Source organism: Gossypium raimondii, chromosome 1 (genome assembly GCF_025698545.1).
Source record: "Gossypium raimondii isolate GPD5lz chromosome 1, ASM2569854v1, whole genome shotgun sequence".
In the NCBI taxonomy this organism is placed as follows: Eukaryota; Viridiplantae; Streptophyta; class Magnoliopsida; order Malvales; family Malvaceae; genus Gossypium; species Gossypium raimondii.
Window position 1 is genome coordinate 694,776 of NC_068565.1, and position 233,427 is coordinate 928,202.

General features: G+C 32.5%; 29 protein-coding genes and 1 pseudogene across 37 annotated transcripts; 16 read left to right on the forward strand and 14 right to left on the reverse strand.

The window, feature by feature from the left end:
- Window positions 1-3,714: 3,714 nt before the first annotated feature.
- Window positions 3,715-4,311, forward strand: LOC128039813 (uncharacterized). Its single transcript, XM_052628428.1, has 3 exons — window positions 3,715-3,780; window positions 3,862-4,069; window positions 4,157-4,311. The coding sequence occupies exons 1-3, from the start codon at window positions 3,715-3,717 to the stop codon at window positions 4,309-4,311; spliced, it is 429 nt and encodes a 142-aa protein (XP_052484388.1).
- An 8,083-nt stretch (window positions 4,312-12,394) lies between these two features.
- On the reverse strand, window positions 12,395-14,525 carry LOC128039814 (uncharacterized). The gene is made up of 2 exons (XM_052628430.1): window positions 14,380-14,525; window positions 12,395-12,623 (listed from the first exon to the last, which is right to left on the reverse strand). Exons 1-2 carry the CDS (start codon window positions 14,523-14,525, stop codon window positions 12,395-12,397), a joined length of 375 nt encoding a protein of 124 aa, XP_052484390.1.
- A 452-nt stretch (window positions 14,526-14,977) lies between these two features.
- LOC105773491 (magnesium transporter MRS2-3) lies at window positions 14,978-18,771 on the reverse strand. Of its 2 annotated transcripts, XR_001127082.2 has the most exons (7): window positions 18,200-18,771; window positions 17,128-17,337; window positions 16,900-17,028; window positions 16,656-16,810; window positions 16,320-16,551; window positions 15,537-15,667; window positions 15,298-15,447 (listed from the first exon to the last, which is right to left on the reverse strand). XR_001127082.2 is itself a non-coding variant. In XM_012595451.2 (6 exons), the coding sequence occupies exons 1-6, from the start codon at window positions 18,641-18,643 to the stop codon at window positions 15,160-15,162; spliced, it is 1,458 nt and encodes a 485-aa protein (XP_012450905.1). In that variant the 5' UTR covers window positions 18,644-18,767; the 3' UTR covers window positions 14,978-15,159. The 2 variants fall into 2 exon arrangements, 1 of the variants encoding a protein (XP_012450905.1); XM_012595451.2 differs by lacking the exon at window positions 15,537-15,667 and having other exon boundaries at window positions 14,978-15,447; window positions 18,200-18,767.
- A 1,478-nt stretch (window positions 18,772-20,249) lies between these two features.
- On the forward strand, window positions 20,250-23,891 carry LOC105786625 (probable zinc metallopeptidase EGY3, chloroplastic). The gene is made up of 6 exons (XM_052628998.1): window positions 20,250-20,870; window positions 21,295-21,492; window positions 21,585-21,809; window positions 22,415-22,653; window positions 22,752-22,906; window positions 23,403-23,891. The coding sequence occupies exons 1-6, from the start codon at window positions 20,304-20,306 to the stop codon at window positions 23,756-23,758; spliced, it is 1,740 nt and encodes a 579-aa protein (XP_052484958.1). The 5' UTR covers window positions 20,250-20,303; the 3' UTR covers window positions 23,759-23,891.
- Window positions 23,892-25,234: 1,343 nt separating this feature from the next.
- Window positions 25,235-27,199, forward strand: LOC105787138 (hypothetical protein). Its single transcript, XM_012613577.2, has 3 exons — window positions 25,235-25,295; window positions 25,405-25,483; window positions 25,718-27,199. The coding sequence occupies exons 1-3, from the start codon at window positions 25,275-25,277 to the stop codon at window positions 26,350-26,352; spliced, it is 735 nt and encodes a 244-aa protein (XP_012469031.1). The 5' UTR covers window positions 25,235-25,274; the 3' UTR covers window positions 26,353-27,199.
- On the reverse strand, window positions 27,023-47,554 carry LOC105773538 (serine/threonine-protein kinase TOR). The gene is given in 60 exon segments (XM_012595529.2): window positions 27,023-27,198; window positions 27,963-28,234; window positions 28,324-28,497; window positions 28,795-28,929; window positions 29,035-29,107; window positions 29,183-29,244; window positions 29,834-29,917; window positions 30,009-30,137; window positions 30,266-30,439; window positions 30,614-30,774; window positions 31,003-31,069; window positions 31,143-31,217; window positions 31,472-31,552; window positions 31,807-32,010; window positions 32,099-32,212; window positions 32,329-32,535; window positions 32,706-32,917; window positions 33,082-33,250; window positions 33,408-33,536; window positions 33,633-33,773; window positions 34,108-34,218; window positions 34,329-34,397; window positions 35,013-35,078; window positions 35,158-35,331; window positions 35,406-35,515; window positions 36,208-36,305; window positions 36,483-36,544; window positions 36,663-36,797; window positions 36,890-36,961; window positions 37,350-37,502; window positions 37,573-37,725; window positions 38,598-38,783; window positions 38,884-39,007; window positions 39,525-39,577; window positions 39,699-39,823; window positions 40,170-40,332; window positions 40,473-40,571; window positions 40,663-40,761; window positions 40,861-40,896; window positions 41,016-41,108; window positions 41,206-41,391; window positions 41,468-41,570; window positions 41,728-41,858; window positions 42,106-42,201; window positions 42,367-42,466; window positions 42,536-42,657; window positions 43,447-43,599; window positions 43,721-43,830; window positions 43,833-43,914; window positions 43,986-44,038; window positions 44,041-44,183; window positions 44,272-44,368; window positions 44,371-44,440; window positions 44,599-44,742; window positions 44,837-44,996; window positions 45,451-45,549; window positions 46,053-46,225; window positions 46,393-46,467; window positions 46,550-46,888; window positions 47,101-47,554. Coding segments are annotated over 60 exon segments (7,419 nt in total). The 5' UTR covers window positions 47,221-47,554; the 3' UTR covers window positions 27,023-27,179.
- Window positions 47,555-48,676: 1,122 nt separating this feature from the next.
- On the reverse strand, window positions 48,677-55,241 carry LOC105773546 (protein DETOXIFICATION 33). Its single transcript, XM_012595540.2, has 7 exons — window positions 54,993-55,241; window positions 53,475-54,016; window positions 53,309-53,395; window positions 51,641-51,697; window positions 51,051-51,289; window positions 49,919-50,124; window positions 48,677-48,908 (listed from the first exon to the last, which is right to left on the reverse strand). The coding sequence occupies exons 1-7, from the start codon at window positions 55,218-55,220 to the stop codon at window positions 48,822-48,824; spliced, it is 1,446 nt and encodes a 481-aa protein (XP_012450994.1). The 5' UTR covers window positions 55,221-55,241; the 3' UTR covers window positions 48,677-48,821.
- Window positions 55,242-61,154: 5,913 nt separating this feature from the next.
- LOC105773570 (polyol transporter 5) lies at window positions 61,155-64,200 on the forward strand. The gene is made up of 3 exons (XM_012595575.2): window positions 61,155-61,412; window positions 62,476-62,822; window positions 62,922-64,200. The coding sequence occupies exons 1-3, from the start codon at window positions 61,253-61,255 to the stop codon at window positions 64,023-64,025; spliced, it is 1,611 nt and encodes a 536-aa protein (XP_012451029.1). The 5' UTR covers window positions 61,155-61,252; the 3' UTR covers window positions 64,026-64,200.
- A 557-nt stretch (window positions 64,201-64,757) lies between these two features.
- On the forward strand, window positions 64,758-68,013 carry LOC105773578 (polyol transporter 5). 2 transcript variants are annotated; one of them, XM_012595586.2, is made up of 3 exons: window positions 64,758-64,996; window positions 65,971-66,317; window positions 66,779-68,013. In XM_012595586.2, exons 1-3 carry the CDS (start codon window positions 64,837-64,839, stop codon window positions 67,871-67,873), a joined length of 1,602 nt encoding a protein of 533 aa, XP_012451040.1. In that variant the 5' UTR covers window positions 64,758-64,836; the 3' UTR covers window positions 67,874-68,013. The 2 variants fall into 2 exon arrangements, with proteins under 2 accessions (XP_012451040.1, XP_012451048.1); XM_012595594.2 differs by having other exon boundaries at window positions 64,874-64,996; window positions 65,952-66,317.
- Window positions 68,014-70,647: 2,634 nt separating this feature from the next.
- LOC105773594 (polyol transporter 5-like) lies at window positions 70,648-72,807 on the forward strand (annotated as a pseudogene).
- A 1,332-nt stretch (window positions 72,808-74,139) lies between these two features.
- Window positions 74,140-76,939, reverse strand: LOC105773553 (putative polyol transporter 1). Of its 2 annotated transcripts, XM_052629000.1 has the most exons (4): window positions 76,740-76,939; window positions 75,852-76,198; window positions 74,975-75,301; window positions 74,378-74,589 (listed from the first exon to the last, which is right to left on the reverse strand). In XM_052629000.1, the coding sequence occupies exons 1-4, from the start codon at window positions 76,888-76,890 to the stop codon at window positions 74,527-74,529; spliced, it is 888 nt and encodes a 295-aa protein (XP_052484960.1). In that variant the 5' UTR covers window positions 76,891-76,939; the 3' UTR covers window positions 74,378-74,526. The 2 variants fall into 2 exon arrangements, with proteins under 2 accessions (XP_012451006.1, XP_052484960.1); XM_012595552.2 differs by having other exon boundaries at window positions 74,140-75,301.
- A 4,589-nt stretch (window positions 76,940-81,528) lies between these two features.
- Window positions 81,529-83,890, forward strand: LOC105773561 (transcription factor GTE7). The gene is made up of 3 exons (XM_012595566.2): window positions 81,529-83,167; window positions 83,253-83,457; window positions 83,537-83,890. Exons 1-3 carry the CDS (start codon window positions 81,749-81,751, stop codon window positions 83,593-83,595), a joined length of 1,683 nt encoding a protein of 560 aa, XP_012451020.1. The 5' UTR covers window positions 81,529-81,748; the 3' UTR covers window positions 83,596-83,890.
- Window positions 83,891-85,778: 1,888 nt separating this feature from the next.
- LOC105773599 (uncharacterized) lies at window positions 85,779-91,004 on the forward strand. Its single transcript, XM_012595618.2, has 14 exons — window positions 85,779-86,141; window positions 86,250-86,297; window positions 86,376-86,436; window positions 86,535-86,567; window positions 86,735-86,859; window positions 86,963-87,097; window positions 87,938-88,014; window positions 88,156-88,379; window positions 88,478-88,534; window positions 88,616-88,784; window positions 89,465-89,522; window positions 89,602-89,687; window positions 89,917-89,973; window positions 90,552-91,004. The coding sequence occupies exons 1-14, from the start codon at window positions 85,988-85,990 to the stop codon at window positions 90,645-90,647; spliced, it is 1,380 nt and encodes a 459-aa protein (XP_012451072.1). The 5' UTR covers window positions 85,779-85,987; the 3' UTR covers window positions 90,648-91,004.
- A 1,325-nt stretch (window positions 91,005-92,329) lies between these two features.
- On the forward strand, window positions 92,330-94,425 carry LOC105773618 (uncharacterized). The gene has a single exon (XM_052629001.1). The coding sequence runs from the start codon at window positions 92,493-92,495 to the stop codon at window positions 94,095-94,097; it is 1,605 nt and encodes a 534-aa protein (XP_052484961.1). The 5' UTR covers window positions 92,330-92,492; the 3' UTR covers window positions 94,098-94,425.
- A 252-nt stretch (window positions 94,426-94,677) lies between these two features.
- Window positions 94,678-98,666, forward strand: LOC105773609 (phytosulfokine receptor 1-like). Of its 2 annotated transcripts, XM_052629004.1 has the most exons (4): window positions 94,678-95,246; window positions 95,791-95,864; window positions 97,036-97,378; window positions 97,461-98,666. In XM_052629004.1, exons 3-4 carry the CDS (start codon window positions 97,101-97,103, stop codon window positions 97,648-97,650), a joined length of 468 nt encoding a protein of 155 aa, XP_052484964.1. In that variant the 5' UTR covers window positions 94,678-95,246; window positions 95,791-95,864; window positions 97,036-97,100; the 3' UTR covers window positions 97,651-98,666. The 2 variants fall into 2 exon arrangements, with proteins under 2 accessions (XP_052484964.1, XP_052484962.1); XM_052629002.1 differs by having other exon boundaries at window positions 94,678-97,378.
- LOC128039817 (phytosulfokine receptor 1-like) lies at window positions 97,925-99,059 on the forward strand. Its single transcript, XM_052628432.1, has 3 exons — window positions 97,925-98,110; window positions 98,227-98,793; window positions 98,880-99,059. Exons 1-3 carry the CDS (start codon window positions 97,925-97,927, stop codon window positions 99,057-99,059), a joined length of 933 nt encoding a protein of 310 aa, XP_052484392.1.
- Window positions 99,060-99,579: 520 nt separating this feature from the next.
- Window positions 99,580-101,318, reverse strand: LOC105773624 (protein EIN6 ENHANCER). The gene is made up of 3 exons (XM_012595662.1): window positions 101,085-101,318; window positions 100,330-100,397; window positions 99,580-100,031 (listed from the first exon to the last, which is right to left on the reverse strand). Exons 1-3 carry the CDS (start codon window positions 101,254-101,256, stop codon window positions 99,900-99,902), a joined length of 372 nt encoding a protein of 123 aa, XP_012451116.1. The 5' UTR covers window positions 101,257-101,318; the 3' UTR covers window positions 99,580-99,899.
- A 2,088-nt stretch (window positions 101,319-103,406) lies between these two features.
- On the forward strand, window positions 103,407-105,624 carry LOC105773641 (phytolongin Phyl1.1). Of its 3 annotated transcripts, XM_012595693.2 has the most exons (3): window positions 103,407-103,546; window positions 103,916-104,022; window positions 104,565-105,624. In XM_012595693.2, the coding sequence occupies exon 3, from the start codon at window positions 104,661-104,663 to the stop codon at window positions 105,489-105,491; it is 831 nt and encodes a 276-aa protein (XP_012451147.1). In that variant the 5' UTR covers window positions 103,407-103,546; window positions 103,916-104,022; window positions 104,565-104,660; the 3' UTR covers window positions 105,492-105,624. The 3 variants fall into 3 exon arrangements, with proteins under 3 accessions (XP_012451147.1, XP_012451141.1, XP_052484972.1); XM_012595687.2 differs by having other exon boundaries at window positions 103,916-105,624; XM_052629012.1 differs by lacking the exon at window positions 103,407-103,546 and adding an exon at window positions 103,596-103,653 and having other exon boundaries at window positions 103,916-105,624.
- A 1,512-nt stretch (window positions 105,625-107,136) lies between these two features.
- Window positions 107,137-109,371, reverse strand: LOC105773632 (uncharacterized). The gene has a single exon (XM_012595675.2). It carries the CDS (start codon window positions 109,219-109,221, stop codon window positions 107,236-107,238), a length of 1,986 nt encoding a protein of 661 aa, XP_012451129.1. The 5' UTR covers window positions 109,222-109,371; the 3' UTR covers window positions 107,137-107,235.
- A 1,814-nt stretch (window positions 109,372-111,185) lies between these two features.
- On the reverse strand, window positions 111,186-113,512 carry LOC105773651 (14-3-3-like protein). The gene is made up of 4 exons (XM_012595720.2): window positions 112,936-113,512; window positions 112,276-112,398; window positions 111,602-111,718; window positions 111,186-111,520 (listed from the first exon to the last, which is right to left on the reverse strand). The coding sequence occupies exons 1-4, from the start codon at window positions 113,419-113,421 to the stop codon at window positions 111,461-111,463; spliced, it is 786 nt and encodes a 261-aa protein (XP_012451174.1). The 5' UTR covers window positions 113,422-113,512; the 3' UTR covers window positions 111,186-111,460.
- Window positions 113,513-116,855: 3,343 nt separating this feature from the next.
- LOC105773659 (metacaspase-1) lies at window positions 116,856-124,565 on the forward strand. Of its 2 annotated transcripts, none has more exons than XM_052629015.1 (5): window positions 116,856-117,327; window positions 118,274-118,607; window positions 119,325-119,436; window positions 119,543-119,731; window positions 124,386-124,565. In XM_052629015.1, the coding sequence occupies exons 1-5, from the start codon at window positions 116,892-116,894 to the stop codon at window positions 124,443-124,445; spliced, it is 1,131 nt and encodes a 376-aa protein (XP_052484975.1). In that variant the 5' UTR covers window positions 116,856-116,891; the 3' UTR covers window positions 124,446-124,565. The 2 variants fall into 2 exon arrangements, with proteins under 2 accessions (XP_052484975.1, XP_012451184.1); XM_012595730.2 differs by lacking the exon at window positions 124,386-124,565 and adding an exon at window positions 120,490-120,734 and having other exon boundaries at window positions 116,857-117,327.
- Window positions 124,566-126,523: 1,958 nt separating this feature from the next.
- LOC105773665 (metacaspase-3) lies at window positions 126,524-130,364 on the forward strand. Its single transcript, XM_012595742.2, has 6 exons — window positions 126,524-126,719; window positions 127,064-127,317; window positions 128,196-128,526; window positions 128,732-128,849; window positions 129,402-129,551; window positions 130,074-130,364. The coding sequence occupies exons 1-6, from the start codon at window positions 126,586-126,588 to the stop codon at window positions 130,131-130,133; spliced, it is 1,047 nt and encodes a 348-aa protein (XP_012451196.1). The 5' UTR covers window positions 126,524-126,585; the 3' UTR covers window positions 130,134-130,364.
- Window positions 130,365-135,637: 5,273 nt separating this feature from the next.
- LOC105773679 (putative pumilio homolog 7, chloroplastic) lies at window positions 135,638-139,371 on the forward strand. Its single transcript, XM_012595760.2, has 5 exons — window positions 135,638-137,424; window positions 137,503-137,665; window positions 138,062-138,225; window positions 138,627-138,885; window positions 138,969-139,371. Exons 1-5 carry the CDS (start codon window positions 136,109-136,111, stop codon window positions 139,074-139,076), a joined length of 2,010 nt encoding a protein of 669 aa, XP_012451214.1. The 5' UTR covers window positions 135,638-136,108; the 3' UTR covers window positions 139,077-139,371.
- Window positions 139,372-141,152: 1,781 nt separating this feature from the next.
- LOC105773689 (GDSL esterase/lipase 2) lies at window positions 141,153-146,494 on the reverse strand. Of its 2 annotated transcripts, none has more exons than XM_052629022.1 (5): window positions 146,176-146,494; window positions 144,471-144,580; window positions 144,175-144,387; window positions 141,985-142,231; window positions 141,153-141,625 (listed from the first exon to the last, which is right to left on the reverse strand). In XM_052629022.1, exons 1-5 carry the CDS (start codon window positions 146,453-146,455, stop codon window positions 141,378-141,380), a joined length of 1,098 nt encoding a protein of 365 aa, XP_052484982.1. In that variant the 5' UTR covers window positions 146,456-146,494; the 3' UTR covers window positions 141,153-141,377. The 2 variants fall into 2 exon arrangements, with proteins under 2 accessions (XP_052484982.1, XP_012451221.1); XM_012595767.2 differs by having other exon boundaries at window positions 144,471-144,592; window positions 146,176-146,489.
- A 1,284-nt stretch (window positions 146,495-147,778) lies between these two features.
- LOC105773693 (peroxidase N1) lies at window positions 147,779-150,035 on the reverse strand. Its single transcript, XM_012595779.2, has 3 exons — window positions 149,440-150,035; window positions 148,520-148,682; window positions 147,779-148,398 (listed from the first exon to the last, which is right to left on the reverse strand). The coding sequence occupies exons 1-3, from the start codon at window positions 149,833-149,835 to the stop codon at window positions 147,983-147,985; spliced, it is 975 nt and encodes a 324-aa protein (XP_012451233.1). The 5' UTR covers window positions 149,836-150,035; the 3' UTR covers window positions 147,779-147,982.
- An 18,065-nt stretch (window positions 150,036-168,100) lies between these two features.
- On the reverse strand, window positions 168,101-169,854 carry LOC105773702 (uncharacterized). Its single transcript, XM_012595788.2, has one exon. It carries the CDS (start codon window positions 169,718-169,720, stop codon window positions 168,413-168,415), a length of 1,308 nt encoding a protein of 435 aa, XP_012451242.1. The 5' UTR covers window positions 169,721-169,854; the 3' UTR covers window positions 168,101-168,412.
- Window positions 169,855-173,828: 3,974 nt separating this feature from the next.
- Window positions 173,829-176,195, forward strand: LOC105773713 (putative clathrin assembly protein At1g03050). Its single transcript, XM_012595799.2, has 2 exons — window positions 173,829-174,474; window positions 175,041-176,195. The coding sequence occupies exons 1-2, from the start codon at window positions 173,829-173,831 to the stop codon at window positions 176,144-176,146; spliced, it is 1,752 nt and encodes a 583-aa protein (XP_012451253.1). The 3' UTR covers window positions 176,147-176,195.
- A 226-nt stretch (window positions 176,196-176,421) lies between these two features.
- Window positions 176,422-177,369, reverse strand: LOC105787139 (vacuolar iron transporter homolog 2). Its single transcript, XM_012613578.2, has one exon. The coding sequence runs from the start codon at window positions 177,283-177,285 to the stop codon at window positions 176,641-176,643; it is 645 nt and encodes a 214-aa protein (XP_012469032.1). The 5' UTR covers window positions 177,286-177,369; the 3' UTR covers window positions 176,422-176,640.
- Window positions 177,370-181,793: 4,424 nt separating this feature from the next.
- LOC105773725 (probable galacturonosyltransferase 3) lies at window positions 181,794-188,400 on the reverse strand. Its single transcript, XM_052628434.1, is given in 9 exon segments — window positions 181,794-182,147; window positions 183,401-184,349; window positions 185,167-185,504; window positions 185,586-185,744; window positions 186,232-186,354; window positions 186,432-186,479; window positions 187,866-187,908; window positions 187,993-188,045; window positions 188,335-188,400. Coding segments are annotated over 9 exon segments (2,055 nt in total). The 3' UTR covers window positions 181,794-181,871.
- Window positions 188,401-190,784: 2,384 nt separating this feature from the next.
- LOC128036622 (metallothionein-like protein 4B) lies at window positions 190,785-192,942 on the reverse strand. Its single transcript, XM_052627251.1, has 2 exons — window positions 192,779-192,942; window positions 190,785-191,066 (listed from the first exon to the last, which is right to left on the reverse strand). The coding sequence occupies exons 1-2, from the start codon at window positions 192,868-192,870 to the stop codon at window positions 190,904-190,906; spliced, it is 255 nt and encodes an 84-aa protein (XP_052483211.1). The 5' UTR covers window positions 192,871-192,942; the 3' UTR covers window positions 190,785-190,903.
- Window positions 192,943-233,427: the final 40,485 nt, after the last annotated feature.

Sequence of the window (233,427 nt, forward strand, 5' to 3'; positions counted from 1 at the left end):
ATCGAAACCCAACACGTTGGGGCACGTCTTCTCAATTTTTCAAGCTCTAAATATTGCCTTATTTTGAGATTTTTTTAATTTGGATAAAAAGGAAATGAAATGCTTAAAAATGTACGTTTAGTTTCTTAGGTTTTTAGAGAAATCGTTTAATACGTAAAAGGAGTTATACGTGGCTAAATACGATGGTGCAACATACATTTGAAATAGCAATGACATAATGTACATAATAAAATGTAACATACATAACATTATCGTTAATGAATCATAAAGTTAACAAGCACAAACAATAATAAGAATGATGGCAATGATAATACAATAATAATAATGATAATAATAATGAATAAAAAGACGACAATAAGGGAAAAAATAAAATAACAAGCCAACCTAAAAGGAAAATAAGAAGCAAGTAAATAAATAAACTAATAAATCTCATTCAAAAAGGGTTAAGATCTACTATATAAGTAAAAAACAAAAAAAGAATATCAAATAAAATAGTCCCCTTTTTTTAAAATTAAAATAAATAATCTAATAAACTAAGGACTAAGGACGAGGTTGAATTTGAATATAAATTTCGGGGTCTAAATTATAACTAAATAAAAAACTGCTAAGGACCAAAATGAGACACACTCAAAGCGCGAGGGACCGACTGGGAAATATCCCCCAGTCTTAAAGCGCAGTGTTTTAACCGATGGACTGCACATGGTCTAAGGTAGGGGTGAGTATTCGATCGAATCGAATCGAATTGAATAAAAAATTTTCGAGTTAATCGAGTTTTCGAATCTCATTTTATCATCCTAACTTTATTTGAAGTTTTCTCGAATCGAGTCGAGTGAGATGGAATTCGAATCGAATTGAATCGAATATATTTGTTCGAGTTAAATTTTAAAAAAATAATTTTGGGTCATTGTAACCATTTTCACCCATCGTAATAAAATTTGTCGACCTTAATCAAATTTTTTATTAACTTTCATCACTTCATAATTTATTTATTAATTTTTATATCTTGGTTAGCTTCTTTGCTTGCTTAGTTGTTTCAATTATCTTGATTCTTGTCACTATGTATTTTAGAATTAAAAATATATTAAATGTAAAAATATGATTTTTAATAAAAGTTATTTTAAAATAAAATGTGAAATTGATACCAATATAAAATTTTAACACGAATATTTTATGGCATAATTAATAATTCAATTTTAATATAAATATTTAATATGACTAAACAATTCAATAATATAAATAATATAAAATGTGAAATTTAATTTAATAATATAAATAGTAGATATAAATAAAATTATTACTATTTATGTTTAGTAATTTTTTAGATAATTTTGATTTTTATTTGAGAGTAAAGGGTGAGAAGTAAAAGTTTAAGGGAAAAATAAAAAGTTTTGGGGAATAAAAGTTTGAGGTAAAGTAAATAGGGGGAGTAAAATTTTGGAGGGAAAATATTTAAAAAAAATTGGAAGGGGGAGGGTTTGGGATAGATGGGAGGTGGGATGGGAAGGGAAGGGAATAAAAGTTTTAGGGGAAAAGTGGGAGGGAGTAAAAATTTTGGGGGAAAATAAAAGGTTTTGAGGGTTTTTGGGAGTAAAATTTTGAGAAAAAATAAATGGGAGAGTAAAATTTTGGTGGGAAATGGATTTTTGGTAGATTGGGGGTTGGGAGGGGAGGTGAGTAAAAGTTTTGGGGGGAAAGTGGGAAGGAGTAAAAGTTTTGAGAGAAAAGTAAAAATGTTTGGGAGTTTGGGGTAAAAATGTAAAATATTATAGTTTGATATTCGAATTATTCGAATTATTCGAGTTATTCGAATTCGAAAACTCAACACGATTCGAACTCGAAATTCGAAAAAAAATTCGAGTTGATTCGAATAACTCGATTAACTCAAATAACTTGATTCGTTTAACTCGAAATTCGAATTTTTTTCGAGTCGAATCGAGTTTTGCTCACCCCTAGTCTAAGGACCAGGTCGAAACAGAAGCCAAATTCACGGCCCAAATCACAAAAAACAAAAAAAGATCAAATTGCACTATATTGCAAAAGCAGAGGGACTTATAGCGCAAATAGCCCATTCAGCAAAAATGCACGGATCCTCCAGTGGGTCAGGTCAACACGTGGATCTAAGGGGTAAAATGAGGTCGTTTCAACGACGATGTGCACTGGCGCAAAATGGCGTCGTTTCGTGCACTTATATAATCTATTTTTTTTTTTTTAAAATTCATTCTCTTCCACTTCCAAAGAAAAAAAACTGCAACACTCTCTCAAAAACTCTCCCCCCATATCCGGCCATAGGATTTCGGCCATGGCCATCGTCGCAGCGCCGCCGTGGCTGGTGGCCGTCGATGCGCAAAGGGTGATTTTTAAGCCTCCGTTTCAAATCCCTTCAAAGGCCAAACTTTCTTGGCCCGAAGGCCGAGAGAAAAGGACCCCTAAACCCACCTTTCAGGGCCGATTTTGAAGACAGAGAGACCTCCGACAATGCGGCCGATGGGCGTTTCGAGTAAGTTTTCATTCCTTTTTCTTTTTATTTTCGTAGATGAAATAAAATAATAATATAAAAAACTAGATCTAAAATGTAGAGAAAAATAAAATCACCTTCAAATCAAAGTTCAAACTTTTGTATTTTTTATTTTAGAATTCGGAAAAAATAAATGGTTTCATTTTCGGTTCTTATAGCCGAACCTAGGCTATTCACCATTATTTTCTTTTGTCTATTTCTTTTTATTTTTTTCTTCTTTGTCTACTGCTATTGTTTGTTTTTCTTTTGTTGTCTTTTCTTGCAGGAGGTCTGACGCGTGTGGAGGGCCAACGATTGGCGAGCAGCGGTGGTGGCGCGAAGAGGCTTGGCTGGGGCTAGGGCTGCTGCTGCTGGTTTAGGTTACGGTCTGTAATTTTGGACTGGGACTCGGGTTGTTGTTTGAGCTGAGGTATTTTATTAGGTTAGTCTGTTTAATTTGGTTTGTAACTGGGTTTGGGCTTTCGGGCAAAATGGGTTCTTACACTGTTAATACAGATAAACATGATTAGATAATGAGTGCACGAGGTATCCACGAACGGGGTATTAGAGGCCAAGGTAGAGGCCACAGAGGAGCTCGAGCTGAGTCCTCTTCACTGGGTAGCATACAGAATTTGGATACGAGTGAGATGCTAGTGTCTCCTGCTACTGAGACTGGGTCTCAAGATCGCATGGCTGGGGACGACGCATTGTCCTAGGCTATGCTAAGGATTTTTGAGAGGGTCGTTGGGCCTAATACTGGATCTGAGGGTCGAGGGTTGATTACGGAACGACTTCGGTCCAATAGAGCTGAGCTCTTCAGGGGTGTAACTGGTGTTGCCCTTAATGTGGCCAAGTACTGGATTGAGGCTACGGAGAGGATCATGGATGACTTAGACTGCACCCCAAAGCAAAAATTAAAGGGTGCAGTCTCACTGTTAAAGGATGAGGCTTATCAGTGGTGGCTCACTGTTACAGAGGGCACTCAGCCTGGATGTCTGACCTGGGAGTTCTTTAAGACTGCCTTCTAGGGGAAATATGTGGGGGCGAGCTACATGGAGGCCCGTAGGAGGGAATTCTTGAATCTAACTCAGGGAGATTGATCAGTGGCTGAGTATGAGGCCGAGTTCCTGCGACTGAGCCACTATGCGTGAGGTATGGTAGCCTTCGAGTACGAGTGATGTATTTATTTTGAGGATGGGCTCAGAGATTATTTGAGAGTCATGATAGCTCCGCAGAGGGAGCGTGATTTTTCTGCACTAGTGGAGAAGGCGAAGATCGCCGAGGAGGTTAAGCGCGCTGAACACCAGAACCGTGACCGCGAGAGGGGTAAGAACAAGAGGGATTCGGAGCTCTCGAGTTTTGCATAGTGGCCTAAGAAAAAGGCAAAAGTTGATGGGCCGGTTAGAGCTGGGCCCCCTGTTACTGTTACTGGATTGCAACCATATACTGATTGTGGTAGACTCCATCAGCGCGAGTGTTGGAGAAGGACTGGGGTGTGCTTGCGGTGTGGGTCATTGGAGCACCGTATTAGGGAGTGTCCGTTGAGGGCCGATCAGAGGCAAGCTCTAGATAATGGTACGGCACAGCCACAGAGGGTAGTGCAACTAGCCACCGAGGGGCTGTGGACAGGCCAAAGGTGGTAATGGTATGGGTCGTGGGCAGAAGCACCAGGCAGAGGTGCTGGACAGGCTGAGGCAAGGCAGCCGGCCCTAGTTTATGCTGCTCGTCGCCAAGAGGATGGAGATGCTCCGGACGTCGTCACGGGTACGTTCTATATTCTTGATGTACCGTATATTGCCTTGACCACATATATCTGATCTGGCAGTTTTAACTGTAATTCTGGTGGCATTTCCACAATAATCTGTTGGTGTGTTTTTGGGTGAAAGAGTCCTGAGAAACTCTAATTTGGTGTGTAGCGAAGATAGGTAGGACGTTTTCTAAAAAATATGCATATTGTTTTCTAAAAATATTGCATCGGCATATTCATGCATGCACAAATTATTATATAAACTTTTTAATATATATAATATATCAAAAATATTAAAATAAATTAAAAAACAATATGTATAGTTATATAATTAAAAAACACTAAGATAGGTGCAACTTAACAAGCAAATGCCTTTAAAATAGTAACAAAATTAACAATAAAACAAGAGTTATACAATAACAACAAAAAAATAGGAACATAATAGTGAAATGGTAGCAAAATAGTGAAAAATAATAATAAGAAAATAACAACAAAACGATAAAAAAAATTAGCATTTTTTTTTGCATGTTCAGGCCGAGCTCGGGCCAAAAAATCTTAGCCGAGGGCCGGCCCATTTTCTAAACAGGTCTTCTTTTTTTACCCAACCTCATTTTTCGGGCCTATATGTTTACCCAAATCCTGCTACTTTTCGGGCAGCCCAACCCGAAATATGGACGGGTCTACTTTGACCTTCAACCTTGAAATTTAGTTAAATTACTCTTTCATCTGAATAAATTGTTGCTTACATAGCAATCTACATACTTAATTGTCAACATGGATAATTTCTCTAAATATTTTCATTAACTTTTTTTTTAATTTGTTGAACTTTTATTTTATTTTATTTTGAATATTGATGAAGTATATATGGATAACCAATTGGTCAAACATTTGTTTAATTAAGATTAATTTTATACATCATCGATTGCACCTAATAGAAAAAGAGATTAGTGACGATGAAAACTCCACCTATTCTTTCGGAATTATTCTACCAATCCCAATATAGTCATTACATGATTTCGTTTCAACATAAAGATCTATAAATTACCAATAAATAACTTTTAATAATTACAAGTTAAATATTATACCAGTAAATATTGGATGCAATAATAACACGTATTATATTTTTAATGAGAAAACGCGAATTTCAATCTTTAAAACTATATTATTAAAAAGGATAATAACGAACTCTGAATATGAACGAAGGGGCTGGCTTTGAATCATTGGGCGGCACGTGTCTAAAAGTTGTTGAACCGTTATAGTAGCTGAAACAAGTAAATGATTTAAAAATGATATTGATTAAGTTTGTAAACGTTTTTTTTTTAATTTTTTAAGTTGAAAAGATGGTATCATATAATAATAAATTTAACTTTCAATGTTGACTATTTTTACTAAATTTGGTCACTAAATTTTCAAAAAAAGAGCCAAATATTCTTTTAGTGTAAATACTGATCAAAGCATTTATTTTTTAATGATGTTGGCATGACAGCCTATGTGTCAAGCTAAGGCTACATGTATTTTATGTTAACATAGCAATATTTGTCTTATATGCCACATAACAAATAATTATAAAAGTTAAAAAAGAATTAACATGAAATTCACGTCAACTGCATGCAGGACACCATGTTTAAAATTTAATTTTTCTATGTCGAATTCGAATTAATTACAAGAGGAGTAGACTATGCCTATTTATAGGCTTGTAAACATTATTCTAATAGGAGTGAAACTCCTTATTCTAATAATATCAAATAGATGGAGTTTAATAATGTTTAAAAAACCTTATTCTAAAATAAAATAAAAGAAGTATAATTCTATAGAGATTTTACTTTATTTTATTTTACCACAGTATTTTATTTAAATAAGAATTTGGGTCACTTAATTCTAACATATAAACTGAGAGAACGAAGGTTTCATAATCACAATATTTTGCTTTTCTCCCGAATCTCAAGCCAACAACAAAATTTATCATTTTGGCATTTTTACTATGGCTTTTGTTATATGAATGAGAGTCATGCTACCATGCGAATTTGTCATTTTTCTCACCAACCCATTATTTGGGTTACTATGCGAATTTGTCATTTTCCATTTTCAACAAGCCACTGGAAACTTCAGTAGCAATTTCTTCTTCCGATTCTGGGGAAGCTGCAACCTCATCAGCTAAGGCCGAGGTCGTCCCATCCACACTCTCGGAATCATCTCCAACAGAGCTTTTAAACTTTTCAATGAGTGTTTCCACCCTCGACACAAAGTTAGGGTCTGTTAATGTTTTTTCCAAATACTCCCCTTGTATTCCGTCATCCTGCAATTTCGAAATAATGCCAGTCATAACTAAAGCCCCAAATACCCCTGCGGCTTCTGGGGATGCTGCCTCATCCATAGCCTTCTCGTTTTGTCCTACTATGAAAAATACACATAATCCAACCTATTTGGCCAATTAAAATTACACATAATCCAATTTGTTGTTGTTTATTAAATTTCTTGTTTAACAAATTGTTTTGTTTTGGCGCACGTTGAGAAAAATTGGTAGCCTTTATAAATATAGACATCCATACATTGCATAATGTTTTTTTTTTTGGTTCAATTACATGGCGTAAGGTTGCTGGTTGCGATTAGTTTACATGTATATGGTAATTTGTTGCATCATTCCCTCACTAATTCTTCTCATTTTCTGTGTTACCATTGCTTTTATCATATTGAACGGCTTTAGCCATCTCTTTCAGGTCTACTAATCCATCCTTTCCCATTTTCCTCGACAAACCACTGGCAATTTCAGTAGCAATTTCTACTTTCGATTCTGGGGAAGCTGCAACGTCATCAGCTAAGGCAGAAGCTGTCCCATCTACACTGCCGGAATCATCTCCCACAGAGCTTTTAAACCTTTCAACCAGTTTAGCCACCCTCGGCTGAAACTTAGGGAATGTTACTATTTTGTTCAATTGTTCCCCTTGTACTCCGCCTTCTTGCAATGCAACAATAACTGAAGCCGAAACTACCCTCATGGATTCTGGGGATGCTACAACCTCATCAGCTAAGGCAGCCCTGTCCACACTCTCGGAATTATCTCCAACAGAGCTTTGTAGGGTCTATTATTATTTTGTTGAATTGCTCCCCAAAGTCAAACATAACGAGTTCTGGGGATGCCGCCTCATCCTCCTTTTTTCCTACTACAAATTGGATTGAGAGCAACAAAGCCAATGAGAATACAATGAAAGAAACCTTCGGCATGTTTTTTTTTATTTTTTTAAAAAAGTAAGATATATTTTTATCCATGGAAATGAGACCAATTTTAAAGAGTTTAAAATGAGATATTTTTGTCGAATTGAGGGGCCGTTGACTGGTCTGGTGCTTAATAGCCATATTTTGACTCTTTTCTCTTTCTTCCCTTTTTATTGTTTCCCAAGAGGGTTTATTTTAATCAAGTTTCAATGTTCTTCAGATGGGAAGAAATGGGCATTCAATTTAGGGATTAAAACTTAAAGGATGAAGATAAATAGGTAATGAGTATATGGGTTTACTAATAATATTTTCCTAATCATTACTTATTTTCATCTCATTTACACCAAAATGATATAAAAATTTTAATGGAGAGTCAATTTTACCGTTATACACAAAAAAAAAAAACACCTGGTTTGGTTCCCATCCATCATTTTTGTGTATATTTCCATTCAATACAACTTTAATAAAAGTCTAATTTTGGCAATTCATAAATGAGTCTTACATATTTAAACATCAATAATTAATGTTAATATAACATTTATTTTTAATTATCCTAAATTCAAGGTGAAAGATATATTTAATGCTTTTCTTAATTAGTATATGAAATTTGGCAATGATTTTCTAAAATGATTGGCCAAAAATCTTTATAGGGTAAAAATTATGAAAATTAAATCTTACAATTTTAGAAACAAAATTTTAGCTTTGAATAAAATCGTGATTAATGCCACTCTTTACAATATTGAAAAAAAATTATTAAACCTAAGCTTAAAACATTAAGCGAACATCAGTCTTAATGTGTATTATCATCCGTCACTAGTGATTGTCTAATTTCATATTCAAGCTTACCTCTCACATATTATAGTGGATCTTCCAGAATAATCAATCGTTCAATTACGTCTTAGTTATGCAGTCAGTAACTTTATTGACATTCCATTGAATGTATCTCAATTTTTAATATGCAATACGTAATTTATGCTTTTTTATTAGCTATATATATATATGGTAAATGCATTACATAGGATTTTATTCCTTAATTCCATGTTATTAAATTATTTTTAGTATATAAATTAATGGTAATTAAACATTTAATTATAGAAATATAATAAAAATATCCTAATATTATGGGTGATAGTTGTGCAATCTTTTTTTTAATTACAATAACAAGACAAAATCCGAACAACAGACATGATTAGCACAACTCAAACCCAGACCACATTTGAGGTAGTGAACACTCTTAACCATCAGAACATCACATAGGATTCTTTAATGTGCAATCTTTCATATATATATGTATGCACACATGACGTTGATGTAGCTCTGCCACCTAAGTGAAATATTGCTTTAGTATATATAAATTAGATATGAGATTTATTAATTAGTTGAAACTCTTCTTTAAATGCTACGATTGATTCTTAACTCGATTGATATAGATATTATTGCTAATGCAGGAGGATGTGGGTTCGAATACATTGAAGTACATTATCCTTCTATTTATGGGTTGGAGAGTGGCTATGAGTAATTCTAAGAATTGTGTGGAAAAAAAATGATCAAACCTATAATGAATTGATAAGATGTGAATTGCATGCTTAAACATAATTACATTTCTTTGTTAGTTATGTTTTTAGAAAATGAGGCAATATTATAAAGCGATAATAATTTATGAGTTATCGTTGGGGTGCCGTTAGAATACTTATTAATTATTTGTCAGGAAGAATGCCTTTTCTAATAATGATATGTGATTGTTTTTAATTTAATGTGTAACAGTATATATGAATTTTAATTTCGTGTTATTATACACACGAAAGTCTAATTGTGGCTCAGATATATACTTGAAACTTTAAATTTTATTTAATCATACACATTTAAAGAAATAAATGCATCAATTTTTTATATTGTGTAATTATAATTATTAATGTATGAAATATATAAACATAAAATGATATTATATCAATAATTTAAAAGAATTGGATCAAATCAAAATCTCATGTATAAAATTGCACAAAATCAAAGTTCATTGATACAAGTGCATATTGAACCACAATTCATGTATAGTTTTTAGATTTATCCCTAAAAGTTTTTAATCACAAATTTTCATCAAGATGCTTAGACATGTTCATGGACCAGACTATCCGCTCAAACCAGAAGGCCCACCCGAAACTTGGGAGGGGTTGAGCAAAACTATTGAGCCCGAAAAATGGGTTTGGGTAAAAAAAATTAGGCCCATTAAAAATATGAGTCAAGCTCAGACTTGAACATTCAAGGCCCGAGCCTTACTCGAGCTGTTTTTAAGTTAGTGATGTTTTGTGTTATGTTATTTTTATATATTATGTAATTTAAAACACATTAAAATAAAATTTATAGTAGCATATAATATTATTACTATTATGTAAACATTAAATTTTGTTAATGTGACTATATAAAATTTTAATAAATAAAATATTTTAAATTTTAAATTAAAAATAAAATAAATATATTTTTAAATATTTTAAAAAATAATATGATCGGGCCTAAAATAAGTTAGGTTAGCTATTTACAAATATGAATAGGCTTGGGCAAAATTTTTTGCACATATTTTGGGTTGAGCCGAGCTTGGGCAAGCATAAAGTATGTTACTATCATGCATAGGCTAACCTGAACTTGGCCCATGAACACCTCTAAGGTACTGTTGAATTTTTTTTTTTGAAAATAAATTTATTTGATAATAATTTGATTTTTTTTTCTTTTCCATGACAAGAATTATTTTTTAGATATCCATTTTAAATTCATTAATTCAAAACTAAGGTTAACACATGATTAATGGTATTGTTTTAAACGGGTGTATGATGGTGCTAATATCTTCCTCACATGTAATTGTACTTCCGAACTCAATTTCTATTTCGCATACCAAAAATTATATTTTAAATAAATTTTAATTTAATTTTAAAATTTTATTAAAGGTATATGCTTTTAGATGACCAATCACACCTAACCAGAAAAAAGATTGGTGGTGACTCTATTTTTTTTTAAAAAAAATTGTCTAACGGACTTAAAAACTATTATGATAGTCATATTTTAGATTTAAAGCATAACCACTACAATCTGAGGAGAACTTAAAGGTGAGAGATCTACTCTTTAAATACAATAGTGAGGTTGGTATACTGGGATGTGCTAGAACTAACGTAACCCTAAACCGGTGACGGAGATGGGTGAAGAGTTTTACCACCGCTGTCGTTGGGTGAATTACCATAACCACCACTGCTGGGTGAATTACCATAACTGCCACCACTAGGTGAATTACCTTAACCACCGTCGCTGGGTGAATTACCATAAGCACCATTGGGTGAATAACCATAACCACTACCACCGCTGGGTGAATAACCATAACCACCACCACTGCTAGGTGAATTACCATAACCACCACCACTGGGTGAATTACCATAAGCACCGTTGGGTGAATAACCATAACCACTACCACCGCTGAGTGTGATGGGTATCGAATCCACCAGTATAAACCTACGCCTTAATTTGCAAATTATGCAGTATTGGAAGTAGGGTCGATCCCTCAGAGACTAGTTTACTGTAAATTGTTGCTCTCTTGACCAGATTTATGTCGGGGCAGCTGCCGTTCCCAAGAAATACAGGGGGGATAAAATTTGAAGTCCTGAAACAAATAAGTAAAATGCGTGAAAAGAAAAAGTTGAAAACAGAATAATAAAAATAGTGAAATAAATATGAAGAAAAATTAATTAGAATAAGCTCAGATTTAGGCACGAATTCTCCTCGTCTTTGAACCGATCCTCGAAATTGGATGAACTCCTCTTTTCCAATAAGCTAGTTATAGCTACCAAGGACGCCTCGGACACCAACCCTTCCTTGTGTAAATTAGTTATGGAACGTCCAATAACTAACCCTTACCGATCGAACAACCATGAAACGTTCGTGATTTAGAACTCCGGCAGCTTTGCGTTCTAGAAGAGCCTAGCTCGAACCAATGCCCTCAACCGCGTGGGACATTTAAATCCGGTTACCACTTCCCTTGATGGAACCAAACAGCAATCTCCACTTGGCACGCCAATGTGTTCACAGAAAACCGATTAGAAACGTTCCTTTCGGAATTCCAACTGTACGTCTAATCACACTAAATCAAACGACGTCTTTTTTTGACTTAGTGTTGATCTGACTTTGTGAGTTGACAAAATCATACTCTTAATTCGGAGAAGTAATAAGTACTGGAATTTTAGGAGTTAAATGGCTCGGGTTCGTAACTCACGGGTTTTGACGAGGCTAATTTCGGCCTAAAGCTGAAAATGGGTTTGGCTAAGGTTTGGGGCATGTTGGTATTGGAATAATTAAATAAGATTGAATAAATGAAAAAAATGAAAGTGAGTGGTGAAGGTGACGCAAGGTTGGAAATTAATTGCTGACAAAAAAATGAAAGAAATGATTGAATTGCAAGAGATAAAAGCTTAATTTAAAAACGAAATGATTAAAAACTTGATGGAAAATTTTATGAAAAGACTTGATGAAAAACTTTAAAAAGAACTTGCTGCAAAACTTGACAAAAAACTTGGTAATTAAAAACTTGATAAAAGAACTAGATGAAAAATTCTTGAAGAAAGAAAAACACTTAATGAAAGACTTAATTGAAAGCTTGATTCATCAATTTATCAATTGATGAACAATGTAGCCTCTATTTATACTAGTGGCTTTACTAAATTAGGAGCCAACTAGTCATAGAAAATTAAGGAAAATATTCCATAATATAAAAAATATCCCAAAATAATCTGCTTTGGTCCTCCTTCTTTGCTTCTTTCTTCAATCTAGCCAAATTGTTTCATTTTTCTTCTATTTAGCCCCAAATTGCATTCCTGCACAAAATTCAATAAATATGGCAAAATTAGTGGTGCATTCTCATAAATTAACCAATTTAATTACATAAAATATGTAACTTTAGCATTTAATCAGGGTGAATAACCATAACCACTGCCGTCGCTAGGTGAATAACCATAACCACCGCCGCCGTTGGGCGAAACACCACCGCTAGGTGAATAACTATAACCACCGCCGCCTCTAGGTGAATAACTATAACCACTACCGCCGCTAGGTGAATAACTATAACCACCGCTGGATGAATAACTATAACCACCGCTGCCGCTGGGTGAATAACCATAACCACCGCTGGGTGAATAACTATAACCATTACCACCTCTAGGTGAATAACCATAACTAAACCTCTAGGTGGATCCACTCTGCTTTCTAGAATAGGACACCGTTCTCCTCTCCAAATTGACCTCTATTGATACATAGTATCAACAAACACAATACGATCTTTGCTTGTGGAGTTAAAAAAAAAAAGAGTTAAATTGCATATATAATTCTTAAAAGGAAAGAAAAAGTAAAACTAAAACTAAAACTGAGCACGTTACTTAGAATCCATATGTTTCTAGTTGAGACGAGTCCTCCATGGGGGATGAAATTGAAAAGTAAAAATAAAGCCCACAAGAAGCAGCAAAGGATGAGAGAAAATGAAGGTTTCATAATCCCCATAATAATAATATGCTTTTTTTTCTCAAGGAAACTATTTTATTATACCATCATATAATTTTTTTCATATGAATGAGGGTATAAATACTATAGCAAATTTGTCTTCTTTTTTCATAACAACGACAGTCAAGCTTGAAATTTGGTTAAGTTGGGTGTTGTTGGGTGAAATTGGTGTGGTGTTCCAAACATACCACAACTTAGAATTGTTATTCCCCCACCCCATTCGTATTAAAATTGTAAGTACTTTTTTTTGTTAAATTTTATTGATTTACAATTTTAATTAAACTATATTTAAAGTTGATAAATTTTGATAGAAAATATTTACGATGATAATAATTAAATTAAAATTTTAAAATATCAAAATTTGCCAAAATATAGGAGTAACAAACATATTTTAATCTTTCTTTTCATTAAAATAAACGAAAGGGATTGTTGATATCGAAATATGAATTCTAGACTTAAAGTGTAGTTACATAAACATATTATAATTGAAATCGAATTGGACCGACTGATTAAATAAATTGGATTAAAATTTATAGTTTAAATGACCTAGAAACCGTTGTTTATTGAATGGATAATAGAAAAGTTTGAATAGGTTTGGATTAGTTTGAGAATCAAAAGTCTTGGACCCACCTCCCAAGTTTTAAAAAGAGAATAATATAATTTTTGGTTTTGAATTTGGTAATTAGATTTATTTTAATACACGTATTTTAATTTTGTTCCATTTTAACACTTGAACTTGACAACTAGATTTATGGTAGTCCTTAAATTTGAAATATATAAAAGTGTGATGATGTGATCAGATTAGATTGTGTTACATTAACACTTGAAATTTTTAAAAATTATATAATTTTCAGGTATAATCTCAAAGCGTCATATTCAATATTTTAATTATTGGACTAATGATTGAACAAGCCAAACCATCAGTGCCTAATCCATCCAATTTGATCGGTTTGACCATCATACCAATATTAATTAATTAATTAAAATTCATGAAAATCTAAAAATATAAAAATTTTATTGAACCGATTCAACCTATTCAACTATCGACCAATTTTAAGCATTTTCTAAGTCAATCAATTCAACCCCTCTATTTGGACCATTATATTGACCAAGTCTTGATCCGTCTGATTTGGTCCTATTCCAAAAACGCTAATCATATCTCATCATCAAATCCTAATAGAATCGCTAAAATAGATTTAGTTGTAAAGTTCAAGAGTCAAAAATTATATTTTTTTTTTGTTTAAAAATCATATTGATGGTTGAATCAATCATCATTAATTCTCGATTTGACTGCTTGTTCATTTCAATTCAATAAGTTTTAAAAATAAAATTTTTAAGAAATATATAACATATTGAATTGCATTTTTGTCTTAATTCAACCTTTTTTATTTATGTATACTAGTCAATTCTCAATCCAACTGTTCCAATTCCAACAACCAGACCGATCTGACTTTCTGATCCAGTTCTTTTTTCATTAAAGGTTTCCGTTAATGGGACAGCATACCACAGGAGTTGCTTCAAGTGCAGCCATGGAGGATGCACCATTAGTCTATCAAACTACGCTGCACATGAAGGAAAGCTTTATTGCAAATATCACCATGTCCAGCTCTTCAAGGAGAAAGGAAACTACAGCCAACTCGAGACTGAACGGCAAAAAAATTCCATGAATTCAAAAATCGCTGCCGAATCTAGACACCATTCGATACCTCTTTTTTTATATTTCCACTGATCGGAACTCTGACCATACATGTCATCGCAGTGTCGGATTGGCGATCAATCGATTTTAGGGAAAAAAAAAAGTTTTGCCCTATCACCTTCCACTGTAAGAAGAGATTTTTGGAAATAAAATGGGTACTTCTTTGTTCCGTTATTTGCTAGGTCTTTAAACTCGATGGAATTCGAGCCTACAAGTGCTTATAAAGTAAACTCGACTCGGTTACACCTCGAGTCTTATTAAAATTAGGAAATGTCGATCTAATGTCAGTCGACTATAGAGATAGTAAAAAAATAATAAGCTTATCGTGTCCAACATTCCAGAAAAGTTTATACAATAGATGTTTCAATTTCATGTTATTTTTTTCATATGGTTTCACCAGAAAAGTTTATACAATAGATGTTTCAATTTCATGTTATTTTTTTCATATGGTTTCATGCGATACACAGTACGGTCTCGGAAGACTTACTCTAATAATCGCTTGTACTTACACCACGCGATAGCTATCACATAAAGGAATATCGAGCCGGCGGCACCACCTCCAATTGTCCACAGAAACTCTGGCATCCCTGCTTTATCTTCATCGAATAGCTCGATATGGATGTTCATGCCAAAGATACCTGCAACTACGATAAAAGCGCTGATGACAAGGGTTGCCGTTGTTAGCATGACTCCCATTTGAAGGAGATGGTTCTGTTTGTCATCAAGCATTATATTAATGTAGTCCTCTGTGTCATCGACATATTCCCTCAGCTTTAGGAAAATACGAAACAAAATTAAGAACAATGTCAGTAACCCGAGGTTGAAAGAATAATGACAGGTAAAGAAGCTAATTTTCTTACTGCAAATGATGGCTTGTACAATGTATATGTCACAGGCTGAGACTCAAGCGCATGGACCATGATATGCTTTTTGCTTACCATAGGATCTATAGATGCGAATGAAATGCACAAAAAGGGATCGTACAGCAGATCTGGAAATACCAAACATGACACACAAGAAATAACACGAATGTATGAATCAAAATCTTATATATTATGAATAATTAATGTATCAAAATTTATATAAATATAAAGTCGGCAAAAATAACATGGAAGCCCTTGTACTAGGAGTCAGATTGCATTTTGCCCCCTCTACTCAAAAAATAGGCAATTTAGTCCTTGTACATTAGTTCAAAGAGCAAATTGATCCTTTTTGTTAAAAATCTCATCCACTTGTACTGTTAAAAACTAGTGTGACTGACAAAATAACCAGACAGTGATACATGATGCGCCACGTGTTCATGATGTACAAGGACCAGTTTTTAATAGTAAAAATGTATGAAACTTTTAATAGAATGACCAATTTGCTCTTTGATCTAATGTACAAGAACTAATTTGTCCAGTTTTTTAGTAAATGGAGTAAAATACAATCCGACCACTAGCATAGAAGCCTCTATGGTACTTTTACCATATAAAGTAACTTAAACATGATTGTTACACAACAAAAACCACAAACACGATATAGATACACTGCATGAAACCGTAGAATCAATCAACTTCCGTGAGCATGAAATCGAAACATGTCCAAGTAATTAGATGATAACAAAGGAAACAGTAGTGAAGTAGTAAATGCAAGTGAAATACCGTGGATAGCTTGTTCAGTGTACCGTCAATTTGAACAAAGTATGCTTCCAAGAGCATTTCTAACTCTTCTACATCAAGATGCTTGCTGATAGCACTGCGAGTGGTACTTGTATGAGTTCCATGGCTGTCTCGGCCAATGGCATTGGTAGCACCAAACATATTATCCTGGGGGTTATCGGAGTCTTGGATATCACCTTCATAATTGGCTGCCAAGGAGATTTCAGCAGGTGTCCTGACATAAGGCAGGGACAAATCTGAGATGCCAAAGATTTTGCAAATAAAATGAACCTAAAAAGGGAGCCTTTAACAAAACTGAGCAATGAAATTGTTTAGCACCTCTCATTGATGTCTGGTCGAAGAACGTCATCATCCATATCATCCCTCTCATTCATAGATGAGGTTGAAGAATTTTCAAGTAGTTGTTTCTCAGTTAAATACATCTCGGCCATATCTTCATCATCATCGAGCAAGTGTTCCAATTCATCCCTTACCTGAGAAATAAGTATATCTATATACTTAATTTAGAATTCAAAAATAGAAGAAAAATATAAATCTGCATAGTTATGCTTAAATACACAACCTTTTGGACACGTCCTGTTATTGCAACTAATCGGCTTTTAATTTGGCGAACACGCTCCAAATTGAGAGTACTAATCTTAGAAGTCAATTTATCTAAGGCCGGATGTGCCTCTTGCTCCAATGTCTTTGCCTGCATTGGCAATAGAAAACAATAACCAAATATAACAAATAAAACAATAAGATGGCAAAAAAAAGTTCATAGGCAAATTAACAAAGACGAATTACCCACTTCATTTTCTAAGCAGCTGCAAGCAGCTTCGAGGCATGCTTCCAATGCAACGAATTCAAATGGGAGAATCTTCGAGCCATTTGGGTTTTCAAGACTCTGTTTCTCTTCTAATTTACCTTCATCATCCTGAGTTTGACTCTGTGAAAACCTTGACGACAAATTTTGAGAACTCGATCGAATTATGTAGCTGGAATCGTCAACACCACCTTCCTAAAGAAGAAACAAAAACACTTGGCCAATGAATATGTAATGGAATTGGCTGGAGAGCCTAGTGACAAGATGGAAATCAGGAGTTCAGGACAGTAGAAAGAATGAAACAGCACGAGCTGATATTATCTAGGTTACTCCAACTCTTCATTTTTTGTACCCGAGCCCGACACTGATGCAGGATGCATATCCAAAATAGGTAACAAAGATACTAACCCCGAAGAACCCTCCAAATACATGGGGAAATTTTTTAGCATTCCAACATCAGGCACATACCAGTACCCGAACACAACCGAATACGAGTAACATGGCCACGGGCGGTGGCAGGGGGTTGGCAGGGGCCCAACCCCCCTAAAACGGTAAAATCATGTTTTGACTCTTTAAAATTTATAATGTTTTAAGTTCGTACATGGTAAAATTGCATTTTGGCCCCAAAAATGATAATTTTTTTATTTAATCCTTAAAAAATTACAGGAGTGAGCTTAATACTGACAAGCCGAGAGCTGCCAAGCTCACTATTAGCTATGAAAATGGAGTGTAACCACCAGCTGAGCTATCTAGTATCTAGAAGTCAATAAATTGTATTGCTTTAAGTTTGCTGATGCTAAATTCTAAAAAGAAATTCGATGAATTCAGCTATGTTACTCGAGTGAGCGTCGAATTTAAGTGCAGTTATGAATGAAAAATATAAATTTCTCCTTTACCTCTCCAAAATCATAAATTCACAGTGAAATTCTAATAGAACACATAATTTTACCTAATCAAAACAAGAAAATTTCATCGATGCAAAACCCTAAATCGAAACCCCATAATAGGAAATCACCTAAAAATATATAAAGAAATTAAAAAGAAAAGAAAAAGGTACCTGGTCTTTAGTAGCTTGATAATGGCACAAAATTCGGCTCTGTATCTCATCAACAAAGGGCGTAACTGAAGGATCCTTAGAATTTAAAAGCAAAACCTCTTGAGCCGTGATGATTGCCTTGATATGCTCCAAATTAATCACGATCGCCCTTTCTCGACCAAGAATCGTCGATGGGTACGACAACAGCGGGTCCAAGATCCGAAGATCTCGAGCGGGCAAACCCGTACGTCTCATGATAGCATGTTTTCCGGCTTCCACCATCTGGGTTTGGCATGTCGAGTCCAGTATAAGCCATGCTCGAACACCGGTCCCTTTTTTCCGATGACCGGCGGCGGTGGTGGCGGTGGTTGGAGGGAGAGTTTGGTTAGGGAACGGAGCAGGTCGGGCCGATGGATCCGGGTCCTCTTCGGGTTTAGGCGGTGACGACGGAGGTTGACTCCTCATTTTTGGGGGTTTATCTTTTGGAGGATCATTCGATACTGAAATTTACCGGCCAGAAAATGGTGCCGTTTAGTATTTATAGACTTAGTAGTCTAACTTGCGCGCTAGTGTTAAAAAGACTATTTAGTAGTACCCTTTTACCACCGTAGCTTTTGACTTCTTTCACAATGTTTTAAAAACGGTTGCAACCGCTTAAATTATTGGTTTGCTATCAAAAGTTAATTAAATAAATAATTATAAAATATTTTATAATTATAATTACAAAGTAATTTTATAATTATATTAAAATATTTTATAAATCAGTTGAATTGATTCAATTGTCGGTTTTTTATTTTAAATTTTGTATTTTTACTAGTTTAGAGTGGTTTGCTTAAATATTAATTGTTTGAATCGATATGTTGGTCGATTCTTGATCTAACTAACTCGGTTCTAACAACATTATTTGTCTTTTAAGGTGAATTGCACACAAAATTATTAAACTATTTAAATTTATGTTTTTGGCACTTAATTTTAAAAAGTTATTGTGACCATCATATTATTCGAAAATTTTTATTTAAGTCATTAAATTATTCAAATTGCTGTTGTATGGTTTCATCTCTTCACAGCACATGAAACAATCAAAAGTTCTCATTCCTTTCTCTCCTACAATTTGAATTTTTTCTTGAAACAATTTTTAACATCACGAATTTGTGAACGAAAATCTAAATAACTTTTTTCTTTAATCTCCGATACTAACTCTTAGATTGACTTGAATCTAAAGTATGTTCTACCCGTTAATAGGTACGGATTCACCGCACCAATTGAATTGTCACTTTTTTACTCACTATCCAATTTTTTTAAAAAAAATTTAACGACTCGAATAAATTTTTTTAAATAACTTGAATGAAAATTTTTGAATATTTTGTGGAACTAATCGAAATAAAATAGTCCTACGAAACTTGATATGGAATGCCAAGTGTCTAACTAGATTGAAACAGGAAACTCGACTGCCAATTGGATTCCATTTGGATCGATCTAGAGGTGCTCATGGCGGCCCGGCCCGACGGTCCACCCGAAATATGGGAGGGTTTTGGTAAAAATATAGGCCCGAAATATGGGCTTGGGCAAAAAAAGAAGCCCGTTTAGAAAACGGGCCGGCCCTCGGGCATAACTTTTTTAGCCCGGGCCCGGCCCGATATAATAAATATATTTATTTTTTAAATTTTTTTAATTTTAAAATATTTTTAAAATTCTTTTTTTAAATTTAAAATACTTTTAAAATATTTTTTTAAATTTTTTAATTTTAAAATTTTTTTAAAATTTTTAAAATAAATTTTTTGTATTTATTAAAAAAATGGGCCGGTCCGGGCCGAGTCCAGGCTTATGATTTTTTTCTCGGGCTGAGCCTGAATAAAATTTCAAGCCCATATTTTAGGCTCAGGCCTAGGACCCGGGCCGAAATTTTTTATGGAAGTGCTCATGGGCCCGGCCCATGAGCACCTCTAGATCGATCACCACAAAATCCAACCATTTTTCGTCTCTTTCTCCATGAACCATTCCACCTGTAACACTTCTCCACCTTTCTAGACATCTCTCAATATAATAAATATATATATATATATATGTGCATGTATATATGCAAATTCAGCTCACAGTCCAGCTTTGAACTTAAAATTCAACAAAAATGACAGCTCTGTGTTTCACTTCACACGCTTCTCTATCTTCATGCAACCTCCACACCCACCCCTACAAAAAGAAACACGGCTTCAACTTCAACAATTTTGGGTCGAATTTATCCACCATTATCAACAAAACCCAAAGCTCCAATCCTCGAATTTCCATTCATTTCTCCGTTAATCGTCGTCAGTTTCCTCTCAAATCTTCCGTAAAAGACGAGCAAGCAACCGAAACGGAACCCACCGCCCATTCCCCCGTCGCGGTGGAATCTAAAGAACCGAGCGATGAAACACACGGTCCGAACAGTGAAGAAACGGAGGGGAAAGAAGATCAACAAGAAATGGATTGGAAAACGGATGAGGAGTTCAAGAGATTTATGGGGAATCCTTCCATTGAAGCTGCGATAAAGCTGGAGAAGAAAAGGGCGGATAGTAAGCTTAAGGAATTGGATAGGGAAAGTAACGGGAATCCCATTGTGGGGCTTTTCAATAAGGTGGTGCGTGATAATTTGGCTAGAGAAAAAGAAAGGTTGGAGCAAGCTGAAGAGACTTTTAAAGCTCTTGATCTTAATAAGGTGAGAATAAAAAAGAAAGTTTAGATTCTTTCAAATGTTGGATTTTGATTATAAATTCTGGGTTGATTTTATTTTGTTTATTTACTTGATTTTTTGTGGTATTTTATCCAGATTTTTCATTCGAATATGGTTTGATTACATGATATGATCGTCTAAATATATGAAAATTTTAGATGACACTCCCTGAAGTCGGGGTAATAAAGTTTCTGGATACGTATTGATAGCTCACCAAAGGTTTCTACTCGGACTATGTTACCCCAGTTTTTCATTTTATTTTCCGAGTCTAATAGCTATATCTGGTCAGCCGATATTCGGGCATTCACAAAAATAAGCATATTTGTATCCGACACTCACTCGATTCATGGTAATACGGTATTTGGGCACATACTAATATTTCCTTGTGTTTGATGTTTCGATACAACAGTTAAAGAGCTGTTTTGGATTCGATACATTTTTTGCAACGGATGTTCGAAGGTTCGGAGATGGTGGGATTTTCATTGGGAATTTGAGAAGACCGATCGAAGAAGTCATTCCTATACTTGAGAAAAAGCTGACCAAAGCCGCAGGCAGGGAAGTTGTCTTGTGGTTCATGGAGGAAAAAACGAACGACATTACGAAACAGGTAACTCGAGACAGGGCCAATGTTTTGCATTTATGCTTTTGGAATAAGAAGATGAAGCCTAATTTTTTTTGTTGTTGTTGTTGTACTTCCAGGCATGTGTGGTGCAACCTAAAGCCGAAATTGATCTCCAATTCGAGTCTACCAAGCTGAGCACTCCTTGGGGATATGTTAGTGCAACAGCCTTATGTGTTACAACTTTCGGGACCATTGCTTTAATGAGCGGATTCTTCTTGAAACCCGGTGCTACATTTGATGACTATCTCGCCGATGTCTTGCCTCTCTTCGGTGGCTTCATCTCCATTTTGGCAGTTTCCGAGGTATAACATTACTTTCCGTATGGAGCCTCCTAAGTAATATGTATATCTTATCCAGTGGTGGAGCCAAGGGGGCAGGCAGGGCCCCGGCCCCCCCAAAATGAATTTTTTTTATTTAGACCCTTTATAATTTATAAAATTTTAAATTAATAATGGTAAAATTGCACTTTAGCCCCCAAAATAATATCTGTTCTCGTGATTGTTTCAAAGTTTGTGCATTACTCCTCTTAATCCGAACGGAGGGATTGCAGGGAGGCTTTGTAACCTGAAGTTTTGCATATTTTTCATTGTTGGTAGAATAAGATAGTATCTGTACTCGTGATTGTTCAAAGGCTCTGCATTACTCCTCCTAATCCGAACAGAGGGATTGCAGGAAGGCATTGTAACCCGAAGTTGCATTTTTTTCCGTTGTTGGTAGAATAAAATGGTATGTGTTCTCGTGATTGTTCAAAGGCTGTGCATTAATCCTCCTATTCCGAGCATAGAGGTTGTGGTGGAGACATTTTAACCCAAAGTTGCATTTTTGTTGTACATTTAACAGTTTCCTCCGCTCTTGCTACGTATTTACACACAAAGTTATTCAAGAGCGTATCTCTCATCTTTGGCAGATAGCCACGAGGGTGACAGCGGCTCGTTATGGTGTTAAACTCAGCCCCTCATTTCTTGTTCCATCCAATTGGACTGGTTGTTTAGGTGTGATGAACAATTACGAGTCATTGCTTCCAAATAAGAAGGCTCTTTTCGATATCCCGGTGGCACGTACGGCTAGCGCTTACTTGACATCACTGGTGCTTGCAATCGCTGCTTTCATATCTGATGGCAGCTTTAATGGTGGCGATAACGCATTGTAAGATCTGTTATAGTATTATGCTATATACTCGGATTATGGTGCTAGTTTCAAACACAAGTATATAAAATCCCCGTTTGTTATCTGATGTGAATCAGGTTCATAAGGCCTCAGTTCTTCTACAACAATCCGCTGCTTTCTTTCGTCCAATTTGTTATCGGACCGTATGCGGATGAACTCGGAAACGTATTACCAAATGCCGTGGAAGGGGTCGGAGTTCCTGTTGATCCCCTCGCTTTTGCTGGACTTTTGGGTAAGTTTCTTTGCCTTATTGATCATTGTTGTAATTTTTCCATGCTTGCTCTCGTGAAGGCAAACTTTGGAAAAGAAAATCCTTAGGGTTATAAATGAATCAAGCGTGAACAGACATAAACGAGCTTGTTTATGCAGTCCCTTAAGAAATATTTAAATCATAAATTAATATATGGTTAAATTACCCCCCAAAAATGAAATTTTTTTTGTTAAATCCCTTAAAAGATAATGTAATCATAAATTAGTACACGATAAAATTATATTTTGATCTCTTAAAATTTATAATTCAATTCCGGCCCTCCTAAAAGAATTTCTAGACTTGCCCCTGAACAAGCTTTATTCATGTTTGGTTTGTTTAATAAACAAACATTAAAATCTTGTTTATATTCGTTTATTTAGCTTGATAAGCGAACATAAATGAACAAAAATCAAACTGTTCATGGTCTTTCCCAGAGGCAACATTCCCAAACATTATTCACCATTGTTGTTTTCCGCAGGAATGGTGGTGACTTCTTTGAACTTGTTGCCTTGCGGAAGACTCGAAGGTGGCCGAATAGCTCAAGCGATGTTCGGACGTAGTACGGCTATGTTGTTGTCCTTTGCCACGTCCCTTCTCCTTGGCATCGGTGGTCTAAGCGGAAGCGTACTTTGCCTGGCGTGGGGATTATTCGCAACCTTCTTCCGTGGTGGGGAAGAAATGCCAGCGAAAGACGAGATAACGCCGTTGGGAGATAACAGGTTTGCTTGGGGTATAGTTTTAGGTCTCATTTGCTTCCTCACTCTTTTCCCCAATGGTGGTGGTACTTTCTCTAACCCTTTCTTAAGTGATCCCTTTTTTAGGGGCGATCTGTAAAAACAAACAGTGTATATATACACTAGCTTATAGTTACTCACGTGTAAAATTTTTAGTTAATTTTGAAGACAAGTAAAGGTAATGGAAAATTCAAGAAAATAAATAGAAACAAAAAATGTGATTCAATCTGCAATTTTATATATAAATTTTAATTTAGTGTAATTATACATATAAATTTTAAAAGATAAATTTTAAAATTACACATGAAATTTTAATGTGATTTAAATGAATATATGAAATTTTGATTATGGTTTAATTATATACATTTAAAGAAATAAATATGTTAATTTATTTTTATATTCAGTTAATATAATTATAGGTGTATATACATGAAAGACCTCTTTGAAAATTTTTCATTTAAATCTTTTATTTTTTAAAATTTTAAATTAATAAAAATAAAATTACATTTTGATCCTCTTAAAAGTTTAAAGTTTATAAAGACATAAACTATTTAAATTGGGAAATTAAACTTTTACTATCATAAAAAATTAAAATTTAATTTTAACCCTAAAAAATTTTGAGCATTAAAATGATGCTATGCCTAAATGAATATATCAATTCTTGCAGGAAAAATGAAAGGGACGAATTTCCATTTAGTCTCTGAATTTGATAACATTTTGTAATTTAGTCTCTATAATTTTATTGTCCATATTAATTTTGAAACTTAGCAATATTTTCTAGTTTTGATTCATGTAATGGCATGTTACGATCTCATAGCGTCACATAATCAATTGACAAATATTGAGAGAAGTTAACAAGTTCAGAAATTAATATGGACAAAAAATTAGAGACTAAATTAAAAGAAAATTATCGAATTTAAGAACTAAATGTTAACTTATCCCAAAACAAAATCATTAATTGTGAGAGAGAAACGAAATCAAAGCAATTTTAGCCAATGAATTGATCATTGGTTTAGATGCCAATAATCGATTGCAAAATTAGTACTTATATTTTATAATATTTATTTATAAATAGAATGTTAATCAATAATGAATACATTGTAATCAAAATGATGGGATAAATCAATAGCTAATTAATTACTTTCCATTAAATACCAAATTTTCCTCAATAATCGTCGGTTGAGTCTTAACTCGATTGATATGGACATTATTACGAATGTAAGAGTACGTGAGTTCAACTATAAATTCAAACTTACAAAATTATGTGTATATAAAATTGAAATTATAAAAATTATATAACTTGTGGATTCAATTCGCACGAATAATCAATGCAGATTTGGAGGCAAATTTATCTACTCCAAGCAAGCAATTTTTTGGACATTATTCGTATTAATACAACATATTAAGTATTAATTAACATTCTATTTATAATTTAAGTAGTAATTTTGCATTTAAATCAAAAAGATTTACTTGATTTCATTTCACATTTACTTATTTTCTTGCAAAAATTTAGAAAATTTCCATATTTTATCTATAAATATTGTTCTTGTTTTTGGGTTATTTTCTCTTTCAAAATTTCACCCTAAAAAATTAATTGAAAATACAGTACTGAAGCGATGGTACAATCCCAGGCTGCAGTTCAGTTTCTGTTTCTTTGTTTTTTTTAAATTAGTCTCATTCAGTATTTTAGTTTTCATATATTTGTTTTTGTTTATCTAATTTTATTTTATTTTATTTTATGCGTAGATTTCCATTTTAAAAGTGAATATTAACTGTTGCGACAAGTGTCGATCGAAAGCGAAGGAAAAACTGCAAAAAATCGACGGTAATATTATCATTTATGTATCTATTTTTTAACTTTTTTAATACAATGTTAGAACTACATTTGCAAAAATACCAATGCCAATTGAGCTAAAACTCAATCGTCATCTATTTTCTGAATTTATATTCGTTAGGTATTATTTTACAATAATTTGGTGGATAATTTAATTAATGGCATTTGTTTTTAATTTTTTGGGGTTCTATTTATATGAATTTCAGATATTTTCTTTACTGTTAGGTGTGGAGTTTATCGAATATGATTCGGAGAGAGTGTTAAAAATTTCCGGGAAAATAAACCCAATGAATATTGTGAAGAAGGTTGAAAAATGGGGGAAAAATGCGGAGGTTTTGTCTTTGCAACAATCCCTTAATAGCACTGATAGTGTCCATCATGAATCAAAATCCGAAATCCACAATGATGGTTGTTGTCATTGTGATTTGATTTCCGATTCTGATTTTGAAAATCAAGATGGTGAAGTTTGTGTATTGAACGAAACTAACCCCGGTATCACTTTGAACAAGCAAAACACAAAGAGTAAACTCAAGAAAAGGTGCCTTTGGTTGTTCGGGTTGTTTCGTAAAAAGAAGTCAGACGAGGTAACTATGTCGAGGGAACCTTCGATGGGGAATGGACCATTGAAATGGCAATTTCCGAGAATACCAATGCTGGAATATGGTGGTCCTAGGCCATACTATCAACCGTTTCAGTCTTGTTATCCGCCGATGATGGGAAGGCCATTGGGACCTTCATATTATCCTTTTGCGGTTATGCGATCACCGCCACTGTACGGTGTTTTCAACTCTCGGCCACCGCCGAAAGTTAACCCTATGATTCATTATACTAGTTATGCAGACAATTATAGTCCATGGTAAAAACTGTTTTATTTTAATGGTTGAACATGTTTTTGCCTTTTCTTTGTGTCTTTGCTTTAGAGATATTAGAAGGTAATTCTTTTTTTCTTTTCTCTTTTTTGCCTCCGTTTGAGATCTTTTAACAATAAATTTAATTTAAACTCTATTGGTATTTATATTTTTTTATTGAGTTTTTAACCAATTCAACTTTCTCATAAGATTAGTACTTAATAAATTTCCATGTATATGCTTCTCATCAAACCTGATCATTTACGTATTTTTTTATATAATACTTAAATAATAACTCCTCCTCAACTCGTAAATAGGAAGATAAAACACGCTTAAACTTATGTTTCTTGTCGATACCAATCAATTAAAGACCTAATCAATCCTTAATGTCATCCCTAAAATTGTCGGCCATCAAGACTAAGCACACCATTTAGTTCTCTAATTGGCGTCCAGCCAGGTTTAGCTGAGGTTAGTGTGAAACGATAGGAGAGGAATATCAAACAATCAAACCTACATAGAAGTCCGAACATAGGATTACAATTTTTTAAATTTTTATTAATATTGTGAATTCATTAACTATTTGATCAAAACTAAATGAATCGACACAACATAAATATGTGATGCAATTTATCAAAAGCTCAAAAACCATAGACATGATTTGTTTTGTATGGGAAAAAAGAAATTGATAACTTAATTCAATGTGATAAATAGATTTACCACAATAATTTTATTTTATCTTCAATACTAACAAAGAGAAAGAAGAATGAAAAAGAAAATAATGTATTTACATTAAATACAGGTATGTACATGTTTTATACAAAATATACATTTGTTTTTCTTCACCAAAAGGGACACCACCTGGAATAGAATAAATAAAACAGTTAGTGATTCCTCCTTTTGATAAATGTATGCAAATGCTATGTTGTTCCCATTATTCTTTTCCGAAATAATACGCATTTTTGAACATGGGTATTGGATAAATTTGTCAAAACATCCTTTATATACATGGAATTAATTGAAGGACACACCCGAATTTGAGTAACATGGTGCCCATGGATACATATCTATTAGACATCTCACAATTCCGAAACACAATCCAAACTTGATTTAACCATAGTTAGTCAACTAGGATGGAGCAATTTTCAAACCCAAAAAACTGACTCAATTGGTTTAAGCGGTTTTGGTTTGGGTGAATAGGCCAGTTTTTCAGTTATGGGTTTGGTTTTGCCGATTATTAGACCAAAAAAATCGATATTGAACCTGAATTGACATGAACTGAAACAACCTGCACTCAAAATGACCCAAACAAAGTAACTCAAAATGATCCAACTTGGAGTGACCCAAACTTAGAGTGACTAGATCTTGAAAAGACCTGAGCCAACAATGATCCGACTCAAAAACCAAGCCTCAAACCCAATTGACCTAAGCTCAAAATGACCCAAACCCGAGTGCTCCAAAACAAAATGACCCAAAAAATTTAAAACCCGAATTAACTTATCTAGATTGACTTGAACTACCTAAAACCAACTTGACTCACCCAATTGACAGGTCTAATATGCGTACAAGTACATGCATATGGATATATATGTACATAAAAAGAGAGAGAAGGAAGAGGATCATACCCAACATAGTTCTGGCATAAATTTTCATGGGAAGTAGCTTGGATTATTAGCTTTTGAACTTGCAGTTTAACAGATAAACCATGTTCCACTTCTCGATTATCTCCCGAAATTAAGGTGCTGTGGTCTATTGACTGTTGGATATTAGAAGAGGCTGTCGGTATTGAGGAGCAAGACAAAAAGTCGCGTCCAGTAAGTTTGTTACTCATACGAGCCATAACCACCACAGCTCGCTCGTTCAAAACCTCATTAGCATCACCAAGTTGATTAACAGCCTACAATGGCACCAAATTGATTTTAACCCACCATATTACATTTACATTCATAAAAAGATATATTGTAGAGTTTTTGAAATGTAGAAAACCTGAAGAAGTTCCCGTTCCCGAGCCCCTCGCTGAGGTTGAGCAAGCTCTTTACTTGGAGCAGTTTCTTCCGTGTTTGTGACAGCAGTGCCATGTGTACTCGCAAAAATTGACATTTGCGGAACTTCGTTGAAATTGAAAAGACGCCAATTAATGAGAGGATCATGAACGAATGCCTGAGGAACAGTTGATTTATAAAGGCAGATCCATCATTTTTTATGCATAAACCGGAAAACAGATGTTTTCATTTATAGTAATGGATTGGCAACAATAACAACCAGAGTGCAGTAAAACAAATGTGATTTCATTAAGGGCACAAATTGCATATATAAATACATCACTGTTTCAATAACCACACCCGACTCCGTTTCCTTTTTCTATTATAAACATGAAGTTCTCGATAGTATAATTAGTTATTAAAGCTTCAATGGAACAACACGAACAAAAAATATTTGAAGTTCAGAGGTTCATACCTCCATCATAGCCATAACACTATCCTTATTTGACCGGAGAACTTGCATCACATTTTCACATGTCAAGCGGAAATTGCCCTCGATACCACCGACTTCCATGGCTTTCACAAGCATTCTAGTCAAACGGAAAGGAACCTGAATCGAGAATTCAACACAATGGACATTAACAAACTGCAATCCCTCTTCCCTAACCCAAAAGAATGACAAAAAGAACCTTAGTGATTGTTTCGACGGACATACCTTTTCAGGGAACTTTTCCCGGTTCATAGAGGCTTCAAAACAGTCTCCAAAATCTATGTGCAAGATCTTTCCACTGCAAAACAGTAGCATGACTATGAAATACATAATAACATCGGTAACTATTAATTAACACACTTTTTTTTCATACCTAGAGCGCCGTAGCATGAGATTACTTGGGTGACGATCACCTAAGCCGAGGAGGTAACCAACCTGAAACAGAAGCCACGCATCATTCAATCGTACCAAATCTCTTAACCAGGACACAATAACTACATGTATAACGTAAATTTACGGATTTACAATGAAATTCAAAATCTAACATAACATCAATTGACTTTCTCCATACAATCTCAAGGAAAAAAAACTCCAAATAGATTTGTGGCCTTGAAATGCAATTGTACTATTCAACGTAATATTTTGATTGTATGTCATATTAAAAGCGCAAATAAGCACACATGGAAGTTTAGCAGCATACTCTTTTCTCGTACACCACCGAGATATCTTCATTTTGCCAAAATGGGAAGTTTTACAGAGTAATTGAAATATTTATTAAAAAAGTGAAGAAACTAAATCAAGCAGACATGGTTCCAAACCAGGGGTGATCCAAACCTTTTACCAATAATCACTACTGTAGCCAAAGATAATACGATTGCATACTGGGATACAGTAAAAATTTATCTAATCAAAAAAGATACAAAGAAAGAGAGGACTCCGACAACAAAAGTAATAACGAAAGTTAATTTACAGCTAGAGACTTGTATTAATTACGGATACACCAAATTATGAGGTAATCACATACCATGCTCATTACTGCTAAACTTCGAGTATAATTTGTCCTCCTCTCTAGCCACACCTCAGAAGTACGACTTTTTAACCAAAGAACCTATCAAAAGCCAAATTTATGGAAGTTGAAAGAAGTCGATAAATATGAGGAGGAAAAAAAAAGAAAAAGAGAGAATATTAAGAGCACATACTTTCGCCAGATCGTTTCCTTCAGTATTTTGTAGAGCATACTCAAATACTTCTACTTTAGAAATGAGTGGTAAATGGTCGTAATCCGGTGCAAAACTTAGCATAAATTTGTGCTCCTGATTTAGGGTGATCTGAGACCATGAAGCACAGGAAAAGTTATATGCAAATTTTATGATATAAAGCGGCAACAGGTATGACCAAACAGACAATATGTGGAATATGAGAACCAAAACAAAGTATTTGGAGAATTTCAACCAACCCTTCTAGCATCTCTGTACTCCCTAATGAGCTGGTGTAAGGTGTCACAATTAGGGACCCATCCAATCAACCCACTGTTTGGAGATAGAGGTATGACTTCATATCGCTGAATAGACAGATCCTTCTCTGCAGTTTTTCTGGAGTTTTCCAGGAGAGTGTTTACTAAGCCAAATAGCTGATAAAATTTGATCATCAAGGACATTAGATCTCAATAAATGATGTAAAATAGTAAAATTATAGTTATATATAAGAAATGTAAACCTCCAAACACCAAGCAAAAGAACCGTAGAATCATCAAACTAGCATGAAAGTAATACAAAAGGGGAATGGAAAAGTAAGCAGAAACTACCTGCATGACACGCTCATCTTGGCGAAGATCTTCGTGCCCTTTTAGTAAAAAGGCATAATCTTCACCATCACTCCCATGAATAGTCAATTTCCGAGGGCGCTGTTTTGAGGTTATGACGTCAAGTTGATGTGCAAAAGATGCAATGGTTACCACCGGCGATTCTGAAAATTAAAAAAGGGACTCACTTAAGTTGGGGCAGCCAGTTTTTCTTCTTTTATTTAAAAAGAAGAAGAAGAAAGAAATGGATACACTAGATAATTGGGGGATAAGGATTCTAGGTTTGAACACTAGTTCTAATGCCACACAAACTTCTTTCCACTAGGCCAAAATGTTGGCAAGGCGGTCAGGTTTATACCAAGACATCCATTCAAAGCAACCACTAAGCTTACCTGCACGGTATGTCCCAGGTACAGCAAGCTCCAAATCACGGCATTCTACCAACTCGGGAGAAACAGACTGCAGAATTGACAGTGAAAAGTTAACATTGTCAAATTAATAATTGAGAAGAAATATGATGATCGATATTTGCCTGCAGGTCCAGGGTAGTAAGACTTTGAAGTTGCTTGTCTATTCTCCTGAAAACATGATAATAGAGATCCCATGCCTGATGAATTCAAAAAATAATTAAAGAGAGATCAACCTTCTGGGAACCGCAGAAAAAAAAGAACAGATGAACCAGTAGCATATTCTAATCAGCATTTCTATTTGGTAAAAGAGTATATATAAGTACAACCCTAAGACATCCTCAAGCAAGAAGTTCCACAGAAGTTGGGAATAAAGCTGCTTCAGACTACAATCAAATATTGCTCACTCAAATATATGTAAAATCTAACAATTTAGTCATCAAACATTTCATACCTGAGTAAGCTCAGCATCTTTTCCGGTTCTCTTATATTTCATGCAACACTCATAGGCCTGAGACAAATCATGATGGTATGCCTGCAATACCGTGAAACCAAAATGAATTAACTGAATATGCACACTGGAAATCCTAAAATGCCAAGTGGGCACCAATATATCAGAAAAAAATTATGGCACATGGCAGCAGAAGTATAAACAACTAGACTTGGAATATTCACCATTAATTATGATAAAAAAATCCTTAATGCAAAGAATTAAATGAATATGCATATGTTACTGATCAAATCCCATGGGAGGAGATAAGATAGTTGCAGCAAAGGAATAGAGAAAACCTCTATGAATGCTCTCTCCTTTATAGTAGTATTGTCCCTCATTGCCCCTTCCTCAAGCATCTCGTGTAATGGCTCCAAGACTTTCAGCATCCCTTCAATGTTATGTTCACCAAAGTATAGACGACTAGCTTCTTCTAGCCCCTCATGCCATAACTCATGCCAAAGTATTGCAACCCTGATTAGTTCCTTTGAAACCAATTGTGCCTATGAACAGATCAAATCTATTTTTAGATCAAACTGCCAAGGCAAATAAAACAAAGAAAGAAACAAAAACAGATTCTAATTATTCAACCTGATCCACAAGTACACCACTATGCTGACGCACTTTGTCAACCACTTCTTGAGCTGCTGCTTTGCGCAAATTGCTTATGGATTTACAAGCAACAAGTAGAGGGTACATAAGAGCCTGGGAAATAATTAAATCAGTCTAACAAATGAAACAGCTCAAAACGATTTGAATTGGGGCTGCTACAGAACCAAGAGCTCCAATCCTGAAGCAGAACAGAGATAATAAAGGCAAACCTGGGGGTGACTTTGTCCAATTCGCACCAAAAGTGATTGTATAAGTTCTCTCACAGCATGGTTATTTGAATGTATTCTGGCGATTATTTGAGGTAAAACAGCCAACCATGTGTTGATATTAACATGGGCAAATCCTACTTGTAGGGCCATTTGAACTTCTGCAGTAGCTCCATGGTTAAACCACAAGGTAAGAAGGCGAAGTATATCCTGAAAAAGAAAATTAGCAGACTTTAAGAACAATGTTTAGAAGAGAACGATAAAGTTATCAAGTGGCAGTTAAGAAGGTGAATAAAAATAGGTCAGATCCCAAAGTTGTCATTAAAGGTTTTGTGCTATTACCAAGCTTAAAAATGATATTGTATATTTAGTTAATATACCTGTAGGCTGTCATCAACACCTTTTGCATTTGCTGCACATGCTATCGAATGGAAATATCCATTGACAGCTGAAACAACAAACTGAGAGGCGATGGTTTGAAAGCCTCTGGCATAATGAGACATGACAGCTGTATTGAACAATGCCCATGCGTGCCATGCTTTTGCCCATTTCGTCGCAAACTGAGTGGCATTCCTAAACGCTGAAAGGATCTCTGAAAAAAAAAGGACCATTTAACAAGAAAAAGAAATCAATAACAACTTCAGCATTTAAGAGTCCATAATAGACATCTTCTTTTTATACAATAACAAAATATTTTATTTAAAAGAGGGAAAAAGCTGCAAATGAATAAGATATCAAGTTCTTAGTATTAGCTACCTTGTATAGAATCATCATCCAATCCAGGTGATGAGAGTGTCCATTGCCAAGCTCCAAGTTTAAGATACACACGGGCCAGAAGTGGAACATTTGCACTTGTACCACTCATTGAAGCAGTTGATGGAATGGATTGAATATTTGGGGAGATTGAAAGCTCTCTAGCCAAATTCTGGAACAGTGATTTTTCCATCATGTAAAATTAATCAGGAAAAATGCAACTTACAAATTAGCAGTAGCGAATGCCAGCAGAAAGATGTACTAATTATGGTAGATATGCATGAAAAGCTAGAAAAAGGATAAGTGCTCTTGGTTAAAATTGGATATACCTGCAGCCTGGAAAATGCTTCCTTTCGTTTAAGATCATCTCCAAGTGACCATTGATATTTTAAGTAAGCCAGCATTACTTGAGGAGGGCCATGATATCTTACATTTTCAGGAGCAGTTTCAGGATCATACTGAGTAGCATACAGCATCCAGAAAAAATTTAAAGTAAGAAAACAAACATGATTTTGTGCATTCTTGGAGCTTCAGAAAATGTAAGTAGTACAGACCTGTAAGAGCTTAATTAAGGTAGACCTAGCCTGACTAATCCTTCCATTCTGCCGACAGAGAGAAGCAAACTTGAGCCAGGTTTCAATGTCTTCTGTTGGAGGTAAAACAAGTGCTCTAACAGCCAAAAGCGCTTGCCAGACCTGCATATTTGAACGTATAGGAACCAACAGTTAAGCACGAGACACATTGGGAGAGAGTAAAAATAAGCACTAGGTTCATTCCAATTAAGCAAATGTATACAGAATCATAAACAATTCATGTATGCCAGAAGTCCTAATCGAAATCTAAACCATTAAATCTTCCATATCAATCTACGTGCCTTTGGATGTGAGTCAGACACACATACATTAAAAATGAAAAAGGAAATTAACTTTATACTATTTAAATAAAAAAAACATACATGGTACATAGATTAGCAAAAGCAATACTTACTAAGACATAATGGCAAACACTTCATCAAAGTAAATAATTTACCTCAACATTTCGTTTTGCTCCCTGTATCCGCTCAGTCCACATATTTCGAATCAAGGCACGCCGCCCTTCGGCAACTGGATTTCCCATAGGTAGAGTGCAATAATCAATGACCTGCAATAAACGAAGATTTCCCCCGAGAATAATTCTTTAAGGAAGTCACGCTTAGAAAAAAGAACAACTAAAAGTGAGCAAATTAAATCTAAAATAGATGTAGAATGAACCTCCTCTAGTTCTGAAAGCTGCTGAACACGGACCATATTGCTGTAAGCACGCTCATAGCTTTCCAAAACCTGAAGTAGGTATTAATATCATGATAGCCATAAAGTAAAGATTTTCTCAAGTCCAAACGCATGAATTTTTAAACTTTCACCACCAGAAATCGCGATGGTATCATTCAAGGTACTGTTATACAGATAAACAACCATAATATTATTAAATAGAGCATCAGGGTCCTGAACCATAACAAAAGCTAAGTTCTATAATTTTATTTGAACCAAGTAATTTCATTACTTTTTATATCATGTACCAAATGAGCCCGATAACAATCATTGCCATACCAACGAAGTCAAAAGAAAAAACCTTTATACATACATATATATACACACGTATAAACTACAAAAGGGCACAGGGAATTTAACTATACCTAAAACGGTGTTTTACTTTCCCTTTCAACTATTCTCAAAGCATGGGGGAGCTAGAGCCAGAAGGACTAGAAACTTCGACAATTGTAAAAAGGAAGAGGGAAGTATGTATAATGTTGGATATGTTCTAGAAACTGAAAAGTAGCAATTTAGAGTATTCGCTAACATATAGAATGAAATGAAAAAAAGAAAAACTAGAAAGCCGTTGCTCAAATAAAAAAACACCTAGTATTCAGTTCAAGAAATTGGAGTTAAGAAACAAACCAAAGCAGCAAGTTCTGTTGCTAGGCACTTTCTAGCTCTCTCAACATACTCACGTGCCTCATCATACTGCAAAATGCAGATAGAAACAGATGACGGGCATTCACAAGAATTAATAGAAGTAATGAGTATAGACTAGAAAAAGCACCTTTCCCCTCCGAACTAACAGAACAGCTCTGTAGAATGTACCATTACTGCTTCCATCACCAGTAGCAGCAGTGTTCCCTAAAGCCCGAAGTTTGGTTTCATCACCATCATCTAATCGAGACACATACTCAGCCATTTGATCCCATTCACCCATATTCCAAGCAGCATTTGCAGCCTAGAAGAAAAAATTCATTGAGTACAAGCACAATATAGATAATGTTGACATCAACTACAGCATAAACCACAAACCATTGGTGCCATTTCCAGTCGAGCAGAGGGCTCTGCTGGAGTCCAGTACTCTCTGCACAAGTTGTTGAGCTCTTCCCATCGAGCCAATGCAGCAAGGCATCGCATCCGTCCTACAATGTACATGCCACATTAAAATTTTCAAGAAACTAGCGTACACTGGTATAGGAAGCAAATTATGCTTTCTAAGCTCAATTATTAAAATGTGAAATATAGATATCGAAAAATTTTACGTCAGAAATGAAAACCCAAAAAGGTTGGTGATAATTTGATCTATTTACTAGAACCTAATCAGTGCAACCAACAGTTTATAGGGTAGAAAACTCACTCAAGGCATTTTAAAAAATAAATAAATAAATAAACACGGGTGCCCGAGAAACATAATTTCAGCTTATATGAGCTAACTTGAATATAACAATAGGAAGGTTTTGTCTATCAAAAAACGTTTGAAGAAAGAAGAAAAAAATTTTGACCCATAAAAATGCCTGATCACGAATGTTCTAAATAAAATTTCAAAAAATAAAAAAGGAAATGAGTTAAATAAGAGAATGTAAAACCATCAGTATTCATTTTGCTTTGCTCACACCGACTATAAACAAAGGTAAATCAAAATATATGTGCTCAGTCCACAACATGTCATACCATCTAAATAAATTTGCTGCAACCTGTTTTTGCATTCTTATAGAGAAATTCAAAGAATTCCAAATTTCTGTTATGAAAAGTATACTAACAAAGAGCCTGCAAGTATTAAAAGAAAGAGGAACAGAACAAACAATTAAACGAGCCATTGTGCTTAAATTAATACCTAGGGTAGCTTCTAGTACGAGGTGAGGGCTTGATGCTTGAGCCGCTTTGGCAGTGTATGCCTTAAGAGCGTCATCCCATCTCTGCAATTTCTCATACCTAATAAACACAAATCTATGTAACTAGATCTTTTCCCCCCATTTTGCCAAATATACATATTTGAGGAAGACAGCATGAAATAGTAAATCCGGTAATGACAAGCAGAAAACTACAACACAAAAGCTCTGTGAATGACATCAACGTCACTAATCATTTTGAAAATCAAGTGTCTAATACCATGATTCCTTCAACTGAACATCCAAATATTGTTGAGCATTAGTCAATATCCCCACAGCAGCCTAAAAAGGTTAAAAGAAAAATATTAACAACCTAAATCAATAAGGAGATATTTGGGAGAAAGCATGTAGATATTAGGAAAAAAAAAGCACAGCTCACAGAATATATATAGTTATATACCTCATGCTGGTGTAACTGGTTATTTATGTGTATGAGAGCTTCAACTACAGCAACAGGATTAGCATCCATCTTCTTTGAGCGGGCACCTTCGAATTCCATTTCTTTGTAATGTAGTGCCTTAGCAAATGCTCGACACTGGCATGTGCCATAAGAATGATAAATCTTTCACTGTCCAGATGATATAAAAAAAACACATTGCATAAAAGCATTTCTCAAGGAAAGCATACCTTTTCAGCAAGTGCAGCAAGAAGTCGGATATCTATAGGGAGAGGTCTTTCATCACGTTCCATGAATTCAGCCTGAAATGATCACATATACCCTTTTAAACAAAAGAAATAAATTACCTTCTCTTTCAAATACATAGTACCCAGATTGCCCTGATAAATGGGTTATGCATGTTACAATTGCTTATTGGCTACAGCAGAGGGGTTTCCTTATCACATATCTGCTTATATGTTTACACCTCAAGCTGATATTTTTACCAAATAGTTTTTTAATATTGCTTGTGGACCAGTTATACAATGCCGACTCTTTTAACCATGGAATTACCAAGAATAGAAAAACAGCAAAACAATATAAAAGCAGATTAATATGGTCTTGTAAAGTGAATCTGCATTTAGTAAAGGATAAAAGCAATCAAATAGCTTGCATGAAAACAAGGAATAAAAATTAGCTGAAGGGGCATACCAAGTTGAGAAGAGTAGCCAAAATTTCAGGAGGAATATTAGGAGAAGAAAATGCCATCTCCAAGCTTCGAACCAACTGCCTCTGACTAGACTCATTAAGTTGAGACCAGCAACTAACAAAACCAGCAGCAAACAACTCACGCCCAACAAAAGGCTGCAAAGGAGCAGATTAGAAACCTCAATCCTAAGGAAACAATACATAAACATAAACCTTGTAAACATACCTGTAATTGGGCAAGCCGAGCACAGGTTCGTAGTGCTGGAGAAGGAGATTCTTTTAAGAGTTCAATGCTAAAATGCCTCATCCATTCTGCCCAATCTTCTTTGGTACTACGCTGAGAAGCCTCCCCAGCAGTGCGTAACCTCCCATCATTGACCTATAGACAAGTAATTATGTCAATTAAGGCCTCTATAGACCACATGAAATAATGTATGAGAATTATTTTTAAAAAAACAAAATAAAGATAAAATGAATGTAACTTCAAAGGAAAATTTCATAGGTATAGAGAACAAGATAATGGACAGAAATAATCAAATTTCTGTGTATCCAACAAGCATAAGAATATAGAACTACACAAGATTAAGAAATGACGTATAAAAATTGTCTGGGCTCACATCTGCCACAACAAATTAACAAGTCAGATATGTAAAACGAATGCAACATCACAAGCCATTACATGTCAGAAACTGCTCACAGCATGACTGGTAACAAATAATTATTTCGATGTTTCAAATTTACAAAGGCCAAAGGTATCAAGAAAGGATGTATACAAGCATAGCTAACTCCCTAAATAACTTGTACAACTCCATAAGAAAACCTAATCTTTCTATGCATACATGAGATGCTACAAAGCATAAGAAAACACTTGCCTGTTCATGCAACTGAGGCCAGTGCTTACCTACCACATCACATTTAATATTCTTGTTTTACATAAGAAATTTGCTGATCATACATTCATTTCTTTAAAACATTGTGTAACCAATTAAATAGAAATCTGGCCATGCCAACAACTACTCAGCTAACTACAGCAATAGGGTAAGTCCATCCAATACTGGCTACAAAGATTATGATTGAAAGTTACGACATAACCAGTTTTAACTGATAAGTAGTACAGATTATTTCCAAGCTTCATCTTCAAGCTAGCATTGCATGTTCGCTTGGCAGCATGCTCAGGAACCTAGGTGAATAAGCTATGGACAAAATAAATAATAAACAATAGCTCATCATACAATCATAAAAGGATGATACCTGGTGACCTCTAGGATGTTTTTGCACATCGTTCCCTTCTTCATAAGGATCATTTTCCATATCATTTAGTGGGTCACTAACAACCTCCACTGGAGGTCGTCGACTTAATCTTTGTGCTGCTGTGCTCCCCACAATTAATGGTTCACGCCGCCTTAAACGACCTTCAATTTCCTCAAATTCTTTATGCTGAAATAAACAAGTTTTGATATTAAATTTGAACATGGGAAGTAGCAGGGTACAAGTTTTCCACATGCAAAAAAAAGAATGACATGGTCAGAAGCAATACCTGCAAGCGGTGTCTCAACAAAAGTTTGTGTATAGATGGGATAAAAATAGTGAAGTCTTCTCCAAGGGCATGGGCCAGACAGCAAAGTGCATCAACAGCATCTTTACGGAGCTCATCATTTTTCCTGTAAATCAAAATTTTTTTAGGTATAGACATAGTGCATAGATGGGTGCTTCCATCAAGCCTCCTCTGATGCTGATGGTTCTAACCCATTAGAACCATCCATCAGTTATCACCATTAGCGACTCATGTTTAAAAAAAAATTACTTGGTTCATAGACTATTAATTTCCATAGACAAGTACCAAAAGCATTTATAAACTAAAAACCAAAAGTGCTTTGCAAAATTGAGTTTCTTTTATCCCAAATTATCAGTTGATTGTAACCCTATGATATCATCATAAACAATCATTTTATTATCCTTTCTTATTTACTTGGAAAAAAACTGAAGGCAAACTAAATCAAATTATCTAAACCATAACCAAGATACTGTTTTGGTTCCAAAACCAAACACATAGAAATGTGAAAAGATGCATGCAGACTAATACCCCTGATACACGGCAAGTGATAGACCATCCATAAGTCTAAATAGGAAAGTTTCCTGTCTTCATAGAGTTTTAAACAAAAGGAACAGACAACTCACCCATCTAAAACTATCTTCAAGTGATGCACTAGAGAAGATATGTGACCTGTAACCTGATTTACAAGGATGAAAACACAAACAGAATACATGTTCAACAGAACTTAAATCCACAGGTATTTAAAACATATATATAGTAACTGATTCTTCAATGTAGTTAATATTCTTGCTACCTACCTGAACACAGGGGATCAACCTTGTCAACGTTCTGATAGCAGCACGTCTTATCTCCACAGAACCATCCACTTTAAACAGTCGAATAAGGGCAGGAAGGAGTAGATGCATATGTTCATCCAATGTCCCTACATGGTAATCATAATAAGAAATCCTTTAGATATTATCATGTAAAGATGCTTAAAGTTAGACAGATTGAGAGAACAATAAGTTTCAGTTCAAAACTAACAAATTTAGTTTAGACGAGCATGGGTTAATCAAAGGTTTGAATAAAAGGTTCTCTAGAATAAAACATGAAAATTTCCACTTTCATAATTTTTCTAACTAGTAAATAACTATAGGGTTATAAAGCTATATTCAGATGTTTATTCTTCTTTCAGCATGCTTAAAGAGCATGCCCATGGTCACATGCAGCATCACAGTTACAAAATAATAGACTTAAGTCCCAAAAGTGAAATGAGTGCTACTACTAACCACCAAACACTTCCAGGGTATGGAGAATGTCAAGAACATAGGTGTAGTCATTGCAACGTTCCGCATCACTCAAAACTTGAATGCAACAAGGAAGAATAGCAGGAAGATACTTCCGAAATTCATCATTGAGAGCTAAGCAAAGCTGCTCAACTAGGTGCAGTACCTAAGAAAGAGAGGTAGGGAGAGTTGAAGAAATAAGATCAGCAGTAAAACAATAATAATCAAGACAATCAATCTAACAATCCAACTGCAGGATACGCAAGTACAAATTACTTGTACATGTAAACTAAAGTATAAAAATACCGGAAAACCACGTGAAGGGCGAGTACTGGCTGGCAAGCTGAATAATGACCATAGTTCGGAAATTAAAGATAGCAGCTCCGGTAAATATTTACGAATATGCTGCATAAGCACATCAAAAACCCAAAATAAAATGCCAGAAGAAAGCCAATATCAGTTACATACATGAAATCTTGAAGACATTTAAATGTACCTGACGCACAATGGACACAAGAGTGCCCAACTTCCATGTTATAAAATCCTTCAGATGATCATCACATGTACGAACAATCTGAAAGAGATCATGCAAAACCTACAGAAAGAAGCAAGAAAATAAGCCACGGTTCAGAAAAATAACCAACAAAAAACCAAGCATAAAAACCAAACTCGGCTGAAAAATTAATAGACAAACCTTTGGCAAGTATGGAACACAACCCAGACCCATTGACTAACCTCGCAAAAGAGAAATTCAATGATTTAAAGAAGTTAAAAAAAGCAAATTTTAATTAAATAGTATCTAGGATAAATATTTTAGGAAAAAGATTAAAATCCATATGTTGAACGCACCTTGAAAATAAACATGAGAGATCCAACCACCTTTTGGTGGTAACTGGCAAGAGAAGGATCCCTAAGAATTCGCATGAGAGAATTGATAGCAACCTGAATTCAGTTATTTTAGCAAATAATTAAGAGGTTCTACTACAAACAAAAACTGTTAAAACAAGCAAGAAGAAAGATAAATTAGGTAGGGCATTACAGTGGAGTAGTAATCTTCAGATGTAGCAAATGATGGCCAAAGGTCCATAGGTAGTTCATCCATTGATGATGGAATATGTTGACCTGAATCACTGGCAGCACGGGTAACATCTCCATGTGACCCAGATACGCTTTGCTGATTCCTTTTATGCGCATGGGGATCCAAAGCACCCATGATACCAAGAACCTGGGGACGACAAAGTATACTCAGTTTCACAAGAAAGCTGAACCGTTAACTACATCTAAAGTTCAAGAGCAACTACCTTCAGTACTTCTCGTCTGGTAGACCACACTAACTCACCATTCAACAATTTCAGAAGTAAGCCAAGCAATTGAGGGTATTCGTTATATGGAGCTATGACATACCTGTCAGACCCGTTCAAGAAAAATCTCTTAAACACCATCAAAGGAAAGAGAGGGGGGGGGGAGGCTAACATTTCTAACATAAAACATGCAGAAGTTTAAGAATACTAATTAGTCCGAAGCCCCTCTGGCAAATTCAAAGCAATATAAGATGTCTTACCCGGTACTCTGTACAACTTGACCAAGAGTAGCAACAGCTACTTCACGTTTTGTGACAGCTGCGCCATCCAATAATGCCTCAACAATTAAAGGCATAAGTTCGGAGATATATTCTCTCATTGCAAAACCACCCTAAAATAAGTCACAGTCCAAGAAAGAATAGTAAAAGAAAATGTTATACGAGGAAACTTACAATCAATTACACAGCAACCAAGCTAGGATTCTCATCAGACAGCAAATTCAATACAACATACAACTTATAATTCACAATTAATGCAAACACAATAATCTTTTCCTATGTCTATCAAACTGAATATCTTACTCCAAAAATGATGTCATGTGTGAAAGACTAAAAGCAAACAAACAGAAGTTCACCCACCACTCTAGCAAGATCTCCCACAGTCACAAGAACTCCACTGATAAAACCATTATTGGCATTAACTCCAGTGCCCTCAAGTAGTCGCGCCACAAGAGCCTGAAAAATAAAACAGTCAATAACATGATGGCAGAGCCACAAAAAAGGAAAATAACCCCAACTCCTCACACACCCCCCACCCCCAAAAAAAAAAAAAAAGAGAGGAGCTACTAGAAAAGTGGAAAGCGGAAAGAAAATAATTAAATAACACAAGACAAGTTAAACCTTGTGCACTGGGGCGATATATGGGAGTATTAGTCGTTCACAGTTGCGTATTAAACAACCGAGCAACTTGGCACTCTCTTCCCTGCATTTGTTATCTGCACTGCTCACAATGCAGGAGAAGTCAATATTTAATGCAGCATAGAGAGGACAGAAGTTCTTTTATCTTTACCTTTGCCCTAAGTATGTCAATAATTGTATGAGATGACGACGAAGTGCTGGAAGAACATATGCCGGATTTTTCTCTGACAATCTCCCAGCCACTGATATTGCATATTCTCGCACATCAAAATCCTATAGCAACAGAAATATTCTCTATTAATAGAAGTGCAACACAAAGTAATGCAAAAATTGGAACAAAAAAGCATAGCTATTTCAGCACATTTGAAGGCTAGCTATCAAGCTTAGAACCCTACAGCTGACTCATATGAAACTGTCCTTAATCTAATCAGTATGCATGTCTTCATACTTTTTGCAAAAGGCAATTCCAATAAACAAAGTGAAACACTTTTATGAAAATGATAATCTGTTGGAAAAGACAGCAGAGAGAAAGTGCAGGCAAAAGTGGCTTAAGAATAGTTAGGGTAAGATGGTTACTATAAGACACAATGTCTCATTTAGGAAAAGTTAGAGATGTTAAGAACAGTAATAGCTGCAGAGACCAGACATACCGATCAGCAAAATATAAAGTGTTCCTTAAATATGGAAAAATGCTAATCAACCCTATTTTGAAGAGTTACCAATCAGGATATATCAAATCATTTTAACTATGGAAAAATGCTGACAAACACTATTTTTCACCTTCAAACAAGAAATTAGGTGCACATTATTTTTCTAATTTCCTGTACAGTATAAAGAACAACATTATTCATCCCCTTTGTCTAGATACCAAGAAAGTAAAATCTTGTAATCATGATAACATTCTAATAATCTTTTATTTCATAATCCAGCGGCCCAAATATTTAATTGAAGACATGCCGACTGTCAAGACAATTAATAGGCCTATAAAGCAACGTACTGATAAATAGGCGTACAAAAATGAGAGGAACATTCTTGACAGTATAAAACTGGATTAAATTGCACCTCATCATTTAAAGCAGCAAAAACCGCACTCAGGCTATCAGCCTGTGCTAAAAAATCATCAAAACCTCTATTTCCATGGAGAGAGGAAAATATTGAATGGCGAACAGTAACATCAGCATCTGCAACAGCTGCAATGAGAAGCTTCTCCACAAGCTGTTGAAAACCCAATATAATTTATAAGCAAGCATAACGTATCATAAAGATTCCAACACAGGTAAAACATAATACATTAACATAATCAGTATTGTAACTACTATAGCACAGACGGACAAACCTCCTCGATAAGACGCCTTCGCTTCCCTCCAGCTCGGCTAGAGCGACCAGAACCAAATTGTGAGGATGTGATATCAGAAAAGGAATTTGCAACTAATTTGCAACAACAAAAGCAGCATCTTTTCGTGTGGCTCCATCCTCGTCATCAAGATAACGAACAACTGATCCTCTCGCAAACTCAAGAAGTTCATGTCCCTACACCACAGAATAATTAGTGCCAAACCATGGTTGACATCAGACACTCCATATAATGTAGGTAAACAAACCTTGAAATTAAAACAAGCAAGAGTCTGCAAAGCAAGCTGAACATGGGCGAACCACTAAGCTCAGCCACTGGCTGGGTAATATTTGTAGTGGTGCCTCGAGCCACAGCTGGCCTTGCCTGAAAATAATGGGACTTCGAAAGAACCAAGGAAATGCAATCAAGAAGCCGATCTTGAATAGTGGGAAGCAAAGATGGAATACTGAAACACAACCAGTATTTTATAAAATTAATACCCTCAATTAATCCCCAAATACAATCTGAACACAAGGTCATGGCTGCCCACATACCTGACTGTAATTTGCTGAAGAGCTTCAACAAGTGTAGGAGAAAGACCAGCAGAAAACATAATATCAAGGAGACCACGAACATGGGACTCCATTGCGGTCCCATAGCTTTCGCAATGTTCCCAACACAAGCCAAAGCTTCAAGAGAGGGTCTACCTCTTCGTGGAGCAATCTGTAGATAAATAATATGAAAGCAAACAGTTGGACAACTTCTTTCTTCTCAAATAAAAACAAGCAAAACTTCAAATAATAATAATAATAATAGTAATAAAAAAAACCAACAAGATGCAACCAAAAGATAAGTCATGAATCACAAGCCATGAGACTCACTGCATCACGTAAGTGAGAAGTAATTGTCGGCAAATAGTGGACCAGCTCTCCATCCAAAGCACCAGCCATCTCCCCAAGGGCAATAAACCCACTCGCACGTTCAGCTGGTATTCTTAAGACTGTAAGGATATGGTTCATGCATATCTGCAAGATATCAAACAATCCAAATGCACATAACTGAAAGGGGTTCACATGCCGGTTAAATAATGTGATCATATATGGAGCAATAACAACTTACCGTCAAGTAGTTTGTGACAAATCTGTCACGCAGGAAATGTGCAATGCGAGGTAGTAAAGAAGTTATGCTAAGGCGAACAAGGCGATCTCGATGCTCTAGGTATCTAAGCACAATTTCAGCTACTTCTCTGTACCTTGACATCATGAACTCACCGGTGTTCCTGATAAAGATGAAGTTTATGTCACTAACAACACATATACACTTATATATCATTTCATATGACAATAAAATATTTCCCAAATGAAATGGATAATCTTCATCTCATAGAGGATGAGCATACTACAAATTGACTAACACTATAAATATATCTACACATGTATATACCTCTATAACCTAATTACAACCTATACTGCAGCAGCTAATCTGCAGTAGGTGAAAGGCTATCTAGCACATACATATCTATAGCTGTATTTATTTTACTAACCAATAAGGCATATACGAAAACACAATGCGTATACAAATTTCTTTTTCTATTTCTTTCTCCTTTTCTTTTTTCAATGAGGAGGGGGAAGTGATCAAGTGGAGGGAACCAATTAACTCAAAGGTTGAAACAGAAATTACAGGACTCGAAGTCCTTTTAATTTACAAACAATAAATAAGACCATCACACCAACCTCAAAAGCTCTCCAACAGCAAGCAAAGAACCATGTATACTGTGAATAGGAGCATTTTTTCCCAATCCATCTTGCGTAGCCTCGAACATTCGATAGTACCTATAGAAACACCGAAGGTTGAGCATAGAAAAGAACAAAGAAAACACATTTGAAAATTTGAGTTCAGAAGTTACAAAGAAATGAACATGCACAAGAAACGTAACAGTAAACCCTGCCTCCTCAACAAACAAAACCAACCAACAAACTAGGGCATACAAAGAATGTAAAAAAGCCAAGCAGGTGACAACTCCACCAAGAATAGCACACTATAAAGCACTACTATTGCAAGGCAAGTTACAATTCCTCTATTCTTCTGTTTATTTGCAATTTAGAGAGCATAGTAAGATCCATAGTAGGTAAAAGGGTGGTTTGGAACAAAATTAAGGCAGAAACAGCAAATAGGAACTCAACTCAGACACCAGAAACTACGAAACCATGAAGAGATGTTTCTACATACATTCATTTAAAATAGAAAACTAGGAATGCTGATGCAGCTATTTGGTTCAAATTTATGAAAAGAACAAAGAAAAGAGATACCAGAACATCACAATCAATAAACTAACCACTGCACACGCCAACGTGTCTCACGTTTTTCAATAACGCGAAGGCACGCTCGCAATGCCTCCACAGCACGCTCACGAACAGCCAACGTCGGATCCCTCAATGCAACCCAAATGGCATCAACAAATTCAGGTACATGAACATTGAATACAGTGGAAGCATTTTCTGCCATTTCCTTTAGTAGTAAAATCCAAAGGTAGCTTCAATAAAACAATCTTTTACAACAAATGAACTAAAATTAAATTAAACAATTGCAGCAACTTCTAACATAAGATCAAAAATAATAATAATTTTCTAGAAATCCATTCATAAGGAACAATAAAAATCTCACAGAGAACACACCTTCAAAATTAAGACAGCAGCAAAACGGCGATACTCTATTCTATCCCCACGAAGCCACTGCAGGGCAGTTTTGACCTGAGAAACAGGCACATGGACTAGACATTATTCCCATTGGCTTTGAATTGCACCACAAAAATTAGCAATGTCCCCAACAAACCTGAAATTCCACTTCATCCGCAGTCATCGCCCCACCAGCTCTCGCAAGATGGCCAAGAACTTTACTAGCAAGAACTAGTATTTCAGGATCACGCTTAGTCTCGAAAACAGTCCGCATATAATTAGAAAACCTGGAAACCTTGGAGGCATTCTCCCCAAGTGCGACATCTATCAACTCATCAATAGCTCTTAAAGCTCCCATGTTCTGTGCAACATCGTTACTTTCCAACAGGCTCGAAATTCGATCATATAACTGGTCCATAAAACGAGAAAACGCTTCCCCGCTAAGGTCACGAGCTTCTTCTTCCACATGCTTCTTCAATGCTAATGAAGTTCCCTCCTGCTCACAATCAAAAAAAGCCAAAATTATAAAAAATTTCAAACAAATAAAGGATAATCAATTTAACTGCTATTCTGCTAAGGTTAATCTTATTCTTCAATCTTTCAGCTAAGAATCCCGAAAATTCAATTTCAAATTCCTTCCACTCTCTACAACTCAGCAAGAGAAATAGAGAAAGAAAAAAGCAAGGGAGTGAAGTGGAAAAACATCACCTTAGGGTTGCCACGGGTACAGAGGTCGGCGAGTATACGGTTTAGCGCTTCGAAGCTTCCGCCGGCGGGACCAGATGCGGCCAGTCCACAAAAGCGAAGGCTCTGTAAAGTCACCGCCATAAAAACCCCTACCCTGACCACTAACTGCTGAAAATCCAACCCTAAAATGTTAAAAAAAAATTTGTATAAAAAATGCGTATCGGATCTTTGGTTCAAGGCATCGAATCCAACGACGATAAGCTCGAAAAGAAGAAGAAGAAGAAGAAGAGAGAAATTAGAAGAAGAATCGATAAATGACGTTAAAAATACGCGTGGAGAGTGTGCACCACCACGAAGAATAAAGCCTTTCGCTTTGGCAAATTGGAACTGAGCATTTGACGGCAAAGGCAATTTTGGTGTGGCTGTCCCCCTATCCAAGGATGTGTTTTCTTACTTATTTACTATAATTCCATCTATTTTCCCCACTATTAACCCAAACCAAACTTGGTTGAGCCGAATTCAAGTAATTTTCGGGTGTAGATGTTCTTCTGTCACATTTGAATGGAATTGAAATTATTAATTCAGATAATTGTATTGAACTAAATGAATCAGGATTTTTATTTATATGTACATATATATTTAAAATTTTAATAATATTTTAATTAAACTAGTCGAATCGACAAACTGATATAGCCTACTAATTGATTCGATCATTCGTCTAGTTTTAAAAACATTATCTTTAGCCTTGACTCAACTTTGATATTCGACCTGAGCTCAATTGATAAATAACTCAAGTTTGAACAGGTTTAAACTAATTTATCAAATTTCTTACTTAGACTCAGATCTAAGTAAATTATTATCAACATAACAAGGGAAAATAATGTAATTTTACAATATAAAGAAATGTTAAAATGAAAATTTTGATTAGGCTCGAAAATTATTTGAATTGAGTATTAAAGTGTTCAAATTCAACTTTATCAATAACTATAATTACTCAAATTCAACTTTATTTAATTTTTTTCTTCGTTTAGCTCTTAAACTTGTTTTACTTATCAAATCATCAAAAATATGAATGAATAAGTTAACATTGTTGACGTACACGTGAATTACCACGTGGATGTCACGTAAACAATTAATTAATTCTTTTAAATTCAAATATATATAATTATTTTTAACATAAAATATATGAAAACATTTTAATATTTTTAATTTTAAAAGAAATAATTAATTTCTAATGGGCATGCAGTTGCAACGTAGATGCCATGTCAGTAAAGTTAACTAATGACTTTTTCATCAATTTTTAGGTGATTTGATAAATAATACAAATTTAAGAACTAAAAGAGGTAAAAAAATTAGATAGGAAGCTAAAATGACTTTCTTTTTTGTAATGTTGGAGGATCAAATAAATCATTATACTTATAATATATTATAATAAATTTGGTCAAATTGGTTAGAATTAAAAATATAATAAACTTGTGTTGGACGCAAAGTAAGTTATATCACCTAATTCATGAACACCTCTACCCACAATCTTTTTTTTTTTTGTCGGGGTTCATTCTTTTATCCAAATCAATCCAAAAATCCAATTTATTGTTCATTTAATGTTAAAATAAAAATATTTTATATTAATACATATATTTTTATAACTAAATAAAAAAACATTTTGAATTTATTAAACAATTGTTTCAACCAATATAACATACATGAGGTATTATTTGGGTAAATAGTATTTGGTGATGGACTTAGCTAGCAGAATTAGATTCCAACGAAATGTTTGGAGTCTCGGTCGGTCCACCCCACGTTCTTAATCGCTCTTCTGCTTGCACCGCCTGCATCATTTTATTAAATTATTATTAATTCAATTAGTAAGCCTAATATGTGCTGATATTAAATTATTTTAATGTATCGTTTATTCGTTTTCGGTCTATCGATAGTTTTAATATTTTATATATATCACATATACATGCAATTATATCTCGGTTACATATATATTTATATATTTACATGCAAATAAAAAATTTTAATTTTTAAATGTAGCTATAAATGAATGAAAGTAGTTAAGATAAAAAGTGTTAAAAATTATTAAAAATATTATACCAACAGGTACAAGTTGAAATAAATCTAAAGGCTTAAACGCACCGGAATGGTAGAAAAACATTGAAATTTTGAATTTGTGTAAGTGTCACTACCTTGTGAATTATCCTATGAATTTGTATCTGTGAATTATCCTTCACATGCCCCTTAACTTCTTCTCCCCTTGGTGTTAAACTCATGTTTTGAAGTTTTTTAGGTGAGGCTAAGGGCCCCTTTGGATAGACGGTACATTTACTTGTGATTAGTGTAAAAACAGCGGTAGCGGTAAGATTAGATATTATAGTAATACTGTACCGTGAGATAAAAAAAAAGAAGAAACTAAACACATTGCATTGAAGGTAAACGCCCATCCAAATGGACCCTAACTCTTTCTGAAGAAGTTTTCGAAGTGTCATTCATCTAGAGCCAACGAATCATTCATTGAGTTGGCATTTTCCCTGGATCAATCCAATCTGACGCACAACTAGATCTAACAAGATGGATCCACTCTATGAACCTAGACTCTTTGTCACTCAAGCACTCGTCAGAGCCGAGAGACAAAACTTTGGCTTGACGTGGAGTTGGTATGCTCTAGATAAATGACATTTCAATAACTTTCTTTGATAGAGTCAACCTTCCGTCAACAAAAACATTTTACACTTGTGCATCTTTCGAAAAATTAATGATTTGTAATAACATAAACCCCAAAACATTGACGTAACCATATTATATTCATGTTACTTTTCTGTGTTATGATTTGGTTTACCTCATTTCGCCAAGTGGCTCGGAGCATTACAAAGAGTAGGATGGTGGTTTGAAGGACGGTCCCGATCAGCATACCGAACCAAATCCCTTGCACCCTCAGCTTAAATTTGAAACCTAGCAAAGCTCCTGCCGGAATTCCAAGTAGATAATAGCAAGTAATGTTGATTAACCCAACATATGCTTGCCATCCTGCCCCTACTGCCACTCCTATACAACCAACAAAAATTAAAACAAGAGTTAATTTCTTTTTTTCTCTTCAATTATCATAGTTTTTATGTCGAGTTGCTTGGACTCATGTGTAACTATCATATATGGGTATGGATTATGAATTTTTCACATATTTCGGTAATTTTTTGTTATGAAAGTTTTTCTTAATCGACTATTATATAAAATAACTAAATTGACCTACATATTTAGTATAAACCGACATAATTGAATCGACTTAACATCGATCATTTGGTTAATTAAGTTTGTTAACCGATTTAAAATAAATATATTGTGATAAAATTATTAAAGATAATAAATATATTAATATATTGAATTGATTTAACCGACTTATATATTAAAAAAAGTATAAATATATTTGAACTATCTTAAAAATATTTAATATTAAGTTGGTCGGTTCAATTATGAAATTCAATGATCATTAATAGTCGAACATAACCAAATAAACCAATCATACAATTAATGAGAAAGGATTGTATGAAACTCTGATTCCACGTCATCTTTATTATTTTTTAATTGAAGAATGATAAATCAGATTTTTTTCTCCTTATTTTCAACTTTTTCTTCCTAAAAAAATTTAAATTCGACTAAAACTGCTAAAAAGCAAGAGAAAAAATCCGATTTGGCATTTTTCCATTAGAAAGTGATAAGGATGACATGTAATTATAGTTTTATACGATATCTTCTCACAATTAACTTGGAATTGATTCTGACTTTTTTTTTAAGTACCCATACTTCAAATATATACACGAGTATTTGACTTTCAATGACTCTCTAAATACCTCAAATAATGCTCATGTTTTATATATATATATATATATGTATTCGTAGCAAACACATACTAATCCAATGCTCATATGCAAATTCAAATATCGTAGCTAAAAGTAAATCAGATTGCAATACTTTACCATGCAGAACAGGTAAAATGCTATTGAGGAAGACTGTTGCTGCAAGAAAATACCCAAGCTTCGACGCCGCCTTTATAACCAGCTGTTTGTCGGTGAACAACTTCGGAAAATCGTGTTTGGTTGCTAGAATAATCGCCATGAAAATAATTCCGACTGCCAAAGATGTTAACACGACCACCACGATCGAGAATTTCGCGGCTTTTGGACGTCCAGCTCCGAGTTCGTTGGACACCCGAACACTGTAAGAAAATAAGCACATAATGCAGTAAAGTACCATAAAGGTCACACGAAGCATTAGATTACATTTTATTTTATCTACTCAAATAAATAGATAAATTAGTTATTATATGTTAAAACAAAGAGTAAATTTATCCAATGTGCTAAAAATTTCACCCAATTATATTGTTAAAAATTAGTGTGACTAACGAAATTACCGGATAGTAACACGTGGTGTGCCATGTACCTCATGCTAATGTACATGGATAAATTTTACCAGTAAAAATGAATGAAATTTATAATAGAACAACCAATTTACAATCTGATTTAATATACAATGATTAATTAATCCATTCTCTGAATAACCAACAAACCTTGCTGCTATGTTGAAACCCAATGTAACCATTGATGTCCAAAGTTGCAAGTTCAAGCTGCAAAAATTGACGATCCAAATTAATAAATAAAAGTATATTCGTTATAGTGGCACTATTTTGATAATTTTAAGCTTTAACTTGACTTCCATATGTATATACTCGAAATTTTAAGTTGAAATTTTGTTTAATTTTGTTATTATGCTAATTTTTATAAAGTTAAAATAAAGTCCTAGCTAAAATGTATAAAGAATAGTAATGAAATTAGAAGAGAAACTATTTTATCAAAGATATGGAATAAGATGGATTTTATTTACACCTCTATTATTTGATTAGATTTGTGAAGGGATTGATTTTAGATTAAGTAAATTTAGGTTGGTTGAATTTATGTTTTAAAATTTTTAAGTAGTTTTGGGTTTAGATTATTTCAAATTCGGATATTTTAAAATTCAAGTCAATTAGTCGGGTTATTTCAAGTTTGAGTTATTTTGGGTTTAAATCAAGGATATTTGATTCATTAATTTCTTTATGCTTAAATTAGGTTGGGTCGGATTTCGATTCAATTTAGTCAAGTCGAATTTTTGGGTCAAGGTTAAAAATGACATGCTTAAATTTTAAGGCAAAAACCTAACTTGTATTGCTCTAAATTAGAAATATTCATGGGTTGACTCGAGCAAAAAGTTGGTTTTAAAAAAAATCCAAACCCAAAACCAGGCTCACCTAGCACAAACGGCTCATTTTTATACCAAAATAATAAATATTTTTTTATTGTTATTTCTGAATAATGAAACAAGTTAGATTATGTCTAGTTAAAAAAATATAAGCATAGACTTATTCCAAAGCTCGATTCATGAACACTTTACTTTAAATTTTTAAAAAAAATTGACTATAATTTCTAGTCCTTAAAACTTGACAGCTAGGTTCACTCTGGTACTTATACTATTTTTTTATCCACTTTGGTATTTAAACTTGACAACTAGGTCCATTTTAATTTTTGAACTTGAAAAATATTAAAGTTTGATGATGTGGTACTTTAAAACTGTACCACGTCATCACTTGAAAATTAAAAATTTCATATAAACTTTTAGGTGATGATGTGGTACAATCTTAGAGCGCCAAATTTAGTATTTTAATAACCAAACCAATAGTTGAATAGGTTAAACCATCGATTCTTAATTCAACGAGTTCAATCGGTTCGATCTTTGGACCAACAATAATTAATTAATTAATTAAAATTTTGTAAAAATCTAAAAAATACATTAAACAAGTTCAACCTTTTCAACTATCTAGTTTTGTCCGTATTTTTATTTTTACCAATTTCAAGTAGTTTTCAAGTCAATCAGTTCAACACCTTTGTTTGGACCATTATATCTATCAGTTATCGGTTTATTCAATCCGGTCATATTCTAGTAAAACTAGTCATATCATCAAATCTCGACAAAATTCAAGTTAAGGGACTAAAATAGATTTAGCTGTCAAGTTCAATGACCAAAGTGGACAAAAAAAAAGAGTACAAGTACTAAAATGGACTTAGTTGGTATTTTTTAGACCTAATTAATCTACATTATCACTATTAATTTGTGCTAACAAAACACTGATGATTCCTTCCTACATATATTAAAAAGATTTAAGAAGTCTTCTAAAACTAAGTACTAGAGATGACAAACTAACCAGATTGAAATGGAATCTACAGCAAGTGTAGGATCTTTTAAGTACCCCACCATCAGAATAATTGCTGTAAAATACCATAGCTCCAAGCTGCAATCATTCATCAAAAATGTCATTTTTCTTATCAAATACACTTATGTATTTATGTATGTATAAGCGGAGAACTCACCATAACATTACAGCAGATGCAAGCGATAATTTAACAAAACCCCACAATGATTTAAACGCCAACAAAGAAAGACCCGTCCATGAATCTGGAAAAAACCCAGCAACCACGTAAATCACCATTGCTATAACTTGAAGCCACCATGAAATATTGCCGGCCATGGCTGCACCGAGTAAACCAAGCTCAAGCTTTGTTACCAAAGCCCAATTCAACAAAACATGACAACCCAAGCCGATAATTGATATTATTGTCATAACCCAGACTTTGGTTTGGGATTGAAGGAACTTTTGAATTGGAAAATTCATGGCGTAAGCGAAGAATTGAGGGATCACCATCTTGCAATATTTCCCGGCGAGTTCTGACATGGCTTTGTCTTGTCGGAGTAGGTTTAGTATCGGTGTGGCGAGGAGGTAACATGGTGTTAGACATAAAGCGGTTATTCCGGTAATGATCCATGATCGTTGGAGGTAGATTCCGAGCATGTTGTGTTGGCCGGCGCCGACGGCTTGACCGCATAGTGTCTCGAGTGCACTTCCCATTCCTAACTAAATATGGAGAAAGATCGGTTTAGATTCGAGTTTTGTTCTTCCGACTCTTTTTATTTTTGAAATATTTATGTCGGAAAATTATTTTCAGCACATTTCGGACATAAGTACGAAGATATGTCTCCGAAGATTCGACTCGTTTCAACTAAAAGTAATGGAAGTTTCCTATATCTAGAGGTGTTTATAGTGGAGTGGCTCGATTCATGTAGTTGGATCAAAATTAAGTTCATGTCAATGTTTTTTTAATTAAATTATTAGTCCCTTTTCAAAACAAATAAATTATTAAAAAACAGAATAAATAATAATAAAATCTCGTTTTCATGTCAATTAGTTTTTTTGTCACTCTCAGGACCGATATCTCGACCACTTTTCAATTCAATTGATCAGTCTAGTCCAATTCAAAAAACATTGATTTATACTTTTCAACTTCGAGCTAGTCTCGATTTGCTACTTCTAGCACTCTACATTTTTTTATAGGTTAAAATATGTCATGGTTCTTGTACTCTTCACGAATTTAGAATTTAGTCCCTCTATTTTTCAGATTTTAAAATTCAAGTCCGATCGTTAATACTGTTAAAATTTTTTGTTAAATTTGTTAGCGTGACATTTTGAAATTTAAAAAAGAAAAAAAAACTCACTTTCTAGCAATGTAACTAAAAAATAACGTTGCAATGAATATAATTTAATAAAATAATTTTAATATGATTAACAGTTGGACTGTATTTTGAAATCTGAAAAAGTAGAAACAAAAAATATATAAGGACTAAATTCTAAATTTACAAACAGTACAAGGACTTACCACAAATTTTAACTTTTTTTATATCGTTGATTAGAGTTCTAAGACTATAGTATCCATCTTTAATGAATATTCAGACGTAGAAAAACTGAGAAAAAGAAGTGAAAAAAACCTTGTTGAGCACATAATTTTGATTGAAATCTGTTTGATATTCATATATATATATATATATATACTCACCATGATACCGAAAACGAAGCCTTCGATCACGTTCGTTGTTATGGTGACCGCAGCGAGTTCGAGCTCGCCCAAATGACCGGCGAAGGCGACGGTGACGAAACCGATTGAGAACTGAGAGACCGATACCAAAATCGCAGGGCCTGCAATCGCCCACATCTTCTTTGATTCACCCCATATGGTATTTTGCTTTACTTCCAATGGCTTTTCTTCTACTTCCAGTGAAGCCATTTTCCCTTTTCTCAAATCAAATTATGTGCATTACATACATATATACAGTATGCAATAAACAAGTTGGTAGTTAGGGACCAAACCATAAATATTTTATGGGTAAATTACAGTAGAGGTCACCCAACTACGAAAAGTTACAAAATGGTCATCCAACTATTCAATTGAATAATTAAGAGACTATTTTGTAGCTTTTCATAGCCGGGTAACCAAAAAAGGAAAAAAAAAATCATAGTTGAGTGATCATTTTGTAACTTTTCATAGTTTGGTGACTATTAATGTAGTCTACCCTTGTTTTATTGGGAGTCGAGGTAAAAAATATAAATTCAATTGGCCAAAGCTAAAAGTTTAAGGCCTGATATATCATTTGGTACCCAAATTTGACATTTTTCTCTAATGTGGTACTTATATTATTTTTTGGTCTAATCTGGTACTTGTATTTGACAATGTTATATATTTTGATACTCAAAGGTAACACTATTAACTTTTTAATGTTTAGTTTGGGGTTTAAAGTTGATTTGATGAAAGTTAAGCTCTTTGGTATTATTAAATTTGAATTTTCTGATTTTGTTAATGGAATATATTAGGTGTTAATTGTTAATTTGTTTAATTTTGTGTTCAATTTGTCAAATATAGTCGATATATATGATTTAATTTAGTTTTAAGGTTTATTTGATGAAAGTTAATTGCTATTATAATTAGCTAACTATGAACTTTTCATCAAATCAACTCTAACACCCGAATTAAACACTTAAAAGTTAACATTGTTACCTTCAAGTACCAAAATGTATAAATTTTGTCAAATACTGGTACCTCATTAAAGAAGTGTCAAACTCATGTACCAAAATACATATTAAACCAAAATTTAATGTTAAAAAGGCAAATTTTGAATTACAAATTTCTAGGAGGGGTCAAAAATGAAATTTCACCATTTTATCCAAGGTGCCAAATCCAAAGCCTCTGGTCCCTTTGGAGTTTGGATTGGCCCTTTCTCTATCCTATTTTTTTTCCGACTATGAGATATGATCGGTCAAATTATGATCTTGGTCCTTCTTATTATACTTAAATTTGATATTTAGTCTTTATACTTTAAATTGATATTATTGGTTTTTCTTCTTTTATAATATCATTTGTCGGTTCAAATCATTAACTATTTTGATTAAAATATTACGATAAATATTTTATTGGGAGTCGAGGTAAAAATATAAATTCAACTGGCTGAAGCTAAAAATTTAGTGTTAAATGGCAAAATCTGAATTACAAATTTTTAAGAGGGGCCAAAAATGAAATTTCACCATTTTATCTCGTACCAAATCCAAAGCTTCTATCCCGTTTGGATTTGCCCTTTCTCCATCCTGTTTTGGGACATGGGGTACGAGATATGATCAGTCAAATTACGGTCTTGGTCCTTCTTATTGTACTCAAATTTGATATTTAGTCTTTATACTTTAATTTGATATAATTTGATCTTTTTACGTTTATAATATTGTTGGTTAGTTCAAATCATTAACTATTCCGATTAAAACATTACGATAAATAATTTATTGGGAGTCAAGGTAAATATATAAATTCAACTGGCCAAAGCTAAAAATTTAATGTTAAAAATGCAAAACTTAAATTATAAATTTTTAGAAGGGGCCAAAAATGAAATTTTACTATTTTATCCAGATGCCAAATCCAAAGCCAGTAGCCCCTTTGGGTTGGCCCTTTATCTTATCCTATTTTTGTCTGACCTATTTCCGGGCATTGTTAACCGTTTTAACGATTTACACTAACCAATGACATTATAAAAATAAAAATATCAAATTAAAATCACATGTTCAAGTATAGTAGAAGTATAGAAACCTCGATTTAACCGATACGATATTCCAAAAACCTTTCAAATACAATAAAAAAGTTAACACACCGGAATCAAATACTTGCACTCGAGTTCGTAATGGCTTACCAACAAAAAAAAAAGGACTAATTTGCAAAATAAAAATAAAAATTTCCATGGTTGCTTCAAATGTATGATAAGAAAGGTTTATTTATTAATGGTTTTAGGTTTGAAGAAAGCGATTTGTACCTTTAGGGTTTTCTTCATTTGAGGACTTTGTGTTTTAATGTTTGATTTTTGCATTAGTTTCTTTTGAAGCAAACTTGTAAAATCAAGTGCTAACTACAATTATATTCATAATCATAATTAATATAACTGTGTAACTACGACTATAATCAAATTACTACATGCACAAACAAATAGATCAATAACCAGAATATATTTAGATTTAAGACCAGAATAAATATGAATGAGATTACACGTGGTGAGACTTTATATTTCTAGAGAGGCTCGAGTTCAAATATTGGAGATGATTAGACCTATTCATGGGTCGGGCCACCCGGCCCGGCTCAAATTCACTAAAGGATAAAAAAAAATTCTTTTTTTGTTTTTAATTTTATTTTTTTTATTATTTTCTCCCTATTTTGCTACCACTTTACTATTATGTTGTTATTATTTGGATATTGTATAAAACTTATTTTATTGTTAATTTTGTTATTATTTTAAAGACATTAGTTAATTTTGTTATTATTTATATGCATTTGCTTGTTAAGTTGCATCTATCTTAGTGTTATTTAAGTATACATATTTTTTAAAATTTATTTTCAATTTGTTGGGAAATATTTATTTTGATGTTTTTAGTATTTTTGATGTATTATATATATATATATATATATATATTAAAATAATATAAAAAATAATATGGGCAGGTCAGGCTGAGCCCGATTTTTAACATTTTTACCCGTGTCGAGCTTGGGTAAAATTATAGGCCCATTTTTTAGACCGAGCCTGGGCCTAGCAAACAGGCATAAATTTTTAGTTGAATTCGGCTTGACCCATGCACACCTCTAGAGATGATGTTATTGGGAGGGGTACCACGAGTTGCAAAAAAATTAATATTTATAGACATCTGCCAAAAAAAAAACCCAATATTGGTAATACTTAAAAGATAGTTTTTTAATTTCACATTCAAATACATGAAAGCAAAAAAGATACCGGGAATCACATTTCCATTTCGGTTTCTTTCCGATATTGGTAAAAGTACTATGAAGACCTTTGTATTAGAAATTTGATTGTGTTTTGTCTCATTTATACAAAAAAAGAGTAAGTTAGATGAAAAATAAATTGATTAATTTTATTAAAAATTTTATCTATTTTTAATGCTAAAACTAAATTACTCTTTAATCTGACGTATAAGAACTAATTTACTTATTTTTAAAATAAAAGAAACAAAATATAATATAATTATTAATACAGGGACCTCTATAATATTTTTACCGATATTCTAAGAAAGCTAAGACCTTAATTTGATGAGACGTTGTTTTCGCAATAACAATGGCGACTTTCTTGCATTAAGTTGTGAACTTTGTATCTCCTCCACAGATCCTACCAGAATAACTGTCTCAATCAACAATTCATTAGTTGATAAATCAAATCATTATATTATTGGTTAAAATATGTTTTCAATCCTTTTACTTTTACGAAAATTGATATTTAATCCTTGTACTTAAAAAGTTTAAAAAATTAAGTTCAATCATTAACATTATTAATGTTTGGATTAATATCTATCTATCAGTAAAAGAACATACCTTAGATTCAAGTCTATATGACGATCAGTGTTGGAGATCAAAGATGAAAGTTGTTTGGATTTTAGTTTATAGATCAAAAAAAAAAGAACTGAAATGTAAAAGATAAAGAAAATGAGAACTTTCAATTTGTGCATGTGACAACGATTTTAACAGTCTAATGACTTAAAAGAAAACATTCAAATAATTTAGTGATCATCTTGTAACTTTTTAAAGTTAAATGACTAATACATAAATTTACTAATAATTTATATTTACCCAAGAAAATAAATTAAAATTAAAATTTTATTATTTAAATAATAATTTGTATATAAGTGTGTGGTGGGGAAAATGACAAATATTTGAGTTTGGCAATTCAAACTTCAAAGTGATCTTTTTGCAGAGCGTAATTATTGGCAGTGAAGCAAATTTCAAAGGCACGTGAATTGGACCAAGTAAAGGACGCAAATTTTACTACTCCAAGTATGTGACTTTTTGGGCATTTTACGTGTTAAATTTAGTTTATATTTTTATCAATTTATTTTTATTTAAAAAAATAAATTTAACCATTAAGAATTGAATTATTTTTTAAATAAAAATATTGACAAAAACGTTAAAATTTTAAACATAACAATGTTAATTTTTTAAATTATTATTTGTCATGCAAGTTGTCACATTAACATCGTTAAAATATTTAATATTTTAACCAGTATTTATATTAAAAAATAATTTGACTCATTTTAAAAGATTAATGATCAAATTTAACTTAAAAAAATTAAAGATAAAATTGATAAAAATATAAATATTGAGGACTAAATTTGGCAAATTTTTTCTCTACATCTCACTTTACTTCCTCCGTCATCGCTCACACTTGTACTGACAAAAAGTTATCTTTCCGTTAATAATTTATCGGTGGACTTAACTTGTAAAATGAATATTTAATCAATTAAACAACGTTACCTGTATCAAGAGTGAGGCCCATACTTGACAGATTGGGCTGTCTTTGTTGACTATTTGAGTCCCTCGTTGACTTGCTTGACTTAAAAGCAAAAATAAAAGGGTTAAATTGCAATGGTAGTCACTCAACTATTATTAAAACTTTTTGTCACTTAACTATAAAAAGTTAGAAAATGGTCAACTAATTATTCAACTTTTTCTTTTTTGGTCACCGGCTATTAAATTAATAGCGGAAACATAATTTAGCAGCTTTTAAAATTGATATAATAGGAACTTTAACTCTCAATATTTTCACATTATGTAATTTAGTCTTTTTTTGTAGTTTTACTTTTCTTTGTGACGATAATGGTTAATTTTAAAACAACGAGAAAAATATTAAAATTATTATCTTGAATTTTGGTATATTTTTATCAAATTTAGTTGAAATTTTTTTTTACTTTTAAGATGAAATGGTCACAAAGAAAAGCAAAACTACAAAAAAAAAAAAAAGAAGAAGACAAAACTACATAATGTGTAAATGTTGAGAGTTAAATTTTTAGAATCAAAACAAAATTGACATAATGTATAAATGTTGAGGTTAAAGTTGTTATTATGTCAATTTAAAAAGAAGTCACAGATTAGTCCGTTAGTGATAAAAATAAAATAAAATAAAATAGTTAAGTGACCATTTTGTAACTTTTAATATTTGGATGGTAATTTTTTACTAATAGTTAATTTACTATTAACTCCTTGAAAATTGACTTTTCAGGAATAAAACATTCAGATTTCGTTTGATAGAAAATTATAAATTTACTCTTTTGTCCTTATGATGTATATTAAAATTTAAATTTAAACAATATTTTTATGATTTGACAATATCAATATAAAAACAAATAATAATAATTTTTGTCAATTATTTAATAAATTATGAACATTTTATTAATTTGTTAGAGTTATAATTGCATGTAATTTTGATTTATATATTCAAATTAAATTTTAAAAAATATTATATTAAATTTTTAAAAGTTATTTAAAATTGATATTTAATATATTATTAATAAAATTAATTTTTTTAACATCCTATCTAAAATGAACATATAGAAGCGAATGGGATGGGGAACTTTTGGTTGGTGAAAGCTGTGTAACTAATACTCATATAATAATGATTTTAACTACTCAAGTACTTAAATGAAAATTTTAAATAGTTTAATGATCATTTTATAATTTTTAAAATTGAATAACCAAAATATAAACTTACTAATAATTTAATGATATTAGATTAATTTACCCTCCTATAAATTTCGTAACAATTTTGTATTTTATTTCATCATAGAGTATGGTCCATGTTGATGTTAACCTTTTCTTTGATCTATTTAAAGCAAAGCTTTTTTTATGTTACAACAATGGCTTCTTCAAAGCAAGCTTAGTAGAGATTAATGGATGCCACCATAGCTTAAAAGAACAAATCACAGCAGTTCTAACAAAAAAAAAAAAAAAACATGTCTGGGTTTGAAGCAGACAACAATGGCGTCTCCATTTCAGTTGCAGCCGGCAACAAAACTGTTGCAGATTTTGAGGTTTCGAAGAAACCTAAAAGGAACAAGTTTGCTTTTGCTTGTTCCATTCTTGCTTCTTTAGCTTCTATCTTGCTTGGATATGGTGAGTTCTTTTTTTTTTTGGAACCTCCATTAATGTCTGGTTTTAAAGCTTTTATCACCTTTATTGGAAAGAAAAAAGAAGAGTTTTCTTTTGTGTTTTTTTTTTCTAGTTTAATTCTGCTTTCAGTCTCTGTGCTTTTTAGACTTTTGAAATTTAGTCCCATTGTTTTTTAATTTAAGGAATTTAATCTTTGGTCTAATTTTAAATTTCATCCCTATACCAAATGTGAGAAGCAAATATGTTTGAATTGGATTGGACCGATCAGTTGGACTAATTAGACCAAGAATCGATTGGGTACCAATCTAGAGAAAGTCATTAGATTGGTTGAACCGGACAATTGAATTAGATTTTTTTATTATTTTTAATGATTTATTTAATTAAATTGGTCAGGCTGTTGGATTGACATACAGGCGGCATGACTAGTTCGACCACCAATCAGATTCTGAAAACGAAGTTAATTAATTCCTTTACTTTAAATTTGTTAGAATTTGGTCATTTTACTTTATAAAAATTGGGGAATTAGTCAAATTGTTGATAAACAAATTGATAATTTGTACTGAAGGTCAATTGTTTAATAAAGAAAATTTAACCGGATTAAGTTTTCAATTTCCATAAAATAAAAGGATTAAATTATGATAAATTAAAGTAAGGATTAATTTATTAATTTTTATAAAGTAGGGGATTAAATTTAGAAGTAGACCATATTTTTACCATATGATTTAAAAACTAAGCATAATGTCAAACTTGGCCCCAATATTTATATTTTTCTCAATTTAATCATTATTTTTTATTATTTAAAATTAATCCTTAACTTTTAAAAAGGTCAAATTATTTTTTAACACATTATTTTTTAATGATATTGATGTGATAACTCACATGACAGTTTAAATATATTTTAATATTAACATAATACTATTTATTTTATATGTCATACCAATAAATAATTTTAAAATACAAAAATAAAAATATTTAGAATTCAAGTAATTATAATAGAAAATAGCATGAAATCTATCATATTTAAAATTTTAATTATTTAGTTTATAAATCTACTTTTTTTTCATAGATATCGGAGTGATGAGTGGGGCTATTATTTATATAAAAGATGATCTGAAAATCAGCGACGTTCAAGTTGAAATCCTCGTCGGAATTCTAAACTTGTATTGTCTTATTGGAGCATACGCCGCCGGTAGGACCTCCGATTGGATAGGTCGACGTTACACCATCGTCGTCGCAGCCGCCATCTTCTTTGTGGGAGCTTTGCTCATGGGGTTCGCCACGAACTACGCTTTCCTCATGGTCGGTCGTTTCGTGGCCGGAATCGGCGTCGGCTTTGCCCTACTGATTGCTCCGGTATACACCGCTGAAGTCTCTCCGGCATCCTCTCGTGGCTTTCTCAACTCATTCCCCGAGGTCTCATATCCTTTGAATTTTTATTTATTTTTAATTTTAAAAATTATAATTGAATAAACTTAATATTATATTCTAATGTAATTTTCCCCTTTTGTGAAGGTTTTCATTAATATTGGTTTATTGTTGGGGTACGTTTCCAACTACGCATTTTCGAAGCTACGAGCCGACTTAGGGTGGCGGGTAATGCTTGGCGCCGGTGCTATTCCGTCGGTTTTCTTGGCTATTGGGGTTCTTGCAATGCCTGAGTCACCTCGTTGGCTGATTATGCAAGGTCGATTAGGTGAAGCCAAGACGGTTCTCGACAAAACTTCAGACACCAAAGAAGAAGCTCGTGGTCGACTCAGTGACATCAAAGCTGCCGCCGGAATCCCAGAAGATTGCACCGATGACATTGTCCAGGTCCAAAAGCAGACCCATGGCGAAGGTGTGTGGAAAGAATTATTTTTACACCCTACACCAGTTGTTAGGCACGTGTTGATTTGCGCCATCGGGATCCATTTCTTCCAACAAGCTATAGGCTTAGACTCTGTCGTGTTATATAGTCCCAGGATCTTTGAAAAAGCTGGGATCACATCGTCAGACCATAAGCTACTTGCCACCATCGCCATTGGACTTTCCAAGACGATCTTCATCTTAGTGGCGACATTTTTACTTGACAAAATCGGGCGACGTCCGTTGCTCCTCATCAGTTCTGGTGGCATGGTCGTTATATTGGCTACACTCGGATTTTCATTAACGATCATCGGTCATTCGGACAACAAAATAACTTGGGCTGTCGGATTGTGCATCACCATGGTTTTATCTTCTGTGGCAGTTTTCTCGATAGGGATGGGACCCATTGCGTGGGTGTATAGCACGGAGATCTTCCCCTTGAGGCTACGCGCTCAGGGAGCGAGTATAGGAGTGGCGGTTAACAGGGTGACCAGTGGTGTAATCTCGATGAGTTTTATTTCATTATACGAAGCTATTACCATCGGCGGAGCATTTTTCTTATACGCCGGGGTTGCGTTGGTGGCGTTTTTCTTTTTCTTCACTTTCTTGCCAGAGACTCAAGGGAAAACACTTGAGGAAATGGAATGGCTTTTTGGTAAATTGGTGGGATGGAGGGAGGAGGCTCAAAAGTTGAAGAGAAAAAGGAAGATGAATGAAGCTAACCATCAGATCCAGTTAGGCAATAATTTAACTACAGATCGCCGATGTTAGGAAATAAATTGTAGCTTATGAATCAACTTCGCTCAATCCAATCACTCTAAATTGTGCATTTTAAAATATGGATTTCATGAAATATTAGGTAAAATTATGCAATTAGCCCCTGTAATTTGTGTAAATTGTAGATTTAGATCTCTATGTTTTAATCTGATTAGTTTTAGTTATTCTACTTTTCGAATTTTGAAGTTTTAGTCCTAAGGCAGTAGCTAAATTTATTCGGTTAAATTCTACTATTAGTCTTATACTATCTTTAAAGTTGAAGATTTAGTCCACTTGAATTCTGGAAGTTTGATCTTGATTGATGCAAATGGTAATCATTAAGTCCATTAACAGATTTTTTGTGAACAATATGTGGAAACAGTAAGCTGACATGATATTTCAAATGGAACAATACGTTTGCCGCATTAAATTCTGAAAATAACAGAGCTTAGCTTAAATAATTTAATAGCTACCAGTTAGTTAAGACTACAATTTTAAAATTCAAAAAGTACATAAACCGAAAATGATCAAATTAAAGTATACGAACTAAATCCACAATTTTCACATAATACAGGGACATATGGCACAATTTAACCTAAATATTATGACTACAATTATGAAAAAGGAAGAAAATAAATAAATAAATTTAAGATAATATGGAAGAGTGGACAGTGTTCCATCGTATATATGGTCCACCTTGATGTTAACTCCTTTTTTGTTCTATTTAAAGACAACAATGGCTTCTTCAAAAGCAAACTTATGGAGATTCATGGCTGCCACCATAGCTTGAATCTCTAATACTTACAACATTAAAGAAAAAAAAAACATGTCTGGGTTTGAAGCAGACAACCATGGCGTCTCCATTTCAGTTGCAGTCGACAATAAAACTCTTGCAGATTTTGAGGTTTTGAAGAAACCTAAAAGGAACAAGTTCGCTTTTGCTTGTGCCATTCTTGCTTCTTTAGCTTCTATCTTGCTTGGATATGGTGAGTTGTTTTCTTTTTCCCGCCAGGTAGACTAACAACCAATTTCACTATTATTACGTTTTGGCCACTTAACTTCAAAAAATTACAAAATGGTTATTAAATGATTTGAAAGTTGTTAAATATTTTTTTCAAAAAAATAAGTGATAATTCAACGGTCGGTACAGTGGATCAATATCCATTGGCAAGTAGGAGGACATACCTTAGATTCAATTCGATCTGACAGTCAGTGGTAGAGATTAAAGAATAAAGTTTAATTTATTCTCAGTACCCCCTATACTTTCTAGTCCTTGAAATTTAGTCTGATCTTTGCCTTTAATTTCAAATATTTAATCTTTGGTCTGATTCTAAATTTCATCCTTATACCAAAGAGAAGTTTAGATCATATACTTTAATTTGTTAAAATTTGATCATTTTACTATATGAAAATTAAGAAATTAATCAAATTATTGATAAACATATGAACTTAAACAATTACTACTTTTGCTAATTTGTTGAATAAAAATGATTTTTTGTTAATTTCTTGCGTATAGATTGTTGAACTGTTGATTTTAGGACAACGATTTAATAAAAATGTCTAACAACATTGGACAAACTTTTAAATTTTTGTAAAGTATAAGGATCAAATTATTACAAAATTAAAGTAATGGATTATGTTCTCAAATTTCATAAAGTAGAGGATTAAATTCAGAAATAAACCTTAATATTTTTACCATGTTTGATTTAAAATTAAAATTTCATTTCATAATAATGTTAATAAACTGCCGTTGGATTTTTAATATGTAATATTTAAATATTAATTAATAAAACATATTTAAATTTTAAAAAATCACTTAAAAGTGTTATTAAATTAACTTTAATTTCTAAATCAGATAATTTGAATGATTAAATTGCTAAAATTGAAAGTATAGGGGCTAGATTTTATAGTAAAGAGTACAGGGACTGATGGTATAATTAGACTCTTTCTTTTTGCATAGATATTGGGGTGATGAGTGGGGCTATTCTTTACATAAAAGACGACCTGAAAATTAGCGACGTTCAAGTTGAAATCCTCGTCGGAATTCTAAACTTGTATTGTCTCATCGGAGCATACGTCGCCGGTAGGACTTCCGACTGGATAGGTCGCCGTTACACCATCGTCGTGGCCGCCTCCATCTTCTTCGTGGGAGCTTTGCTCATGGGGTTCGCAACGAACTACACTTTCCTCATGGTCGGCCGCTTCGTCACCGGAATTGGTGTCGGCTTTGCCTTATTGATTGCTCCGGTGTACACCGCCGAAGTATCTCCGGCTTCCGCTCGCGGCTTTCTCAACTCATTCCCTGAGGTCCCATATCCACTGAATTTTTTTTAATTTTAATTTTTATATTATCTTAATATAAAATTATAATTAATAGGCACATTTAAAAATAAATAAATTAACTCATTGATTTTTGACTGTCAACGTCAATCAAATGACTTATTTAATCTTTTTTTTTAATTTCAAGACTTATAATAACATCAAACCTAATTAATATGTAATTTAATTAAATATCAAAGATAATCGAATCAACCCAAACCGAATTTAATGGGTTTGCATTTGTTCGGTTTATTAGTTTTTAAAATTTTAAAATTAATTTTATTTATCATTAAAACTAATTTTCATTAATTTAAATGGAAAATATTTATTTTGATTTATTTTAAAAATAATGAATATTAAATGGAACTCAAGAACTATGATTTCGTGACAGTGACAAGGAATATTAAGTGAGTGAAATGTGATGTATTTGTCGAACTTTTCTTTTGAAGGTTTTCATTAATGCTGGTTTATTGTTGGGGTATGTTTCCAACTATGCATTTTCGAAGCTGCGAGCCGACTTAGGGTGGCGGGTAATGCTTGGTGCCGGCGCTATTCTGTCGGTTTTCTTGGCTGTTGGGGTTCTTGCAATGCCTGAGTCACCTCGTTGGCTGATTATGCAAGGTCGATTAGGTGAAGCTAAGACAGTTCTCGACAAAACTTCAGACACCAAAGAAGAAGCTCGTGGTCGACTCAGTGACATCAAAGCTGCCGCCGGAATCCCAGAAGATTGCACCGATGGCATTGTCCAGGTCCAAAAGCAGACCCACGGCGAAGGCGTGTGGAGAGAATTAATTTTACACCCCACACCAGCTGTTAGGCACGTTTTGATTTGCGCAATCGGGATCCATTTCTTCCAACAAGCGATAGGCTTAGAGTCTGTTGTTCTGTACAGTCCAAGGATTTTTGAAAAAGCTGGGATCACATCGTCAGATCATAAGCTACTTGCCACCATGGCCGTTGGATTTTCCAAGACAACCTTTATCTTAGTGGCCACATTTTTACTAGACAAAATCGGACGACGTCCGTTGCTCCTCATCAGTTCTGGCGGCATGGTCGTTATATTGGCTACACTAGGGCTTTCATTAACCGTCATTGGTCATTCGGACAAGAAGCAAACTTGGGCCGTCGGATTGTGCATCACCATGGTTTTATCTTCTGTGGCAGTTTTCTCGATAGGGATGGGACCTATTACGTGGGTTTATAGCACAGAGATCTTCCCATTGAGGCTACGTGCACAAGGAGCAAGTTTAGGAGTGGCGGTTAACAGGGTGATGAGTGGTGTAATCTCTATGAGTTTTATTTCATTGTACAAAGCTATTACCATTGGTGGAGCATTTTTCTTGTACGCCGGAGTTGCGTTGGTGGCGTTTTTCTTTTTCTTCACTTTCTTGCCGGAGACTCGAGGGAAAACGCTCGAGGAAATGGAAGGGCTTTTTGGTAAATTGGTCGGATGGAGAGAAGAGGCTAAAAAGATGAAGAGGAAGAGGAATGAAGCTAACGGTGACGGAATAGGTAACGATCAAATCCAGTTAGGGAAAATATAGCACTCCCCCGCCCATGTTAGGTAAAAAATACATCAACGTGAGTGCGAAAATTTATGTAATAAACATATTTATTTTAAATTTTATATCGAAAATAATTGAAGTTTTTTAGAAAAATAGTAAAATTAAAGGTTTATGATTCATGGAGGTAATTTTTTAATTTAAACTTTTTATAATCTATAAAATTTTAAATTAGTAATAGTAACATTGCACTTTGGCTCCCAAAATTTGATAAAAATTTAAATTTAACATTTTAATAATTATAAAGATATAGACTATTAAAATGATGAAATTGTATTTTTACTATCATAAAAATATACAATTTAATTCCGGCCCTCCAAATTTTTTTCATATTTCTTTGATATCGTTTACCAACAAACGAGAGATGGTGAAGGATAGGGATGTACTAGTTCACCTAATCAAGGTGAAGAGTCGGTTGAGGAAGAAAGGAGGCGAGATCTTTTTGAGAAGAAAGAGAAAAGAATGAGATGATTATAGGAGAAGAAGCTAATGGTGATGATGGAAGGGAGAAGGATCCCCTATTCCTTTGTGCACTTAGCTTGGCTACTCCTTGTCTCGCAATGCAGCGTGGTGATTTGTACGGTGGCTTGAATTGTTGTGCAGGTTAGCCATGTGTTAGTGGTCAAGTGCCAAACGAGATTGTTATTACAAACCAATTGTCGTAAATGTAGCTCGGTCTTGTTTATGTCGTAGGTTGTCCTAGCATGACAACTCCATCCTTAAGGTTGTATGAAATGGTTAAACCCAAGCAGCCTTGACGAGGGATGAAATGCGAACCATCTGCAAACTAATTCGACAAATGATCAATCACGAGCCGCTAGGCAACTAACCACATATCTTGCTCTACTAGTATATAAATATACAATACATTCAAAATTTAAATCTCACTAATAATCAATCTTATCATCTTTTATCTACATATATATTATAATTTATTAATATACACAAATACCTCTATACAAAAAGGGGCCAAATACTACAAACATATATTTATACGATTGTTAACCTTGTGTATAGTATATATCAAAACATTGGATTATTGCAAAATTTATTCAAATTATCATATATAATTAATATATAGTTATACAATATATTTCTAAAAATGCCCTTCAAGCTCCAATAATTGAGAGGCAAAAAGTAGGGATTTTCATTTGCATTGGAGGTGTGATAAAGGGATAGAGATGTCTTGGACAATGCATGAGATATGCAAGAAAAGATGGGACAATAATGAAGCTAGAGCATGTGATGTTTTTGTCCCATACTCTTTCTTCTTTGAGACAAAACATGAATGTGTGTGGTCTAAATTGATTCTTTTTTTATTGATAAGATAAATTGATGTGTTTTTTTAATTATTGACTGCATCAGGGTTTGGTGGGCGATCGGTTTTATTATCATTATTATTATGATTTTTGGTAAAATTTTAGTTTTAGTCCTTTTAGTATGTCCAAATTTGTGATTTGTTCCTTATATTTTAATTTAACTTAATTTGGTTCTTTTATTTATATAATATCATTGGTTATTCGAAATAAATAACATATTTCAATCAAAATCAATTATGATGCTAGAAAATTTTAAGAAGGAATAAGATAAATAAGATTCTAAAATTTCGGGGAATATTAATAAAATTATTAAAATAATTTAAATTAAATAATTAATTATTGGTAGGGACTTGAATTACATACATTATCATGTTTTACCAAGACGATTTAAAAGGAAAAAAACCTATTCCAACATAAAGAAAGGCAACAATTTAATCGAAAAAGTTAATCGTGATGAACTATAAAATTATAAAAGTAGATAAATCAAATCATACCAAATTAAAATAATACAAAATTTAAACATAGTTGAAGGACCAAAACATAATTTCATCAAGGTTTATATTGCATTGAATACAAGTCAACAAAATACGACAAGAATGTCCAAAATTGACGTAACCTTTGCTTTTTGTTTCAATTTCTAATAATAATAATAATAGGAAAGCTGACTAAATTATTAATAAATTTATATTTTAGTCATTTAATTTTAAAACTTATAAAATTATTATTGGATTATTTGAAAATTTTCATTTCTTCGCCTATGATTTTTAGATCAAAATTTAGTTTTAATCCTTTTACCATGCCTAAAATTTTTATTTAGTCCTTATATTTTAATTGACTTAATTCGGGTTTTTATTTATATAATATCATTAGTTAGTCTAGGTAAATAACACGATAATTATTTTAGTTAAAATCAATGATGATACCAGAAATTTTAAAGAAGATCGAGATGAAAATATAAAAATTTAGGAGAAAACTCGACAAAAATTGTTAAAAGAACTTAAATTGAAGTCTTAATATTCTGGTGTGACCAAACATATAAAAATTTCTATTAATCAAAAGGTTATAAGGACTTAAATTGATAATTAATAATTGTCAAGGGACTAAACAATATCCTATTTTACCAAGGGCTAAGGCCTTATCCCTATCTTCATCCATATTAAAATATTCAACACTATTCCAACACACAAAAAAGGACATCAACATTTTAATCGGGATAATTAAGGGTATTATCTGTTTTAATTAACAATTGACATTATAAAAATAGATAAATTAAATTATATTAAATTAAAATACAAAGATAGAATCTAAAATTTGAACATAGTTGAAGGACCAAAATATAATTTGACAATGGTTTATATTTACATTCCATACAAGTCAACAAAATGCGACAGTTATGTCCAAATTTGATTTGTAATAATAATTAATTTGGCCTTTTATTTAAAAAAAAAAACCCAAATTCCAAAACTTTGGAGATAATATTTCTTTTGTCTTGCAGAGATGACAAAAAAGGCTGGTTTAGGACCCGAAAACGGTGGCGTTTCAACTCAGCAAGCAGCTTTTGTAAAGAAACCAAAGATGTTTGCTGTTGCTTGTGCTGTAATGGCTTCGTTAACTTCCATGTTACTCGGTTATGGTAAATAAATTATGTTCCATTTTTAAAGCTTTTTTGGGGTACTTTTTCAGTGACGATTCTGGGCTAAATTCATATATATATATAGATATAGGTGTGATGAGTGGAGCTATAATGTTCATAAAGAAGGATTTGAAAATCAACGACGTTCAGGTTGAAATCCTGGTCGGCGTACTCAACTTGTATTGCTTGGTTGGTTCAATCGTCGCCGGAAAAATAGCCGATTGGATTGGTCGTCGGTACACCATCGCGATGGCCAACGTTATTATCTTCGCGGGTTCTCTATTCATGGGCTTTTCTGTCAACTACGCTTTCCTTATGGTCAGTCGTTTCGTTGCCGGTATCGGCGTCGGCTTTGCCCTTATGAGTGCCGTTCTTTATACCTCCGAAATCTCCCCGGCTTCTTCCCGGGGTTTCCTCACTTCATTCCCTGAGGTAATTTGATTGGCTTTTTATGTATTGCGGGAATAAATCAAATAAATCCTAAACACATCAATTTATTCTTTGTAGTATTAAAAAATAAAAATTTAAATTTATATAAAATATATTAAAAATTAATTTTCCAATTTAAAATAAATAAAAAAATCTTGTTAAATATTAATTGATAATTTTTAAATAGTGAATATTAAATTTATTTCAATCTGGTCTTGATTTTTTTTAATAAATTAATCTATTTAATAGTAAAAGGATTAATTTAATTATGTATCTATAATATAGTGACCTCCAAATGAAATTCACCTTTTTTTCCTTTTTCTCTGTGAATTAGATTGTATGCAATGTAAGAGTTTTGATATTTGTAGGTGTGTATTAATAGTGGGATATTGTTGGGATATGTTTCGAACTATGCGTTTTCGAAGCTTCCGATGAAGATCGGATGGCGGTTGATGCTCGGCGTCGGAGCCATCCCGTCGATTTTCTTGGCATTTGCGGTTTTAGCAATGCCGGAGTCGCCGCGTTGGTTGGTCATGCAAGGTCGATTGGATGAAGCCAAGGTTGTGCTTGATAAAACTTTAGACACCAAAGAAGAAGCTCAACTTCGACTTGATGACATCAAAGAAGCCGCCAAAATCCCCCAAGATTCTACCACCGGCAACGGAGAAGGGGTTTGGAGACAATTACTATTACACCCCACACCCGCTGTTAAGCACGTCTTGATTTGTGCCATCGGGATTCATTTCTTCCAACAATCATCCGGGATAGCCGCCGTTGTTTCGTACAGTCCGAGGATTTTTGAGAAAGCCGGGATCACATAATCAGATGGTAAGCTACTCGCAACCATAGCCATCGGGTTTTTCAAGACAATCTTCGTCTTGGTGGCAACGCTTTTACTTGACAAAATCGGTCGTCGTGTTTTGCTCTTAAGCAGCGTCGGAGGCATGGTAGTGTCGCTAGCGACAATCGGGTTTTCCCTAACGATCGCCGACCATTCGGAGACAAAACTAACGTGGGCCATTGTCTTGTGTATGACGATGGTTTTAGCTTTCGTCTCATTTTTTGCGATCGGAATGGGGCCGATAACCAACGTTTACATGTCGGAGATCTTTCCGTTGAGGCTACGTGCACAAGGGGTGAGTATGGGAGTGGCGGTGAATAGGGTGGTGAGCGGGATCATCTCAATGACATTTATTTCCTTGTACAAAGCTATCACTATCGGCGGTGCTTTTTTCTTATTCGCTGGCATCGCCACCGTCGGATGGGTGTTTTTCTATGTGTGTATGCCTGAGACGCGTGGGAAAACACTCGAGGAAATGGAATGTCTTTTTGGTAAATTGGTTGGTTGGAAGGAGGCATCTAAGAAAATGAATGATGTTACCGTTGAAGGATAAAATATCGCAAAGTTATTGGTGATTGCTTTTGAAAAGTGCTATGAAAAAATGTTTTTTAAAAGTTTAGTTTAAATTTGAGTATTTAGTATTGCAGTCAAAAAATGCTTTTGAGAAATAAAATGTCCATTTTAGATATGTTAATATCAAGTAACAAATATGCATTTAAATAATATTTAAATTAGTTAATATTATTATATTTTAGTAAGAATATAAAAAATTATTATAACTTGTTGTTAATATTTTAATATATGAAATACAAATTTTAAATATTTTAAGCAATAAATATTAATTATTTATAAAATTTAATTAGAATATATAAACTATATTTTAAATATTTAAATATAACCATTAAATATTTGTAATTAGTATTTTAAAAAAAAATATTTTTTTTATTTTTAATTAATGATTTTAACACAATTGTAATTAAACACTAAGAAAAAAAATAAAAATATCATGTTATTGGAGGGGTGAAAAAGTAATTAAGCACTAAAAGTGCTTTTAGGAGAGGAAAAGCTAAAATTTTTAGTTTCTCCTTTTTAACCCCTTTTTAGAAGTGCTTTTCAAAAGTACTTCTGAAAAACTAAAAATGTCAGCCAAAAGCAATTGTTCTTCACAGCTTTTCTTTCAAAAGTGCTTTTGGAGTTAGAAGTGATTTTTTTAAGCAATGAAGAACTAGCCATTCGTCCTTAACGATTGTCTCTAATGGAATTACAGTTAATTTCATGGTAAATCGTTTACCTATTAAAACAATACTCCTCATAAATCGATTAGTCTCTGATGTTAAGTATTTTGGTTTTGACAGAATTTTTTTTTATTTTGGTTAAAATATATCATACATTTCTATACTCTTCACTAATTTTTAATTTAGATTATTTTTAAAAAAAAATTAATCTCTATTTTTACATTTTAAAGTTCACTTCCAAATATTAAATGATTAATTTTGGTTAAAATATACTATAGGTCTTTGTACTCTTCACAAATTTGAAATTTAATGTTTCTACATTTATTTTAGTCCCCTATTTTTAGATTTTAAAAATCGATCCAATTGTTAATATTATTAAAGTTTTTCATTAAATTTGTTGATGTGACGTTTTGAAATTAAAAAGAAACTCATATTATAGGATATTATTATAGATATTATCTTTTAACAAATTGGTTCGTACCTAACTACTACTGTATATATATACCCTTGATATCTATCAACCCTATTATTATCATGACATCTGAACAATGTTTTTGACATAATTTTTTTTCTTTCATTATTTTAAATTGCTTGTGGCGAGTCTTTTCCTCCTCCTCCACCACCACCAAGGGGGGACGATACTTGTTTTTTAATATAAAACAAATATTTTATTATTATCAACAACAAAATCTATAACTTTCACAAAGTATATGGACTAACATCAGAATTTAACCATCAAAGTATAAAGATTAAATCCACAACTTTCGTAAAATAGAAGACTAATATCAAAATTTATCCAAATTAAAATTTTATTCAAATTTTTTTTATTTGTATAATTAAGGTATCTAATGTATATGAAAGCTTATCCTTCCACTACCCATCACTACCTTCTTGGCCATGAGTGGTTCCTTTAGTATTATCTTCCTTCATCTTCTTATCCACTTCCCTCCAACCTACCAAATTACCAAAAAGCCGTTCAGTTTCCTCCAATGTTTTTCCACGTGTCTCCGGCAAACATATATTGAAAAACAACCATCCAACGGCGGCGATGCCGGCGAATAAGAAAAAAGCACCGCCGATGGTAATCGCTTGGTATAACGAAAGGAAAGTCATGGAAATGATCCCACTCGTCACCCTATTCACTGCCACTCCTAAACTAATTCCTTGAGCACGAAGCTTCAAAGGGAAAATCTCCGACGTGTAAATCCCGGCGATGGGTCCCATTCCGATGGCGAAAAACGCTGCGAAAGACAAAACCATTGTTATACATAACGCTATAGCCCATGTTAATTTCGCTTCAGAATGGTTGATGATCGTTAAAGAAAACCCTAACGTCGCTAACGACACCACCATGCCACCGGTACTAATCAAGAGCAAAGCACGGCGGCCACTTTTGTCAAGCAAAAACGTAGCTACCAAAATGAAGATCGTTTTACAAATTCCGACGGCTACTGTTGTGAGTAACTGTTCGTTTGATGATGTGATGCCGGCTTTTTCGAAAATTCTTGGACTGTATACTACGACGGCGTCAACGCCGGACGATTGTTGGAAGAAATGAATTCCGACGGTGCAAATCAAAATGTGTTTGACGGTGGGTGTAGGGTGTAAAAGTAATTCTCTCCATACCCCGTTTGAGTTGGTTTGTTTTTGGACAACGACGACGTCGCCGGTGGAATCTTGAGGGATTCCGGCGGCTTCTTTGATGTCGTTGAGCCGGAGCTGAGCTTCTTCTTTGGTGTCGAGGGTTTTTTCAAGTACTACCTTGGCTTCGCCGAGTTTACCTTGCATGACTAACCAACGTGGTGACTCCGGCATGACTAGAACGGCGAAAACTAAGAAAATTGATGGGGTGGCTCCGGCGCCGAGCATTAACCGCCAACCTATCCTCGTCGGTAGCTTTGAAAATGCATAGTTTGAAACATAGCCTAATAATATCCCCACATTAATACACACCTACAAACATTAAAAAAAATATTAATTATAAAGGAATAATTGTATCTAGGTCCCTTCGATTCTTGAACTTTGCAACTAGATCTATTTCGGTCACTAAACTTGAATTTCTGTCAAGATTTGATGATGTGACTAGTGCTATTAGAAGATGACCGGAGTAAACGGACCAATAACTAATCGATATAACGACACAAATAAATGAGTTGAATCAATTGACTCGGAAATTGTTTGAAATTAGTAAAAATTGAACAACGAAATAAAATTTGATAGTTGAACAAGTTGAATCAATTTAACATTTTTTTATGAATTTTAATTAGTTTTTGTCCGATAATTGAACTAATTGAATCAAGATCCGATGATTTGACATATTAACCACCAATTCGATTATTAAAACACTGAATGTGACACTTCAAGATTATATCACTTCAACAAACTTTTATATTTTTCAAGTTTATGTAATAAAACGGACCTAATTGTCAAGTTTAAGTATTAGAGAAAAAATATCCCAACTATAAATTATAATCTTAATTTAGAAAATTAATCAAATAATTACCTCTGGGAACGAAGTGAGGAAACCACGGGAAGAAGCGGGGGAGATCTCGGCATTATAAAGAACAGCACCCATGATGGCAAAGCCGACGCCAATACCGGCGATGAAACGGCCGACCATAAGGAAAGCATAGTTGACGGAGAAGCCCATGAAGAGAGATCCCACGAAGATAATGACGTTGGCCAACAGGATGGTGTACCGACGACCGATCCAGTCGGCTATGGTCCCAGCGACGATCGAACCAACTAGGCAATACAAGTTGAGTATACCGACGAGGATTTCAATTTGACCGTCGCTGATTTTCAAATCCTTCTTTATAAATATTATAGCTCCACTCATCACCCCAATATCTATATCATACATATATATACAAATTAAGAATGAAATAACAAGGGTAAATTACATCTAATGTCACTAAACTATTAATAAGTTTATGTTTTGGCCACTAAACTCTAAAAAGTTCCAAAATAATCACTAGAGTATTCGAAAGTTTTCATTTAACTCACTAATCCAAAATTCTCATTCCTCTTCTTTTCTATAGTTTAGGTTTTTTAGTAAAACAATTTTGACTGACATGAATTTGTAACCAGAATCTAAATAGTTTTCTTTTACAATCTTTGACACTAATCTTCAAATTAACTTGGGTCTAAATATTCTTTTACTCATTAATGAGTATTGATCCATCATACCGATAGTCAAATCGTCTTAACAACCTAGTGATTTAAATAAAAATTTCAAATAGCTCAGGTACTTAAATAAAAACTTTCGAATAGTTCAATGAACATTTTGTAACTTTTTTAAGTTAAAGACCAGAATATAAACTCACCTATAGTTTAGTGACTTGGGTGTAATTTACCAAAAAAAAAACTTAAAAATGGAATATTGATTTACCATAACCGAGTAACATGGATGTTAAGGAAGCAAGCATGGCACAACCAAGAGCAAACTTGCTCTTCTTGGGTTTCTTGGAAACCTCGAAAACGGCAAGGTTGTCCGCCGGTCGTATTGAAACGGCGCCGTTTTCATGTCCTGAACCAGCCATCTTTCTTGTATTTCTGAAGGTGCTGCAACCCTCATGGATTGAGATATAGAGTTTGCTTATATAAATAGAAAAATGGGTAACTAAAATACAAAGTATACAACCAAAAGGGTTACATCGAATTAGGACATTGTTGTCGTATATGTTGGAAGTGAACATGTTGTTGACTTGTAGTAAGCAATTTGATACCACTCATGTCTGTGCTGGGAAAATCACGCATGAGCTGAGCTAATCTTTTTAGGATGTGGTCCGTTTGTTAAGACTTACAATTAATACGTCTCTTTGTGATTGAGAAGATTGTATATTTATGTTCTTATCAATTTGAATACGAATTCAAAGGGGAGGAGTGGGTTATCCCTTTGATTTTATATTGGTTGATGTCGATTTTGTGGGTCGGGTTACGGTGTACTAAAAGGGGTCGAATTTTCAATACAGTAAATGTTGGTTTTGTTACAATTTGAATTTTTTGGTCCTTTTTAATGGTTTAGGGACTAAATTGACCCATTTAATAATAGAAACGCTAATTTGATCAAGTCTTTGTAATATGGGGACCTCTCAGATATTTGGTCAATTTAGTGAGAGTTATCATTTATAGGCTATGTGACACTTGCCAAGATCTACTTGGGTTGGTGCCCATATTTAATTAGGGATAGTAAAACCCGAATCGCCCCATGAATTCTAAACTGATCCATTTCGAGTAGGGTGAACTTTTTCTTTTAAAAAGTGGATGTGGGGTGAGACAGAGTGGATTTTCTTTCTGAACAATGGGTATAGAACAATTATGACAATTGATTGCTTCACCTCGCCCCGCTCCACTAGATGAAATTACCATTTTATCATTGTATATATTTAAGTCTTATAATGTGTAGTTATTATTATGAGTATAAATTAATTTTTATAGATTCTATATAAAAAATAAAGAAAAGATGAAATTATTATATTAATAATATTTATTGTGTTATAAAAAAACTTCTTCTTTTTTCGTAATTTTCCAACCAAATTAATGTTAAAGACTTAATTATAAAAGGGTAAACTACACCAATGCCACTAAACTATTAATAAGTTTACGTTTTAGTTATTCAACTTCAAAAATTTACAATATGGTCACTGAAGTATTTGAAAGTTTTCATTAAGTTGCAAAACTATTTGAATGTTTTTCTTTAAACCACTGAGTTGTTAAGTTTTTTTCTTAAAAAAAATTCAGCTACCAAGAACCAAGCGATAATTTGACAATTGATACGGTGGATCAGTACCCATTGACGAGTAGAAAAACATGCCTTACCTTAGATCCAAATCGATCTGATGGTCAATGTCAAATATCGAAGAAGAAAGTCATTTAAATTTTGGTTCATAAATTTGTGAAGTTTAAAAATGTTCATGAAAAAAAAAACTATATTACAAAAGAGAAGGGAAATGAAATATTTTGATTGATGGAGGCGGTGCAAACTAGGGTGAGCAAAACTTAATTTAACTCGAAAAAATCAATTATTTTTTCAAAATTCGAGTTAATCGAACCAAGTTATTCAAGTTATTTAATTTTTTTCGAGTCAACTCAAATAAGTAATTCCGTTTTTCGAGTTCGATTCGAGTTGAATTTTACAAATTGAATAACTCGAATAACAATTTTGCGTAAATATCCTTTGCTCCCTATAAATATAAAAGATTATTAAATTGGTTTATCTTAACAAAAAAATATAAAAAAAATCAAAATGGCTTTAAAATATTCAAAATATTTATAAAAAAATCTAAATAATATATAAAAGTTTAAAAATTCCAAATAATAATTTTGAGGACTAAATAGGTAAATCTTATCATACTAAAGTATCTTATTTTTTTCTCTTATTCTACTTTGAAACTACTTTGAAAGAGTTTTCAAATATATACGGTTTCAAATTTATGTTTTCCAGCACGAGATTAGTTGTACTATAACAAGATTTTAATTTGACATGTTAAATTTTTTAATTTAACTTGAACAATTTCACTCAATTTGACTCAACTCGAATTTTATTTCAATTGAGTCAAATAAAAAGTTTAAATTGACTTAGGATGATAAAATGAGGCTCGTCAACCCGAAATTTTTTCACTCGATTCTATCAAACGCTCACCTTTAATAACAATAATTTTAACAACTCAATGACTTAAATAAAAACTTTAGAACAATTAAGTGATAATTTTGTAACTTTTTAAAATTAAATGACTAAAATGTAACCTTACTAATATTTTAGCAACCTACGTAGTTTATAAAAAATATTTTTCCCTGTAATTTTTCGATTAATTTACTGTTGAGGACTTAAATATAAAACTCCATTTTTAGCTCATTAAAGAAACTAATATCTCCACACGATTTTGGCCCATTGCATTAAAAAAAAAAAAAACCCAAACCAAGGGGTTGTCCAACAAAGGACCATTTTATTACCTTATTTTACGGCCTTTTTACTTCACGCATTCGGCATTTGCGATAACATCTCTATTTTCTCTCCATTTTTCTAAGCTTTTAAAAATCATGAATAGTCGATTGAGTATTATTATCTATAGACGAGGATACGAGTTTTAGTATGTTGAGCCACATTATCCTTCTATTTATAAGTTAGAGAGGAGTTATAGGTAATTTTAGATACTGTATCTAAAAGATCAGATATAATTAAAACTTATAATAAAATTGTTCAAAAAAAAAAACCCATGTGAATAACCCTTGCCTCTACTCTCAAGTTGAGTTTTTTTAGGGTTAAATTACTTTTGGGGATTTAAATTGGGGCCTGAATTTCTTTTTCAAGTCAATCTCTGAACTTTGCTGTTATTTTTATATCAGGGTTTGATGTTTTCTTGAAAGCTCCAAATTTTAGACTCGATGTGGGAACAATTGTTAAGTTCAAACCCCAATATAGAATCAATTGACTAGGTCAATGTCAACTTAGACAAAAAAAATTAGCCTCGATATAAGAATAATTACAAAATAATTAAAAATTAAAACAATATTATAACACCATAAAATTTCAAAAGAAATAATAAAAAATTAAAAATATTCGTTTTGAGTATGGAGCAGCTTTATAATTCATGGTCAATGTCCACTTATTTGATAGGCTTACAGAACGCGGAAAATTAATCACTAGGCTTGCTTTAGTGAATACCTTAGAAAAAAAAGAGAAAATCCTATCACCTGTGGAAACCACAAATTTAAAGCACAAACGTGTGTTTAAAATTAACATACAATAAACAATTAAGCATATGATTTTGAACTAAATAATTATAATAATATATGAAATGTGTACGATATTAAAATAAAATAATAAATTAAATTGTGAATATAATGAAATTTAAACACATAAATGCATCGTATTAATAATACTAAATGCACTATAATTATTTATCAGGGCATTGTTATCAATTGTGAGTTAGTATCGAGTTGACTTGTGATACAAACTCAATTAACAACTTTATTAATATAAACCATATCACGTGCGTATGCGTGTGGAAACCACAAATTTAGGATAAAATGTGTGTTTGAAAACAACATACAAAGTTTAATAAAGCAAATGGTTTGAAACTAATTAATAGTAATAACACGTGAAATATGCACCATATTAAAATAAAAATAAGATTAAATTATTTATCATTGTGTTGTCATCAATCTTAAGTTAATATCGAGTTAAGTTATGACACAAACTCAATCAAATGCATTATTAATATATACAACTGATTAAGATAATAAATCGTGCATATTAAAATAAAAATCTATAAAATACATGAAAATGAGACTTTGGTTGAGTGGTGAATTTAATGTTTTACTAATCTAATTGGCGCAGATTTAAATCTAAGTATATGCATATTTAAATCCACAATTTTCAAAAAATATAGGGACTAATAACATAATTTAACACTTAAAACTATCGAGTAAACTACAGTAGAGGTAACCTAACTATGAAAAGTTACAAAAGGGTCACCTAACTATTAGAAATTTTTTTTAGTCACTCAACTATGAGAAAAGTTACAAAATGGTCGCCCAAAATTCAATTTTGTCTTTTTTGATTATTAATGTGCCAACGTAAAAGTAGAAACACCCAAAAATCTAAGATAGTTGGGTCATAAAAAAACAAATTTGAATAGTTGAATGACCATTTTGTAACTTTTCATAGTTAGGTGACCAAAAAAGAAATTTACTAATAGTTGGATGACCAAAAAAGAAAATAACCATAACTGAGTCACTACTGTAGTTTACACTAAACTATTACAGTACTACAGTGTCAAAATCCCCACGTGCGGAATACACATGCCAAAGTGCGGCTTCCGGCTTGAGCCGGACCATCAAAATTCGGCTTTATAATCCACGTCATCACCCCTGTGGGCCCCGCACCCATATGAAAAACCCTGAATTTCACGCCACATGCACCCCAAATTCACCCCAAAACTAAACCCAAAATATACCCCATCAACGGACTCTCCTTTTTACACGTGTTCCTACTTTCCCATCTACACCGTCCATGCCAAATCACATGGCCAGCCTTCTCCTCACCTTCCAAATCACTAACAGCCGTTGGATCAAAAATGAAACTCCATCTAACGGCCAAAATACTGCCCGAAACTCAAACGGGCAGATCTCATCGCCTTTAAGAAGCGACCCTATCCTTCGATTGTTCCTCGCTCTATCGATTCGAAAGGGGTTAGATCCGAAACCCTAATCTTTTTACTTTTAGATTATTAAAAGAAAAGAAATTAAATTTTTGAATTTTTTTCCCTTTGTTGAATTCTTGGTTGCATTGGTTAATCGGCACGTGGAGGCCGCGCTTGATCGATTTCATGTTTCTAGTTTTCGGGTCCCAATTGGGAAACCCTCGCCGGAACCCTACCGGCTCTCGGGAATTTAATGGCGTTGGCAGTGTTGGCGAATCGAAGTGAGTCAAATTGGCCACCACAGCCGAAGAACAGTGTTGTCGATTTCATGGGCAAAGCTCCCTTTACAGCGAAAAAACCAAACCCTAACCCTAAATTCAACAAGAAACGTCATATCTACCGTCAATTCGCGCAACTTGATGACGTTGGAGGCCATGTCGTTGATGACCCCCCTGCCGTGACTCAATCCGCGGCTTCTGATGATGCGTCGTCGATTAATCGGAAAATAAACGATTTCAGCTCCGGCGCTTATGTTAGCTTCCCCATCAGCTCATTTACGAGGAAGGAGTTGATTGATCTGAAGAATCGGTTGATTTCCGAGTTGGAGCAGATTCGTGAATTTAAGAATCGAATCCAATCAAATGATTTTCACGCTAGATTCAGCTCCACGAAGAAACCCTTGCCCAAAAAGAACATTTCTGGCAACAAACGGCCTTTGCCCCCAAATTTCAGCAAAGAATTGAAGAGATTGAACCCTCAAGAGAACGGGAAAGCTTCTAGGGCTCATTTGATGAAGAATTGTTCTCAAATCTTGAGCAAATTGATGAAGCACAAGCATGGGTATATCTTCAATTCACCGGTGGATGTCGTTGGGTTGGGGCTTCATGATTATTATGCTATAATCAAGAACCCCATGGATCTGGGCACTGTTAAATCGAGGCTGACGAAGAACTTTTATGGGTCTCCATTGGATTTCGCAGCTGATGTAAGGCTGACTTTCAATAATGCCATGTTGTATAATCCAAAAGGGCATGAGGTTTATGCGTTGGCTGAGCAGCTTCTTGCGAGATTCGAGGAATTGTTCCGCCCTCTGGGTTTGAAATTGGAAGAGCAAGAAGATCCACAAGAAATGAATTATTACGAGGAAGAGTTACAAGCAAGTTCTTGGGATCACGGGGAAGCTGAGAGAATGAAGAAAGATTGGGAAATTGATAAGGAAGATTCCATTAACATTGCATCAAGATCTGATAAAATTGGAGGGGTTTCGGGCTCTGTGTCGAACCAGAATGCACCACCATCGCAGATGCAGTTGCAGCCGCCAGAAAGGATGGCTTCTCCGGTGAGGCCTCCACCGGTTAAGCCAGTGAAGCTGCCAAAGCCGAAAGCTAAGGATCCAAACAAGAGGGAAATGACAATGGAGGAGAAGCAAAAGTTGGGGATTGGATTGCAGAGCTTACCACAGGAGAAGATGGATAATGTTGTTCATATTATAAGGAAAAGGAACGGGCATTTGAGGCAAGATGGGGATGAGATTGAGCTCGATATCGAGGCAATGGATACGGAGACACTGTGGGAGTTGGATCGGTTCGTCACTAATTATAAGAAGATGGTCAGCAAGATCAAGCGACAAGCTTTGATGGCAAACAATGTTGCATCTAATGACAGCAATAGGGTAAGCGCTAACCATATTGTGATTGTTTTATATGAATTTGATGATTTGTATTTGTAAATTAATTAGAGAATGATGGAAATTACAGAGAGAAACAACTGTGGAGAAGATGGATGTTGCAATGGATATGAAGAAGCCGAAGAAAGGTGATGCCGGCGATGAAGATGTTGACATCGGGGATGAAATGCCAATGAGCAGTTTTCCACCTGTGGAGATCGAGAAAGATAATGACCGTGCCAGTAGCAGTTCAAGCAGCTCCAGCAGTTCAAGCAGTGGTTCATCGTCGTCAAGCGGTATGATTACCCAACTCAATTCCATATTTTTGGAATGATGGGCCGAAATTGCACAAGAGATTTATTGTTGTTATTGCAGGTTCCGATTCTGGGAGTTCTTCGGGAAGTGATTCTGATGCTGATGATGCTCGGTCATAAAGGCATGAGTTACATGTTTCGAAGCTTGACAGCTGAGATTTTGAGGGGAAATCCAAGTGGAGATTATAGATGAGGTAGATTTACTAACATTGCTAACAAATTAAAAAAAGTTTAGATGTGGATTTTCAGTGTATTAAATGTTGAATGTATGAACCTTTTTTCTTCTTTTTATCTTTTGTTGATGTACAGGGTGGGTTGTTTTTTAAGTGTATTGTGTGAGTTGTAATGGTTGTTGCTCCCTTTAGAGGAAAGAAACTGATGGAAATGGAAAATGGGGGTCATCATTGCTAGAAAATGAATGATTGAATTTGTGGGTTTTTTTGGCAAAATCTAGTGAAAAAATTTGGTAGAAGAAAGATATTTTTGTAGCTAAAAATATAGTTGGGGGGGGGGATTATAAAGTACTTTGTATGCTTAAAACCCTAAAACTTGAGATCTTTCAGCATCAATAGAGGCATTTACAATTTTAAATATTTTGCTTCTTGATTGATTCTTTGGGTAGCAGTCGTGATCTATGACTATGTCAATCGGCTTAAATGCAATTGTTTTATAGATTTGATACTGGTTGTATTTAATTTTAGTTCGACTCTTGGTTTTTCTTTTAATCTTAAGAAACTTGGTGCTTATGCATATATTTGGATGGATGTAGGTTTAGGATAATGTATTTGAATAGCTGAAAATGTTTAGTAGGGAACGGATTTGTGCTTGTGTTAGACGTAGTCCTTGACTTTTGCACATGAATCTGAGTAACATGGATTTTGCATTTGAATCCAAGTAATCGAGAATTAGGGTTTGATGGAGTTGAATTCAAGCATCTTAGAGGATGGAAACCAGGGTTTGTTCTTCAAAGCTTGGTATGAGTTGGGTTTGGCTGGCTTGAAACTTTATGACTCAGAGTTGAGAAATTTAGGATTCAAAGTTGAGTTTGAGGTGGAATGAGGTTGGAGTATGTTTTAATTTGCTTGCCTTTTTGTGCTTGATTCGGATTCTCAGCTGGCGATGGGACATGATATATACAAGCCTAGCTTTTGTTTTGTATATATGCAACTTTCCTATGTTTTACTGATATGGATTTTCATGTTACAACTGATTTGGTCTTCTGGATTCAATCTAATGGGTTTGTATTAATTCACTAGTCAAATGTGAAGTGTTGTTTTATTTTTTGGTAAAATTGTGTTTCCATTTATAAGACTCAAAAGTGCTTAAAAGCATCAACCTCGTGGTATTATGGTTCAATAATTAATTGGTCAAGCTTGTTATTACATATGACCTATTGGACAATGATTATAATTATAAATGTGATTGCGCCCATGAGGCCTTTGATTCTCAAGGTTTGACTCTTTTCATAAATATTTATTATTATTCAATTTAAACAACATATTCAAGTAAAGAACAAATAAACAAATTCAACTTTCGTAACTAAAAGCAAATAAAAATCTAATTGATGGTCACACTCATACTCATATGTATAATTTCTTATACAAAAGTTAATTTTAATAAAAATATCGTGGAAGTCTATGTACTAAAGAGCAAAGCAGTTTTTTTTAATAAAAATATTTTATTTTTACTATTAAAAATTGGCATGGTTGATAAAATAATTAGACAATTTTACATGGCATGCAAGAGAATAGAAATTTGGTTTGAGGGAGGCGGAGCCAAGATGATATAATTTGAGAGGGGGGGAAGTTAAAAATCTTGTATTAAAATGCTTAAATTAAATTATTAAATTTTTAAAAGGGTTAAAATTTTAAAAGTTTTATTTAATCAAAGGTTAAGAAAAAGATTAAATTGAAATTATTAATTTTGGAAAGGGTTATAAAATAATTTTTCCATTTAGCCAAGGAGGGACCAAAGCCTTTGCGTGCCTATTTGGTTATATTCTGTATATACCTCATGTTAACATATAAAAATCAGTATTTAATAATAAAAATAAATAAAATTGTTGACGACCTGTTTACTCTTTGATCTAGCATATATATGAAATTTGCCTATATTTTTAGTAGGGGAGACAAAATTCAATCCAACTAATAATACAATGACTCTATGATAAATTTACTTTATTATTATTATTTAATTTCAGTGCATTGAAATGAAAATTAAGGAAGAAATCAATGGCGGATCTAATTCCATTTGAATAGTAAAGAATTTGGGCCATGTTTTATTGACCCAAAATTTTCATATAGGTTATAACCCAAAGATCAAAAACCTTTCAAAAAACTCAAATCTGCTACGGCGGCGTCGTCGTTCTAAACCACGTTTTCACTGAGATCCGGCAAATTCCCAGTTACCCCTTTTTTGTGTGTGTCGTGATCTTCATCTTCGAGCATCGAGCCCAGTTCTCTCTTCACTCTGAAATCAATTCAATCAATCATAAAGCAAAAAAAAAAAAAAAATGGAAAAAGTGAAGAAGAAAATAGGATCGTTTTCGTTTTGGAATTGGGTGATAGCTTCGATCATCTTCAGATTGATTCTAATTTACTTCCCCAAAAACCTCAATCTATCTTCTCGTCCCGAAGTTTCCACTCCGCTCACCAGCTTCCGCCGCCGTAATCATCCTCTTTTTTTCTTTTCTCATTCACTATAAAAAAAAAAATCAAATTCCCTCTTCTTTTTAGCTTAATTTCCCCCCTTTATTTTGAATTTTTTGGGTGCAGTGGCTGAAGGTTACTGGTTAAAGCAGTCGTCTATGTCTTCTTATGCAGGTTTGTTCAACATTTTCATATTAATTCGATAAAAAATTAGAAATGTACTTGATTTTTTTTTTGGTTTATGTTTTTCAGGATCTATGTACCATGGTTCACCTTTGTTATTGTCTCTTCTTGGTCCTCTCACCGTTAAGAGGTGCCATTCAGCTCATTGTCTGACTCTAATCTTTTTTTTTTTAATTTACAGTTCTTATTGATTTTAGTAATTTGGGTTTTTTTTTTTGGGTGGTTCAGAATTGAAGGACAGCCAAATCATCTTTTGTACAGGTAAAACCTTTTCTGTTATTTGCATTAGTGATAATTTTGATGTGTTTTAAGGCAAAATGTTGATAAATTCTTTAGTGGACTTTTGGAAAATGGCCATTGTTGTTTCTTAATAAAAATTGTGTATTTGTTTGCTCAGGTAGTTAATACCTACACATTTTTGGATACAGTTTGGTTTCTGTGATTGCAGATGTTGTTAGTGCAATGCTTATTCGTGCTACAGGGCAAAATCTTCGGCTCGCTTATCTTCGTAGTTTGGAATCATTAGACCTTGTTAAACAAATAGATGTTTCAGGTAAATTCTTCAGTATGTGAAAATTATAGTTAAATGTATGTTTACTTCCTCTCTTTTTTTTCTTGTCTGAAGCTGATGAACTTAGTTATTGTTTTTCAACCAGAGTTCCTCTGTTCGGGAGATATTGCCGCTCTTATCTACTTATGTAATCCTTTCACGATAGTTGCATGTGTGGGCTTGTCGACATCACCAATTGAAAATATGGCTGTTATTCTGTGCCTTTATGGAGCATGCTCACGTAAGAGATTTCTAAAAGGCCGCAATGTCCTTCCTGATAGTTGATTACTGTGCTTCTATGTGTATGTGTATGTGTGTGTTTTCTTTGAACACTATTCTACTTTGTTTTGATTTCCTCTTCTGTTTCTTCATTGAATTTGTCACTTTGTTCTTGAGAAATAAATTCATATCTACTAATCTCTTGAATGCTTGTAAACCAATGGATTGAGAGTTCATTCTTATGGTGGTTAAAACCCTTTATTTCTGTGTCTGCTACAACTTCTGTTCATTGTTCCCATCTCATATCCTTATGCTACCTGATTTGTTAATCACAACCTTTAATCTCGAGTTAAAAATGGCATGGATATCAAGTATCTACATGCATTTGGAGTGTCTGACGCAAGCATCCTCAAAATTTTTAGCATATGGAATAGATAAACATCATACAAATTTACATTTTTTATGATAACCTACTTTCACAATAAGTGTTTCAAATAATCAACTGTTCATTTTAATTAAGGGTAACCAAAAATGCACATAAGTGGCAGGGTTGAGATGCAGCTCAATGTTAAATGTTACTTGAGGGACAGAGTCAAGCCTGGGCAACATTTCGTTTGTTTTGGAGATGTTTCCAGCCTGTATCTATTTGTTGAAACAGTGTTTATGTGTGTGCTGCTACATTTTAATGTCGCTATAAATGGAAATTATTACACGTGGTTACTTTTGGATCATCATTTGTTGAAATTTTTCTGTGAAATTATGAGTTGGGATTAGCAACTATTAACATACATATGGATTTAGTGTGTATTTTGTACTCTTCTTGCATATTTTGGTACTGAATAATGCTTTTTATGGATTGCAGGACTTATTCCCTTGGCGGCTTTTGGGTGGGTCATTGCAACTCATTTGTCTCTTTATCCTGCTATTCTGATAATTCCGGTACATCTTTCTTTTTGTTATACCTATCTGTATCCATAGAATTGCTTAACATGCATGAGATAGTTTTCAAATTTCTTTGCTCAGCTTCCTCAACATAACAAAATCTCCAAGACATATATTCATTGTTCAGTTTTCTCACAGGTGATCTTTTTATTAGGATGTGGTCCAGATTCTCCTCCTAGGAAATTGTTTCTGCAAAGGCACCAACAAAAAGAAGTGTTGAATCAGTCGAAGCTCCCTCCTGGTTTCTCATGGAGACCAATCATTCATTTTGCATTTTGGGCTTTTCTGTGGTCAGTCTATGTGTTGGTTCTGTGTGGCATTTCTTTGAAACAGTTTGGTGGTCTATGGGAGATGTTTAAAAGGTACCAATTATGTCATTAGACATTTTATTGCTTATAACTCAAACTAGATTGCCGTATAAAAAATTTTGACTGTTCATTATGTGTGGCTGGTTTTGTAGTACATATGGATTCATCCTCACCGTGGAAGATTTGTCTCCAAATATCGGTGTCTTATGGTGAGTTCAAATTTATCTTTGGGATACACAGCTTAAGTTGATCACAACTTACAGTCTCATGTCCCTGATATGTTGTGGCAGGTACTTCTTTGCCGAAGTTTTTGAATTTTTCAGGAACTTCTTTTTGATAGTTTTCCATGTCAATATTTTATTTATGATATTGCCATTAGCCATTCGGCTTCGACACCGGCCCTGCTACTTGGCTTTTGTATACGTTGCCATATGTTCCATGCTCAAGTCCTATCCATCAGTAAGTTCTTAGTGTATCTTTTTGGCTGTTCTACTTTTACCTTTTTTCTTCATAACTATTTTATGAAATTTTAACATGCAACACCATCAACTTGTGATTTTAGTTATGTACTACCCATACATGCGACATGAGCTAAATAATAATATAGTTGGTGCAATAAAGTAGTTCCTCGAATTAGGGTAGATGATGAAGTGCACTTATTTTTTTTTCTAGATGCTTGTAATGCACTTGGTTAAATGATGATTGCTGTAGCAGATAGTATCTTGGATAAAATCCACATTGAGTGAGTAAATATGTCACTCATGCCTTAATTAGCAATGTCAGATATGGAAACATGACTGCCTGTGCCACCCTCCTTGAGCATGAATATTATTTAAATATCCAAAACCAAAAGCATCCTTCAATGTTGGTCGAATGTTGCCATACTTTATTGACATTATATTCTAGTTTGAATGCACTAGCTTCAATGATGTAAGTTTACTTGAGATGAGCTCTAAATATTGCTCGTCTCGGTTCACATTGCATCACCTATGCATGTAGTAACTGTGGCGAGATTGTGGCTTGTACAGTGTCATTTTCTTTCTGGAACGTTATTTTTCCTATTCATGAGAACTTGGTTTATTTAATATGACAAACCAGATTGGTTATTCCCTAACCTTTTGTGCTTTAATATCAATTAGGTTGGAGATTCAGCACTGTACTTGGGTTTGTTGGGTTGGTTTGTTAACGAATTAGCAGGCAAGTTAATAGAATCTTTTCCGATATTGAATGAAAATTATCATTGTTTCGTATTTTAAGCCTTATCTCTTCCTTACAGATATGCAATTCTCTCTCTTCCTCTTCTGTGGATATGTCGGGGTTTCTCTTCTTAGCCCTGTCATGCACAACCTATGGATATGGAGGGTACATCTCTTCTTAATTCTTTAATATCTATGTTGCTCCGACTCTTCATTTTTCGTTAAGTACCCATGTTTGAAATCCGTGCTTGACATATTCTCGGACATGGGTATGGATATGACCCTCCAAAGGCTCTCCAAATGAAAATACACATAGGACACATACCCTTATCCAATGCTCACACAAGTCTGAGTAATGTAGCTTAGGACTGCTATTGACGTACTGAAATTTACAGGGCACAGGCAATGCAAACTTCTACTTCACGACAGCTATGGTTTATGCTTGCTTGCAGGTGAGTTACTTCTATTTTTGATTCATTGTTTTTTTATCTGTAACTTGCTATCAGTTGTTGAAAATGAAATTCCAATTTCAACAAATTAGCTTTCTTGTTATTTATGGACGATATTCCAAATGGCATTCGAAATTGTAATTTAGTCGATAAAAGTATCATGGAGGTCTTTGTATTAGAAGTCAGATTGCATTTTGCTCCATGTACTCAAAAAATGAGCAAATTAATCTTTGTATCTTAAGATCAAAGAGCAAACTGATTCTTTTGTTAAAAATTTTGTCCATTTTTACCATTAAAAATTGGGCTAGGTTAGAATGAGGTACATGTGGCATGTCAGTGTAACTATCTAGTTTTTCTGTTAGCCATGTTAATTTTTAATTGTAGAAATGGATGAAAACTTTAATAGAAATGATCAATTTGCTCTTTTGTCTAACGTACAAGGATTAATTTGTCTATTTTTTAAGTCAAAGGGACAATGCAATTTGATTTCTAGTACAAGGACCTCCATGGTAGTTGGAGAGTTTTTGTTTTCGAGGATATGAAGACATGATTATGCCCCTTACTTTGACCTTATTTTGCAGATTGTCTTAGTAGTTGAGGGTGTAAGCGCCATGTTAAACCACGACAGAAAGTTGAGAATCCTAATAACCGGCAAGCCCCAAGATGCCAAATCTTGATTTCTTTTCATGCACCATACCTATCTCCGGTTTCTTCAGCTTATTATTTTGGCACTACGACTACTACGAAGATGATGATCCTTCCCCGGCAGGTTTGTGCCCACCACCATATCTTTGCTCTCAGCATTGTTGTATTGTATCAAGATCATTGCTTACCATCACCGTCACTAGAGTTTGTCGGAAAATGATCATTCATTCCTGTTTGTTTCAGTACATCTGTTAGATGATGAATGGTTGTTGATAACCTAAAAAAGTACTGAATTTTTTCCATCACCCATTAAAGGTGTCAAAATTTCCTTCAAATTGTGTTGTTAAAACCTTCAAACTTTTCAATAGAGAGTAGAGGCTTTTTTTCCACATTTTATGAAAATTTCCTTCAAATTGTGTTGCCAAGTTGTGTTTATGGATTGGATTGAGTCATGGTTTGGATTTTTTTAAAACCTTTTTGGATTTGTTCTTATCTAAGTCCGGTTTAGGTTTGATCGGCTCGAATGTTTGTTTTATTATTTATAATAATAATAAAAATAAAATTTATTATAATATTAATTTTTTTAAATTAAAAAATAATAATTTGGGTTGAGTTGGCAAATTATATTTATATATGAGTATGTATCCGAAATAGTTGTTTGACATCTGACCAACATACTAATGATTTAATGGTCGCTCAAACTCGAGTTAGAGTGTCTGTTCAATGTTTTTTATATTTATATATTTGAAGATCATATTTACATGTTCATATTTGAGTATATATTAAGTGTCGCCCTTCACCATGGATGCGTCCCCGGTCACTAATATTCCTTTATTTGGTTAAATATCTAATTTAGTTTTTTTTTTTTAAATTTTTAGATTTTAAAATTCAAATCCCACATTTGATAGCAATGTATCGGAAAAAAATGACATTATAATAAACTTAACTTGATGCATTTAACTAGAAGACTAATTTGACAAGGTACAATAAAGCAATCTACTTAATACTTTCACCAAACATGATAATAATAATTTAACATTGCGGGTATAAAAACCTGAATGAAACCCACACATTATAATTAATGGTGAAACTTAAATTCAAATATTCAAGGTCCGAAGTTTCAGCCTTTGCTACCAATTGAGTACATTATAGAATAATGTTACACATCGAGTGGTATAAAAGGTTTTAAGTAGGTCTAAGGTTCGATTTGACTTTCAATTTAATCGATGTCCGATGTAACTATTGGGTACCGAAAAAAAAAATTGCACTAACATAAACACCTCTACTTTCTTTTGAATCTTAATTGACAATAATGCCCACAACAACATTGGATATCCCCGTACAAACTAATGAAAATTAATTGTAATTTGATTAGTTCCCGACTCAATCAGTTCAACCATTTTATTTGGATTCATATATCGATTAGTTCTTGTTTAATCGATCAATCCAATTCGATTCCAACGACTATGAAAAATAGAACTTGAAGAGTTATTCCACTCATTTATTAGTTCTTGTTTAATTGATTAATATAATTCGATTCCAACGATTACGAAAAATAGAACTTGAAGAGTTATGTCACTTGGCTCAACACGACTCTTGATTTAGTCGAGATATAATGTAGTTAACAGTTTCTTTTGAATCTTAAATGACAATAATACGCACAATAACATTTGATATCCCCATATACAGACTAACGGAAACCAGCTGTAATTTAACTGAAAAACCGTCCTTTTCCGTCCACCCAATAAAAAGAGTTGCCACTTTCGTCTGGTTCATTCCGTCACCAAGCAAATAATTTCCCGGCCCGCACACAAACAGAAAAAAGCAAGAGAGAGAAAAAAAGGGAGGGAAAACCCTAGAGAGAGAAAGACGGAGAAATGGACGGCAGCAACTCTACGGAGGCGGAGCGGTGGCTGACCATAGCGGAGAAGCTACTCGCGTCACGTGACTTTCACGGGACAAGGACTTTCGCAATCCGAGCTCGAGAATCGGCTCCTGTCCTCGCCGATCAAATCCTCGCCGTGACAGATACTCTCTTAGCCGCACAAGCCAATCCTCATGACTGGTACGGGATTCTTCAACTCATTCCTTTAACTCAGTCCATGGAAGTAGTGGCGAGTCAGTATAGGAAACTCGCTATTCTTTTGAATCCTGCGGAGAATACGCTTTCGTTTGCAGATCAGGCGTTTCGATTAGTTTCTGAAGCTTGGAATGTGTTGTCTAATCCTTCTAAGAAGCTTATTTATGATAATGAGTTGAGATTTCTTCAGTTTGGTCCGGTGAGTCAGATGAATCAACTCGGCCAGTTCAATCAGCAGCATTACCATCATCAACCAGAGCTTCAACAGCAACAGCAACCGCAAACGCAGATGCTGTTCATGCAACCGCAACCTCCTCCACCGCCTAAAGAAACGCAAACGCTGTTTATGCAAACGCCGCAGAAGGAAACGCAAACGCAAGTTACGCAGTCACTATTTGTGAGAAGTCCTAGGAGTAATAACAAAGATGGAAACGCGGAATTAGAAGGAGGAAGACAGCTGGGTTTAAGTAATACTCTACCTGAGTCAACTCGGCCGGCTGAGTCAGCTTGGACGAGGCAGATTTATCAGTTAGGTTTAGCTGAGCCGAGTCAGGTTAATCAGACAGGATCAGTTGGTTCGAGCCATATTAGTTGGCCGGAGCCTATACGGCCTAGCCAGATTAATCGGCCTGAGCCTATTCGGGCGAGCCAGGTTAATCAGCCAGGAACATCTAGCTCTAGTCAGTTTAATCTGACTCAGCCGACTCGGACGGGTCAGATCAATAACACAGCATCTCCTTCTCCTCCTCCTAATCCTTCTCCTCCTACTTCTACTACGGAGCGTAGTCGGGCAGAGCCAACTAGTGTGACTCAGAAAACCAATTTAACTCGTCCTGATGAAGCTACTGAGTCAGAGGGACCGGCATTCTGGACGCCAACTAGTGTGACTCAGAAAACAAATTCGACTCGTCCTAATGAAGCTATTGAGTCAGAGGGACCGGCTTTCTGGACACCAACTAGTGTGACTCAGAAAACAAATTCGGCTCGTCCTAATCAAGCTACTGAGTCGGAAGGACCGGCTTTCTGGACGGCATGTCCGTACTGTTACGTTCTCTACGAGTATCCAAATGCGTACAAGGATTGTACACTTAGGTGTCAGACTAAGAACTGCCGGAGAGCTTTCCATGCTATGGTGATACCTTCGCCGCCATTCAACGGAAATGACACATATTTCTGCTGTTGGGGGTTTTATCCCTTAGGATTTTCCGGGAATGGTAAGAATATGGGCCGTAAATTTCCCAGTTGGTCACCAATTTCCTCCGTGTTTACTTGCTCTAACAACAAGGATGAAGGAAAACAAAAGAACCCCAAAAAATCTGCTCCAAGAGTGTTTTATGATGAAAATGATGTATATGTTGAGATTTCTGATCCGAGTATGGGTTCTGAGGATAATGATGAATGACCAGAAAAATGAAAGAACGACAAAAAAAAAGGCGGAGAATGCTGAGGGTAAAGGATCTATGGGGGAGAAATGCAATGAAACATAGACTGAAGTAAGGGAGTAATGAATAATGACCAAGTTTAATATTGGTCTTTCTGCTAATTGTAGTAAATAATTGGCTATTGAAAACTTGATGGACATTAGAGGCCATGGATGAGAAATACTCCTAAATTGCTTCAGGTTATCATGTTTACTGCTTTTCTGTTTGTTTCAGTCTTGTACTGTAATTTGAATTGCTATATTTTACTGGTTTAGGGGTTTCAATTGTAGTCAAAGCTTCTTTGTTGTATATAGTCCGTTTTTTATGATTTTGTTTATATGGTGTGTGTTGATAATGAGTTATGGTACGAGTTTTTTGGAATTAAAAGATGTTAGGATTATTGTTGTATAGCAAGGGTTTTACTTCAGGTTTTTATTTCACTGATATTCTGTCAATTTTGGGCCGGTATTGCAATTTGAATTGCCATTTTTGCTTTCATTGTGGCTTTATTATTCGGGGTTGTGCCGTATTTTATTTTCCATACCATAGTAAAAAGCTTCTTTATTGTAGCAATTAAAAAGATGTTATGGTTATTGTTGTATAGCAAGGGTTTTACTTCAGGTTTTTATATTCACTGATATTCTGTCTGTTTCGATCTGGTATTGCATTTTGAATTGCTACTTTTGCTTGTTTCGTGGTTTTATTATTCGGTCATGCCGTAGTTTATTTTCCATTCCATAGTAAAAGCTTCTTTATTATATATAATCTGTTCTCTTTGCTATCGGGTTTATCATGAATCATGATTAATTTGAGGTGAGGCAATTTATGATTTTGATTGAGTTTTATTTAATGTTATGTTGTTTTTGCTGATGAGAACCAAATTATGGTATGAGTTTTTGGAACTAAAAAGATGTTATGGTTTCTAATTTGATGTTTATGGATGGTGTGGAGTATCAGTTTATTTTTCGTATAACAGTAAGTTGTTTTCTTGAGTAATGTCTAAGGTGAGATCTTATTATTGTGGGATTCTGAAGGATCTTTTTTAAATCAACGACTGCTGTTAAAGGACAGAAATGGAAGAGACTGTAGCCGTTTGATCAAGGCACATCAGAAACTAGGAACTTGTGCTGGTGAGTTGGAACTTGTTAAATTTGTTACCGTATATGTTTTTTTTCTGGAAAACAGTTTGTCTCCTTCTTTAGTGTTGAAATTGGTTGAATTGGTTAAAAAGTAAACTCAGGTTTCTAAACGTAATTCTATGAGGCATGATCACTGGTAGATTGGTGTTTCTTTTTCTTCCTTTTTTTTCAACTGATCCCACTATACCTATTAGATTTGTTTCAAAGAATATCAGAGTTGGCAAATTCCTTCTTGTTTGGAGAGGATTCATTGCTTTTAGGGTATTTTTGTGTAACTATCAGTATTTGTTGCCTTTTATGGTCATTATTGATTGCTTGGAATGACACTGGTTGTATTGGAAATATGGGGTTCTAATCTCTGGTACGGTATACTTAATTTTTTTTCTAAAGCTTTGTACGTATCCATTCCTGTATTCGAATATGTATCGGATACGAAACTGAAGAATCAGAGTAACATAGGTGGGTTAGGATTGTTTGTTATTACATTCGCTTGTGACATTCGTCTTTTGCCTGCATTGAGATTTCGGTATTGCAGCATGGACATCTTATTACCACGGCATCAACGATCAAGTTTCGGGATTTCACCAAGACAGTCAAACCGGAAGAAAGGTAACTTATTCTGTCAAATTACTATGTTCTAAACAATATCTGTAGGAAGCACATACTTTACATTCTTGGTCTGATTTTTTTTTCTTTTTGGTATCATATTATCTGTGTTTAATATTTGTGTTGGATTATATATACGTACTTTCCACATGCGCATTAAATGGTGCCATGTGAGACTTAATGATAAAAACGGAACAAATCATTTATTTAATGATCATATGTTAGATTTTTAAAATTCGATAATCATAATGTAATTTAAATTATACACGAGTAAACTTATAACTTATTCTGATATAAATTATTACAAATCTTGTACTTGTATACTCTGTATTCTACACAAGATAATAAAATCCCATATAATATGAATATTATTTAATTATACAAATAATTACAATTCGGGTAAATTATATCAAGGTTATATGTTTTGATTGATAAGTTTAGAAAGTTGCAACATTTTATTGAATTATTTAAAGGTTTTCATTTAAATTATTAATTTATTTGAAGGTTATATTTTAAGTTATTGAGCTGTTAAGTTATTTGTTTAAAAAGAAAGTTTGGCTAGCGAGCTCTAAATGATGATTTGAGTGAGTAAAAAAATTTATTTTATATCCAAGTCGATCTAATGGTCAGTATTAAAGATAGGAAAAGAAAGCCGTTTAGATTTTAGCCCGTAAATTTGTAATGTTGAAAGTTCTTTCATGCAAAAAACTAAACCATGGAGAATGAGGAAAACTTTCGATTAGTACAAACAATGCAAATAGAGAAACCATATAACATTGATTTTAAAAGTCCAATAATTTAAATGAAAATTTTCAAATAATCAGTGACCATTTTATAATTTTTTAAAATTAAATGACTAAAATATAAATATATATATATAGTACACTTAGATTGTATGCCTGTGATAAGTATCTCATATAGTACACTTAGATTTGTATGCTTGTGATAAATATCTCATATGGTAAGAAACCCCGATGATCCAACGAAACAAATGATGCCGACCTTTTGATTATTAAGTCAACGATCCTTTATTCAAGGAAAATTGGATCCATAATTCGAATAACAAAACAAACAATGATTCTGTCATTAAAACTTGAACTGAGCCATTTGCAGAAAAGTACACCGTATCTTCCCCAAATCTCTATTTGATCTACATTTCATCACTGTTCTTCAGTTTCCATTTATGGGTCTTGAAATCACAAGAAACACCATTGAACCCCAATGATTTGAAGGCCTTGAATGGATTTTCAAGCTGCCTGGAACCAATGTTCTTGGATGGAACAACAGCAACTCTGTTTCGGATTGCTGCACTTGGACGCCTGCAACGATTCCACGAGCAAAAGGGTGATGGCTTTGGAACTAGGTCAAAAGAATCTTTATGGAACAATTTGTGATTCCATTGTAGGGTTAAACCAGTTGAGAATCCTGAACCTTTCTCATAACCAGCTTCACGGTTCACTTCCGACCGAGCTTTTTTGCATGGAGAAACTGGAAATCCTTGACATAAGCGACAACAGGTTCGTTTATAGAATCCCTTAAGAGCTTCCTTTATCATCGTCTATATGGTACATTAATGTTTCGAAGAATGGTTTGTTTCAGTTCCATGGGTGAAAATCTCTGCAAAAACTCATCATCATCCAATATCGAGGTTCTTGATATGTCAATGAACTTCTTTGGGGAAGTTCAACAAGGCCTGTCAAACTGTACTTCATTGCAGTATCTCATGATCAATGGCAACAATTTCAGGAGTTTACCAAGGGGTATCTTCCAAATGATGCAAAATCTTTAGAGTTTTGCATCTTCAAAACAACAGCTTTTCAGGGACATTGGATCATGGGATTGGTCATCTTTCAAACCTTCTTGAATTAGACATCTCTTCTAATTCATTTACAGGGGTTTTCCTAAATGTGTTTGGGATCCTAGGAAAGCTTGAGAAATTCTCTGCAAGTTCAAATAACTTCAATGGAGCTTTGCCAACCTCATTGCCCAACTCACCTTCAATTACAACCCTTGATCTCCACAACAACAGCTTGAATGATCCAATTAACCTAAACTGTACAGCCATGACCCAGCTCAGATCCCTTCACCTTGGGTCTAATAAGCTCTATGGTTCAATCCTCCATAGCCTTTCCCCTTGCAAGAGCTTGAACATATCCAACCTTGGCCACAACAACCTTGATGGTCAAATCCCTGAAAGTTTCAAGAATCTCAATGCCCTCACAGTGCTTTCACTCTCAAGGACCAACCTGGTCAACCTCTCATCCACCCTTAAGATTCTGCAGCACTTCAAAAACTTGACTGTTTTGATGCTCCCTGAAAATTTTCAGGGCGAACAGATTCCTGGTGATGCTTATTTTCAATTTAGAAGCCTCAAGGTACTCAGCATTGCCTACGGCGAACTGCGGGGATCGATCCCACCATGGTTGCTTGGCTGCAACGGGTTACAATTCTTGGACTTGTTGACGAACCATCTGACCGGAACCATTACCTGTTTTACCTGGATTTGTCAAACAATTCATTCACAGGTGAGATACCAAAAGGGTTAACTCAACTACAGGCCCTCATCGACATTGACAATTCGTTGTTAGGGACTTCTTTAGGATTCCCTTTGTTCAGCACCGGTATTGACGGTGCAACTTTTCTTTACAATAACATCATAAGTTTCTTACCAACATTGGACCTGAGTTACAACATGAGTGGAACCATTTGGCCAAGTTTTGGCAACTTGAGAAGGCTTCATGTTCTAAACCTCAACAAGAATCGCTTGAGAGGCTCGATCCCAGAGCCTTTGTTGGGGATGAAAAACTTGGAAACCCTGGACTTATCTCGTAACAAATTATCTGGAAAGTACCAGAATCACTTGTGCAGCTCAGTTTTTTGTCCAAGTTCGGTATGGCATATAATGAACTTCATGGGGAAATCCCCATGGGAGGTCAGTTCATGACTTTCCCATCTTCAAGCTTTCAAAGGAACAATGGCCTTTGTGGTGGACCTTATATTCCATGCTCACTTCAACAGGCTCCTGTTGATGAATCTCCAAGTGAAGCAATGACAGTATTTGGTCCACAATTCGGATTCGGTGTTGCTACTGGCTTTGTTCTCACCATTATCGTCTGCTTTATGTCTGGTTGGATCCTTCCAAGAAAGACAACATTCAAATATAGATGCTTTACAAGTAAATCCAGTCACCATGACTAGCTTTTTTTCGATGTCTGCTGTACAGCTTTTCAAGTTGTAGACTGCTAAAAGTATCTTCGAAACCATTGTACTAAGAGTTAGATTACATTTTGTATCATCTATTCAAAAAAATGAGCAAATTAATCTCTTTACGATAAATCAAAGAATAAGTTGATCTTTTTTATTAAAAAAATTCCATCAATTTATATTGTTAAAAACTAATGTGATTGGTAGAATAATCAAAGTGTCATATGACGTGTCACATATACCTCCTGTTGGTAGAAATTGATAGAATTTTTAACAAAGGACCAATCTACTTTTTGATATAATGTATAGAGAAAATTTTTCTCATTTTTTGAGTAAAAAAGACCAAATACAATCCAACTCGTATAAGGTATCCATGGTACTTTCACCGTTGTAGACTGTATATAGAGATGCTTCTTTTACAAAGTCAATATATATATATCGTAATGATCTATCAACCACATAAGTAATGCTTGCACATTCCAATCCGAATCAACTGTGGACAATAACAGTAATATTTGAATCCAAATATTATCGGAATTCTCATTACCCAAATCCGCATAAAACAGATTGGAAAATTGCAAATATCATTTCACATAGGCCATAGAACAATACTGCTTTAACCAGTTTATCTTATGCTACAACTAACCCTAAAACTATCCAACGAATTTCAGCTTTGCAGAGGTTTCTGGGGATGAAAACGGAACAGAATACGTGATCTAATTGTAGATTAAACATCATGAGAATCTCTATGATGATTCATATAAGTAAAGACTGATCTAATTGTAAACTAAATGTTCGATCCAAGACCAGAGTCTGTCCCCAGGTTTGCAAACTTCACCTCAAAACCACTGCCGCTTTCCTTAGAGCTAGATACCTTTGCACATACTCATTGGGAAGAGATCTCACAAGCTTGAAAACATCGGCATTTGCATAGCGGAGATTCGTCCTCGGATCGTGGTACGGTGCCTGCACAACAATTACAAGTTTATTGTTCTTTATTTTGTTCCCGGAAATTGAATTTTGCCATTTACATCACAAGTTTCATATATGAATCCAAACCATTGATGTGTGCATCAAGACCAATCGGATTAACTATGGGATAAATGTAACTATCACTTTTATTAACTAAAGCATTCTTTATCTACGAAACATATAATATCTCCATACTGTGTTTGAAAATGTCATACAGAAGTGTCAGACACCAATACTTCAAGAAAAAACGAAGAATAGGAGCAAAGCTTAAAGCATATGTTCTGAAACAAACCTCAAATCCCGTTATATCACAAATTCTTTTGCACGGTTGCATCGAAGGCGGTGATTCGATATTAACATCTGCAAAAATCCAAATTACACAAAGGAAATAGTTTCATCATTAATAACCTTGCCATCGAATTCTTTAGGTAAAAGTACCATGGAGACCCTTGTACTAGAAGTTAGATAGCATTTTGCTCCTTACTGAAAAAATGAGCAAATCAGTCTTTATATGATAAATTAAAGAGAAAATTAGTCCTTTCAATTAAAATTTTCTATCTATTTTTATTGTTAAAAATTTATGATTGACGGAATAACCAAATATTTACACACATAGCTTGCCTAGTACATCTCATTTCGACGTACAAGGATCAGTTTTTTAAGATTAGAAATGAACGAAATTTTTAACAAAATGATGAATTCGCTCTTTGATCTAACATTCAACCACTAATTTGCTATTTTTTGAGAAGAGGAGCAAAATGTAATTCGAAGTACAAGCCCTGTACTTTTACAGGTTTCTTTGCAAAAAAAATACTAAAACAGCAACATAAGCTTCTAATCATGGAATTCCTCTCAAAATAACATCATGTCAAGGTTTTCCACTACGGAATTTCGTTATAATTTCAAAGAAATAACTGAGTTAACAATAGAATCCAACTTTTTCCGAAAAAAAAACCGTAGATTGATCCAATTGTTAACTATTCAATGTACTTAAATCAACACAAATGAACACAAGAAAGAAACCTAAAAAAATTGAAATAGGCTTACAATTGGGTTCATCAGGAGAGTAATTCTGGCAATTTTCAGCTTGAAGGATTTGCTTGAGCTGTTTCCATCTCACTTTCGATTGGCCCTTTGGGTATTTCTCATACATTTGAATCCTCTTGAAACTCATATGCGTTGGCAATACCAACTCTGCTTTTATCACCTCTGCTTCCATTGATTTCCCAATAATCTCAAATCCCTAAATAAACTCAGACCTCCCGAAATGAAATTGGGGCAAATAAAGAAAAAAAAAAGGGGGGCGGGGGAGATAGGGGAATAATACGACGCCGGATTTGGGTCAATGCGTACGCTTATCTTTTAGGACCGAGATTAATAGGTCAAATTCTAATATTAGTCCCTCTGCTATCCGTAAGTTACATATTTAGTCACTATACTTTAATTTGATATTTTTAGTGCTACATTTTTTTTTGAATTTTGAAATTTTAGTCCATAAACCAAATGATAGCTATTAAAAATTATTAAGTTAAATTATGCTATTTTTAGAATCTCATTCGACAAATATATTATCATGTGTAATGACAAATGTCTAAAAAGTTTTAAAGATGTTAAAATTAAATTATAAATATTTGAGAGGGATCAAAAGACAATTCAATTATATTATATTAATTTATACTTATATTTTTAAGGACCTTAGAAGCAATTTTGTTATTTTCCAGGAGGCAAGGGTATGTCATTTTAGTTAATGGATACAACCATTTGAATCAAAATTAAAATGTTAAATTCTGTAATTAGTCTTTATTATCATGTGTAATGTTATGCCACTTATTATTTTCACATATTATTCATTAAAGAAAATTAAAATTTCGAAAAAAATGGGGACTTAGAATTATCTAATTAGAAAAAATGGGCTAAATCTACAACAGTACACATAATACAAGACTATTAATTGAATTTAATCAAACAAATTTAACTGTTTCTGTTTGAGCCAATACTAAAATTTCAAAATTTGAAAAGTACTACTAAAATGTACCAATCTGAAAAGTACAGAGACTAAAATTGATCAAATTACGGTATAAAGACTAAGCTCGCAACTTTTGCAAAGTACAGAGACTAGTAGCAGAATTAAACCAAATTAAAATTTCAAAACTCAAAAAATATAAAGGCTAAAAATTATCAAATTAGAAAACAGAGATTAAATCCACAACTTGCTTATAAATTATAATACGATACTAATATCAGGAATTTACTTAGCGGATTTAACTTCTATTGTTTGGTTTAGGACTGAAACTTCATAATTTGAAACAGCAGAAGGGTTAGAAATGACCAAATTGATAACTTACGCATAATACAAGGATTAATAGAAACATTTGACCAATAAAAAAAGATATCGTGTCACCGTCATCCTAATCTTTAAGCATAACTAAACGACGTCGGGCTCTCCTCTCTTTTTACTTTTTATTTTTTTTTTCTTTTTCTAAAAAGCCATAAATAACGTACAACACGACATTATTTGAAGCAGTAAAACAAAAACAAAATAAATCAAATTATAATCTATTACTTTATTTATTCATCCCTAAATTTGGTAATATTTTTTAATTTGATTTCTAAATTATTTTTTAAGTTATTTTATTAAAGTGCAATGTATCACACATTTACTTAAACTTTTAAAAAATTATATATAAAATCTAAAAATTATGTAGAAATTATAATTTTTTTAAGTGATAATATATTAGAGTGTTACGACACTAATGAAATTCAAGTTTAAGGGTCAAATTAAAAGAGACTACTGTTGAGGGGGAATCGATTCTCTTATTGGGAGAAATTTCTGAAGTGTCATCCTCTAAGCAATCGACCCAGACATTGAACAATAGAGGTATTGTATCTGATGTGTCTATACTCGATTTTAGTCTCGGGGTTTGTCTTGCAACTCCAATATATTAGCAATGTTCTAACCCTTTTAAGACCCATTAAGGGCTTGGACTTCCACCAAGGCTCAAATGATAAAACATTTTCTTGGTGTACCTAGGGATTCCTTGATAAACTCCATGTACCTCTTTGAGTTCTTCTTGGAGTCAAAAGACAAAACCCTAAGGTTAAAACCGAGCATAGACACCTCGAATATAATATCTCCACTGTTTGAAGTTTGAGTTGACTGCTCAGAAAATGACACTTCAAAATTTTCTTTCAATAAAAGAGCCAATTTCCGCTCAACAACTACCAAGCTCCAAGGCTAATATGAAAAAAAAAATCGATGACCAAAGTGAAAAATTATCACATTTAGGGACTAATCATTAATTTATCCCTTATTTACTCGTACAAGTTTAAAATACTTGGGTTTTTTTTTCTTCTTATTTTAAAGCAATAACTTAAATTCTCTTTCAAGTATCAACTCCTCAAGGGCACTCTGGTCTTCTCTCAGTTCTTAATTTCTCCATGTAAAGCTTCAATTCCACCCCCCCCCCCCAAAAAAAAAAAAGATTTTTGAAGATCATTATCGTTCACAGGTAATTAAATAACGATTTAAATTACTAAAATGAACAAAAAAAAAACAGAAAACAAAAAAACCCTTTAATCGATCTGTTTCAAAAAATAATAATAATTGAGTGAAAAGGTCAAAACTTTTTTTTAGTTCAATTGTTATATTATGCTTGAAGTTAAGGTTTTTAAGTGGATCTTTTGATTTTGGTTGATAGTTATTTCTGGGTTTTTATTTTTTTTTCTTTTTTGGTTTAAGTAATTGAATTTCTAAGAGAGTTTATGGAGTGTTGGGTTTTTTTTTTAGAAATTTATCTATCAATCCATGAAATTTCTTTGATAGTATGATTTGATTATTTTGTGATTGACTGATTTGTATATATTTTGTAAAATTACAGGTATGAGGAACTTCATTCTTGAATTTGAGTACTTTGCCGAAGATCTGTGTTGGTATTTTTTCGAAGCTTTCGACATTGTTGCTGAGGAATTTATTGCGTTCTTCCAGGTCTTAATTTCCTTCCTTGAGTTCTTATTTCATCTCTTGTTTTGCCTCATCTTGATTGCTTAGATTGTTGACGTAATTCGGGTTTGAAATCGAGAGTTTGTTCGTGTTAGTAATTGAAAGGTTCGAGTCCTTTTCGTTGTGTTTTAAAACCTTGCTTGAGAGCTTTGTTCATCTCGTTTGCCTCATCTTGATTGCTTGGATTGTTGACGAAATTCGGGTTTGAAATCAAAAGCTTGTTTGAGTTAGTGGTCGAAAGGTCCAAGTCCTTTTTTCGATCGTGTTTTAGCTTTGTTCATCTTGTTTTGCCTCATCTGGATTGTTGATGAAATTTGGGTTTGAAACTAAAAGCTTATTTGAGTTAGTAAGCGAAAGGTTCGAGTCCTTTCCATTCGTGTTTTAGCTTTGTTCATCTTGTTTTTCCTCATATGGATTGCCTGGATTGTTGACGAAATTCGGGTTTGAAACGGAAAGCTCATTCGAGTTAGTAATTGAAAGGTTCAAGTCCTTTTTGATTGTGTTGTAGTTCTGTTCATCTTGTTTAGATTGCCGTTGACGACTTTTTGGGATTTCGATATCGAATACTTATTTGATTTGGAGGAAGCTGAAGGTTTGAGTGTTTTTTTCCGGGTCTTGCTGTGATGGGATCAATTCAGAATACGGTTCATTATTGTTGTGTTTCGAAGGCTAACAGGACTCTATATGAATATAGTAGGGGAGATCATGAGATTGAAAATATGGCTGCCTTGTGTTTAGAAAGGACTATGTCATTCCACAAATGGTATTTCGAGACTATAGGTAAATGGACTTTCGGGTTTTTATTCGAAGACGGGTGTGTTTATTTCGCGATTGCCAATAAAGCTGTCGAAAACCATGGTGTGCTTCGGTTCCTACAGCACATGAGAGATGAATTTAAAACCCTTGCTAGGAAAGGTTCGAGAAGTAGTTTCTCAGGTATGAGTTCGATCGGTGTCGAAGAGCAACTAGTCCCAGTTATTCAGCGCTTGATAACTTCTTTAGAGCAAGTTTCGCATAGTGACAATGACTGGAAAACCAAGGTTCCAGTATCGGATTATCCAAGTCACTCCCCATCTTCAAGCAATAAAAATGCCAAACTTGAAGCTGCTAGTTCCACGAAAGCCCCTTTGTTGGGAAAATCAAGCAAGCAAGAGAAGAAAAATAAGGATCACATAGTTGCAGTGAGAGACATCGAGTTGGAAGAACATCGGAAATCAACAGATAGAGTAAAAACTGATTCAACCACATTAGATCCAAGTAACCAAAACGGAGCAAGTTCATCAATCACATTACAAAAGGACTTGGGTTCGACAAGGATCAGACCCGGATCTCAAAACATGCGTAAGAAATGGTGTCGCCAAGTGCGTATTGTTCTCGCCATTGATGTGGCTATTTGTTTAGTATTGTTAGTGATTTGGCTGTCAATTTGTAATGGCATATCATGCACCCGATAAATCATATTCCGATTTCCAATGCCACAGCCCCGGAGATCGGAAGTCGGTATGTATTTCGAAATTACTTATGTATAGTTTCGTGGTGCTTATGTAAATCTTTATCATATTGTTTATTTGAGTTTTTTTAGCACCATATTCTGCACTGCCATTTAATATAATGCTTATAGTTGCAGATTCGAAAACGATGCCGTTTCTGTCTCGGATATACTTGAAAGCTTCATTTTAACTTGGTTTTCAAATCCGATCATTTCAGATTCAACATTCGGCATTCATCCGAGTTTGAATCCAAAAACGATAACCATTTAAGTAATCATATGGTCATTTTGGTTCTCTTTGGTGTTTAAAATAATTTATAAATTTTAAAATATTAATGTGCTCAAATTAATCTTTTATTCCAAATAATGTTAATATTTACTATTTCATTTTGGAAATGAAATCTTTTGTTTTAAATTGTAATTGAAATAAATATTTTTCAAAAACATTTTTACGCTTTTGGATTTCCTTGATCGGTTCAAAGTCATTCTCCCGAACAATCCGATCTGGTTCGAACATCCTTGAATGTGACTACCGTCTACCGTATACCTGAGGGTTCGGGCCAAAGATGCCATCACATGAAAAAATGGAACATTTACAACAGGCATGAAATTAGCTCAAAGCAGAACTGTCTTGGACTAAGCAGTTTAACCCGACTCAAAACAACTGTGTTATTTTGACTTTTCATTTTGTCGTTAAAAAGTGCTCATGTCCAGCACTCGTATATTCGACGTTCACCAAAAAGAACCAAGTCACATGATCAGACACACTAAACCCAAACATAGATAACCGAAAAAAGAAAAAAAGAAAACCTTGAATCTACCTCGTCTTGCATCCTCACGAGGGTATTGGATGCCAGTGTCGCCACAGCAGAGAGATTGCCGATGATTAAAATGTTTTCAACCTGCAAAAGGAATTGTAGACTGTAAATAATGTCTTTCATACCGTAAGGCCTAAAGGACTAGACGTTGTTCTCATAAGGTTTGGGTGGTTCGGTTCGCAATATACAATAAGAGCTGGAAACAACTTAAAGAAATGCCATTTTTTAAGTGACAAGAAGGGCAGAAATGCAGCTTCGAAACTAATTCCGGGTCAGTAACATTACCAAGTATCCGGTCAAGGTAAATAACTAATAGTTGGATAAAAGAGAGTGAGAGAACCCAAAGCCGCTGAGCAAGACTCACACAGCAGTTAAAGCTTTCATGACAAATGCAAAGTAAAAGGATGGGCACAGTTCTGCATCTTTTAGATTGGTAGGCGAAAACCACTTACGGAAACATAAGCATGTAATGCCGAAAACATAAGCATCGATAACTAAATCGATAATGATCCATAATGACAAATTTTATTCTGCTATTAATCCACAATCCACTGAAGCTTTATCCAGAGATATATTAACAAGCCTAAATAACTCAATGAAAAAGAACAGTCAGAGAACTTACCATCCATTCATGCGATTCTGCAAGTATCACGGTAAACAGAATATTCAATCTTCAACCTGGAAAATGTCTCATGGTATGTACAGTAAGTTCTCTAACCTATCTTACCAAACAGGAAAACAATGACAAAACATGATGATGCAAAATGTAAAGTCTAATTCAGGTCAGGGAAGAACTACGAAATGAGATCCTTAGTACCTTCCATATAATTAAAATACAATAAGCATACAATTAAAGTGACTACAACCGTGCGGGGATAAAACGATCTTACTTCACTCAGAAGCCTTAACTTTATCATCCCCGACAACTGAGAGTATAGGCAAACTACTGAAAAATTCATCTAGACCCTCGAAAAAACCGTTCCCTTCATTGTTATCCTCTTCCTCGTTTCCAGCATCATTCCCCTTACTCCTCCCTGCCACCGGCTCTTCTGCCTCGTTCCGAAACTCTACGTTCAAATCCAACTTCCCCAAAACCTTCGTTCCTCTTTTCATCTGCTTCCTTCTGCTTGATTCAGCAGTTGACACACTGTCCGGCACCATGGACGCACCACTCGAATTCCCACCATGATCCGCATTAACTTGGTCATCACCCCCCTGCTTCACTCTCTCACTCTGTGGTTTCTTTGCATATCTCCCCCTAGATCCTTTCCCTTTAGAATTGTTCACCTTTTTCTCCCTCTTTTCATTTCGCCAATCATCATCATCATCCTCATTCTCGGAACTCATGCTCGAATCAGAGATCTCTACATATACATCTTGTTCATCATAAAACAGCTTTGGAGAAGACTTTTTGGTATTCATTTGTTTTCCAGCATTCTTGTTGTCAGGGCAAGCAAACATGGTCGAAATAGGTGACCAATTTGGGAAATTACCATTACGAGATAATCCTATAGGGAAAAAACCCCAGGAGCAGATATATGTGTCCTTTCCGTTCATCGGTGGCGGTGGTATCACAACTGCATGGAAAGCTCTCCTACAGTTCTTAGTTTGACACCTTAGCGTACAGTCCTCGTACACCTTCAGGTATTCACAGAGTGTGTAACAGTACGGACAAGCCGTCCAGAATGTTGGTTCCTCTGACTCAATAGCTTGATTAGCCCGAGTCACATCAGTTGGCTCTGTCTGAACAGGTGGAGAAGGTATCACAACCGCATGGAAAGCTTTCCTGCAGTCCTTAGTCTGACACCTTAGTGTACAATTCTCGTACATCTTCGGATACTCAAAACGAGAGTAACAGTGCGGACAAGCTGTCCAGAAAGTTGATCCCTCTAACTCGGTAGCTTGACTAGCCTGAGCCGAATTGGTTTCCTGACTCGCACCAGTTGGCTCTACCCGACTATTCTCCTTAGTAGGAGTAGTAGGAGTAGGAGTAGGAGCAGGAGCAGGAGCAGGAGCTGCTGAGTGATTAATCTGATCCATCCGAGTCAGCTCAGTCTGATTAATCTGGTTTGCCCCAACAGCCTCAGGTTGATTAATCTGGCTAGTCCGTGTTGGCTCCGGCCAACTAATTTGGCTCGAACCAACGGATCCCGTCTGGTTAATCTGACTCGGCTGAGTTAAACCAGTCTGATTAATCTGCCTCGTCCAAGTTGACTCAGAAGAATAATTATTTAAACCCAACTGCTCCCCTCCTCCTAATGTAGCATTTCCATCACTGTTATTATCTCTAGGGCTTCTCACAAACAGTGATTGCGTAACTTGCGCTTGCGTTTTTTTCAACGGCGTTTGCATAAATAGCGTTTGCGTTTCTTTTGGCGGTGGTGGTTGCTGCATAAATAGCGTCTGCGTCTGCGGTTGCGGTTGCTGAACTTGTGGCTGTTCTTGTTGATAATGTTGCTGACCGAGTTGACTCACATGACCAAACTGAAGAAACCTCAACTCATTATCGTAAATGAGCTTATTAGAAGGATTCGACAACACATTCCAAGCTTCAGAAACGAACCGAAACGCTTGATCCGCAAAAGACAACGTGTTCTTCACAGGGTTCAAGAGAATCGCGAGTTTCATATACTGACTCTCCACGACTTCCATGGATTGAGTTAAAGGAGCGAGTTGGAGGATACCGTACCAGTCACGAGGGTTAGATTGAGCGGTTAAGAGAGTGTCGGTGACAGCTAAGATTTGGTCGGCGAGGACAGGTGCCGATTCTCGAGCTCGGATCGCGAAAGTCCTGGTGCCGTGAAAGTCGCCGGAAGCGAGTAGCTTCGCCGCTATAGTTAGCCATCGCTCCGCCTCGGTGGTGTTGCCGTCGTCCATGTCTACCAGTCTTTCCTCTCTCCAGGGTTTTTCCGTTTCTCCCTCTCTCTTTTTTGGGAAACTATTTGTTTGGTAAGGAAAGGACAAAGCTCGTGGCCTCTGGGTTTTTTTTTGGGTGGACGAAAAAGTACAGCTTTTTCAGACAATTAACCGGGGTTTATGGTTGGCTTGGATGAGATATAAATAACTGTATAGGCGTGTTATTGTCATTTAAATTTTAATGTTAAAAAAAGGTAAATTCAAAGTTGGATTCATAAGTTCTGATATTAGGCATAAAAATAAAAAAAATTACAATTTATTCTTTTCGATTATATACTTTTATCATTTTAGTCCCTCACAGTTAAATACATTTATTTCTGTCACTCAATTTTAATAAAATTTTGATCACTCATTTTACTTTTTAAAATTTTTTTATTCTTTTAAAATTAATTTTAATTTTTTAGAAAGAAAATTAACTTAGAAATTTTACAATGAATATTTGGATTAGAAACATCATTTTATCTTTTTAGTTTTATTTTTCATTTTAGCATTAATTTCAGTTTTATTTTTCAATAAAAGTGAAGGAAAAACCCTCCAAATTTTACAATAAAGTACCTAATTTTTATAGAAAAATATTAAATATTTTAAAACTTGTTACACCCGCAATGTAAAAATAATATTATATACATATGTTTTGAAGAATAATTATTTTTATTAAAATAAACTCATATGGTTCTCAAACCACACTGAATTGCATATATTTGCACTTAGATTTGAATCGAATTGCATTAAATTAAAATTTTATTTTATACATTTTAATTTATTATGCACACTTTATTATCTCCATCAATTGCATATCTAAATAATTTAATCCAATAATTTTTGTTTTAATACTGCACATATTTCATGTATTATTATTAATTAATTTTAAACCATATATTTTATTATTTATTGTTTTTGTAGACACACATTTATATTATAAATTTGTGATTCTAAATTTCGATGAAATTTCTAATACTCTTTATATGCTTAAAATTTAATCCATATTCAGGAGTTTAATCTCTTAAACATAATTTCAACCAGGACTAAAGTAGGGCTTGGACGTTATATAAACAGAAGTTCTGTGAATAAGTGGGGGTAGTTTAAGGAGACTTATTAATTGATTTTAGTAGAGTTTATATAAAATATAAAATAAAATAAAAAACAATCTAGAAAGGAAATAATATTTTGGGGCTACTATCTTTAAAAAATAATAATAATAATCCTTGTACATTAGAACAAAGAAAAAATTAATCTATTAAAACTTTTATCCATTTCTATTGTTAAAAACTAGCGTTATTAACAAAATAACTAATAATCAGTTACATGTGACAAGCCACATATACCTTGGACATATAATAATTTATTTTACTGGTAAAAGTGAATAAAAATTTAACAAAATCACTACTTAATTTGTCAAGCTTTTAGTAGAAGAGTCAAATAAAATCTAACTCTTAATAAAGAGGTTTAAATTATTTGCCAACTGAATTAAGTATCCAATTACCTCGTGGGAATAACCCAATCAAACACATTATATATATAGATGTGTCCAACCCCGATTCCCTCTGCATAATCGGACATAAGTATGATAATAAGATCATCCAAGAATCCTCCAAATGCATGAAAAACAATAGGAAATATTAAATATACCTATACCCATCACATACTCATATCCAACACTCGTACTCAAAGCCAAGTAAAATAATATAGAAAGACCAAGCAGTTGGGATTCATCCCCAAGAAAAGACATGTGAGACTACTCTGTATTCAATGGTCACATTGGATCTGTACTAAATTCGGAGTAGGGTTGGAGTCCTACCAGCACTGTTTTCTCCATCCACAAGATCCGATAGGTGTTGGATCCAGGCAAAGGACTTTGATAACAAACATTCAATTGAAAATAATAATCACAAACATCCAAGTGATTGATCCAATGCAAGCAACAGTAGTATCAAAATCATTAAGCTTAGAAAAATATCTCAAATCATCAGTTCCATTATTGTGAAGTAAACAATTAGGAAAATAGTGCACAATGCCCCACTATAATTAGAAAGCTTCAACTAAATATATATATATAGTGAAATACCAAGAAACTTTTAGCAGTATTTTCAAGTTTTTTTTTTTTAAAATATAAGGCAAACTGAAGGGATAGTGGGACCAATCAACTTCTCCATACAAAAACAACCAGAGAAGTAAAATACTAACTCGAAGATTAGGGATTTTACTGTTGTTTCTCATCCTCAGGTTTGGAGGCTTCTTTGATTTCATCGGTTCCATCCTCCTAAATAGATAAAAAAATAAATAATCATTAATAAAAGAATTCGATATAAGAAAAGTTAAAACCAACTGTGCGCATTCTAACCTGCATATCCGAGGTCCACAAAGTAAGGTTATCACGAAGAAGTTGCATTATCAGAGTGCTGTCTTTGTATGAATCCTCTCCGAGAGTATCAAGCTCCGAGATGGCTTCGTCAAAAGCCTGAGGAAAAGAAACAAAGATTGTTGACTAAATAGAATTTGAATACAAAAATAAAGAGCAAATATAGATTTGTAATGGTTTATATTTACTTGGACTCCTTGGGTAAGTATCGTATATGGGTATGTTTCCGATGATATGCAAGTTTTTCCATATATTTGCAAGATCTTATCTCTAGGGTAAACTAAAGTAGAAGTCACCCAACTATTAGTAAATTTCTTTTTTGGTCACCCAACTATTCAATTTTGTCTTTTTTATCACCAGTTGGCTAATGTAAAAATGGAGACACCCAAAAATCCAAGATAGTTGAGTGACCATTTTGTAACTTATCAAAATTAGGTGACTAAAACAGAAAAAACCATAGTCGGGTGACTACTAATGTAGTTTATCCTTATCCCTATATCCGAATATGTATGACACGGTTGGGAAAATGAAAAGCACAAGTAACAAAGATAATACAATTCAGAAGTATAAACCCCCAAGCTCCCCTTCTCAAATGTTTTAGATGACCAACGTGAATATAGTGAGTAAACTAAAATTCCAAAGCTTTGTTATCCTACCTGTTTTGCAAGACTGCAAGCGCGGTCCGGAGAATTCAAGATCTCATAGTAGAAGACAGAAAAGTTCAGAGCTAATCCCAAACGAATAGGATGAGTTGGAGCGAGCTCGGAAACTGCAATGTCCTGAAAGAACGCAGAACAAAAAGATGCTGGTAAAAGCAATAAAAGACTGGAACTATGGATAAAACACATAAATCATAATCACTTCGGTAAAATCTTCTATTAAAATGTGAAATCAGATCCAAAGGCAAACCATTAACAAGACAAGAAAAGGATCAATAAATTGAACCACCGAATATCTTTGTTTTAATTGGATTAGTACAAACTACTGAAGGCATTTTGAAGTTTATGCCGTGTGGAGTCTAAGAGGACTGACTGTGGTTCAGAATTTTAGATACAAAAACACAATTTCGCTTTGGTCTAACAGGAATTACAGTTACTCAAATCATAGAAATGGTGAAAACCCATATAATACTAATTTAAAACCCATAGTGTTGAGATCATTTTCTTCTTGATAATTTTCATAAACTTTCCATTGTAATTCAATGTTATGTCTTCTAAGCAATTCAAAGCAGATCCAGATCTAAGCACAAATTTATTTTAAAAAATTACATCAAATCAAGGCAAGGAAATGAACAAATTACGAAAATGAGCACAAACCTGAGCAGATTTATACGCAGAGAGCGTATTCTCAGCAGCGGCTTTCCGGTCATCACCAGTCTTGAACTCAGCCAAGTACCTATGGTAATCTCCCTTCATCTTCAGATAAAAGACCTTGGAATCCCCGTTCCCGGCAGCCGGAACGAGCTTCTCTTCGAGAAGCTTCAAAATTCCGGCACAAATCTCAGACAACTCAGCCTCGATCTTGGCCCTGTACTCACGAATGATGGAGACGTGATCGGCGTTGCCACGTCCTTCCTCTTTCTGCTCGATGGAAGAAACAATCCTCCAGGAAGCACGGCGGGCGCCGATCACGTTCTTGTAGGCAACGGAGAGGAGATTCCGTTCCTCGACGGTGAGTTCGTCGGGAGCAACGACGGAGGAAACGACGGTTTCCATGAACTTAACCATCTCCTCGTAGCGCTCGGCTTGCTCGGCGAGTTTCGCCTTGTAGACATTTTCCTCACGTGGTGAAGTAGCGGCCATGGTGATTTTGGGGGATGTTGGGATGGAAAGAAAATCTGAGAGGATTTTTCAGAGGGATTTGAGAGGTTGTGTTTTGGAGAAGGGAAAGCAACTTTTGACTTTTTGTTTCTGTTTCTTTTTCCTTTTTTCTAATTTTTGATAAATTACACCTAAGGCCATTTAACTATTGGTAAGTATATGTTTTGATCACTTAACTTTAAAAAGTTACAAAATGGTCATTAAATTGTTTGAAAGTTTTCATTTAAGTCACTGAACTATTAAAATTGTTGTTATATGACATTCTTTGTTCGAACCACTTGCACCAATCGAAAGCTCTTTTTCTCATTCTTTTCTACAGTTTACTTTTTTTTTCATGAAATAGCTTTGAATATTATGAATTTGCAAGCGAAAATCCAAATAACTTTCTTCTTCGATCTCTGACACTAACCGTCAGATCGACTTGGATCTAAGTTATGTTCTTCTACTTGCAAATAAATATTGATCCACCGTACTGAGCATCAAATTGTTGCTTAGATCTTGCTATCCGAACTTTAAAAAAAAACTCAGTGACTTAAATAAAAAAATTCAAATAGTTCAATGACTTAAATGAAAATTTTCAAATAGTTTAATGACTATTTTATAACTTTTTGAAGTTAAGTGACTAAAACAAAATTTACTAAGAGTTAGTGGCCTTGAGTGTAGTTTATCCTTTAATTTTTTTATTATTTTTATTTGTTTTTCATTCTTGAGAAAAAAGCCACATTTAGTCCTTGAATTGGTAATTTTTAAAATTTGGTCCCTAATTTTTTTATCCAATTTACTACATTAGTCATTTAACTAGACGATTTTTCCCAAATTTGGTCACATGATAGCGTAGCACTCAAAAATTGTGTCATACCATCAACTAAAAATGGTATTTTTATTAAAAATTATGTGATGGTGTAGCAAAATCTTAGAATACCATGTCATCACATGGACCAAAATTGAAAAATATTGTAAAGTTTAAGGACTAATATAGACTAGAAAAAATTTAAGGGCCTAGTTGAGAAAAATAGCAAAGTTGAAGGACTAAAGATTCCCTTTTATTTTTTCTTTTAACTTGAGTATAACAATTTGGTATTTAAAATATTATTTTGTCTCAATTTGATAAAAATTAATCATGTTGATGGTACATCCAAGTAAAGTGATATCATGTATCTTCCTTTTTCCGTGTCATGATCCCATTGATCGTAGTCCTTGTTTAAGGAATTTAACCTCTATTTCTAATTGCACTTTCACCCTTCTAGTGGAGATTTATTTTAATTGTTTGAAAAAATAATAATAACGTGACACTTTGAGATTGTACCATATCATCACTTGAAAATAAAATTACTATATAAATTTTCAGGATGTAGCAAACAATGTTCTAGTAATTGGACTAGCGATTAAACCAATCACACCATTAATTTTCGATTTAATCGGTTTGATCGGTTCAACTGTTAAATAAAACATAATTAAAATTTTATTAAAATTTAAGAAATAATAAAATTATTAAACTGGTTCAACATTTTCAACTCTTGGTTTCTGTCCTAACTTTCGATTTTTACTAGTTTCAAGCAGTCTCTAATTCAATTGATTCAACCCATTGATTTGGGCCGGTAAATCTCAGTCCAATTAATTTGATAAAAATCCAAATTCAATGACCAAAATAGATTTAATGTCAAGTTTAGGGCCAAAAATTACATTATCCATTTTATATAAATAAAAAAAAGCACGACTTCCAATTATTTTAGAAAAAATATTCTTATTTTTATAAAAAATTTATAAATATATATTTACGTAACTTTTATTCCACGTGGCATAATTGTGAAGTATTTGAAATAACAAATGGTTGTATCATTTGTGTCGGCAATGGGAAGTCAAATGAAATAATAAAAACAACAATATTCGGTTGCCTATACATACGTGGACCATAATTTAAAGTAAGGTATATATATATATCTTTTATTGATTAAATTTTTTTATATTTTTTAAAGTTTCTTCTTATAAAACTCCTCTCGACTCGAGTTAAGTTGGATCGAGTTTTTTTCGAATTATTCATAGTAATTCGGTTCGACATAATTTTATTATTATTATTATTTTCATATTAAATTTAAGTCTTGGATTCTTTTATTTATTTTCAAAAATGGTCATGATTTTTTTATATTTCTTAATAAATTTTAAAAAAACTGTAATAAAAATATTTTTAAAATTTTTATTTAAATTATTTTACTACTTTGAATATATATTTATTCTTATATCCTAAAAATTGAATAAAAATTCAAATGGTATAAAATAAATATAGTTTTTTAATTTATTAGATTGATTTTTTCCCGTAGAAATTAAGAATATTCTTGATGGACCGTCTTCAAGTGAGAGGAAAAGAAATACACTTAACACAATCTAAAATGTTCTTAAATTAGATTTTTTATAATCATATAATTTTTTGTTAATTAGATAATTACTAGAATTTTCTCAACCGTAAGTAAAAAAATTAGTGTTTAATTATTTAGTTAAATATGTCGATTGAGTCTTAGTTCGGTTGGCATTATGCAGAAGGGCGTGGGTAAAATTGAAGTTGGATTAACTTAAAAAAATATACTTTACTAGAAAAATGAAAAAAAAAGAAGAAGAAAAGGAAATGTGAATAGAATTTGAAAATAACTTATTTTCAAAAAGAAAATGCATCTGATTCTTACTCTTTATTCTATTAATAAAGAATAAAAAGTTTGGTGGAAAATTTTACTTTATTTAAATAATATTTATATTAAAATTTTAATTGAGTTGGTGTTAGGTATTAACTTAATCGAAAATTATTAAAACGAAAAATATTTGATATATCGGTGAATAATAGAACGACATGTAAATTAATCAAAATATGGAGGACCTAAAATAAATTTTAATTATTTTATTCAAACATTATTTGTAAATATTATAAATATATTTGTTACGTGTTTTTCTTTTCACAATCCAAGTAGATTACAAGTTAAACTACCGGTCTAATTATTAATTCCGTCCATTTATTTTATGAAAATTAAGAAGTTAGTCCTTCTATTTTCGTTTATTAGAATTTGGCTTTTGTGCTTTACAAAATCTAAAATTAGTCCAATAATTCAATAATATATATGCAATTTCAAGTTCAAATTTCACTATGTGTGATTATGTTACATGGATTTTAATCTGGATTTTATTTTGGTTTAAGTTCCAATATATGTATTTATTCTAAATTAGGTCTAATTGCCATCGTTTGCGAATTATGCCGATTGATTTTAATCGTAGTCGAATTTAACATGTATAAATTGTGATATTAAATAGATTTTTAATTTTTAAATTAAGTAAAAGGATTAAATTTTAAAAGTTGGAAGAGTACAGGGATTGAGGCTAAAACTTAACATCTGCTCATATAATAATATAAGATGAGTTGAAATGTTGCATTAGAACTTCAAGAAAAATATAACCTTTTATCCGATGAAATGGCAATCAAAATCGTGTGCCTCCGTTGCCGGCAAAAGCTAACGGCGCCGGCCTATGCCGAGAAAATTACTTGCCCACAATGCGGCGAGCTCAATCCAATTATAAAGAAACCGTCGCCGGCGACTTCCCGAGAGCAGGGGAAGATAATTCCGCCGTTGATAGGCAAATCTATGGAGAAACTGAGGAAATTACTGCTCGGTAACACCCAGAGACTTTCGGGTTCATCGGGGTCATCATCCTCGCCGCCGTCCAAGCTTTGCGCTTTGGACCACTCCGGCAACCAACTGCCGGCGAAGAAACGAGCGGTGCTTTGTGGCGTGAGTTACAAGAAATGGAAGCATAAGCTTAAAGGGACCATTAACGATGTGATGAACATGAAAACTTTATTGACTCAAACGTACGGATTTCTAGAGCGAAATATTTTAGTGCTCACAGGTGAGTATTTTTTTTAAATATGTCATAAGTCCCTGTATTTTTGAAAATTTAGAATTTAGTTTTTATATTTTTTAGATTTCAAAATTTAGGTTCAACTGTTAACACGGTTAATTTTTTTGTTAAAATTAAGTTCATTACAATGCCATTTTAAATTATATAGCTACAAAGTGAGTATTTTTATTTTAAATTGTCATACTAACAAATTTAATAATAAAAATCCAACCGTGTTAACAGATTGAATTTAAATTTTAAAATCGAAAAGTAAATAGACTAAATTCTTAAAATGAAAGTATAAGGACTGAATTTTAAATTTTAAAAATACAAAGACTTATGACATATATTAACTTTTTAAAATCAAATTAATTTTGGTTTAATTATGATTTGATCCTCTATTTCATAATGTTAATAATAGATCTAAAATGATAATGCTAGTCATTGGTGTCGTTAACGTAATTTTAGGTTTTAAATTTTGTACTAATTTTAACAAAATGATTTTGTTTTATAACTTTTGAAAATTAAAATGTATTTCATTAATATTTCTAAAAGAAATTATAAGTAAATAAAATCATCAATAATTCTTATATAATTTTAAAAATATTTTATATACTTTTTACATTATTTTCTTTGCTTTAAATACGATATATTTTTCACATAATGAAATATTTTAAAACTAATTATAAATTAAATAAAAATAAGATTCGATTTGGTAACTATTGTTTTTTAAACCAAACATATAGTACTGTTTGGCCACCGCTTGTTAGTTCAACTGATTCGATTAAAAAATCATTAAAAATAAAAATAAAATCTATTTAATCAATTTTTTAACTAATTCAATAGGTTGGTAGTTGGTACTAGTTCCCCATTTAATCGAGTCAATTTTCGGTTTTTATTTTTGTTTTTTTTCTTAGCCCTAATAACAAAAAACAAAATCTAATTCAACCCACAGAGGAAGAATCAGACACTCGACTGATTCCAACGAAGGCTAACATCGAGAACTGCTTGAAATGGCTGGTGAACGGTTGTCAGAAGGGAGATTCATTGGTTTTCTATTACTCCGGTCACGGGTTACGACAACCTGATTTCAACCAAGATGAACTTGATGGGTTCGACGAAACCATTTGCCCTGTTGATTTCCTTAGAGAAGGAATGATTGTCGACAATGACATTTACGCCACCATTGTTAAGCCATTATCGGAAGGTGTTACGCTTCACGCCATTGTTGATGCTTGCCATAGCGGAACCATTCTTGATCTAGAGCATGTCTATGAAATTAGAGACAAGTAAGTATAAGACACTCACATCATACATGTATTATAATCTAGTTTTATGAAAGTTTGTCTTATAACTATACTTATCCATAGAATAAATATTGGATTAGTTCAATTCAAATTAATACTGAGTTAGTGATTAGGTTAGGATTATTTCGGTTCAAGTTATTTTGAGTTCCAGTCATTTGGGTTTGAGTCATGATTCTCTTTTTAGTTGCGTCATTTTGGGTTCAAATTACTTGAGTTATTTTATACAATGTTTAAACTACTTGTAAACTCAAATTGCCTGCTTAAGCAGGTTCGAACCCAAATCTTCTAGCTTATTGCAACAATAACAATACCGACTGAGCCAAGACTTAATCAATATTATTTAAGGTCTTTTTTTTTTTAAGTTTAACATTATTTGGGGTCTTGAATACTTCAAATTTGAGTCATTTTCGATTTGGCTTGTTCATTAAAGGCTTTTAGATCATTTCAAGTTTTGCCTATTTTAGGTGTGGGTTATCTTATTTTCGGGTGATTTCATGTTTGAATTGTTCGAGTTCAATTCACTTTCCGTTTCGTGTAATTTCATATTCACGTTAGATGAGTTCAAGTTGTTCACCTTTTGTGATTAAATTAGGTTGATCGAATCAGATTGACTAAATCAGGTTTTCATATTTATTTCAAAATTTAAAACAAAGCCTACTTACATCCCATACATATTCATCCTAATCTAGATTTTATCAGGGGAAAATGGATTGATAATCGTCCTCCATCAGGCGTGAGAAAAAAAACAAGTGGTGGCATAGCGTATTCTATAAGTGCTTGCGAAGATAATCAAGCTGCTGCGGATACATCTGTAAGAAATTCCTCAACTTATCTTTGGTTTCTCATCTCTTATTGACTTTAGGTCTCGAGTTGTGATCATCTTTTTTTCTAATAACAATATATATACACATATGTAGGCTTTAAATCCAAATACAATGAATGGAGCAATGACATATATTTTACTAGATGTTGTGAGAGGCAACCCAGATATAACATATGGAGACCTACTTGACCAAATTGAGACGAGAATTGAAGATGCCAACCAACAAGGATGCTTTGGTGGTTCAAGAATATTAAGCAAATTGTTTGGTCCCAATCTCAGTCAGGTATTCATATATATATATATATATATATATATATATATATATATAAATATACATATATGTATAATACAATCACTTGTGCATAAACTTATGATCAAGAGTTTCTGGATAAACTATTTATGAATTTGGATTGATTTGATTTGACCCGAATTATTGTTTACTAGTTTTTTAAGGTCAAATTGTGTTATTATTCCTGTATTATGCATAAATTGTGGATTTAGTTTTCATACTTTAATTTGTCCAATTTTAGTCGTTATACTTTTTAAATTGGCTGATTTTAATTTTATACTTTTCAATTTTAAAATTTTCAATCATGAACTCAAACATGGCGGTTAAATTTGTTAGCTATTAGTCTTGTATCATGCGTAAAATTGTAGATTTAGTACATGTGATCATATATTTGTGATATAAGATTTTGAAAATAGTAGAATTTCATGAATTTAACGACCACCGTTTGATTGAGAATAAAATTTTGGAATTCAAAAAATACCGTGACTAAAAATGTTCAAATCAAAGTACAGAGATCATATCCACAATTTATGTATAGTAAATGGGCTAATAGCATAATTTAACCTTTTTTGAACAATAGCAATAATATAATAAGGGTGAATGTACTTTGCGGGTTGGAATCAAATCGAATTAAACTCTCTACTATTAAATGATTTGATTTAGTCCTTTTATTATTAAAAAGAATCGAATAAGTCTAAATTTAAGTTAAGAAACCTGACTTTGACACTTTGTTTTCTTTTGAATGTATACAGAAGCCTCTGCTTTCAGCTTCTGAAGAGTTTCCAGTTTATGAGAGGAAATTTAAACTTTAATTGTATTTTATATTTATATTGGATCCGCCATTGAAGTAACAAGGTGCTGTTGGAGGAAAACTGGTTCAACATCTTCAACTATTGATTTCTGTCCCAACTTTTGATTTTTACTAGTTTCAAGCAGTGTCTAATTCAATTGATTTAGGCTGGTAAATCTCAGTCCAATCAATTTGACAAAATTCAAATTCAATGACCAAAATAGATTTAATGTCAAGTTTAGGGGACCAAAAATTACATTATCCATTTTATATAAATTTATAAAAATTTAAAACATGAATATATTTAAATAAAAAAGCACGATTTCCAATTATTTTAGAAAAATATTTTTTACCAAAATTTTTATAAATATATATTTACGTAACTTTTATTCCACGTGGCATAATGATGAAGTATTTGAAATAACAAATTGTTGTATCATTTGTGTCGGCAATGGGAAGTCAAATGAAATAACAAAAACAACAATATTCGGTTGCCTATACATACGTGGACCATAATTTTGAAGTAAGGTATATTTATCTTTTATTGATTAATTTTTTTATATATTTCAAAGTTTCTTCTTATAAAACTCCCTCTCGACTCGAGTTAGGTTGGATCGGGTTTTTTTTCGAATTATTCATAGTAATTCGGTTCGACGTAGTTTTTTCTTTTATTCTTTTCATATTAAATCCAAGTCTTGGATTCTTTTATTTATTTTCAAAAATGGTCATGATTTTTTATATTACTTAATAAAATTTAAAAATTTTAATAAAAATATATTTTTAAAATATATTTAAATTATTTTTACTACTTTGAATATATATTTATTTTTATATCCTAAATATTAAATAAAAATTCAAATGGTATAAAATAAATATAGTTTTTAACTTATTAGATTGATTTTTTCCCGTAGAAATTAAGAATATTCTTGATGGACGGTCTTCAAGTGAGAGGAAAAAGAAATATACTTAGCACAATCTAAAATGTTCTTACATTAGATTTTTTATAATCATATAATTTTTTGTTAATTAGATAATTACTAGAATTTTCTCAACCGTCAGTAAAAAACTAGTATCTAATTATTTGGTTAAATATGTCGATTGAGTCTTAATTCGTTTGACGTTGATTTGTTACCTATGCAGAAGGGTATGGGTTTGAGCGTGCTGAAGCACATTTATCCTCCTATTTGAGAGTTGAGATTAGTTATGAGTAGTTTTAAGTATTTTATCAATTAAAAACTTTCAGATACTTTCGCAATTGAACTAAATTTTCGAAAAAAAAACTATTTGGTTAAATATATATATATATATATATATATATATATATCTTAAACTTTGTATATTGTTAAAATTGAATATTTAAAATGACTATAAAAATTTAAGTTGTGAAAAGAAATAAGAATTTAGAATGAAAATTGAAGTTGGATTAACTTAAAAAATGGAATTTTTTGTTAAAAATATAAAAAAATATACTTTACTAGAAAAATGAAAAAAAGAAGAAGAAGAAGAAAAGGAAATGTGAATAGAATTTGAAAATAACTTATTTTCAAAAGAAAATGCATCTGATTCTTACTCTTTATTCTATTAATAAAGAATAAAAAGTTTGGTGGAAAATTTTACTTTATTTAAATAATATTTATATTAAAATTTTAATTGAGTTGGTGTTAGGTATTAACTTAATCGAAAATTATTAAAACGAAAAATATTTGATATATCGGTGAATAATAGAACGACATGTAAATTAATCAAAATATGGAGGACCTAAAATAAATTTTAATTATTTTATTCAAACATTATTTGTAAATATTATAAATATATTTGTTACGTGTTTTTCTTTTTCACAATCCAAGTAGATTACAAGTTAAACTACCGGTCTAATTATTAATTCCGTCCATTTATTTTATGAAAATTAAGAAGTTAGTCCTTCTATTTTCGTTTATTAGAATTTGGCTTTTGTGCTTTACAAAATCTAAAAGTTAGTCCAATAAATCAATAATATATATGCAATTACATTAAAAAAATGTTTATATGCAATAAGTTAGTAAATATCGATAGTTTAGCAAATTGCATGCAACAAAGTAGCAAAAATAGCAGTTTAAATTCAGGTGTTTACCAAGAATTGGGTTAATTTCTCGGTTTTGTAAATTACAAGGATCAAATTTTGATAAATTAAAGTAGGAAGATTGACCTTTTAGTTTTTATAAAGTAGAAAGACGAAATTCATGACTAGACTTTGATATAAATTACGAATTAAGAGGTTATTTATAATAAAAATATAAAATTTACGAATGAGACCCTGTGTGATTATGTTACATGGATTTTAATCTGGATTTTATTTTGGTTTAAGTTCCAATATATGTATTTATTCTAAATTAGGTCTAAATGTATTGTAATTGCCATCGTTTGCGAATTTAACATGTATAAATTGTGAAATTAGTTAGATTTTTAATTTTAAATTAAGTAAAAGGATTAAATTTTAAAAGTTGGAAGAATAGAGGGATTGAGGCTAAAACTTAACATCTGCTCATATAATAATATAAGATGAGTTGAAATGTTCCATTATAACTTCAAGAAAAATATAACCTTTTATCCGATGAAATGATAATCAAAATCGTGTGCATCCGTTGCCATCAAAAGCTAACGGCGCCGGCCTATGCCGAGAAAATTACTTGCCCACAATGCGGCGAGCTCAATCCAATTATAAAGAAATCGTCCGATGAAATGATAATCAAAATCGTGTGCATCCGTTGCCATCAAAAGCTAACGGCGCAGGCCTATGCCCAGAAAATTACTTGCTCACAATGCGGCGAGGTCAATCCAATTATAAAGAAATCGTCCGATGAAATGATAATCAAAATCGTGTGCATCCGTTGCCATCAAAAGCTAACGGCGCAGGCCTATGCCGAGAAATTTACTTGCTCACAATGCGGCGGGGTCAATCCAATTATAAAGAAACCGTCGCCGGCGACTTCCCGAGAGCAGGGGAAGATAAGTCCGCCGTCGATAGGCAAATCTATGGAGAAATTACTGACTTTCGGATGCATCGGGGTCATCATCCTCGCCGCCGTCCAAGCTTTGTGCTTTGGACCACTCCGGCAACCAACTGCCGGCGAAGAAACGAGCGGTGCTTTGTGGCGTGAGTTACAAGAAATGGAAGTATAAGCTTAAAGGTACCATTAACGATGTGATGAACATGAAAACTTTATTGACTCAAACGTACGGATTTCTAGAGCGAAATATTTTAGTGCTCACAGGTGAGTATTTTTTTTAAATATGTCATAAGTCCCTGTATTTTTGAAATTTTAGAATTTAGTTTTTATAGTTTTTAGATTTCGAAATTTAGGTTCAACTATTAACCCGGTTAAATTGGCTGATTTTAATTTTTATACTTTTCGAATTTTAAAATTTTCAATCATGAGCTCAAACAAGAGTGATTAAATTTGTTAGCTATTAGTCTTGTATCATGCGTAAAATTGTAGATTTAGTACATGTGATCATATATTTATGATATAAAATTTTGAAAATAGTAGAATTTCATGAATTTAACGACTACCGTTTGATTGAGAATAAAATTTTGAAATTCAAAAATACAGTGACTAAAATGTTCAAATCAAAGTATAGAGATTATATCCACAATTTATGTATAGTAAATGGGCTAATAGCATAATTTAACCTTTTTTGAACAATAGCAATAATATAATAAGGGTGAATGTACTTTGCGGGTTGGAATCAAATCGAATTAAACTCTCTACTATTAAATGATTCGATTTAGTCCTTATATTATTAAAAAGAATCAAATAAGTCTAAATTTAAGTTAAGAAACCTGACTTTGACACTTTGTTTTCTTTTGAATGTATACAGAAGCCTCTGCTTTCAGCTTCTGAAGAGTTTCCAGTTTACGAGAGGAAATTTAAACTTTAATTGTATTTTATATTTATATTGGATCCGCCATTGAAGCAACAGGGTGCTCTTGGAGGAAAACTTTGTACACTGTATACAAAGAGGTTATATATATATACGCTAATAGGATTTGGATCCCAATTTTTTGTTAAAATTTTTACGTATTTTTATTGCCAAAAATTAGTCACTGTACGTCAGCATGATGCATACATGATAATGGATGTAATTTTTAATAGAATGGACTAATTTACTTTTTGATCTAACATACAGGGACTAATTTACCCATTTTTTAATAAAAGGAACATCATTAACATGTTATTATTCATTTCCTATATAAAGAACTAAGTTCATTAGCATCTTTCATTACTCGATTTGTTGTTTACGACTTTAAAAATGATTTATGTAACACAACTTAATTTATTGAAAATTGTATAAATATAAAGGATAAAATACATTAGTAGTCACTCAACAATTAATAAATTTTTGTTTCTAGTCACCCAACTATGAAAAGTTACAAGAAGATCACCCAACTGCTCAAATTTATCTTTTCAAAGTTACCAGTTGACTAACAATGTCAAGTTTTAAAATTGACATAATAACTTTAACCATCAATATTTATACATCGTATTAATTTAGTTTTGATTTAAAAAAAAATCTAACCCTCAATATTTACACAAAATTGACACGATAAATTACACCAATACAACATATAGTGAGAAAGAGATAACCTAAAGTACAAAAAAACAGATCCCAAAATTTAAAAAGAAAAATATATTGAGATGCCAAAATTCTATATATTTTAATGTTTTAAAATTTATAAAATTTTAGAATATTTTTAGAATTAAGATCAAATTGACAAAATATGTAAATATTGATGACTTAATTTATTATTATATCAATTAAGATTATGTATGATTGATGAAAAATATTAGTTGTTGTGATTAGTTATTTTAGTTTCTTGCTTTCAAAATTAAAAAGGATAAAATGGCTTCGGTTTAAAAAAAAAACTAACTTGTTTAATATTGAAATATTAGAAGGACTAAAGAAGTGTTTTTACCTATAATGTTAAAAAGGTCGTGATTTGACCTCTATTGTTTGAAATCAACGCAGAATCTAATTCCCGATAATGATCCAAAAGTTTGCACTTTTGAATTTATTGTTTAAAATAAATTAAATAAGAATATTTTATTTTTTAGAACCAAAATTATTCAACGATAATTACTGGTAAAGTAGTCAACATCTTATTTATAAATCTATTAAATATGTTTTTAATTTTTATTCAAAATTATATAAAAATATAAAAATAAAATATCATCACGATAATATTAGTAATCATTTAATAGAAAGAACATATTAATCTTCTCTCAACTGAGTTAGTACTTAGTCAATCCGTGACACTAACTCAATCAAAAGTTTTATATAATAAGTATAAATAACATTAGATTTTATCACACCCGCAGTGTGAATATAATATTTTCTTTTAAAAATTATTTAATAATGAATTCAGGTGGAGGATTTGTGTAATTTTATAACTGAATTGGTGACCCGGTTAATGGTGATACCAACACAGGAAAGTGTTTAAATCTAAGTCTTAGAAAATCAGTAATCATTTAATAGAAGGGGTAATATAATTTAGTTTTTCTCAACTAAGTTGATATCCAGTTAACCCGTAACGCCAACTCAATCATGGGATAAATAAATATAGATATAAATAATAATAATAAAATGCGACCGGTTCTTATAATATCTGTTCTTTTTTTTATACAATGCCTCAAATCCTTAAATAGGAGGATAATGTGTTTCAGTGTACTCGAACCAATGTCCTCATGCACTGATAATAATACCTGATGCCATTCGAGTTAAGGCTTAATCGGCAAGACTATATTAGTTTTTTTCTTAACTGAATTGGTAATTGGGAGAGATAAATATAAATAATTTTCAAAAAATAGCAACCGCCCTTTAGATCCTATGTTTTATGGATAGCAATTAAGTTACTTTGCCACAACGAATCTGGTTCTCCACCAATTATACTTGCGGATTCAATTATTGTCTACAATGATTGAACAATAAGGGTATAAATCTAGGCTACTCCCCACAACTTCTTTTCACACAGTTTCGGTTCTTCGGTATCATCGGGGTTATTTAACGGCTGTTCGAATCGATGGCACGAAGAGAACGATGCAGCGGTTGTGGGAGTAACATGTTGGTTTCACCCGAGGCACGAGTCGTTCGTTGTTCCCAGTGCCACACCCTTACCAACCTTGTCCCAATCAATGCTCGACCAGGCCGAACCAGGTTCTTTTCAAGCACTACAGTTTTTATTATTACTACCAACCGGAATTAAGATCCGTGTTTCAGTTTGGTTATTGGCATTGCCTAAGGTTTTTCTTCTGGTAAATTATACGAGTAGTCACCCAACTATAAAAAGTTATAAATTGGTCACTCAATTATTTAATTTTATTTATTTTTGTCATCCAATTATCTTGGATTTTTAGGTGTTTTCATTTTTACATTGCCAGCCGGTGACCAAAAAAGACAAATTGAATAATTAAATGACCAATTTGTAACTTTTCACAATTGAATGATAGTTGAGTGAGTACTAATGTAGTTTATTTATTTATTTATTTTTGTTATGATAGGTATAATGGGCTGCCGAGAATGCATGAAAACCCATACGGGAACGGCCCAAGTCCGCAACATCCACAATATCCACAACCGCGACCATCCTTATCTCCAGTTCCGATTTACGGGAGAAAACGAGCACTTCTTTGTGGTGTGAATTACCATGGAAAGAGTTATAAACTCAAAGGAAGTATCAATGATGTCAAGAGTATGAAGTACCTTCTTGTGGAGACATTAGGATTTCCCAATGATTCCATTTTAATGCTCACAGGTAATCTCGGGTTTTTAAATGTTAAGATTTAAATCTAATTTCAGATTTTTTTTACTTAACGGGTGATTGTAATAGACACTTGTTTATGGGCCGAGCTATTCGCTTAAGCTCGAAGACCTATTCAGAATTTAAGAGGGTTTAAACAAAAACATTAAACCAGAAAGATGAACTTGCACAAAAAAAATAGGCCCATTTAAAATATGGGTCGAGCTCAAGTTTGACCATTCAAGGCCCAAGCTCGACCCAACCCCTTTTTTTAGGTTTATAATATTTTATAACGAGAATATTAAAATTTTAATAAATAAAAGTAATATATTTAAAATATTTTATTTTTTAAAAATAAAATGGACGGGCTTAAAATGGGCTTTGATTAACTATTTATAAATATGAGCAGGTTTGGGTAAAATTTTAAGCCTATATTTCAGATCAAGTCAAGTTTGAACAAGTATAAAGTGTATTAATATCATATTTAGGTTCGACCCATGAACACTTCTAGAATAGACTAACTCAACATGGAATCTAGTTCGTAGGCATATATAAGCTACCAAAGAGTAAATAGGGAAGTAAACTAAACACATATGCTAACAAGCTATTTGGTTTTTGAGTCGAGTTTTGGTAGCTTAAGCTATTGAGCAAGTTAAATTTGAGTATTTTAATACTTGAGTTGAATAGCTCATGGTATATATTATTTTGAAATCGAGCAGAAGCACAAGCACAAATATTGTCGTGGAAAACAAACCTGTTCGAGCAGCTGGCTCTTAAACCCGACTTTTAAATCTAAAACTATATTGAACTTCACTCGAATTTGGAGTCGAGTTCCAAACTTTCTCATGCTTGTGCCGAATACATTTTCATATCCGACACTTTTGCATATGTAGAAAATGAAAGGGAGCCTTCAAAGATCCCGACAAAACAGAATATCCGAAAGGCTTTGAAATGGCTGGTCTATGGATGCCAACCGGGGGACTCGTTGGTGTTCCATTTCTCTGGTCACGGCACTCGACAAAAAGATTACAACCATGACGAAGTCGACGGATTTGATGAAGCATTGTGCCCTCTTGATCACGAAACCGAAGGGAACATAATCGACGACGAAATCAACGACACCATCGTAAAACCGTTGACTCGAGGAACCACACTGCACGCGATCATCGATGCCTGCTACAGTGGAACAGTCCTCGATCTCCCTTTCGTTTGCAGGATGAACAAGTTAGTTAGTTAGTTCATTCGTAAAATTTATACACTATATTACCCGGACTAGACCGAACGGATATGTGTCCCATACGGTTTTTGGAAGATTTTTGGAGGATCATCTCCTCGTATTCATGTTTGGGTATACAAATAATTTTCTAAAAAAGTGAACAATCTGAGCAACGTATATTGGGTTTATATTTGAGTTTTTGGTATTATGTAGGGAAGGGCGTTATGCGTGGGAAGATCAAAGAAATCCCTTATTTAACAAGCGTACAAGTGGAGGATTAGCCTTTTGTTTTAGTGCTTGTGATGATCATCAAACCTCTGCTGATACCACTGTGAGTAAAATCTTTCGAGTTGGGTTCGAAAAATTTTGAATTTGGTTGAATCATTATCGAGTTAAGTTTGAACGGATTGGGATAATGAGTAGGTTGAATTCAAGTATTGTTAATGCTTGAATTGAGTTGAGTTGGAATTGAGTTGATTTTTTTTGTATTTTTAATTAATATCATAAAAAAAATTTCCAACTCAAACTCATCACAAATTAACGATTCCATTTTTTACTAGGTAAATGAGCTTGATTGAAACTTACTGAAGAGCTCGAGGAGTTCGATATTTTATCTCGAATTAGGCTCAAGCTTTAAAAGTAAAATTTCAATTGAGTTTCAACCAAGTTTCAAGATATTGGAGTTTTTTTTTATAGCTTGAACTCGACTTAGTTTGATTACACTCTTATTTCAAAGAGTCTTCGAATTTAAAATTGAGCTTTGATTTTGCAACTATTTTAGACGATCATATTCGAATCTCAATATCTGCATCATTTGGTCTTTAAAGCATTTGAGTGAAAATATCATTAGCTTTAGTGTGTTGTTTGAATTGTTATGTTGTAGGCTTTCACAGGAACCAATGTGAGAACCGGCGCGATGACATATAGCTTCGTACAAGCGATTCAAAATGAACGGAGGTTGACTTATGGGCATTTGCTTAATGCGATGCGTTACACGATTGGTGATGTTAGCAAAGCTCATGGAGCATCACAGGTATCTAAACCAAGGTTTTCAAAACTAAATTGGTGGCGGAATCGGTTAGACTATCTATTTTTGGTCTAACTTGTTTGACCTGTTTGATAGGTTCAATTGAATAAATTATTAAAAAAACGGTCCGACTTTCCTATTTGGGGGTTAACTAGTTCAACCTTTATTTCGAACCGATACCCTGACCAATTCCCTATCCAACTAATCTGATTTTACCATGAGAAAATACGTATTAAATACGTGATAGTAATTTTAAAAAACAACATAATTAAAAGATGATCCCGGATACACAAATAAGGTTTTTTTTTGTTTTCTTCTTAAATGTGAAATTGATGATAAACAATTTGTAAATCTATCTATAAGTCAAGTCAAGCCTCAATTCGATTCTAAAAAATAATTTATACCTAAACCCAAATTTGAATCTATTCGACAACTCATTTTTACTACTGAATACGTTTGTTCGAGTCACGCTCCCACTCTTTGAACCTATCACCATCTTTCCTAAGCCGGTTTGTTCTTGATTTGCAGGAGCCACAATTAACTTCATCAGATAAATTTGATATCTACTCTAAGCCAGTTGTGCTCTAGTATTTTTTGTTGCTCATAATGAATTGCGTCCCGTTATACTCGGAGATTTCCGTATCCGTTCTATATTCGTGCAATACTTGTGTTTACAATATGTTAATCCCTGCTCATGAGAATGTATATTTCATAATCAGTTGCTTATCTCTTCGAAGAGCATTTGTGATGAGAAGATTAATCACTATTATCAATGATAGATACCCTCATTTCAATAAAAAATAATTTTAGTTATATACATTTTAGTGTGTTCATATTTACTCATAGTAAAAATTTATGTTATTTATAAAGTTATGCACCTTAATAATTTATATTATATAAATTTTAATTTATTTTAAGATATTGATGGTTTGCTTATCTTAAAAGCGAAGAGTGTTTGGTACGATGGAAAGTAATTATTAATATATATTGGATAAATTACATTAGTAGTCATCTAACTATTTTTCTTTTTTTTTTAGTCACACAACTATTTAATTTTGTCTTTTTTATTACCGGGCTAACGTAAAAATAGAAACACTTAAAATCTAAAATAGTTGGGTGACCAAAAGGCAAATTTGAATAGTTGAGTGATAACTTTGTAACTTTTCATAGTTAGGTGAACAAAAAAGAAATTTATTAATAGTTGAATAACCATTTTATAACTTTTCGGTGACAAAAAACACATAGTTGAGTGAATACTAATATAGTTTACCTTGTATTTTTAATTTATATGATACTTGTACTAATTATAAAACCATAACAATTATTAAAATTGAGAATTTTTTTAAATAATATCGAACTCAATTTTAATTATATCACCAACGGTAAACTACAAAAATAGTTACTTTTGTTTGCCTCAGATTACATTTTAGTCACTTATGTTTGAAATGTTACGTTTTAGTCACTTATGTTAGTGTTTTGTTACAAAGTTGTCACTCTGCCATTAAGTTCCGTTACCTCCCTAACGACAATCTTATGTGGCAGTCTAAATGGGTTTTAAATGCCAACTTGGATGTCCAGTTGGGATGAGAATAGGTTTTTAATTAAACAAATTTAATTAATTGAAAATTTTAAATTAATTACACATTGAATTGGAAAAGAAAGACTTTTCGTCTCGTTTTTCTTTTAGTTTTCTTTTCTATTTTTACTGAAAATACTATTATCATCTTTGTTGAATCGAAACAATAAAAATCAAATTTAGTGTTTCATCAATCGATTGAAATTTTTTTATTCAATATGAAAAAACAAAGGATGAATTCAATGGAGGGTCCAAGTATATTTTATTTGCATCCGTTTGTCTCTTTTATCGAATAAGTAGTTTTACTCTGAAATAGTATACTATTTAATGACAGCCCTAAATTAAAAACCTTGATATTTTCTTCCTTTGCATCCATCTGTTCTTGTATATCTTCCTTTTTGATATTTTCTTCACAAAAGAGGAAAACATTAAAAAGTACCCCCAAAAGATCCAAAGTTTAGTGTGTTATCCAAAAATGCCATCAACAACCACCACTTACGACACTATCACCTCCAACCCGACCACCTTTTCCTCGCATGCCAAACACATGCGCCGCTTGTGGCTATAGCTATTCCCCCTCTCCTCTTTTTGCTTCCCCATCTTTGCTTAACTCTTTTGGCACCCATCATTCTGCGAGTTACATCCCTTTGATTTCTCTATAAAAAATTTAAGATTTTTGGGATTTATTCTTTTGTCCAATTACCATATGCTACCCACTTTGATTTTTAATCAAAATTTCTTTAGCCAAGAGCTTATCTATAATTTTAAAACAGGGTTGGGCATATTTGTCATGTTATGAAGACGTCAAAGAAGGAAAAGAGAACATTTCAATAATCCCATGAACTAGCTATTGCTTCTTTTTAGTCAGGAGAAAATTAAGTTTTAGGGTATAGTTTTGTATTCTAATTTCATAAAAGAAAATTAAAAATTTATTTTCATCCCAGTTGGACATCCAAGTTAAGATTATCGTTAGAGAGGTAATGGAGTTAACGTCAGAGTGACTACTTCGTAACAGAACACTAACGTAAGTGACTAAAACATAAAATTTTAAACATAAATAACTAAAATATAATCTAAGACAAATAAAAGTTACCTATCACTAAACTACACACCCAAAAGCTTAAAAGATGTTCAACAATTATAACGCAGAACAGAACAAAGAGCATAACAAACAACAATTTTATAGTACCAACAAGTGCTGGATTAAATGGTAAGTTACCTTGTATTTTTAAGGGAGATATCGGTGCGAAATTTAGAGACAACATCTCAAACATATATCTTAAAATAAAAAAATTTAATTTTGCAGTGAGAAAATTGCAATCTGGTTTTTTCTCTCGGGAATAATGTCAAACAGCAGGAGTGCAAAGAACTTGGGTTAACGGTTTATCCAAGTTCACAAAAGAACCGTCGGGAGCGGCAGCTTTCCTTGCTTTCTTCTTCCATTCAATGGCTTTTGTTTTTCCTCCTATTAACTCCCTAACAAGCTTCTCCACTTGATATCTCTTTACAGTCTCATCTATCTCAATACCAACACCCAATCTCGAGCACGCCCACGGCCCACCAACTGTTTGTTAATTGGTCTGCCCATTTATTTCAATGGTCAAATTTCAATTTTGGCCCCTAGACAATGTTGAAACTTAAGATTTAATCTAAATTTGAGGATCAATTAAAAAAATTAAAGGATAAAAAACTATGAAATTTAAGAATTAAATACATTATCCTTAATAATAATTATATGGACATCTAGCATGTGAGCAAAGATATTTAAAAAAACAAATAATATTTAAGTAGCTTTTAAAATATCAAAATAGATAGATTTGGTCAATTTTTAAATAAAAAAATTGTTTTTAAAATATAGAAAGTATTCTATTTCTAATCATTATAGAATTTAAATTTATAATTTTTAATGACACTTGTCATAACCCAATTGGACGTAATATATGAATGGGCCGAATTAGTTGGGTCGAACCCAAAAGTCTACTCGCTTTCCGACAAAGGAATGATTTTTTTTAAAACAATAATAATAATAATAATAATAATAATTTTTTTGTAAATACCACTTTTGTCCCTTTCCTTTCTTGGGGACAAAGCAAAAAACACCAAAGGTAAAGCTAATGGCTACTCTTCATTGGTGCCCAATATATTCATATTTAATTTTAAATTACAATAAAGTCACCATCTTTATTATTTTTTGCAATGTCGTAAGAAAAAAATAGAATTTATGCTATGTTTTTATTCTTACCAAATTGATTCTTTTTTAAGCTATTATATTTGATCTGGTGCCTAAATATTCATAATCACTTCTCAACTCTTAGTCCATACATTTTAGTGCACTCGAACCCACGTTCTCTTGCATTGGTAACAATACCGACATCAATCAAGCTAAGATTATTGTTTAATATAAAGTTTTTTAAATAAGAAACCTTTATGCGTTTTATTTATTTAGTTTTTATTTTTTAAATATCAATAATGAACATATATATTACGATATTTAAATTTGCTCGTCAAGTTAATGGCTCACTATCATTATATCAAATAAATATCTTTTAGGTTTAAACGATAACTTTCATTTTCCTCGTTTAAGTTTAAATTATGATTTAGCCTTAAATTATATTTATTTTTTAATTTTGATACCTAAATTTCTTTTGTCCCACATCAGTATTTGAAATATCATTTCCGTCTTAGTTTATAAAAAAATTAAAATTTATTAATAAAAACGTGAGACATAGCACATTTTTGTTGAAAGTTGATGTTTTTAAATTAAATTGAGACGAAATTAATAATTTAAATACGAAAAATAGGTCAATAATTTTAAGCAGCAAAGTAGGAAAAATATGATTTAATGCGAATTTGTTATTTAAGCAAAATAATAATAAATAGGAATATGTTTAAGAATGTAATACAACATTTTGATTGGGTAAATTTCAAAATTATATTAATGCAAAATAAAATTAAAATATAATATAAAATGGAAAATATTTGGTACCTGGAGTTTTTAAATTTGTTAAGGAACTAAGGATTGACAGATATTTTATAGGCGTATAATAAATAACTTTTTAAACTACTTGTGGAATTAAAAAATAAACTAATAACCGATATAAAATATGTCACGACGTAAAAGAGAAATACGAATACAATATTTAACAACATGACATAAATACTAAAAAAAGGGATAAAATAATATTTAGTCTTTGAATTTGATAACTTTTTCAATTTAATCCTTGAATTTTTTTATCTATTAGAACTTGACAACTTCTCTCAATTTTGGTCAATGTAATGAATAATGACGAGATACTTTGATGTTATGTCACATCATCACCTAAAAATTATATTTTTATTAAAAATTCAAAAACAAAATATAAAAGTTACTAAGTTCAAGGACTAAATGTTGTTTTATCCTAAAAATATATCTACTTGACCATCAATGTTTAAAGTTCGCAGTTTTCCGTGTTATCTCAAATATTCAAATTTGTATTTTTTAGGAGTTCAATGTGTCTTATTACTATACCAAATAATTAAAATAATATTAAATATGTATTTAAAAGATAATGGTATAATATTTTACACGTATTTTGGGTTAAAAAAGAATTATTATATTTTTATTGAAAAGAATTAAATTAATTAATTATAGTCAGTCATCTGGTGGTTATGAAATGAATAAATTTCTGCCTAACCTATAAAAACCTTAAAGAGAGAGGAAACAACCTCAAAAGGGAAAAGAGAGACGCGAGTGGGTGTATTCCATATATGCTTTTTTTTTATAAAAAATACAAAAATATATTTAAAATTAAAACCCTAAAAATAGGATCATTTGGCAAATATAAGAATTAAAAAAGTAATTTAATTATGTTAATAATTTGGGTTTGGAAAACTAAAATTTGAAGGAGGCGTTACGTCTGATATCTAAAAAGGAAAACATTTTCGTGTTATCAATATGATGATGTGGCAAAATATTATTTCATCTGTCTAGAAAATATATATTTAAAATTACAAATAAGTTGATGAAAAATAAATTAAAATTTAAGTGAGAAGCTATTTTAAATAAATTATAAAAAGTAAAAGGAAATGGTTTTAATTTTAATTTTATTTGTTGAGAAAATTCAAAAATCAAATTAATTAATATAAATAGTGATGCATACATGCATGCATAATATTAATTAATAATTAATGACAATTCTTTTTATTCTACCACGCGCCATTTGAAGTGAGTGGAACCAAAAGTCCCGAACCTTCAGGAGACAAACGCTCGATTACGATTTGAGTAACGAAAAGCTCGACTGCGTGCACTTCACGCATACGAGTAAGAGTGTATTGCTTATTTAAGTCGTAGTGAAAAAGGTACCAAAAGTGCAAAAAAAGAAAAAAAAATTGCTTGAAGAAGAAAATCCCAGCAAGAGTCAGTCTGCAATCTGTCTTTGTTTCTTTATAAATTTGTAAACCAAAAAAATTAATTTCTTCATTTAATATTATTATTTTTATATTAATTATATAATTATTTTGTTGGAGAAAAATATTAATAGCGTTTGTTCTTCACATAGTCCAGCTTTAATGGCGTGAGAGCGTACACAAACGGAAGAGAGTATATATATGTATATGTGTTTATGTATATGTATATGTATATGTATATGTGTTTTTCCTTAAAAGTAAAACCGTATGTGATCTCCTTCAATCTTTGCATGCTTCACCAAACTCCTTTACAAAAAAAGAAAACCCAAAAACCCAAAATATGATTTCTGATATCAATGAAATGAAATGCCATTTGGTTTCCAATCCTTGAAGAAAACCCACGCTTTTTTTCTTTTGCTTTTTCTCAAAATCTGAGCAAAACCCAGATGTTAAAAAGTGGTAATCTGTTCTGGGTATTTGTTGTTTTTTTCAAGTTTTTTTTTGTTTGATTTAATCTGATGTTTGTGTTTTGATTGTTTCTTTTGTTGTTGTTGTTGTTGTTGTTGTTGTTGTTGTTGTTGTGTCTGTTTGTTTGTGTTTGATGTTGGAATCTACTGCTGAGATTGGGAACATGAAGGATGATGAAGAGTTTGAAATGTTATTAGATGAGATCCCTCATGCAACTTCTCATAATCATCATCATCATCATCAACATGAGAGGAAGAATCATGTGAATGGGTCATTACATGGCATGTATGGCAATGGTTTTATGTATGATGATGACCCATCATCAAGTTACTTACATAATCGTACATGCGTTTCCCCTGTAAGCGGTTTCTCTTTACTATCAGATGGTTCATCTTCAAGCTTGTTTTCACACAATGGGCAGTCTTTATCTGACCATGGATCACCACCACCACCATTAGAGGACTTTAAGCCACACTTGTTTGGTGAACTTGATCTTTGTAGAAACTTTAGTAAACTGTATATTAGCAATGATCAAGAGAATTTGGGTTCTAGTTTTAGAGATTTCTCCCTTGAATCCAATGGGATTCAACGTTTTGATCAATTCAATGTTGAGAAACATGGTGTTTGTGATACATTGAGGAAAGGGTTTTCTGAATTTATGCCTTTGAGTTTCAATGGTGGGATGGCATTTTCTGGTTTGCCCCATAATTTATTAGGTCCTCAAATGTATCCTCAAGGGATGGGTTGTTGGAATGGTACAATGAGATCACCATGGCAGAACAAGGATCAAGCTTGTAATGTATTGAATTTAAGCCCTTCTTTGAGTAATGGTGAGCTGATTGTTCATGGTTCTCCCCGGCCGGTTCGAAACATGTTAAACCATGGGATGCCATTGTCCAATGGCTTGGCTAGACCTAGAGCTCATTCAAATGTTGGGGCTTTTAGTAATGAGGATAGTTTCATTATTCAAGGAGATGGTTTAAATTATGTAATGATCAATAAGGGGCTTGATTGTTCGAGAGGGCTAAACAAGGCAAAGGATATTGGTGCGAGTAAGCATCGAGAAGGAAGGTTGCAACTCGATAATTGGTCTCAATTTGCACCAGCTTGTGGAAATTCTAAGAATGCTGCTAAGTTATGTACCTCGTTTTCTTTGCCGCCTAAGTATAACTCGTTGGCTGAAGCTCGTGGATATATATACTTGATAGCGAAAGATCAACATGGTTGTAGGTTTTTACAACGGCTATTCGATGAGGGTACCCGAGAGGATGTTGAAATGATATTTAAGGAGATTATTGATCATGTGGTCGAACTTATGATGAACCCTTTCGGGAATTATCTTATGCAGAAGTTATTGGAAGTGTGTAATGAACAACAGAGAATGCAGATTTTGTTAATGGCTACTGAGGAACCGGGTCAACTTGTTAGAATATCTCTAAACACGCATGGGTATGTATGAGAACACCGTGCTTTCGATATGTTTGTATTTGCTGATTGTATTTCTAATATTGTTTTTCCTTGTTTCAGGACTCGTGTGGTGCAAAAGTTGATTGAGACACTCAAAACCAGGCAACAAATTTCGCTTGTTGTATCAGCTCTTGAGCCTGGGTTTTTATCACTCATCAAGGACTTGAATGGCAATCATGTCGTACAGCGTTGCTTGCAATGTCTTAGCTGTGAAGATAACAAGGTAAAGCCTTCCATCTTATAGATTTCTAGGTGTTAACAAAGGGAATCTTTTCTGTTCCATTCTGGTTTTGTTCCTTAATTCAAAGTAAAATGTTAGTCTCTTTTTGGGGTCCATATGTGTAATTGTCATACATGATTGCATTCCTTAAATCACAACCAAATTAAGCTTTAGTGACACAAAAACCGGAATGCATCATATTGCATATCGAAACTTCACAACTGAAAAGAATTACTTGGTGATACTTTGTGTAACCTAGTAGTTTTGCTTAAAATTCAATTAAGACAATGATGCATGTGTGCATATCAAGTTTTGTTTGTTCATCTCTTTTTCTCGAGCCATTTACTTTCCTCAGTAGCAGGCATTGACAATGGCCTTTTTTCCCGATCATTTTGACAGTTTATTTTCATTGCTGCTGCAAAGTATTGTGTTGATATTGCAACTCATCAACACGGCTGTTGTGTATTGCAACGATGCATCACTCATTCCACCGGGGAATATCGAGATAATTTGGTTGAAGAAATATCCTCCAATGGACTTCTACTTGCACAGGACGCATATGGGTAAGTATCTCTGCTTGCATTTTCCCGGGAAGAAAGAAAAGGAAAAAGTAAACTTGACTTTCATAATTTTGACATGTAGTTGTTTATACAATTATAAATTTCTGGTTTACCGAGTAGCCAAACTTTCTGGTTTGACTGATAATGCAAAATAGTGCAGTAAGCTGAAAATCTTCTTTGCATGTTTGAATGTATTAATGGCTTATTTTGTATCATGGACTTGTATTACGATAATAAATTCAGACATTAAACATGCTGAGCAAGTTATCATATCGGTTTAGTGTTCATATTGTTATCGGAAAACAACTGTTTGTTCTTGGTTGGCCTATATTGTAACGAGACTGATCAGTTCATTCCAAAAACGGTATTCCCCGGTGCCCCTGAATTTGTTTTTCGTTTTGCAGAAATTATGTTGTTCAGTTCATCTTGGAATTAAAAATTCCATCTGCCACTTCAACTTTGATCTCTCAATTTGAAGGGAACTACGTGCACCTCTCGTCTCAGAAGTTCAGCAGTCACGTGGTCGAAAAATGTCTCATGGTGTTAAATGACGAGAGCCGGTCGAAACTCATTCATGAATTGCTGTCTACAGCTCACTTTGAACGATTGCTTCAAGATCCGCATGCAAACTACGTCGTGCAAACCGCTCTCCGTGTATCCGAGGTTCGAGAATCAATCACTTTTCCCATTATTTACAAAACCCCCACTCCCTTGTTTTGATTCTTCATTTTTCTTCTTTATATTAGGGACCTCTGCACAATTCACTCGTAGAAGCAATTGAGTCCCATAAAGCAATATCACGCAACAGCCCGTATTCGAAGAGGATTCTCTCTCAGAAGCTACTCAAAAAGTGAATGTACATTCTCCCCCTTTACTTTTTGTTGTTTTGTGTCAACTAAAACTATCATCTATATATATATATATGGAAAAACCGGACTTGAAACCGTAAAAACGAGCTCTCGCGTTTAACCTGAGGAAGAGTTTTTGTCTTCTAAAAATGGCATGGGAAATCCCCTTCCATGTGCTCCAAAGAGTGTAAAAGATAAAAAAGCAATTTTGAACTATAAAGTTGCTTAATTTTTGGACATTGTATTATTTATGTTGTCTTGTTGATCTTTATCTATGGTATTTGGATGTTTTCTTTTGCAATTGTACAATGTAAAGAATGTTAGGGGTTTTTTTCTTCTTGTTTCGGTTCCGTAGTTTGGAAATCGAGGAAGAAAGGGTTGCAGATCTTGAGATTCGAGTCTTTGATTTATAAGATCTTACTTATTAAAGAGTGATTGTATGAACCAACTGAATGCAACAAATCGAAGTTTTTTTTTTTTTTTCACTTTGGAAATAATGAAAGGGTTGAGAATTTCAAGGTTCAAATATCGGATTTGCGATACGAACCAAATTTTGATTACAACTCGTATTCGACATTCATTCCGTTTTTTAAAAAGATTAGTTGTGTAAACCAAACCTTGATTACAAACTCGTATTTGACATTCATTCTTTCTAAGTTTTCGAGATTCAAATATAGATTACCTTTCAAAAGTTTAGTGGTATGAATCAAATTTTTATTTCGAACTCATATTTGACATTGAAGAAAGTGCGCTCTCTCAAAATAGTGGAAATTCATTTCATTTTTTAAAAGAAAGATTAGTTGTATGAATCAAATTTTGATTACATGCTCGAATTCGATATTGAATCTCATGAAAAAAAGTGGATTTTAATATTGTATTTTTAATTATATTTAATTTAATTATAACCTCGAATTTGACATTCATCTAATATTAGAAACATTATTTAAAAAGAAAAAAACCTTATTTACAGTTTGATCTAAATTATTATTTAATAATTATAAAATATATAAATATTAATATAAAATCTTACAAAATATTCATTCTCAATTAAATTTCAATCGATTAATTTATTAAAAAAATCATTTAAAAACTGATGTATGGGCAAAAAAAAACACAGTTACAATAATTAAAATAGTATTTAATTAATTAATTTTAAAATTATGAACCCGACAAGACCAAGTAACCTACGGGAAGTAGCGCGTCATAAAATATTCCTCGCCAAGTGGTTCGGGACACGTGTCGACATTCCGAACCATACACCTGACGTCAACCAATCACGTCGCTGAAACTGATTGGATCTAATCGGCCTACCCTCATTCCACGTGTCCTTCTTAGCTTCATTTCCCTTCACGTTTTAATTTTTTTGAAAATTAAATCATACATTTTAATAAATAAAAGTTTCTAAAATAATAGACCCAATTAATACATTTTGTTAGCTGCAAAATATTATTAATTCTTATGATTCTATGTGATTTAAATTTTTTTGCCCAATATTAATTTTCAAGAAACATTATTTAATAATTTTATTTTCGACATATAAAAAATATTATCTTATAAATTATGTATGGACAGATCGAGTCAAGCTTAATTTTTTAAAATTCTATTTGGGTCGGACTTGGACAGAAAAATAAACTCATATTTTCTATTGCGCTAAACTTAGTTAAAGAGAATAAGTAGAATATTAGAATTTGGTTTGAATCCGACCCAACTCAACCGTGAATTTATGTATTTAATTTATATTTTACTAATAAAAAGAATACACAAAAATGATCTGACATTCGTTAAATTATATTGTGAGTTCTTGTACTATGTGTAATTTGTGAATTTAGTCCTTGTACTTTAATTTGGTCGGTCCCTGTATTTTAGAATTTTGAAATTTTAGCTATGGAAAAAAATATAGATATTAAATTCATTAATTTTACTATTTCTAAATTATTATCGAGACATATTATCACGTATGTAATGTCATGTCAATTTATTATTTTCATATATTACTTACTAATGGCTAGTTAAAGAATTTAACGGTTGTTGATTTGCGTTATAGTTGGAATTTTAAAATTTGAAAAGTATAAGGAAGAAGAATGATCAAATTGAAGAACATTGACTAAATCTAAAACTTTATGTATAGTACAAGATTGATGGTAGAATTTAACTGAACAGATTTAGCTACTACCACTTGAGTCATGATTTAAGTTGAACAATTTTAAAAAGTACAGGAATTAAAATGGACTAAATGAAAGTTATAGTATATAGACTAAATTCATAACTTACACATAGTACCGAGGTTGATAGCCGAATTTGACATGGCTAAAACATTTGGTCGTTGGCTTGAAACAATGTCTTGAAATTGTAAGGCCATACGATATCGATAGTTCCGCTCCACATTAGCTTTGCAAATTGCTGGTAGGCCTTTTCCGAGAAATGGTAGGCATCGAAAAAGAGATAATCGTCGGGGTTCTCACATAAAATGAATTCTGTTACCCCTCTCTTCCCTCCGCAGCTATAAACACCTCTGCCTTCACCGTACCCACAACATGCTGTCGCATCCTTGAAACCTTTCATATCACCACCCACAGAGAACATCTTATTATTCCGGACTCAATGTGAATGTTGAATGTAGAAACTGACACAAATATTTCAAATATTTAAGCATGTAGAAATTTGACACAAATAGTTCATAGCCTGTTCGTGATATATTGCAGTGAGCATTGGCAATGAAAGTGTTGAAACTAACCTTGTCAATTGGGCAAATCGGATAAATCTAGATTAAATGAATTTGAGTTTTAAAGATTTCAAGTGATAGATCAATTTCGAGTTTTGATTATTTTAAATTTGAAGCTTAGACTTTTCAAATCGGTTCATTTAAGTTTAGATTATTTTGTGTTGAGATGAGAGAGAGATGTGCTAACATTACCATATTTTGAAGGGTTGTTTAACCTCTCACTAACAGATTCAAAGAAATTATAGTGGGCATATTTGAACCCATTAAGCTTCTCCTTCAGCTCGTTTAGGGCTTTGGGAAACCCTGAATTGTGCAGTTCTGCTAATTGTGTGATTCCATTAATGCAACAGCCCCCATTCTGTGCCTTTATGTATGGCAAACAACCCAATGGCATCATCTCCATGAACCCAAATTTCCTCCCTCCTTTCTTGTATATTTCCTGAAACCAGATAAAACCCCGATTTCAAGCAATTTCAGCTAAGAAAATAGAATGAAAAAGTTACAAAAAATTTGGATTTTTTAAGGGTTAAATCATTGTTTGGAGCTTGAACTTGGCAACTATTTTCACATTGGGGCCTGAACTTTTTTTTTGTCTAAGTTAGTTCTTGAACTTGACAGTTGTTTCCACATTAGGACCTGAACTTTTTTTGTCCAAGTTAGTCATTGATATTTCATTGAAAACCCTAAAGTTAAGGCCCTAATATGGAAACAATTGACAAGTTCAAGGACTAACTTTGACAAAAAAAGTTCATGCCTCAATGTGAGAACTATTGCCTTGTTAAGGCCCCTATATGGGAACAATTGTCAAGTTCGGAGGCTAATTTAGACAAAAAAAAAAGTTCAAGCCTCAATGTGTTTAGGTCCCGGTATTGGAACAATTACCAAGTTCATGGATTAATTTGGACAAAAAAAAATTCAAGCCCCAATGTGAAAACAATTGCCTAGTTTAGGCCTCAATACGGGAACAATTACTAAGTTTAAGAACTAATTTAGACAAAAAAAAATTCAAACCGAGAATTGTTAAATTTAGGCCCAAAGTAGTGATTTAAATTAGGGTAAACTACAAAAATAGTCACTTTTGTTTGTCTCATGTTACATTTTAGTCACTTATGTTTGAAATGTTACGTTTTAGTCACTTATGTTATTATTTTGTTACGAAGTGATCACTCTTCCGTTAAGTTTCGTTATCTCCTTAACGGTAATCCTACGTGGCAGTCTAACTAGATTTTAAGTGCCAACTTAGATTTCCTAATGGGATGAAAATAGATTTTTAATTAATTAAAAAATTTAAACCCTAAATCTTAGTTAAAAAACCGTTCATCTCCCTCCTTTTTTAATTTTCTTTAAGGGGTTTCTCTAAGACAAATTATGCACCTGTAAAGGACATCAAAGGAAACGGCAGCACGAGCATGTCCAAGGTGACTGAAATCATAGTCAGTGACACCGCAGACATACATGTGAACTTTTCCAGGGGTTTTGGGCTTGAAAACCTCTTTTTGCTGAGTCATGGTATTGTAAACAACAAATTGGAATTCTTGGGTTTCCTTCCTAGCCATCGGTTTAGAAGTTTTTTTTTGGTTTGTTTCTTGCTTTGAGGGATCTATTCTGACCCTAAAAAGTTACCCATTTTTCTAAAAACTTAAATCACATGTAAATTAGTATGAATCTCCAACACCCTACATCAATGGCAAAAAAAGAGTTCATAGCTTTTGAGACGCTTTAACAGTGAATTCATGCTTTAATAAATGGGAACCTTTAAACAGTGAATTTCAACACCCTACATCAATAAAAAAAAGAAGTTCAAGCTTTAAAAAAAATTGTTAACCCCAGTAAAGTTAAAAAAATAACTGGGAATTCAAACTTTTGAGACACTTTAACAGTGAATTCAAAACTTAAAATCCATGTGTCTCTCATTCAAAAAATAGACCAAAGAAACAATCTTTAACAATGAATTCAATATAACATTAAACATTAAAGAAACAAAACGATGCATTAAGTGATTGAAGAATGAAAAGAACTCACCAATTAATCAAGAAACTAAAGATGCAAAAACCCAAGTGCGGGAGATGAACGGTTTTTTAAATAAGATTTAGGGTTTAAATTTTTTAATTAATTAAATTTTTTTAATTAAAAATCAATTCTCATCCCATTAGGAAATCCAAGTTGGCACTTAAAATCTAGTTAGACTGCCACGTAGGATTACCGTTAGGGAGATAACGGAACTTAACGGAAGAGTGATCACTTCGTAAAAAAATAATAACATAAGTGACTAAAACGTAACATTTCAAACATAAGTGACTAAAATGTAACCTGAGGCAAACAAAAGTGACTATTTTTGTAGTTTACCCTTTAAATTATTATTTTTTTAACTATGAAACTTACTTTGACAGCAAGAGTCAAATTGCCAATCACCATGGAAACAAACTCTTCATTCGAGACCACAGTTGAGTTTTTTGTCAAATAATCATTGCCTCCTATGCCAATCAAATAAACAGCTTTGGACAACAAATTTTTGGCCTTTGCTACACCAAGCTCATGTCTCAATGATGTCTCAACTTTCTTGAAGTATTTTATTTGTGTTCCCAAATCTACAACCTGAATTTGACTTTGGTTTTTAATCTAAATATGGAAACAAAATAAAGCTTAAAATTAAAGGAGAAAACTATGTTGTAACATACTAATCCTTGATGAGTTTCAAGTAGGGCACCAGCTCCGGCAGATGCAAAGTTCACCCCATTTCTAAACTCAGGGTTTCCTGGTTTTAAATATGGTGGAATTAATGGTAACCCTGCAAATTGAGCTGTAACAAAATTGTAAGTTTAATGAATTTTCTGATCCAAACTTAAAAATCCGAAATTTAACTCTGCTATACTTAAAAAAAGATGACATTCAGTAAGTGTACAACAGTTTAATATCTCGGAGCTTAGCTTGATTGGTTCATATGATCATCCTTAGAGAGATGGCGTTCAATAAGTTTGGATTTTAGTTTGATATCTATAATCCTTCTCTTCATATTACATTTTTGTTTTATACATGCTGGAATTTATTGATCTAAACTAGACATGTTCAAGGGTTAGGTTACATTCCCAAACTTGAAGGTCTGCCCCGAAATTTGGAGGTTTGAAAAAAAAAGGTCCATTTAAAAAATGGGCCGAGTTTAGGCTCCAATATTCAAAACTCGAGTTGAATCCAGCTCGACCCTTTTTCAAGTTTATGATATGTTGTTTTTTGTTTTTTATATTAGTAATTTATATCATGTGGAAACTAAGATATATTATGCTATAAACTTGGGTTAGCTGTGGGATTAGGCAAAATTTGAAGTCCATATTCCGGAAGAGGCTGAGCTTGGACAACTACATATGGTATTTGTTGACACATTTGGAGGCAAAATTTTATGGTTGTTTCAGTGGCTAAAACGTAGCCACAACTTCAAGCATTGTTTTATTACCCTGTCTATTTTCAGAGTTGACAAATTTTAGAATAAAAGCATTGAACTATCTGTATTGAAGATATTTAGGCAAGTTAAAACCCAAAACATGAAGGCAATTGAGTTAAAATTGAAGACTTGAAAATTGGTTCTTGCATATCAAGTTTGATCACTTGCGGAACAAGTAAAATCTCTTTCTATATTTGAAGACATTGAATTACACCAAGAGTCTTATGAAATTATTATCTTGTGCTAATTTTTAGTTTTACTTTATAGAAAAGTTCTTAAACTATGATTCATATGTAAGCAAAATTTAAGTAGTGTATAAGCTTAACTTTTGTCTAGGTTAAAGACATCGAGAGATTAACGAGAGCACAAATTTGTTCAAGTTAGGAATGTGTTATGTGTGCATTATTTTTGTAATCAATCAAGAGGGTTTCTTGTATTGCAAAATTAAGCTTTCAACAATGTTAGCCTTTCAAGGGGAAGCTTAGTGAGAGAGTGATCTAGTCTTTGTACAACAATGAGGACACTAAATTGGTCAGAGTTAGACTAATGTTAGGACTTAAATCATTGGTTGCACTATGAGAAAGATAGTAGATCATTGCTCTGGGTAAGGCCTTGTAGACATAGATTGAGGTTGAATTGTGTAAATAAAATCTCGATATTCATCTTAACGTTTATGCACTTTTGATTTCGTGGTTGAAACTATGGCCACAATTTCTATTTGCTAAGTCAGTACCCCTCATTTCTACAGTATTGATACCATGCATAGGATTGACCTAAATTCGACCTAAGTTGGCCCACAAACATCTCTAATTAAAACTCGAAGTGTTTTGAGTCTTTAACAACTCAGAGATATTCAACAAGTCAGGGTTCGAATTCCAACATCCACAATCTCGTTTATATCAAAAATAAATAAATAAATAAATAAATTCGGAGCGATATATATTTACCAATAAAATCCGGGATCAGTCGGCCGTCGGAGAATCTACCAGTAGGGTAATTGAAGAAGGTCTCACCATAAGGCCAGAAATTGGCTCGAAAATCAAGGATGGTGCTGATATAATTGTTGTTTCCATTATCCAAAAGTGAATCACCGAAGATGAACAAAGCAACATGGTTTTCATGATGGAGCTCAATCTTATTATTATGGCAGCTAATCAAGTTTACAAATATGAATACAACTGATAAGAAGAAGCAAATACATTGGCAACTTATTGATTTTGCCATCATATAATGAAGAAGATAGAAGTGGGTTTATGTTTTGAATTATCCTCATATATTCAATGCAACTATTTTGTCCTTTTTCATGTGGAAAATTTCTACCATTTGATTCTACTAATATATATATATATATATATTAAAAACATTGTATTATTATGAATAAATTAATATAATTTATTTAACAAACAGCATTATCACCAGGGGCGCTGGTACAGGTCTCGACCCCCCTTAAAATGGAAAAATTTTCATCTAGGTCATTTAAAGTTTTAAATTAGTAAAGATAAAATTATATTTTTTCTCCTTAAAAATGATAAAATTTGATTTAATCTTTTAAAATTATAAAAATATAGACTATTCAGATAATAAAATTTTATAAGTTTTAAAAGTCAATCTGAGCTCGGATGATTACTTGCTTTCTTGGTATAAAATGTTTGGGGCTATATATCGACAATGATACAATGTTTAATCATTTGTATTATTAATGAATGTTCATTGAACCATGTAATGTTTGACTTTATATTATATATATATATATATATATATATGAAAGCATTCATTTTCACTAATAAAAAATAGATTAGTTTTACATAATTACATGATTGTTTACCTGATTTATATATTAAAAAATACTATTTTTATTAATATTTTATACTTATTATATTTATTTAAAAATTTTGTGCATGTACAATATATTGCTTGATTTAATAGTTAATTTGTTTTTAATAATATAACCTACCATTTTTTAACAAACCTACTTTAATTTCTTTTAATTATATAAAAAGTTCCAAAATTTTTGGAATTTTATTTTTAATTTAAAATGATTTTAAAATTTTCATTTTATTTTTTTAATTTGAAAGTTTTTTATTTTTATTCATAATTTTTAATCTTCTTAAAATGTAATTTTTTAATTTTTTTAAAATATGGGAAAATATTTTTAATACTTTAAGAATTTTTATGTGTTTATAAAGAGTAAGGTTAAATTCATAAAATTGTAAAGGTTGAGGACTATAAAAGTTGTTCTATTTGCTTTTATAATTGCCAATTAACAATAGACAACAAAATTAGACGAAAGTTAGTAAATGGATCAAGAATTTTAAATTGAAATAAAATTATTTTTGATGTAATGTTTAAAATTATTAATATCTCCTAATTCAACATATAAATAGAAGAATAATACGCTTTAACGCATTTGAATCCATTTCCTCCTACATTGACAATAATACTCATACCAATTGAGTTAAGATTCAATCGACTTAAATTTTAAATTTTAAAGCAGATTTAACATGAAAGAAAATGAGCATTACTATTTAGATGATTAAATTAGAATTATAATATCCAAAATAATTCGCACTTCATTATTTTTAACAAAGCAAATTCTTAAAATTCAAATATAAACTTCTAAAATGATGACATTTTTTCTTCTAAGATTTTTAATATCCGATAATCACATTATAGAGCTGGAAACCGATTCATATTTCCTCTATTCACAGGACTTGAAACTGAGAGAGATCCGAAAACTCGGAATGGTGAAATAAATTAGTTAATGGCCGAGCAAACTCTTCGGATTTCACTGTTACTACCCGTCTTCACACCTATATTACTCATCTTCACCATGGACTTCGCGAATTCCTTTCCGAAGTTCAATTTTCGGACGCCTTTCTCGCCCAAGAACTGTTGTACAAAAGTCCTCGTCGACGCATCGGTCCATAACTTTTGGTCCGACTCGAGCACTCCCCGACCGTTTTTCAAGTTGGTGAAGAAAGACGTGTCGAACTTGTTAGCACTACCGGTATCCAAATCAACACGTCGGAAGTTGTTTCCGTTTTGCGGGCAAAGTGATCGGAGTTGAGGGAGAAATGATGGGTTGATCGTCGGGTCCGGACCACCATTGGTGAAGTTGTTTAATCTATAGTTAAATACCAAGCAAGCTGCTGTCCCTATGGTGTGTCCTCCTATATGATGGAATTTAAAAAGGTCAAACTTATATATGTTGTCAATATCATGTATATTTGTGTTTGTCTTATTCTCGACTTAAACGATTGATTAGATTCGAGGTAAAAAAAAGTTGCTTACCAACAAGGGTGACAAGGTCTTGAGTGTTGAGACCAAAGCGAGCGAACTGTTGCTTTTGGGACTCAATGGAGTCCGTAAAGCCAGGCAATTTTGCGGCTTCTGATTGCAACGAAACCTTCCCATCTCTACGTCCTGTCGGCACCTTCCAATTTATTCCTTTTGTCTGCATTTTCCAAGGTATTAGACTTTTAGCGACGATAAAATAAGTCGTCACTAAAAACTGTAATATGATAGTTTTATTATGGTTTTAGTCCCTCTTTTATGTTCAAAATTTGGATTTTACCTCTCTACTTTGATTTGGTATTTTTCATTTTGGGATGAAACAACATTTAGTGCTTGAGCTTGGTAATGTTTTTTTTTTTAGTTTGGACACTAAACTCTTTTTCAGGACGGCATTAGTCTTGGAACTTGGTAACTTTTTTCAATTTGGTCTGTAAATTTAGATAACATTAAGGCTTAAAAGTTTAAAAAGAAATTATATAAAATTTGAAAAATTATAGGGACATTATATTAAAAAAAATTTGAGGTGATGACATAGCACAATATCAAAATATCATATCATTACACTTTTAACATAATTCAAGTTTAGAGACCACATTGGAAAAAGCTAAGTTCTAGCACCAATATTGACCAAGGAAATTTGAAGGATCAAGGTAGAAAAAAATGCCAAGTTCAAGGACTAAAAATTTGATTTATTCCTTTTTTTTTTGTTATTTTTATGAAGTTGAATTGATAACATTAACATCCTTAGTTGCTATCATGATGAGGTGAATTTTTTTACTGTTATTTAATCTCAACAACTAACATTATAAAAGCAAATTATTAAACTACGATAAAAAATAAAAATGCAAATTTTAGTTAGTAGAGGGATTAAAATCAGTATTAGACCAATATTAGAGAATTCGAGTGTTTTTGTTTACCAAGACGACGGAATCACGAGCAGCGAGAGCTAGAATATCAGCACACGAAACGACGCCGGGACAAGCAGCTTCAAGCTTAGCTTTAGCCTCGTCGATGACATCAAAGCCTCTCAACAAGCTATTCTGAACGGCTTTCCTCTCCGTATTAGGACCGTCGATAAGGACGGAGCCATCACAGCCATTAACGAAGCAATCATGAAAATGCATCCTCAACAACCCCGGCGCAATAGCTGGATTTGAACGGAAATGGGATTCAACAGTCGACTTAACGATGGATTCCGCTCGTGGGCATGTTTTTGAATAGAACCCGACCCGAGTGGTTCCTTGCCCGAAACCAGTCGCAGGCATTGATAACAATGTGACAGCCATTGTAAGGAATATGTAAGAAGGCTCCATTGTTGATGAGGTTGAAGAAAGTGATTTTGGGAGTGATGGGTGGTTTGGTTTTTGAGGGTTTATTTATAGGGAAAAAAAGGTTAGGGTCAAAAGTAAAGAATGTCGGCTATAAAGGAATCGCCATTACCAAAGGAGAAAAGAAGGGTTTGGAACAATAATGGAGTAACTATGAGTGTGTAAAGAAGGTTAGAGGAAGCTGCTGTGAACACTGTAATGGCGAGCTGGTGTTTTTGAGGTTCACGTGAAGAAATGTCCTTTTTTGTTCTTGAAGGACGTGAAGCGATGTTATTTGGCAAAAGATTCGTTGTATAATAATATTATATCGACATATCCATAAAACATGGAGAAACGTGATAGAATTATGAATAAAATATCAATTTTACATCTCCCATGAAATCTATATTATATAAGGTTAGAATGAATTGATTTTTTTTATTTATTTTTGTTGTTAAAAATAATCTTTGTATGTAGACCTGATTATAAGGTAAGTCATCAGTTCAGGTCGAAAGGTCTGTCTGAAAAATAAGAAGATTTTAATAAAAATATATGTTTGACAAAAAATAAGATCGGTTTAAAAAATGGGTTGGGCCTTAGGTAAGATTTTTTTGCCCTGGATCAAGCCTGACATGAATTTGCCTAAATTTTTTCCCCTACTGTTGTTTACTTCTATTTTGTTGCCATTTTAATGTTGTTTTGCCATTATTTTGTTACTATTTTGTTGTTATTATTTGAATGTTGTATAACTCTTATTTTATTATTAATTTTGCTACTATTTTAGAGTCATTTTGCTTGCCAAGTTGTAACTATTTTAGTATTATTTAAGCATGAAGATTTTTTTTAATGTATTTTCAAACATTATTTTTAATGTTTTTAGTAATTTGTTTTTATATAAAAAAATTTAATACTGGAGGGCCGAGTCAGGCTCGAATTTAACATTTTTTATATGGGTCGGGAGTGGGCAAAATTTTAGGCTCATTTTTGAGTCGGACCTAAAATTTTGCATCGTCTTGGCCCATGATCAGGTCTACCTATACGTCACCATAAGTTTCAAGTAGCACACCACGTTGCACTGTCTAATTATTCTATTAGGCACTCCAGTTTTTAACAGTGCAAATGGATGAAATTTTTAACAGGAAAGATTGATTTCCTCTTTGATCTAACATATATGGTCTAATTTTCTCATTTTCTTAATAAAGAGGGTAAAATGTAATTTGACTCTTAGTATAGGGGTCTCCATGGTATTTTACCAAAAATTGACGATAAAAAATTACAAATATGCCGAGGTCTATTAGGTCAAGTTGTATGGAGTTTAATATTCCTAAATTTGTCAATTGAGTTAAGAAAATTTTCTTTTACCAAATATATATAGATATATGTTTGTCAAAATTTTAAAAGGTCCTTGAAGTATGTACTTCTTGCAAATTTAATATTTTTTAAACAAGTAATTTGATCAATAAGTATTCTATCACAAATTTATCCTTGTAGTTTATTTTAGTCCTAAAATCAATGATTTTTTGCTAATTATATCCAATAATTTAACATAATTTAGTTTTTAAAAAAGTGGTGTCATTCTTCTGTATTGGCGATAATACTCATGCCAATTGAACTGAAAATCAATCGACCACCCAAACAATATGTTGTTTATAAAGCTCAACACTTTTTTTCACATTTTAAAAAGATTAAATATATAATATTTATTTCCACTCGTAACAAACAGTAATAATCCATAAAATATTAAGAGAAATGGCTATAGTTTTAGATTTAGATTAATGCCAAATGCATTACTGTAAAGTTGCCATATGCACGTTGTGGGGTTGAATTTTATATTCTATTCAATAATCTATATTTAAATTTTTAAATAAAAGAATTCAGTTTTGGTTTAATAATAAATCATAATGTAGTTTTAAGATTTAAAAACTACTGCAATACTATACATGAATTTCGATTACGTAGAATTTTATACAATAAAGGTTAATTTGATTCAATTTTCAATTTTGCACAAATCATTAACACAATTATTGATATAACATTATCTTACATTAACATACAAGATACACATATAATTATATTTATTCAATATAAAAATAAATTGACGTATTTATTTCTTCAAATGTGTACAATTGAATCAAAATCAAAGTTTTATGTGTACATTTAAAGCTGTAATTAAAGTTTCATTTATAAAAATTAAATTGTTAAAATGTAAAAAATTCAAGGTTTGATGGTGAATTAAAGGTATAATTGGGACTTTTTAAGGGCTTGGATAATTCGGCTATAAATTTTGACTTGAGAGAATGGTTAATTTTATGATTTTCAGGTTAGAGGACTAATGTGAAAAAGTTGTAAAAGGTAGGGGTAATTGTGTAATTTTAGAAACTAAAAGGGTATAAAAATGTAGAATAAATTGGAATATGAAATGTAAGCTAATAATTGGAAAATTTTACATTTTAGATCAAGACCTTGTTGATTTACGTGGAAAAAAAATTACGAAAGTCCCTGAACTTCTGCAACTATTACAATTCAGTACTGGTAAGTTCATTCGGTTTATGATTTAATATCTGTATGAATTGTATGATGATATAATATGAAATAGTTGATATTAATTGTTTTATTGATGATGTAAAGTTGTTTGGGAAAATGTTATTGAATTTTGATACTTAGGTCGGATGAACGCGAGATAATGTACAATTGAATGACAGTGTCTTAACGGGGATTGGAGTGGAGATTGATGTGTTGTGTTTTATATATATATATTCCCGAGTATAACGAGGTTCAGCATTTGTTGCGAACCCTCGTGTTGTACTATCCTGTTCTGGCATGTTATGAGGGCAGATGTATAGCCTACGAGCAAGGCACTTAGTGTTGAGGCGTGTTATTGGTTGGATTAGCTCCCTGGAGCATTTGGCATGTTATTAGTTAGATTAGCTCTCATGAGCGTTTGGTGTGTTTTGGTTTGATTACTTGTGTATTCGTATCTGTAAGTTGTTCATCAGGTCGTAAATTATTGTACTATAACTTGTTTAATGACTTTGAATGGCATGACATGTACTTGACATCTTGAATTAACTCTGTTGTGGACATTTGTGTTTTCCAGAGATTATTATTTGAGCTTTGAATTGAAATATGCAATTCATCGATATGCATTTGTGGATGACAAGAAACATGTGTTGTTGAATCATTTTTATTTGATTGTTATATTTATTTCGGAAGGTTTATTGTTTCTGTCCGTCGAACTTACTAAGCTTCAATAATCTTACTTGTGTTAATTTTTGTTTCTTGTAGATACTTTTGAAGGTTAGACGATTGGATCGGCACTTAAGTCACACTATCCATCCGTTTTTGGTAGTTTTTGAACGTTTGTTTTGGATTATATGGCATGTAATAGACTTGTTTTGTCATTACTTTTGTTTTGGTATGTAAATATATAAGGAGTAAGCCTAAGTGTAAGTAGATAACTTATTGCAGTATATGAATGTTGGAAGATGTCTTTGATACAAACTTTTAGCATATGTGTGAGTAATAGGTTATATTGAATTGTTATGAATTTAGGTTCCTATGATAGGCATATTGGTTAGAAGTTTAAGTTGTGTGAATTGGCATGTTTTGATTGATAGTTTATATTGTTGTATATGTGTGTATACTTGTGGTACCATTGATGGTACATTGGTTAGGCACTTAAGATGGTTGAATTAGCATGGTTGAGCATGTTTAACGGCATTTTTAATGGGTCAAATGGCTGGTAAATGGATTGCTTATTGTCCAAGAAATTTTGAAATGGTTAATTTAGGTGCACATGGCAGGGGATACGGGCTGCCACACAGCCTTGTGCCACACACAATCTGAGACACAACCGTGTGTATTAAGTCAGTGTGTTACACAGCCTGCAATATAGCCGTGTGACCGACTCAGTGAGTTACACGCGCAGAGATACAGGCTGGGACATGGCCGTGTGTCCCAACTTCGAAAGTCACACGGCCTGGGTCATTCCACACGACTTGATTTAAGATTTAAAAACTACACATGAGCTTTAGTCTAATGTACAATACTATATATAAACTTCGATTATGTAGAATTTTATGCAATAAAGGTTAATTTGATTCAATTTTCAATTTTGCACAAATCATTAACACAATTATTGATATAACATTATTTTACATTAACATACAATATACACATATAATTATATTTATTCAATATAAAAATGACGTATTTATTTTTTCAAATGTGTACAATTGAATCAAAATCAAAGTTTCATATGTGCATTTAAAGCGCAATTAAAGTTTCATGTATAAAAATTAAATCAAATCAAAGTTCATGCATCAAATTGAAAGTTGAACCAAAATTCATGCAGAATTTTGATATTTATCCCCAAAAAATTGTTTTTAATAGGGAAAGGAATCTTGGAATATTGCCTTGCATGGAAAGAAGAAAAAAAGGCCAAATTGGGTTTTATTTTTAAGTAAATAACACCAAATCAGAAGATAATTACGTCAATTGTTGTAAATCTTTATTATATTTCCAAATTTTGATTCCAATTAGTATATATATAAAGCTCAAAAATGTGAAGGCCAAGTATCACACTTAGAAAACACTTCAATTTTTTTTCTGGCAAATTAAATCCTTAAAACATGGGCAGAATTTCTCTCACTCATGTCTTCATCCTTGCGCTTCTTTTCACTGGTTTGTTTACTTATATCCCTTCATTCCATATTTGTATTTATATAGTTTTTTTCAACTTTTTGAAGAGTCGAGATTGAATTATATATTTTTATAAATAATAAAATGTAATCTAATTCTTAATATAAAAAGTTCCATCGATTTTGTTTATTGTAGTTATTTCAATGATAGCCAATGTTGAAGCACAAAAGAGATGCACGGAGGTGTTGAGCCCAAGTAGTTGTTTGCTTGCGGAATGTAAACAAGAGTGTTTTCAGAAATACCCAAGTGGAGTAGGACAATGCGTTCAAAGTGGTGGAACTCCTCTTCAGCCTACTTTTGAGTGTCTTTGTGTTTATAATTGTCCTCTTTAATTTTTTTTATTTCTATTTTGAATTTCAATAATAAGTAATGAGATTATTTTAAGAGATAAATATGAATTTTGATTCAATATTTAATAACACATGAATTTTAATTTTGTGTTATTTTATACATAAAATTTAATTTGATTCAGTTTTATCAACTTACTAACATATTTATTGAATTATCACCATTTTATATTGATATCTTGCGTATATAAACAATTATATTAATTTGATATGAAAATAAATTTATGCATTCATTTTTTAATGTATGCATATGAACCACAATTTAAGTTTCATATATATAAGCGCACGAGAACAAAGTTAAATTTAATTTATTTTAATTCTATTTAAATAAACATATATTATTTGTGACTATACTGATAAATTTCTTTAAAAATTTATTTCAAAAAGAATATTAATACTAATACATTATTTTTTGCTATGATAAATAAAGATCGTCTAACCCAAGCTCAACTAATTACAAATTCAACCTAAAATATTCCTAACTTTCAATTTAATAATTAATTTATTTTGTCAAAAATAATTCTTAAACTCTTGCTGGAATTGTTTAAAAAATAAATATGCGATGAACCTATCATATATTTTTATTCAAAACAATAAAAACGTTGTTACGTTTTCCTGCAGTTAGTATAAAAACGGGAGTGATTGTGAGATTAAATATTGTAGCAAAATTATAGCGTGAAACAACAAGAAAACTAAATGCACCGCACTGGAGATAAACACCAATCCGAAGGGGCCCTTGGTTTAGCAAGCAAAGTTAGATTTCGGTAAATAACAACAACAACAACAAAAAGTAACTTGGGTTTATATCATACCATACCAAAGAGCTGGGAAATCATAATAAAGGAGCTCATACAATCCAAGATATTATCATACTGTTTCTTCTTTCACAACAACATAAGATTTTTCATCACAACAGTAATGTTGCATCAAGTGTTCCTGTTGTTGACCTTGAAGCAAAACATTCTTTTCAAAGTCTCAAATCTTCTATTTCTAAGCAGCTTCATTGTATTTCTTTTAGATTCCAAATGCCTAAAAGGCTGCTCTACTGATGTGAATTTATGGACTTAAGGCTTGGAGGTAAAAGTATCATGGAGTTGCCTGTATTAGGAGATTGCATTTTGCCCAGTTTATTAAAAAATTGGACTCATTAATCCATGTATGTTAGATTAAAAAGTAGCTCCTATAAAAAATTCTACTATATCCATTTCTACTGTTAAAAATTTATCCCTGTACGTTAGCATGAGGTACACGTGACATGTTATGTGTCACCGTTTGGATATTTTGTCAACCATGCCCGTTTTTAACGGCAGAAACAAATGGGATTTTTAACCGAAGGAGCAATTTGCTCTTTTATCTAACGTACAAGGACTATATTGCCTATTTTTGTCTATTTTTTGAGTAAAGAGGCAAAATGCAATCCGACTCCTAATGAAAGGGCCTTTATAGAACTTCTACCGGCTTTGGAAAAATATAGTATCTAATCATCATTATGTAGTAGAGGCCTTGAAATCCTAAGCTCTAGTTTTTGGAACAAAGATGGCTAGATCTTGATGGTATTCCCAAACAACATTAATTTTACGGTTCATGTCTTAACCTTAATTTTTAACTTTTTAAGTACAATGAATAAATCTCAAATTTTGTTAAAGTACAAGGACTAACAACATATTTTAACCTTAATTTTTTACGATGTTGGTGTGACAACCCGTGTGGCAGTCCACATATACTTCATGTTAACATGACACTATTTGTCTTATGTAACACCCCATACTCGACCCAGCCGCTGAGTTTGAGCTACGAGATGCTACATCCATTGTCAAAGCAACTACAATTAATTATAAACAAAGAAACTATTTACACATGCAAATAAGTATATTACATATTCATAATATGTTACATAATCATTTGCAAGTCTTATAATAGCTTACGAAAGCTCTTATGCTAACATGAGGTCGAATTAGGACCAAATTGTAAGTTTTAGAAAATGTTGAGTTGACATCGTGACTTTGGGGATTCCTTTGTCGCAACGCAACTCACTGTGTAACAACTTGTTTTCCAGTGGTGACGGAATAGTGGTTTTGAGACCACAAGTTTCTGTCATGTCAACTCGTAATTATTACTTATAGAATAATTACGGAGTCATTTGAGTCGTATTAATTTTTGGTTAAGAAGTTTTACCGTTTAGATAGTTAAGTAGAGAAAAAGGACTAAATTGAAAAAGGTGAAAAACTTAGTAATTATTGCATTTAGATGATCAAATAGCTTAATTACTAAATTAGAAAGGACCTATGTAGCAGTTAGCCCTTATTTATTAATGATAAAATCAATATGTTTTAATGGAAATTTTGTAATTAAATCAAAATTTAAACAAAACAAATAGAAAGAACAAACATTTTCTTCTTCATTTTCTTCAAATTCATGCCAAAACACAATTGAAGGGGGCTCCAAGCTTCAGTTTCATCTCCCTAGTGCATGTGAGCTCAATTCTCACCTATTTATTGTAATTTTTATATTTTTGATATTGTTGCAACTAGGTCCAGCTAGCACGTACCTTCGTTTTTGAATCTATTAAAAATTTTAGAAGTTTCCATTGATGAATATTGGTTTTTTTTTATGATAATTATGTGTTTGAAGTTTTGAGCGTGGTACTTGGATGTTTTATGAAGTAATTTTTATTATTTATTATATAAGGATTAAATTGTTAAAATGTCAAAATTCAAGATATGATGGTGAATTAGAGGTATAATTGGGACTGTTTAAGGGCCTAGATTATTTGGCTATAAATTTTGACTTGAGAAAATGGTTAATTTGATGATTTTCGAGTTAGAGGACTAATTTGAAAAAGTTGTAAAAGGTAGGGGTAATTGTGTAATTTTAGAAAATAAAAGGGTATAAAATGTAGAATAAATTTTAATATGAAATGTAAGCTAATAATTGAGAAATTTTACCTTTTAGATCAAGACCTTGTTGATTTACGTGGAAAAGGAAAAATTGGGAATAATCCCTAAACTTCAGCAACTATTACAATTCAATCCAGTTAAGTTTCTTCGGTTTATAATTTAATATCTATATGAATTGTATGATGATATAATATGAAATAGTTGATATTAATTGTTTTGTTGATGATGTAAAGTTGTTTGGGAAAATGTTATTGAATTTTGATTCTTGAGCCGGATGAACGCGAGATAAAGTACAATTGAATGACGGTGAGTTATACGGGGATTGGAGTGGAGATTGATGTGGTGTGTTTTATATATATTTTCCCGAGTATATCGAGGTTCATCATCTTATTATGGCATGTTATGGGGGCGAATGTAGAGCTTACGAGCAAGACACTTAGTGTTGAGACATGATATTGGTTGGATTAGCTCCACGAAGCGTTTGGCGTGTTATCGGTTGGATTAGCTCTCATGAGTGTTTAGCGTGTTTTGGTTTGGTTACTTGTGTACTTGTATTTGTAAGTTGTTCATCAGGTCGTAAATTATTGTACTATAACTTGTTTAATGACTTTGAATGGCATGACATGTACTTGACATCTTGAATTAACTCTGTTGTGGACATGTGTGTTTTCTGGAGATTATTATTTGAGCTTTGAATTGAAATATTCAATTCATCAATATGCATTTGTGGATGACAGGAAACATGTGTTGTTGAATCATTTTTTATTTGATTGTTATATTTACTTCGGAAGATTTATTATTTCCGTCCGTTGAACTTACTAAGCTTCAATAAGCTTACTTGTATTAATTTTTGTTTCTTGTAGATACTTTTGAAGGTTGGACAATTGGATCAGCACTCGAGTCACACTATCCATTTGTTTTCGGTAGTTTTTGAACATTTGTTTTGGATCATATGGCATGTAATAGGCTTGTTTTGTCATTACTTTTGTTTTGGTATGCGAATATATAATGAGTAAGCCTAAGTGTAAGTAGATAACTTATTGCAGTATATGAATGTTGGAAGATGTCTTTGATACAAACTTTTAGCATATGTGTGATTAATAGGTTATATTGAATTGTTATGGATTTAGGTGCCTATGATAGGCATATTGGTTAGAAGTTTAAGTTGTAGGAATTGGCATGTTTTGATTGATAGTTTATATTGTTGTATAAGTGTGTATACTTGTAGTAGCATTGAGGGTACATTGGTTAGGTACTTAAGATAGTGGAATTAGCATGATTGAGCATGTTTAACGGCATTTTTAATGGGTCAAATGGCTGGTAAATGGATCTCTTATTGTCCAGAAATCTTGAAATGGTTCATTTAGGAGCACATGGCTTGGGATACGGGTTGCCAAACGGCCTTGTGCCACACACGATCTGAGACACAACCATGTGTATTAAGTTAGTATGTTACACAGCCTACGATATGGCCATGTGACCAACTTAGTGAGTTACACGGGCAGAGATACAGGCTGGGACACGGTCGTATGTCCCAACTTCGAAAGTCACATGGCCTGGGTCATTCCTCACGGCCTGATTTAAGATTTAAAAACTACACATGAGCTTTAGTCTAATGTGCAATACTATACATAAACTTCGACTATGTAGAATTTTATACAATAAAGGTTAATTTGATTCGATTTTCAATTTTGCACAAATCATTAACACAATTGTTGATATAACATTATCTTACATTAAGATACAATATACACATATAATTATATTTATTCAATATAAAAGAAATTGACTTATTTATTTCTTCAAATGTGTACAATTGAATTAAAATCAAAGTTTCATGTGTACATTTAAAGCGCAATTAAAGTTTCATTTATAAAAATTAAATCAAATCAAAGTTCATGCATCAAATTGAAAGTTGAACCAAAATTCATGCAGAATTTTGATATTTATCAACCCAAAATTATTTTTAATAGGAATCTTGAAATATTGCCTTGCATGGAAAGAAGAAAAAAGAGGCCAAATTGGGTTTTATTTTTAAGTAAATAACACCAAATCAGAAGATAATTACGTCAATTATTGTAAATCTTTATTATATTTCCAAATTTTGATTCCAATTAGTATGTATATAAAGCTCAAAAATGTGAAGGCCAAGTATCACACTTAGAAAACACTTCAATTTTTTTTCTGGCAAATTAAATCCTTAAAACATGGGCAGAATTTCTCTCACTCATGTCTTCATCCTTGCGCTACTTTTCTCTGGTTTGTTTACTTATATCCCTTTATTCCATATTTGTATTTATATAGTTTTTTTTCAACTTTTTGAAGAGTCGAGATTGAATTATATATTTTTATAAATAATAAAATGTAATTTAATTCTTAATATAAAAAGTTCCATCGATTTTGTTTATTGTAGTTATTTCAATGATAGCCAATGTTGAAGCACAAAAGAGATGCACAGAGGTGTTGAACCCAAGTAGCTGTTTACTTGCGGAATGTAGACAGGAGTGTTTCCAAAAATACCCAAGTGGAGTAGGACAATGCGTTGAAAATGGTGGAACTCCTCTTCAGCCTACTTATGAGTGTCTTTGTGTTTATAATTGTCCTCTTTAAATTTTTTTATTTCTATTTTGAATTTCAATAATAAGTAACGAGATAATTTTAAGAGATAAATATCAAAGTTATATATGAATTTTGATTCAATATTTAATAACACACATGAATTTTAATTTTGCGTTATTTTATACATAAAAATTTAATTTGATTCAATTTAATCAACTTACTAACATATTTATTGAATTATCACCATTTTATATTGATATCTTGCGTATATAAACAATTATATTAATTTGATATGAAAATAAATATATGCATTCATTTTTTTAATGTATAAACCTATTATATATTTCTATTCAAAACAATAAAAACGGCGGTGCGTTTACCTGCGGTTAGTATAAAAACGGGAGTGGTTGTGAGATTAATTATTGTAGCGAAACTATAGCGTGAAACAACAAGAAAACTAAATGCACCGCACTGGAGATAAACACCCATCCGAAGGGGTCCTTGGTTTAGCAAGCAAAGTTAGATTTCGGGAAATAACAACAACAACAACAACAAAAAGTAGCTTGGGTTTGTATCATACCATACCAAAGAGCTGGGAAATCACAATAAAGGAGCTCATACAATCCAAGATATTAGCATACTGTTTCTTCTTTCACAACAACATAAGATTTTTCATCATAACAGAAATGTAGCATCAAGTGTTCCTGTTGTTAACCTTGAAGCAAAACATTCTTTTCAAAGTCTCAAATCTTCTATTTCTAAGCAGCTTCATTGTATTTCTTTTAGATTCTAAATGCCTAAAAGGCTGCTCTACTGATGTGAATTTATAGACTTAAGGCTTGGAGGTAAAAGTATCATGGAGTTGCCTGTATTAGGAGATTGCATTTTGCCCAATTTATTAAAAAATTGGACACATTAATCCATGTATGTTAGATTTAAAAGCAGCTCCTATTAAAAATTTTACTATATCCATTTCTACTGTTAAAAATTTATCCCTGTACGTCAGCATGAGGTACACCTGACATGTTATGTGTTACCGTTTGGATAATTTGTCAACCATGCCCGTTTTTAACGGCAGAAACAAATGGGATTTTTAACCGAAGGAGCAATTTGCTCTTTGATCTAACGTACAAAGACTATATTGCCTATTTTTTTTCTATTTTTTTGAGTAAAGAGACAAAATGCAATCCGACTCCTAATGAAAGGGCCTTTATAGAACTTTTACCGGCTTTGGAAAAATATAGTATCTAATCATCATTATGTAGTAGAGGCCTTGAAATCCTATGCTCTAGTTTTTGGAACCGAGATGGCTAGATCTTGATGGCATTCCCAAAGAACATTAATTTTACGGTTCATGTCTTAACCTTAATTTTTAACTTTTTAAGTACAATGAATAAATCTCAAATTTTGTTAAAGTACAAGGACTAATAACATATTTTAACCTTAATTTTTTACGATGTTGGAGTGACAACCCGTGTGGCAGTCCACATATACTTCATGTTAACATGACATTGTTTGTCTATTATGTAACACCCCATACTCGATCTAGTCGCCGAGTTTGAGCTACGGGATGCTACATCTATTGTCAGAGCAACTATAATCAATTATAAACAAAGAAACTATTTACACATGCAGATAAGTATATTACATATTCATAATATGTTACATAATCATTTGCAAGTCTTATAATAGCTTACGAAAGCTCTTATGCTAACATGAGGTCGAATTAGGACCAAATTGTAATTTTTACAAAATGTTGAGTTGACATCGTGACTTTGGGGATTCCTTTGTCGCAACGCAACTCAGTGTGTAACAACCTGTTTTCCAGTGGTGACAGAACAGTGATTTTGGGACCACAAATTTCTGTCATGTCAACTCGTAACTATTACTTATAGAATATTTACGGACCACAAATTTCTGTCATGTCAACTCGTAACTATTACTTATAGAATATCTACGGAGTCATTTGAGCCGTATTAATTTTTGGTTAAGAAATTTTACCGTTTAGATATTTAAGTAGAGAAAAAGGACTAAATTGGAAAAGGTGAAAAACTTAGTAATTATTGCATTTAGATGATCAAATAGCTTAATTACTAAATTAGAAAGGACCTATGTAGCAGTTATCCCTTATTTATTAATGATAAAATAAATATGTTTTAATGGAAATTTTGTAATTAAATCAAAATTTAAACAAAACAAATAGAAAGAACAAACATTTTCTTCTTCATTTTCTTCAAATTCATGCCAAAACACCATTGAATGGGCTCCAAGCTTCAGTTTCATCTCCCTAGTGCATGTGAGCTCAATTCTCACCTATTTATTGTAATTTTTATATTTTTGATATTGTTGCAACTAGGTCCAGCTAGCACGTACCTTCGTTTTTGAATCTATTAAAAATTTTAGAAGTTGCCATTGATGAATATTGGTTTTTTTTATGATAATTATGTGTTTGAAGTTTTGAGCGTGGTACTTGGATGTTTTATGAAGTAATTTTTATTATTTATTATATAAGGATTAAATTGTTAAAATGTCAAAAATTCAAGATTTGATGGTGAATTAGAGGTATAATTGGGACTGTTTAAGGGCCTGGATTATTTGGCTATAAATTTTGACTTGAGAAAATGGTTAATTTGATGATTTTCGAGTTAGAGGACTAATTTGAAAAAGTTGTAAAAGGTAGGGGTAATTGTGTAATTTTAGAAAATAAAAGGGTATAAAAATGTAGAATAAATTGGAATATGAAATGAAAGCTAATAATTGGGAAATTTTACATTTTAGATCAAGACCTTGTTGATTTACGTGGAAAAAATTACGAAAGTCCCTGAACTTCTGCAACTATTACAATTCAGTACTGGTAAGTTCATTCGGTTTATGATTTAATATCTGTATGAATTGTACGATGATATAATATGAAGTAGTTGATATTAAATTTTTTATTGATGATGTAAAGTTGTTTGGGAAAATGTTATTGAATTTTGATACTTGGGTCGGATGAACGTGAGATAGTGTACAATTGAATGACAGCGTGTTATATGGGGATTGGAGTGGAGATTGATGTGTTGTGTTTTATATACGTTTTCCCGAGTATAACGAGGTTCAGCATTTGTTGCGAACCCTCGTGTTATACTATCCTGTTCTGGCATGTTATGGGGGCGGATGTATAGCCTACGAGCAAGGCACTTAGTGTTGAGCTGTGTTATTGGTTGGATTAGCTCCCCGGATCATTTGGCATGTTATTAGTTAGATTAGCTCTCATGAGCGTTTGGCGTGTTTTGGTTTGATTACTTGTGTACTCGTATTTGTAAGTCGTTCATTAGGTCGTAAATTATTGTACTATAACTTGTTTAATGACTTTGAATGGCATGACATGTACTTGACATCTTGAATTAACTCTGTTGTGGACATGTATGTTTTCCGAATATCATTATTAGAGCTTTGAATTGAAATATGCAATTCATCGATATGCATTTGTGGATGACAAGAAACATGTGTTGTTGAATCATTTTTTATTTGATTGTTATATTTATTTCGGAAGGTTTATTGTTTCTGTCCGTCGAACTTACTAAGCTTCAATAATCTTACCTGTGTTAATTTTTGTTTCTTGTAGATACTTTTGAAGGTTAGACGATTGGATCAGCACTTAAGTCACACTATCCATCCGTTTTCGGTAGTTTTTGAACGTTTGTTTTGGATTATATGGCATGTAATAGGCTTGTTTTGTCATTACTTTTGTTTTGGTATGTAAATATATAAAGAGTAAGCCTAAGTGTAAGTAGATAACTTATTGCAGTATATGAATGTTGGAAGATGTCTTTGATACAAACTTTTAGCATATGTGTGATTAATAGGTTATATTGAATTGTTATGAATTTAGGTGCCTATGATAGGCATATTGGTTAAAAGTTTAAGTTGTGTGAATTGGCATGTTTTGATTGATAGTTTATATTGTTGCATATGTGTGTATACTTGTGGTACCATTGAGGGTACATTGGTTAGGCACTTAAGATGGTTGAATTAGCATGATTGAGCATGTTTAACGGCATTTTTAATGGGTCAAATGGCTGGTAAATGGATTGCTTATTGTCCAAGAAATTTTGAAATGGTTCATTTAGGTGCACATGGCCTGGGATACGGGCTGCCACACGGCCTTGTGCCACACACAATCTGAGACACTACCGTGTGTATTAAGTCAGTGTGTTACACAGCCTGCAACATAGCCGTGTGACCAACTCAGTGAGTTACACGCGCAGAGATATAGGCTGGGACATGGCCGTGCGTCTCAACTTCGAAAGTCACACGGCCTGAGTCATTCCACACGACCTGATTTAAGATTTAAAAACTACACATGAGCTTTAGTCTAATGTACAATACTATATATAAACTTCGATTATGTAGAATTTTATACAATAAAGGTTAATTTGATTCAATTTTCAATTTTGCACAAATCATTAACACAATTATTGATATAACATTATTTTACATTAACATACAATATACACATATAATTATATTTATTCAATATAAAATTGACGTATTTATTTCTTCAAATGTGTACAATTGAATCAAAATTAAAGTTTCATGTGTACATTTAAAGTGCAATTAAAGTTTCATGTATAAAAATTAAATCAAATCAAAGTTCATGCATCAAATTGAAAGTTGAACCAAAATTCATGCAGAATTTTGACATTTATCCCCCAAAAAAAACTTGTTTTAAATAGGGAAAGAAATCTTGGAATTGTTTTTAATAGGGAAAGGAATCTTTAAATATTGCCTTGCACGGAAAGAAGAAGAAAATGCCAAATTGGGTTTTATTTTTAAGTAAATAACACCAAATCAGAAGATAATTACGTCAATTGTTTAAATCTTTATTATATTTCCAAATTTTGATTCCAATTAGTATATATATAAAGCTCAAAAATGTGAAGGCCAAGTATCACACTTAGAAAACACTTCAATTTTTTTTTCTGGCAAATTAAATCCTTAAAACATGGGCAGAATTTCTCTCACTCATGTCTTCATCCTTGCGCTACTTTTCTCTGGTTTGTTTGCTTATATCCCTTCATTCCATATTTGTATTTATATAGTTTTTTTCCAAGTTTTTGAAGAGTCGAGATTGAATTATACATTTATATAAATAATAAAATGTAATTTAATTCTTAATAGAAAAGGTTCTATCCTACTAAATTGTATTTTGTTTATTGTAGTTATTTCAATGATAGCCAAGGTTGAAGCACAAAAGAGATGCACGGAGGTGTTGAGCCCAAGTAGTTGTTTGCTTGCGGAATGTAAACAAGAGTGTTTTCAGAAATACCCAAGTGGAGTAGGACAATGCGTTCAAAGTGGTGGAACTCCTCTTCAGCCTACTTATGAGTGTCTTTGTGTTTATAATTGTCCTCTTTAAAATTTTTTTATTTCTATTTTGAATTTTAATAATAAGTAACGAGATTATTTTAGGAGATCAATATCAAATTTATATATGAATTTTGATACAATATTTAATAATACACATGAATTTTAATTTCGTGTTATTTTATACATAAAATTTTAATTTGATTCAATTTTATCAAATTATTATTGAATTATCACCATTTTACATTGATATCTTGCGTATATAAACAATTATATTAATTCAATATGAAAATAAATATATGCATTTATTTTTTAATGTATGCATATGAACCACAATTTAAGTTTCATGTATATAACTGTACCAAATCAAAATTAATGACCAAAGTTAGATTTAATTGATTCTAATTCCATTTAAATAAATATATATATTATTTGTGACTATACTGATACATTTCTTTAAAAATTTATTTCAAAAAAGTATGTTAATACTAATAAATTATTTGTTTGCTATGATAAATAAAGATCGTCGAACCCAAGCTCAGCTATTTACAAATTCAACCTAAAATATTCCTAATTTTCAATTTAATAATTAATTTATTTTGTCAAAATAATTCTTAAAACTCTTGTTGGATTTTTTTAAAAAAATATGCGATGATCAACCTATCATATATTTTTATTCAAAACAATAAAAATATTATATTTTCAGTAATAACAGCATTTTATTTTGCCTTTTAAGAGACTGCCATCTAAAAGGCATACACATGTGAAGTAAGTAAAATATTCCAATGCATTAGCTGCAATTTGAATCAGTGGATACGAAACTAAACATTGGGCAACTACACACACAAAAAAGACAAAAGGTTAAAATTCGTCATAGGTTCCTGTACATTTCAAAAGTTTAGAATTTAATCCTTGTACTTTAATTTCCTGAATTTAACAAAATAATTTTATAAATGTTAATTGGACCTGAATTTTGAAATTCAAAAAGCAAAAGGATTAAAATCCAAATTTATGAAGTGTACAGGGGCTTATGGCATATTTGGTTAAACATGCATATATCCAAGCAGGCAGAGTTAGATTCCAGTAAACAACAACAAAAAGCCTCTTTTCATTTGGAAAACAAAAGGTAACTGGGCATTATATCATATCATACCAAAGAGCTGGGAAATCACAATAAAGGAGCTCATACAATCCAAGATATTATCATACTGTTTCTTCTTTCACAACATAAGATTTTTCACCACAACAGTAATCTAGCATCAAATGTTCATGTTGTTAATCTCGAAGGTAAAACATTCTTTCCATTTCAAAGCAACTTCATTGTGATTCTTTTAGCTTCCATCTGCTAATGTGAATTTATGGACTTAAGGCTATGGAGGTAAAAGTATCATGGAGTCCTCTGCATTAGGAGATTGCATTTTTCCATGGACAAATTAATTCATGTTTGTTAGATTAAAAAGCAAATTGCTCCTATTAAAAATTCCGTTCCATCTATTTTTACTGTTAAAAATTGATGCTATGAGATACATGTAGCACTATTTGGTTATTTTGTCAACCATGCTTGTTTTTAACAGAAAAAACACATGGGATTTTTAACGGAATGAGCAATTTGCTCTTTGGTCTAACGTACAAGGACTATATTGCCCATTTCTAAGTAAAGGGGCAAAATGCAATCTGATTCATAATGAAAAGAGCCTCCATGAAACTTTTACAGACTCTAGACAAAGATAGCCATCATTATGTAGTAGGGGCCATGAAATCCTAAGCTCTAGTTTTTGGTACCTAGATGGCTACATCTTGATGGTATTCTCAAAGAACATTAATTTTACAGTTCATGTCTTAATATCCTACAACTTGTATTAAACTCCTTTCCAATAATCCGGAAGTTGAAACACTAATTTATCACCAAAACTAAATAATCCTTCAGTCCATTGGCCTCGTTCTATAGTCCGTTCTAGTGCATGAATTCCTATTAGACAGCATGTTTATAAAACATAAAGTACTATAAGAAAGGAATGTGAAAGTTTCCCCATTTCATCTGATATGTGATCCACTGAAAAACACCTAATCCAAGTTATTAACTTGTAACTGATTTGATAGTGAGCCACACAAAAAGAAAATCAAAGACCTCTGTTTTTCGTGTTCGTCAAACGATCCATAATGGATACCATGCTTTAGATGTCTATAATGTAACATAATTATAAACAAAGTAACTCATGCTCGAGACATTGCCCTGATGCACAATATTAGTGCTAGACCGTGAGAGTGTTAACTCTCTAGGTATGGCACCTCGAACAAACCAAGCATAACAATAGCAGCGTAATCAGAAGTCAGAACTGTAAATTCAACAGGCAGAGAGTATAGAAACAAATGGAAATTGTATGCAGTGCTCAAAAGTACATCAATCATACAATATAATGATAACCAAAAAGAGCATGCCTCAAATGAGGGGACTCATATAGTATAAGCTAGTAAAGATTACAAAACAATGTATCAAGAAAAACAATTTAATCAATCCAAACTGATTCAATATAAACCCACACATCTTAAACAATCAGAAATCCACAAGCATCGAATTTGAGACCTTAAGAATCAATACAATTTTAAGGATGATAACTAAACTAATAGTAGTAAAATTGAATTTCCACAAGTGTGAATTTTCCTACACAAAGATACCAGAAGCTTAAAACACTATGCACATCCATTACCTGAAAAAGCAAAACCATGAAATCACTTGGAAACCAATAGGATTTCGGGCTTCTTAGCCTTGCTAGGAGTGTTAGCATTCGAAGAAGCGTTTGTTGTCACCGTAGCAGCCGTTGTTGCAGCCGCTCTTGCATTCTTATCAAGCCTTATCAGACTCTGCAATGCCAAGATCGCTTGGGGTGCCAAATCATGAGATGCCCTCGCGTATAAACACCTAACCGCGACCGAGGCGGAGTCCTTCACATCTTGTGAATTCAAAGGACCAAACAAACAATGCCCTAAAATTGTCACTACCGGCCTCAAAAGTTCCCAAGGTAACGGGATCCTCACACCCTTTGTCTCCAAATTCTCTTCGTTAATTCCCAAAGTGTTCATCTCCACCACCACCACTTCCTTAATCACATCATCCTCATAGTCCACTTCATCTCCGTCGCCGCTTCTTGTTCCGTTGCTAAACCCTGAATCCTCCCTTAAAAGGCGAATGTGACCATTACCGTTTACGTTGCCGTTTTCATGGTGGTTATCTTCATCTCTGTCAAGCTTTGTTCTACAAGGACAATCTTGCCCCGCCCAAGCGGCGGCGAATTTGCAGAAATCCAGTTTAGACCAAGCCGGCATTTGAGAAACTTGTTTGTAATAGCAATCAAGTGCGGTTCCAACGATGATGGCTCGCTTAGTTGACTTAACGGCTAAGTGTGGCTCCAGTGGAGGTGATAAAACGCCGACGGATTGTCTAGATCTGTCATCAACAGGCTTGTTACGAGGAGCGTGGTAAAGAGAAGGTTGAGATAGGTCGGGAATTTGAACGAGAAGTGGTTTCCCGGCACGAGATTTCGCTTCGGAAGAGTAAACAGCGAGGAGAACGGCTTCGAATCCGGCAAGCGACGGCAGAGAAGAAGAATCCGATGAGTGGACACGGGAAAGGTAGATGCCGGAAAGAAGAGGTAGAAAAGAGAGGACGAGAAGGCGGAGATGAGGATCGGACGATTGGAAAGTTTCGTAAAGCCATTGGCAGAGACGGTCGGAGCCAGAGCCGGATTTAGGAGAAGAAAGGGCGGAGGAAATCAAAGAGTAAGCGAAGGGCGACGAGAGTAGGGAGACAGCGGGACGGTCAGAATCAGCCAAGGAAGACACGGCGACTCCATCGGAAGGGAGGAGAGCGGCGAGGGAAAGGATGCGGGAACGTTGTTTGGAGACGGATTCCCACCATGAATGCATCGGATCGTTGTCGGTGGCGGAGGAATGAGGAGGTTGGTGGTGAGCAGCGGCGGAGGAAGTGGAGGAGGTGGAAGAAGAGGCAGAGTTTGTGGAAGGGTTTCGGTGGAAGTCCATGGCGGAGATGACGGTGGTTTGACTTGAAAGAGATTCGGGGGAATTTGGGTGTTCCGAAACCCGGTAAAATCGGGTCTCGCCTTTGCTTAGTTCCTATGGACTATGAAGCTGACTTTCAATATTTTTTTCTCCTAATTTTCTCTATTTATTCTTTAAAATAAAATTTTCCGTTTTAAATAAAAGCGTTAAATATGGGCAAAAGGGTAGTTAAGTATCTTTATTCAATGTTTTTTTTGGTTAAAATTTTACATAAATTTTTGTACTTCTTTTTTTTTAAATTTGAAATTTAGTATTTTTATATTTATTTATGAGAATTTAATCTCTTTATTTTTCAGATTTCAACAGTTAGGTCCAATTGTTAATAATGTTAAGATTATTTTTTTAAATTCAACTTCATTTAGAGGTGCTCATGGGCCGGGCCAGGCTGGGTTCGGGCCGGGCCCATAAAAAATTTCGGCCCGGCACGAAATATGGGCCTAAGATTTTGTCCAGGCCCGGCCCAGCCCGACTCATTTTTATTTTAAAAATTTTAAAAAATTAAAAAAAGTATTTTAAAAATATTTTAAAATTTAAAAAAAATTAAAAAAGTATGTAAAAAATATTTTAAAATTTTAAAAAATAAGGCCCGGGCCGAAAAAGTGGTGCCCGAGGCCCGGCCCATTTTCTAAACGGGCCTCATTTTTTTGCCCAAGCCCATATTTCGGGCCTATATTTTTACCCAAACCCTCCCATATTTCGGGCGGGCCGCCCGGCCCATGAGCACCTCTAACTTCATTACAATGTTTTTTTTTTCAATTACATTATTTTTATTATTATTTTAAAATGCCACACCAAACCTTTTAATAGTGTTAGCAATTGGATCTGAATTTTAAAATATAAAAAAATAGAGTGACTAAATTCCAAATTCGTGAAGAGTACAATAACTATGGCATATTTTAACTATTTTTTATAAGTATCTTTATTCATATTGATTTACACCTAGATTCATTATCTTTGTTTAGGCAGCATAGAGTAATTGAATGAAAATGCAATTACTAGGGTAGTAATTATCTTCCTTGTAATTACCTAGACATATTTGGTTGATAGAATTACATTGTACTTCCCTATGTCATGTTTGGTAGTATAAAGCTGTAACTACACAGTTACATAATTTATAATTTTAAAAAATTAATTACTAAAATATTATTAGTATTGTAAAAATAATTTTTAAACAAGTAATAAAAATTAAAATCAAATAGTCTAAAAGAATAGTTGACAATACAATTACTAACAAAATAGAATGAAAAATAAACATCATATGCAATATTTATCTAATTGTTCTAGTGCATAAATCCCTCTTTAATGTTTAACATATGCACCTTATCATCATCTGTTGATCCTTGACTGAGTTTATCATCGTCTGAATTTGAATCAGATTATCAAAATCTTATTCTTCCATGTACTCTTTGAAATGTAAATCATTTCAATTCCACCTATTATTGAAGCTATAAAATATGCAACATGCTAGTACGATCCAACATTGCTTTTTTATGCTATAATAAGATGATGTTGTTAATATGGTAAATATTTTTTTAGAATAACAAATATCTTCTCAACCACATTTCGAAACCTTGAATGTCTCAAATTAAAGAGTCCGTGAGTTGTCTATAATACCTGTGTCTGACACCATTCTCTCAAATCGTATCATACTCCCACAATATAATGCAAGAAAACCTTTTCTATTTGCATAATTAACATTGACCTTATAATATTTGGATTCACACAGTCCAAATAATTTGTAACTTTAACATTTTTTTTATGAATAAAGATGTTATTTTTATAATATATAGCATGAAAACCTCAACTTTCTCAAGCGACACCACCATAAGAATAATAATAATAATAAACAATAATTTTTTGATGCCACCTAACAAATTGACGGCACCGGACTGAAGCGTGTAGGGACAAAGCATTCAGGGACTTGATAAAGTAATTACGCTTTTTAATTGGCTGAAAAAGAGTATCGCATAAGCGTATTGCGGCGCCTAATTAAATTTTTAGTCTATTTGCATGTTAAGCCTATTCCTTTTTTAAATTAAATTTAAATAGCCATTAAAAAATATAAAAAAAAACCCTTAGACACGAGGATTATGAAAATGACTAACTCTATTCCAAGAAGACCGAAACAATATATGACACATATTTTTCTAAATAAACTATACATGTATGTATTCAAATATTATTTGCCAACTTCAATAAACCTATATGTAAGTATTTTGATACCATTGTTGTTAGAAAGAATATGTTTTCGAGTAGATTTAATTTTTATTTTCTTTCGATTTAAGAGTTTAGAGGAGTTATGACCTTATGGGTAATGGTAGAAATTGTATAAAAATTTGTACCCGACACATAAATATTTGAAATTGAATCTATACAATTATTAGAGTTAATAGCACCATGCGCCCTAAATTATAACTTTCATTTTAAATTGGTCTCTAAACTTTAAAATATTTTAATTACATCCTTAAACTATCAATATCATATCAATAAGATCCTTCCATTACTAAAATCATTAATTTTATCGTTAAATGAGATGTCAAATCTTAAGTGGCATAGTTTACAATGAAAAGTTTAAAGATAAATTAATATTGTAAAAATATTGGTTTTGATGTTTTCGGGCTTTTGCAAAAGCTTCATCACTCACTTTCTCTTGTTTTTCAGTTTTACTTTTAAAATTTGACATGTCATTTAATAGTTAGATAAACAGGTTTAATAATTAAAAGACACGATTAATATAACATTGATAGTTTAAGGATGTAATTAGAATATTTTAATATTTGACGACCAATTTAGAATGAGTGTTATAGCTTAGGGATTTGTAGTATAGTTAACTCCGCCTAGTAAAGTTATCACATTCAACCACTATAGTTTGAAATATTAGAAGTAACTCCGCCTAAAAAATTAACTCGATGTTTCCAACTTAAATTCAATAACTGAACATGAAAAGATTATAACTTGAAATGACTCAACCTTCAAATCAAGTATGACTTGAAATTAACATATAATAATCTGAACTCGAAATTTCCTGATCTAAAATAAATCTAACTCGATTTCTCTAACTTAGCTCTACTTCTAATAATACTACACGATAAATAAGAATAGGACAGGGTACGTTGGTAAGTAATAGGACAAATTAATTTAATCGCATTTATATAATTTCAAATATATTTAACATACCAACAAAATTTGGGTCAAATTGTAAAAAGTTTGGTATTTATTAAGTAAAATTTTGAGTTTAAGTATCGTATTCGAAAACTTTACTCCTTATTTAGGATCCGAATTTTGGGTTTAGTTCTCAATTCAATAATAGATTTTTTTTCATTTATATCTAAATTTAGTTTCAATGTTGAATTAGATATTTAGGTTTTTCAATGTTTAATTTGGTATTTAAATTTTTTATCCCAATTATCAATGTGCTTTTACTAGAGCACAGATGTCAAATATTTATTGAGTCATTGATGCTATTTGATTTAGGTACCAGATTAAATATCAAAGCCAAACTTAAATATCAAATTGAATTAATCATATATTAAATGCTTTATAAGATATATATATATATATATATATATATATATATATATATTTAGTTATCCATTGTAAAACTAAAAATGTCAGAAAGGGTTTGAAAAAGACCAGACCCGAAGACAATAATTTTCATGTTTTTCTTTAGCAATAGCCAATTAAAATTTGCCATTTGGCTAAATGATTGCCATTGAAATTTTTCTAGTTTTTATTTGTTTCATGCTAAAATATAGGGAAATAAATGGCAATGGCAATGGCAATGCATGGTTGATTCAAGATTGGATACCGTTTGGATTCTAGGAAAACAAAAGAACAATAAACAAAGGTAAAAAAAAAAAAAAATTTGAAGAGGGAAGATTAGGAAAGTTTAACAAAGGAGAGAAAGAGTAGAAAATTTTCTTTCATTTTCTTTCGTTTTCTTCTCTCTTCTCTTTTCTTTCCCTTTTCCCATCAGCAATCTTTTCTCCGTCGATTGTTGTTGAGAATTTTTTTTTTTTAAATTTTGATATCGTTTGGGTATTTACTTGATAGTTAAATCCTTAAATCCATGGCACCAAGTAAGATCCGAAGAGCTCTCGGCCATGTTAAAGACCAGACGAGCATTAGTCTCGCCAAAGTCGGCGGTAGTACATCGCTTTCTGACCTCGATGTCGCCATCGTTAAAGCGACGAGACACGAAGAATACCCCGCCGAAGAACGGCACATTCGAGAAATACTTACGTTAACCTCGTATTCACGAGCTTACGTTAGTGCGTGCGTCAACACTCTCTCGAGACGTCTCAATAAGACTAAAAATTGGACCGTAGCATTGAAAACTTTAATATTGATACATCGTCTTCTCACCGAAGGTGATCCGACGTACGAGCAAGAGATCTTCTTCTCGACGAGGCGTGGGACTCGGATCCTCAACATGTCAGATTTTCGTGACACTTCGCGATCGAATTCGTGGGATTTCTCTGCATTCGTGCGGACTTTCGCGTTGTACATCGATGAAAGTTTGGAATTTAGAATGCAAGGGAAGAATACGAAACGGAATGTTTATAAATGTGAAGAAGATTTCGGGGAAGACTATAACAATAGCCTTGTCGCCGTTAAACCCACTCCGGTCAATGAGATGAAAACCGAGCAATTATTTCAAAGAATGCAGCAATTGCAGCAACTTCTTGAACGCTTCTTAGCTTGTCGACCAACAGGTTCGTTTACATGGTTTGGTAACTGAGTTCGATAAATTTGATAAATTTTTTTTAACGTGATATTTGGGTTATTTTTTATTTAATATGATCAGTTTTGACTGTGGGTTAGATAGCACATCCGGTCATTGGGTCTGGGCTTGGATAAGGTTTTTTTATATCTTGGGTAGTTTGAATTTAATTTAAATAATATAAAATATTTTTAAAATTTAATTTAATTCTAAAAATGTATTTTTAATATTTTATTAATTTTTAACAATAAAATGGAGTGGAGCCGAAAATGAGCTTGTGCTTTAATTTTTTTAATTGTAGACAGATCTAAATGTGTGATTTTTTGACAAAAATTATTATATTTTGGTACAATTTATCCCTCTATAAAAATACAAATTAATCATTACATGCTAAATAAAAGAACAAATCAATCCCTTTTTTTAAGTGAACGAAATTTTTAATCCCTAATACCTCCGTGGTAATTTTAACTTACAGTTTTCGATTTTACGTTGCATGAATTAATGACGTAACGTTGTCTTTTTCCTTTTCCTCTTTGCATGATCGGAAAAAAACAACAGGTGAAGCCAAATGCAATAGAGTGGTGACGGTGGCGCTTCATCCGATCGTAAAAGAGAGTTTCAATTTATATTACGACATAACCGAAACAATGGGAGCTTTAATCGATCGTTTCATGGAAGTCGACATGACAGATACCATGAAAATCTACGAGATTTTTTGCCGTCAAAGCAAACAATTCGACGAACTCGAAGCTTTTTATTCATGGTGTCGGAGCATCGGCATAGCTCGACCGTCGGAGTTCCCGGAGATCGAAAAAATAACTCAAAAGAAACTCGACCTCCTCGACGAGTTGATCCTTGACAAATCGGCGTTAGCTCAAGGGAACGTCAATAGAGATGAACCGGAACGGGAACCGGAAATTAAAGAACTGGAACCGGAACCGGAACCGGAAGAAGATATTAACGCTATTAAAGCATTACCACCGCCGCCGGAAAATTTCTTTGAAGAAGAAGAAAAGGTTGAAGACGATAATTCAAAAGCTATTGTAGTACAACAAGAAGTTGATTTTTTGAACTTAGGGGAGAACGCTATGTCGAGTGAAGACCACGCCGATAAATTAGCTTTAGCTTTATTCGACGGTGCCGTTCCGGCGGCTACATCGTCGGGGTCGGGATGGGATACTTTAAAAGCCGATGCTGGTTGGGAAACCGCCTTGGTTCAGTCCGCGAGTAATCTAAACAACCTAAAACCGACCCTAGGTGGTGGATTCGACCATTTATTACTCGACGGAATGTATCAACAAGGACAAATGATGGCGGCGGTGACGAGTTCTGCGGCTACCGGAAGTGCTAGCAGTGTTGCGTTTGGATCAGCAGGGAGATCAGCGGCGACACTTGCGTTGCCGGCACCACCTTCATCGAATGGTAATAAGAACAATGAACCCGTCGCCGTTGACCCGTTTGCGGGGTCGTTGACGGTGGCGCCGCCGTCGTACGTGCAGATGTCGGATATGGAGAAGAAGCAGAAGTTGCTAATGGAAGAGCAAGTAATGTGGGATCAATTTAAAAGGAATGGAATGCGAGGAGGTAACGTTGCAGTGTCGAATGTACAACAACAAACGTATCCGTACAATCAAGGAGGGTGGTATACACATAATTACTATTGAAGCTTTTCAAACTTCATTAGTTATTAATGTTTTGGTGTTAATTTTTGTTTCTGTTTTTTGTGTGTCATCCAAATCCATCTTCTAATATTGGATCTCAATTTCTTTTATATAATTATTTTCATAGTAAGATTTAAATTTTACAATTTTTCTCGTATTGAAACTTAAATTTTGGGGTTTTCAATGAATAATTTGGATAAAAAGATATTCAAACATCAATCCGAAAATAGAAACAATGGAAACAAATAAAATTTTTAATGGAAACAATCAGTTTGGTCTTTGATCTAATGTAGAAAAGTTAATTTGTTTATTTTTTAATAAAAGGAACAGAATGCCATCTGACTCTTAATACAATAGCCTCCATAATACTTTTACAGACTAATATGCCAAACTTTTGGATTGAAAACACTAAAAGATTATAATTTCACAAACTATTTACCTTGCATGGGAATGGTGTAATAACAAAGCTAAGGGGAAATTAAGCAAATTATTCAAATTTACATCCCATTTAAGCCAATCAACTTAGTAAGCCCAAAAGTAATACCCATAGCAATCCATCCTCCCACAAGCACCCTACCACCGGATTTCGCCACCGGAGCTCCCCCGAGCAAGGCCCCCACCACCCCAAACACCATCAACGCCACACTAGCCACCACAACCACCACCGCCATCCTCACCTTATGGTCCCTTATAAAAGCTGCCGCCAACAACGGAAGCACCGCACCAACCGAGAAAGCCAACGCTGATGCTCCCGCGGCTAGTCCCGGACTCGGCAACCGCTCCTTCTTCTCCATTCTCCGGTCATTTTCATCAACCACCGGTGATCTCTTTTCTCCGTCTCTTTTCATTTGAGCCATCTCGACATCCCTTTGGGTGTATACCGAGACGAACTCTCCGATGGCCATGCTACAAGCTCCGGCTACCAAGCCGGCGAAACCGGCGAGAACCATGGCTTTGACGTCTTGTTTAACTGAACCAACACCCATTAACAGTGACGATACTGAAACTAACCCATCGTTGGCTCCCAAAACAGCAGCTCGAAGCCATTGTCCTCTTTGCGAGTAATCGAACTCAGGGTTTTCAACAGGTTCTTGAAACTGCTTTTGCTCGGTACCGCCATTGACATGAATTGACAACGCCATTATTGACAAGAAAAGAGAGCAAAAAAGGCAAAGATAAATAATAGAATATATAATATGATAATGATAAGAAAAAGGAGGCTTGTGGAGGACACACGCCATCGATGGAGGGGGATTTATAGGAGAGGAATAGCGATGGTGAGATTATAAATTATGATGCGGAAGGTCTACTCTCCTAATAATTAATGTATATTTTATTTTGTTAGTGGAACTAAAATATCTTTCTTTTTACCCTAAAATCTTTTTCCGGTCTTATACAAAATTCATATTTTCAAGTTGAAGGATATACGGTGGATCAATATTCATCGATAAATAGAATATATTTTAAATCCAAATTAATCTGACGATCAATGTTGGAGATTAGAGAATAATGGATTTTGGTTCGAAAATTTGTGACGTTAAAAGTTGTTACATTAAAGAAAACTGAACTGTATAAGAGAAGGGGAAGGAAAACTTACGATTGGTACAAGCTGTGCCAACATAGAAAGCTATACAACATCGGTTTAACAATCCAATCACTTAATGGAAACTTTCGAATAATTTAATGATCATTTATATATATTTTTTAAATTGAGTGGCCAAAATGTAAACTTACTAATAGTTTAGTAATCTTAGCTTTTTCGTTGTCTTTAATGTTTTCTAATTTTCAAGAATATGAAAACGAAATTCAAAAGTATAATTTAAGAATTAAAATTCAATCAATAACATATATTCAGATTTAACAAAAACTAATTAATAATGTTATCAATTAAACTTAATTTTAGAATCAGACAAATATAGAGATTAAGTCTTAGTTTGAGAACGCTTCTCAAAAGTATTTTTGGGGAAAAAAATTACTTTTGGGGAGAAGCTAAAATTTCAGCTTTTGAAAAAAGTGTTTTTGGGCTAAATTTTAGCTTGGGAGAACACATTTTCTCTAAAAAACCCAGCTTGTTTAGGAATGCTTTTGGGACAATAAAGCTTTTGTTCCAAAAGTGCTTCATAGAAGTAATACTAAAAAGATCCTAAATTTATGAAATTAAAAGTAGAGAATTAATTTCCAAAAATCCAAAAAATACAGGGACTGAGGATAGAATTAAGCCCAAGAAAATCAATATCAATTTTCGTATAAATTATAAGCATTTAAGTTAATAATTTGCATCACCTAATTTTTGTTAGGAATTAAGAAATTAAGTCACTTATACCTCTAACATTGTTAAATATTTCTAATGAAAAAGTTGACTCAACACTCTTTTTTATGTGCTTAATTAACATTTACCCAACATGTGAGTTCCCATGATTCTTCATCATAATTCTTGATGTTTTGATCACAAAAGGCATTACACTTGTTGAGTAATACCAGTATTTTCAACTTAATCTTTTCAGTTTTTTTTAGAAGTAAAATAAAATACAAAAGTAGGAGTGAAGGATGAAAGCATGAAATAATGGAAAAATGGCCTAAAAGCAGCTTTAGAATTGATACATGTAGATCATATAAAAAGGCCTAGTGTATATTTATATTCTTCATCTCATAATATTCTAAACTTGAGCCAGGATAAGGTTGAGATTTTAAGAATTTTAAAAATTAAGGTCCGGTTTTTTCTCTCGATTTTTGTGTGTGTATGGTTATTGAAGTGATTGATGTTAATTAGAACTTTTGATATAGTTTAAACTTAAAAAAAAATACTTAAAGCTTGATTTGTTACGATTGGATTAGATTAAGATTAATTGTTGATTGGGTATTAGCTTAATTGGCATCGGTATTATTATCGGTGTAGTAGGACGTGAGTTCGAGCGCGCTGAAGCGCATTATAGGGAGGGATTATAGGTATTTTTAAGCATTATATTAAAAAGTTCCTACAGCCTCAAAACCTGTCTACAAACCATTTATTCCACTAACATCATTAAACTTTCTATGTCTTTCAACGATGTGAATATTGAGTAACATTATGAACCAAAATCAGATTAGAAAAGTTGATTTTTCTAGCAAGTTTTGCTATGACAGGAACCCATTGGGGACAGCCTAAAAGCTGTTTGCTTCTCTAAATAATGGGTTTTTAGTTGACTTTTTGTAACATTTAACAACATATTTTTAAGTTGTATCTCAATAAAATGCATAAGAGATTAAAAATTGAAATATACCTAAACCCTAACATACTTAAAGAAACTGACATACGACAATGATGCATATTAAGACCTTAAATCGAACCATCAGAATTTTATCAGCACAATGGATGCATGTTGATTTGGTAATTGTTTTGCCTAGTCCCCATTATCAATAATTTTCTCTCTCTATTTTCCTTGCTTAAACTCTGTTTAATGCCATTGGAAAAACCTGCATATCACATGTTTGTAAGTGATATGAGAAAAAAAAGTAAATAAAAAATAAAAAATCGGAATAAAAATCGTAATTTTGATTTCATTTTTCCTATCAAACTTATAAATGAACGAACCAGTTAAATTATTGATTTTTAATTTGATCGATTCAAATTAAATAAATTATTATAAAATTATAAAATCTAGTTTAACAAATTTTTAGTTTGAGTCAATCAGTTCATACCAATTTACGAATCAATCGATTTTTACCCTCTTTCAAACCGATATTCGATTGTTAAGTTATATGAAAAAGAAGAAAAAAACTTGCGAAAGAAGAAAAATAAATATGAGTTATATTGTTGCATTACCTAATCATCACTTTAAATAGTTTATTTTCTATATATAAGAAGATATACCCACTATCATTGTTTATATACACACGATCTTCAAACATATTTGACAAGCAATAGTCAATCACCATTAATGAGAGTGGTTAAATGTGTGAAAAGGGGTTAAATTTGGGAATAATCCATCTCCATCAATGGTGGATATCTGAGTTGGACACCATTTTTGTTTGATTATTATAAGGAAGTGTGGCTTCCACACTAAAGTAATTGGGAATATATAAATACTTTTATATCTCAATTTTGGGTAAACTTCATATTTTGGTCACTCAACTTCAAAAAAGTTATAATGATCAATGAACTATTTGAAAGTTTTCATTTAAGTCACTGGGCCATTAAAATCATTATTGTATAACCCACCCTGTTCGCACTGCCTGCACTAATAAAAAATTCTCCTTCTTCTCTTCCACAGTTTAATTTTTTTTCATGAAATAACTTTAAATGTCACGAATTTACGAACTAAAATCTAAACAACTTTCTTCTTCGATTTTCAACACTGACCATCAGATCAACTTGGATTGAATATATTCTTCTACTCGTCGACGAGTACTAATTCACCGTACTGATAATCGAATTATCACTTGAAGCTTGTTAATTGAATTGTTTTTTTTTTTAAAAACTTAACATCCTAGTTATTTAAATAAAATTTTTTGAGTGGTTCGTTGACTTAAAAGAAAACTTTCTAATAGTTTCATTACCATTTCATAATTTTTGAAGTTAAATAACCAAAATGTAAATTTATTAATAATTTAATGACCTTGAGGGTAATTTACCGTTAAGTCTTTGAAAGTGTGTAGTACACCCACTACTCTTTCTTGGTTAAAATAATGAATAAAAAAAGCTGAAATTCGTTCCACTTTTACGACCAAATTGTACACTTTTTCTACTCACTTTATATTCCTTTTTCTTCTATTTATGGGGCTGCTTAACCCTGCTTAATCGCGGTTGAGTTTGGAAGTGATAATCGAGGCGATTCAAAATTTTTTGAGTTGGATCTTTTATTTAGATTTATGTTTGGATAAGTTGGATTAAATTTTTACATAAATAATTGTTTTTGGATAAAAAGATAAGTTTGATCAACGGTGATGATATAAAAATTAATGTTTGATTGTTTAATTTAAATTCCAAGTGTGTTATTATATTTTACTCTTAAAAATATAAATAAATTAGTTATTATATATTATATCAAAGAGTAAATTAGTTATTCTGTTAAAAATTTCATCCCATTCTACCATTTAAAACTAGTCTCTATATGTCAACATAAGGTATACATGACATATCATATGTAGCTATTTCATTATTCTATTAATTACACCAGTTTTTACTAGTAGAAATGAAAAGCTATTATCTATACAATTTAAGAGTCAATTTACGAATAAAGCCAAAAAAGAATAAATGTTAAAAGTATCATGAGGACTCTTGTACTAGGAGCTAGATTGCATTTTGCTCTCTTTATCAAAAAAATGAACAAATTAACTTTTGTAAATTAGATTAAAGAGCAAATGGGTTATTCTGTTAAAAATTACATCCCTTTCTACTGTTAAAAATTGATCATTGCAAGTCAGCATGAGGTACACAAGGCTTGTCACGTATAACTATCTAGTTATTCTGTTAATCATGCTCGTTTTTAATAATAGAAATGTATATAAATTTTAACAACAAGGACTAGTTTGCTTTTATTTTTAAATGCATAAGAACTAATTTATCTATTTAAAAAAACCTCTTCACGATACTTTTACAATTTAATATTCGCATCAAAAGCAACAAATAACAAAGGAACAAAATTCCCCTTACTCTTTTTGAAGGATTAATTTTCTTTGCTATAACAAGAGAAGTACAAGTATGACAAAGTGAAAACAAAACAAAATGAAAATGAAAAAGAGGAAAATGTTACTCACTTATGTTGCAGCGTTGAAGGTAATAGTTATCAGAACTTACATATTTAGACCAGTATGATTGGTACTTGGAGACTGCTAGATCCAACCATGGCTTATAGTTTCCATTATAATGGATGACGGCTGCATTTTCGATCTCGGTTCGGTTTAAGGCCGGATCGTAACCGAGTCCTAATACGTGCCATTTTCGATCCAGTGGATGAGTCAAGTTGTAGAAAGTGATCAACCCTGGTGGCAATGTGCCAAGCTTCCAAAGAGTTCTATCATCATTCTGCAAAAACAGTTTATCTTCATCAGTGACGAATCTCGGTAAACTATGGAGAAAATGATGTTTAGAAACTCATATATCAATGACAATCCTTATGGTTTCTAGATTAAGCTAACATAATATAACAGACAAATGCGAAATACAATTTTCCATTCTTTTATTAAAGAAGGAAAATAGAAGACTTGTTCACTAAGAACAAAGGACGAAGTAATCATTTGTATTAAGAACCAAAAAGAAATTAATAATTCTTGAGGGCTTAAGGCATAATTTTGTATTAAAAAGACTTTAAATTATTAAATTTTGAAAGGATTAGAAGAAAAATTAACTATTTGACCCAACGGGTGCAAAGAGGCAAAAATTATTAATTTTTTAAAAAGAATTAAGTAGGAAAGTGAAAAAAATTTATTTACTAAGTTCAGGAGACAAAATTATATTAAACCCTAAAAATATTAGGGATAAAGCAACATTTAATCTTAAACTTGACAATTTTTCTTAAATTGGTCCTTGAATTTTTGTCCATTTTAGTCCACGAACTTAATTACTTTTCTTAAATTGGATCATTGTGATGATGTGATATGTTGATATTATACCACATCATCATTTAAAAATTTAGGTGATAACATGACACAATCTCAAAATATCACATTATTATAAAAATTAATATTTAAAAAATTATCGAATTTAAAATCTAATGTAGACAAAAAAAAAACCTAATTATAAAAAATTACCAAATTCAAAAATTAAATATTCGGTTAGCGCAAAATATTATAACACTTCAAGGTATGGGATGTGCATGGACTCCAACATTAGGCTTAAGCTTAGCCTAGCGCATCGCAGTCCATTTTCTAATTTATAACATATTATTAAAATATTTTTTAAGAATTATGTAATTTATATGTAACATGGAATTATATATAAGGTATCATATAAAAATTAAGAAATATATTAAATATATTAAAAATATAAAAAATTTGCTTATATAATATTTAAAAATACCCATTATTTTTGTCAAATCTTAAGAGGATAAATGCACTTTAATATCGATGTCAATCGAATTAATACATCATCGGTAAAAATATAAAAGACTTAAATAGACTTAAACCAATTTCTTTTATAAGTAGGAGGTCTTTAAAAAAAAAAACTTTGAGTTTAAATAGGTATATATATTTTTGGAATTGAATTATTTTCTATTTCCTAAACCCAAACTATCTACTTGAAAGAGAACTGAAAGAGTAAGAAAAGCAAAGAAGCATTACCAAATCTTGCCAATGATGATATATAGCAGTGATGTTTCGCTTTCTCCACTCCTTCAAATCAAAAATATTCATTCCAAATGCCCAACCACAAGCATTGGGATCGAAATTCTCTATGATTATCGGATTAGAGAAGTTGAGATACTTATCAAATCTATGAAAGCTTTCTTTACATGTCTCCACTGCACCATTCACCATCCCTTTCAGATCAACATCCCAAAGAGGTGTCAAATCCTTTTGAACCACAATATCATCATCCAAAAACAAGATTTTATCCAGCTTTGGATGTACTTCAGGTAGGTAAAACCTAAGATGATTCAGAATAGACAAATACTTCGGGTTCCTATACTTGAGGTGATCAGCTCCATCAGACAGAGTCGAAGGATGATTCGCCTTGAAATAATAATCTTTAATCCTTACAGATTCGAGTTGTCGAAGAACCGAACAGTAAGACGAATTCATCCACTTGAAATCATCGATGTTGTCGACTTGAATCGTCGCATTCTCGGGAGAATTCACCAAGAACCACATTTTCATGGCGGCGAAATTCAGTTTATCAGTCACTAAATGGAAAACATGTTTCTCAGGCTCGTTTGCGTGCAACACCGTTGAATTGACGACCACTGATGTTGCTAATACGTTATCGGAAAAGATGGCGTAATGGTATAACGAAGGGTCTTCGAGCTTTTCGTTGTATGGTTCTTGCTTGGTTTGATAATATCCATGAAAGTAGTAGTCGGCTGATAGTTGCAGAGATAGGCAATGCAATGGCTTCGGGACAGTTTTTGCAGCTAATTGAATCAAGAAGGCGCTTCTTTTCTTCTGTGATTCTAAATTGTCTTCTGTTGTTAGAAGCATGGCTCGAAGTTTTCTTTCAACTGTGCAGCAATCATAGAGTTCATCTTTTGCTACAGATAATGCATGCCCCATTTCTTTTGCACGATCAAGTGAACTAGAAACAGAACAACATCCATTTACATGAAAACCAATAGTATATAATCTATACATGATAGCCAAAGGTTAAATTTCTGATTAGTCCTTATAACTATAAAAATGAGCAATTTAATCATCCTATATTTAATTTTAAGGGATAAACGCAACATTTGGTCATTGATTTTGGCAACTTTTCGCACCTTGCTCCTTGACCTTTCACATTAGTCCCTAAACTTGTTAGTTTTTACCAATTTGTTCCTTAAATTTGAATTCCATTAAAATATGATGACGTGGAATTTTCAGATTATGCCACATCATTTACATGAATTTTTTTTTAAAAATATTTCTAAAAATATTTTATGTATTTTTTAGATTTTATATAAAAATTTTAAATTTCCATATAATGACATGGCACAATGTCAAAGTATTACATCATCATCACACTTAATAGAATTTAAATTCAAGAACCAAATTAAGAAAAGTTATCGAACTTCAAACTAATATGTACTAAGCAAAAATTGGTTTGAAAAAGTTATCAAAACTAAATGCTGTCTTATCCCTAATTTTAAACCAAATAGTAAAAATTGTAAAAGGTGGGGAAAAGTTCGCTCACTAATATTGAAGCAACTTAGTTACCGTATACATGATAACTAAAGACCAAATATCACTTTAAAACGCAACAAGTAACGATCAAGTTAATTCTACTTTTCTGCCTCAAAGTTAATATGTTAAGGGACTAAATTGCTCAACTAATTTACTTGTTAACTTATAGTACAGGGACTTGTTAGGTAATTTAACCGATAACCAAAAACAGTAGACATAAAAAGTAGCCATACCTAGGATGAAGATCAGCATCGGAGTTAGCTTCTCCAATAACATTTAGACTTTCCATGATTTGCTTCAAAAGAGAATTGTAAATAACAGTTTGTTTCTTAGACAAAGCAATGTTTGCATATACTTCGGCCATAATAATCTGGTCACGCATAAGCTTCAAGGTAGAATCAGCATTAGGATTTTCGAAATCTTTTCTCCATATACTGTATTTTCCCTTCACAACAGTGTCCATATTTTTCAAGCTCTCAATTGCTTCCATTGCTTGCATCTCTTTATCAACTTCTTTATCTTGGCGAACAAGTTCTGCAGTACGGAGATCCCTCCTTTTTTGCCGCAATATCTGAAGACCTTTACATACTATCACAAGTCTAAACCAGGAAAGAAATATGTAAATATACAGTAGGACTTGTGGATGGTTTACCTGACGCTTGAACTTCACAGGGCTCCAGTATGTCTGTCGATGACTTAGAATTTCACCTTCTTGAAATTGTTGATCATCGGTGGACTGTTCAACATTTTCTTGAAATGGTGTGCTAGTTTGGTATGTATCTTTCAGCTTAAGTACCTGGGAAGTAAATTACTCAACTGGTGATGTCAAACAACAGTACTTGGGTGTAAGTTGAGGAATGTGCTTGATATAGGTATGGTTAGAATTCTGTTTTAAGTTTTTTCAGATATCCGGAAGGTCTTTGGAGGCCTATCTCCACATCCATTTGTCGGATACGAGTGTCAAACATGGGCCTTTAGTTGAGATAGGTATGCTTTATTTCTCAAAGTTTTTTCATGTGTATCGAAGATGCTAGGAGGTCTATTCCTATATTGATGTGTCAGACATAAGTGTTGGATACAAGGAATTCAACAATAATCAACTTGAACAAGGGAAAAAAAGGAGATAGATAAGAGTAGATGATATAATTTTGGTTTCCCCGGGCCATATAGCTCATATAACAGCTGAAAATGTATTATTTCACCATAGAACAGTGCTTACTGCACTTAATTAGATTATACTTGCTGTTATGAATTGGACAGCCATGAATTGCTGGAAAGGATTTAACAAAATCAAATACCTGTACTTTGTCAACATTGATAGGGTTTTCGAGAACCCATGAAGCAGAAAGGTCCTTCATTTTCACCCTACATGTTCTAATAGTGCCCGAAACATCACTGTATGTTGCAATTATGTCAAGATCCTGTATGAAAAATAATTTACATGAACATCATTCATCTTAGTTATTAAGTTAAGACAAAGATGAACTCCACGGATTACCTTCTCATTGTCATTGGACATGTAAGCCGCAGAGGAAGCTTCCCTTCCCTGCTTGTCAACATTCGGACAGATGGTAAGTTCATGCAACATTAAGAAACCTTGAATGCGGGCAGTGGTATTGCACAGTATGATAAGTTATGAAGCGATTCTTACTCAAAATCTATTAAATATAAAGGAAATCTTTCTGTACTACAGGCTGCAGCGACCATGCAGGCAGCAGTATAGAACACTATGATTAGTTATGAAACATTTCTGAGTTTTGCTAAATCGAACAAAACATGGATTCGGAATCTATAAAACATAATGGAAACATTTTTGTCTAGTGAGGGTTGGTCCGCTCCTTTAAGATAAGTCCTTGAAGTTTCGTCTGCCGGGCAGCGAACTGGATCCCAACAACTGAAGGTATTGTTCCCCAGGAGGGTTTTGTCACCTGTGCTTTGCCGAGAGCCAACATTCCATGAGCGGCTGCCCTGAGAGCCTAGCTCACAAAGTTGGGAGCGCTTTGACACACTAGCTCTTGGAAGACCACGGGAGACAAAGCACTCCCCGGAATTTCAAATCTTAAAAAATATAAAGAAACCATTCTGTCATACAAGGGATGATTGCAGGCAGCGGTATCAAATACTACGATTAGCCATGAAATACTTCCGAATTTTGATAAATCAAACTACAATGTGATTCAAAGCCTAAACAATATAAAGGAAATCTTTCTTTCAGACGACGCATGATATGCAGGCAGCAGTATCAAACAGTATGATTAGCTATGAATCACTATTTGAATTTCGATAAATCTAACTGCAACATTATTCAAAATCTATGAAGTATAAAAGAGACCTTTCTGTCATACAATGGCGGATATGCAAGCAGTGGCATCAAACACTATGATAAGCTATGAAGCACTTCCAAATTTCTATGAATCAAACTAAAATATGATTCGAAATCTATAAAATAGAAAGGAATCTTTTCTGTCCTTAAACGGATGACATGCAGCCAGCGTTATCAAACACCATTATTAGCTATGAAACACCTCTGAATTTCGACAAATCAAACTACAATATGATTCAGAATCTTATAAAATATAAAGGAAACCTTTCTGTCATACAGTGGCCAACATGCAGGAAGCAATGTTGAACACTATGGTTAGCTAGAAACACTCCGTAATTTCGATAAATCGAACTACTGCATGATTCAAAATCTATAAAATATAAGCGGCAGATATGCAGGCTACAGTATCAAATACCACAATTAGTTATGATACACTTCTGGATTTCGATAAATATTAATAAAAATCTATAAAATATAAAGGAAACCTTTCTCTCATACGGCAACGATATGCAGGCAGCGGTATCGAACACAATAATTAACTACGGAACACTTTTGATTTTCAATAAATCAAATTACAACATGATTCGAAAGCTATAAAACAAAGGAAACCTTTCTGTCTTTCGGCAGCCGATAAGCTTTGAGTGCTCTTCCACTGAAAGAAATTGTATAGAACATAAAATTAAGGTAATTTAAAATTAGAATAAAAATATCTTAAAAATCCTAGAAATGATCTCACATCGTTCTGTTATCTGATATTTCAGCATCCACAATGATAATACTGGAAATAACCTGAAACAATAGCCATTAGTGGTGTCAATTATAATAAATAACTGATTAATGGCATAATAAAAAAAACAGAATAAACAAATTATTATCTAATAAACATCGGCATTTTCTATTTTATTCTAATTTTACGGTTAATTTGGATACTAATTTAATGAAATCAATACATAAAAAAAAAGATCTAAAACTTGTAAAATTGAGCCAATTATAACAAAAAGATTCAAATCCAAATCAATTCGATTTAAAAAGAGAAGAATAAGAGATTTGAGAGAGCGAAACATATCGGAATACGTACGAGTAGGAAACAAGTGATGAGTAGCAAGGAATCGAAGCTCCATACAGTCCTTGAAGCTGCTGCCATGGAGAAAAAAGAGAAACCGAGAGATTTGATTTTGAAAATGCAAAAAAAAAAAAATACAGCGGGAAAGTGACGAACAGGATCTGTATATATTTATATATATTATGAATCAAGGAACGGTTTCTTTGCTAAAGTGCGCCAGGGGCGCGCATTGTGGGAAGCTCGCAAATGGAGTGCTAAAACTTTTCAGTTCTACGACCGGTTGAAAGTTGAAACTTTCTAATTCTGTTTTACTTTTTCGTTTCATTTTATTATTATTTCGCGGGTGAAAGGGAATTTTAAAATCGGAAATATATATATATATATATATATGGTTAAATTATGCTTTGACTCCTATGCTCTTTGCACATATCAAATTTAGTCATTTTACTTTTATTTCTAGAATTTAATCTTACTTTTCAAATTTTAATAGTCAACACGATTAAAATTCTTCTATTAAATTCAGATTAATTACAATGTAATTTTGTTTACATGTCTACCAAATGAGTTTTTTTATTTCAAAAAATATCATACTAACTAATTTAATAGAATAATTTTAGTAGTATTAATAATTGGACTTGAATTTTGAACTTGATTTTTTTGTCCCAATTTGGTACTCAGATTTGGCTTTAATGTTCAATTTGCATACCCAGACCAAATAGCCCAATGAATGTTTGACATGTGTAATCTAGTAAAAAATAACGTAGGTACTTAATCGGAACAACAAAAATAAAGTCTAGATACCAAATTAAACATTGAAACCAAACTCGGTACTTAAATGGGGTGAAACTTGAAGCCAAAATTGAGACAAAAACTCAAATACTAAATTAAACATTAAAACCAAATTTATGTATACCAAATATTATATTAACCCTAAATTAAAAAACCTTTCCGTGGTGCTTAACATTTTAAGACACTTAAAATTTAAAAACCTAGAAAAAAAAGAGAGAGTAAAAATAAGTTAATTAACCATTCTAATACTACTATTATTATCATCATCATCATCATCAAAATATTTAAGTAGGCCAAACAAAAAAAAAGTCAAACACTTATAGGGTCGAAACAACTCACCAATCAAGTAAAAAAAATTTGTTATCATTTTAACAGAACATGAAACGAGCAGCTCTACTCCCAACTTTTAGGTGTCTTATCTTCGATCTGGTTCTCATATTTTTTTTTCATCAATTTTCATCCATTGTTCAAAGGTTTAATTCTTCATGTTATAATTTTTTTGGTTAAAAATGATTGTGAGCTTTGTCATGTTTAAAGGGTTTGCGAAGAAGGAAGATTTAACGTGAGTCCTATAAACGTGTGATAAAATAAAGAGTATATATATATATATATATATATTTGATACTTGAACTTGATTTTAAGGTTCAAATTGGTACTTAAATTTTTTTTGTCCAATTAAGTACATAAACTTGGTCTTAAGGTTCAATTTGATACAAAGCCAAGTTCAAATTGGTTCAAGTTAGAGCTGCTCATGGGCCGAGCGGCCCGGCCCGGCCCGACGGCCCGTCCAAAATATGGGAGGGTTTGGGTAAAAATATAGGCCCGAAATATGGGCTTGGGCAAAAAAATGAGGCCCGATTAAAAATGGGCAGACCTCGGCACCACTTTTTTTGCACGGGCAGGCTGCCCGAATATAATAAATATTTTTAATTTTTTAATTTTAAAATACTTTTAAAATACTTTTTTTAAATTTTTTTAATTTTAAATATTTTAAAAAAAATTAAAAATACTTTTTAATTTTTTTAATTTTAAAATATTTTTAAAATATTTTTTTAATTTTTGTTTTAATTTTTAAAATAATTTTTTGGTATTTATTTAAAAAAGGGCCGGGCCGGGCCTGGGCTTATGAATTTTTTCCCGGGCCGAGCCTGGGCAAAATTCTAGGCCCATATTTCGGGCCGGGCTGGGCCCGGGCCGAAATTTTTTCCTGGGCCCAGCCCGGCCCATGAGCACCTCTAGTTCGAGTAAGCCATTTACTGCAAGTACTAATTTGGATAAAAAAAAACCAAGTTGAAGTACCAATTTAAACCAAGAATCTAAATTCAGTTGGACCAAAATAAACTTTAGATATCAAATTTAGCCTTAAAATCAAGTTCAAACACCTAATTTTGGACCAAAAATAATTTTAAATGCCAATTTGAACCTTGAACCCATGTTCAGATACTACAATGTATATTACCCTAAAATAAAAGGATTGAGTATGCCATTATTTTTTTAAAATATAAAATTTTGAGCCTTATTTATATTGATTAGTACCATACATTCCATGTTGTTTCTATGTATTATCTTTTATCAATTGGATTGCATGCTTGTGCCTACAGTCATAAAAATGCATTACTCCACAATTGAGAAACAAAATTTCAATTCGTTTACATCATAACGAAAACAACCCTTATCATCGTATCTCTCGAAACAACATACATTGCATAATTTACTTTCCGTTCTATAATAATATAGCTTAAAACATATCATCAAATAATGTACCCATCCATACATTACTCTTTGCTCTTAAAATTCAATTGGCACAAGTGGCGCAGGTACAACCGGCACCACATTTGCAGTACATCTTTCCGGTCCCGCTGCCCCCGGCGGCTTCAGCCTGGCTGCATGTGCATGGATTGCATCCGCAATGCTCCCCGCATGAGCACCGCTTGTGGGCCGCCTCGCCGGCTCCGCAACTGTTTCATTACTCATACATATTCGACAATGATGATAAAGTGATTCGATGTTTATATATAGAATGCACATTAAAAATAATAAAGATAACTAACTAATAGTATAAGGTGGGGAAAATAATTAGTAAAAAGAACTCTTTAGTCCTTCTCAATTTCTAAATTGAGCAAATTGATCCTTCTAAAAAAATAGAACAATTTCATCCCTGTTGATTTCGAAAGCGAGCAACTAAGGACAATTCATAACATTAATGTTTTCTATCAATTACACATAATTTTGATTGGTATAATAACAAATTTAGCCCTCAAAGTTAACTTATTTAGTTCTTGATCCTAATTTAACAAATTTAGCACTCAAATATTTTTGTTTACTGAAACTTAAAATTCATTTTTCGTGTTGTGTAAAATAAAATAAAGAGTAAATTATAGAATTAGTCACCCAATTATTAGCTTGTTTATGTTTTGGCCACTCAACTATGAAAGTTTTCAATTTAGTTACTAACGTTTTAGATCATTTACATTTTGTCACTCTTCGTTAAATATTTAACAAAAATGATGATGTGACTTTTTCTAACTAGTATAATACATTTAATCCTCAACACTTACACATTTTATCAATTTGATTCTAATTCTAAATAGTTCAAAAATTGAACCCTCCATATTTATAAATTCTACCAATTTGATCCTCAAACACATATAACTATTTAAACAGATCTTGACAAAATTATATGTAAATTTGTGATTTTGATAGACCCAAAACTCAAAATCCCCAAAATTCAGTAATTTTGCGATTTTATAAACTTATTCATGATCGTTCTAATAACAATCTCAACAAAGGAATCCAATTTTCCCATGAAACCTAACAAATAATTAACAAAAAAAGGGTTCCTTTTCAAATTATCATCTTTTACATTCTTGTCAACTTGAAGAATTGTGTAATAATGCACCTATATTTAAGCATAAACTTTTTGTAAAATTTATTTTCATATATTTTAATTGTTTGCAATTTATTTAGAAAAATATGTAAATTTTCTTTGATTTTTCTAACTTAAAATTTAGATTTTTTAATTTTTTAATTTTAGATACATATATTTTTATGATTTATGATTTATTTTTATTTTAAAATTTTATATAATTTATATATTTTTTCTTTTAAAATTTTAAATATTTTTACGAAAAAACAAACTAATGCATCATTAGTGCCACGTACCACAACCTAAGAACATCATGTGTCCTATTTTTAATAGCATTACCAAAAAGTATGGTACCCTTGACAAAATGAAAATCCAAGTACCAACTCGGGGTGCAAAAAATCATAAGTACCAACTTGGGAGAAGGTGTCAAGTTTGGGGGCCAAATGCATATTTGAGCCTTATAATTATAAATAATATTACATTTTATACTTTTTTATAATATATACTTTATATTTAATTATATGTGTTTGAGGATCAAATTGATAGAATGTGTAAGTATTGAGAAATAAATGTGTTATTCTATCAGTTAGAAAAATGCTAAATCATCACTCCCGTTAACCATTTTACAGAAAGTGACCAAAATAGAGACGGTCTAAAACGTAAGTGACTAAAACAGAAATGGTCTAAAATAACTAGTAATTAAATTGAAAAATTTTATAATTGAGTGATCAAAACAGAAATAAATTAGGTGAATAATTTATAGTTTACCCTAAAATAAATCAGCGAAAATAATAGGGCGAAAACCTGCAAGTCGTGCCGCCGGGGCACGGCGAAGGACAGCCACACTTATCGTTACACGCAGCGAATCCTCTAACTTCAACTTTGGAATCCGCCATTTTGTACCGTATAGTCTTTTTGTGTTGTTCGCAATATGTTTAATGTGAATGAAAATTTTGAAGCTTCTGAAAGATCTCCTAAAGGTTGTCCTTTTAAATAGAATTCTGAAAATCATTGCAGGTTAACTGTTCGTTAAATTGCGTAAAAGGATTGCGGAAAAGCTAACACATGGCGATGTGTCGGATAAATCGGAAGAGTTCATTAAGCTGTGTCTTACGTATTGCTGCAAAAAGGTTACGTGTACCTAAAATCCTGTAAATTGTTAAGAATATTTGTTCGATTTTGTCATAAAAATACTATACCAAACCTCAATATATACCAAAATTTTTATATTTTTTTATGGATTCTTTTTAATTTTTTCATTTTCTTTTGGAACCTTTTATGAGATTTTGTAAATTTTTATTTTGTTCTAAAATTTTAATTTTTAAGATTTTATTGTTTTAAATTTTAAATATTTGTTAGTGGAACATGCAAAACTAAATAGTGCACATCATCATAAAATTTCACTTCAACATGTCAAAAAATACCACATAATCACTTAATTGATATATATTGTTTACTTAATGATAAATTTGTAACAACGTTAAAAATATATTATCTGCATAATTTTTTTAACATATAAAGATCTGTGTGTACCAATCTATGTTAACAATGCTCTCTTCTAGGGATTTCGCTGAAGTGGATTGTCTTTGTCACTTCTTTCATTCGGCGTAGGGTGGGATACCAAAGAGATTCGATTAAGAAAGGATGAACCAAAAAATGATCGTTTAAAGAGACTCTCTTGAGTGCAATGGGGAATGTGGTAAATGCAAAAAGTAATACAAATGAGGAAGATATCAAACTCTTAGAGGATGATGTTTTGACTGAAGTCGTTGATTGAAGAGATTTGTTACATTTTGATCATTAGTGATGTCATTCTGTAACATTTTACTCGGCCATTCTTTTTCATTTTTTTTTAACTTCAAAACAGCAAACGGCGGGGGACGAGGTTATTGGATTCAAATCCTTACATGGATTTTTTAACAATATGAATTCATTGATGAAAAATCTAACCATACCCATTCTTACTATCACCAGGGAATGGAGAAGGCGACGAGGCTAAGAGGTGGCCAAGATTTTATAGTTGAGATAAAGATGAATTTCACTTTTTTGGAAAATAAAAAGGTAACGAAGAAAGGAAAAGAGAAAGAAAAAAAAGAAGAGAAAATAAGGAAAATCAGGGAGATAAGGAAGAAATGTCTTTAGATTATACCGCAATGACATGGAAGTCACATAGTATTTAACGGGCTACCTGTGATTTCCTTTACACTTCTAACCAAAAATAACATTATTTAGCAAATAACTTATGCAATCAAAAGCGTAACAAATTAAAGTTTAATAACTAATACGTAAATTTAATCAAATATAAGTGATTATTTTGATAGTTTATCCCATAAATTTTGTACTTATAAAGCGAGTATTTTACATTTTTATATTTACGTATTTATTTAATCTCACCTAATTAAAAAAAATGCTTTAATGAACTCAAAGGTGTTTGTAACATGTAATTGAGATATAAAAGTTGAGACCAAAGTTTTCCACTTTGTATAAATAATTGATTGTACGAGTTGGTCTATTATTTCGAATATATATTTTTCATCTTAACTTCATTTTATTAATTTTGAGCATATTCTTATAATTATTGTTGTAGTTTTGAGATTGAATCGAAAATAAGAAGATTTTTACGATATGTCACACACTCAAATATCTATTTTAAATTAGATTTCCAAGTTATCTTATATATTCTCGAAATACAAGTATCATGGTATTAATAGCACTTTGAAAGACTGAATATTACTCTTGAGATATATGAAATATTTAATATTTAAAAGTTTGGAGAATTTTTTTTTAAAGATTAATTGACCTTAATCAATATTCAAAATATTTCATAACATTTGTTTTCTTTAAAACGTATCAACGATCACCCACCATGTCTTCGAGTGAAACAAAGAGAAGCAAATCTAAATCACCAATAAGAGTGATAAACATGGCCATTGAAAATGTGGATAGAAGTTATACGTATTTTTGCTATGTATAGCTATTAGGCGCCGGACTAGTCAACAGCCCCCAAAATTCGCCAAAACTATCTCATTTTAAACACTTTAAATTCTGTCTCATTTTCATCCTTAAGCATCAATAAAAATATATCTCACTTTTTTTCTTAACCTTTTTAAAAAACATAAAAGATGGCAAAGGTTCATTTCGTTGTGTTCTCATTGGCTTTGGTGCTCTCAATCCAATTTGTAGTGGGACACGATGAGAAGGCTTTAGATGAGGCAGCATCCCCAGAAGCTGAAGATGCAATTTTAAGTTCAGGGGCAGCTAAACTTGTTGAAAACTTTAAAAGCTCTGCTGGAGATGATTCCCAGAGTGTGGATGGGCCAACTTCTGGCTTAGCTGATGAGATTGCAGCTTCTCCAGAATCAGAAGTAGAAGTTGCTCCTGAATCTACTGGTGAGATGAAGAGGAAAAGGGCATAGTAAACCCCGATGATGTTTAAATAGCAACATCAGACCCAAATTTTTTTAAAGATATGGCTAAAGTCGTTAAAAATAATAAAAACAATGCAGAAAATAGTAAAAGCAACATCCATTGTTTTTGTAAAATATGTCATGCAATAATTTACTTTTAAAAATAATAAAGTTACTTTCACATTTGTTGGCACATTTTTGTTACTTATTTTCTCAATTATATACATGTTTCCAATAGATATATTTATTTTCATTTTAATAAAGTAGATGACATATTTTTATTTTGAGCAATTAATATTCTTAAATTTACAAAAAATCTTTTAGTTCCTCTTTATACAATTCAATTTATGCTTTATCACGCTTATTTCATCATTAATTTATCAATCGAACATACAATATAACATATACAACCTTAATTTCATAACAATTTCATATATCTAGTAAGTCATGCAATTTTCTATTCTATTTAGTGTAGTCTCTGTTTCGATATTTAATCTAAATCATATCAATTCAGCTCAAGTAATCATCAATAACTCACATTCGATTCCATATAATGTAGAGTGACATAAACATGCAGAAAATAAATGGTTCTCGAATCATAGAAACACAAACCAAAATTCCGAGTTACTCATCAATGACTTTGGATTTTCTTTTCCTTCTCAACGAATCTGAGTCGACGTTGGATACAGATTAACGAATCCGAGTCGATGTTAAATACGGATTAACGAATTTGAGTTGATGTTAGATACAGATTAACATAAAACATATAGCACTATCAATAGTCAACCAATTCCCAATCAATTATCAATTTATACAAAATTTAAAATTTATTCAATTTAGTCCCTAAAATCGAGACTAAGATAACTTTAAATTTAAAGCTTTGGAGTGAAATTCAATTCCATTAATACTCATTAGGGACCTCCTATTTCTTATTCCTACTTTCAATATTACATTTTATTCAATTTCTTCCCTAATATGCAAAACTATCAATTAAGCTTTACAATTTAGTCATTTTCTTAAACTAAACTTAATTTTTATCAATTTAACACCTAAAACTTCAAGAAATCAACAATGAAAATTTTCTAAAACTTCAACAGTTTTAAAATTGGTACATAGGCTAGCTAAATCAAGCTCGCACGACCTAAAAAAAATACAAAAAAAAGGGACTTGGAAATGCTTACCAATTAGGGGCTGAATTGAGTGAGCTTCAAAAATGGTTTTTTTTTTTTAGGTTTTTAGGCTTTGGACAACAAGGAAGAAGAAAGATGAACAAATTTCCACTAAGGTTTTATGTAACACCCCAAAACCCGGCCAAAAAGTTTTAACTGGATTCTAGAGGTCACATTAACCATCAGAAAGGCCCAAATCAGAACGCCGTTCAAATTTCCAAATTTCTTTTCGAAAACTATTTTCTTCTTATGTTTAACAAAAATCTCATAATTACCCTATCTTACATTACCAAATGTTTGTTTTCTCGTAGCATAAATAAATTTAAAACCAAATTATCAAATTCCTATTCGGTTTGTAAACCTTTTAGATTTGAGCAAATTGTTAATCGAAATTCCAAAATTAATATTGCAGCGAAAAATCCGATGTTTTACCATTGGTTGAAATTCATAAAGTTGACACTTAAAATATGGCCAAAACAATTAATTGACCATTGTCCATGCATGAGATTGTTGATCTTAATCAAAAGCGGAAACCATATCACATATCACAACTTATTTACAAATTTGATATCGATATTCATATCTAAAATTTTTTTTATTCAAACCAAACCGAGACAAGAAATTCTGAGACCTTCGATTTGCTAAGTCCAACACCTAACCTCCCAGATTACCTGAAAGGAGAAAACTAAAGGGTGAGCTATGAGGCTTAGTGTGAGTCTTAAATAGAAGAATATAAGCAGAGTCGTATAGTAGCAAACAATGTAGCGACAAGAATCGAACAATCATACAACAGTCAATTTCTAATCATGTCAAAACAAAACATCACATTATGTTATCACAACAAAAAATGTAACCAAAACCAAATCCAACGTATCCAACCACTACACACCATCTCCAACCATCTGACACACACCAAATAGGGTATGCTAGAACCTTCCGTCCTCTACACATCAAATTTTGGGTTATCATGGACCCATCCAACCGGAAAACACCTCAAAGTGGTCATTTGCCACTTGAATTATTGCGGATTTACCGCTACATAAAATAAATGCAGTTTAACTGCCTAATTGAACTTCCTTCACTTTAGAATCAAATCCCAACCAATATGCATATGCAAAACTTTCATTACATACAGATAAACATATCAAATCGAGACTAACATTACTTTAAATTTGAGGTAATGGATTGAAATTTAATTTCTTTCTTTCTTTCTTTTTTTATCAAAAAAGACCTTAAAAGGCCGAACTCAATTATTAGCATCATGAATTACAAACTTGTGAATTTCTTTAGGGTAATTCTCATCGAAATCCTAAGAATAATTATTGTTTAAAACAAAATTAAAAATGAAGTAGGCTAATTTATTACAGCATCTAGGAGCCACGTTACATCAACCAATTCAAAAGTCTTCAAATGCATGCAGGTCTCGTACACACACTGCCCCAGAAACGTGATATCTTGTTGATGGGCGTCGAAACCACCAAAAATAATTCTTATAGTAAAATAACTCTAAACAGTAGTAAAGAGTGGTAGTAGGGTCGAGTCCATAAGGATTGGATATTATAATTAACTTTCTTGTTTAACTTGTGATCAGAATTTTTATCGCGTCAAAAGTCGTGACAAAAGTCGTGCCCACAACTCCAAACGGACCTGCTGAAAAAAAACAAATAAATTAGGGGAGTTTTGAGAATGTTTTAGTAAGTAAATAATCGAAACAACATAAATAAACAATCAATTAATATTGGAGATAAATTTAAATTGGGAAATAAATTCGGATTTTTAAACAAAGATAATAAGCCTTAGCCCTATACTGGGTAGATTCCGGATTAAGAATCGGTCCTCGAAAATTAATTTCTCCTCCAAACAATATTAAGCTAGTTATAGCAGCTAGGAACATCCTAACCACCAATTCTTCCTCTCGTAGCTGGTCCCGGTACGACCTACATACCAACACTTACCGATTATTTAACCGAGATACACGTGTTCCCAATTCAAGATTTTGGCAACCTTGCACTCTGAATAACCCAACTCAGATTAACGGCCTCAACCGCGTGGGTCGTTTAAACCCGATCGCTTCTCCATTGATATGTTCTCGGAGATCTGAGTACAACACGGCCGACTCGTTTCTCCAACTATCCGCAAACACAATTTCAACCCAACGTGCACCTTTTGACTTGAAATCGAGTTAACTTTAAGGGATGAGTTGTCAATCCCGAGACTTAAGAAAAAAAAGTGAATACCCATTGGAAGAATTTTTAGGATGGATACGTATCTCACGATTCCCAACCGGAAAGAACATCGGCCTAAAGCTAAGATGAAATTTAGTTAAACATGAAATTAATCATGCTTTGTAGGTTTTGAAAGATTATTTGATGATAATGGAGAAGAATGGAAATGAAAGGTACTTGAAAAGAATTAGACAAATTTGACAAAGAACAAAGAAATAAAAATAAAACAGCAGTAACTATTGACGCATCAACTTTGGAAGAAAAAAAAAGTATAATCCTATTTAATTCTAAATGGAAGTCAGATCTAAAATATAATGTGTTTTTTTCAAGGTACCTTAAAGTTCTATTTATATACATGATATTTACTAAATTTGGCTTTAACCATTTCATATATAATTAAAGTTCCATCACCTTCTTATCGAGCAGTCTCATAACAGCTTCCAGCCAATCGATACAGTGCTCAAAATGGTTACTAATCAGCCTGTCGTCCAAGCCGCCACACGCGAGGATAGCAGCTGACGGGCAATCTTTAATGGAGTGGAGCAATGTTTCTTTCTCAGCCCTGCACCGCAGACACGCCAGACTCATATTAGGGCGAATGGAAGCAATTTTGCTATTAGTGGGCATAATGTCGTGACCCAACCTCCAGGCGAACACACGAACTTTGGGAAGGGTCTTTAGCTTCCAAATGATCTTCCAGAACAGACAATGAGGCCCTATGCCAATATTTTGAAGAATAAGCCAAGAATATCCCGACTTAGTAGTAAAAAAACCATGATGACTATGGAACCAAACCTGAAGGCCTTTCGGGACATTAGGGATAATGGGAATATTACATATTTGGTCCCCCATATTCTCACCATAAATGTCTAACACCCTTTTTCTATTCCAGCATTTGCGGTCAGTCTCTCACAACTCATGCACCTTCTTCTCAACCACATGCGCCTTATGACAAATAATGGATTCCCCATTAAGCCCCTCAAAACCTCAGTTATCGCTATAGATGTCCACACTATTTCCATCACCCACCAACCACCCGAAGCCTTTCTCCAAGCTCCTCGCAGCAGTAACTATGCTACTCCAAGTAAACGACGGTTTATCCACTTTTTTAGGGTGGAAAAGATTTCCCTCCGGGAAATATTTAGAGCTAAGAACACGGAAACATAACGTGTCTTTTTTTGTAAGTAACCTCCAAACTTGTCTACCGTGAAGCGCCAAGTTGAATAAATGAAAATCTCTTAAGCCAAGGCCCCCCATGCCTTTTGGGGCACAAATATTATCCCAACCAAGCATAGCCCATCCAGGATCCTTGTTCTGACAACCCCACCACATTCTACGAACCTTTGATTGCATCTCCTCGATAATGCCTCTAGGAGCAAGAAAAACAGAAAGAGCATAAGTGGGTAAAACCTGAAGGATAGATTTAATAAAGACTTCTGTACTTCCATAAGATAATAGTCTTTTTGACCAACTGTTAATTCTACAAGAAAACCGATTAAGAATGTCGTTAAAAGGTAAATATTTTTTTTCCCGATATGAAGCGGTAACCCGAGATAATTATCCAAACTATCAACCACACGCATGCGAAGCATATTACCGAAATGCTCTCTTTGGATTATTGGGGTATTCGGACTAAAATAGACCATAGATTTATCAAGGTTGATTTGTTGTCTCGATACCTTTTTCAAATTCTTTTAGAATTTTCGTAAAAGCCTTAACTTCCTATTTTTTATTTCTAATGAAGAGGAGAGCATCATTATCAAAAAACATATGGTTAATGCTATGTCCATTAAAACTAGCTCGTATACCCCGAATAAGCCCATAATGCTGAGCATGGAGAAGCATTCTCCATAATGCCTCCATACAAAATAGAAAGAGATAGGGGGATCCCTTGATGGAGCCCCCTCTCTGGGATTATAGCATCCGAGAGAACCGCATTACATTTAACAACATACTTAGCCGACTGGACGCGTTTTATAATTAAATTGACCCAAACATCAACAAAACCCAAAGTTTTCGTGACATCTTCAAGGAACTTCCACTCCACCCGATTGTATGCCTTGCTCATATCAAGTTTAACCACGAAACATTTATTCGGACCGTTCTTTAAACTTTGGAGGTAGTGCATCAATTCATGCGCAATGAGGATATTGTCATGGATCATCCTTCCCAGAACAAAGACACTCTGATTTTGACTAATGCATAATGGCAAAACAACCTTGAGGCGATTCGCTAAAGTCTTTGCAATGATTTTGTATATCACTCTGCATAAACTAATTGGTTGAAAATAAGACATGTCAACGGGTTCTTTAATTTTTGGAATGAGAACAATTATCGTCTCGTTAATGTATGAAATGTCTTTTGTTCCACTTAAAATATCATGACAGAAAGTTAGAATGCCTTTACCCACGACCTCCAAGTTTTCCTTAAAGAAAATACCCGAGAGGCCGTCAATCCCGGGCGCCTTACGCGGATCCATTTGGTTAAAAGCTGCCAGAATTTCCTCATCCGTAAACTCCTTCACGAGCATGTCATTAACTTCTTGATTAACGCAGGTAGGAATATAGCTCATGTCCACATCATCATTAGTAGAATTAGTGGTCGTGAACAGAGTTTAAAAATAATCTCCAACAACCATACAAATGTCCTTAGGTATCTTTCACCCATCTTCCATTCTGGTCTTTAAGCCTCTTTACATTATTCTTTGTAACACTTTCGAAGTCGGCCGTGGTGTCTAGGTCAGGTTTGGAGTGTTACATTAATAGACCTTAATCAATATTCAAATTTTTTTATATAGTGCACGTGTTTAAAATAAGTATACTATTTTTAACATTTGTTTTCTTTAAAACACATCAATGATCACCCACACTGTCTTCGAGTGAAACAAAGAGAAGTAAATTTAAACCACTAATAATAGTGATAAATTTGGCCATTGAAAATGTGGAAAGAAGGTATATGTATTTTTATCCTGTATGGCTATTAGGCACCAGACTAGTCAATGGCCCCCTAAATTCGCCAAAAATATCTCATTTTATACTCTTTAAATTTTGTCTCATTTTCATCCTTAAGCATCAATAAAAATATATCTTACTTTTTTCCTTAACCTTTCAAAAAACATAAAAGATGGTAAAGGTTCCTTTCGTTGTGTTCCTATTGGCTTTGGTGCTCTCAATCCAATTCGTAGTGGGACAAGATGAGGAGGCTATAGATGAGGAAGTATCCCGGGAAGCCGACAAGGCACTTTTTAGTTCATCGCCAGCTAAACTCGTTGAAGACTTTAAAAGCTCTGCTGGAGATTATTCCCAGAGTGTGGATGGGCCAACTTCTGGCTTAGCTGATGAGATTGCAGCTTCTCCAAAATCGGAAGTAGAAGTTGCTACTGAATCTGCCGGTGGGGTGAAACGTAAAATGGCATAATAGACCCCGATGATGTTTAGAAAGCAACATCAGACCCAAATATTTTAAAGAGGTGGCTGAAGCCGTAAAAAAATAATAAAAACAATGCAAAAAATAATAAAAGCAACATCCATAGTTTTTGTAAAATATGTCATGCAATAATTTACTTTTAAAAATAAAAAAATTGGTTTAACATTTGTTCGCACATTTTTGTCACTTATTTTCTCAATAATATACACGTTCCCAATAGATAAATTTAGTTTTCATTTTAATAAAGAAGATGACATATTTTATTTTGAGCAATTAATATTCTTAAATTTACAAAATAAGCTTTTAATTCCTCTTTTATACAATTCAATTTATGATTTATCGTGCTTATTTCGTCATTAATTTATCAATCCAACATACAATATAGAATATACCAACTTAATTTCATAACAGTTTCATATATCAAGTAAGTCATGCAATTTTCTATTCTATTCAGTTTAGTCTTTGTTTCGATATTTAATCTAAATCATATCAATTTAGCTCAAGCAATCATCAATAACTCACCTCCAACTCCATATAATGTAGAGTGATACAAACATGCAAAAAAGAAATGGTTCTCGAATCATAGAAATATAAACAAAAATTCTTAGCTACTCTTCAACGACTTTGGATTTTCCTTTCCTTCTTAACGAAATTGAGTCGACGTTAGATACAGATTGACATAAAACATATAACACTATCAATAATCAACCAATTCCAAGTCAATTATCAATTTATACAAAATTTTCAATTTATTCAATTTAGTCCCTGTAACCTAAACTAACATAACTTTAAACTTAAAGCTTTGTAATGAAATTCAATATTATAAATACTCATTGGGGACCTCGTATTTCTTATTCCTACTTCCAATTTTACATTTTATTCAATTTTTCCCTAATATATAAAACTATCAATTAAGCTTTACAATTTAGTCATTTTCTTAAACTAAACTTAATTTCTATCAATTTAACACTAAAACTTCAAGAAATCAACAATGACAATTTTCTAAAACTTCAACAGTTTTACAAATTGGTACATGGGCTAGGTAAATCAAGCTCCCACGACCTCAAAAAAATTTTACAAGAAAATAACTTGGAAATGCTTACCAATTAGGGACCGAATTGGTTGAGCTTCAAAAATGGGTTTTTAGGTTTTTTGGCTTTGGACGACAAGGAAGAAGAAAGATGAACAAATTTCCATTAAGGTTTTATATTTATACTTTAATCTAATCTTTTATTATCTAATTAAATTAATTTAATCAAAATTTATTAACTTAATCTATCATTAATCAAAATAAGTGGATCCTTCCATCATAGAGCACTAACTTATATTTCAACATGGTTTAATTGGCATTTGGGATGTTTGGTTAATTGCAATTTAAGTCTTCAAGTTCGTTTCTAATTAAAAATTTATTATGATTTGTAACCTCCCAAACCTAGCCTAGACATTAATTAGCGCTAGATTGAGAATGCTACATTAGTCACTGAAATCGCTAAGCTAACTTATGTTACTTTTGAATACCTTAAATAAACTCACTTTAGGGAAAAAAATCGTAGTTGTACTTTGAGTTAGTTTAAAAACATTCATTTATTAGGTCATGTGTACTTAAGATTAATTTTATTATTGACAGTGTTTTTTAGAAAAAAAAAATTGTTCGTTGCTTTACTTTGTAAAAGCTTGATGTCAACTAATGCAGCGGAAAAAACATTATTCATATCATTCTGGAATCTAGTCACTTTATCAATTTGTTTTTCAAAACTGGTTTCTTTCCATTGCAACAAAAATTATAAAACAATATCAAATTTTAGTTAAGCCAGATATCATGCATTTTCTGGTTATTATACTTGAGTAATTCATTCATGCAAAAATCCCCAAAAGAAAAATTACCATAGTAGAGACTAGAAATAATTAAAAATTACAAACCCAAAACCAATAGAGACTTAATAATACTTATTAAAAATAGTTCAAGGTTCAAGGTAATTCTCTGTATGCCAGGTTCGGTCCTAGTTTTGAGGTTTACCTGAAAAGTTAAACACTATGGGGGTGAGCTTATGAAAGCTCACTGTGAGTCGGATAGTTAATAAAACGGACATAAATATCCAATACAGTGAAACATATTAGCATTGATAGAAGAACACATAACTGTCATTGAAATTTCATATCATTTTAGAGCCATTATAAAAATCGATGCCAAACGGTGTATGAGCATGGGTCATCATTCATTCGATTAACAACCATTACTTTTCATACCATTCAATACAACAGAATACAATACATAGCATAAATCAATAACATTCGAGTATGTTGTGAGCATGATGCATTGCAAAACGGTTCCTACCCAAACCATCTGCTACACACCACGAGTTCCCCAAAACCCGTCTGCCAAACTCCAATGTTTGCAAGCAAAGCTCGATGTGGTAGAAACCACCGTATAACATAAATGCAGAAAATCTGTCAAGTAACATATAATACGATAAAATCAGCAATCCCCTCGGTACTACAGGTGCAATGCACTGACTACGTATAAATGTGGACTTAATATGCCGCCAGTACTCCACGGAACTCCTCTGTCAACCACAAAAATAACCTGCCTCAATGCACATGCTATATGCCATATAATCTCATACATATCCCTAAATTAGTACTTTCATATTTAATTTGAATTTTTAACATATGCCCTTATTTATCAAATACTTTCAGTAAATGGAAATGATATTCCAACTTTCAATTTACCAATAAAATGGTATCATTCAACAAATCACAATTTCATGTTCATTTACAACTTTTCTTTATGTACATGTATAGAAGCCTTTCGAACATATCATTAACAAATCACTTGTACGAATATATCATGCATAACCCTTATTTCATTCATAAGAATACTATACACACAACCAATCATACATCAAATTAACCAAACATTCATGACAACGTCATTCATTCAATCATTCAGTCAAACTGGCAACATTGCTACCATGCCAAACAGTTAGGGCTCGAAACGTACCTGATTCGACCACCTACAAATTAATTATTTCGCTAACTAAGCCAAGCCCAATCAGCAAGCTAAATCACAAATTAAATAATAATTATCATTACCAATCAAGTTATTGAGTTTAAGACCCACACCTTATTTTACACTTTTCTGCAGCACACTAGCTAATCTCGTGGTTCCTCTAATAAGCGTTAAAATTAGCCTAAATTAAAACTCAGTATTAAACTCAATTATTACACCTCTTAAACAGCCCCTAAACAGCCACTTATGGGTTCAATCCATTCGTCACAAATACATCAATTTTTCAAATCCAAACTAGTTACATTTCTTACACTGATTTGATGCAAATTGTACGCGCGAACGTCTTTCGACTTTATTATTGATTTGAGGCGTTTAAGTCGGCATCTAAACGATTAATTACTAAAAAATAAATAGCTAATTGATTATTAAAATTCTTTATTTGATCAATTAACAACTTTTCCCAATATCTAAATTGAATATATTCACTAGTTTACAATTATCCACACTTACGCTTTTCGAATTATCAGATCTGAAGTGTCAATTGATCAAGACCGATTTTCCCTAATTAACACATGTTTCAAAGCTTATTATGAGGGGTTAAAGAACCCAAAATCAAGCTGACGAGATTGCAGCTCCAGATTCGGAAGTAGAAGTGGCTACTGAATCTGCCAGCGCAATGAAGAGGAAAATGGCATAGTAGACCCTGATGATGTTTAGAAAGCTACATCATACCCAATTTTATTGAAAGTGGTGCCTAAAGCCGTAAAAAATAATAAAAGCAACATCTGTAGTTTTTGTAAAATATGTCGTGCAATAATCTACCTTTAAAAAAAAAGTTAGTTTCACATTTGTTCGCACATTTTTGTCACTTATTTTCTCAATTATATACACATTCCCAATAGATATATTTATTTTTCATTTTAATAAAGTAGATGACATATTTTATTTTGAGCAATTAATATTCTTAAATTTACAAAATAAGCTTTGAATTCCTCTTTTATACAATTCAATTTGTGATTTATCGTGCTTATTTCGACATCAATTTATCAATTCAACATACAATACAACATTTACCAACTTAATTTCATAACAATTTCATATATCAAGTAAGTCATGCAATTTTCTATTTTATTCATTTAGTCTCATTTGATATTTAATCTAAATAATATCAATTCAGCTCAAGCAATCATTAATAACTCAACTTCAACTCTATATAATGTAGAGTGATATAAACATGTAAAATAGAAATGGTTCTCGAATCATAGAAATACAAACCAAAATTCTGAGCTACTCGTCAACGACTTTGAATTTTCCTTTCCTTCTCAACGAATCCGAGTTGACGTTAGATACGGATTGACATAAAACATATAGAACTATCAATAATCAATCAATTCTGAACCAATTATCAATTTATACGAAAAATTTAATTTATTTAATCTAGTCCCTAAAATCTAGACTAACATTACTTTAAATTTAAGGTAATGGATTGAAATTCAATTCCTTTTTTTTTATCAAAAAAGACCTTAAAAGGCCAAACTCAATTAATAGCATCATGAATTACAAACTCGTGAATTTCTTTAGGGTAATTCACATTGAAATCCTTAAAACAATTATGTTTTCAAGAAAATTAAAAATGATGTCAGCTAATTTATTACAGCATCTAGGAGCCCATGTCACATCAGCCACTTCAAAAGTCTTCAAATGCATACAGGTCTCGTACGCACACTGCCCCAGAAATGTGATATCCTGCCGATGGGCGTCGAAACCACAAAAAATAATTCCTAGAGTAAAATAACTCTAAACAATAGTAAAGAGCGGTAGTAGGGTCGAGTCCACCGGGATTGAATATTATAGCTAACTTTCGTGTTTAACTTGTGATCAAAATTTTTGTCGTGTCAAAAGTTGTGGCAAAAGTCGTGCCCACAACTCCAAACGTACATGCTGAAAAATAAACAAATAAATTAAGGCTGTGTTGCTCGCTGTGTGGTAGGCTATGTGCGACACATGGCCGTGTGATAGGCCATGTGTGACACACTGCTTAGGCCATTTTGGGCCGTGTTGTCCACACAAGTGTGTGTGGGTCGTGTGGCGCACACGGGCTTGCCCATTTTGGGCATGTGGGCCCAAATTTAAGAATTTTTCCTAGTGCCGTACATGTCATCCCGATCGACTATGGACCTTCCGTGTGGTCGATATGTGTTTAAATAAGCTATTAAGCACGAAATCTAATGGTTTGATAATATTAAGCATGACATAAATATCGTTTAACATGTATGATCTATTATGTACCAAGCATGTTCTATTTTTGTTATACGAGTATGAATGTTATGTATATTCAGAAATGTACTATGCACTGTTTATGTCCGATTACGGGGTGGGATATGTATTATGTGGAGGAAGTGTTCTGTGTGAGGAGATATCTCGCCATTATACTGGCAGCACAGCTACGATTATCCATAAAAGTGACGTATGGACACTAAGGGTGTGTAGGGCTGGGTGGGTGTTTTATACCCTACGTGGTGTACTGGGATGGTTGGAGCTGGTATGTAGAGGATGGGCGTAGGGTTATATATACATATTTGTTTCTGTATTCTTCTGATCTGATTCTGATTCTGGTATGAAATAAGTCTGTATCTGATTTGCCATGTATCTGAATTTGAGATTCTGTTTCAATGAGTTGCGCACTGGTTATAAAACTCATTTTTTGTTTGTCTGACAATTTCAGGTTACCCTCAGACTTAGGCAGTCGGTGCGATGGGAGCTTGGTTTTGTCCACATTGACGTAAAACAATATTTACTTAAATTGGCTTACTTAAACTTTTGTTTTGAAAGTTTTGTATTATTTGGACTCTCCGGACTTTTGGGACTATTTTTTCTTTCAGATTTTTATTTTGCTTTACAAGCATGGCGATTGGTAAAACGGTTTTTATGAAAACGACAGTTTTTCTCAAAATAACTGTTTTCAAGGAATAAATCGATTTACCAAAATATAACGTTTTAAGAAACTCCACTGCAAAATATTTGATTTATTTGAAAGATGTAATCGAACAAAGGTTTACGATGATTTCAAAAAGAAAGAAATCAGATTTATAACTTTTTCTTCATAACACTTCCAAATTCGGCCGTAGTGTCTAGGCCGGGTTTGGGGTGTTACATTAAAATACCTTAATCAATATTCAAAATTTTTTATATAGTGCACGTGTTTAAAATAAGTATACTATTCATAACATTTGTTTTCTTTAAAACACATCAACGATCACCGATAACGTCTTCAAGTGAACAAAGAGAAGTAAATTTAAACAACCAATAATAGTGATAAACATGGCCATTGACAATGTGGAGAGAATTTATATGTATTTTTGTCGTGTATGGCTAATAGGCACCAAACTAGTAAATGGCCCCTTAAATTTGCCAAAAATATCTCATTTTATACTCTGTAAATTTGGTCTCATTTTCATCTTTAAGCATCAATAAAAATATATCTTACTTAACCTTCTTAAAAAACATAAAAGATGGTAAAAGTTCCTTTCGTTGTGTTCTCATTGGCTTTGGTGCTCTCAATCCAATTCGTATTGGGACAAGATGAGAAGGCTTTAGATGAGGCAGCATCCCCGGGAGCTGAAGACGTACTTTTGAGTTCAGAGGTAGCTAAACTTCTTGAAAACTTTAAAAGCTTTGCTGGAGATGATTCTCAGAGTGTGGATAGGCCAACTTCTAGTTTCGCTGATGAGATTGCAACTTCTCCAGAATCGAAAGTAGAAGTTGCTACTGAATCTGTGAGGCCACCTTCTGGCTTAGTTGATGAGATTGCAGCTTCCCCAGAATTAGAAGTAGAAGTTGCTACTAAATCTATCGGCGGGAGGAAGCGTAAAATGGCATAGTGGACCCCGATGATGTTTAGAAAGCAACATAGACCAAATTTTTTTAAAGAGGTGGCTAAAGCCGTTAAAAATAATAAAAGCAATGCAAAAAAATAAAAGCAACATCCATAATTTTTGTAAAATATGTCCTGCAATAATTTACTTTTCAAAATAAAAAAGTTACTTTCACATTTGTTCGCACATTTTTTGTCACTTCTTTTCTCAACTATACACATGTTCCCAATAGATATGTTTATTTTTCATTTTAACAAAATAGATGACATATTTTATTTTGAGCAATTAATATTCTTAAATTTACAAAATAATCTTTTAATTCCTCTTTTATACAATTGAATTTATGCTTTATCGTGCTTATTTCGTCATTAATTTATCAATTCAACATACAATATAACATATCTGAACTTAATTTCATAACAATTTCGTATATAAGGTAAGTCATGCAATTTCCTATTTTATTCAGTTTAGTTTCTATTTCGATATTTAATATAAATCATATCAATTCAGCTCAAGCAATCATCAATAACTCAACTTCAATTCCATATAATGTAGAGTGATATTAACAGGCAGAAATGAAATGGTTCTCGAATCATTGAAATACAAACCAAAATTTTGAGCTACTCGTCAAAGACTTTGGATTTTCTTTTCCTTCTCAACGAATCCGAGTCGACGTTAGATACGGATTGAAATAAAACATATAGAACTCTAAATAATCAACCAATTATCGTTTTATACAAAATTTTAAATTAATTCAAACTAGTCCATAAAATTGAGACTAACATTACTTTAAATTTATGGTTATAGATTGAAATTCAATTTCATTAGGAACCTCCTATTCCTTATTCCTACTTCCAGTTTTACATTTTATTTAATTTTTTCCATAATATACAAAACCATCAATTAAGCTTTACAAGTTAGTCATTTTCTTAAACTAAACTTAATTTCTATCAATTTAACACTTAAAACTTCAAGAAATCAACAATGACGATTTTCTAAAACTTCAACAGTTTAACTAATTGGTACATGGGCTAGCTAAATCAAGCAACCACGACCTCAAAAAATTTTTTAAAGAAAAAGACTTGGAAATGTTGGCCAATTAGGGACCGAATTGATTGAGCTTCAAAAATAGTTTTTTTAGGTTTTTAGGCTTTGGATGATAAGGAAGAAGAAAGATGAACAAATTTCCACTAAGGTTTTATATTCATACTTTAATCAAATCCTAATATATCAAATAATCTTAATTTCATCACAATCTATTAGCTTAATCTATCATTAATCAAAATAACTGGATTCTTCCATCACAAAGCACTAACTCATATTTTAAAATTGTTTAATTGCTATTTTGGACCTTTGGTTAATTGAAATTGAAGTCCTCAAGCCCATTTCTAATTAAAATCTATAACGATTGAACTTTTACAACTTAGTATCGTATGATGGTATTGCTTCTTCTTTTCACAATATTTGTTAAGAATTTGTCACACACTCAAATATTTATTTATTATTTAAATTTCTCGGTTGTCTTATATATTCTCTAAACACAAGTATCATCGTACTAATATTACATTGAAATAGTATAACTATACTCTTGAGATATATGAAATATTTAGTATTTAAAAGTTTTGAGGAAAATTATTTAAAAGATTAATAGACATTAATCAATATTCAAAATTTTTTTATATAGTGCACGTGCTTAAAATAAGTATACCATTCATAACATTTGTTTTCTTTAAAACACTTCAACGATCACCCACACCGTCTTCGAGTGAAGCAAAGAGAAGTAAATTCAAACCACCAAAAATAGTGATAAACATGGCCATTGAAAATGTAAAGAGAAGTTATAATTATTTTTGTGGCTAATAGGCACAAAACTAGTCAATAGCCCCCTAAATTCGCAAAATAAATCTCATTTTATACTCTTTAAATTTGGTCTCATTTTCATCCTTAACATTCAATAAAAATATATCTTACTTTTTTCCTTAACCTTTTTAAAAAACATAAAAGATGGTAAAGGTTCCTTTCATTGTGTTCTCATTGGCTTTGGTGTTCTCAATCCAATTCGTAGTAGGACACGACGAGAAGGCTTTAGATGAGGCAGCATCCCCAGAAACTGAAGATGCAATTTTAAGTTCAGGGGCAGCTAAACTTGTTGAAAACTTTAAAAGCTCTGCTGGAGATGATTCCCAGAGTGTGGATGGGCCAACTTCTGACTTAGCTGATGAGATTGCAACTTCTCCAGAATCAGAAGTAGAAGCTGCTACTGAATCTGCCGATGGGCCACATTCTAGCTTAGCTGATGAGATTGCAGTTTCTCCTGAATCAGAAGTAGAAGTTGCTACAGAATCTGTCGATGGGAGGAAGCGTAAAATGGCATAGTGGATCCCGATGATGTTTAGAAAGCAACATAGACCCAAATTTTCTTTAAAGAGGCAGCTAAAGCTGCTAAAAATAATAAAAACAATGAAAACAATAATAAAAGTAACATCCATAGTTTTTGTAAAATATGTCTTGCAGTAATTTACTTTTATAAATAAAAAAGTTGCTTTCACATTTGTTAGCACAATTTTTGTCACTTGCTTTCTAAATTATCGCATGTTCCCAATAGGTATATTTATTTTCATTTTGATAGAGTAGATGAAATTTTATTTTGAGCAATTAATATTCTTACACTTACAAAATAATCTTTTAATTCCTCTTTTATACAATTCAATTTATGCTTTATCGTGCTTAATTTTTCATTAATTTATCAATTCAACATACAATATAACATACACCAACTTAATTTAATAACAATTTCAGTATATCGTAAGTCATGCAATTTTCTATTTTTTTCAGTTTAGTCTCTATTTCGATATTTAATCTAAATCATATCAATTCAGCTCAAGCAATCATAAATAACTCAACTTCAACTCAATATAATGTAGAGTGATATTAACATGCAGAAAAGAAATGGTTCCTGAATCATAGAAACACAAACCAAAATTTTGAGCTCCTCGTCAACAACTTTGGATTTTCCTTTCCTTCTCCGAGTCAACGTTAGATATGGATTGACATAAAACATATAGAACTATCGATAATCAACAAATTCTCAATCAATTATCAATTTATACAAAATTTTTAATTTATTCAATCTAGTCCCTAAAACCAAGACAAACATTATTTTTAAATTTATGGTTATAGATTGAAATTAAATTTCATTAGGGACCTCCTATTTCTTATTCCTACTTCCAGTTTTACATTTTATTTAATTTTTCCCTAATATACAAAACTATCAATTAAGCTTTACAATTTAGTCATTTTCTTAAACTAAGCTTAATTTCTATCAATTTAACACCTAAAACTTCAAGAAATCAATAATGGTGGTTTTCTAAAACTTCAACAGTTTAACAAATTGGTACATGGGCTAGCTAAACCAAGCACCCACGACCTCAAACAATTTTTTTAAAAGAAAAAGACTTGGAAATGCTCGCCAATTAGGGACCGAATTGATTGAGCTTCAAAAATGGTTGTTTTAGGTTTTTAGGTTTGGTTTGATAAGGAAGAAGGATAAAAAAATTTCCCCTAAGGTTTTATATTTATACTTTAATCAAACCCTAATTTATCTAATTATCTTTATTTAATCACAATATATAAACTTAATCTATCTTTACAAAATTCCATCACAAAGCACTAACTCATATTTCAAAATTACTTAATTGCTATTTTGGACCTTTGGTTAATTCCAATTGAAGTCCTCAAGCCCTTTTCTAATTAAAAGTCTACAACGATTGAACTTTTACAATTTATTATCGGTATGATGGTATTGCTCTTTTCCTCACAGTATTTGTTAAGAATTTGTCACACACTCAAATACCTATTTTTTATTTAAATTTCTAAGTTGTCTTATATATTCTCTAAATACGAGTATCATCGTACTAATATCACTTTCAAACAGTATAACTATACTCTTAAGATATATGAAATATTTAGTATTTAAAAGTTTTGAGGAAAATTATTTAAAAGATTAATAGACCTTAATCAATATTAATTTTTTATATAGTGCACGTGCTTAAAATAAGTATACTATTCATAACATTTGTTTTCTTTAAAACACATCAACGATCACCCACACTGTCTTCGAGTGAAGCAAAGAGAAGTAAATTTAACCCACCAATAATAGTGATTAACATGGCCATTGAAAATGTAAAGAGAAGTTATAATTATTTTTGTGGCTAATAGGCACAAAACTAGTCAATGGACCCCTAAATTCGTAAAAAAAAATAACAAAAAACTCATTTTATACACTTTAAATTTGGTCTCATTTTCATCTCTAAGCATCAATAAAAATATATCTTACTTTTTTCCTTAACCTTTTTAAAAAACATAAAAGATGGTAAAGGTTCCTTTAGTTGTGTACTCATTGGCTTTGGTGCTCTCGATCCAATTCGTAGTGGGACACGACGAGAAGGCTTTAGATTAGGAAACATCCCCAGAAGCTCAAGATGCAGTTTTAAGTTCAGGGCAACTAAACTTGTTGAAAACTTTAAAAGCTCTACTGGAGATGATTCCCAGAGTGTGGATCGGCCAACTTCTGACTTAGCTGATGAGAGTGCAGCTTCTCCAGAATCAGAAGTAGAAGTTGCTACTGAATCTGTCAATAGGCCACATTCTGGCTTAGCTGATGAGATTGCAGTTTCTCCAGAATCAGAAGTAGAAGTTGCTACTAAATCTGTCGGCGGGAGGATGCGTAAAATGGAATAGTGGACCCCGATGATGTTTAGAAAGCAACATAGATACAAATTTTCTTTAAAGAGGCGGCTAAAGCTGCTAAAAATAATAAAAACAATGAAAACAATAATAAAAGTAACATCCATAGTTTTTGTAAAATATGTCTTGCAGTAATTTACTTTTATAAATAAAAAAAGTTACCTTCACATTTGTTCGCACAATTTTTGTCACTTGCTTTCTAAATTATCGCATGTTCCCAATAGGTATATTTATTTTTCATTTTAATAAAGTAGATGACATTTTATTTTGAGCAATTAATATTCTTACACTTACAAAATAATCTTTTAATTCCTCTTTATACAATTCAATTTATGCTTTATCGTGCTTAATTTTTATTAATTTATCAATTCAACATACAATATAACATACACCAACTTAATTTCATAACAATTTCGTATATCAGGTAAGTCATGCAATTTTTTATTTTTTTCAGTTTAGTCTCTATTTCGATATTTAATCTAAATCATATCAATTCAGCTCAAGCAATCATAAATAACTCAACTTCAACTCAATATAATGTAGAGTGATATTAACATGCAGAAAAGAAATGGTTCCTGAATCATTGAAATACAAACCAAAATTTTGAGCTCCTCGTCAACAACTTTGGATTTCCCTTTCCTTCTCCGAGTCAACGTTAGATATGGATTGACATAAAACATATAGAACTATCGATAATCAACAAATTCTCAATCAATTATCAATTTATACAAAATTTTTAATTTATTCAATCTAGTCCCTAAAACCAAGACAAACATTATTTTTAAATTTATGGTTATAGATTGAAATTAAATTTCATTAGGGACCTCCTATTTCTTATTCCTACTTCCAGTTTTACATTTTATTTAATTTTTCCCTAATATACAAAACTATCAATTAAGCTTTACAATTTAGTCATTTTCTTAAACTAAGCTTAATTTCTATCAATTTAACACCTAAAACTTCAAGAAATCAATAATGGTGGTTTTCTAAAACTTCAACAGTTTAAGAAATTGGTACATGGGCTAGCTAAACCAAGCACCCACAACCTCAAACAATTTTTTTTAAAGAAAAAGACTTGGAAATGCTCGCCAATTAGGGACCGAATTGATTTAGCTTCAAAAAATGTTGTTTTAGGTTTTTAGGCTTTGGATGATGAGGAAGAAGAAGGATAAAAAAATTTCCCCTAAGGTTTTATATTTACACTTTAACCAAACCCTAATTTATCTAATTATCCTAATTTAATCACAATATATAAACTTAATCTATCATTACAAAATAAATGGATTCTTCAATCACAAAGCACTAACACATATATTAAGAATTTGTCACACACTCAAATACCTATTTTTTTAAATTTCTAAGTTGTCTTATATATTCTATAAATACAAGTATCATCGTACTAATATCTCTTTGAAACAGTATAACTATACTCTTAAGATATATGAAATATTTAGTATTTAAAAGTTTTAAGGAAAATTATTTAAAAGATTAATAGACCTTAATCAATATTCAATTTTTTTATATAGTGCACGTGCTTAAAATAAGTATACTATACATAACATTTGTTTTGTTTAAAACACATCAACGATCACCCACACCGTTTTCGAGTGAAGCAAAGAGAAGAAAATTTAAACCACCAATAATAGTGATAAACATGGCCATTGAAAATGTCAAGAGAAGTTATAATTATTTTTGTGGCTAATAGGCACAAACCTAGCCAATGGACCCCTAAATTCGCAGAAAAATTCTCATTTTATACTCTTTAAATTTGGTCTCATTTTCATCCTTAAGCATCAATAAAAATATATCTTACTTTTTTCCTTAAACTTTTTAAAAAACATAAAACATGGTAAAGGTTCCTTTAGTTGTGTTCTCATTGGCTTTGGTGCTCTCAATCCAATTCGTAGTGGGACACGACGAGAAGGCTTTAGATGAGGCAGAATCCCCGGAAGCTGAAGATGCAGTTTTAAGTTCAGGGGCAGCTAAACTTGTTGAAAACTTTAAAAGCTCTGCTGGAGATGATTCCCAGAGTGTGGATGGGCCAACATCTGACTTCGTTGATGAGATTGCAGCTTCTCCAGAATCAGAAGTAAAAGTTGCTACTGAATCTGTCAATGGGCCACATTCTGGCTTAGCTGATGAGATTGCAGTTTCTCCAGAATCATAAGTAGAAGTTGCTACTGAATCTGTCGGTGGGAGGATGCGTAAAATGGCATAGTGGACCCCGATGATGTTTAGAAAGCAACATAGACCCAAATTTTCTTTAAAGAGGCGGCTAAAGCAGCTAAAAATAATAAAAACAATGAAAATAATAATAAAAGCAACATCCATAGTTTTTGTAAAATATGTCTTGCAGTAATTTACTTTTATAAATAAAAAAAGTTACTTTCACATTTGTTCGCACAATTTTTGTCAGTTCTTTTCTAAATTATACTCAAGTTCCCCATAGGTATATTTATTTTCATTTTAATAAAGTAGATGACATTTTATTTTGAGCAATTAATATTCTTACACTTACAAAATAATCTTTTAATTCCTCTTTTATACAACTCAATTTATGCTTTATCGTGCTTAATTTGTCATTAATTTATTAATTCAACATACAATATAACATACACCAACTTAATTTCATAACAATTTCAGTATACTAGGTAAGTCATTCAATTTTCCATTTTATTCAGTTTAGTGTCTATTTCAATATTTAATCTAAATCATATCAATGCAGCTCAAGCAATCATAAATAACTCAGCTTCAACTTAATATAATGTAGAGTGATATTAACATGCAGAACAGAAATGGTTCCTGAATCATTGAAATACAAACCAAAATTTTGAGCTCCTCGTCAACAACTTTGGATTTTCCTTTCCTTCTCCGAGTCAATGTTAGATATGGATTGACATAAAACATATAGAACTATCAATAATCAACAAATTTTCAATCAATTATCAATTTATACAAAATTTTTAATTTATTCAATCTAGTCCTTAAAACCAAGACTAACATTATTTTAAATTTATGGTTCTAGATTGAAATTCAATTTCATTAGGGACCTCCTATTTCTTATTCCTACTTTCAGTTTTGCATTTTATTTAATTTTTCCCCAATATACAAAACTATCAATTAAGCTTTACAATTTAGTCATTTTCTTAAACTAAGCTTAATTTCTATCAATTTAACACCTGAAACTTCAAGAAATCAATAATGATGGTTTTCTAAAACTTCAACAGTTTAACAAATTGGTACATGGGCTAGCTAAACCAAGCACCCACGACCTCAAACAATTTTTTTTAAGGAGAAAGACTTGGAAATGCTCGCCAATTAGGGACCGAATTGATTGAGCTTCAAAAATGGTTGGTTTAGGTTTTTAGGCTTTGGATGATGAGGAAGAAGAAAAATAAAAAAAAATTTCCCCTAAGGTTTTATATTTATACTTTAATCAAACCCTAATTTATCTAATTATCTTACTTTAATCACAATATATAAACTTAATCTATCTTTACAAAATAAATGGATTCTTCCATCACAAAGCACTAACTCATATTTCAAAATTGTTTAATTGCTATTTTGGACCTTTGGTTAATTGCAATTGAAGTCCTCAAGCCAATTTCAAATTAAAAGTCTATAACGATTGAACTTTTACAATTTATTATCGGTATGATGGTATTGCTCTTTTTCTCACAATAAATGTTAAGAATTTGTCACACACTCAAATACCTATTTTTATTTAAATTTCTAAGTTGTCTTATATATTCTCTAAATACAAGTATCATCGTTCAAATATCACTTTGAAACAGTATACCTATACTCTTAAGATATTGAAATATTTAGTCTTTAAAAGTTTTGAGGAAAATTATTTAAAAGATTAATAGACCTTAATCAATATTCAATTTTTTTCTATATAGTGCACGTGCTTAAAATAAGTATACTATACATAACGTTTGTTTTCTTTAAAACACATCAACGATCACCCACACCGTCTTCGAGTGAAGCAAAGAGAAGTAAATTCAAACCACCAATAATAGTGATAAACATGGCCATTGAAAATGTAAAGAGAAGTTATAATTATTTTTGTGGCTAATAGGCACAAAACTAGTCAATGAACCCTTAAATTCGCAAAAAAAAAATCTCATTTTATACTCTTTAAATTTGGTCTCATTTTCATCCTTAAGCATCAATTAAAATATACCTTACTTTTTTTCCTTAACCTTTTTAAATAACATAAAACATGGTAAAGGTTCCTTTAGTTGTGTTCTCATTGGCTTTGGTGCTCTCAATCCAAATCGTAGTGGGACACGACGAGAAGGTTTTAGATGAGGCAGCATCGCCGGAAGCTGAAGATTCAGTTTTAAGTTCAGGGGCAGCTAAACTTGTTGAAAACTTTAAAAGCTCTGCTGGAGATGATTCCCAGAGTGTGGATGGGCCAACTTCTGACTTAGCTGATGAGATTGCAGCTTCACCAGAATTAGAAATAGAACTTGCTACTGAATCTGTCGATGGGCCACATTCTAGCTTAGCTGATGAGATTGCAGTTTCTCCAGAATCAGAAGTAGAAGTCGCTACTGAATCTGTAGGCGGGAGGAAGCGTAAAATGGCATAGTGGACCCCGATGATGTTTAGAAAGCAACATAGACCCAAATTTTCTTTAAAGAGGCAGCTAAAGCAGCTAAAAATAATAAAAACAATGAAAATAATAATAAAAGTAACATCCATAGTTTTTGTAAAATATGTCTTGCAGTAATCTACTTTCAAAAATAAAAAAAGTTACTTTCACATTTGTTCGCACAATTTTTATCACTTCCTTTCTAAATTGCACATACGTTCCCAATAGGTATATTTATTTTTCATTTTAATAAAGTAGATGACATTTTATTTTCAAAGAATTAATATTATTACACTTACAAAATAATCTTTTAATTCCTCTTTATAAAATTCAATTTATGCTTTATCGTGCTTAATTTGTCATTAATTTATCAATTCAACATACAATATGATATACACCAACTTAATTTCATAACAATTTCAGTATATCAAGTAAGTCATGCAATTTTCTATTTTATTCAGTTTAGTCTCTATTTCGATATTTAATCTAAATCATATCAATTCAGCTCAAGCAATAATAAATAAGTCAACTTCAACTCAATATAATGTAGAGTGATATTAACATGCAGAAAAGAAATGGTTCCTAAATCATAGAAATACAAACCAAAATTTTGAGCTCCTCGTCAACAACTTTGGATTTTCCTTTCCTTCTCCGAGTCAACGTTAGATATGGATTGACATAAAACATATAGAACTATCGATAATCAACAAATTCTCAATCAATTATCAATTTATACAATATTTTTAATTTATTCAATCTAGTCCCTAAAACCAAGACTAACATTATTTTAAATTTATGGTTATAGATTGAAATTCAATTTCATTAGGGACCTCCTATTTCTTATTCCTACTTCCAGTTTTACATTTCATTTAATTTTTCCCTAATATACAAAACTATCAATTAAGCTTTACAATTTAGTCATTTTCTTAAACTAAGCTTAATTTCTATCAATTTGACACCTAAAACTTCAAGAAATCAATAATGATAGTTTTCTAAAACTTCAACAGTTTAACAAATTGGAACTTGGGCTAGCTAAACCAAGCACCCACGACCTCAAACATTTTTTTTTAAAGAAAAAGACTTGGAAATGCTCGCCAATTAGGGACTGAATTGATAGAGCTTAAAAAATGGTTGTTTTAGGTTTTTAGGCTTTGGATGATGAAGAAGAAGAAAGATAAAAAAAATTCGCCTAAGGTTTTATATTTATACTTTAATCAAACCCTTATTTATCTAATTATCTTAATTTAATCACAATATTTAAACTTAATCTATCATTACAAAATAAATGGATTCTTCCATCACAAAGCACTAACTCATATTTCAAAATTGTTTAATTGCTATTTTGGACCTTTGGTTAATTTCAATTTAAGTCCTAAAGCCCATTTTTAATTAAAAGTCTATAACGATTGAAATTTTACAATTTATTATCGGTATGATGGTATTGCTCTTTTTCCGCAATATTTGTTAAGAATTTGTCACACACTCAAATACCTATTTTTATTTAAATTTCTAAGTTGTCTTATATATTCTCTAAATACAAGTGTCATCGTACTAATATCACTTTTAAACAAGATAACTATACTCTTAAGATATATAAAATATTTAGTATTTAAAAGTTTTGAGGAAAATTATTTAAAAGATTAATAGACCTTAATCAATATTCCATTTTTTTTATATAGTGCACGTGCTTAAAATAAGTATACTATAAATAACATTTGTTTTCTTTAAAACACATCAACGATCACCCACAACGTCTTCGAGTCAAACAAAGAGAAGTAAATTTAAACCACCAATAATAGTAATAAAAATGGCCATTGAAAATGTAAAGAGAAGTTATAAGTATTTTTGTGGCTAATAGGCACAAAACTAGTCAATGGCCCCCTAAATTCGCAAAAAAAATCTCGTTTTATACTCTTTAAATTTGGTCTCATTTTCATCCTTAAGCATCAATAAAAATATATCCTACTTTTTTCCTTAACCTTTTTAAAAAACATAAAACATGGTAAAGGTTCCTTTAGTTGTGTTCTCATTGGCTTTGGTGCTCACAATCCAATTTGTAGTGGGACACGACGAGAACGCTTTAGATGAGGCAGCATCCCCGGAAGCTGAAAATGCAGTTTTAAGTTCAGGGGCAGCTAAACTTGTTGAAAACTTTAAAAGCTCTGTTGGAGATGATTCCCAAAGTGTGGATGGACCAACTTCTGACTTAGCTGATGAGATTGCAGCTTCTCCAGAATCAGAAGTAGAAGCTGCTACTGAATCTGTCAATGGGCCACATTCTGGCTTAGCTGATGAGATTGCAGTTTCTCCAGAATCAGAAGTAGAAGTTGCTACTGAATCTGTCGGCGGGAGGAAGCGTAAAATGGCATAGTGGACCCCGATGATGTTTGGAAAGCAACATAGAAACAAATTTTCTTTAAAGAGGCAGCAAAAGCTGCTAAAAATTATAAAAACAATGAAAATAATAATAAAAGCAACATCCATAGTTTTTGTAAAATATGGCTTGCAGTAATTTACTTTTAAAAATAAAAAAAGTTACTTTCACATTTGCTCGCACAATTTTTGTCACTTACTTTCTAAATTACACACACGTTCCCAATAGGTATATTTATTTTTCATTTTAATAAAGTAGATGACATTTTATTTTCAACAATTAATATTCTTACACTTACAAAATAATCTTTTAATTCCTCTTTTATACAATTCAATTTATGCTTTATCGTGCTTAATTTTCATTAATTTATCTATTCAACATACAATATAACATACACCAACTTAATTTCATAACAATTTCGTATATCAGGTAATTCATGCAATTTTCTATTTTATTCAGTTTAGTCTCTATATCGATATTTAATCTAAATCATATCAATTCAGCTCAAGCAATAATAAATAACTCAACTTCAACTCAATATAATGTAGAGTGATATTAACATGTTAAAAAGAAATGGTTCCAGATTCATTGAAATGCAAACCAAAATTTTGCGCACCTCGTCAACAACTTTGGATTTTCCTTTCCTTCTCCGAGTCAATGTTAGATATGGACTGACATAAAACATATGAAACTAACGATAATCAACAAATTCTCAATCAATTATCAATTTATACAATATTTTTAATTTATTCAATCTAGTCCCTAAAACCAAGACAAACATTATTTTTAAATTTATGGTTATAGATTGAAATTCAATTTCATTAGGGACCTCCTATTTCTTATTCCTACTTCCAGTTTTACATTTTATTTAATTTTTCCCTAATATACAAAACTATCAATTAAGCTTTACAATTTAGTCATTTTCTTAAACTAAGCTTAATTTCTATTAATTTAACACCTAAAACTTCAAGAAATCAATACTGATGGTTTTCTAAAACTTCAACAGTTTAACAAATTGGTACATGGGCTAGCTAAACCAAGCACCCACGACCTTAAACAATTTTTTTTAAAGAAAATGACTTGGAAATGCTCGCCAATTAGGGACCGAATTGATTGAGCTTCAAAAATGGTTGTTTTAGGTTTTTAGGTTTGGTTTGATAAGGAAGAAGGATAAAAAAATTTCCCCTAAGGTTTTATATTTATACTTTAATCAAACCCTAATTTATCTAATTATCTTAATTTAATCACAATATATAAACTTAATCTATCTTTACAAAATAAATGGATTCTTCCATCACAAAGCACTAACTCATATTTCAAAATTACTTAATTGCTATTTTGGACCTTTGGTTAATTGCAATTGAAGTCCTCAAGCCCATTTCTAATTAAAAGTCTATAACCATTGAACTTTTACAATTTATTATCGGTATGATGGTATTGCTCTTTTCTCACAATATTTGTTAAGAATTTGTCACACACTCAAATACCTATTTTTATTTAAATTTCTAAGTTGTCTTATATATTCTCTAAATACAAGTATCATCGTACTAAGATCACTTTGAAATAGTATAACTATACTCTTAAGATATATGAAATATTTAGTAATTAAAAGTTTTGAGGAAAATTATTTAAATGATTAATAGACCTTAATCAATATTCAAATTTTTTTTATATAGTGCACGTGCTTAAAATAAGTATACTATAAATAACATTTGTTTTCTTTAAAACACATCAACGATCACCCACAACGTCTTCGAGTCAAGCAAAGAGAAGTAAATTTAAACCACCAATAATAATGATAAAAATGGAAATTGAAAATGTAAAGAGAAGTTATAAGTATTTTTGTGGCTAATAAGCACAAAACTAGTCAATGGCCCCCTGAATTAGCAAAAAAAATCTCGTTTTATACTCTTTAAATTTTGTCTCATTTTCATCCTTAAGCATCAATAAAAATCTATCTTAATTTTTTCCCTTAACCTTTTTAAAAAACATAAAACATGGTAAAGGTTCCTTTAGTTGTGTTCTCATTGGCTTTGGTGCTCTCAATCCAATTCGTAGTGGGACACGACGAGAACGCTTTAGATGAGGCAGCATCCCCAGAAGCTGAAGATGCAGCTTTAAGTTCAGGGGCAGCTAAACTTGTTGAAAACTTTAAAAGCTCTGCTGGAGATGATTCCCAGAGTGTGGATGGGCCAACTTCTGACTTAGCTGATGAGATTGCGCTTCTCCGAATCGAGTAGAAGTTGCTCTTGAATCATCGATGGGCCACATTCTGGCTTAGCTGATGAGATTGCAGTTTCTCCAGAATCAGAAGTAGAAGTTGCTACTGAATCTGTCGGGGGGAGGAAGCGTAAAATGGCATAGTGGACCGCGATGATGTTTAGAAAGCAACATAGACCCAAATTTTCTTTAAAGAGGCGGCTGAAGCTGCTAAAAATAATAAAAACAATGAAAATAATAATAAAAGCAACATCCATAGTTTTTATACATTATGTCTTGCAGTAATTTACTTTTAAAAATAAAAAAAGTTACCTTCACATTTGTTCGCACAATTTTTGTTACTTCTTTTCTAAATTATATGCACGTTACTAATAGGTATATTTATTTTTCATTTCAATAAAGTAGATGACATTTTATTTTGAGCAATTAATATTCTTACACTTAGAAAATAATCTTTTAATTCCTCTTTTATACAATTCAATTTATGCTTTATCGTGCTTAATTTGTCATTAATTTATCAATTCAACATACAATATAACATACACCAACTTAATTTCATAACAATTTCGTATATCAGGTAAGTCATCCAATTTTCTATTTTATTCAGTTTAGTCTCTATTTCGATATTTAATCTAAATCATATCAATTCAACTCAAGCAATCATAAATAACTCAACTTCAACTCAATATAATGTAGAGTGATATTAACATGCAGAAAAGAAATGGTTCCTAAATCATAGAAATGCAAACCAAAATTTTGAGCTCCTCGTCAACAACTTTGGATTTTCCTTTCCTTCTCCGAGTCAACGTTAGATATGGATTGACATAAAACATATAGAACTACCGATAATCAACAAATTCTCAATCAATTATCAATTTATACAATATTTTTAATTTATTCAATCTAGTCCCTAAAACCAAGACTAACATTATTTTAAATTTATGGTTATAGATTGAAATTCAATTTCATTAGGGACCTCCTATTTCTTATTCCTACTTCCAGTTTTACATTTTATTTAATTTTTCCCGAATATACAAAACTATCAATTAAGCTTTACAATTTAGTCATTTTCTTAAACTAAGCTTAATTTCTATCAATTTAACACCTAAAACTTCAAGAAATCAATAATGATGGTTTTCTAAAACTTCAACAGTTTAACAAATTAGTACATGGGCTAGCTAAACCAAGTACCCACGACCTCAAACAATTTTTTTTAAAGAAAAAGACTTTGAAATGCTCCCCAATTAGGCTTAAAAAATGGTTGTTTTAGGTTTTTAGGCTTTGGATGATGAAGAAGAAGAAACATGAAAAAGTTTCCCCTAAGGTTTTATATTTATACTTTAATCAAACCCTAATTTATCTATTTATCTTTATTTAATCACAATATATAAACTTAATCTATCATTACAAAATAAATGGATTCTTCCATCACAAAGCACTAACTCATATTTCAAAATTGTTTAATTTCTATTTTGGACCTTTGGTTAATTGCAATTGAAGTCCTCAGGCCCATTTCTAATTAAAAGTCTATAACGATTGAACTTTTACAATTTATTATCGATATGATGGTATTGCTCTTTTCTCACAATATTTGTTAAGAATTTGTCACACACTCAAATACCTATTTTTATTTCAATTTCTATGTTGTCTTATATATTCTCTAAATACAAGTATCATCGTACTAATATCACTTTGAAACAAGATAACTATACTCTTAAGATATATGAAATATTTAGTATTTAAAGGTTTTGAGGACAATTATTTAAAAGATTAATAGACCTTAATCAATATTCAAATTGTTTTATATAGTGCACTTGCTTAAAATAAGTATACCATTCATAACATTTGTTTTCTTTAAAACACATCAACGATCACCCACACCGTCTTCGAGTGAAGGAAAAAGAAGTAAATTTAAACCACCAATAATAGTGATAAACATGGCCATTGAAAATGTAAAGATAAGTTATAAGTATTTTTGTGGCTAATAGGCACAAAACTAGTCAATGGCCCCCTAAATTCGCAAAAAAAATCTCATTTTCTACTCTTTAAATTTGGTCTCATTTTCATCCTTAAGCATGAATAAAAATATATCCTACTTTTTTCCTTAACCTTTTTAAAAAACATAAAACATGGTGAAGGTTCCTTTAGTTGTGTTCTCATTGGCTTTGGTGCTCCCAATCCAATTCGTAGTGGGACACGACGAGAAGGCTTTAGATGAGGCAGCATCCCCGGAAGCTGAAGATGTAGTTTTAAGTTCAGGGGCAGCTAAACTTGTTGAAAACTTTAAAAGCTCTGCTGGAGGTAATTCCTAGAGTGTGGATGGGCCAACTTCTGACTTAGCTGATGAGATTGCAGCTTCTCCAAAATCAGAAGTAGAAGTTGCTATTGAATCTGTCGATGGGCCACATCCTGGCTTAGCTAATGAGATTGCAGTTTCTCCAGAATCAGAAGTAGAAGTTGCTTCTGAATTTGTACAACCCAAATTTAGCCCAGGCCTCACCAAATCATACCAGGCCCACTAACCTTAAACCAAGACCCAAAGCCTCAACCCAATTACAAGCCTAACCCACCAAAACCAAAGCCCAAATCAGCAACTCAATTCAGCCCAATAGACCCAAGCCCAAGTGCCAAAGTCAGACTAGGGTTTCAGACATTCTGAAACCCTGTGCCGCCTCTTCTGACCCCTCGTCTACCGCCGTCGTTGTCACGTCATCAGCACAAGTGGAGTACCCCACTTGCCCCGGACGCCCCCACCTGCTTCACCTGCAAAAGAAAAGACACAATAGCAGTAGAAAATAGGGTTTTTGTAACAAAAATGGGCTATAAAAGCCATGAAAAACAAATTGTAAGGGGATTCGGCCCCTATTTCTACAAGGAACAGAAAATAAAAAAAAGGTGGAACATCCATTTCTGCTCGGTTTTCCTTTTTCCTTTTTTTCTTACTGTTACTATTATTTTTTACAAGTTTATTTCTTTCATTTTTTAACACAAAAATATAAAAAAAAGAATAAAAAGGAGAAGCCTTTTACCTTTTTTGCCGTCACCGGAGCCCTCAAGAGAGTCATCGGAGAGAAAAAAGGGAGACTTTTGGTCTCCTCGCCATCACAAGACGCAAGAATACTGCAAGGCGTCGACGGCCGGTGCAGTGGTTTCTCACTGGACCGATGGCCAGATTCTGGGGAAGAGAACGAGAGAGAGAGAGCTTTCTCTCTGATTTTTTTTTTAAAATGAAAAAACTGATTGTTTTGTTTTTTTTTAATATTTATACTAAACATAAAACGGCGCCGTTTTGAGGCCCCTGACCCGCGCGGTGACCCGACCTGAGGGGAGGATCCGCGTGTTTTTGCCTCTCGAATTATTTGCGCAATTGGTCCCTCCAATTTTGTGGCGTTTTCAATGCAGTTTTTCGCATATTTTCAATTTTGGCCTTAAATTTTTTTGTTGTTTCGATTTGGTCCTTAGACCGTGCGCTTGGATTCCGCTAGAACGGCACCGTTTCAGTGACGTGGGAATATTGCACGTTTGATCCTCATTCTTTTGTAGCGTGTTTTAATTACCCCTTTTTTATTTATAATTTGAGCCCTTAAATTTATCCCTGATTTCGATTTAATCCCTTCCGTTTTTTATTTTATTTAATTTTATTTCTCTTTAACTATTATTTTCTGTTTTGTTTATATTTTCATTTATCTTATATATATATGTGTATACGTTATTTTAATATGTGCTTTTTATTATATATTATTATTAAAACTAATATAATTATTATTATTAGCATTATTATTAATATTATTAAATACCTTTTTACTTCAAGTAATGTTATATGTATATACATACATACAATTATTTTAGTATATATACGTGCGTACATCCCATGTTTCATATATGTTTATATGTACATATTTATTATTATTATTTTACAATCTCAAGCATGTATGTGAACAAGTTTTTATGATATATGTATGTACATATTTTTTTTAAATTTGTATAAGTATATATATATATATATATATATATATATATATATGCACATTGTTATATCTTAGATTTTTATATTTATGTACATACACATGTTTTTATAACGTACATACCTATATTTTTATATGTTTGCATTTTATAATCTATATACATATACATGTAAATACTTATATTTTTATATCTTATACTTCATATATATATTTTCATATTTTCATAATTTTATGTATATACATACATATATATTTCCTTATATGTACATACACATGTCCATATTTTATAATTTTCATCTATTTTCCTTTATTGTTTTTTAATGTTCATTTATGTATTTATTTATATGTCCATTTTATGTTTTAGTTTATTTTTTATTTTTTATTTGTTATGGTATATACATGGTGTTTTTTTAATTCGTTTTTGCTCATATTATTTTTGTTCATATTATCATATTTATTATTCCATTATGCATATTAACACCATGCTTCAAAAGGAATTTTTTTAAGTACGGCAATACTTTGCATTTGGAAATTCGAGAAAACATGCCCTAATGTGTTGGGTTTCGATTTTTCTCGTTCAACCAAATAGCTAAATATCCTTTTAAAATTTTCAAAATAAGACAATGTTTTGTGTTTGGAAATTCGAGAAAACGTGCCCTAATGTGCTGGGTTTCGATTTTTCTCGTTAAACCAAATAGCCAAATATTCTTCCAAAAATTTCAAAATAAGGCAATGTTTTGCGTTTGGAAATTCGAGGAACGTGCTCTAATGTGCTAGGTTTCGATTTCTCGTTTAACCAAATAGCCAAATATCCTCTTGAATTTTAATCCATGTCATTCGAGTTTTTTAAGGATCGTATTTTAAATTTCTTTAAAGTTTTCAACTTTCGACATTAAGACGTAAACTATTCAACTTGTTACCAGTTTTTGGGCGTTACGAGGGTGCTAATCCTTCCTCGTACGTAACCGACTCCCGAACTCATTTTTCTGAATTTCGTGGACCAACTCGTTGTTTTAATAAAATTAAATTGTTTATTAAAAACAACCACTTTTGCGAGGTGACCCGATCACACCTCATCAAAAAAGAATTGGTGGCAACTCCCATTTTCATTTTTTTCTCAAAACCCAAGTTCACACTGTTTCGTCAAAAAAAATGGTGGCTACAGAATCTGTCGGCAGGAGGAAGCGTAAAATGGCATAGTGGACCCCGATGATGTTTAAAAAGCAACATAGACAAAAATTTTCTTTTAAGAGGCGGCTAAAGCTGCTAAAAATAATAAAAACAATGAAAATAATAATAAAAGCAACATCCATAGTTTTTGTAAAATATGTCTTGCAGTAATTTACTTTCAAAAATAAAAAAAAGTTACTTTCACATTTGTTTGCACAATTTTTGTCACTTCTTTTCTAAATTATACATACGTTCCCAATAGGTATATTTATTTTCATTTTAATAAAGTAGATGACATTTTATTTTGAGCAATTAATATTCTTACACTTACAAAATAATCTTTTAATTCCTCTTTATACAATTCAATTTATGCTTTATCGTGCTTAATTTTTCATTAATTTATCAATTCAACATACAATATAACATACACCAACTTAATTTCATAACAATTTCGTATATCAGGTAAGTCATCCAATTTTCTATTTTATTCAGTTTAGTCTCTATTTCGATATTTAATCTAAATCATATCAATTCAGCTCAAGCAATCATAAATAACTCAACTTCAACTCAATATAATGTAGAGTGATATTAACATGCAGAAGAGAAATGGTTCCTGAATCATTGAAATACAAACCAAAATTTTGAGCTCCTAGTCAACAACTTTGGATTTTCCTTTCCTTCTCCGAGTCAACGTTAGATATGGATTGACATAAAACATATAGAACTATCGATAATCAACAAATTCTCAATCAATTATCAATTTATACAAAATTTTTAATTTATTCAATCTAGTCCCTAAAACCAAGACTAACATTATTTTAAATTAATGGTTATAGATCGAAATTCAATTTCATTAGGGACCTCCTATTTCTTATTCCTACTTCCAGTTTTACATTTTATTTAATTTTTCCCTAATATACAAAACTATCAATTAAGCTTTACAATTTAGTCATTTTCTTAAACTAAGCTTAATTTCTATCAATTTAACACCTAAAACTTCAAGAAATCAATAATGATAGTTTTCTAAAACTTCAACAGTTTAACAAATTGGTACATGGGCTAGCTAAACCAAGCATCCACAACCTCAAACAAAATTTTTTAAAGAAAAAGACTTGGAAATGCTCGCCAATTAGGGACCGAATTGATTGAGCTTCAAAAATGGTTGTTTTAGGTTTTTAGGCTTTGGATGATGAGGAAGAAGAAAGATGAAAAATTTTCCCCTGAGATTTTATATTTATACTTTAATCAAACCCTAATTTATCTAATTATCTTTATTTAATCAGAATATATAAACTTAATATATCATTACAAAATAAATGGATTCTTCCATCACAAAGCACTAACTCATATTTCAAAATTGTTTAACTGCTATTTTGGACCTTTGGTTAATTGCAATTGAAGTCCTCAAGCCCATTTCTAATTAAAAGTCTATAACGATTGAACTTTTACAATTTCTTATCGGTATGATGGTTTTGCTCTTTTTCTCCCAATATTTGTTAAGAATTTGTCACACACTCAAATACCTATTTTTTATTTAAATTTCTAAGTTGTGTTATATATTCTCTAAATACAAGTATCATCGTACAAATATCACTTTGAAACAAGATTACTATACTCTTAAGATATATGAAATATTTAGTATTTAAAAGTGTTGAGGAAAATTATTTAAAAGATTAATAGACCTTAATCAATATTCAATTTTTTTTATATAGTGCACGTGCTTAAAATAAGTATACCATTCATAACATTTGTTTTCTTTAAAACACATCAACGATCACCGACACCGTCTTCGAGTGAAGTAAAGAGAAGTAAATTTAAACCACCAATAATAGTGATAAACATGGCCATTGAAAATGTAAAGAGAAGTTATAAGTATATTTGTGGCTAATAGGCACAAAACTAGTCAATGGCCCCCTAAATTCGCAAAAAAAATCTCATTTTATACTCTTTAAATTTGGTCTCATTTTCATCCTTAAGCATCAATAAAAATATATCTTACTTTTTTCCTTAACCCTTTCAAAAAACATAAAAGATGGTAAAGATTCCTTTCGTCGTGTTTTCATTGGCCTTGGTGCTCTCAATCCAATTCGTAGTGGGACACAACGAGAAGGCTTTAGATGAGGCAGCATCCCCAGAAGCTGAAGATGCAGTTTTAAGCTCAGGGGCAGCTAAACTTGTTGAAAACTTTAAACGCTCTGCTGGAGATGATTCCCAGAGTGTGGGTGGGCCAACTTCTGACTTAGCTGATGAGATTGCAGCTTCTCCAGAATCAGAAGCAGAAGTTGCTACTGAATCTGCCGATGGGCCACATTCTAGCTTAGCTGATGAGATTGCAGTTTCTCCAGAATCAGAAGTAGAAGGTTCTACAGAAGCTGTCGATGGGAGGAAGCGTAAAATGGCATAGTGGATAAAAATAATAAAAACAATGAAAATAATAATAAAAGCAACATCCATAGTTTTTGTAAAATATGTCTTGCAGTAATTTACTTTTAAAAATAAAAAAGTTACTTTCAAATTTGTTCGCACAATTTTTGTCACTTCTTTTCTAAATTATACGCACGTTCCCAATCGGTATATTTATTTTTCATTTTAATAAGTAGATGACATTTTATTTTTAGCAATTAATATTCTTAAACTTACAAAATAATCTTTTAATTCCTCTTTATACAATTCAATTTATGCTTTATCGTGTTTATTTTGTCATTAATTTATCAATTCAACATACAATATAACATACACAAAATTAATTTCATAACAATTTCAGATATCAAGTAAGTCATGCAATTTTCTATTTTTTTCAGTTTAGTCTCTATTTCGATATTTAATCTAAATCATATCAATTCAGCTCAAGCAATCATAAATAACTCAACTTCAACTCAATATAATGTAGAGTGATATTAACATGCAGAAAAGAAATGGTTCCTGAATCATAGAAATACGAACCAAAATTTTGAACTCCTCGTCAACAACTTTGGATTTTCCTTTCCCTCTCGGAGTCAACGTTAGATATGGATTGGCATAAAACATATAGAACTATCGATAATCAACAAATTCTCAATCAATTATCAATTTATACAAAATTTTTAATTTATTCAATCTAGTCCCTAAAAAGAAGACTAACATTATTTTAAATTCATGGTTATAGATTGAAATTTAATTTCGTTAGGGACCTCCTATTTCTTATTCCTACTTCCAGTTTAACATTTTATTTAATTTTTCCCTAATATACAAAGCTATCTATTAAGCTTTAATTTAGTCATTTTCTTAAACTAAGCTTAATTCCTATCAATTTAACACCTAAAACTTCAAGAAATCAATAATGATAGTTTTCTAAAACTTCAACAGTTTAACAAATTGGTACGTGGGCTAGCTAAACCAAGCACCCACGACCTCAAACAAATTTTTTTAAAGAAAAAGACCTTGAAATGCTCGCCAATTAGGGACCGAATTGATTGAGCTTCAAAAATGGTTGTTTTAGGTTTTTAGGCTTTGGATGATGAGGAAGAAGAAAGATGAAAAGATTTCCCCCAAGGTTTTATACTTATACTTTAATCAAACCCTAATTTATCTAATTATCTTTATTTAATCACAATATATAAACTTAATCTATCATTACAAAATAAACGGATTCTTCCATCCCAAAGCACTAACTCATATTTCAAAATTTTTAACTGCTATTTTGGACCTTTGGTTAATTGCAATTGAAGTCCTCAAGCCCATTTCTAATTAAAAGTCTATAATGATTGAACTTTTACAATTTATTATCGATATGATGGTATTGCTCTTTTTCTCACAATATTTGTTAAGAATTTGTCACACACTCAAATACCTATTTTTATTTAAATTCTCGGTTGTGTTATATATTCTCTAAATACAATCACTTTAAAACAGTATAACTATACTCTTAAGATATATGAAATATTTAGTATTTAAAAGTGTTGAGGAAAATTATTTAAAAGATTAATAGACCTTAATCAATATTCAAATTTTTTTATATAGTGCACGTGCTTAAAATAAGTATACCATTCATAACATTTGTTTTCTTTAAAACACATCAACGATCACCCACACCGTCTTCAAGTGAAGCAAAGAGAAGTAAATTTAAACCACCAATAATAGTGATAAACATGGCCATTGAAAATGTAAAGAGAAGTTATAAGTATTTTTGTCGTGTATTGCTAATAGGCACAAAACTAGTCAATGGCCCCCTAAATTCGCAAAAAAAATCTCATTTTATACTCTTTAAATTTGGTCTCATTTTCATCCTTAAGCATGAATAAAAATATATCTTTCTTTTTTCCTTAACCTTTTCAAAAGACATAAAAGATGGTAAAGGTTCCTTTCGTTGTGTTCTCATTGGCTTTGGTGCTCTCAATCCAATTCGTAGTGGGACACGACGAGAAGGCTTTAGATGAGGCAGCATCCCCGGAAGCTGAAGATGTAGTTTTAAGTTCAGGGGCAGCTAAACTTGTTGAAAACTTTAAAAGCTTTGCTGGAGATGATTCCCAGAGTGTGGATGGGCCAACTTCTGACTTAGCTGATGAGATTGCAGCTTCTCCAGAATCAGAAGTAGAATTTGCTACTGAATCTGTCGGCGGGAGTAAGCGTAAAATGGCATAGTGGACCCCGATGATGTTTAGAAAGTAACATTAGACCCAATTTTTTTTAAAGAGGTGTCTAAAGCTGTTAAAAATAATAAAAACAATGAAAAAATAATAAAAGCAACATTCATAGTGTTTGTAAAATATGTCTTGCAGTAATTTACTTTTAAAAATAAAATAAAAAAAGTTACTTTCACATTACAATTTTTATCACTTCTTTTCTAAATTATACATACGTTCCCAATAGGTATATTTATTTTTCATTTTAATAAAGTAGATGACATTTTATTTTGAGCAATTAATATTCTTAAACTTACAAATAATCTTTTAATTCCTCTTTATACAATTCAATTTATGCTTTATCGTGCTTATTTTATCATTAATTTATCAATTCAACATACAATATAACATACACCAACTTAATTTCATAACAATTTCAGATATCGTAAGTCATGCAATTTTCTATTTTATTCAGTTTAGTCTCTATTTCGATATTTAAACTAAATCATATCAATTCAGCTCAAGCAATCATAAATAACTCAACTTCAACTCAATATAATGTAGAGTGATATTAACATGCAGAAAAGAAATGGTTCCTAAATCATAGAAATGCAAACCAAAATTCTGAGCTCCTTGTCATTAACTTTGGATTTTCCTTTCCTTCT

Bases quoted from the DNA above. Each gene is read 5' to 3' on its own strand.
- LOC128039813 (XM_052628428.1), top strand. From the start codon at position 3,715: ATGATAGCTCCGCAGAGGGAGCGTGATTTTTCTGCACTAGTGGAGAAG. The intron at 3,781-3,861 runs GTTAAGCGCGCT...AGTTTTGCATAG, and splicing joins AGGCGAAGATCGCCGAGGAG to TGGCCTAAGAAAAAGGCAAA. The intron at 4,070-4,156 runs GTACGGCACAGC...GGTCGTGGGCAG, and splicing joins GAGGCAAGCTCTAGATAATG to AAGCACCAGGCAGAGGTGCT.
- LOC128039814 (XM_052628430.1), bottom strand. From the start codon at position 14,525: ATGGTGCATCCTCCATGGCTGCACTTGAAGCAACTCCTGTGGTATGCT. The intron at 12,624-14,379 runs GTATACATAAAT...TAATGGTTATAG, and splicing joins GTTGGATTGAGAATTGACTA to TTATTCACCCAGCGGTGGTT.
- LOC105773491 (XM_012595451.2), bottom strand. From the start codon at position 18,643: ATGAGGAGTCAACCTCCGTCGTCACCGCCTAAACCCGAAGAGGACCCG. The intron at 17,338-18,199 runs GTACCTTTTTCT...TTTCTTCTTTAG, and splicing joins ATCAAGCTACTAAAGACCAG to GAAGGTGGTGTTGACGATTC. The intron at 15,448-16,319 runs GTATTTCACTTG...ATTTTCCTAAAG, and splicing joins CACTGAACAAGCTATCCACG to CTGAGGGAATATGTCGATGA.
- LOC105786625 (XM_052628998.1), top strand. From the start codon at position 20,304: ATGACAGCTCTGTGTTTCACTTCACACGCTTCTCTATCTTCATGCAAC. The intron at 20,871-21,294 runs GTGAGAATAAAA...TCGATACAACAG, and splicing joins AAGCTCTTGATCTTAATAAG to TTAAAGAGCTGTTTTGGATT. The intron at 22,907-23,402 runs GTAAGTTTCTTT...TGTTTTCCGCAG, and splicing joins CGCTTTTGCTGGACTTTTGG to GAATGGTGGTGACTTCTTTG.
- LOC105787138 (XM_012613577.2), top strand. From the start codon at position 25,275: ATGGTACAATCCCAGGCTGCA. The intron at 25,296-25,404 runs GTTCAGTTTCTG...TTTTATGCGTAG, and splicing joins TGGTACAATCCCAGGCTGCA to ATTTCCATTTTAAAAGTGAA. The intron at 25,484-25,717 runs GTAATATTATCA...CTTTACTGTTAG, and splicing joins AAAACTGCAAAAAATCGACG to GTGTGGAGTTTATCGAATAT.
- LOC105773546 (XM_012595540.2), bottom strand. From the start codon at position 55,220: ATGGCTTCACTGGAAGTAGAAGAAAAGCCATTGGAAGTAAAGCAAAAT. The intron at 51,698-53,308 runs GTTAGTTTGTCA...CAATTTTTGCAG, and splicing joins GTAGATTCCATTTCAATCTG to CTTGAACTTGCAACTTTGGA. The intron at 50,125-51,050 runs GTAAAGTATTGC...TTGGTTGTATAG, and splicing joins CATTTTACCTGTTCTGCATG to GAGTGGCAGTAGGGGCAGGA.
- LOC105773570 (XM_012595575.2), top strand. From the start codon at position 61,253: ATGTCTGGGTTTGAAGCAGACAACAATGGCGTCTCCATTTCAGTTGCA. The intron at 61,413-62,475 runs GTGAGTTCTTTT...TTTTTTTCATAG, and splicing joins TTCTATCTTGCTTGGATATG to ATATCGGAGTGATGAGTGGG. The intron at 62,823-62,921 runs GTCTCATATCCT...CCTTTTGTGAAG, and splicing joins TTCTCAACTCATTCCCCGAG to GTTTTCATTAATATTGGTTT.
- LOC105773578 (XM_012595586.2), top strand. From the start codon at position 64,837: ATGTCTGGGTTTGAAGCAGACAACCATGGCGTCTCCATTTCAGTTGCA. The intron at 64,997-65,970 runs GTGAGTTGTTTT...CTTTTTGCATAG, and splicing joins TTCTATCTTGCTTGGATATG to ATATTGGGGTGATGAGTGGG. The intron at 66,318-66,778 runs GTCCCATATCCA...TTTCTTTTGAAG, and splicing joins TTCTCAACTCATTCCCTGAG to GTTTTCATTAATGCTGGTTT.
- LOC105773553 (XM_012595552.2), bottom strand. From the start codon at position 76,890: ATGGCTGGTTCAGGACATGAAAACGGCGCCGTTTCAATACGACCGGCG. The intron at 76,199-76,739 runs GTAAATCAATAT...TGTATGATATAG, and splicing joins ATCCATGTTACTCGGTTATG to ATATTGGGGTGATGAGTGGA. The intron at 75,302-75,851 runs GTAATTATTTGA...TAATGTTTGTAG, and splicing joins TCCTCACTTCGTTCCCAGAG to GTGTGTATTAATGTGGGGAT.
- LOC105773561 (XM_012595566.2), top strand. From the start codon at position 81,749: ATGGCGTTGGCAGTGTTGGCGAATCGAAGTGAGTCAAATTGGCCACCA. The intron at 83,168-83,252 runs GTAAGCGCTAAC...TGGAAATTACAG, and splicing joins CATCTAATGACAGCAATAGG to AGAGAAACAACTGTGGAGAA. The intron at 83,458-83,536 runs GTATGATTACCC...TTGTTATTGCAG, and splicing joins TGGTTCATCGTCGTCAAGCG to GTTCCGATTCTGGGAGTTCT.
- LOC105773599 (XM_012595618.2), top strand. From the start codon at position 85,988: ATGGAAAAAGTGAAGAAGAAAATAGGATCGTTTTCGTTTTGGAATTGG. The intron at 89,523-89,601 runs GCAAGTTAATAG...TCTTCCTTACAG, and splicing joins GTTTGTTAACGAATTAGCAG to ATATGCAATTCTCTCTCTTC. The intron at 89,688-89,916 runs GTACATCTCTTC...TGAAATTTACAG, and splicing joins ACAACCTATGGATATGGAGG to GGCACAGGCAATGCAAACTT.
- LOC105773618 (XM_052629001.1), top strand. From the start codon at position 92,493: ATGGACGGCAGCAACTCTACGGAGGCGGAGCGGTGGCTGACCATAGCG.
- LOC105773609 (XM_052629002.1), top strand. From the start codon at position 97,101: ATGGATTTTCAAGCTGCCTGGAACCAATGTTCTTGGATGGAACAACAG. The intron at 97,379-97,460 runs GTTCGTTTATAG...GGTTTGTTTCAG, and splicing joins CTTGACATAAGCGACAACAG to TTCCATGGGTGAAAATCTCT.
- LOC128039817 (XM_052628432.1), top strand. From the start codon at position 97,925: ATGACCCAGCTCAGATCCCTTCACCTTGGGTCTAATAAGCTCTATGGT. The intron at 98,111-98,226 runs GTCAACCTCTCA...TTTTCAATTTAG, and splicing joins CACTCTCAAGGACCAACCTG to AAGCCTCAAGGTACTCAGCA. The intron at 98,794-98,879 runs GTCAGTTCATGA...TCACTTCAACAG, and splicing joins TGGGGAAATCCCCATGGGAG to GCTCCTGTTGATGAATCTCC.
- LOC105773624 (XM_012595662.1), bottom strand. From the start codon at position 101,256: ATGGAAGCAGAGGTGATAAAAGCAGAGTTGGTATTGCCAACGCATATG. The intron at 100,398-101,084 runs GTAAGCCTATTT...GGATTTTTGCAG, and splicing joins CTCTCCTGATGAACCCAATT to ATGTTAATATCGAATCACCG. The intron at 100,032-100,329 runs GTTTGTTTCAGA...ATTGTTGTGCAG, and splicing joins GTGATATAACGGGATTTGAG to GCACCGTACCACGATCCGAG.
- LOC105773641 (XM_012595687.2), top strand. From the start codon at position 104,661: ATGGGATCAATTCAGAATACGGTTCATTATTGTTGTGTTTCGAAGGCT.
- LOC105773632 (XM_012595675.2), bottom strand. From the start codon at position 109,221: ATGGACGACGGCAACACCACCGAGGCGGAGCGATGGCTAACTATAGCG.
- LOC105773651 (XM_012595720.2), bottom strand. From the start codon at position 113,421: ATGGCCGCTACTTCACCACGTGAGGAAAATGTCTACAAGGCGAAACTC. The intron at 111,719-112,275 runs GTAGGATAACAA...TCTTTTCCTCAG, and splicing joins CTTGCAGTCTTGCAAAACAG to GCTTTTGACGAAGCCATCTC. The intron at 111,521-111,601 runs GTTAGAATGCGC...TTATCTATTTAG, and splicing joins TGTGGACCTCGGATATGCAG to GAGGATGGAACCGATGAAAT.
- LOC105773659 (XM_052629015.1), top strand. From the start codon at position 116,892: ATGGCAATCAAAATCGTGTGCCTCCGTTGCCGGCAAAAGCTAACGGCG. The intron at 117,328-118,273 runs GTGAGTATTTTT...TTCAACCCACAG, and splicing joins AAATATTTTAGTGCTCACAG to AGGAAGAATCAGACACTCGA. The intron at 119,437-119,542 runs GTAAGAAATTCC...ACACATATGTAG, and splicing joins AAGCTGCTGCGGATACATCT to GCTTTAAATCCAAATACAAT.
- LOC105773665 (XM_012595742.2), top strand. From the start codon at position 126,586: ATGGCACGAAGAGAACGATGCAGCGGTTGTGGGAGTAACATGTTGGTT. The intron at 126,720-127,063 runs GTTCTTTTCAAG...TTGTTATGATAG, and splicing joins GCTCGACCAGGCCGAACCAG to GTATAATGGGCTGCCGAGAA. The intron at 129,552-130,073 runs GTATCTAAACCA...CTTGATTTGCAG, and splicing joins AAGCTCATGGAGCATCACAG to GAGCCACAATTAACTTCATC.
- LOC105773679 (XM_012595760.2), top strand. From the start codon at position 136,109: ATGTTGGAATCTACTGCTGAGATTGGGAACATGAAGGATGATGAAGAG. The intron at 138,226-138,626 runs GTAAGTATCTCT...TTCGTTTTGCAG, and splicing joins CTTGCACAGGACGCATATGG to AAATTATGTTGTTCAGTTCA. The intron at 138,886-138,968 runs GTTCGAGAATCA...TCTTTATATTAG, and splicing joins CCGCTCTCCGTGTATCCGAG to GGACCTCTGCACAATTCACT.
- LOC105773689 (XM_012595767.2), bottom strand. From the start codon at position 146,455: ATGATGGCAAAATCAATAAGTTGCCAATGTATTTGCTTCTTCTTATCA. The intron at 142,232-144,174 runs GTAAGTTTCATA...ATCTGGTTTCAG, and splicing joins ATTTGACTCTTGCTGTCAAA to GAAATATACAAGAAAGGAGG. The intron at 141,626-141,984 runs GTAATGTTAGCA...GTGATATGAAAG, and splicing joins AAACAACCCTTCAAAATATG to GTTTCAAGGATGCGACAGCA.
- LOC105773693 (XM_012595779.2), bottom strand. From the start codon at position 149,835: ATGGAGCCTTCTTACATATTCCTTACAATGGCTGTCACATTGTTATCA. The intron at 148,683-149,439 runs GTAAACAAAAAC...TGGAAAATGCAG, and splicing joins CTCGTGATTCCGTCGTCTTG to ACAAAAGGAATAAATTGGAA. The intron at 148,399-148,519 runs GTAAGCAACTTT...TCCATCATATAG, and splicing joins AGACCTTGTCACCCTTGTTG to GAGGACACACCATAGGGACA.
- LOC105773702 (XM_012595788.2), bottom strand. From the start codon at position 169,720: ATGGACTTCCACCGAAACCCTTCCACAAACTCTGCCTCTTCTTCCACC.
- LOC105773713 (XM_012595799.2), top strand. From the start codon at position 173,829: ATGGCACCAAGTAAGATCCGAAGAGCTCTCGGCCATGTTAAAGACCAG. The intron at 174,475-175,040 runs GTTCGTTTACAT...AAAAAACAACAG, and splicing joins CTTAGCTTGTCGACCAACAG to GTGAAGCCAAATGCAATAGA.
- LOC105787139 (XM_012613578.2), bottom strand. From the start codon at position 177,285: ATGGCGTTGTCAATTCATGTCAATGGCGGTACCGAGCAAAAGCAGTTT.
- LOC128036622 (XM_052627251.1), bottom strand. From the start codon at position 192,870: ATGGCGGATTCCAAAGTTGAAGTTAGAGGATTCGCTGCGTGTAACGAT. The intron at 191,067-192,778 runs GTTTTCGCCCTA...GTAATGAAACAG, and splicing joins CCCGGCGGCACGACTTGCAG to TTGCGGAGCCGGCGAGGCGG.